Consider the following 248521-nt stretch of genomic DNA (forward strand, 5'->3'; position numbering starts at 1 on the left):
GTAATAGAAAAAGGTCCTGGGAGCCGTGGGTGAAAAATTAATAGACTTTATTCAGAGCTAGGAGCAGTCACCCTAGTGGCTTCCCGGAGCACCCGGAAAAGGCGACATGTATCAGAGCCGTGAGTCCTTTATACTTGAGTTGATGACTCGAAACACCTGGGTGCACACACGCAATCACATTAGACAATAACAAGGAACACCTGGATGCACGTGCATATTTACATCAGATGCTCGGCAAGATTCTGAACATCTGAGGGGCCCTGACCATTTTCTTATATTTTCCCAACAAGGACCCAAAAGACCCTTTTGTTCAAATGGGTTAATCTATTGAAATTTACTGAGATATTTACTTCTTTTTATCAATTCTTTTAAAAGTAACAATAACTCATTACATATTAATATGTATAACATTTAAAATATATATTTTCCAAAAAATTTGTGAGAAGAGTAACATTGCTTTACATTTCTGCAAATCTCTTTACAGTCTGGCTTAATAAAAGGTAGCCGGATTCTCACATCTGCTTCCACATTCAATTACAGATCACATAGCCTCTAGAAAACTCCACTGTACCTTCAGGAGTAAACGAGAGTTAAAATGCAAATGTCTTCACATTATTACAAATATAGTATGACCTTGTGGGCCCCTGAAAGGATCTTGAGGTACCCCAGGGGTCCCCAGATCACTCTCTGTGAACGATTGGTTTAAAGAATTGTCATGCGTTGAAAGAAGAAAGGCACTTTGATTCATTCACAAAGTATTTATTGGGTGCCTACTATGTCCTAGGCATTGCTCAAAGTAGTGAACTAGATGGATTAGATGCGTGGCCTCACGTTGCTTACAGTAGAAGGATAGAAAGATCAGGGACCGCCAGAGCTGAGACTTGAGTGACAAAGGGCCGGCCATGCAGAGATCTGAGGAAATATTCCTCAGAAACTGAGGCATTCCAGACAGAGAATGGGGGCCCGCCAAAGGCCCTGAGCCCTGTCTAGCTGGAGTGTAGTCAGAAGAAGCGGGGGCACCTTGAGGTCTGAGGCGTGGACAGGGCCAGATAGGGCGGGGCCCAGGTAAGGAATTCGAAGTTTTTAAGTCTAAATTTCTTGACCGCAGTAGAGAGATGGGGCGAGGAGTTGAACGGCTGAAGGATGTGTGTTTTGAGGCGAGAAAGGTCACTCAGAGGTCAAGCACGCTTCCTTCCCCCGAGGGCAGCTCGGCTTCTCTAAGGCTCCCCTATCCTGCTTCCAGCCTCAAATCGGCTTAATGACTCGAAAGGGCAGGGGAAAGCGCTCGCGCCATCTCGCGGAAGCTTGGGTCTCGCCGCCCGCCGTAGACGTCGTGACAGAGGCCTCCGGTTGCCTTGGAGCCGGGGAGACGCGGCTGGGCCTCCACCACTGTGGAGAGCGCCTGCCGTGGGCCTCGGTTACCATGTCTGTGCTGGACGCCCTTTGGGAGGACCGGGTTGTCCGCTTCGACGTGTCCTCGCAGTGAGTCCCCGAGATTCCCAGGAACCTGTAAAGGAAGCCGCGGCGTGAATTCGGGACCCGCGGGCGGAGCCTGAGCCCCTGAAGCTCACGGCCCGGGCGAGGGTGGGAGGGGGTTTGCGCCAGTCGCCTGCGCCTGGGGCAAGAAACTATAGATCGGCTGGGCCACTGGGACCCACATGAGGCCGGTGCCACGGTAGGGATGCGTCTAGATTACAGGGGTTTGGTCTTGTGCGATTTCCCGCCCCTTCCTGGCTCGGGGACCTATCAGAAATGTGAACCCTAAAATCACCGGGACCACCCAAGGTTTGGTCCTCCAGTACGTCCAAGTAAGCTTTGGGTGCCAGTTTCGTGTGGTAGGAAACCAGCATTCTAAAACTAGATCTGGAATACCGATACACGTTGTGGCTCTTGGACAAATGATTTCAACATTCTAAACTTGACTCTTCTCGTCTGTAAAATGAGGGGGGGTGGAAGTAGGCATTCTTCAAAACTTCTAACCACTCAGAACATTATGTCCGTGGGTGGTAAGCTTTCAACTCTTTGTTCGTGTAAAATCACTAACAGGAAGAAGGAGCCACCCTTTGGAGCCTCTCAAACGGAAGTCCTGTTTTTGGAAGATACCATGCTTTAGAGAGAGGCTGGTTGAAACTTCCTGCTCAGAAGTTCAGGAAAACAAATGCCTGTCAGGATATTGTGTTGGAAAACGTTAATGCTAAGATTCTTGGATTAACAGTGTGGAGCTTCTTAGCCACTTCATATGGTTCCTTATCATGGACAGCACTTCCTTAGATGGAAAAAATGAGATATTGATGCATTTCCCAAGCTTAGTTGCGGCTGGATACCTAGTACTAACATGGTGTTAGATCCTTTAAGAAGTTGGGAGGGAAAGGAGTTTCTAAAATTATAAACCATAGTTACATATTTTACACATTCTACAACTTTTTCTGTCATTCTTGGAGGGTTCTCAATCCAAAAAATAAGTCCATTTCATGAACATTTTCAGTTTATTATACATTCATCAAATGCTTATTATGTGCTGTTTCCTGTGCTGATAGCTGTAGATAGGAAATGATGTGGCTGTTTATGTATAGGACTCTTCTTTCCGTATATAAATTCTAAGCAGGTTATAGTTTTAGTATAAAATTAAAACCTTTATGTTTATTTTAGACAAATGAAAACAAGACCTGGAGAAGTCCTTATTGATTGTTTAGATTCAATTGAAGACACCAAAGGAAATAATGGGGATAGAGGTTAGTATATTTTCTAATGTATTTTATATTACTGGTTTAATTTACAAATTTTGAACCATATTAGCTAGAGAATATATGAAACAGCATTACACATAAATGTATTGTGAGGATGGGAGAGTTAAATCCACGTAAGACTTTTCTCAGACTTAAAGGGTAGGTATTAAACCTGAAGCCAGACACCACAGTTGAGAGTTCTCCCTCAGCTTTGGTTATTCAGTAAGTCCTGGTTCTGATATCAGCTTTATCCAATATAACTGTTAAAACTCCAAGAGCCCCATTTGCGAGGGGCATGGCATAGTTCTGGCCCTTGGATCTGTCTCCCCAAGAAAGGATATGAGGTAGTGGAACATAAATAGGTCATAGCTGTGGTTACCTGGAACCTGCTTCCTTTTATGAAATCCAGGAGTAATAAACAACTGCCTAAGATCAATACCTAGAGATGGACATGTAGAAAGCAAATTTAGTGCTACATTGTGAAGTCTATTTGTAGGTCAAGTGCTGGAAAATCCTGTGAGACTTCTCTGACTGTCACTGCGGACCAGCTACTGCTAAACTCTAGAGTCCCTCCCAAATCAAACTTCCCAAGGCTGGAGCTTTAAAATGTCCAGGCTATATATAGCAGCTGTCCGTGGAGCCACTGACCAGCAATCGACAGATCTTAGAAGCATCATTACTCTTCTTCAAGAAAATAGGAGATGAGGAGTGGCAGCTTAGTATATCCAAAAACTTTTTTTTTTTGGAGAGGAAGTTTTGGATGGAGGGACATAAACCTCTTATTGGAAAGAGGAATAATTTGGGGATAGGAAGCAGACTTCTTTCAGGTAGGAGGAATCAGTAAATCCTAGAGAAGGAATGGTAACCCTTATTGGCAGAACATGCTCACTGCAGCTTCTCAAGTGGCTGCTTGCTCTCTGAGCCTTGTGGTCTGCTCTGGGATGGTATGTGAGCAGCAGGTCCTGTTGTAAGCCTTTTTTCTCCATGAGGGGACTTTATCATCACCACCAGCTACAGGCAGATCCTATCAGTGGTGGGGGCCTATCCTCAAAGGAATGCTTAGATCACATTTCTGAAATGTTTCCTGGTGTCAGTCAGGTCCAGGTGAGAGTGAGGTATCTAGCAGCAAAGAAGAAGTCTTATTTTGTGCCTTTAAGGGCGGAATAATAATTCCACTGTCAAGATGTCTGTATCTTGACAAAATCTGATGAAACGTGAGTAAGCCAAAAGAAATCTTGGTTCTTATACAAATTGGCAAGAGCTCTTATGTGACAGTCCATCCACCAGTCTCATCAAAGACTATGGGTAACAGAACATTTTTCAGTTCATCAAATACTCATTGAATGCAGAATCATATGCTAGTACTTTGGAGTAGGGAGGGCAAAAAGCCTCGCTTGCCAGAAATCTACATCACAGTACCTGAAATCCTGCTATTAATAAAAATAACACTGTGTGTATGCACAGACCTTAGAAACCTTTGTTCAAATGAAATTTTACAGAAGTACGTAGAGCTTCTGGGTGATAAGGAGGTAGAAAAGGGAAGGAGAATCCTGCCTTTCAGCCATCCTTCCCCTTCCTTCCCAGCAGGTTGAAAATGACCAAGTTAAGGCATTGCCAAGTTCAGAAGTCCCTGTGTTAAAACTATAAGTACTCCCAGATTAGCACTTTGATCCATTTCAACTGTAAGTACCCAACGTGAAATTATCAGATTAGCTCTGCACATTGAAGTGTGAGAATGAAACAGGGGTAGTCATAATTCAGTGTCTGGGAGATTAGGAGAAACAGGGACTACTATAATTTGGTGTTTTGGAGGGCAGAGAGAAAAGTCTGTGCCTGGAACAGTGGGTTTGGTGCTGTAGCATGGGGTCCTTCAGGAGAAAAGAGGCAGCCTAAGAATCCTAGAGACTTGTAGGAGATGTACCAAGAGCAGAAAAAACGTAAACAGAATCAGTTGGTGGGTTTATAAGACAAACTCTTCCTACTCCATTTTTCTTTTGATCCTCTAATAGTAAAATATAAAAGAATCAGTAGATGTTCTGGGCTCATGCCCAGTTTGTAGAGACAAAATATTGCCTAGGTGAGATTGCATAACAAAAACATAAACCAATGTGTCTATAATTTTTAAAAAAGCAATAAAAATGAGTTTGTAAAGAATTAAAATACTTTAAAAATAATAGTTAACTTTTTAAATGTTTACTATTTGCTATTTACTGTTCTGAGTCTTTTATGTAATACATATAATTTCATTTAATAATAATAAAAAATAAAAAATATAAAGTAGATGCTATTATGTCCTTTTTTTTCAAATGAGGAAACTGAGGAACAGAAAGGTTAGTTAACTTTCCGAGGTCACATAGATACTAAGTGATCAACCAAACTATTTACGTTGCTTTCTAAACTGCTAGGTTCTTATTTTTCTCTTCTCACAAATTTTCAGACATCCCAATTTCAATCCTAATCCCCACCCCAACTCCAGTGCCTCCATTGCTAATAGATCTAACTCTGAATTTCTTGGTCTAGCTCTGAATGTCTAATTTATCTACAAACAACTTTTCTTTCCTGTACCACTGTCTTCCTTTTGTCCCTCAAGATCCAGTACCCTTCTCTACCCTTTTCCCCTTGTCCTGGAAGGATGACTTCGATAGAGCACATCGAAGGTCTCCTGTGTACTCTGGCTTCCAATTGGGAGCACCAGGGCAGAAGATCAAAGGGAGGCATGAAAGTGAGGTCTGGGTATTTATTACCGTTGTTCTTTCCTAGTGAAAAGCTGGCTATGTCTCTCTTCTCAGAGCAGTCAGCTCCATACTACTCTCCTTCCTTCCAGACTTTGTTACTTGCTCCGTCCTCTTCTCCCTTTGGGCTTGGGTTGGTAACAAGTCTGCTGACTGACCTATGGATCCTAACACCCCACCCATACTTTTGTGTTAAATCCTTTTGTAAATAAGCCTCAGTTATCTTAATTTGAGTGTGTCATCTGTTTTCTGTTGGACCCCTGACTGATAGATGCAATGCCTAGTTTTCTATGATCTTATGTGAACCTTATATTCCAGCTATGCTGGTTTTCTTATTATTTGTCAGACATATTGTATAATTTTCCACAGTCTCCCTTGAGAATGCCTTCCTCTTTTAAGAACCTCTTTTTCTATCCCATCTCACTCCAGTATTCATACAGGCCTACTTTTTTAGATTTTAACATTCTAGGGGTTCTCAAGAAGGAAAAAGTATGATCTGGCTATAGATTACTTATCAAAAGAATTCTATGGTTATAACTTGCTGGAAAAATGTTGTGTTTGACAAAGTTAAGTGAGTTTTATCATTTCAGGATATCTCAATGCTGTCCTAATATGCTAATAGTATTGCAAATCTCTAAGACACACAATTTACCATGCTTAGATTTATTTGACTTTTTTTTTCCTTAGGGTATCTATAGGGATTACTTTTCCAAAGGACACACTTTGAGAAATGAAGTTTATCCAACTTTGTATTTCAGTGTAAGAACATCAGTCTGATGCTAAGAATGATAAGTACAAAGCTGGGTTGGCCGGTTAGCCCAGTTGGTTATAACACCAGGATCAAGGGTTTGGACCCCAATACCAGCCAGACACGAAAGCAAAAAGATAAATACAAATCCTTAAATAGACTTCAGTCTGTTCATCTCACAGCAAAATTGGATATATGAGTATACAGCTCATTTAAATGACAACTGTAGAGTGAGCACTCATATGACAGGGATTAATGTGTATATGAGAGTTCTTTGAAAAGTGTGACTTCAGCAAATGGCTTTGTAAGTATACTGTCACATACTCATTCTCAGTAGTACACATCATATGACCTGCTGGGACCCCAGAACAGCTTCTACCAAGACAAAAAACTAGTACATAATTCTCTCCTTGGTCAGTTATTCAAACCTTGGTCAGAGTCAAACCAAGCTATTAGCAGTGAATACCTATAACTTTCAGACTTTGTTTCTCTGGGATTCTGAATTATAAATTGTATACCTTACATAGAATAGATATACACAATATATTTTTTCAATGAGTAAATGTGTGAAAAGTATCTATGGGTGTTACTGCTGACACTGGGCCTGAAGTTCCATGTTACCTCTTTCTGTACTGCAAAAATGGCTTGTTACTTAAGCTAATCTATTTGTTTGTTTCTTTGCTTTTAGGTAGACTCTTAGTAACAAATTTAAGAATTATTTGGCATTCTTTGGCATTACCCAGAGTCAATCTTTGTAAGTATCTGTTAGGTAACTCTAAGGAAAAAAATTATTTATCAAGGAACTTGCATGGTAGCTTTTGATAATATGTGAAAATCTGAAATAAAAACTTCAGAAATCCAAGACTAACCACACTGCATCATAATGCAAAAGAAATGATCCATTATTATTTTTCAGTCCATTTTGTGTCTTAGACATATTTGAGATTAGAGCTGTTTCACTGATGGTGTTTGTTTTTTCCTTATCTTCGACAACTTGCTATAACTTGTTTCAAGTAATCCCAAAGAAGGGAGATCTAAGTCCTAATAAAAGTACAGTCTTTCATGCTGTTAATTTTTGTCGCTAATTTTTAAAAATTATTTTCTATTATCCAGCTAGACTTTTCTTTTGACGTAGTGGTACCAAAATTTTCAGTAATGTGTAGGTTTTAGAGAAACAGAGTTCCTTTTTCCCATGTTATGAATGTTTTTGTTTGTACTGAGGCAGAATTGACTCTCTAATTATTTAACTTTTAATTATTAACTTTAATTATTTTAATTATTTAACTTAAATATGCAGTTATTTCATACAAATTTTTAAAAGTTGGATTTCTATATATGTTTAATTTTAAAACTTAAAAGTTCTATGTATGTGATTTTTTTTAAGTATTTTTTTCTCAGTTTATCATATGTTCTTTAAATTCTTTGCTTTTGAATTTTAGCTATTGGTTACAACTGCATATTGAATATTACAACAAGGACTGCTAACTCTGTAAGTCTGGAAAATCTTCCTGAAATATATGTGTAGTTAAGAAACATTAGATATTTGAGGTTCATGTTTGCTTTCACTTTAAATGGGAAATTACTCTTAAAATCTAAACTTTTAAATAAATTTGTCCTTACAGAAATTACGAGGCCAAACTGAAGCTCTTTACATACTAACAAAATGTAACAATACTCGCTTTGAATTTATATTTACAAATTTGATTCCTGGAAGTCCTAGACTTTTTACTTCTGTGATTGCAGTACACAGGTATAGTAATACTTTATGGATTATTGAATATTTTTAAGGTAATTTTATGATATAAAGGTTTATAGGATAAAGTATGATGCTGTCTTCCTCCAAGCTCTATTGAAAATATTAAAAGATATTTAGAATAACTTTTTTCATTATCATTTAATAAATGTGTTGAAGGTATTTATAAAACACATAAGACTATTGAAGATTCATAAAAATTTCTACCGAAGATTCTATTAAATTAGCTACCAAGGGCCGGCCCGTGGCTCACTCAGGAGAGTGTGGTGCTGATAACACCAAGGCCACAGGTTTGGATCCGATATAGGGATGGCCAGTTGGCTCACTGGCTGAGCGTGGTGCTGACAACACCAAGCTGAGGGTTGAGATCCCCTTACCGGTCATCTTTAAAAAAAAAAAAAATAGCTACCAAGGTAGGCAAAGTGAAATAGAGAATTCATTCAATGTCAGTAATCAAGTTGGGTAATTCAGTTAATGAATTAAAAAGATTATTTTCCTAGCAGTAAAAGGCAAGTTTGGGTATTTTCCCTAAAGAGTTTTGTTTTTGTTTTGTTCTGTGATTGAATTCTTCTTGTTATTGTTTGCTAAATTTTTCTCTTTTCACTACCTCAGTTTTTTTTTTAAACCAGCTCTTTGTGTTATGATACTTTAATTTTGTTTTTTCTTTTTATTTTTTTAAAAAGATGACCGGTAAGGGGATCTCAACCCTTGGCTTGGTGTTGTCAGCACCTTGCTCAGCCGGTGAGCTAACCAGCCATCCCATGTTCTTTTAACATTCTAAAAATGTTATGTTTCCCCCCAAATAATTAATAGCATAAATAGTTTTCATATTTCTCACTGGTTAAGTATTGATGATAACAGCACTAAGGGAAATTAAGACTTATTGGCAGAATGCTCACATACTGATCTTTCACAATTTACATATTAGAAGCTTAATTAATTAAAAACCAGAAGTTTAAGAATGAATGTTGTAATTTATATGATTGGATTCTAAAGTTATAAAGGCTAAGAAAGCTTTTCAGTTTTATTTACTGGGTAAGTTAGCCTGTTTTTATGTGGAATAAAATTAGAATTAACTAATCAAAAGTCAATCAGAATTTTTTTTCTGTATTATTTATCAACTGAGAGACATGGAAAGAAAAAGTAATAGGGATTCTATTCTCTCTTCTATCCCCTCCCCCATTCCCTTTCTCCCCTAGGGTCCCCTTTGGAATTGGTACAGATTTATTCTATTTTTCTGTATAGAAGTAGATGTGAGCATAATGTTTTCAGGTTGCAGTGAGAAAAGTAATTAGACTCCTGTTTATGTCAAAAGGATAATGGGATAATGGTACCTTTGACTAAAGGAGGGAAATGAAGAAAAGGAAGCATTTGATAGAAAAAATAGAAAATTTGCTGTCATTTGCATATCATTTGTGCTGTTTGATATATATTGCCTTAAAAATTAGATACCTGAAAAAGGTTACAGAAATTAAGTGTGTTAATACTACACTAAAATGACAAAGTCTACAAAAAACCATAATCACCAAAACTTAGGGAAAATGAAAATTTTTAATTTACCATAATAATTATTTGAGTTATGTACATAAATACTAACAACTGAATATAGTCGGCCCTCTGTATCAGTGGGTTCCACATCTACGGATTCAACCAAACTCAGATTCAAAATAGTTTGGGAAAAAAATGGATGGTTGTGTCTGTACTGAACATGTACAGATGTTTTTCTTGTCATTATTTTCTAAACAATACAGTATAGCAACTGTTTACATAGCATTTACACTGCATTAGGTATTATAATCTAGAGATGATTTAAAGTATATGGGAAGATGTGCATAAGTTATATGTAAATACTATGCCATTTTATATCAGGGACTTGAGCACCTGTGGGTTTTGATATCCTCAGGAGGTCCTGGAACCAGTCCCCCATGGATATACTAAGGGATGACTGTATTTTAGTAGATAAGTAAACATAACCAAAGAAAACCACATTTTCAGTTTAGGTTGGTCTTTTGTTTGTTCTTTTTTGTAGAGCATATGAAACTTCTAAAATGTATCGTGATTTTAAATTGAGAAGTGCACTGATTCAAAACAAGCAACTAAGATTATTACCACAAGAACATGTATATGATAAAATCAATGGCGTATGGAATTTATCCAGTGATCAGGTATTGTGCAAAGAACTAATGAACTTTTGGGGACAGTGTTTTGGTGATTAGTTTTCTATTCATCATTAGGTTTGTATATTCATTCACCTCTAACAGTTAAAATTAGCATTATAGGTCTTGATATGAAATAATATTCTGATTTTTATATTTTATGGTTTTGTGCTCTTTTTTAGCAACTTTTGCTCTATACAGAATTTACAGCTAGAATGGAACTTTTGAGATCATCTAGTTCAGTCTCCCTTCACTCATATATGAAAAACTCAGGCCCCAAAGAGCTAAGTGGCCTCACATGTCTGATTTGTCCCAGAGCCATACTTTTCCTCCTACTGTACTGCCCTCTATCTCTGGATAACTTATGCTAATGGAGGAGAACTAGGGTATGGACAGTCTTTAATCTAGTCTTTATGGAACTTTAGCATATAAGGATTTGTTGACTCAAATACATTATTGTAACTTTTCATTTACTCTTGAAATTATGACTAGCTGGAACATGTAAGCAATTAATAGTTGGGATAAGTAACACATCAATTTCTAGAGAAAAATTTATCGCTTACTAAGAATAGTTTCTAGCCTTTGTGTGTGTTACAAGCTAGATTAGGCTGGTAACCACTGTCGTAAAGCTATAACATTTGAATGAAGAGCGTCTTGCTAAGTACTGAATCATAAACATAAACCGTAAATTAACTTTGTTCATTTGAAAAGTTCTAGTTTTAAACTATGATAAAAGTTCTATAGGATATAGACAGCTCCCAATCTCAGTAACTCCTCATTCTTTAGATTAAGGATCAGCAAACTTTTCCCATAAATTATGTTTTGCAGGCTGTACAGTTGCTGTTGCAGCTACTCAGCCCTGCCATTGTAGTGTGAAACCAGCCATAGACAAAACATAAACAAGTGAGTGCGTATGGCTGTGTTTCAGATGAGATCGGGAGCGTTCAGGATGGTATGGCCATAGTCATATGGCTGTATTTCAATAAAACTTCATTTATGAACACTAAAATTTGAATCTAGTACAAAATTCATAGGTCACGAAATATTCTTATTTTGACTTTTTTCTAACCATTTAAAAATGTAAAAATTATTCTTAGCTGTGGGCCATACAAAAAGAGGCAGCAGGCCAGATCTGGCCTATGGGCTCTAGTTTACTAACCCCTGCCTTAGGTCATAGCTTAGATGTCACTTTCTGAAGGCTTCTTTCTGTGTGTTCCTTATGCAGCCTGTACTTAACAATTACACTCCAAATTATTATTACTCTAAAATATATAGTTTGTCTATACACCCCATTAAATTGTTGGCTTTATAAGGTTAGGGATGGAGTTACTTTATTCAGTTAGTTCTTTACCACCTAGCATAGCACCTAGCATTTTTTATTAATTAATAAAAGAGATGTTCCAGGATTATAAGATACATCATTTTATTAAAAATAGGGATGTTGTTGTTAACCAAATTTATATTCATTGAAAAATAATAAAATATAAAATATGCTCTTCTATTATTTAAAAAAGTCTTTAGGAGTTATGCAAGTTGTTCTCTTTTTCTAAATAAGAGGAAACATTAAGAATTAATCCTTATAAAGTTAGGTTTAGTGTTGATTAATGGAACTTGGGCAGGGAACAATGGGGTCTAAAATTTTTTGTATAACAATTTCTTGCAAGATGAGAGAGGAGGGGAAATACATAATACTTATACATATATTTATTTGTTTGTTTATAATTGGGGAATAGGTCATCTTTTCTGATGTTTCAAACCTGGTCATCTCAGAAGAGCCTTTTTAGGTTCTGGGTTTGATTGGGAATTAACGTTTTAGACCCAACCTCAAAGTACAAAATAAATAAAATTCTTCTGTATATGTGTATGTGGAGTTGAGGGGAAGTGGAGGTGGAGAATGATAGATAAATAAATGGTAAAGGCAGATAATTTTGATGCTATTACATCCTGAAGATTGTTTGAGACCATTTAGGTATCACGGGATAATTTTTTTTTGGTGGTCAGCCAGTACAGGGATCTGAACGCTTGACTTTGGTGCATACTGGGATAATTTTGTTTCTTTGTTTTGGCAGCCGGCTGGTACAGGGAACAAACCCTGGACATTGGTGTTATCAGCACCTCATTCTAACTAACTGAGCTAACCCTAGCCCTCTGGGATAATTTTGAATAGATGTTGAGGGATTATGTAACTGGAAAACAGTTTTAATCTATAGTTAGTGTTGAAGAACCATAAAGTATTTCTTGTGGATTGATGGGGGTTATCACACGTGTTTCGTCTCTCTCGGCACAACTCCTTTGCTTTGACTTATCCCAGGTTTTGAAAAATAATTATAATAAAGTCTAACTTATAGAATGCTTACTATATGCTGGACACTATGCCAAGGGCTTTGTTTAAATGGGTTATTTAATCAATCCCCATTTTTACACTAGATAAAATGCACAAAGAAGAAATTTGCCCATGGTCAGACAACTGTGCTGATGATTTAATGATTAGGCAGTTTGATTCCAGAGTCCAGGCCCTCAGTTGTCTAATTGTCCTGCCAACCAATAAATAATGGAGTCATTAATACTCCATAATTATGTATTCTGATGTTATCTGCTGATGTGACAATCAGAATTACTTGGTTTAGAAAATAAAGAATTTGGTATCAAAACAAATTATCTTTTTGTTTTTTTTGGTGGCTGGCTGGTATGGGGACGATCATTGATTTATCTGTCATACTCTCTTTTACAGGGAAATTTAGGAACCTTTTTTATTACCAATGTGAGAATTGTGTGGTATGCAAATATGAATGACAGTTTTAACGTTAGTATCCCGTATCTGCAAATTGTAAGTACATGCATTTTGGTGACCTTATTCAAATGTAGAATAAAGAATTTCTGTTCAGTAGGACTCTTGGGATTAGATGAGTTCTTTCTCTCTCTCTTTTTAAGTGGTAGGAGTTATTAGCTGAGAGCATAAGTTTTTTGTTTGTTTGTTTGTTTTTTGGCTGGCCGGTACAGGGATCGAACCCACACCTTGATGTTATCAGCACTATACTCTAACCAACTAAGCTAACTGGCTGGCCCTTAGGGTTTTAAAATGTTGATAATTTACCATTTCAACATAGAAAAGATTTCATTATACTTCTATTAAAGGGAAGTACCACCGTTATCAGCTTTTTATTAAGAGAGAAATATACTGGACTCTAAAAACTTAAATACTTATCTTATAGAATAAGGCATCTCTTTATTAGATTCCATTCAAAGGGCTTCAGCTACTAAAATTTTCTGTAACTTTTCCACAAGGCAGGTATATGGTGATCCCTTGGCATGACTGATCCACATAATGTTTGTTGGCTCTCTTGCCACTTCAGCGACAAACTCTTTTACAGCCAGAATGAATGAATGAATTCTGTGAATGAACTGCTTTCATTGTATTCAGATACAGAATATAATACAAGTTGGTTTCATACTGCAGATTTAGTGAAAGGAATCAAGATAATTTTTCATGATAGTATGTTTAGCTTAAGTTCAATTAAAGCTATTAATATACAGAATAAGAACTGACTACATCTGACACCAATTTGTTTTGGGAGTAGGTAAAGATAGTTTCTTCTTATTCTGCTAATGCTATGATAAATATGCAGTTCAATGAAATAAACAGTAAACTCCATAACATTAAAGAATTTCATGTTATATAAAGAAACTACTTGTATAACTCGATTACAGATTAGATGGAACATAAAAATAGTTAAATTCTGTGACTTTATCCTATGATAATCACTGTTATTGTATGAATATAAGTAGTGTTTACACTAAGGACTTTTATTAGTATTTATTGAGTAGGTACAATGTATGTGATATCTGGAAAATGTCATTTTTTTAAAAGAGAATTCTTGGCCTATGAGAAAGATAATTCATTGCAAAGTTTTCCCAAGCTTATCTTTTGCTAAACTATTGGATTTCTGGGTTAAAATATCTGATCATTAATTCATTTATTTGTCAAATACTGAGCACCTACTCCATGCTAGGTGCTAGAGATAAAATTGTGAAACAGTACACAGTTCCCGCCATCAAGGAGCTTTAAGTTTGGTGGAGAAAAGCAACACATTAAACAGAAAATGTGGTTAGAGCACAGTGTTGTAACACCAAAGTCAAGGATTCAGATACCCCTACCGGCCAGCCACCAATAAATAAATAAATACATAAATAGAAAATGATAGAATCTAATAGGAAGAAAATTATTTCTGGCCATCTAAAGAAATATAGGAATTTATAATCAAGGCTGGGAAGATGTGACACAATCTGCATAGGTATTTGATAAATTGGTGTTTATATTGTTCATTGCTATTTTATATTTCATTTACATGTGGTATAGCTTGCCTAACCTTTATTGTGCTGAATTAACTACTGAGTAGTAAACAACCTTGTGCTTTCTGTTCTTCAAATAGGATACTTTTTGTTATTTAAGAATAGAGTTGCCAAATATGCCCTCTGGAATGAATTCAGCCTGGCCCAAACAACTTGCAATCTGATATCATCACAGTCTGTCACTGCAGCAGTCATATTCTAACTTCAGCTCTACATCTAAGCCATTGCCCTGACACAACTCCTATAGATATATATCAGCTTCTTGCCACCTACAGTCACCTGATTAGATTACCTGTTGACGGCCAGGGTGCCAGTGTTTTATGGTTCTTAACTGGGACTGTGTGTATTCCTGGTAGGGTATAAAGTAGTTTAGATGAAAGGCCAGTTTTTCATAACAATAACCATTAAAGCCTTTCTCCTTTTCTTCTCCTTTTTCTCAGTCTCTCTCAACTTCCAATGTCCATCTGTCTGGAGGGGTGATCACCCATCACAGATTACCTGTCTCTGAGCTTTTTAGGTCTGTTGGTCATAATGTTAGGTCCTCCGTCGTTCTCCCTTATCCCACCAGCAAGTACATTTTGTTTTTGTTTGTTGTTTTGATTTTTGGTGGCTGGTATGGGGATGAACCCTTGAACTTGGTGTTATCAGCACTATTCTGAACAATTGAGTTAATCCGCAAGTACATTTTGTGGCACTTTCTAAGGGCCCTACCTGGCATTGTGCTTCTACCCCTTCTCCCTTCCCCCAGGCCACTGTAGTCGCTGCCCATCTCCTCCTACTGACCAAGCTTAATCCTCATGTCACATTTACTAGTTGATGTTAATTACATTTGATCTATCCCAGCTTTCCTTTATGCCTGGTGATGAATGCCCATAAGCTTATTTTTAAAAAATAAGTGGAAATGGAGATTCTTTAATAATTTAGCCACCTTTGATGTGAGAAAGAGAAACTAATACAGGTTTAGTAGCCTCAAAAGACACTGGCTCACCATAACTAAAAGGCTGTAGCCTTTTGTTTAAAATATTCAGAAAACTCCCCGTACCAGCCAGTCATCAAAAAATAAAATTAAAAAAATAATATTAAATATTCAGAAAAATTGTTGACTCCCTGGAAGTGAGGGATATTTGAGCCAGAGAATTTTTTACATATTTCAGATATGTCTTTATATTGCCTTACAAGTTTGCCACCTATTTTCAATATGTCTTGGTTCATTTACTTGATCTTTGTGGGTGTTTAATGAAAGAAAGAGGGAGAATTCTGTTCCTTAGACTATGAAAAGTAGTTACTGTGTAAAAGATTAAAAACATTTGTCAGATAATAAAAACCTGTATTTTTTTTTTTCATTTTATATCTAGCGTTCAATAAAGATTAGAGATTCAAAATTTGGATTAGCTCTTGTCATAGAAAGCTCTCAGCAGGTAAGATAGTTTACATTTTTATTAATCTCTGATAGATTTTGAAAACTATGTGACAATCTAGGTTTTTAGTTTTATTTATATGGTAGCCAGTTTACATCTAAGAAGAATATTAGCTATAGTATGAAGCTGTATGAAGTGTTCAATGAAGACTTATGGTAATTGTCCCTATAGGAAGAATCCTGCCTATTTTTTTGTTGGACAGACATAATCATCATTTTGATCACCACTTTTATTATTAATGACAGAATCAATAATAATAATTTTATTATTAATGACAGAATTCTGTGTTAAGGGATTTTTTTGCATTATCTCAATCCAACAATCCTATGATACAGTTACTATTTTTTCCTCATTTTACTGTCAAGGAAACTGAGGCTTAGAGAAGTTAGGAACCTTGCCCATGATCTCACAACTAATAAGTGGTGGAACTAGGTTTTGAGTCCAGGTCTGACTGATTCACAAGACTGTCTTTGAGAAACACACATATATACAGAAACACACACACACACACACACACACACACACACACACACACACTCTGAGATTTTATGTTCTCACGCATAGCTTTTACTGTATCTAATTATAAACCGCCATGCCATATTATGCTGGGTTTTTGCAGAATAAATTTAAATAAAATATTTTAAAAATATATTTTTAAAACGTGATTTATAAAATCACTTCTCTTCTAAATTCTAAATTTAAGCATGAATATCTACTCCTTTCCCATGGCCTAAGCACCCATTTATTGGGTGCTACTGTGTTCCAGGAACTGTACCAAGTGTCATATATATGTTACCTTATTTAATACAACACCTTGATAATCATTTTATGGTTAGAAAATTGAGGCTTAGAAAGGTTAAGGAAAGTTTCTCAGCATTTACACATCTAGTAAATTAGATGCAGAACTAGAATTTGAATTCAGAAGCATGTGCTCTCAACCCAGTGCATGCTACTTAATTTTTTAACATTCCTCTCTAACAACCTATCATAGTCAAGTTTCTTTCCCAATTCTTCAAGGAGATAGCCTCAGATAGGCCATTTCTTTTCTTCTTTTAATGTATAGTCTATTCCTTTTCAAGGCCTACCTTAAGAAAAACTTAGTTCCCTTGGCCTTCACAATCTACAATATATTTTTCTAAATCTTGAAAGATCAGCTTATATTTACAGATGAAATGAGGTGATACATGGATATGCTTCAGAGTAATCCTGAATGAGTGGGTGGATGAGGAAAAGGTTACAGGTGAAACAGAGTCAGTCACATGTTGCTACTTCTTGAAGCTGGATGGTAACTACATGGAGGCTCATTGTACTTTTCTATTTGTGTATATGCTTGAAATTTTTCATTAAAAAAACTCTAAAATAAGGACAATTAGAGCTATAGTTTATCATATACTATAAATACCATTTCTGAGACTTGTTTTGTTTTTTCATTATTTTTTCTTGTAGAGCGGAGGATATGTTCTTGGCTTTAAAATAGATCCTGTGGAAAAACTACGAGACTCAGTTAAGGAAATCAATTCACTTCACAAAGTCTATTCTGCCAGTCCTATATTTGGAGTGGATTATGAGATGGAAGAAAAGGTAATTTGTTAACTATGTGAAATTCAGACTTTGCTTTTACAAAGTCTATAAAATTTAGATATAAACACATTGGGTACAATTTAATTTTAAACTGTTAATAAAATGATGAATATACAGACTCTGCTCAAGTGAGCATCGCCCCTGAACCACCTCTAATTTGGCCCTAACACCTGTCTGCTAACGGGCTGCTTAATCAAATATTCCTGCCCTCCATCATAGCTGCCCTTCTAGGTGAGCAGCCTGTTGAGACAAGTCTCCATGTACAAGGCCCCTCTGATGTAGACAGTCTTGAGTCTTTCACTCTGTCAGCTTTTTAAAAATTTTTATTTTATTTTCATAGGGCTTCTTTTTTGTATAAGTTCTCTTATGCATCTTTTTTTTTTTAATTGAATCATAATTGATTATACATAATTTGGGGATTCAATGTTGACATATGTTGATCAAATCAATATTACTAGTATGTATATTGTTACATATTGTACTTGTTCTTTATGCCCCTTGTCTAAGCTCTCCCTATCCCCCTCTCCCTATCCCCTCCCACACTGATAACCCTAGGTTTCTTCTCTCCCTCTGAAAGAATAATGGTTACTCCATTGATTTGTTGCCTAGATGATCTGTCCAATGCTGAAAGGTGTGTTCAGTTCCCCCAATATTATCATAGAGCAGATGCTGCTTCTGTCACTCTGGAATGGGCTTTGTGGAGACATCCTCTTCTTTTCTTTGGTCTCTGCTGGTGACTCTCCTTGTGTCAATGCACTCCAGTAGCTGGTGGACCATCTGCATGGTAATTGTGACATCTAGACACTTTCGCGGCAGCCGTGGTTACTGTGGTGGGCCACCCACATGGAGGTGATGTTTTTGGCATGCTCCTTGGCACTGGTGGTGTGCCTCGTTGTGTGTGGGAGGTCTGGTCCCCACTCCATGCCCCAGGCCCCCAGGCCCCGAGGTGCTGGTGGTGTGCCTGGTTGTGGGTGGGGGCGTCCAGTCCCCAGCTTGATGACCCAGGCGTCCGGGTGGGCCCCCAAGGTGCTGGCTCACTCTGTCAGCTTTATTTTTATTCTACTTCAGTCCCCCATTAGCATGGGCAAACCTTACAGGCCTCACAGATAACATCTTCCCCAATGCCCCACAGTATAGCAACTCTATCAATATGACCTGTGTCTATTCCTCTTGATCAGTGCCTCTGCCATACTGATTTTGAAGTATTTTGAACATCATGCCCACATGTTTGCTCTTTGCCTTGCTCATGATTTCTGGTTGCTACACCAGTCTCTGCTTTCCAGGTATATCAGCTGTCTTTTGGCTTTATTTGCCTCTCCAGCTGGGACCCTCATTGTCTGGTCTGTCACTGGTGTCTCCACTGTCCACTCATCACCAGTACCCTTGCTAGAGGCTCTATCTCTGGTGGCCTTGCTGTCACCTCTGTTGCTTGTCCATTCTATCAGAGGTGCCATTGCCATCTGCTCTACTGCTCTTGCCCTTGCTGCCTACTCCATCATGGTCCCATCACTGCCTATCACAGGTTCCCTTTCTTTCCTTTTGCTTGGACCCTTACTATGCACTCTATTACTTGTGTGCTTGCCATTCACTCTTTCATCAGTACCCCTGCTTGTACTTGGCATCTTGAGCCATTATCTACCTACCTTGCTCCTTCTGCTCTTGGATTACAGCATGTGACCAGAGAGGATCAGTAAGCAGGCTGGGCAGCAAAGTACAAATTCACGCCCTCTGACTTCAACAAGGCCTTTGTTGCCTGGTAATGCTCCTTTTACTTTTTTTCTCTCCCTGTCAAATTCCCCTTCTAGCTAAAACTTCTCTCTGTGTTGCTGACACTGTATTATGCATTCACAGTATGTATTTCATCTTCTTAACCATTTTTTTTCTTCCCAACATGCACCTCTTTTAGCATTCTCCCTTTCACTCTACCTTTTCCGTATATTCCTCAGTAATACTCTCTCCTCTTTCAGCTTCAACTTGTTACTTTTGTTGCTGACTCCTTAATCTTTTTCAGAATTTGACCCACTCTGCTTATCATGGCTCCAAATACTCTTGAATATTCTCACATAGATAAGCATCCCAAATAATAGAAATTGAATTTCTCATTTCAGAGTTTATCTTAGTAATTTGATTAAGTAAATAACTATCCAAGTCAGTAAGATACACTAGGAGTTGGATGAGCATCACAAACTTGGCATGCCTAAAACTGGCCTCATTATTTTTTCTCAAAAGCAGCATCCTACTGATCAATCAGTCGATTAATCTATGTATCTATCTATTTTTAGTATTGTCAAAATCAGCTATGCCTAAAACCTTAGGGTTTTCTTCATTTTTCCCATTATCCTATTTTATAGTCAATTATACCAGTCTCTTACCTACCTATCCTTTTCTTTCCATTCAAACTGCAATTACTGTTATTACATTTGCTTGTGGAATAATGTTGTAGAACAAGCAAGCTCTTTGGAACCTGACTTTCAATCCCAGTTTAACCTTTGTTTGTGATCCTAGACAGATTTGAGCTTCAGTTTCTCATCATAAAATGGAGATAGTCTATCTCACAAAGCAGTTGATCATGTTCATAAAATGCACACGGGAGACACTTGATATGTTAGTTCCCCTACCCATTCTCTACTTTTCATTTCTCCTCTTCTCCCTTCTTTGACCCCCAGTACATAATAATAGCTAGCCATAATAGTTAACTCTCTCACCTCATGTAAGTCCCTATTCAAATGCCATTTCAAATCTTCAGGGAGATCTTCCCTGACTATTCTAAAACAGCAACCCACACCATTCTCTTGTCCCTTATTCTGCTTGCTTGCTTGCTTTATTTTTGGTAACACTAACCACTCTCCACTATAAGCGATCTCCATGAAGTCAGGGATTTTTGTATGTTTTTTTGACTGTATCTCCAGCAGTCAAAACTGGCACATAATAGGCTCAGTGAATATTCGTAGTTGTTGGATGACTGTAGTAATCTACTCTGCTATTCACTGCTCTAAGAACTTTATATGCATCATTTCATGTAATCCTTCCACCAATACTATGAAATGTATTATTATTATCATTATCCTTATCTCATAGTTAAGGAGAGTGAGGTTTAGATAGGTGAACTTACTTGTACACAATCACACAACTCTAAACATGGTTGAAACACTGAGATTGTCCTCGGATGAGGGACCAGGTCACTCCCTTATCAATCAATACACTTCTACCCTCAACCCCTCTCCCCCATTACCTATAAATAAAGTCCAAATTCTTTGGGCTGGCATTAAAGAATTTCAGTAGACTCCAGTCTACCTTTCCTGCCATATCTGCGTAGCCACAGTGTATGGTTGTGCATTGCCCAACTCTGTGGAGTATTGTTCACGTAGACTTTAGTGTGAACGGTGCTCCCTGGGGTTGTTCTGTACAGTAGCCCTGCTCAGCTTCTTCTGTCTCATGGGACTCTTACATTTTGACCATACTGGACTCTTCACTCTTCAGCCACATCCTGTGGTTTCCCATCTTTGTTGATGCTGATCCCTTCTGCTAGGGATATCCTCTCCCCTGACCCTACCCTGTGAAAATCAGCTTCATCCTAAAAGGCCTAGATCACATGCTAGCTTTTCTTCATGAAAGTTTCTGGGACTCATAAGCCAGAAGTTGTGCTATCTCTAAACTCTTTGATTATAATAAATATCACATTTGTTACAGTTGCTTTGTGTAGGTTGAATCTTATGATATTGTTCATATCTGACCATTTTTGGCTTACAAAAATTGCAGTTTCAACCCAATATTTAGTTACTTGTTCTTTTTGCCTTTTTTTTTTTCTTTTTAATGTTTAGTTATTTATAATTGTGTTTTATTCTTCATTCTCAGTAGATTAAAACCCTTTGTTGGTAATGGCAGGGAGTTTATACCCTTAGTAGTACTAGCATAGGACCTAATACAATAAAGGTACCCAAACATTTGAAAAATGAACAAATTAGTAAATATCAGCACTAAATTTTATTCTGCCTTACTTTTAGGATTTTTCATACAAGTCTTAGTTCTTTTACTTTTCACAAATTCTATTTAATGACTAGTTGATGAAAACTGAAAATTTGTTATCATACAAAACTCAGTTTTTTAATATGTAAAAGTCAAGTGAGAGTTTTTTCTTTAAGGATATGTCTCTAAATATTATATTATGTGTAAATTTGCCATTCTAATTCTTTTGTGATATTGACTTGAGATTTAAAAGCTTAGGTTTAAGTGACTAATTTTATTACTCAATAGTTTTAAAAGAATATAAATTATAAGGTGATTTTTATAAGACTTGAGTAGTTTACAGTTGTGTTGTCCTTTTACAAGTATTTACAGTTCTCACAGTACATTTTACTAAAATAATTTAATTAATGTTGTCTCTGATGCATTTTAACATCTACTGATTTTCAGCCACAGCCCCTTGAAGCTCTGACAGTCGAACAAATTCAAGATGATGTAGAAATAGACTCTGATGATCACACAGATGCTTTTGTGGTGAGCATCACAAAGGAGAACTATAAAGTTCTTATGATTTCTATCTCGAGACATGTTTAATTAAAGTGCTTTAAGTGTGTAAAACACCACAGAACTTGAAACTTTTAACATGAGTTTGAGGATAAGTTTTTTTTTAAGTGAGGGAATTTCTTTTGTGACAATACTTTTAAGTTACTAAACTGGGAAATAGTTTGAGAACAGTTATTCAGAGGATTTTAGATATATGAAAAGCTTTTTTATGCCTTTAGAATAATAGAATGTATTAAATATTATAGTTAATAAATTAATATAAAGTCCACACATTCCATAATTAATCTTTATGAGATGGACTTCCCTTAATTTATAGATAATATTTTCATTTTTTATTTATTTATGTTTACTTTTTTATTTTAACTTTTTTTTGTACATATTTATGGGGTACTATATGCATTTGCTGACAAATTGAAGTACTGATTGTTTTGTTTTGTCTGCATCTTCTTCTAAATCAAAGGAAGGGAAGAAATTTTATAACTTCTGAGTCATTCTTTTTATCTCTATTCAAGTTAACAATACTAATCATACATTAATTACAAAGCACATTGTTTTAGAACTTAAAGCATTAACTCTTGTAGACATTAATAATGCTTGACAGAAGTGAATTCTTTTACCAGCATTGTAGAGATAGATGAGAAAGCCATTAGACACATAGTAACAGAACATGAAATACATTTAGTTACAGAATCATTCTGCACATTAATTATCTGTTCTTAGTCCACTGATCTATTATAGTATTATATATTAAATATGTAAAATACAATTTTCTTTGTCTTGTAGGCTTATTTTGCTGATGGTAATAAGGTAAGGACATTTTACCTGTAGCATATGAAAAAAAGTTTCTATATTCCAACATTTAGCATTCACAAACTTATGTGAAACCTGTTTTTTTTCCCTCTTCCTTGCTCACCTTCTCTATTCCCATCTTATCCTCTTATCATCCCAAAAGCAACAAGATCGTGAACCTGTATTTTCAGAAGAACTGGGGCTTGCAATAGAGAAATTGAAGGATGGATTCACCCTACAGGGACTTTGGGAAGTAATGAGTTGATCTTGAGTTGAGCTGGATTTCTGTTAAAGATATCTCAAGAGTTAAAGATACTAGTCGCCTGCTATAATGCATGGAATAGTTTTTATATTTATAGCTTTTATATTTAAAGCTTTTAAGAAAGAGTTTTTTAATGATTAAGGAAAAACTCATTTAGAAAACTGCCAGTTTTCTGAAAATTATGTTAAAAATTGTAATTGAAATGTACCTAGTTTGTAAATGTTTATTTTGTACTTAATGCTTGTAAAGTATTAGTTTGCAGATATTAAATGACTGTATCATGTTGGGTTTAATAAAGAATTTATGCAGCACCATTTAATGTTTTGAAATTATTTAAAAGAATAAGACTATTCTTATGAAATAATCAAATACTGCTTTCTTAATTATAAAAATCTCGTTTAAATATATTATCATATAGCTCCAAATGTAAGCCAACTCTAATACAAATTACAATCCTTAAACCTGTCATTTTCAGGGGATCATTTTTGTAAAATGATCCACCCCTCTATAAAGTTTTGGGTGCTACTTTGTAAATAATTTCAATATAGTTTTCACAAGAATACATTTATTTTATAAGGAAATAGTATTGTTCATTTATTGACTTCCTCCTTGTTTGTATTCATTGAAACTTCTTTGAAGTTTTCAAAAATAGGATATTAGTTTCCTAATTTCTTGGTTAGGGAAGATTTGGTGACCTCTCTGGCATCATTCAGTGTTTTTGGTCACTGCTTCAGTGTAAAAAGCATTGTAAGGAACCTCTGTGAAAGAATTGAAATCAGCCGAAGGAGCCTTCTTTCTCTAAAGGGAAAGGAGTGTGTAAAAACATTTAAAATAAGATGCAATTATATGTACAACCACAGAAACACAGTACAACTGAATGCTAACCTGAGTTTATTAAAAATCAATGAACAAAAGCTATAAATGTGTTCCTTCCTTTAAATGGAAAAGGATTTCTACATTTTTAAGGGATGGAGTTATAATAAATCTATACTAAGGAGGAAAAGGTTTGAAAAATTTGTACAGGTCACAAAGAAAACTCTGCCATAAATATTGTTTAAATACTGTTTTTCAAGCAAAAGGGACTTTATAAAATTGTTGACTAGTAATGAATACTCTCAAATGTCGTATCATGGTGTTTGCATCTGACTTGTTAATCTTTTCAAATGTTAGGTGTTAGTGTAGAGTGAAATGAGTCATTTATTGTTTAAACAAGGGAGCAGCTGTTAAGTTTTTTCTAGTGTGTTAAAACCTTTAGTGGCATCTATAAATGGAAAAAGAGTCGATGAGCTCTTCTTTCAGCTGTTATTTTAGCAGCTGTTAGTACCATTGACTTCAATGTGATGTAAAATAAAAGAAAAAAGCCTTTACTCATGGATAGAGACCTTGGAGTTTAAAAATACATAATTCCCTGATCTGGGGGCACTCATTATTCAACAAATATTTATGGAGCAACCACAAGACCCTAGGGCTATAGCACTGAACAGAACAGACCAAAAAATTTTTTTAAATCCTTGTCTTCATGGAGCTTATGTTCTTTGGGGCATGTTTAAGAATACCAACCTTTGAAATTACAATATTTCTACAGCTCTGCTGAGTTCAGAAACTGACAATATGATTATGTAATAAATAACAAACTATTTCATGAAGAAGTATATGATGGTATCTATATATAAACAAAGGAACAATTTTCTTTCAAATCGTGACTTCTGCATTCCATAGTTAATATGCTATTCTATTATAATCAACAATTTACATTATGATTTCAGTTATGTATTATGTTTTTTAAAAAATACAGCCTGTTTTCAAAATTGTATGGCTGATGTAGCACTTCATCCTGATTTTTACATGTTCTGGTGATAACATTGTTCTCATGAAGTTACATCTGTTCTGTTTTTTAACTTATTTAATGAAAGATCATTTTCAACACTTAAAGTTACAGAATATCTTTAGTGATCATATTTGTATTATGTGTGGGTTCTTTCTTTCCCTAGCATTGACTTTTAACTATTTTTTTCTGGTCTCGATGATTCTTTTTAACCTTTTGCCTTTTACTTGTTATTATTGTTTGCCACATCAAATGCTTTGTACAACAAGGCAGGGAGTGAAAAAATTAAATACTTTTATAATTTAATTAAATGCTAATTATAGTTCTTCCACTTGAGAAAAGATAATTTAGAATGTCTTAGAAAATTAGCAGTTTCTCTGCATTTATTTCAATTATGATGAAGATATTATTTTAAAGGTTTTATAAAACTATAGAGTACATACATAAATGTCTTTGTTTCCTCCTTCTAAAAGAAAAACCTATATCCCACTGTTTTGAGTAGAAAATAAAAATTTGTGTGTAAAAATAATTGGAAAAGGGATATTGCTTATGAGAATTCAGATTAACTCACCTCATATTCTTGACCTTCACATCATTAATTCAGAAAGTCAAGTAGCTTGCCACTAGACCATTTTTAGAGGAGTGACTCATTTTTGTGATTCATTTTTCTGTTCATTCAGTAAACATTTTCCTGTCATAGCCTTTATTAGCATATCTTCTAATGCTTTATGTATCTTAAAGCTTTCCACTTCCCTTACATGTCTTGTTTCTTAGCTGTTTCCTTAGTGATTAAAAGTTTCAGTTGTTACTTTCAATCTACAACAGCTGCAAGAACAACTCTTTCCAAACCAGCTCTCCTAAATTCCCGTTGTTAAGAGTTGGTATCTATATTTAGCTGGTGGGATTAAATTGCAAAGGCTTCAAGCTGGGCAAAGCACACTGATCTGCCTTTTTACAGCTAGACCTGTGTGCTGCAAGGAGCTAAGGCCTTCAGTGTCCCCTTCCTTACCCAGGTTACTCCCAAAATGGATTCCCAGCGGGAACTTGCAGAGGAACTGCGGCTTTACCAATCCACCCTTCTTCAGGATGGTCTAAAAGATCTCCTGGATGAGAAAAAATTCATCGATTGCACCCTAAAAGCAGGTGATAAAAGTCTTCCTTGCCACAGATTGATTTTGTCAGCCTGTAGTCCTTACTTCCGTGAGTATTTTTTATCTGAAATTGCTGAGGAGAAAAAAAAGGAGGTAGTACTAGAAAATGTGGATCCTGCTATACTTGATTTAATCATCAAATACCTGTACTCTGCCAGTATTGATCTCAACGATGGAAATGTGCAAGATATTTTTGCACTGGCCAGCCGCTTTCAGATCCCCTCAGTGTTCACTGTCTGCGTTTCTTATCTTCAGAAAAGACTTGCTCCTGGTAACTGTCTAGCCATCTTAAGATTGGGACTTCTTCTTGACTGCCCGAGACTTGCCATTTCTGCCCGTGAATTTGTATCTGATCGCTTTGTTCAGATTTGTAAGGAAGAGGACTTTATGCAACTGTCTCCACAGGAACTGATCTCAGTCATTTCAAATGACAGCCTAAATGTAGAAAAGGAAGAAGCAGTATTTGAGGCGGTGATGAAATGGGTGCGAACGGACAAAGAAAACAGGGTCAAAAACCTTAGTGAAGTGTTTGATTGTATCCGTTTTCGCCTTATGACAGAAAAATATTTTAAAGATCATGTTGAGAAAGATGATATAATTAAAAGCAGCCCAGAACTCCAGAAAAAAATCAAAGTTCTAAAAGATGCTTTTGCAGGCAAACTCCCAGAACCTAGCAAAAATGCAGAGAAGACTGGAGCTGGAGAGGTAAATGGTGATGTTGGTGATGAAGATTTACTTCCTGGTTACCTGAATGATATTCCCAGGCATGGAATGTTTGTCAAAGATCTCATCCTCTTGATTAATGACACAGCTGCAGTAGCTTACGATCCCACAGAAAATGAATGCTACCTTACTGCACTGGCTGAGCAGATCCCCAGGAATCATTCCAGTACTGTTACCCAACAAAATCAAATATATGTAGTAGGAGGACTATATGTGGATGAAGAGAATAAGGATCAACCTCTACAATCGTACTTCTTTCAGGTAAGAAAGACTATTTTTATAGAAGTAGAGGCTGTTATTCACCATCCAGTTAGCAAATCTGAATTATTAGGACTGCCTGCATTTTATTCTAATTGATGTCCTGTTCTAGTCTCTTGCACTTTCACTACTTAAAGGGTCGACAGAGAAATATTTAACTTCACTGCTTGTTAATATTTAATAAGAGGTTTGATGAAGAATGAGGTTTAATTAATGTTTAATTCATGACTCAAGGTTTTCTTTATACTCTTTTATCCAAAATGTCACATCTACAGTTGATGGTGCCAGTAATCCTTCAAAGTCCAGTATTTTAGTAAAAACTAAATTTAATCTTGTGTGCTCTTAACTGAAAAATAGGTTAATGTCTTTTCCTAAATCAAATTATTTCCCTAAATCAAAGTATTTTACAAAGAAGTAATAATTGGTCAGATTTTCTACCTTTCACCAAGTTCTCTTGAACTGATTTGAAGTTCTTGGAGGTAGCATTTCATCTCTGACTTTACTGTTGAAATATTGTAATTTTGTTGAAAGTTATAATTTTGTTGAGAATAAAAAGAACTTGTGTATGTATTCTATACACTTTGGATTATCTTCTGGGAAAAATTGTCTAAACAACTGTCACCAATTTGAATTAATTACATTTAGAGGTTTTTATTTATGATATCATATTTATTTGGATCAGAGTTGTACTTAGACAACTTAATCTGTTTTGTGAAGCCACAGAAGTTTCCAAGAAAACAAATCCTCCTAAACTAATAGACTATTTGTAGTTTATTTGAAGAGTTTGTTTCATATTATTGGTGCCTTGTACTTTATCAGTTTATGAAAGAATCAGTGGCTTAACCTTTATCTTCAGTAATGCCAATACCAATACTTTGTAGCTTACAGCTAGATCAAAAGAGTTTGTTTAGGTCATAAATAATCATGGCCTGGGGCTTATGGGCACTTCAGTTGGAAAGGCCAAAGATAAGCAAGTGTAGAATGTCATACCACATTACAACGTGCTCTCAAAGTGTGTGACATTCTGTGCATTCACAAAATACTACCTTTAATCAGCTTTTTCTAATCTTGAAAAATGTAGTTGTAATAATATATATTAATCATGTTTCTTCATTTTCAAAGTTCCAGTGAAGAATGTTATCATAAGTATTTAAATGTGGGCCAGAAATTTCCTAAGCCATATTTTAAATTCAGAGAAATTTCAGAAAGGGCAAATTTAACAAAAAAGGCTATAAATATATCTGGGAAGTAAAAATGATATCTAAACACAGGTGGTCTACTGTTTCATCTGCTACAGAAGGTACGCTATGAGGGGAAATATGGGAAGGTAGACAGTACTGTATAATGTGGGAAGTAAGCCCTTAGGTTTGGAATTAAGCTGGCTATTGTTCCATTTTTTAAAACAAACTATGGACTTAGATAGCTTGGATTTGAATACTACCTAAAAGCTCTGAGTTTGGGCAAATTATTTAATCTTTCTGTCTTAGTTTCCTCTTCTGTAAAATAGGGATGAGAAAAGTACCTATCCTGAAGGACTAAATGAGGTTGCCTGTGTAAAGCATGTACAAAGCCTATCACAGAGTCAAAACTCCACAAATGTTCATTATTTCCACCATATATCACATCCCCTTTTTGATCAAATAATTTTTTTCAAAAATGAAAACATTAGGGATCACAATCTAGAAGTTGAAATTAGTACACGCAAAGTTAAAACCCCTCATGTCATCTAGTCTTAATTAGTGCTTTGTTTAACTGTGGTTTAGAGGCCAGATAAATAAGGGGTCTTCAAAAAGTTCATGGAAAGATTCATATTATCTTTTAATTCTATTTTTCCACAAACTTTTTGAAGTACCCTTGTAGATAGGCTTCCACAAACATCCCTCTCTAGACCACAGCTTTTAATACCCATATCTATTCTTGGTATCCAATGAATTTGGATTTTATTAATTTTTCTTCTGCTACTAGAAGTGGCATCAGAGAGAACAACAAATCTGCAGCTGCACTCCCTCAAAAAACGGTTTTCTCGTGCCTTGGTATCCTAAAATGCAAACTGGAAAATCTTAAAATTACTAAGAGCTGAAACAGATGTCAGCCAAGCAGAATACCTACCTACCTACCCCCAGAGCATGAGCACTAGGAGGGCCATCTTAGAAATGAAGTGGCAATAGCAAAAACCAGCAAAGTTACTTCTTAATATAAATTTTAAAAAAAGAGAAGAGTATTTCAAATGATGCCCAACAAAAGACTAGGAAATTCACAATAACACCTGCCCTTTTCAGAAATAATAAAGCAAAACATAGAGAACCTAAAAATGTTTAAAAGAAAGAAAAAGATACTGCCTAACGTTCCAGTTGTCTTGTGGACTGAGCGACAGGTCCAGCTGTCCTGGGTGCCGGCTTTGGAGCATGTTAAATATAGAAGCAGGGGTGATTCACATACTGTGACCCTTTCTGCTGTGACAGCCTCTCTCCAGTGTCCTAAAAGGATTAGTATTCCTTGAGACAAAGCTGAACATGGCAACAGGGGAAGAAAAAGAAAATTTGACAAGAAACTTCACAGTTCTAACTAACCTCTGGTGATTCTATTCTCTTTCCTTTCTTGAAGTCTTGAAAATTTTGGTACTTTTATCCATATTGGTAGCCAAGTACATTTTCTCATTCTTCTTGGTAATCTGAGCTAAATATGATACTTTGGAATTGTAGTTTTATTTTACTTGTGAGACCTTTGACTATCTTAATGAATTCTAAACAACACATAAAGGATAGCGTATATTTTGGAACACCTACAACTTTTTTTTAATAACAAACTGTACAATTCCTCTTATATATTTTTTTCCAGCTTGATAATGTAGCATCTGAGTGGGTTGGACTTCCACCTCTGCCTTCAGCCAGGTGTCTCTTCGGTCTGGGAGAGGTAGATGACAAAATCTATGTAGTTGCAGGCAAAGATCTTCAAACAGAAGCTTCACTGGATTCAGTATTATGCTATGATCCTGCGTAAGTTTACGTTCCTATTCCCTAAGCATTCAGGTATATGAGTACCTACAATATATTTATATTTACAGAACATGGAATTTGCTGAAAGCATATAAATTCTATCATAATCTAATTTTAGGGCTGCAAAATGGAATGAAGTAAGAAAACTTCCTATCAAAGTCTATGGCCATAATGTGATTTCACATAAGGGGATGATATATTGTCTAGGAGGAAAGACAGATGACAAGTAAGTACCCTGAAGTCTCCTTATAATTTATATCCAAATGATTTTTTATTACAAGGATTTCTTCCTCTTTTCATTTGAAGCTACATACTGAAATGGGTGTTGGTTCTCATCCATCATATTTTAGAAGTAAAATTTCAAAATAAAATTTTGAAAAGTTATTGGAGGATATTATAAATAATTTCCTAATGATAACTATAAAATTTAAAAGTTGCCTAAGTAAATATGTAGATATCAAGCTTACTGCCGGGAACAAGCATGATAGCTCAATAATAAGCATTCTTTTTTTTAAATTGAAGATCTCGATTGGCTTTATTGCGATTCTAGAATCAGGCACCATGTTATTCCATCAAATAGAATAAGTGTTCCAATTTGCCAAACAGAAGAGGTTGGTTTTATAAGACAGAAAAAGGCTAAAGAAAGCAGAAACAAGGAATAAAAAGCAGATTGGTCATTTCAAAGTTACTTTCCTTGTAAACTGGGGCAGGAAGACAGAACAATAGAAAAATAACATCAGGTTCCTTCAGGCTATCTCCATAAGCGTTCTTACAGTAGAAAAGCAGCATCTGAGAGCATAATCAAGTCTTTTATTTAGCTGATTTATAATTGTATTTTACTACATTAAAACCAATGGACTTTCTTACTCATTTAGCTATAGGGAGGTAAAAACTTAAATGTACTTTTTAATGTAGTATTTTAAATATAGCTACTAAAACAATAGTGAATAAAAAATCTTGTGGACTTGCACTTTACATTTTTAAGAGGGAATTTACATAGGTGAATTTGAAACTGAAAAGCATGGTGACTGAAAGAGACCAGTTATTTCTTCAGCAAAATTTCACTTATTTACTCTCTGACAGAGGTGATATTCAAAATATTCAGCATCTGTTCAAAAACAGGCACTGATCAACCAGAACAGGTACTTCCCGGTCTAGCCACAAGCACCCAGTATCTTGTGAGAAAACGAGGATGAAGTTTCACATATAAACATAACTTGATTTCTAGGCACATCTCAAGAAATAATTAGGAAAGGTATCTTCTTACTCAGAGAGAGGAGAAGTGAGTTCAGAGTGCTCCACGAGTCAGTCAGTTAAACCAGTAACCTGTCTGGTAAAATGAGCATTCTCAGTTTAGATGGTGAGAACTAACCTCCTGCCCCTGAAAACTCTGCCTGATTTAGTTTGTCATCATTGTCCAGACTGTCTAATTAATAGAGATGTCCAATCCTGCAAAGGGAGCCAAAAGTAAGAATTGTAAGGGAAAAGCAGGAAAGAAGAGTAAATACAGAAATGTGTTAGAAGTAAAGAACTCTATATTCTGGAGTAATAATGAGTGGTTATTTTTCAATTAAAATGATAAATATAGCACAGAAAATGTGGTTTTTAAAAAGCAATGGTTTTTGTACAATCTATCCATATTCAAAGAATATATTCTGAAATTTTGCTTTTTTTTTTTCTTGGCAACTGACCAGTACAGGGATTGAACCCTGGACCTTGGTGTTATCAGCACCATGTTCTAATCAACTGTGCTAACTGACCAGCCCTGAAAATTTGATAGCCTCCTTAATCCCAGCTATTCCCAGCAAATGAATATTTTAAGGAAGGTATATTATAAACCCACCCAGCACCTAATCTTACTTTGGGCATTTTTCCTGAGTGAATGAAATGGAAAATGTCTATTAAGCAGTGTTCTGACTTTGGAAACAGAGGAACCCTGCCAAATTATTTAAATTGTTTCCTTCAAATAGCATTAGTAACTAGGAAATTGATATGCCAGTAAGAAGCATACAGGTCTTGTCAGTAAGAATATATGAATCTTGAGAATATGATTAACTAAGACAACATTGCTTGACAAATGTCAAAGTCAAGAACTTTGAAATGAGTCACTATCTAAAAGTACGCACGGAATTGCACTAGTTACCACTAATGAATTTGAAGAACATGATTTTGTATCATGCTCTTATCATGAAGTTTTCAAGTGATACCCATAGTCAAGTATTGAAGGATATTCCAGATATGTGTCTTTTATAAGATTAGTAGAAAAAATTGTCCTCACAAAAATTTGGGGTGTTTGCTTTTTGGCATTACCAAATATATCCAATTAATCAATTATTAATTGGGATTCTGAACTCCCATCACTAAATTATGAATAACTTTAAGGAACCAAAAGGAATATGCTAAGAAGAATAATTCAGATGAGTCCAGGTTTTTCTGGTAGCACTTAGCATATAAAAACATTCCCATTACTCATCAGCTCAGATGACTAGTTGTCTAATCTGTAGTCCCAGATTTCTTAAAATTCACTGGTATATTAGTAGTAGTGTAAAATGAAATGAGCTATCACATTAGTTAAATTTAAAATAGGTATATTTGTGCCTATTTATTTATTTATTTTATTCAAAATATTTTAACATTTATTTTTACATATTTGTGGGGTACACTATGTTGTTTCAATACATGCATGTACTGCACAATGATTTACTTAGGGTAGATACCATAGTTTTGTACCCATTAGTCCACCACTTTTCCCCCTCCTCCCCTCCCCCACCTAATTATTTTTTAAGTTAATCAATTCATTCCTAGGATATTCAGATAATAAAATAAATAAACAACATTTTTTGTTACTGAGGCACAACAAAGGGTTTATGATTTTTCTTTTACTCAAATAGAGTACAATAATGTCTTCCATTAAATTTAGTAACAATTAAAATCTGCTGTGCTAGGCTTCTAAGCACTTGTCCAAAGTAAAGGTACCTACCTTCCAGTAGTATAATTAAGTTACAAAATAGTTTTGGTTCCCACATTTGGAACTGTCCTTTGCTTAATGGCATATGTTCAAATTAAGAATAGAGCTGGCCAGTTAGCTCAGTTGGTTAGAATGTGCTGTGATAACACCAAGGACAAGGGTTTGGATCCCGAAGAATATTTTGGAGTTTTTCTGATCTTCTGCTATACCACACACTTCATACTTTGTATGAGAAGGAAAGCCAAATGATTAATGAAGTTGCTTTCAAAAAAAGAAGACTCTAAAAGAATATTTTTTGTCTTTTATGTTTACAGAAAGTGTACAAATAGGGTGTTTATCTACAATCCCAAAAAAGGAGACTGGAAAGATCTAGCTCCAATGAAAACCCCTCGTTCTATGTTTGGAGTGGCAGTCCATAAAGGCAAAATTGTGATTGCGGGAGGTGTCACTGAAGATGGTCTTTCAGCTTCCGTTGAAGCCTTTGACCTCACAACCAATAAGTGAGTTGCTATATCTTATTACAGCATATGAATCACTGTACATTTTAATTGTTAACTCTGGATAAAAATTAAGCTTTCTAATTAGGACATGGGAGGGAAAGCAGGGAGGAATAAATTAAAGAGGAAATATTTTCATCTGGGTTTCTTCTGATGTTACTGGGTGTAAAACTCTTAACACATTACCTGTGTTCATAATTTGGAACACATGACCCTCAAGTTAATGTTGGCATTTTCTATTTGTCCTTACTTGTTATAACTTTGTGAATTTAGTAGTGCAAAGGTAATAGTTCTGAATAATTGTATACATGTAGATGGATACACATGTCTTGATAGAGTTACTTGATTTGACATATGTAGTTTCTTTAAGGATGAAAAGATCTTCACTTAATTTGTTTTTTTTTTTTTTAAAGATGACTGGTAAGGGGATCTTAACCCTTGACTTGGTGTTGTCAGTACCATGCTCACCCAGTGAACTAACCAGCCATCCCTATATGGGATCCGAACCCGTGGCCTTGGTGGTTATCAGCACCACACTCTCCCAAGTGAGCCGTGGGCCGGCCCTTCACTTAATTTGTTAATGACTGATAGTTGTAAAGTATGAATGCTTCAGAAGTTTAATTCCTCTTTGGTCTTTACAATTTTCTTAAAATTTTCATTTTTAAGCTTTTATTGCCTTAGTTAATGTGAAAATATATTTGACAGATATTTTTTCTATAAAATTAGTCTTTTAAATTTTTGAGCTCACACAACTGGATGAGTATATTCTTTTTACGCTTCTAGTTTAGCAATAAGAAAACTATTAGAGCACTATTTTTACTTTTTTTTTTAGGTATATCTGATTACAAAATAGCCTTTAGTATCTGAATATCACAAGAACTTTTTTGGAACAGGATTTAAATGATCATTAAAAATAATGTTTTTGAAGACTATATAATATGAGTAAACACTCATGATATAAGAGGTTAAAGCAGCAGCACACAAAACTGTAAATATTCTGTGTTCTTAGTTTTATTCATATGTATGGATGCTTATATTTATATACTTCTTTAAAAAGGACAAAATTATACCAAAATGTTGCTTATGATTATGTCTGGAAGATATGATCATGGGGATATTTGTTTTCTTGTATGCCACACTGTAGTTTCCAGATTTTCTATACTGTACTTATTTTTATAATTAGAAAAACAGATATGTTTAAAGAAAAACTATGAAGTACACTTTTGTGTATTATGAGGTACCAGAATAATAAAGAGCTACCAAAATGACCAACTCATTCTAGATTCTTGATACTTCCAACTAATTTGATTGATTTTATCTTTAGTTGTCTCATTTCAGATGGCTGTTAACATTTAAAAATTCCCTTAAATTCTTTATAAAAAGAGATGAAGTATGAATCTTTAAAAAGAAATTGCCCATCCTTAGTTTCTAAACTTTCCTTATCACATGACTTTATTGCAAAGGATTTGGAGATTTCTTGAGAAAAGCTAGAGATCAGAGTTTTTAAAAATTTGTATTAGTATTCAAATGAAATCCAAAACAGTAGCAGGTTAGAGGCCTAGGAGCCCTAGAAATGCCACGAAACCCCCACCGTTTATGACACAGTTTGGTAACCACTACTGAAGGTGCTAACTGAAGAAGTATTTTGCAATTCACACATTGAGGTCTGTATATCTAATGAGGGCTTTATATCTTTCAAATTAAGAAAATCTAAAATATTTTCTAGTAGCAAACCTAATCTACTTTTGGGTGTCTATGCTAGTTGAATTTTTAAATTAAAATTTCCTATAATTCTTCCTATAATTGTTCAGTAAATACATTTGGCATTTCTTTTTTGTATTGACTGTATTTTCAATAATACCTAGATGGGAAGTAATGCCTGAATTTCCCCAAGAAAGAAGCTCCATCAGTTTGGTCAGCCTGGCTGGATCCCTGTATGCCATTGGTGGCTTTGCTATGATTCAACTGGAGTCTAAAGAGTTCGCACCCACAGAAGTCAATGACATATGGAAGTAAGTTTTCATCACCCCAATTTTTGGAACCAAATATCAAATCAGATAACTGATAAACAATTTTGTAGTAAATAATAAGCCAGACTTTCCCAACTTGCAAACTACTTCTTGGTAGTAGACTAAACTTGAACCTAATTGAATATTTTTGCACATGCCATTTTTTTTTTTTTTTTAGTTGTTAAGCAGTTTAAATTTTATTGACCTCCGAGTTTAAAAAAAAAGTTAAATTTAAGGTCACACCTCTTAAGTTTGATGTGTTATATATAGATCGTGCAGAATTAGTATGAAGAGACAAAAATTAGTTCATGCCCAAAAAGATTTACTAGAGTGTAGAATCATCTTTATAAATACATATAAAATTCTTGTGAAGATAGAAGGGGACTGTCCAGGTTTTCTGAGACACTTTTCAAAGGGACTCAAGGCACAAAATATACACTATTGTGAATATACCCATTCTAGACTTTTGCACATGCCATTTACTTGAAAAAATACTTCTAATTAGCTATGAGCTTGGGAAAGAACTTATCTGGACATGTTTCTTAATCAGTAAAATGAGAGTTGGACTATTGATCCTTTAAGTTCCATTCCCGCTCTAAAAGTGTAATGCTCTAGAAGGCTACTGACCTTTCTGCCACAGAGCAGTTTATTTCCTAAGAAAACAGAGTTCTGAAGAAACATTTAATCTCTTGAGTTTTCCATGAGTTCATTAATTCTACTTTGAATCTAATTTAAATTGTCTCCTAATTGTTTGAGGATTCAGTTAACAAAGGCTTTATTTTTTTTAACAAAGGCTTTTTTAAAAAGAAAAAAGTGAATCCATTTTACCTCTCAGGTGCTGGACAGTTCTCCCAAATATGATACTTGCAATTATTATTTAATTGAACTGTTTTATAGTCAGGCTTAAAAAATGAATGTTTCTAAGTTGGGGGTGGCAGGGTGGGACACGTTTTACTATAGTATCCAATACAGTAAATGTCACACGGAGACGAAGGTGTACTCACGAAAGTTTGGTTACGGAGTCACATAGTAAGAGGCAACACTAACAGGATACCACGTGTGTGCCAAATGGCCCCTGCTGCATTCAGCCCAGGCACTGTTCTTGCTTGTCTAGGTTTACAGGAGATAGATCTCAGGTACCCAAGGTGAGCATAAGTGAGTTCATGCTGCACGCTCACCCACAAACTGCCACACTCATGCTTTCCCTGTTAACTTAAAAGCCAGGTCCCACTTACAAGGCTGGATGCCTTTACTTGGCCTGTCATCAGATTGTCCAGAGTCTCGCAACTCAAAGAACAGTCTGTGGAACAGCAGCACTGGCATCTCCTGGAAGTTTCTTAGAAATGCAGAATCTCAAGCCCCACCCCAGACCTACCAAATCAGACTCTGCATTTTAACAAGATTCGCAGGTGATTTGCTTGCATTTAAGTTTACAGCTTTGGAAAAGTTCTGCTTATACCTCTTCAGTGAAGGCATACCACTAAGTCTGAGAGTGAGAATAGATATTATTTGTTCTATATCTAAACCAGCAGATGCTTTATTCCCAGCTGGTGAGCTGGAAAGCCAAAAGGGTAGTAATCAAACAATTATTTTCTGCATCAGACATCAATCATTTCCTTATGTTGTATAGTAACTAGCTGTGCAGACAGCAAGAAAAAAGTGGCTATAAAAGGAAGTGAACTATTACTCCTCCTCCCCACAAAAAAAGAGGAATGAAGAGGAAAAAAACTGGAGATTTCCAGGGAGCAAGAGGCCAGAATTAGCAAAAGTTTGAGATGGGGAAAAGCTTGAAAGCAGTAGAAGAAAGGGATGAAATAATGGAGGGTTGGGAAGGTCAGGGTTTTTGGAAAACAGGGCCATGTGAAAGGGTGAATAAGCAGTGATATTCTTAACCCTGCCTATACATTACAGTCACCTGAGATGCTTTTAAAATACACCAGTGCCTGGCCCTTAACACAGGCCAACTTGTACATCAGAATTTCTGGAGATAGGGTCTGGGCATCACTATTTCTTAAAACCTTCCCAGTTGATTCTAATGTGCAGCCAGGGTTGAGAAATACTGATAAGGAATTGTGCTGTCAATCAGCTGAACCTCAGAAGAGCCACCATGATTCTTAATGGCAGTCAAAAGCCATACTGCCTCAGCAGGAAAGGAAAATACAGCATGTCCTGAAAGAAGTGGCCCTTACATTGCTGAAGGCAACATGAAAGACAGACCCTCTCTGATTGTGGTCAAACTTCCCGGCACATTGGAATCACCAAGGAGCTTTAAAAAGTACTAACATCTTGGGCCAGCCCCATGGCTCACTTGGGAGAGTGCGGCGCTGGTAGTGCCGAGGCCACAGGTTCGGATCCTGTATAGGGATGGCCAGTGTGCTCAGTGGCTGAGCGTGGTGCAGACAACACCATGCCGAGGGTTGTGATCCCCTTACCAGTCAGAAAAAAAAAAAAAAAAAAAGTACTAACATCTCTGTCCCACCCCTATTGATTAGGATTTAATTGGTCTGGAGTATGGTCTGGGAAATTTTAAAAGGTCTCTGGATGATTCTATATGTGCAGATAAATTTGGGAACAAGTGGATTGGCTATAAAACCTTAGATATGTTATTTCTCAATTTGGGGTAATATCTGGAGCAATGATTCTCAAACTTTGCTGCATATTAGAATCACTTGGGAAGCTAAAAAATCCTCATGCTAAGACCACACTCTATAACAGTTAAGTCAGTCTCTGGGGATAGGACCCAGGCATCAGTGTTTTTTACAGCTCCAGGTGGTTCCATTGTACAGTCAAGTTTGAGAACCAGACATCTACTACAGTGGTTCCCAGAGCAGTGTCAGCATCACCTGAGTACTTGTTAGAAATGCAAATTCTAAGGCCTCACCTCAGACCTGCTGAATTAGAAATTCTGGGGCCCAGAAATCTGTGTTTTAACAAGCCCTACAGGTGACTTGAATTGTGTGCTAAAGTTGAAAGCCACCGATATAAAAATTGCTGCCCACTTGCCCTCCACTTCCTATCCACACATTGAACCTCTCTATCCACACATTCAAAGAGATGAAAACTCTCAGTATCTATAGACCTACTTACTGTGATGTGTAAAAGAAATTTCCATTCTTGTATTTTTTTCTTGAAATCATTCCATTATTTAAGATTGACCAAGTGGAAAGTAAAAATCAAACGTCCAGGAAGCAAACATTAAGCCTGATTTAACTTAAACCTCCTATTGCTTAAATGTGGTCACTTTTTCTTTAGGTCATTATCTCTTGTTGCCCCACCTTTTACATAATTAAGGTTCTTGCCTGTATTAGTGGTAAAATATTTTTTGTCTACTTTCCTCTACATGAAAATCATTGTGGAGGATAATTAAATTCGGAACATTGAGGAAATTAAGTCAGTGCATATCTTACGTAGGTACCAACTACCTTTAATAATTATTACTTTAAGTCTGTCATTCATCATAGAATGATTTAGGGTATTTCCTCTGTGCCAAGTATTGAGAGCTTCTGGAGGAGAGAAGATACTTAAGGCAGATAGATATAATACTTGTCCACAAATACCTTTGGGCTTGTTATTTGCTATCATAAATACTATATAAAGGACTATGTGAGAAATGAAGAGAAAGCAGGCAATGTTTAGGAGTTTCCCACACAGAGGGAGGACAGCATTACAGGTGCCAGGCAGAGGAGACATGTTAGGCACATGTTTCAAGGGAATTCAAGTTGTTTGGATCTTTATAACCTTGAATATTCAGAGATTAAGACCAGTTCTTAACTAATGATAAGTACAAAGTCTAAGAGTAGTCCTCAAACATAACATTAAAGGCAAAGTGAAAGAAATTTTTAGGAGTGACCACTATGTATCAGGGGCCGTGTTGGGCACTAGTGTATGGGAACAACTGAAATCATAATTAAGGCTACCTGCTCTTCCCCAGTTCTTACTCTTAAAGAAGTCTGCTTACCTTGACTCATTGACAGCCATCTCCATCAGTCCAAAGGTGAATGATTAACTGCTTAGCTACCTATTACTCCTCTTCTCTGGACAGTCTTCAGTTCCCAGAGAAGGCTGAACTGCCTAGGGATCCAGATTAAATACTGTGGCAATAGTTCAGGCACATGCTCATTCAGAGAATGCATATTTTGGAAGGAATTCAAGTCTTATTTTACCAGGCAGGTATATTCTCCTCTGGGTAAGAGCCAGTAGGGTTTTTTCCAAAGACCTACATTTGTATACTGAACACAGGGACTCCTATAGAAGTCCCTACTTAAAAGCTGCTTATTGATTACTTTTTTTTCCTCCATCAGGTATGAAGATGACAAAAAAGAATGGGCTGGGATGTTGAAGGAAATACGTTATGCTTCAGGAGCTAGTTGCCTAGCAACACGTTTGAATCTCTTCAAACTGTCTAAATTATAAACGAGGTGACAAAATATAATAGATTGGGAAGTGGCTTGTTTGGAGAATAGGTCTTTAATTTTTCTGTTTTTTAAAAGCCTGTACAGAGATTCATGTAGAAATTATTCAATAAGTTATTGTCTAACAGGGTAGGTATCAAAACCTCAAAGTCATTGACTCTTCAGTGTAATGATCAGAGCTTAAAATTATTTTCTAATAAGAAATTATTCAGTTAAACAAATTATTTATCTGTCTTACTCAATGGATTGTTAAAGGAGCTTCCTAAATTCTAGTTGTTTACTAATCCTTTCATTTGCAGTTAGAGTGCCTGTACACTCATTTTCTATTACAAATGACATTGGAGAGATATGTACATCTACATTTTTAAAAAATGTCCAAAAATCAAAAACATTTCCTCATGCCTCAAGCTATGACAGGAACCCTGGGCATTTTATTAAAGATTACATGCCATAAGAAGACTTCAGAAATGCTACTTAAGGAATATAATAAATGGGTCTCATTTGAACAGGAAGAGTCTCTAAGTAAAAAGTAGTCAACTTCACATGGCCTTTCTTTTTTCTCCATTCTTTTTGCGACACTGGCATATTATTTGTAATTTTCAATCAAATTTTTAAATTAAAAAAATATGAAAACCGATAAATCATAGTCTTCAAGCCATTAACAACAGCATCTGCGGCAAGAGCGTTGGGGAGCATCCTCAGGAAATGGATTGATTCTTTAAACTGCTGGGGCAGAAGTTAGGGACAGTGGGTGATGTGGAGCAGGGTGTGTATTAACTGGTCTAAATTTCTGCTATACAAGGTTTCCATGAAAAGGCTACCTATTTGCTAAATTTCTGATAGCAAGAAAGGTGATTGTATTATTCCATGTTCTGGGATGTGAAGCCCTACATTCACTGTTTCTTCTTAGTGTATATAGTGAGTTGACTCCTCAGTCTGTCCATAACCATCACATTCAACCCTATACAGGTCATCAATTAATCATTTTCTTAGCCATACACCAACTTATAGGTCTCACATAGCTTTTATAGACATATATTTGTTTGTTTGGTTTTGGTTTTTGGTGGCTGGCCAGTACAAGGATCAAACCCTGGGCCTTGGTGTTATCATCAGCACCACGCTCTAACCAATTGTGCTAACCAGCCAGCCTCATAGATATATATTTGACTTCTATCCTTACACATTATTTTCTGAGAAACTGGACTTGGGACTAATTTGGAGCATTCCATCATTACTTGTCAAGCAGTTGTATACAGAACAGATAAGTGTTCATTCAGTTTTATTTTCCCTACCATAAATATGGAAATATAGTCAACCAAGGTCAGTTTTATTTTGGATCTAGTAGAATCCTGATTAGTTTTCTATACTGAAAAATACTGTTCTGAATTATACCATGACTACACATCAACAAATCCCAAAGGTGGGAAATCCTACAGGTTCTTCAACAGATAAACTGTTAGAAAGAGAAAGGGATGGAGGGGGGGGATGCTTACAAAGACAGACTTAAAAAGGTGGTGGAAATTATGTTATCCAGAGATGCACACCTGGGTGATAAAACTGTACAAAGAAGTGCTCACAAAATAAATTTTTTAAAGTAGTCACTATAAAATCAAGATAGAGGTTACTTTGGGAAAGAGAATGCTGATCTATGTAGACATGAGATTAACTTTTAAAAATAATGATTTTAACAGGGTTTCTTTTGAGGATGATGAAAATGTTGTGGAATTAGTGGTAATGGTTGCACAAATATACTAAAAACCACTGAACTATAATACACTTTAAAAGGGTGGATTTTAATGGTATGTGAATTATATTTCAATGAAAAAAATGTTTTTGTTTATAACAATCTCAGTTATTTAGATAGAAAAATCATCAAATAAGTTTAATATAATACATGTGTATATATATAAAGAAAAAATATATATGTGTATATATATAAAAACCATTTGAATCAGGCAGCCTGGAGAAAGGAGAGTAAGAGATCTGTACACGAGATGTTAGATTATGTGTAACAATCTGTGAAAGGGACATCAGGGCCATTTAATCAAGATTTCCACGTACTTCAAGTACACAATAACTGGATTTTCATTTATTTCCAAAGGAAACAATTTATAATCTTCATCAATCTAATTACTTTGTTCTAAAAGTTGCATAGTAAAATATTTTAACCTATTCAAGGGTTTAGTTCTTGTTCTCATTTGCAAGAAACAACACATTCAAGAAAATGGATAATTAAACACTTATATTTAGCATATCCATTAATATAAATAAATGCCATGAGGAAATTCAGAAGAAGGAAGACTGGTTACAAGGAAACCTCTTTCACTTCCTTACTATTCTGATTCTGTTTTTCACAAAAGGTTCCGTGAAGTTCACATTTTGCAAAATCATTGAGTATTGGGGCTCAGGTCATGCACAGTCATGGGATATTTTAAACATGTACTTCAACTAAGCCTAAGCCAAGTATCATTGGAGCAAATTACATGCAGAACACACATTTTAAAAATATGCTTATGACTGAAGGCACTCTGGCTACCAGCTTATTTGGGGATAGACTGAATTTAGACGTCATGGAGTCAGAAAATAGCCAAGTTTCACATGGCCAATTACCTCCACCCCCACCAGGTGGCCTGAGGGTAGTTACACTACAGCTTCCTGCTGAGCACAAATATATCATTCTTGGAGTAAGGGCTGGGGATTATATCACAGAGTAGGCAGTAATCCTTTAGCAACCATTTTTTAAAATAAATGTAAGACAGAGGGAAAATTACTACTCCCTCAGCAAACATAGAATCAGACCAGGTCAAGATTGATCCACTCAGCTACCACCCCATTTCTTTGCTTCCATTTAGAAGAAAACTCATGTCTCCTATTTTCTCTTGAACCAATCAGGATTTCCCACCCACCAACTACTTCATCAAAGCTAATCTTTTCAAGGTTACCAATGATTCTCATGTTACTAAATTTAATGGACGTTTCCCAGTCCTCATCCTACCTGACCTACCAGCAGCATCTGATATAACTGTTTACCTCCTCCTCCTCAAAATGCTTTCTCCATTAGGAAGGATTACTACCTTCTCTGACTTTTCCTCCTATCTCATTAGCTAGCCCCGCTCAGTCTCCCTGGCTGGTTCCTCTTCTTCTTGACCTCATAGTGTTCTGGTGCCCTGGAGTTCAGTTCTGAGTCTCCTCCATTCATACTCTTCTCTAATTCACATCTTAAGTGATTTTGTCTAGTCTCGTGGCATTAAATACCGCTAACAACTTCCAAATATATATCTGGAGCCTAGACTTCTCCCCTGATCTCCAAACTCATTTATTCAATTCTCTATCTGGTATCTCATTTAGATGTTTAAAAGGCATCACAAAGGCAACAACATGTCTAAAACAAACTCATGATGCTCCCTCCACCCTCCCCAGACCCCACCAATCCTGCTCTTTCCATAGGCTTCTTCATCTCAGTTCATGGTAATGACATCCTTTTAGTGCTCGGGACAAAAACTTAGAATTATTGTTCACTCCTGTTTCTCTCACACTCATATCCAATTGTGAGCAAATTCTGTTGCCTCTACCTGAAAAATACATCCAAAAATCTGATTCCTTTTCAATATCTTCATTGCTACTACTCTCTCTAAGCTACCATCCATTTCTTGCCTGGATTATTGGAATGACCTTGTAACATGTTTCCCTCTTACACATATGCCCCACAGCAGTCTTTTCTCATCTCAACAGGGTAGCCGACGTGATGCAGTTAAAATGTGAGTTCTTATCATTCCTTTGCTTGAAGCCCTCCAATGGCTTCTAATCTCAGAGTAGCGATGAGGTTGTATATATTTGACTCTGTTATCTCTTTCCTTTTCTCTTATTATACTCCCACCCCACTGTTTCTGCTCCAGCCACACTGGATCTCTTGTTATTCTCACACACTAGGCATGTTCCTACCCCAGGATATTTGTACCTGTTATTTATAATAAGTCACTTAATCAAAACAAGCTCAAATGTGACACACCATGATAACTCATTTCACATAAAAACTACAATTATGATTTGCTTTCTCCAAATATATGATCTCTCAGGTAGTTCATCCGAGCATCCTTTGTTGATAGTGCCATGGAGTTCCACTCAAAATGAGGGATCTGTAAAATATGTAACGTGATTTCAATGAAAGTTTTAAAGCAACAACAAAACACATTGGGGAAGACTTATCAGGGCTATAGAGTAAAGCTATAGAAACCCTATAAAATTAGTTTCTGTAAGCATAGCCTTTGAATCCTTTTTGGAAGCCAAGGAGGTCCTTCCTCCTGAGGACCTTTTTCTGTCTCACAGCTCCTTTCATTCTCTTGTTCCTACAATACCAACATTGCTTGTTTTTTTCCTGCATACCCTTCTACATTCATACACTACCCTTTTTCTTTTATAACTCTGTCCATTTCCATAGTATCCCTTTCCTTTGTAAGACAAATAAATAAAACATATCTTCTAAACACAATAAAAGATTATTTTTCTTATTCTACAAAAATAAAAGATGTTCTATTTCAGAAATGTTAATGTAACTTTTTTAATATAAAAAAAGGTAATTTTGGAACTTTCATATTAAAAGGAAAAAGGAAATGCATGTACAGCTGTGTTTCTTGACTTTTTCTTTTTTTTAGAAAGTAAGAACAGGTTTAATGTAACAAATATGAGATACAGATTTCCCAGAGAGTGTGGCCTAGCTCCAGAGACTGAGTAGGGCCCACCCCAAGTTTAACACAAAAGTGAGAAATAAACACCTAACGATTAGTACAGAGTGTGGGCTGGCTCAAGAGAGTGAGCAGCCAACTGCTAAAGTAAGTCTGATACAAAAAGAAAGAACTAGGGTCAGCCCGTGGCTCACTTGGGAGAGCATGGTGCTGACAACACCAAGTCAAGGGGTAAGATCCCCTTACCAGTCATCTTTAAAAAAAAAAAGAAGAAGAAGAAGAACTAGACACTCTACAGGCAGAGTGTGGGCTGGCCCCAGAGGAAGCGAGCACCAGCCTTTCTTGACTTTTTAGAGGCTCAATTACGTGAGTATTTCATACCTGAATTACACGATATCCCAAAATTTCCAAATGTCTTTTTTTCATAGCAGATTTTCCTTTTAAGTGAGGGATGTTTCTACAAAAAGCTTTTGAATCCAAAAATTCCAAAGCAATTCTACATAAGATAAAAATAAATATTTACTTCCAAAATCAAAATGAGAAAGTGAATAATTACAAGCCTTTCAGGAACAAGATTGTCTCTTTATAAACTAACAAAAAACCAAATGAATACAAATGAGTTTACCAAGTTATTTTTCTACTCAATAAGTTAGTAACTAATGACAACCTTATTTAGACCAAATATAGTAAATATCTGCCTGCTTTCATCCATTTGTTTGACCAATATATATTTATGACTCACCTACTATACCTAAGGCACTGTGAAGGATACAAAGATAAAGCAACATAGCTTACAGTCTAAGAGAGAACATATGATATGTGACTATAGTAAGTAACTGTAAAGCAGTGTAGGAAGTAGTAAGTGCTATGAGAAAAGTAGAGGTATGGGAGCACAAAAGAAGACACTCTACTTCCAGTTGAGGACAACTAGGTGAGTACTTTAATAAGAGAGACTGCTTTGAACAGGCGAAGGAAGGACATTAAGGCAGAAGGCACAGGAAAAGCAAAGGCACAGAGGTAGAATGCATGAAGTATGAGGAACAGATTCTACTACAATCCATCCTTGATAATTAAGTTCACTATAGTACGCCACATTTAACATTTAGATAAAAGCTAAAACTAAAAAACAAATTACCTTTCAGCTCCTGGTGGCAGCCTTGATCCAGCTATTTGAGTATTTGACTCGCAGTGCATTTGTGGTAGTTTTCCCAAAGTTATATTATGGCTTCCATAAGGAAAAGGTTTTTTTCTTTTATCCAAGATACACTCAAAATCTTAAGGAAGTACAGGAATCAACAGTATGAATTAGGTAAATTCTTTCAGGTAAATGTTTAAGATATATTTAATATATATATATATACACACATATGTATATGTACACATACACATGAAACAATGATGAGCCTCCCTAATTATCCAACTCATTTTATAAGATCTGGTCCAATGGCACCTCTCAATCAATCGATCAAAACCAACCAGCAAGTATTACTAGGCTATATTTAGCATGGGGCTATATTTAGCACTGAGCTAGGCCAAATTACATTGCGTTTTATTTTAATCTCCTTAAGTCTCTTGATCATAGTTGGAGGAAGCTAAACCAACTCATCTGAAAACTAGTAAAGACAAAGTTTCCAGCATTTATCCTGTCTTTCCTAGATAACATAAGGTTAACTCAATAGTTGATATGGGAAAGTTCTCTTTAGACAAATTCCAACTGATAAATGTAGAAGGTATGGTAGATGTAGAATATTGCTATTTTGCCACCCCTGATGAATAATAGATTTAGGCAATGAGTGGCCATTAATGGCTGCTCAAATAAGTAGGTGAAAAGCTGATGGGGGAAGTTTCTAATGGAGTAATTGGCTGATGACACACAAACTCACTGATAAATCTTAATATAATAAAAAGAAGACAACAAGCATTGTGTGCCTCCTGATATGATGCGATAAGTAGTATACACCAGCTATCATGTAGTCTGGCCAGAAAAAAATCCAAAAAAACAAAATCTAACCTAAAATCTAACCAAGCCTCTAGTTGTAACTACTGGTTTACAGGAAATAAAGGAGAAACAACAGCACATTAAATGATACCACAGGGTTGGAATTGGAAAAGTCCAGAATGTGAAAAAATTTTTATTTTGAAATAAACTATAAGAGAAAAGAGAAAAAAAGGTATGACTGAAAAAGACAAATGCAGTATTTGGGTTCCAATTGGAACAAATAAACTAAAATAAAACATATAAAATACAAATGAAACATAAAAGCTATGTGATATTAAGAAATTATTGTTAATGGTTGTAGGGGTGATGATGGTATTGTCGTTATGTTTTTAAAGTCATCCTTATCTTTTATATACACATCCTGAAATGATACATTGTCTGTGATTTGCTTGAAAAGAATCAGGTGGGATTCTGGTGAGTGGGTATTGATAACTGACTGTTGACTCTGGACGGGGGTTCATTACGTTACTCTACTTTTGTAAGTGAAATTTTTCCAATATAAAAACAATCATAAAAGTATTTAAACCAAAAAAAAAAAAAAAGGAACAAAATAAAAATATAAATAAATAAAAAAGTACTTAAACCAAGAAAAAAGAAATGAAAAAAGAAACAATGAATGAAAAGAACAGTAACTACTTTTTATGAATAAGGGAAACTGGGGCACTGAACCATCTTCAGGTTAATTATGAAACATGAAATACATAGTATAATCATTAAGAAAATAAATTCTGGAGTCAGAATGCCTAGGTCAAATCCTGGCTCTGTTGTTTGCCAGGTGTATAACCTTGGGCAAACAATAATGTTTCTGGGCCTCAGTTTCCTCATCTGTAAAACAGAATAATTTACATACCTCATAGGGACATAAGAAATAAGCTTATTATATGGGTGTGTGTGTATATATATATAGCACTTATAGCAGGGTCTAACACATAATAAGCAATATATAAGTGTATCCATCATTGTCATTATATGAAATTGCAGCATTGTTTGACAGATGTACATACAAGCAAAAACCTTACAGACCAATTAAATCATTTTATTCAATGAAATATGCAGTCACTAAAAATGATGTTGTATAAGTGGATCTGTTGGCATAGAAAAATACAACATATAAAGTTACAAACTGCTATTATCTCAATATGTCCCCCAAAATTCACATATTGAAACTTAATTGCCAATGTGATAGTATTAAATGGTAGAACCTTTTATTGATTGAGTCATTAGGGTGGAGCCCTCATTAACGGGATTAGTGACTTTATAAAAGAGGTTGAAGGGAGTGTCCTAAGCCCTTTTTTTGCCCTTTTGTCCCTTCCTCCATGTGAGGACACAGCATTCAAGGTGCCATCTTAGAGGCAGAGACTAGGCACTGACCAGACACCAAACCTGCTGGCACCTTGACCCTGGACTTCCCAGCCTCCAGAACTCTGAGAGATAAATTTATGCTATTTATAAATTACCCAGTCTGAGGTATTCTGTTATAGCAGCAACAACAGACTAAGACACAAACACTACAGAATAAACCTTTTTTGTTTTTTAAAAAGTCATTTTGAAATAGAAAAACAGACCCCAAAATAAACAGCAGCTATATCACGGGTAATTTTTTTCTTTTTGGTTATCTGCCACTTACGGTTTTTCTATACTAAGTATGTATCATGTAATTTTTTTTTTTTTTTAAAGAAGATCGGTAAGGGGATCTTAACCTTTGACTTGGTGTTGTCAGCACCACACTCTCCCAAGTGAGCTAACCAGCCATCCATACATAGGGATCTGAACCCATGGCCTTGGTGTTATCAGCACCACACTCTCCCAAGTGAGCCACAGGCCAGACCTCATGTAATTTTTTTAAGTCGATTTTTTTTATACCTTAAGCATTGCTTCCAACCCATAGTTCTTAATCATACTATATATTGTCTTAATCAAACCATATCCTTATATACAAACATTATCAATTAAATCTTATTTTTAATGATTTATATACATTTTCACATTAAAAAAAAGCCTTTTAACAATGGGAGTTACAAATAAGAATTGGAAATACAATGTGCTTAGGATGTAGTAGTAGTTTAAGTACTAATTACATGTGTGACACTTTGGGACAGGTTATTGTAAGTTACATTTCACTTCTTTTTACTTTTCTGTATTTTCCAAATGTTTTATAATAAATATGTATTATTCCTAGTTTGAAAAAAAGCATTAACAAAACAAACAAAAAGAATGAAATGAGATACTATGAATAGTGCCTGTCACAAAGTTAGTGCTCATAATTTTAAACTGTTTTAAAATCCTCTGTGAGATGGGATAACAGATCACTTTCATATTCATATTTTAGTGCACTCACTTCTGTGAGCATTGCTTTTATAATAAACATAATATCTATCTCTTAAAACAACCCTCTGGTAGAGACTACAAGTTTTTCCCCAACCCATTCTTCCCTTCATCTTCAATAATAACAGAGTCCCTAAATCTTAGCTGGATATGTGGCCACTCCAGAATAAAAACTACATTTCTAAACTTTTTTGCAGCCAAGTGTGGCCATGGGTATAATTAAAAATGATATGCCCAACTTTGGGGAACCGTGCTTGAAGGGCATATCCCTTCCTTTTCGTTCCCTCCTTTTTCTGCTTGGACTGTATGTAGTTAAGAGGCTGAAGTTGGAGCAGCCATCTTGGACCATGAAGTGGACGGATCCTAAATCCGCAATGTTGTGGAGCTGGCATCCCAACCCTGGACTCTCTGTGTGTATAGGAGAAGGAAATAAACTTGTAACTTAAGTTCCTGTTATTTGTGGATTTTGTCACTCATAGCCACATCTAATCCTGACTGATATAAAACCAAACAGAGGAGAGTATGTGTTTTGTAGTACAAGATGAGAGTATTAATGATGATCTGATTTAGCATTCTACTTAGTGCAGAAATTGCATACAAACACCATCATGTGATAATCCAGGCTCTGCTCAAACATTACTTCTTTGCAAAGCAGACCATAATTCTCCTTTTATTGAGTTAAAGTTTCCTTCCTTTAATTTTTATCATTTTTTTCATCCTTGATAAAACTATCTGGTTCTTCTTCCATATAACAATACTTCAAACATTTTAAAACATTTATGCTCCCCATAAGACTTCTATATTTTGGACTAAACATCTTATTTTTCCAAATAAAATTTATTGGGCACTTACTGTGCTCCAAGGGTAATGCTAAATGCTTTACATGCAATATCTCAGTTAATCCTATTATTATCCTCATTTTACAAATGAAGAAATTAATAAGGCTCAGAGGAACTTGCTCAAGGATCAAAATCCATCCAGTTGTAGTCCTATTTCTTTCTAAGACATAATTTCTAGATCCTTCACCACTGTCCTCCTTTGTTTCTGGACCCTATTTGTCTCTCATATATGGCAACAAGCAAAATGAAAAACACAATACAGACAGTCCCCAGCTTACAATGATTCAACTTAATTTTTCAACTTCACAACAGTATGAAAGCAATACACATTGAGTACATCTGGATAAACCCATCGTAAGTTGATGAGCATCTGTACTAAGGTATGTCTGGAGGACTACCGACTTTCTTGTTATTAATAATATAGTTTAAAACAGCATTTTATTTTCAGCAACCATTTACATCGTTAATATATATCAAGCTTATAATTCTTTAAAATATCCCATATGTATGCAGATGTTTTCTAAATCTAAATTTAGAAGGTTTGTTAATTTTCTTAAAACTCTTTTATTTATTCCCACCTCTTGAATTTGGCAATATCTTTTTGAATCTTATTTTGCCATCCAACATAAGCTAGACCTTAGCTTTATAAGCCATCCATAATTCAAACAGAATGCCTTCAACAACTAGACCACCTGAGAATCAAGATTTTTTTTTTGTCTTTTTGTGACCGGCAAGGGGATCGCAACCCTTGGCGTGGTGTCGCCCACACCGCGCTCAGCTAGCACCGGCCATCCCTATATAGGATCTGAACCCGTGGCAGGAGGGCTGCTGCACTCCCAAGCGCCGCACTCACGGGGCCGGCCCCTGAGAATCAAGATTAATCAGGTTACGGTAGAGCATAATACCTCTGGAAATCTTGGACCAGGTTCGTGACCCAACTTCGTTTTTGAGTTGAATTTAAAACAATGAAATTAAGGTAAGAAGTCTTTTACATGACTTTAGCACTCTGAGTGGAAAAGACAGAATTTTTTGCAGATCCAAAAATGTTCAATGACTCTAAATCTGGGCTTTACTCAGAACTGGTGAAAGACTGACCTTAAAAACATTTTTTTTTCTGAAGAACAGCAAAATGCTGATGTGATGGCCATGGGAACTTGAGGATTTACTGTATTGTTCTTTTTACTTTTTGTCTGTTTGGAAATTTTCACAATAACAACTTGAAAAAAATTCAAAATAACTTTTTAAAATTCCAGCTAATGAGATGATTCTATTCAAATTAGTTTGGTCTTCTGAAAGTAGCTAATAACCAACCAATGACTTACCTACTGTGTGGTAATATGGTGTAAGAATCAAGGCTTTTACACAATTGATTCCTCCTAGTACTTCTGCTAACATTTTACAAATCTGTTGTTGTGCTCCATTCATGCTGCCAATATCTTTACAAAAGTAAAAATAGTCCACTTAAGTTAGTTTTTGAATAAAAATCATCCCAATTCTATAAAATGAAAAGTAAAGATTAATATTTCCAATAAGAGCTTCAATGTAAGACTATATATATAATGACACTAAATTCAGTACAAGTTCTTTGCTCTCAACCAAAAGAGGTTTAGTGTCCTAAATATGAAAAATTGTTATAACACAAATTTCACCTACAAAATCTCACCTAAAAAATTAAACAGGTCACTGCACTCTTGTGAACTCTAGTGTCATGTTTAAGTTTAACAATAACAACAAAGTCCTACCTAATAATTTACTTTAGAATTAAATTTCACTATTTGACCAAAAGAAAACTCAAACCTTTATTATACTGTTGTTGACAGAAGCGGTCATGAAACCATGGAATCTGAAACTCAGGGCATTCCAAGCAGACTGCTCTATTTAACTCCATAAGACGAAACTGGACCCTTCTACTTAGAGATGAACATAAAACTGAAATTAAAAATAAAATACTAATGGATTTTGATAGCTTAAACCTGGCAAAGACAACCCATTTATTTCACATTCATTTATCCCCACTATTGGTTGATACTTTTATTCTCATATAAAATCACTTCATTTGCACATACATCCTTTATATGTGTATTTATTTTTTTTCATTGTACATGTTTATGGGGTACAGTTTGTTGTTTCCATACATGCATATATTGTCTAATGATCCAATCAGAATATTTAGCACATCACATAAACATTTATAATTTCTTTGTGGTTATAATATTCAAGATACTCTTTTCTGGCTATCTTGAAATATAGAGTACAATATTATTACCTATTCTAACACTAGAGCACCAGAACTTAATCTTCCTATCTAACTGTAACTTTGTAACTGTGTACCAGTCTACCAACATTTTCTCATCTCCCCCTCCCTCCTCCTGCCTCTGGTAACCACTATTCTATTATCTATTTCTCTTTTCTTTTTCTTTTTTTCTTAATTGACCCATATTAACTATACATATTTAAGGAGCAAAATATGATACTTGGGTACATTCATACTGTATGCAATGATCATATCAGGGTGCTTAGTACCTCCATTACCTCAAACAATTGTCACCTCTTTGTGATGGGAACATTCAACATCATATTGACTAGCTACTCAAAGATACACACTACTGTATTGACTGCAGTCTCCCTATATTGCTACAGAACACTAGATCCTATTCTTCCTGTCTACGATTTTGTATCGACTGACCACCCTCTCCTCACCTCCATTCCCCTTACTAGTCTCTAGTAACCATTATTCTACTCTCTATTTCTATGAAATCAACTCTTTTTGAGTGAGAACATGTGGTGTTTCTCATTCTATGCCTAGCTTATTTCACTTATAATTTTCTCCAAGCTCGTCCATGTTGCTGCGAATGGCAGAATTTCATTCTTTTTTATGGCTAAGTAGTATTCCATTGTGTGTGTGTGTGTGTGTGTGTGTGTGTGTGTGTATACCACATTTTCTTTATGCATATATTTTTAAATTATTATATTCAGTGGCATGATTAGGACCAAACGCTACATTGTTTTCATTAATTATGAATGTTAAAAGTACATTTAAAAAAATGCTACCAAGAATTTTTATTGACCTAATATTCCACATTTGGAAACAATCAATGATTCATGTATAATAATTCATTATCTATAATAATGAGGAATTGGAAACAACCTATAAATTTTATTATATCCATAAAATGACATATTTTGTAGCCAATCAAAAAATATTTAATGGCATGTAAAATTGTTCAAAATATAATTAGATGAAAAAAGACAGCATACGAAAGTGAATATATAAATAATCCAAATTTTGTTTTACAATACAAATAGATATCTAAATATACGTATCAGGGCAGGAGAAAGAAAAGAAATACCCCCAAACATTAAAAGTGGAAGTTTCACTTGGTGATAAGATTATGGGAAATTTTTTTTTTCTATATTATACTTTACGTGTTTTCCAAATTTTCTACGATAATATGAGATACTTCTATAAACAGAAAAAAGCGTTATTAATATTTAAATGCTTCAGTATATGTAGAGTTGAAACTTGGATATACAGTAAAAATAATAATAAATTAAAATGTAGATACATACTTTCAAGCTGAGAATCCAATCTGGCTAAGAATTTGATGTTAAAAATTGCCTTTAGCACATCTTCTGGAAAATATTCAAGTGTGGCCAAAGAGAAACCAAGAAATACTAACATGAGAGGATCCAACATATCTAAAAGAGAATTAAGATTTTAAAAAATATTATAATGAACAGCTGCCTCACATATACATAAACATATAATCAGATAAAGCCAGGTTTTTAAAAAAATGATACTAAGAAAGCCTTGACAAAACTAATATATATTGTCACAAGTCAGGATAGTGTGGGAGAGGGGGAATAGAAAAGGGGGACAGGAGGATATAGTGGTAAAATTCTGTTTCTTGATTTGGGTACTAATTCACTGGATGATTCAATTTGTATAAATTCACACTATTATAGTAAGTTTATATGAATGTTTCTGTTATTATTATACTTTAATAAAAAGTTTTAAAAACTGCCTTGAAAAGAGAAAAAGTTCAAAACAAAAACAGGGGAGTATGTAAAAAAGGAGACCAGCAAAACTGATTTGTTAAAACTTATCTTTATCTAAAACAAAGAAAATTATTACTCCATTATTTAAAATTTTACTTATGGAAGTCTCTAAGAATTTTCCAAACATTCTCTCATTGTCTTAAAAAAGAAAAAAAATCAAAGCTGTACTTCTCAATCTTTCTTCTCCTATACCCTTTAGTTAAAAAAAAAAAAGAAAGAAAAAGAAAAAATTCTAATTTCTAAGTCTCTATTTGGAGAATATAGGAAGACATGTACCTGTACTTCCCTCTCGTTGTTGACACATGACTGAACAACCAAGAGAACACAATAAGTCTCAATTTCAAGTCTCTTCTTTCTATATTCAGTTGTGTTACTAAAAAGGGGTATAATTAGATGTCACACATGCATACATCCATATAAGTTTATACATACCACAGCCACATTTTACTTGTCTATTAGCAAACGCAGTAGTATCAGACATGGTTAAACACTATCTGGCCTATAGATCCCACAAAAATGTAGCAAAGTCCATCAGCATGATAGTGATATAATTAAGGTATTTATACCGGTTTCACACCAGCTTAACCAGAGGTCTATAAGTCTATACAAATAGACCCTAATGTAGAGCCTAACATCTTATACCGGATGTGGAAGCTCTCAGTAAGCATCTGTTGCTTGGTAGATGACTGACTAGGTAAATCTTACTCTCCAGGCACGGCAAAAAGCTTCAAGGAAACTAGTATCTGCCTGTCTCTTCCACTGCACCTCCAACCAACTCAATCTCCCTTACTCCACTCCTGCCACACTGAATCTGCTGTTCCTGGAAGAAATCGAGCATGCTGTCACTTCAGGGCCTTTTACACTCGCCTTTCTTTTATCCTGTGACTCTCTTCTCCATCTATCAACTGGCTCACTCCCTCACTTCCTTTAGTCCATGGCTAAATGACATCTCCTTAGAGAGGCAGTCCTTGAATCCTGTATATAAAATAGCACTCCACCCCACCCCACTATGCTCCACTCTATACACTTACCCAGGTCTAATGTTCTTGAGAGTATTTATCACCACCTGACCTTCTAGATCTGTCTATTGTTTATGCCAATCTCCCTCTGCCAGGAAGTAAACTCATTGACTGTAGGGTATCTGTTTTTTACTCTCTCCTGTATCTCCAGCGCCAAGAAGAATACCTGACAATAAGCACATGGTGAATGTTGACTGAAAAGGCAGTAACTACTGAGCCAGATATTTCACTTCTAAAACTTCCACATCATTCTGACAAGTGGTATGGGTTTGAGAAGAAATGTCCCATAAAGCCCTGTACCTTGAAAGTCAAACTGCCCCCCCACATAATTCAAGACCCAAAATAAAGAACAAAAAAGAAAAAGGAAACATAATTTTCTGTCTCTGCTATCTTCACATACTGCTTCTGCTAAGGCAAACAGTAGAAAGGACTATTTCTATTCCACTTTTTTTCCAGTACCGAAACAAAATACAAAGACTTTTTTACGAGACACAAAATAATCCACACCAGAGCAACAAACCTTCAAACAATTCATAAACATCTATTAAGGCCTTTAAAAAAACATTTGTTTACTTTTAAAAAACAAACAACTAAAACTGACAAAAACAATCAGATATTACATGCCTCAAGATGTGATATAAATGTAAGGTACACAGCACCACATACAAGTTATTTTTGCTGAAAATGTTTAATCTGAACATAATCAGTTATCTATACCTAACTTCTAGTTTATGAGAAATACAGGGGATGGAGGAGCAAGTTAATAGAAACCAATGAGGGGCCGGCCTGTGGCTCACTCCGGAGAGTGTGGTGCTGATAACACCAAGGCCACAGGTTCGGATCCCATATAGGGATGGCCGGTTAGCTCACTGGGTGAGCGTGGTGCTGACAACACCAAGTCAAGGGTTAAGATCCCCTTACCGGTCGTCTTTAAAAAAAAAAAAAAAAAAATAGAAACCAATGAGACAAATCTAGAGACAGTCTCTTTTTAAAAAACTAATAAGTGGCCAATCTCTTCCATAAAAAATAAATATCAAGAAAAAAAAAAGATGATGGAAAATGACATAACCACTCAGTGGTGGTTGTTTTAAAAAGAGTTATAAAAGACAAATTTGTTGACAACTGGGAAAATTTGATTATGAACTAGGTAATAGATGATACTTGCTCATTTTCTCAGGTATAGTATCAGAACTGTGGTTGTATAGGAGAATGACCTTATAACCTGAAGTATTCAAAGGTTCATCATACACACAGGCACTCATGAGCACACACAGAGCAAATGTGGCAAATGATAATCATTATTCAAGCTAGACTGTGGGTATACAGTATACAGATGTTTGTTATGGTGTCCTTTCAATTTTTCCTTATATTTGAAAACCTTTATAACAAAAAGTTAGGGAAAAAAGAGAGAGAAAAAAATATTCTAGACTATAACAAACTAAAAATTAATAACCAAACACAACTAAAAAAATAACAGCCAAACACAAGTAAACCTGGGTCCAAAATAAATACTCTAAAAAGGTATTTTGGGAAATATTAGGGAGATTTAAATATGGGCAATGTATTAGATATCATGAGATTATTATTAAGTTTCTTAGATGTGCTAACAGCATGTGGTGATACAGGAGAATGTCATTATTCTTAGAAGGTATATGCTAAAGTAATTAGGGGTAAAGAGTCACAATGCTTACAATTTACCTTGAAATAGTTCAGAAAAAAATAAGAGCAAGAGAGACAAACATATAAAACAAATAAGATAAAATGTTAACATTACTGAATCTACCCAATGAGTATATAGGTGTCCCCTGTTCGATTCCTTGAATTTCTAAGTTTGACATTTTTTCATAATAAAAAGTTTCAAAAATGGATACAAAACTTTTTTTTTTAATGTACAAAATTCATGGCTATTATGGATACCCTTTAAATGTGGGACATCACTAAGCTCAGCAGGTATTCTCTGACCTCCTCATTCAATGTATTACCAAGCAACATACCTACCTAAGTAAGAGTTAAGGTGTTGCATGCAAGTTCCAAAAAATTCATCCCTTTGAGGTGGATCATAGTTCAAGATGCTAAATGGAAGGATAATAGCAGGGATTGCAAAAGGATGGATCTGTATAAACAGAACAAAAACTGTATAGTTTAAACTTCAGTAAACGAAACATAGTTTCAACCTCATTATTATTTTAGGTGATGCCTTTTTCTAACATGCCTATAGTTAAATGATAATTGTATCACTCTACTTATTAATTTTTCTGTCCTGCTATAATTTATTTAACCCCACCACTAATTATTAGTGACTTTTGAAGTGTTAATGCAGAAGAAATAAATTGGATAATCTACAAATTAATTTTGTTAGGTGTAAAATCCTGTTACAGTATCAGTGCATTTTATAGAATCATCATATAATGTAATTAAAGAAGTTTCTTAATTTATAATCATCAGCATTTTTCTTTCATTCTTTTTTCCCCCCATTATTCGCTCACTCATCCAATACTTAATAATTGACAGCACTATACTAGGCAAATAAGACAGACTTTTATTTTCATTTGTGAGAAATTACTATCTTCTAAATAAAGGCCTTATCCTGACATATATACACCAGTAATGTTGTGAGCTTCTTCTCACATAATCCATAAAGCAGCATTTTACAAGTTTCAGAAATAAACCTGTAAAAAGATGCACTGACAATTTAAAAATACTGATGTCAGTGGATACCTTATAATTTTCTCCATTTTCATGCTTATCTCCCACTTTTGAATGTAATTGTTTTTAAGCAGTAAAAGTAATACCAAAGGATAATAGAAAATAAGAAAAAGGAAAAACAAAAATCATCTATACTATCCTAATATAACGAGTATCATTTTAAGTATTTCCTTCAAGTCAAAGAATTCTAACTACTGATCTTAACAATATTGTAATGAACCAAAGGATGACTGCTGATCTCCCCAGGTCTGCAATGCTAGAAAAAGAAAGCAGCTGTAAGGGGAGGAATAACAAATTGCTGAACCAGAGAAAACCAGCATCTAATTATTAAACTTCAAATTCCAATCCAAGTTCTCAAAGTACTTATGATAAAAAATTATACTTCTATAAGTTGACAGCTATATAAAACTAATGTTTTAAATTTTAAATTTCACCTTTTCAATCTGCTGAACAACCACTGAGGCTATTCTATCAAGTAGCAAAGTACTGAGGTAGTTAGTTCTAGAAATGAAAGATGCAATTTCCGCAACATTTATGTAATTAATTTCATCCATCAAACGCTGTAAAGCATAAATTGTCTCTTCAAGAAGTGACTCCGGAATCCAGTCTCCTTTTAAATATTTAAGTTCCTTCCATAACAGACCCAAATTGTTGCTTTGCTGTAGTCTCTGATGACCATAGCAATCTAATTTTTGAAGTAGTTTCAGTTGTTTCCCAGTGATACTATCTAAACACATGTGATCATACTGAATCCATCTTAAAACAGATGTAGCAAAACTATTCAGGTGCTTTAGGTTACACTGTGGTAAAACTGCTTCAGTTCGGGATATCACCACTTCGTCCAGGTGAGGAGAAGGAAGCATGGAAATAGCATAGACCAGGATGGAAATCTCACTTGGTATGACACTAATTTTCAAATAACTATGAAGGAAGGGGAAGAAATGAAAAGAACAAAATTAATACATCAGCAACAAAAAATAAAATATATATGTATTAAAATGAGAATATTATTATTATTATTAATAGGTGAGGTAGGCTTAAAATACAAGTTAAGAAGCATTAAATAAATTCAAATATGACAGCTTCTAAGAGAAGCTTAAGATGTTCTGAAGCAGGGCCGAGCCCGTGGCGCACTTGGTAGAGTGCTGCGCTGGGAGCGCGGCGACTCTCCCGCCGCGGGTTCGGATCCCATATAGGAATGACCAGTGCGCTCACTGGCTGAGTGCTGGTCACGAAAAAGACAAAAAAAAAAAAAAAAAGATGTTCTGAAGCACACTCCAAATTGTTTTATGAAAAAATAAAATCACAGTACCTGGCAAACAAAAGGTCAATGTCCCAACAATGTTTCTAGTACTGTTGCTGGAGAATTTGGGTTCAATTTCTGATATGACCTGTCAGGAGCTAGTATGACCTAATACAGGCCCTGGCATACAGTGATCACTCAGTAATATAGGTTCCCTTCTCATTTCTGATATATAAAAAATCCAACATTAAAAAAACCCCCAAAAACAACAAAAAAAAGGACATATAATTGACCCCATTCTCTACTCCAAATTCTCACAGCAAGGTAAGTGTCCCACTACCAGGACAGCAATTGTTAAAAAAAACAAAAGACTGAGAACTTTTAAAGAATTTTAGGTTTAGAAGTAGTGGAAAGAATAATCCAATCTAAATTAAAACAAAATTGCATTACTTTTAAAATGTTAAATTTACTCAACACTAGCAAAATAATCATAATACCCAATGCTAGCAAAGGTACATTAATACAGGCATTCTCATCCACTATTAGAAAACTTTAAAAGTTGGTGTAACCAATTTTTGAAAGTAATTTAGCAGTATGGCTTAAGAACTTTGAAAGTACTTATATCATTTGACATTGTCAATTCCTATCTAGGAAACAAACCTAAGAAAATAATCTAAAATCCAGGCAGATTTGTGCTATTCATTGTATTTTTTAATATGGCTAAAATGTGGCTGGAAGGTTGGCTCAGTTGGCTAAGCATAGTGTTATAACACCAAGGTCATTGGTTCAGATCCCCATACCAGCTGGCTGCCAAAAAAAAGGCTAATTTGAAAACAATCTAAATACTTGATGGGGAACTGTTAAGCGAATTATGATAGTCATATGAGTATTATCCAGCCATTATAAAAGATTTATAGTGCTGGCCAGTTAGCTCACTTGGCAGAGCATGGTGCTGATAACACCAAAGTCAAGGGTGTGGATCTCCTTACCTGTCAGCCAACAACAACAAAAAAAGATTTACAAAAAATTCTTAATGATGTGGGGAAATGTTTACAAGATAAATTTTAAACTAAATATAGAAAGAGTAAGGAAACAATAAGCATGTATATAATCATCCTAAAAGTAAGAAGAAAGTTATTTTTTCAAGAAAAGGGTAAACTTTCTTATAACATACCTAATGTGCTAAATCTCATCTAATAAAATGTTATTTTTTTTAACTTTAACATTTATTTGTACATATTCGTGGGGCACAGTATTTTGTTTCAAAACTGCATAATGATTCACTTAGGGTAGATAGAAAATATCATTTCTTATTCCTCAGTCCAAATCCTTCTTAATCATAATGGCATATTATATTATAATAAAAGTCATCTTCAACTATATGCCACTTTTGATTATGGACTAGAGCCCCATGCTTGGTCTTTCAGAAATCACAATAAGAAATCAAACCAGTAGTGAAAAATGAAAGAGAAAAAGATTAATCTGGTTTGAACATCATTCCAGTCATTATTCTGATCTTTAAAATTAAAAATTGTAATGGAAAACCCCATGTTAGCCTAATGAAAGTCAATGGAAAACTTAATAACTTCTTAGTTGGAATATGAATGCTATATCCATAGAAAAGAAGGTAATTTTAATTTCTTTAAATTTCTATCTCAAATACTTTTTACTTACATCACTATTATAAATCTTACTCTTAAAATTACAAATTTAAAACTTTAATATGCCCTAAAACAGGCAAGTTTTACTGAAGAGCCCTCAATACAAGGACTCCCAAATGGAGTTTTGCCTTCTTCAGCAACCCAACCTTTTGATGGTGATTCTATTCCTGCAGGAGAAGAAAATGGCTTGACTATTCATTAGTTTACTGCCATCCTTCCCTTAGGGAACTTAATCACACTACTGGCCTCATTTCCACTTCAAAATATACCAAATGGGCACTGACACACTGGGCATGGAGGGAGGTAAGAATCTTACCATTTTTAATAATAAGCTACCCAATTTTGCCTCCAAAACTTCCATCAATTCTGTACAAAATTAAACAAAACAAATATTGCAGCTAGATTACAAAATGAAACACTAAGCAAACACCTGTATTTTAATCTTACCTAAGCAATAATTCTTTGAGTTTCACAAAAAGCTCTTTACTCTGAAAATGCAGAAAGGTTAATGCTTGAGTTATCTTCAGTAACTCTATTGGTTTATAGTTATCCAAATGTTTATGCAGAACAGAAGCAATTCTAAAAAGAATGATAGAACAAATATTATAACCAGTTCATTCATTTATTTATTAAACATTTACTGTGGAACTTTCATGCCAGATAATTTGTGCTGGAGAAATAGCAATGAATGAGACAAAGTTTTCTGTTCTTGAAAAACTGTCTCAAGATGATGATAGAAAGTAAACAATTAGGGCTGGTCAGTTAGCTTAGTAGCATTATGTTATAACACCAAGGTTAAGGTTAAGGGTTTGGATCTGCCTACAAGCCAGCCACAAGAAAAAGAGTTACTAACAATTAGCAAAACTTTTAACTCTTCCTTAAACCCACTATCTCTCAAATGGAGATGCTTAAAAGTAATGGGAAACACTTAGAGGCAGTAAGTTGGAAGAAACATGGCAGAAGGAATATTAAAATAAAGAAACATACAATATGAAAAATTAAGCACATGTAATTTGAACTATTATTTTTTCTTCTTAAATATTAAGTTACGACAGCAATGAAAATGTGTAAGAAAAAAAATCAAGTTACCAAAAAAGCCAATATACGGCAGTATGATTTCAAGGTAACACTATGGTGTGAGACAATTCAAGTTCATATAGATATTAACTGTCGTGCAGAAACTGCCCTTCAGAAACTGTCCTGATGAAAACCAGGGTCCTTGCTCTATGCTCTCCACTTGCCTAGATTACGATGCTCTGCTTGAGCAGCAAATGAAATAAAAGATGCTATAAACAACTTTGTCATCTCTATTGTGAAAAACAAACTAGGACATAAACAATGCCTTTAAGTGTTAATTCCCTGTTTCTTCAAAATAACAGCTAGATTATACAAAAAAAATTTTTTTTTCCTCAGAAAAAATAGTTATTTATGAATGATAACTAAACTTAACACCATGAATTTCAGGAAAGTCTACCTTTTAATCAGATGTGAATTTCTACTTTCCATCTCTTCCATTGCTATCACCACTGCCAGGGCTTGCTGGCTGCTCAGCTCATCTGACATCAGTAATATAGTTGATTTAAGCCTAGAAGCAAATAAAAATATTTTTGTGTTAAAAATTGAAAATCAGCTTGAAAAAAAATTTTAAATAACAGTTCTTGGGTAACAAATAGAAAAAAATATATAAACAAAAACTGCATTTTGGGCTGGCCAGTTAGCTCAGTTGGTTAGAGCATGGTGCTGATAACACCAAGGTCCAAGGTTTGATCTCTGTACTGGCCAGCTGTCCAAAAAAAAAAAGAAAAAAAAATTGCATTCGATAAATAATTCTAATTTTCTCCCCACACACTCAGAGATAATATACTATCAAAAAAAGAAAAATATAGTTTGCTTCAAAGCAATCAATGTCTCAGTAAAATCCAATCTTAAACTGTTTCTTAAAATAATACAGATAAAAGATCTTTTAATAATTTTCAAATAAGGTTATAATGATTATAGAATACTATGATTCAGCTAAATTATTCAGTACTAAAGAGCTAAGAAACTAACAATTGATATTCTAATACCCCAATGTCTTAAAATTGAATTAAGATCTAACCAGGAAGTCAACATACCTGCATATTAACAGAAATTTTATACACCAAGCACTTGCTAAAACACTATAAACTGAAAATTAACAAAGATGGTCCATTTTGAAACTATTCAAAGTGGTGCAATAATGAAAGTATCAAGATGTGTTTCTTTTAGAATAATTTAGAAGGCAAGCCCAAAACATGAAATCTGAGGATAGCAGGATCAACTCATTTTCTATTCACACTGGATAGCTCCACACCAGCCTTTTCACCAACCTTACCAAATATTTTGAACCCAGCTTTTCCTAACCACTTCAATCTATATTTTTCTCTCACTTCTGTCTGCCCACACCACTTACTATCTATATCACTAATTCTAGTGCTTAGTCATAAAGTGCATTGTAATATTATAGCATTTACATATTTCAATTATACATTTCTGTCCTCCCAATTAGAATATAATTTCCTTGAAGGGAGGGATTCAGTTAAATTCAACTTTGTACTGCTTTAGCATGTGAGATTTTAATAGTACTTGCCGACAAAGAAAAAAGATTCCAATAAAAAATTTTTTAAATAATGATGTTGCTTCCATTTTGATACAATCTAAGATGCAGCTTTAAATTTTTTCATGTGTATAATTCAAAGGACTCTTAAAAATAAAACATTCACCATAAAGTTCTCCCTAGCAGAGTAATGTAGCAGATTCCTTTATTATACAACTCCTGGGACCCTGCTTAACTGAATCTACTAATCATACTTATGTTAGGACTACCATAATTCTAAATATTCCATTCACTTATGATGGGAGAGAAAATCTTAAACCTGTGTGTAAATTTAGTCACATGGCCTAGAGGGGAGAATAAAAGTATTTAAATGGTATTCTCCCTTATCTTTTTCTGTGTTGGCCTAGCATCAGGAATTTATTGGTCACCTTTTAGAATAGCAGTTAGTCTTATAAGTTTGATGTAAATTAGAATAATCAGAAAAAGAATCAAGGAGCAGAGCATAAGAGATTATCTTCCCTTCTACAGTCTAATGGGGTGATTTTTGTACCTTCAAGAGCTGCAAGAAGACCTTAGCTTAAAGGGTCTATACATTTCCAACAAGAAAAGTAAGGCATTTTAAACTGAACTTACTGTTTCTTTTCTTCAGGTCCTGCCAGGGGTCCCAAAGCTACAAACAATTTTACAAAGCTAGCAGGGTGATCAATCAGAGGAATCATTTCAGTTAGTCTCTTTTTAGCCACTGTCATAAATTCAAAACTATAAAACTGTAGTAACTGGTACAGACCAAAAATTTTACTGATGGAATCCAAATCAAGGTGGCTCACATTGCTTAAAAACACTTTATTACACTTTTCTAATAGTGGGTAATAAGTATATTTAATATTTTGAAGAAATTGTACTATTCTTCTTGCGGTGTTGACCTCAGAAGAATCTATGGTGTCAAAAAGAAGTTCTGTTTTGTTCACTAATTGTTCTTGAAAATGTTGTGATATTAAAGAAGATATGTTGACCATCAAGACAGACAAGGACCTGAAAAAGGAAAAAGATGCAAAGATTTTTACATCATTTAGGAATAATGACCAACTCTAAAACTAAATGATTAGATATCGAAAGGAATTGGTAAAAATATAATACGTTTTATACCGTAAAATTTTTCTTTTAAATATGAGTGGGACTTGAATTCAGAGCTCCTAGTAATTGAACACTTTTAGACAAAAAGACTGAAAGAATATTTTTCACTGAGTGTTTTGTAGATAAAATTACTTTGGTGGAAAATATCTTAGTGAAATTACTCAGAAATCACTTTGGACCCATAGCTAATGAATGTAACATTAAAAGTCTCATTTTGTATTTTTGGAAGTAGACTTTCTTGGCAAAATATTTCTCACTAGTGAATGATTTCATATTTTTAGTATTTCCTGACAGGTTGATATTAATATACAACAATGAGACAGTACTAAACATAAGGTGGCATTTAATATTTCTTCATTTCTCTACGTCTTTGCCAACACACTTGTTACTTACTATTACTTTCTTATTTTCAAACACATAAGAACAAACAGTAAAAGAAAAAGTCAATAACTATTCATTTATAATTTCCTGATTCTTTGGAATCAGAAAACTTAGGTTCAAATCTTGGCTCCCCCATTTACTGGCTGAGAGACCTTGGGCATTTAATTTACTTAACCTCACAAAGAGTTTCTTAAGCATAAAATGAAGATATAAATACTTACCTTAGAAGGATGTTTGGCAATTAAGTGAAACAGATATTTATATTCAATTATTTGCCCTTCTTTCAGCTCTAGATCATTGCTTACTTTTTCATTTCAGATTCTCATCCCAGCATGCAAAGCTACCACTTATCTGCCCTAAATATCCTCCCAGTCTTTAAAAAGCTCTCACTCTCAACTTATACTGACTCTACTCATCCACTAGTAATAAAGATTTTATTCTTCTACTGACATTATCAGCAATGTTGTATTTTAAACAGTTTTCTTAGGTTCTCCTTCAATTTCAGCATTTCATGACATCAGAGATGACCCAACCACAGCAGATACCATAAAAATGCTATCTGTAGGATAACAAAAAGCCAGGCTCAAAATATACCTTTTACCAGCCTAACAAGATAGTTAAATTCCCACTATTAATGAAGTTATTAGCACTGTCACAGAATACGAAGTCAATATACAAAAGTCCACTGTGTCTCTATATATTAGCGAAAAACAATTGGAAAATGTATTTCTTTTTAAAAAATAAACACCATCTCCAATAGCACCTCAAAACAAAATATTTAGGAATAAATTAAACGACAGATATGTAAGATCTCTACACTGAAAACTCTCTTTCCTAAATAAATGGGGTTTACCATGTCCACACATTGGAAGACTTGATTATAAAATGACAACTGTTCCCAAACTAATCTACAGATGTAATTCAATCATCATCAAAATAAAAACAGGTGTTTTTGTGTAAACTGACGGCTGATTCCAAAATTTATAAGGTATTGCAAAGGACTGACAATAACCTAAATGATATTGAAAAAGACGAGCCAATTTAGATAACTTATACTACCCAATTTCTAGACTTACTAACAAAATAGAGAGTCCATAAAGAGATATAAATGTTACAGTTATATGGTTTTAGACTTGGGCACCAAAGCAATTCAACAGGAAAAGTAAAGTCTTTTTAATAAATGGTGTTGGAACAACTAGGTATCCACACAAAAATTATTTTGAAATAGATGACAGACTTAAACACAAAAGCTAAACTATAAAGCTTCTAGAAGAAAACATAGGAAAATATCTTTGTGATTTCTGAGCAGGCAAAAATTTCTTAGAGGACACAGAAAGCACTACCCATAAAAGAAATTTAAAAGTTCTGCTTAGCAAATGAGATACCATTAAGAAAACGAATTAGAAAGCCAGATTGGTGAAAATGTTCACAACATATGTATCAGACAAAGATTTTGTATCCAAAATATATAGAGAACTCCTTCAACTCAGTAATAAGACAACCTAATCCTTAAAAGTAGACAAAAGACTTAAACAAATGTTTCACAAAAGAAGATATATAAGTGGTCATAAGCATATGAAAAGGTGTTCAACATCATTGGTTAAGAGGAAATTACAAATTAAAACCACAATGAAATACCACTATACTCCCACTAGAATGGCTAAGACTGATAACATTAAATGTTGGCCAAGATATGGATGGAACAACTGGAACTCTCACACACCACTAGTGGGAATGCAAAACAGTATGACTACATGAAAAATTATGGGGCAGTCTCTTAAAATCATACATCTATCCTATGACCCAGAGTTCCATACCTAGCTATCTACCCAAGAGAAATAAATATATATATCTACAAAAAGACTTGTATTAGGATATTCATTGCAGTTTATTTATAATAACCAAAAATGAGATATAGCCCACGTGTCCATCTACAGATGAAGAAAAACTGTGGTATAGTTATACAATGGAATACTACTCAGTAATAAAAAGAAATGAACTACTAATACAATGCAACAACACGGATAAATCTCAAAATATTATGCTGAGTGCAAGAAGCCAGACACAATAGTGCAAAAGTATTTCCAGAATGAAAGAATAAGGCATAATTGCATGTAAAATTTGTGAATTCATATTTAATTTAAATACTTCTTGAGTTTACTTCAATATGTAATAATAATAGTAACAGCACCTATCAATTACTGAGAAACTTCTGTGTTCTAGACATTTATTGGAAGACAATTCTCCACAGGTGTTTTGAGTTTCTACATGAGTTGCAAGCATAGGCACCAACTGCCTGTGTTCAGAACTATCTTTTCAAGAATGGTTGTATAGCAAACAGCTTAGGAGGATAGGGATGGTGTCTCCCTCTGAAGCAAAAACTAGACATACTTAGTACCTGTTATAAAAGATTCAGGTTCCCTAAGCTCAAGGTTCCTCTCCTGGGACACAGCCCACAGTGGGACTTGGAGCTCAGGAAACCAGCACAAGAAAATGCTGGTACTCTGGCTATAGATATGGCTGTGAGAAACAAAGACTTTCGTCTCTGACCTAGGAGTCTCATGTCTTCTTCTAGTACCTATAAAAAGCGTCAGGCAAACTTGTTAACTTGCAAGTAAGGTAAAATCTCAGACCCTTCATAGATCTCAACAAATACTGTGGAACACCTTATATACCTTATCTCTAACCCCCACAGCAACACTGCAAAGTAGATATTACTATTTCTGTTTTATAAATGAAGATAGTAAGCTTCTAAGAAGTTGAGTAAATTAGCCACAAGTCACATAGCTGTAAGTGGCAAATCGAACTGTGTCTACAGTTAACGCCCAGGATCTTTCCAGCACAACATAAGGTCCCTAAATAAATTTACCTTAAGTCCTGTATAGTTCCCAAGTTCCTATTTACAATATCAGCTATCTTTCCCATTAATGGACTAAAATGCAAATGCTGATCCTCTAGGCAAGAGGAAAATTCTGACAGCACGTTAATGTCAAACGTATTAAAGGAAATATATAAAAGAGATAATCAGTATTTGCTTTTACTTAACACACATTACACACAGTTATAAAATAAAAAGCAATCAAAATATGAACATATTCTAACATAAAGTGAAAATTTTTCTAAAATGTTGATCATTATTATAAAAGTAACAAATGGTAATAGTTTCAAAGTCAGATACTATGGAAAGATTTAAAACAGGAAGAATCACTAAAACAAAAAAATTTCCCCCCCTCTGGCAGCTGGCTAGTACAGGGACCTGAACCCTTGACCTGGGTGTTATCAGCACCATGCTCTAACCAAGTGAGCTAACTGGACAGCCCTCACTCCAAATTATTTGAATTATTTACTTATTAATTTTTTTGAGGTGACAGAACAATTTTGACTCAAGGTTGCATATTAACAAATAAAACCACCACTACTACAACAGTCTGTGAAAAACTTCCGAATTTTTCTATAGGAAAAATAACCCAATTTCTTCAACAAGTAAATGGCAAGACAAAAAAGAAGGAAGGAGAATTGTTACAGGTTTTAAAAGACTTTGAATTCACTAAGAGACAAGCTTACAAAAGTTCATAGCAGCACAATATGTGACAGCAAAAAAGTAGACAATTCAAATGTCCATAAATAAAAGGAAAAAAAAGGAAGAAACAAAACAAAATAAAGTACAACTGATAATTGCACATATCCATACAACAGAATACAACACAGCAATACAAAAGAAGAAACCACTGAATCATACGACGTCATGGGTGAATCCTTAAAACATATTGAGCGAACTAAATTAGATATAAGATTACATACTACAGGATTCCATTTCCATAAAAACAAAACTAATTTATGGTGTTAGAAGTCAAAATCCTCGAGGTGGGGGGACTGAGACTGGAGGAGAATATGAAGGAAACTTCTAGGTAACTAGTGATGCTGTTTCTTGATCTTGGTGCTGGTACAGTAAAGTGATCAGTATGTGAACATTCATTATGCTGTACACTTACGGTTGGTGTAATTTTATACACTATTCTTCAATAAAATGTTTACTTTAAAAAGAGAAAGGAAAAACTTCAGAGATACAGTAAGTGTAAACCTTGTTTGGATGCTGATTTAAACAGAATTTTTAGGGCTGGCCAGATAGCTCATTTGGTTAGAGCATAGTACTGATAACATCAAGGTCTAGGGTTCGGTCACTATACTGGCCAGCCACCAAAAAACACATACATAAAATAAATAAAATAAAATGAACAGATCTTTTAAAAGACCTTTACAGGACAATCAAGGAAATCTAAACACAGACCAGGTATTAGGTGATATTAAGGAATTATTATTCATTTTTATAAGTAATGGTATTATGGCTATATATATTTGTAAAAGAGTCCTTATCTCTCAGAGATACAAACTGACGTATTCATAGATAAAATAATATCACTATTTAAAATATACGAAGGGCAGGAGGAAGTGAAAGGTGAAAATTGTTGAAGCTGGATGATGGGTATCTTGGAGTTCATTATACTAGTCTCTCTGCTTTTGTAAATCTTTAAAATCTTCCATAATAAAAAGATTTTTTAAAAATTTTGGATTTCAAATACATGCTAATTATCCATGCATATAGTACTAATCCATAATAATCTATCCCATTTGAATCATTATCAATTATATGGCATAAATTCATAAGACGTTTTAGCAAGATCATTGATTAAAAGCTATTATAGTAACAAAAATTTAATCTCATAGGCCACAAAGACAAAAAAATAAAAAAATTAGTGTTTATTTTATGATCCCATTAAGAATTCTGTATATGGGATATAAGGTTTTTAAATTTTTTATAACAGAATTATAAAAAAAATAAAAGTACTAGTACAAGTAAAAAAGAAAACACATAAAACAAAGTGATTATCTTCTGAGTTATTGTAAAATAAAGAAAAATTAAAAAGAAATATCTGACTCACTGGGAAGTACAATTGTACATTCGTAATTTAACTGTTTAACTAATAGTAAAACAAACAAAAAAAAGCATCTACTTTACAACTGATTTGTTCAAGCTGCAAAATACACATAACACTTAATGTTGCTTTGAAGAGAAATAAAATGTTTTGACCTATTATAAACAATGACCAATTTTAACCCCAAAGATTTGGTAAGTAAACAGTTTTATTGTTGGAGAAAGGAATAAAATTACAGCAGTCCCCTCCTTATCTAAGGTTTTGCTTTCTGCAGTTTCAGTACCCTGCAGTCAACCATGGTCCAAAATATTAAAAGGAAAGCTCCAGAAATAAACAATTCATAAGTTTTAAATCGTGCACCATTATGAGTAGTGTGATGAAATCTCACGCCATCCTACCCTGGATGGGAATACTCCCTTTGTCCAGTGGATCCACGCAGTAGAGGCTCCCTACCCATCAGTCACTTAGTAGCCATGTAGGTTATCAGATCAACTGTTGCAGTATTGTAGAGCTTGTGTTCAAGTAACCCTTCTTTTATATAATAATGGCCCCACAGCTCAAGAGTAGTAATACCTGCAATTCAGATATGCCAAAAAGAAAACATGAAGTACTTCCTTTAAGTGAAAAGGTGAAAATTCTCGACTTAAAAAAAGAAATTGTATGCTGAGGTTGCTAAAATCTACAGTAAGAATGAATCTTCTACTGAAATTGTGAAGAAGGAAAAAGAAATTCAGTTTCAGGCATCCACTGGGTGTCTTGGAACATATCCCCAGTAGATAAGGGAGGACTACTGTACTCTGCTTACCATCAATGAGGATAGCTGCACATAGAGAAAATGCAAGAATAGAGTAGATGAGAAGACAGATGAGTTGAGATATTGAGATTAACTAAAATCACAACTTAGTACATGAATTCAGAATTTCTAAATCCAGAGAACTGTTCTATCCTGTTTAACTTAATTCAGCCCATATAAAAAAGGCCTGAAGAGCTCACCGACATGTGTCTATATTGTAAGAATTTATCCTTGTTTAAGCTTTAAGAAGCAATATGCTAAAAAAACAAAAAACAAAAAATATGGGAATGCCTGCTCCTCTATCTACAAATACATAGCCTGTTGTTTCTCCTTTATCTTAGTCAATCCTTTCCTTTCTGGCCTAGTTTCCTATTTGGTTTAGAGGGAGAGTTGTTTTGTAGTTTTTAAAATCCCCATTTCTTGGGGATTAAAGTTAGCTCAGTCAGTTGGAGCACAGCCTTACAACACCAAAGTCATAGGTTCGATCCCCATACCAGCCAGCTGCAAAAAAACAAAGAATCCTCCCGTCTCTTACCCACCTTGGTTTTTTCCCTTTCCTCACTAACATTTGTCTTAACCCATTAACAATGGACCTTGGCCATCCAGAATTCTCAGGTTAAAAAATTCAAAGTTTTCAGAAATAGCTGAAGATTTCCCAAAATGATCTCTTCTATTGCCTCATCTCTTTTATAGAGCTTCCCAGATATATTTACAGAATAAACTTCTCTACTCTCACAAGAAGAGTACCCTGAACAGATTTCACATTTTTCAACATGATTATCAATTATGGCGACTTGCTAAAAATACAGCTGTGTATACTGTAGGAAACAGATCTGAATTGTTCACAGCAGTCGATCTGAAACTTACTTTCTTTAAAAAGCTTCTAAGTCACCTTTAAGCTCTGGTTATTGCCTGTCCATAAAAACGAAGTGACAGACAAGTAGCTACAGATGCTCCTGAAGAGTGTTATATGGCTTTCCTTTCTATTTTTCTTTTTTTTCCTGACCGGTAAGGGGATCGCAACCCTCGGCTCGGTGTCGTCTGCACCACGCTCAGCCAGTGAGCGCACCGGCCATCCCCATATAGGATCCAAACCCACGGCCTCGGCGCTACCAGCGCTGCACTCTCCCAAGTGAGCCACCGGGCCGGCCCTTTTCCTTTCTATCAAACTGGTGTCTCTTTTCTCCTTTTATAGCTCTTGAACTTCTAGGTGTATACTGACAGCCAATCAGAGAATCTTTTCTTTCTAAAGCAGAACTCTTCCAGAAAAGATTTTAAAAGGCTAGTCCATGAATAGTTGTGACTCGACCTTATTTACATTTGGATTAATTACATATGTGAAAAAGCACACTGTTCCCACTCTTATTTAAAGAGGGAACATGTGAAATACTTTCCTTTCTATCTTAAAGAAAGAACATGTATTACACAATCAAAAACTCTTGAACTAAATTGAGTTTAAATAAATTTTTTTTTCCAATGAAGCTTGATAGGCAGGCAGCAGCTATGTGTTCTTCTTCTATAAGATTTCACTATGCTAACCCTGAAAAGGATAACCCTGATATTAGATGATAAATCCAGAGTACTTGCCTTTCCAGTCTTCTCCATGCTTCTGTAACTAGTGCTTGAACTAGCGGGTCATGGGCCTCAACAGCAAACCTCAATGAAAACAAGAGAAAATAATTCTCCATACACGAACATTTTTAAATCACTAAAAACACATGCAGTACCAGCCAGCCACCAAAAAAAAAGAAAAGAAAAGAAAAAAACCCATGCAGTAAGAATTACAATGCAAAGTGAATCTCAAGTAATTTTGCTCTTCTATAGGCAGTCTTTATTTCTGTATTCTAATGTCTTTGTACAGCCTAACAAAAATCTATACTTTATCCCATGCCTCACTCTTTTATCTGTTCATTTCAATGCCTTCCACCAAACAACAAAAATGTTCAATAATACATTTTATGTTAAAAGTACACATAATATGTAGTACTTTGTTCTGATTACAAAAATATTTTTATAAGAGGAATTTTGTAAAATACAAAAATATGCTAACAGTCACCAATCACCTTAGTCATTAAGTATTCTCTTCATGTACCTGAGAAAAAACCTTGTAACCTGAAAAAGACCACCAATAAAGTAGGAATCATCTATTTCAGTCTAACATCAATTCCCAATATAAGTAAAACCTTAACTTCCTTCCTATGAATGCTGATTCCCTAATAAAAACAACTGCATCTCTGACTTGTGTAATGTTGACATCAACAGCTACTTAAATAACCTTGGAAGGCTGGATTATCATGTGAAAAAATACTGTTCTTCTACCAGTGAGATTAATAAACAAACTAATTGTAAATTTTTTGTTTTTTCCCCTTGTACACTTGCTGAACCTTTATTCAGTGAACCCAGTTCTCATGAAAGTTGTATTTCCTTGCAAACGCTGTAAAATTTATTTTCTTAATGCTCAACTTTATCTCTGAGTTTTCCTTTGACACCAAGGAAACCTTTTGTCCATGTAACATTTGCCAATCAATCACCCATGGAATATAATTTATAAAACACTGTTATCAAATATAAAGGAATCTAAAAATAGTTCTATTTCCTTTTTCTTTTTCTTTTTTCTAAGAGCTATTAGAAAACAACCTATTGTACCAATAGCTTCTAGAAAACATATCTGTCATTAATTATGAGAGCCAAGAGATTATAAACAGGTCAACAAATTTACAATTTACTAATTGCTGATTGTTATTAGGCTCATCTGATCTAATCATTTATATTTTATATCCTCAGTATCTTTAGCCAACCATATTTCTACAATATTCCACAATAATCAAGTTTCATGTACCCAAAGTTAACCATGTCTATTTTCATGACTGATTATAATTTAATTTTAAAAACTGTAATAACAGCATAGGTATCAAAGAATATCCTCCAAACGTCTTTAAAATACTATATCAGATTATCAGGAAAACTAGTTAGTGGGAGAAAAAACACATTGTTTTTTATTTTAAAGAGATTTTCAGAAAGTTAAAACATAAACTATCATCATTCCCATAAAATCTAAAAGTAAATTACTTACTTTTGTGTGATGTATAACACATTCACCAGGGTATCATCATTCATTAGTTTGACTTTATTTGTAGTTAAATTATGAAGAGTAGGAAATTGGGGATGGTCTCTAACACTCTTAACATTTTTTAACAAGCTGGTCTTCTGCTTTTGAAATTGCCAAAGTATACTAAATGCACATCCCACTTGCTTTTCTGAAAGTGTGGCTTTGTTTCTTTCAATAAGATCAAATATTTGCTCTTCATCTGTACATTTATTCATCTGGATAATTAATGGTTCACAGCTGAAGGGCCGAAACTGAAACACTCTCCGGGAGAACGGACAAATGGCTCTTAGATGAAGCATGTTTGTAACCAATGACTCTAGAAAAAAGATATCTTTTCATTTACATCACAAATTTTCCTGGGTAAAGAAAACCATCTGCTCCTAGTAGTTAGACCCTATTTGCCAGTATAAAAATAACTGTTTTTCCGTCATGTATTTTGTTTTCATTATGATGACTCTAAATCCATTCCAACATGGAGCATCTGTAAAGGAATTAGTTTTAAATTGTTATGCTTATACCATTCATATCAAATTAATTCCAAAATTCAAATTAAAGTAACAGGGTTTTTTCTGCATTAACTAGAGGCTTTGTTCTTATTCTGAACCAGACAGCAGGAATTGATCCAAACCAAATGTCCAGAAAAAGGAGCTTCTTTCTGTGCCCCATTTTAAAAATGTGTAAGCCTGACATTTACATAGTTTTCATATTGACAATAAAAGCAAAAGAAAAAAAAAAAAGAACCCAAGCTCAGAACTGTCTTTTTAAATAAGAGTAAAGTTGTTTGAAGTAAATAAACATATCACCTTTAAAATTTCTAAAGAGAGTAGCCATAAGATCAAGGGTCTCTATCCCTGTACCAGCCAGTCGCCAAAAAAATAAAAAGTGAAAAAGAGCAACGATTCATTGATTCATTCATTTGGTGGTGGCCAGTAGAGATCAAACCCTGGACTTTGGTGTTATCAGCACCATGCTCTAACCAACTAAGTAACCGGCCAGCCAGTTACCATTTGAAAGAAATATTAAGAAATCAAGCAATGTTTCAAGATATGTTGAAGCAATATAAGAGCTACAGATAATTTTGAAAAAGAATAATTTGCTTTAATAATACATTATAAACGTTTACACTTATAATTGAGAAACAATGAAGTTGTGGACTAACGGGTACAAAACTACGCTACCTACCGTAAGTTAATCATTGAGCAGAATATGCATGTCACTGTATCCCACAAACATGTACAAGTAAACGTTAAAATAAATAATAGCAATAATAATTGAGAAGCAATAGTTAGAAAAGCTGGGACTAAAATCCTATCATCTAACACTTCTGCAACATGTTACAACTTATAAAGAATGTTTTAAATACATTATCTCATTAAATTCTCTCAACTAACCTTCCAGGTAGATGTCATCATTTCCATTTTACACGTAATGAAAACTAGGTTCTAAAGGTTAACAAAACTGCTCTAGTACTAGGGAAGCTGGCACTACAAACCACTTCTTTCCACTTTTACAGCCTCATTACATCAACAAACCAACAAGTGGTTGTTGCATCTATGGTTCTCTATGGCTATGCCAAGCTGTCTGTTCAAGCGACAGTACTGGCTATTTTATTGCAATCAGAACAGCATCCTGACCCAAGCTGACCTTGGTCACACACCTACATGGAAAGCCCTGCACAAAGCAAAGGTTTCCTCCAGATACTATGCATCCACAACTGAAAGTGTAGGCAGGTCAATGGTTACAATACAAAGTTGTCGAGTCCTCAGCTCTTCCCCAGCTGAGTCTTGGGGAGGTCATTAACTAAAAAAAGGGGCGTTGGAACTGCGAGAGACACGTACCGGTTATGAACAGGCGCGGTGCAGGGTAGCAGTGACACGGTGTGCGCGTGAAAGGCACTCTCAGCGCCGGAAACGCAGGAGAGCTGGGCAGATGAGTGAACGCGCTTCCCCACGCCCTGCCCCAGTCCTCGTCGCTCCAGAGAATCCAGTTCCCAGAAGGAGGCTTCCCTTTCTCAGCCCAATCCTGTTTAGCCGAATGATGACGTGCTGGGTAGGAAAAGAAAACCCGCCGCCGCCACCTGGCCCTCACTTGCCAGCAAGTTCCTCCCTCAACGCGCGGCAACTTTCCTGGAGGATTCTGAAGTCAGGAGTATTCCTGGTCCGCAACGAGGGACGCGACAGGCTCGGTTGTCTCGCTCACCCCTCATACCCCAGGGTTTTTAGCCTCTTTTCGAGAGACATCGCCTTTCTCTTGGTAGTCGGCTCCCAAACCAGGAAGAAGTGCCGGCGACAGCACCGTGCCGGGCGGAAGGCAGCAGCCGGCCACACTACATATCCCAGGGGGCGACGCGGCCAGGTCGGATGGACGTCGCGACCTCTTACTGAGGACGTGGTTCCTCAACGAGAGGCTCCGGGGCACGACGGTACGTACTGAACTGTGGAAGGTGACGGTCCTTTACATGAGTGTTTCTCCGCTATTAAGGTTTTTTTCCAGTCCTTGGAGGACTGATATGTTTATAATATACAAATAAAAAATAATACGTATAAAAATGACATTAGAAAATGTAAACATGGAAAAGACACGTACGAATTTTGGTTTATTATTTTCAGCATATATGAAATAACTGTCAAGTAGTTATCCCCATACCCACCAGCCGCCAAAAACAAACAAAATAATACAAATTTTAAAATAACACAGCATAACAACTATTTACTTAGCATTTACATTGTTCTAGGTATTATAAGTAATCTTGTTATGATTTAAAGTATATCGGAGGATATGTGTAGGTTATGTGCAAATACTGTACTGTCCCATTTTGCATTGGTATCCGCGGGGGCGCGGGGGTGGTCAGGAGCCAATCCCCCTTGGATGCTGAGGGACGACTGTACATACCATACAATTCACCACTTTAAAGGGTACAGTTCAGTTACTTTTAGTATATTCACAGAATTGTGGAACTATCACTACCATCAATTTTACAACATTTCCATAACTTCAAAAAGAGGGCTGGCCAGTTAGTTCAGTTGGGTAGAGCCGATAACACCAAGCCCAAGGTTCAATCCCTGCACCAGCCACTCCCCAAAAAAGTGAAAAGGAAAAAGGCAAAAACCCTGTAACCATTAACGGTCACTCCCCATATCCTAGGCAACCATTAACCCCAGACCACACTTGGGAACTAGATCAAATGACAATAGATTTGAGGTTAAGGGTGATCTCAATGCACAGAGTAGAAGGGCTTTTCAAACAAATGTGAGAAAAAGCAGAGTTGATATTAAGTCTTGAAATTAGATAGTTCGAGTCCTCCAAAATGTTGTTCTTTTATAAAATTGCTTTGGCTGTACAAAGTCATTTGCACTTCTCTATACATTTTAGAATAAGCCTGTCAGTTTCTGCACAAAAAAAAAAAAAAAAAAAAATGTTTTAAAGCCTGCTAAGAAAAAAAAAAAAAAAAAAAAAAGCACAGATGAAATAGCATGATCTGTGCCAACACTCTCCAGTCAAAAACCACCAGGAACACACACACCTATAGTTAAAGTTGGATTTATTGACTGGTTACAATGAAGCAGAATATACCCTAAGGTGTATCTCAGTAAGGTGCTCGTAAGACCCTATTATAGTATTTTGTCTTGTGTTAAGTGATTTGGGGAGAATTTTAGAGGGGCTTCTCTTGACTGGATGCTGTGAGTAAGCAAGGGTAATTCTATTATTGGGTATTTTAATAAACTTTATCTAGAAGGCAGCAGGAATGAAGTGAGGTTAAAGCTATAATTGAAAAAGCAGCAGCAGTCACCTAGCCAGAACAATTAGGCAAGAAAAAGAAATAAAGGGCATCCAAATTGGAATAAAGGAAATTAGATTGTCCCTGTTTGCAGACAACATGGTCTTATACACAGAAAGCCTAAAAGCCCCCAAAAAACCCTTTTAAAACTGATAAACAAATTCAGTAAAGTTGCAGCATATAAAATCAACATACAAAAATCAAAAGCATTTTTGTACACCAATAATGAGCAAGATGAAAAAGAAATCAAGAAAGCAATCCCACTTACAGTAGCTACTCACTCCCCCCACCAAATACCCAGAAATTAATTTATCTAAGGAGGTGAAATATCTCTACAAGGAAAACTATAAAACACTGATGAGGACTGGAAGAATTAACGTTGTGAAAATGACCATACTATTAAAAGCAATCTACAGATTCAATGCAATCCAACAATGGGGCGGCCGGTTAGGTCAGTTGGTAAGAGTATGGTGTTGATAATACCAAGGTCCAGGGTTTGATCCCTGCACCAGCCAGCTGCCAAAACAACAACAAAAAATTCTTCACAGAAATAAAAAGAATTTTTTAAAATTCGTATGGAATCACAAAAGACCTCGAATAGACAAAGCAATCCTGAACAAAAAGAACAAAGTTAGAGGTATTACACTACCTGACTTCAAAATATACTACAAAACAAAACAGCATGACACTGGCAAAAAAACAGACATGCAGATCAATGGAACAGAACAGAGAACCCAGAAATAAAGCCATGTATTTATACCCAATAGATTTTTTGACAAAGGCACCAAGAATATTCATTGGGGAAAGGACAGCCTCTTCAACAAATGGTGCTGGGAAAACTGGATGCAGAAGGATGAAATTAGACCCCTATCTCTCACCATAAAAAAAAAAAATCAACTCAAAATAGAATTAAAGACTTAAATGTAAGACCCCAAACCATAAAACTACAAGAAGAAACATAGGGGAAAATCTTCAGGACATTGGGCTGGACAAAAGCTTTTTGAAGAGGTCCTTCAAAGCACAGGCAACAAAAGCAAAACTTGACAAATGGGATTATTGCTTCCACACAGTAAAGGAAACAATCAACAGAGTGAAGAGACAACCTGCAGAATGGGAGAAAACATCTGCAAACTATGTATTGAACAAGAGATTAATTTTCAGAATATACAAGGAACTCAAACAAGTCAATAGCAAACCAATCTGATCAAAAAATGGGCAAATGAGAGCTGAACAGACATTTCTCAAAAGAGGACATACAAATTGCCAACAAGTGTATGAAAAAATGCTCAACGTCACCAGTCATCAGGGAAATGCAAATCAAAACCACAATGAGCTATCTCACTCCAGTTAGAATAGCTATTATCGAAAACAAAATAAATAACAAATTCTGGTGAAGATGTTGAGAAATGGGAATATACTTGGTGGGAATGTAAGTTACTGCAACCATTATGAAAAACATTATAGGGGTTCCTCAAAAAACTAGAAATGGTTTCCCACAAACCAGGTAAGGGGGAAAAAAAAAAAACTAAAAATAAAACTACCATAAGATCCAGCAATCCCACTACTGAGTATATATCCCAAGGAAAGAAAATCAGTATGTTGAAAAGATATGGAATAAAGCTAAGTGACCACCAGCAGATGACTGGATAAAGAAAATGTGGTATATATACATAGTGGAATACTACTCAGCCATAAAAAAGGAAAGAAATCTTGCAGCAACATGGATGAGCCTGGAGGACATTATGTTAAGTGAAGTAACCCAGGCACAGAAAGGGAAATACTGCATGATCTCACTCATATGTGGGAGCTAAGAAAGTCAATCACATAGAAGTAGAGAACAGAATGGGGGATACCAGAGCCTGGAAAGGGTAGGGGAGAGTGGGAATATTGAGAGGTTGGTTAACAAATACAAAACTATACCTAAACAGGAGGAATGATATCTAGTGTTCTATAGCACTGTAGGGTGACTATAACAACAGTTTATTGTATAGTTTGAATTGGTTGAAGAGAACATTTTATTTTATTTTATTTTATTTTGTCGATATACAATGTGGTTGATTATTGTGGCCAATTACCGATACCTCCTTACCTCCTCCCTTTCCCCCCACCAACAATATCCTTTCTATATGCTTGTCGTATCAATTTCAAGGAATGGCAATTGTTATGTCTCCCCCCCCCCTCCAGTTTTGTGTGTGTGTGTTTATTTATTTTTAGATCCCACAAATAAGTGGGAACATGTGGTATTTCTCTTTCTGTGCCTGACTTGTTTAACTTAATATAATTCTCTCTCGGTCCATCCATGTCGTTGCAAATGGCGATATTTCATTCTTTTTTATAGCTGAGTAGTATTCCATTGTATAGATATACCACAGTTTCCGTATCCACTCATCTCATGATGGACATTTGCCGACATTTGGGCTGGTTCCAACTCTTAGCTATTGTAAAGAGTGCTGCGACGAACATTGCGGAACAGGTATACCTTTGACTTGATGATTTCCATTCCTCTGGGTATATTCCCAGCAGTGGGATAGCTGGGTCATATGATAGATCTATCTGCAATTGTTTGAGGAAACTCCATACCATTTTCCATAGAGGCTGCACCATTTTGCAGTCCCACCAACAATGTATGAGAGTTCCTTTTTCACCACAACCTCGCCAGCATTTATCGTTCAGTCTTTTGGATTTTAGCCATCCTAACTGGGGTGAGATGGTATCTCAGTGTGGTTTTGATTTGCATTTCCTGAATGCTGACTGATGTTCAGCATCTTTTCATACGTCTGTTGGCCATCTGTATATCTTCCTTAGATAAATGCCCATTTAGCTCTTTTGGCCATTTTTTAATTGCGTTGCTTTTTTTTTTTCTTGTAAAATTGTTTGACTTCCTTGTATATTCTGGATATTAATCCTTTGTCAGATGTATATTTTGCAAATATTTTCTCCCACTCTGTCGGTTGTCTTTTAACTCTGTTGTTTCTTTTGCTGTGCAGAAGCTTTTTAGTTTGATATAATACCATTTGTTTATTTTTCCTTTGGTTGCCCATGCTTTTGGGGTCATATTCATGAAGTCTGTGTCCAGTCCTACTTCCTATATGTTTCTCCTATGTTTTCTTTAAGAAGTTTTATTGTTTCAGGGTGTATATTTAATTTTTTGATCCATTTTGAGTTGACTTTAGTGTATGGTGAAAGGTATAGGTCTAGTTTCATTCTCCTGTATATTGATATCCAGTTCTCCCAGCATGATTTGCTAAAGAGGCAGTCTCTTCCCCAGTGTATAGGCTTGGTGCCTTTGTCAAAAGTCAGATGTCTGTAGGTGTGTGGGTTGATTTCTGGATTGTCTATTCTATTCCATTGATCAGTGTGTTTGTTTTTATGCCAGTACCATACTGTTTTGATTATTATAGCTTTGTAGTATAGTTTCAAGTCAGGTAGTGTTCTACCTCCAGCTTTATATTTTTTGCTCAGCATTGCTTTGGCTATGTGTGGTCTTTTGTTATTCCATATAAATGTCTGGATAGTTCTTTCCATTTCTGAGAAAAATGTCAATGGAATTTTGATGGGGATTGCATTAAATTTGTATATCACTTTGGGTACTATGGACGTTTTCACAATGATGATTCTTCCAATCCAAGTGCATGGGATATCTTTCCATCTTCTTGTATCCTCTCTAATTTCTCTCAGCAGTGGTTTGTAGTTCTCATTATAGAGATTTTTCACATCCTTGGTTAACTCAATTCCTAAGTATCTTATTTTTTTGGTGGCTATTGTAAATGGGCAAGCTTTCTTGATTTCTCATTCTGCATGTTCACTATTGGAGAATAGAAATGCTACTGATTTTTGTGTGTTGATTTTATATCCTGCTACTGTGCTGAAATCATTTATCAACTCCAAGAGTTTTTTTGTAGAGGCTTTAGGCTGTTCAATATATAGGATCATGTCATCTGCAAACAGGGACAGTTTGACTTCATCTTTTCCAATCTGGATGCCCTTTATTTCCTTCTCTTTTCTGATTGCTCTGGCTAGTACTTCCAACACTATGTTGAATAGCAGTGGTGAGAGTGGGCATCCTTGTCTAGTTCCTAAAGAAATAGCTTTCACCATTTCCCCATTCAGGATGATATGGCAGTGGGTTTTTCATATATGGCTCTAATTATGTTGAGATACTTTCCCTCTATACCTAACTTATAGAGGGTCTTTGTCATGAATGAATGTTGAATTTTATCAAATGCTTTATCAGCATCTATAGAGATGACCATATGGTCCTTGTGTTTGATTTTATTAATATGGTGTATAACATTTATTGATTTGCGTATGTTGAACCAACCTTGCATCCCTGGGATGAATCCCACTTGATCATGGTGAATAATTTTACATACGTGTTGCTGTATTCTGTTTGCTAGTATTTTAGTGAGGATTTTTGCATCTATATTCATCAAGGATATCGGCCTTTTCTTTTTTGGTTTTCTTTTTTGGTTGTATCTTTACCTGGTTGTGGTATCAGGATGATGTTTGCTTCATAGAATGAGTTTGGGACATTTGTGTCTGTTTCAATCTTTTGGAATAGTTTGTAAAGAATTGGTGTCAATTCCTCTTTGAATATTTGGTAAAATTCTGCTGTGAATCCATCTGGTTCTGGGCTTTTCTTTGTTAGGAGGCTTCTGATAACAGCTTCAAACTCCTTTATTGTTATTGGTCTGTTCAGATTTTCTACGTCTTCATGGCTCAGTTTTGGGAGCTTGTGTGTGTCCAGAAATTTATCCATTTCCTCCAGATTTTCAAATTTGTTGGCCTATAGTTGTTTATAGTAGTCTTGAATGATTCCTTGTATTTCAGATGAATCAGTTGTAATATCGCCTTTTTCATTTCTAATTTTTGTTATTTGAATCTTCTCTCTTCTTTTTTTAGTTAGCCATGCTAATGATTTGTCAATTTTATTTATCTTTTCAGAAAACCAACTTTTTGATTCGTTATCTTTTGTATTGTTTTTTGGGTTTCAATTTCATTAAGTTCTGCTCTGATCTTAATGATTTCTTTCCGTCTGCTAACTTTAGGTTTGGATTGTTCTTGTTTTTCTAGTTCTTTAAGGTGAAGTGTTAGGTTGTTCACTTGCCATCTTTCCATTTTTTTGAAGTGAGCATTTAATGTGATAAATTTCCCCCTTAGTACTGCTTTTGCAGTATCCCACAGGTTTTGGTATGATGTATCATTATTTTCATTAGTTTCAATAAATTTTTTGATTTCCTGCTTGATTTCTTCTTGGACCCATATGTCATGAAGTAGAATGCTGTTTAATTTCCATGTGTTTGTACAGTTTCCAGAATTTCATTTGTTATTGATTTCTAGTTTTAATCCATTGTGGTCTTTGAAAATACAAGGGATAATTCCAATTTTTTTGAATTTTTTGAGACTTGATTTGTGACCTAATATGTGATCTATCCTGGATAATGATCCATGTGCTGATGAGAAGAATGAATATTCTGAGGTTGTTGGAGGGAATGTTCTGTAGATATCTGCCAATTCCAATTGGTCTAGAGTACTGTTTAGATCTTGTGTTTCTCTGCTGATTGTTTGCCTAGATGTTCTGTCCAATATTGACAGTGGGGTGTTCAGGTCCCCTGCTATTATGGTATTAGTGTCTATTTCCTTCTTTAGGTCTAATAGTTTTTTTATAAATCTGGCTGATCCGACATTGGGTGCATATATATTTATGATTGTTATGTCTTCTTGATGGATGAATCCTTTTATCATTACATAGTGTCCCTCATTGTCTCTTTTTATGGTTTTTAGTTTAAAGTCTATTTCATCAGATATAAGAATAGGTACTCCAGCTCGTTTTTCATTTCTATTTGCATGGTAAATCTTTTTCCATCCTTTCACTCTTAGTCTATGTGAGTCTTTACGGGTGAGGTGGGTCTCTTGAAGGCAGCATACAGTTGGGTCCTCCTTTTTAATCCAGTCAGCCAGTCTGTGTCTTTTGATTGGGGAATTTAAGCCCTTTACATTAAGAGTTGTTATTGAAAAGTGTTGATTTAATCCTAGCATTTTATTGATTATTGTTTGGTTGTCTTAGGTGTCTTTTGTTCCTTGCTTTCTGATTTACTGTTTGTTTTCTGGTTTTGTTGGTTCCTTGGGTTGTAGATAGCCTTTTTGTTTGTTTTATTTTTCACTTCATGAATGCCATTTTTATCATACTAGTGGTTTTGATTTTTCTTGGGTTTTTATGGCAGTGGTAGTTATTTTTCAGGAACCAAACCCAGTACTCCCTTGAGAATTTCTTGTAAGGGTGGTCGTGTGGTGGTGAACTCCCACAGTTTTTGTTTGTCTGAGAAATATACTATTTGCCCTTCATTTCGGAAGGATAGCCTTGCAGGATAGAGTATTCTTGGCTCGCAATCTCTGTCTTTTATTATTTTGAATATATCATCCCATTTCTTTCTGGCTTTTATGGTTTGTGATGAAAAGTCTGATGTTAGTCTGATTGATGCTTCTCTCTTTCAGCTTTTAAGATTCTTTGTCTTTGAGTTTTGCCAATTTGACTATTACGTGTCTTGGAGAAGACCTTTTTGGGCTGAATACTTTTGGGGATTTTTGAGCTTCCTGAATCTGAAGATCTGTGACTTTTCCTATTCCTGGGAAGTTTTCTGCCACTATTTTGTTGAATATGTTTTCAATGCAATCTCCTTTTCCCTCCCCTTCTGGAATACCCATGACTCGGATATTTGAGCGCTTAAGGTTGTCTGATATCTCTCTCAGATTTTCTTCAATGCCTTTGATTCTTTTTTCTTTTCTTTTTTTTTTTTTTTTGTCTTCTTGTGTTATTTCAAACAGCCCATCTTCAAGTTCAGAGGTTCTCTCTTCAGCTTTCACAAGCCTGCTGGATAAACTCTCCATTGTGTTTTTTATTTCACTGAATGAATTCTTCAGTTCGGCAAGCTCTGCTACATTCTTTTCCAGGGCAATGATTTCCTTGAATATTTGTTCTTTCAGGTCCTGTATACTTTTCCTCATTTCATCATGTTGTCTAGGTGAGTTTTCTTGTATCTCATTCGGTTTCCTTAGAATTATCACTCGAAATTCCTTGTCAGACATTTCAAGGGCTTCTTGTTCTATAGGATCTAGAGCTTGAGAGTTATTACCCTTTGGTGGTGTGCTTTCTTAATTTTTCATATTTCTGGTATCTTTTCTTTGATGTTTAGTCATTGTGGCAGGGGGTTTCATTTTCACAGTCCACAGGTTTGACACTATTGTCTGACTAGGAAGTTGCTGAGGTTGCCAATTTGGTATGGCTACCTCAGTGTCTGCTCAGTTGGCCACTAGTGCCTTGCATGTGTGGTTGCCTCGGGTCTTGGGCCTCTCTGGGGAGCCACCTCTCTGGTCAGCATGGACTCGGCCGGGCTGCTGGGTCATGGGGTGGTACCGCAGGATATGTGGTCTCTGCCGAGCTTCCCCCTCCCCTGCTGGACATCTCTCTGTTCTGCACGCACTGGGCCCGGCTGCTGGGATGCATGGAGGCACTGCGGAGTGTGTGGTCTCTGTGGAGCTTTTACTTCCCTTGCTGGACGTCTCCGTGCTCCGTGCACGCTGGGCTGGGCTTGGGATGGGGCTGGGTGGCCGCAGTGAAGCCTACCTGCTGGATCGCGTGGCGGCTGCACAGGACGTGTGGTCTCTATGGAGCTTCCACCTCCCGTGATGGATGTCTCTCTGCTCCGTACGCACTGGGCTGGGCTGCTGGATCGCGTGGCAGTGGTGTGGTCTCTGCGGAGCTTACACCTCCCCCGCTGGACGTCTGCCTGCTCTGCACGCCTCTTCTCTCCTTCTCAAAGACGTTTTCCTTGGTCTTCCTCCAGACTCTTCTGCCACAACCAGGGTGATCAGGTCTCTTCTGTGCTCAAAACTCTCCAGTGACTACCCATCTCCTTGAGTAGAAGCCAAAGTCCTACCATGGCCTCTGCTGTGGATTGAATGTCTGCACAAAATTCAATGAAAAGGAGATTTTTGAATGCTCCTAACACAAAGAAATGATAAATGTTTGAGGTAATGGAAAAAACAGGGGTTACCAGGGTTTCTGGGGAGGAGGGGGGAGGGAGGGATGAATAGGTGGAGCATGGAGGATTTTTAGGGCAGCAAAACTATTCTGATAGTGTAATGGTTAATACATGACATTATGCATTTGGTTAAACCCACAGAACTGTTAACAGAAAGAGGGAACCCTAACGTAAATCTTGATTTAATAATAATATATCAATATTTGTTCATAACTGTAGCAAATGTACCACACTAATGTAATATGTTAGTAGGAGAAACTATGTGTTGAGGGGGAGGTGTAGGTGAGTAAGGGAACTATCTGTACTTTCTGCTCAATTTCTCTATAAACCTAAAACTGCTATAAAAATAAACTCTCTTACTTAGGAAACATAAGCAGCAGCAGTCACTCATATTAGAAAGGATAGGCCAATGTGTGGTCACTTTTATGGTTTGGACAATGTTCTTGTTTTTCTCCGAGTTCAGACATAATTATGGAATGGTCATGTTTTTGTCTTGATCCATCACAGAGAGTGGCTGTTATGAACTGAATGTGTCTCTCCCAAATTCATATGTGAAACCCTACCCCTTTCCATGTAATGGTATTAGGAGGAGAGGCCTTTGGGGTGTGCCCTCATGAGTGGGATTACTGCTCTTACAAGAGCTTGCTTCCACTCTTGCTCTCTGCATGTGAGGATACTACAAGAAGTTGGTAGTCTGCAACCCAGAAGAGGGCCCTCACCAGAACCTAACCATGCTGGCACCCTGATATCAGGTTTCCTGCCTCCAGAACTATGATAAATAAATGTCTGTTGTTTATAAGCCACCCAGTTTATGGTATTTTATTATAGCAGCCTGAACTAAGACAGTGACCTTGTCTTATGTTGGTGATCTGTGAAATTTTTACATCAGAGAAGACCAAGGCCAAATTGTGAGTGCCAGACCAAATGCTGCCTACACTAGGCCTGATAGTGCCAGCACAGTTTCTTCACTGTTTGGGGGCTGTTTCCTTTTCACCTATTTGTGGAATTGTAAGGGGAATGGCCTAAGGAACAAATGCCAGCAGCTAGCCTTCCTTTGGAATCTAGCTGGGATAAAGAAACCCTTTTTGTTTAGTTACTATTAGTGACTTTTTTCTTAACTTACCATCTACGGCCTTCATAATATACATATTGTATACAAATCATACCTTAGAATAAAACTAAAATAATAATTTAAACCCACAACCACCATTAAATTTTATGTTAGCTTACGATTTAAATCCTCAACACCATCAAGATGCATAAGAGCTAACAAGTAGTTAGAAGGCGGCTCTTAATTTTCCCTTAGCTTAGTTCAGTTGGTTAGAGTGTGGTGGGGGTAACACCAAGGTAAAGGGTTTGGATCCCGTTACTGGCCAGATGCAAAAAAAAGAAAAAAGAAAAATTCTCTTTAGTGAATGTCACTGCTCTTTAGCCAAAGACCAGGTAGTAGTCCATTCCTATTGCCTATAACAAAATACCTGGAACTGGGTGATTTATAAAGAAAATGAAATTTATTGCTTACAGTTTCTGAGGCTGGGAAGTCCAAAGTCCATCTGGTGGTGTCGACAGTGACCCAGGGGGTTCACATTGCAAGATGTGGAAGCAGAGAGAGCAGAGAGAGACAGACAGACTGTCTTCTTTTAAAGCCTTCAGAACCATGCCCCTGACGACCATTTTTAATCCATTCACTACTGCATGGTCCTACAATCCAATCACCTCTTTAAGGCTCCACCCTTCAATTACCAGAATAGGACTTCCCACCCTCTTAACAGTCAAAGTGAGGACTAAGTTTCTAATATATAAAACTTGGGGGACACAACTTAAGCCTCATCGAGTTTTGGGGGGACATAATTCAATCCACTACAGACCATCAGGAACCTGCAACAGAATAAGTTAGGTTCATTATTTGTTGATTGTTGCAGCAAGGGAGAATGTACAAGGTAGGGAACCATGGGGCAGCTCAGCAGAAGAGTGTTAGAAAGAAACTATTGAAGGATTTGTGCTTTGATTGGGTTATTTTGGGGAGGACCTAACGATGAAGAGGTTTACTCTATCTTGGGTGTTGTCAGGAAGCAGGGTAATTCTATGGTTGGGCATCTTAATAAATCTTAACTATAAGGAAGGCAGACTAAAGTGGATATAAACCTGTAATTGGTAAAGCAGTAACATATACTCATTTAGTGAGAGGGGAATATTTGGTATTTTGTGTTGCAGTGACATGGCCTGATCTTGATTTTCTGAGAGATTGCTTACGTCCAACAGGAACACAGTATGATTTAGCTGTAAGAGTCATATTAGTTTGAAATAACATTGAAGTTTAGTTATGAACATTAGATCAATTTCCCCAACATTAGAGATTGCTTTTTTATTTACCTCCCAAATTAGTTTGAACCCTTTTTCTCCTGGAATAATTTTGCCAGTAAAACAAACAAACAAACAAACAAAAGAATGTGTATTTGTCGGATGTAACACCAAGAGCACAGGCAACAAGAGGAAAAAATAGATAAACTGGACTTCAACAAAGTTAAAAATGTTTATGCATCAAAGGACACTATCAACAGAGTGAAATGGCAACCCATAGAATGGGAGAAATGTTTGCAAATCATATATCTGATAAGGGATTAACATCTAGAATATATAAAGAACTTCTACAATTCAACAACAACAACAATAAAAACAACTTAATTACAAAAATGGTCAAAGTACTTGAAAAGACATTTCTTCTAAGAAGATACACAGATGGCCATGGGCACATGAATAGATGTTCATGCAAATCAAAATCACAATGAGATACTATTTCACACACATCTATTAAAAAAAAACCCCAACAAAACATAAGTGTTGCCGAGAACACAGAGAAAGTGGAACTCCTGTGTACTGCTGATGGCAATGTAAAAAATAATGGTGGTGGGTAGTTCCTCAAAAAAATTAAACATAGAATTATCATGTGATCTAGCAATTTTACTTCTGGGTACATCTTCAAAAGGATTGAAAGCAGGGACTCAGAGATATTTGTACACCAATGTTCACAGCAGTATTCACATAGCCAAAAAGTAGATGAAATTCAAGTATCTGTGGACAGATGAATGGATAAACAAAATATGACATATACATACAATGGAATATTATTCAGCCTTATAAAGGAAGGAAATTCTGACACATGATGCAACCTGAATGAATCTTTTTTTTTTTTTTTTTTTTTGATGGCTGGCCAGTACAGGGGTGGAAACCTAGATCTTGGTGTTAGCACCATGCTCTAAACAACTGAGCTAACCAGCCAGCCCTTCAACATGAATGAATCTTGAAGACATTACCCTAAATAAGCCAGTCACAAAAAAAGACAAATAATGAATGGTTCCACTTCCAAGAAGTTCCCAGAGTAGTCAGTTGATAGAGACAGAAAGTGGAATAGTAGTTGTCAGGGGCTGGCGGAGGGAGTAATGAAGAGTTGTTTAATGAGTTGCAATTTTGCCAGATGAAAAGAGTTCTGGGGGGCTGGCCAGTTAGCTCAGCTGGTTAGAGCGTGGTGTTGATAACACCAAGGTCAAGGGTTTGGGTCTCCTTACCAGCCAACCGCAAAAAAAAAAAAAAAAAAGAAAGAAAAGAGTTCTGGAGATTGATTATATAACGATGTGAATGTGCTTAACACTGCTGAACTATACACTTAAAAATGGTTAGTGGAGTAAATTGTGTTATGTATATTTTACTACAATGTGAAAAAAGACAAAGAATTAAATAAATAATGCCCAACCTCACTGATAGTCAGGAAATTGCAATATAAGACAATACCATTCTTTCACCCATTCAATTGGCAAAAACTAAAAAGACTGAAAACAAACTCCATGGGCACAAATAACCACTCTCATACAAACTTTTAGTTCTACAACCTTTCGGGATGCTAATCTAGCACTATATGTCACAATTAAAAGTGTATGTGACTCAATAATCGTACTTCTGGCTATCTTTCCTGAAGATTTATAAGCATCAATACATAAGGATATATGTAAAAGTATTTTTATTGCAGCATTTTTGTATTAACCAAAACTCAAAATAACTAAAATATCACACAGAAGAATGGCTGGATAAATTATGGTATAACCTTACTATGAAATGGTATATAGATATCAAAAAATTACCATACTGACCAGCCATGAAAAAGTATATATAATTATATAAAAATTATATAAAATTTATATATCTCTAATATATTTTTTATGCAAACAAAAGCAAATTTCAGATTAATATGTGTGGTGTGATTTCATTTTTTGTTGCAGGAAGAAGGGAAGGAGGAAGGGAGGGATGTTAAATAAGGGTTTTTAATGCTAGTATAGGAATAGACAAGTATCACTGGATACCTCAGGGGAATGAGATTGAAAGGGATTGGGCAAATTACTAAATTTTAAACCTTTTCCACCATTTTTGTTCCCTCTGGGCCCCCAGTGTATTGGACTGTGCCCGCCCATATTGAAGGCAGATCTTTCCCACCTAGTCCACTCAGGCCCACATGCTACTGTCTTCTGGAAGCACCCTCATAGACACACCCAAAAAGCTTGCTTTACCAGGTTTCTTAGTATTTCTTAATCTAATCAAGTTGACACCTACAGTTAACCATTACAGATAAATACTGCTATCAACTATAATGAATAAAGCCAAACATCAGTGGTTTAACCCATGACATTCGACTTCTCAGTCACACCAAATTCCAATGTCCATGTCTCTGGTCAGCGGAGGACTTTTCTCCACACAGAGATTCAGGGAACTAGGATTCTTCCATAAGTCTGCATGGCCTTAAAACCCTCTGGATCCAGCTAATGAAAACAGGAAGAGGGCATGGAAAAGGAACAGTACTTGATAAACATTTTGGCTTGGATGCAGTACAAATCATTTCCACTCACTTTCCACCGATAAAAAATATTCACATATCCTTATCTAGATGCAAGGGGGGAACTAGAAAATGTAGTTCATAGCAGGAGAGACATTTCCCAGTGACATCCCTTGCTATGTAAGGGGGAGCACAAGTTTTGTGGCTGTCACTGCTATGCTAATCAAAGACTTCTCTGGCAATTGGAAACAGCCGAGGCTCAGGTTCTTAAGATGTGAAGTCACTTCTTGGAGAAACCAGTCTAGAAAATAAAGCCAATAAATAGAGATAAGTAGGGCTGGATGGTTAGCTCAGTTGGTTAGAGCACAGCCTTGTAACACCAAGGTCATGGGTTCAGCCAGCTGCAAAAAATATATATATATAAAGAGAGAGAGAGAGAGAATTAGACAAGATAGATATCCAGTGTACTCTTTCTTTTCTGTATTGTTTATCCATTGCTGTGTAACAAATTATCCCAAAATTTACTGGCTTAAAACAATATTTATTATTCCAGTTTCTGTGGGTCAGAAATTAGGAAGTACTTAGCCGAGTGGTTCTGGCTCACAATTTCTCATTTGATTGCAATCAGATGTCAACAGGATCTGTAGTCACCTGAATCCTTAATTGGGTCTGGAGGATCTGCTTCCAAGGTGGCTCACTCACATGGCTTTTGGCAAGAAGTCTCATTTCCTCTCTGGCTATTCTCAGGAAGCCTTATGACATGGGCGCTAACTTACCCCAGAGTGAGTCATCCAAGAGAAGGAAGAAAGAGGAAATCAAAGTGCCTTTTATGACCTAGTCTCCGAAATTACTCACTGTCACTTCTGCCTTATTCTACTGAGTAGAAGCAAGTCATATAAAAGAATTTGTGGACATATTTTAAAACTACCACTATCACTTTTGTTTCATGAAGCAATACATTCCCCTTTTTACCTAAGCTGGTTCAAATTGGGGCTCTGAATCCTTAAAATAATTGAATAACAATATATGTCACATTTTCCCTAGAGAGCACTGGATTTGGAATTAAAAGACTTGCTTTGTTATTTACCAACAGTGTGTTTAAGCAAGAGGCACTTATTCTTCCTGAGCCTCAATTTCTTCATCTGTAAAACAAGGATAATAACCTATATCACGGAGTTGCTGAGAGAATTTTAAAAAACAACAAATAGGGCTGGCCGATTAGCTCAGTTGGTAGAGCGCAGTGTTACACAAGGGTCAAGGGTTCGGATCTCCTTACCGGCCAGCCGCCAATAAAGTAGACAAACAACAGCAAGGAACTTTAATGCCCTTTGTAATTTCCTCCTCTTGGTTAATTACTGCATTTTAAAACTTGTATCCTAGCATTAACTGTAAGCTCACTGAAGGTAGGGCTTCCTTCCCAAAACCCTGGAATGGAAAAATAAATGTTTATTAAATTCAGCACTTTATTTTACGAATGATACGGTATTCCGACGGTTACAAACGTTCCCAGTCAACTCACATGTAAAGTATTACGTTACCTGTAAACCAGGTACTTGAAAGGAACCAAAATCCTAGAATTCCAGGGAGGGCGTGATGACGCAAGAGAAGGAACGCCTGGAGATGTCGTCAACCAATCCTTGACGCACTTCCGGCGCGCCGCTTTCCCTCCACGCCGGGTCTGGGCTGTGGGGGAGGGAGGCGGTTAGTGGGCTTTAGCGCCTTTTCTGGCGGGTAGATTTGAAGCGCTTTAGACGATTGGACCCAAGGAAGAGGAAACTCTACTAGTGCAGGTAAGTGGCGCGATGCTCGTGTTGTTTTAGTGTCGTCATTTGCAGCAGTTCCAGGGTACAAGAGCGGGAACGGTCGGGGGAGAGGGGCGGAGCTGGCGCGGCAGGCCAGGCCGGGTTAGCCGTCTTCCTCTCAAGGTATCGGGGCTGCTTGGGCCCAGAGGGGGCCCCTGAGGACTGCGGCGGTGGCATTGCAGCTGTGCAGCTGGAGAAGGCTTTCAGCCGAGCCTTCGGGGCCTGTGAAACGGCTCTTGTGCCAGCCCCCGCCCTCCTCACTCGGGCCCACACCTCCCTCCCTGACGCATTTTGCCGCACAAGCTGTAATATGGCGGCAGCGACGGCGGCCTGAACTCTAGGGAGCTGGGTTGATTTTGATGCTTCAAAATCGTAAGATTGAGCAGTACTGCGGGGTAGGTGGGAGGGTTGCTGCGGAAGGGGGAGGCGCAACCCGATGTCCTGTCAGGTTAGGGTTGCAGAGTGGCGGGCGAAGAGCCTGAAGCACAGGGAATAAAATTGAAAACAAGCATTCCTCCTACTCCGACCTTTTCCTTTCACAGGACAGCGGCTGTCGTGCATAATTAAGTGGTACAGGCCACTTTATTAAGCAGGGCCTAAAACTCAAACCTGAGTTCTCGCGAAGTTCTCCCACGTTTCCGAGGAGCTGTGAGCTACGTAGGTCTTTTAGGAGGAGATAACTACTCTGTAGGAGGAAGGTGATGGTTTCTGAGCTCCATACCCTTAAAAAGGAAGTGTGTTGATTTGACCCATCTTTAGCCTTTTAAGGAGCAAAGTCAAAGTTTTTCAGCAGGGAGAATGCCCAGTCGTTTTGGAAATGTTATAAAAGCACCATTTTGTGCATTGACTTTAATTTCTTCCCTCAATAGTACTTTCTGTTCCGTACCAAATTTTAGCAGTAGTGATCACAACAAATATGTCCGAGGAACAATTAGATGTTTCTGAAATTTGGGGGTCCAATATTAACTCAGTAGCTAAAACCAGAAAGGTGAATAATGTGTCTGTGTGTTACCATTTGGTAAAGGAGTTTGACTAGTAAATGCTAGTTAATACCAATGATGGGTAGAGGATTGGGAGGTGAAATTTTATAAGTTTTGAAATTGTGCCATAAGATCCAGGGAAAGTACAGATATCTACAATGATTGCTTCTCTCTTTCATGTTTTTTTAATATACCTGAAAATTTACCCGCTTTAGCACTCCACCTTTTTTTATTTTGACCGTTTGGGCTGGGATTATTTCTGTAACAAATTTCATACTTCTCTGTCTTAAACAGAGTTCATTGTAGATTGTTTAATGATTTCTTTGTAATTCAGGATTATTGATGCCCTGAGATTCTGTAGTCTTGTCTTGTAGGATCCTGCACTTTTGAATTGTTGTGTTTGCTTTTGTGTGTGTGTGTGTGTGTGTGTGTGTGTGTGTGTGTTTCTTAAAGCTTTTTGTTTTCTCTGCAGGCAGTTGTCAGGGTTGCCTTCCCCTGCTGTCAGGAGTGTACAAGTATGCAAACTTACTAGGTTAGAAAATTTGGATTTTCTAGCCCAGTCGTCTTTCTGAGCCTCAGTTTCTTCATCTGAAAAATATTGACATCTGACTTCCAGTTGTCACAGCTGTGGGCTTAAAAAATAAATACTTAAATTTGTTAAAATTGTGTGTAAAATAGCATTTCAGTGACAACTCATCGGTTCTATGAGTGAGGTGAAGTATGTTCATTACATTTATTTTGACTTAAAGGCGTTTATTTATTTATATATGTATTTATTTATTTGGCTGCTGGCCCATAGACGGATCAAACCTGGACCTTGGTGTTAGGAGCACCATGTTCTAACTGAGCTAATGCACCAGCCCTAAGGCCTTTATTTTTTGGTGATTGTTATTGTGGTCTTGCAGTACTGGTAACTTCTACATAAAGTTTTTGTCCTTTTGATATTTTGCATATTGTAAGTTAGATTTTCTGTCAGGCAGCATCCATTCTTTTTGTAAAAAGAAATTGGTAGCCATTCATAATAGATGGATGAACTAGTTCCATTTTGTTATCATGACACAATCTGCAATTACTTCTTTAAATAGTTGCTCCTTTTAGGAAATACATGTTGATTGTTTTCGCTTATTACTTTACAAATAGGGTATTTCAACAAAATTATAACATATTGTCTGTTTTAAATATCCTAATGTACTAAGGTGTCTTAATTGCAGTAGGAATCCATAGATAATTCAAGCGATTTGAAGAGTTTGCTATAAATCTGCTATATTGTGGTTTTTGCTTTTAATATTAGCACTAAACTGCAGTTTTCATTTTAAGTGTCAGTGGTATTTTCCTTATTTAATGCATGTGTGGTAGCCATAAGAACTCTGCATTTTTACTTCTGTAGGGCAAAACTTACATGTTGAAATTTACTATAGGCAGTATTAGAAATATTCAGAGAAAACTGCTGTAATTGGGACTTTGTACTTTTAGCTCCAGGCAGGAAAACATTTGCACTTTGTTTTAGAGTGTTGGCTTAAAATGATCACAAACTTCGTATTGAAATTGAACTATATAGTACTTACTTATAAATGTAAACATCAATATTTGATATTAAAATGATTATTTTAAAGACATGAATGATTCCTTAACTCATTGATTTTTTTAAATGAATGAAACACCTGTTTATATATTAAGCTGCTAATTATATATATATTTTAGCTAAGGTTTATTCATAATTAAACCATCGCATTATGGTCATATGGGGGAAAGTAAAATAAGCCATATGTGAACAAGCTCATTTTTATAGTGAAGTTGTAGAGACTCTAAATCAGAATTCTTGCTTTTTTTCCATTTGAGACCTTGATCCAATCATTTCAGTTCTCTAGTCCTCTTGTTCTTGATCTATAAAATCAGAAGATTGTGCCAGAGGATCTCTTGAGGTTCCTTCAGACTCCAAAAGTCTAATTTTCTTTAAAAATTAGAGGTCTACATTTCTAATATGTAGGAAATGGATTGAGTAATAACATGGGGCTAGAATAGGTAGGTATATCTCTGAAGACAGTGAGATAAATTTATCATTATAAGAACTCAGATAATTGGAGGTATAACATTAAAAGTATTAGCAGAGATTTCCCGATTAGTATTTGCTTTTGTGGTTTGGTACTAACATAGTTGTATTATATTTTTTTGTCTCTCAGATTAGATGTATGTATAATAAGTGTATAACATCCTTATTTATCACTGAATTTGATAACAATACAGATTTTCTAAGTTTTCTAGTGGATTTAAGAATTTCAGAAGTTCCTACACTGCTAATCATGTTGGTACCAGCCCTGTAGCTTGTGTCAGACTGGTTTGTGTCTCTGACATAGAAACACTAAGGGATGTTGCTGACTTAGAAACACTAAGGGAAGGGGCACTGTATGGAAGAGCATATTTGTCTTCCCTGACGCTCACCTAAGAATGTTAGCTTGTCTTTACTTAATTCATTAGCAATCTGGCATTCGTAAATGTACTCCAACAAATAAATAAATAAATATATATATATATGTGTGTGTGTGTGTGTGTATATATATATATTTTGCTACTCAATGTTCATTTTATTTTATCTTTTTTTCTATTATAGTTGGAGACTTTAATACCCCTTTTTCAGTAACTGACAGATTCAGCAAGCACAATATCAGTAAGGACATAGTTGAACTGAACAGGACCATCAACTGGATCTTATTGACATTTATACAACTCTTCATGCAGCAAAGGCAGAATATACATTCTTTTCAAACTCACATGAAACATTGACTACTTTCTGGGCCTTAAAACACATCTTAACAAATTCCAAAGAATGGAAACCATACAAAGAATGCTGTCAGGCCACAACCAAATTAGACTAAAAATCACGAATAGATAGCTGGAAAATATAATATAATAATATAATATTTGGAGATTTATGATATAAATATAATATAATTTATAATATAAAAATATAATATTTGGAGATTTAGCAAAACACTTCTAAATAACATTTACCCATATTAAGAAATAGGCACACACCTAGGTCAGAATCAGTAGTTTTGCAGAGTGTGGCATGGATAATTTGCTTACATTAGTGGCTCCTCAGTTTTCATAGCTGAGAAATGGAGATGACACTGTCTTGCTTTCAAGATTAATGAATTAGAGATATTGAAATTTAGTATAAATTAAAGTTTGAGTTCTTTTTAGGTAGCCAACCAGTGGCACTTCTTTTTAATGTAACACCTTAAACACATTATGTAACTCATGTTTTCATAGGTGTAGATCTTTATGAAAGCCTGAGAACTATTTTTTACTCAATTTTTTTCACATTTTAAAATAATATCAATAATTATTATCAATAATAATTTATCAATAATAATTCCTTAATAAAATCAAACATTAAACATGTTTAAATTTCTCCAATTCTCTCCCCCTCCCTCTTTCTTACAATTGATTCGTTTACATCAGGATCCAAATAAGTTCTGCTGTTGCTTTGGTTGCTATGTCAGCTGTCTCAAGTTTTTTTTAATTTATAGGTTCCCCCTTCTTCTAATAGTTCCCCCCCTTTCCGTAATGTTTCCCAAGGTCTGGATTTGCTGGCTTCATCCTAGTAGTGTCATTTAACATGTTCTTCCATCCCCTGCATTAGGAAATGATTGTTGTTGGATCCAGAGGCTTCATCTCATTCAGGTTAGATTTGGTTCAGAAGTATATGTTCTTACTGCAGGAGGCACATTATGTCTGACCATTTCTCTGTGATGTTAGCAGTCATTGAAGATCATTTGCTAGATCCATTATTTCAATAGGGGTTTGCAAAATACCATATTCTAATTATTTTATTCTCTCTTTATTTATTACCTGGGATACTTCAGTAGACAGAATTGTTCTCTCCTCAGCTATTTATGGTTACTAGGAGGAACAATTCATGTAGGAAAGGCAGGATAAATGTCTGACTCTTCTCATTTACTTACTAGTTTTAGAAAAATCAATTGTTTCCCTATAATCTTCCAAAGAGACTGAGAGTTTGTTTGCTTTTTGTTCCATTGTCGTTATGGTTTTTTGGTGGTAAGATTTAGTTTTTCTTTCTCATTTGCATTTTTGTCCTACCAGTGGATTTTGTTCTTTCCTACGCATTCATGGTAGAGGTCATCGTTTTTCAGATTCCAGATGCAGGACTCTGTTGAGGATTTCTTGCAGAGCTGGTCATGTGATGGTGAACTCCCATAATTTTTGTCTGTCTGGAAAATACATTATATCTCCCTCATTTCTGAGGGATATAGTATTCTTGGCTGGAAGTTTTTTTCTTTTAATATTTTGAATGTATCATCCCATTTACTTCTGGCCTATTGAGTTTCTGTTGAGAAGTCTGCTGTTAGCCTGATAGGGGCTCCCTTATAGGTGGCTTGATTCTTTTCTCTTGCTTCTTTTAAGATTCTCTCTTTGTCTTTGAGCTTGCCAGTTTTGACTACAGTGTGTCTTAGAGAGGATCTTTTGGGGTTGAATCTGTTTGGGGATCTTTGAGCCTCCTGGATCTGAAGGTGCATGTCTCTCCCTACACCAAGGAAGTTTTTTGTTATTATTTCATTGAATAGGTTTTCTGTGACTTTTCCTTTCACCTCCTCTTCTGGAACACCCACGATTCAAATGTTTGTGTGCTAAGGTGGTCTGCTAGCTTTCTTAGATTTTCTTCATTTTTTAAAATCCTTTTTTCTTTTTTTTTTGTTCACCTGGATTATTTCAAAAAGATATATTCAATTCTTTCTTCCGCTTGTTCTTGCCTGCTGCTTAAGCTCTCGGTTGTGTTTTTTATTTAATTGAGTGAATCTTTCCGTTCCATGAGTTCTGCTATGTTCTTTTTTAAGGTATTAATCTCTTGTAAATTTCTTCCTTCATATCCTGGATTTATTTTTCTCTTTTCATTATGTTGTCTAACTGAGTCTTCTCTTATCTTAGGGAGTTTCCTTAAGATTGTTGCTTGGAATTCCTTTTCGGTCATTTCAAGGGTTTCCTGCTCTAAAGACTCTGGTATTTGAGAATTACTGTATTCTTTTGGTGGTGTCATATTTTCTTGGATTTTTCATATTTCTTGTACCTCTATGTTGATGTCTGGTCATCTGGTAGAGCAGTGACCAGTGTGGGCTTTTCTTTTTCCAGTCTCTGGCTGGTACTTTCCTTGTGTCTGCACAGTTGAGTGTCTGGTGGGCCGCCTGCATGGTGGCTATGGCTACTGCTGTGGCATCAAGCTGCTTTTGGGGTAGCCATGGCTGTGGCGGTGGTTGTAGTGGGCCATCTGTGCAGAAGTGTTTTTTCGTGTGCTCCTTGCCTGCTTCCAGGCGGGGGGTGCTGCCCTCGGATCCTGTCTAGGACCCTGGATATGCTCCTTGTCTGCTTCCATTTGGAGGAGGCTGCCCTTGGCTCCTGCCTAGCACCCCGGATGTGTTCCTTGCCTGCTTTTGGGTGGAGGGGCTGTCCTTGTCTCTACTCAAATGTTTTTGAAGCAGTCCATTTTTATTTCTCATTTGATCTGTGTGAACTACATTAGGAGTGGGCTAATGAATCTGCTTTAAATGTTAAATTGCTTTCCTTGCAAGTAATCTTAAAGATATGTTATAGTTTTAATTAATTTAACTTATATAATTGCTCTTAGAGGTGGAAATCTTGTATAAAAGTTATCTTCTGGGTTGGCCTGTTAGCTCAGTTGGTTAGAGTGCAGCCTTATAACACCAAGGTCACAGGTTCAGATCCCCATACCGGCCAGCTCCAAAAAAAATATTGTCTCGTTTCATTAGTAGATGACACATTCCATCTTTGTTTCTTGGTCCTGAACTGAAGAAATGGATTCTGTGGGGAAAAGCAGTGGCAGGGGAAGACCCACTTTCTTAACAGAATGCAGCCCCACCAGGCCCATCTAGGTAATGGGTTCTGTTTCAATTGTGGAGTAGGCTGAGAGGATGGTTATTGGTAGGCTCTGGAGAATTTACTGACTGCAGGTCAGTATTAGCAATACCCCATGTGAGAAGCAATACTTATAGAGGGCAAGGCTCTGGGTTGTAATAGAAGTGTGTCTAGTTCTGCTCATGCTTCAATTAGTAGCATTGTCTGTACTTGATAATGTAGCCCTGGGCCAAGCACTGTGTTTGGTGTTGAAGTACAAAGATTTTGAGTTGGAGGAGTTTACAAACAAGTTTATGATAATAAGATTCAACAAGGAGGATCATTTTACCTTTGGAGAATTAGCCTGAAGTTCTCAGTGTATTCTGGCTAAGTTGAATCTAAAAGGACAGGTAGGAATTAGGAGGGCTGTCTGGTTAGCTCACTCGATAGAGCAGGTGCTGGTAATGCCAAGATCAAGGGTTCGGATCTCCCCACCGGCCAGCCACACACACACACACGCACACGCACACGCACACACACACACAAAGAGAAATCAGCCAGGGGAATCAGAAGGGGCAAAGACTTGCTCAGCATCTTAATAGTTGAAAAGAAGTGTCTACTTTTTCAGTACTCAGACTCAGTGCTATGCTGATGCCCTCATACTGTGTGAAACTCCAAATAACTCTTTGAATGTAATAAAGTTACAGCATTATTTTTTGCCTAATTACAAATAGCATGTCCTTTACCATGTATTTTATTTTGGAGATGGGGAGGAAGGCAGCTGGCCGGTAAGGGAATCTGAACACTTGACTTTGGTATTACCAGCAATACACTCCCCAAGTGAGCTAACTGGCCACTCCCCACCCCACCCCCCATATTTTTTAACCATATATTTTAATAATTAGTTGCCTAGATCCTTGTCCTCTTTTTCCTGGCATCTGTCAGTCATGTTATTTTAAGGGAAATACGGAAATTATTTTATGTATGAAACTATACAATTAAACTTTTTACACACAAACTGTTTACCCCTCACTGATATTTTTATGAAATGTATTTGTTTCAGAAGTTATAAATCTTAGCCTTTCATATTATAAAACTTTACTACTTTATTATTGCCATACAAAAGTGACTATGATATTGTTGATAAACATTAAGAACAACATATTTTAATAATTGCATAGAAAAAAGAGAAGAATAAATATAGTAAAAATATTAAAAGCAGTAGCTATAAGTGTTAAAATTTTGTGCATGTTTGTATGATCTAATTTTTTCAGTGAGTTTATTGACTTCATTTATCTTATTAAAAAATGTATTTTCATTATGAAAAAAGTAGGTTAAATTTAGTATCACATACTCAAATTTCTGAAGGGGTCAGGCTGGTGAAGTGCATGAGGTCAGGCAGATGATAAATGATAACAATCAATAGATAATAGTGGGAACTAGGTCAGACTACAACATATTTATCTCATCTGATAGGAGTAGACTGTACTGATTACTATAAAGAAATGGGGCACAGTGCCAAGTATGGTGATTTTTGGGGGGGAGGGTCAAGAAAAATTCAGATCTGGATTTTGTAAATATAGCTGCAACTCATTTGGACTAAACAAATTTGCAGCAAACAAATATCCACAGACTACTACTCTGAAAGCTTTGGTTATATTCTAGTATTCTCAGGCAATCCATGAATTATTTTATTGAAATTGCATGGGCTTAATTTTTTCCTAAATTGTATTTTTGGTATCTCTTAGCATTGTTTTCTCCTTACTTCTTCCTGAAAAAATTAAAACTTGATCAGATGTTTGTCTTATTGTGTCTGGTTTATTTATTAATACCAGGAAATTGTAATTATAGAGAAAATATTGTGCTCTATTTCTGATTAGTAATTAGTAGGCTTTTACTAATGATTAGTAATTAGTAGCATTTTAGTAATGTTAGAGACATAGTGTGTGAGCCATCTTTTGTGTCACCATTGTTCTTCATTAGCTATTAATATTAGAGCCTTTACATCCTCAAAGGATTTGTGTAGTAATTTTAATAATAATTTGCTATCGTTTATCTTTCTTGAATTTAAAGCATATTTAGTTTATTTCAGGAAAACTAATTTTAATCAATTTCTGTGAAAAGTATATCCTTGGGTGATAGAATCTAAATACATATTATAACCACTTACAGACATGTGCACTATGATCTAAGGGTCTATATACGTTTTCCATTTATGAATTTTTCCTTTTAACAGCAGTTATGTTTATTAAAGAAAAATGGAAAGAAGTACAGTGAGTCAAAGGCCCTCTGTAGTCTCACAACAAAATACAGTAATGATTATTTCCTTTCAATCTTATTTTTTTCTTTTTGTTAATCTTTCCCTGAGCTTGCATAGTTTACATGATTATAATGATATTGCATATACTGTTTTATATCTTGATTATTTTTAACAACTTATGAGCATTTTATAAATCATTAATGTTTGTAAGCATTGTGAATAACTATGATATTTTGTTGAACCAGAGACCACAATTTAACCATTTTTTGTAATAGTGAATAGGTTGCTTCTGATTACATGTTACTGAAAAAGAGCACCAGATAACCAACTTTATACATGAAGGCTTTCTAAATTTAGGGTAGTTCCTTATGATAGATTCCAGTAGTTGAATTTTACTGGTTCAAGGTATAAACACTTAAGAATTTCATGTACTGTTAAGTTTCCCAAGGAGTTGTATACTGTCACTGGTAATACGAATTCCTGTTTCTCTCCATTTGTACATGTATTGGGAATTTGTCTTTTAAAAGATCTTTACTATTTATAGGCAAAAAAAAATCTCATTTGGTTAGTATTTCTTTAAAAATATATTTTCCTGAGTATAAAATTAATATCTGTTTGTTGAAAAAAAACTGGAAAAGCAAATATAAATTAAAAATGACCGTTAAACCCATGGCCCAAACATAATCATTTTTACTATTTTGGTGTAAATCCTGGGTTTTTTTCTTTGTATACTAATATGCATAGAATTGGGATTTTATAGTAAATATTGTTTACTAACTTGCTTTTTTTCACCTAATATGAATATTTCCTCATCCGTAGTCTTTGATAATTTTTTTTCAGTTCTATTATTTTTATAACAACTTTAACTTAATTTAATTTCGAATCTTCTAAACTGTATTTGGAACTGACAAAATATTTACAACTGTCAAAATCTTCCTGGAGACAAGGCCCTGAGCATAGAGTATGTCTTCACCATGAAAATTTTACATAAACTGTACAGAACTAAATCAGCCACTATTAATTTTTGGCAGTAGAATAGGTAATTCCTTAGCTGTGCAGTGTCCAAACTGCATACCACATGACATTAGATTGCTCATAGATGAATTTTAAATTTATATTATCTTAAAAAGTTGGAAGTCCTAGCTAACATTTTTTAGTATTAATATGCTAATCTTATGACAACATTTAATGCCTGAAGTAGAGACTTCTATAAGAGATTTATTAAAGAAAACACGATTGAGAGTGCAATATAGAAAAATATTTTCAGTCTTGGAAGCATATCACCAAATGTCTTTGCCTGGTTCAACAAGCCAACCCTGAAATGTGGAACTCTTAACTTTTATCTCTAGAGATTTTGCACTGGAGTGAAGCTTTTATTTGGACTCCTGGATTTTGGAATACTATGAACATCGGAATGTTCATGAACCAAACCAACTTAATAATTTTTAATAGGTAATACATTTACGTGATACAAAATTGAAAACTTATATAAGGTTATACAGTAAAAATTCTTCCTCTTACCCCTCTTCCCAGCTACCCACTTCCTCTCCCATCAGATGCCTCTCTATTAGAGAAGAAAATACATACTTACATACTTTGTTCTTGCTTCTTTTAAAAATATACAAAGTGTACCATATACACTTCTGTACCTTGCCTTTTCCTTTTTTTTTTTTTTTTTTTTAACTTTTTGCAATAGTTTTTTTGTTTGTTTTGGCTGCTGACCGACATAGGGATCTGAACTCTGCTTTTTTTCCTTCTTTTTTTTAACAACAAAATGTCTTGGAGCTAGTACATAAACTGCTTCTTCATTTTTTTTTATACCTTTGTACATGTGCAGATATACTGTGATTTATGTAACATATCCCTCTTTGATGGACATTTAGGTTTACTACTAGAAATGATGGTGCATTGAATAACCTTATTTTGCAAATGTGTAAGGATATACATGATTTCCTAGAAATGGGGTTACTGAATCAAAGGGTATTTAATGCATTTGTAATGCATTCCCTTGAGTGGCCTTTGTGCTTTTAATTGTTTTTTGTACATGGACTCTATGGTAGTGGTTCTGAAAGGTGGGGGCAAAGGGACTGTGAGAGTTTTTTTGGTTGTCACAGTGACTGATATTTAATAGTCACAGCTAGAGTTGCTTAATGTTCTTCAATGAGTAGGACAGTCCTACTCAATGAATAATTTGTCTTAGTGCCCCCATTCTGAAGCACTTTTCTATAGTAAAAAAATTACCACATTGTCATAGTTGTTGAAAATATTTTTCCCAATTTTCTACTTTTTTTTTTTAAGGCATAATTTTTATTCACATCTAATAGAGTAATCAACCATAAAATTATTACTTACTTTCAACCTAATGACAATTGACATTTCTCAAGCCAGCCGTTTTCAGTCCTAATAGTCCTTTATTTTCTTAAATATGTATGCTATGATTTGCTAATTTGCAATAGGTGTCATCATGAGAACAGTTTTCTACTTATTTTCCCTCAGACAGATAGAAATAAATTTTTCATGAGTTCAAATCTGTTTATCTCCATTATTTACTTCTTTATTAGTGAATCTAAAATGTTAATTAATATCCAGAGGTTAGATAAATGCTCACCTATATTTTTCTTAGTTTCCATTTGGGGAGGAGGTACACTATTTTGTGAAAAGGAAAATCATTTTCTAATATCGTCTAGACTTAAATGTTAAACAATAGGTTTTTTGGACTATATGTATATAGAGACTTAAACTGCCGTATAGTATTGAATAGCATGAATATACCACAATTTATTTAGCTATTGTCCTGTTGTGAGACATTTTGGGTGTTTCCTTTTTGCGTGATTGTTTTTTCAATGTTGCATTCTCACGTATCCTATCCTTTCACGTTTATTCATTCATTTACTAAATATTGATTTCCTGCCATATGCTAAGCATTGTTGGAGGCGCTAGGAATTAAGAGGGGAGCAAGACTGATTTCTTTCTTTCTTCTTTTTTTTTTTTTTAAAGATGACCGGTAAGGGGATCTTAACCCTTGACTTTGTGTTGACAGCGCTATGCTCACCCAGTGAGCTAAGCGGCCATCCCTATATGGGATCCAAACCCATGGCCTTTGTGTTATCAGCACCACACTCTCCCGAGTGAGCCATGGACCGGCCCCAGCAAGACTGATTTCTGTCACATCATGGAGCTTATATTCTAGTGAAAGGAGATATGAAAACTGAAATTTATAATAAAATAGCAATTACCAATAAATGCTGGGAAGAAAAAGCAAAACAAGAGTATATAAAATGTTGGAGGATGGGGGCTGTTCTTTTGAATAGACTAGTCAGGGATGTCCTTTATGAGGAGGTGATACTTGAGCAGTGACTTAAGTGAAGAGATGAACCATGTGAAGATCTGGGGTAAGAGTATTACAGGTAGAGGGAACAGCAAATGTAAAGGACCTGATGATGTAATAAGCCTTGAGATGCTTGAAGAACAGCAGGATACCAGTGTAGCTGAAGTTGAGGAAAATGTTGAGAGATGTTAGGAGATAAAAGTTGAGGAAAATGTGTAGAGGTCAACAGGAGTTAAAATATTTAGAGCAGTGTAATTGAAATACACTAGACATGGGCCATATGTGTTTATGGAGCACTTGAAATGTGGCTAGTCTGAATTGAGATATGCTGTAAATATAAACTGTATGCTGGATTTCTAAGACATAGTACCGAAAAGAAATGTACAGTACCTCAATAACATTTTTATGTTGATTATATATTAAAGTGATAATATTTTATACATATTGAGTTATATAAATATGTTGTTAAACCTGTTTTTACTTTTCAAAATGTGGCTACTGAAAAACTTAAAACTATGTATGTGGCTCATATTTCTATTGGACAGTGCTGATTTAGAGCCTTAAATCCATGGTGTAAAATATCCCAATTAAATGGAATGGTCAGATATTAGAGTTTTAAGCAGGGGAATGATGTGAAAAAAGAATCATTTCACTGGTTAATCTGTGGAGAATCGACAGGACAGGACTAAGAATAAAAGCAGAAATGAGTTAGGAGGCTATTATGATAGTCCAGATAAGAAATGATAATGGTAAAGGTAGTGAGAACATTTGGGTTAATTTTTGAAGCTAGAGTCAAATCAACTTTCAAATGGTTTGGATAATGGGATATGAGGGAGAGTGGAACTGAAGATGACTCCCAGATTTTCAGCCTTAACAGCTGGGTAGGACAGTGATAATGTTTACGGAGTATTTGAGGGAGTGGGAATAGGGGAATAAAGACCTTTGTTTTAAATATATTAATTATTTGTAGTGAAGTAAACATTTTATTGACATCTAACGTAGCATACCGAAAAGTACACAACTTCTTAAGCGTAGCTCAACTTTTTCCCAAAGTAAACTCACTTATAAATAGCACTCAGATAAAAAAACATAACAAACTACTATCCTAATAGCCCTAACTCCATAAATTATTGGTGGTATTCATTGCAGTTTCTAGGCCCCAAAACTGTAGGATTGTTTACATTGTGTGTTACATTAAGTTTCTTAGAATTGAGAAACTTGGAAAATCGTCAAAGATTGTGTCTAAAAGTTATTGGTAATTAGGAATTATTTTTTGAGCTTTCATATATTTTTCCTGGTTTTCAAACTTGGAGTTTGTTTTCAAGAACACAATATATAAGAAATTAACTTTAATTGTAAACAGTTTGGTGTGTTTTGGGTAGGGCTATACCTATACACATATAGGAATAGAAATCTCACCTGGGACATTGTAGTTAAGTAGCTGTAGAAGTTTCTTTGGAGGAAAATACATATGCTCCTTGACTTAGAATAGGGTTACATCCTGGTGTACCCATCCTAAAGTCAAAAAATTTTTGTGGAACCATCATAAGTTGGGGACCATGTGTACGTGAATGAATCATTAAATCTTCCCTTCTCTTCCTCTGTCCCTCAAAGTAGAGAATTTAAGAAGGCCTGTAAAAATTGTCTAGAAGATAATTAGGTACTAAGTAGTAATTTCATGTTTTTCTTCAGGATAGGATAGTTTCCTCAAATTTATGGATTCAGAGTATTTTCAAATCCAAATATGCAGCAGTTGAAATTCTACACAAGTAAAAGCTTTTTGTTTTGGCGGCTGGCCAGTCAAGTACAAACTTTATGCAACAAACTTGGCAAGATATTAAAATTGCTAGGTTTTTGTTGTTTTAAGGTAGTCTATATCTGTAGTCTACTGGAGGATTGAAAGTTATCCTTGTTGCTTTGTTTTATGTGAAACAAATTTCAGTATCCAATATATGTGTTAGAAATGTTTAAATGGAGAAAATTATGGGAAAATAATATCCCTCCTTCTTTCCATGCAATAATGCAAAAGTGAATATACCAATACTGGAGCTGAGTTTGATCACAACATAATCTATTTTTTGTATAATTTAATCCCTAATTGACATAAACAGCATTAAACAATTTAAGAGTATCATATTACTGTTAGTGTTTTTCAAATTGTTGGTAGTTTGGGCAAAGGGTTTATTGCGCCTCCCCTTTCTCCCTTGCTGTTGTTGAGTATTCTGACTTGTGGTTTGTGGAGTGTGTAAAACTGATAAAGGAGGGTAGTGGATATGTGAAGCTACATGTGTGATAACATTGTATAGAACCAAATAAATAAAAGTAAAACTGGAGAAATGTAATAAGGTAGGTGGGTCATGTCAGTATTGGTTGTGCTATTATGCTACAGCTGTGCTATTATACTACAGTTTTGCAAAATGTTCCCATTGGAGGGGGAACTGGGTGAAGTACACATTGGATCTCTATATTGTATTATTTCCTATAACTGCATGCCAGTCTATAATTGTCTCAATAAATTTTTTGATTAAAAATAAGGGATGAATCTATTCAGGATGGAAGACGTAGATCTTTCAGAGCCTTACTGGACCTAACGTTATGCATAACTTCCTGAGCCACCATCTTAGTTTAGATATGATAATTTTCAGAAAAGCATATACACGTCCATCTGTTCTGAGCAGATGAAACTTTCATTTTTATCATCTGTCAGTTTGGATTGTATTATACTTACTGCCTTTGTTTCTTCTGCCCTTCACCTTAGCCTGTCTGTCATCCTCCACCAGGTATTACATTGAACATTTTAAGTCCTTAAAATAAATGCCTTATCAAAAGAATGTCTGTGAAATAATAGTTATCTGCCATCTCGATAAAGCTGTTACACAGAGTATCTCACTCATTGGTTTTTTGTGTGTCTGTACTAGCATATCAGTAAAAAGCTGTCGCTCGTGATCAGAAAGTAGCCTCATATGTAAAACTTAATGTTGTGCTTTTACTTGGAATGTAAATCTACCGCGTATTACTACTATTGTTAAAATACCCCACTTTCTTCCTAGATGATTTATTTTCAGTGTTTATGAATTTGAATGTTATTCTTTTAAGTCTCACATATTAATCAGAACTCTCATCTTCATTTTCTAGGAGTAGAGAGGGATTGGACCAGTTGTCCTCCCCTCCCCCATTTAAAAATAAACAGCCTTGTGAGTTCACTAAACTTACAGTCTTAATACAGTTTTCTGTGTGGGTTGGCAATCTGTATTTGGTTGACAAAACAGAAATTTGATAATATGATAATGGCTAAACCTTATTGTTCAAGTTTTTTCTATTTGCCTCACAAAATGCAATCTAATCTCTGAAAAGAAAGCACTAATTAATCCATATCATTTACCTCATGGAAATAAATATTAAAATAAATTTAAACTACATTTCTGGTTTATGCTGCACAGATTTCTTTTTTTCCCCCCAGAAATTTATGAAAAATCTTTGCTGTCTTAGTCTGCGTGTCTGAAACTGTGTAACTCATAGAATAAAGTATTGGAGCCATGGGAATAAAGGTTCAGCGTCCTCGATGTTTTTTTGACATCGCCATTAACAATCAACCTGGTGAGAATTATTAATGTTCCTAGTTAACATTTATAAATGAGTATTTAATATTTTTAAGTAATAAAGAAGATTAAACCAACTACCTTTTTTTTCAGCTGGAAGAGTTGTTTTTGAGTTATTTTCCGATGTGTGCCCCAAAACATGCGAGAACTTTCGTTGTCTTTGTACAGGTTTGTTCACATTTTCTTTCTTTCTTTTTTTTTGTCAGCTGGCCAATACAGGGATTGAACCCTGGACTTTGGTGTTCACATTTTCAATTGCCTTAATAGTAGTACCATTTGACTATGGCTTGCTTTAATTTTTGATTTACTATATTTTAGATTTTTTTATGCATATTACTTTCTTTTCTTAACATTAAGATTATGTAGCATTAACTAGGACATGAAAGTAATTTTTAGAAATATTAATTGTAATGGGATTTTTATCGGAGATTGATTTCTTCACTCTTCAGAAAAACATGGGTGATTTTAAAAAGATTCCTGAAAGGAGTGAAAATTCTATGGGTTAAAGAAATCTATAAAGTTCAAGAGAGGTGTATTTTACTGGATAAAAATTTTCACTATTAATTTTGCTTAAGTACTGCTTCCTTGATTGCCTTTCTACTAAATGTCCTACTAACTTTTCCTCTTTACAGGTGAAAAGGGGACAGGGAAATCAACTCAGAAGCCATTACATTATAAGAGTTGTCTCTTTCACAGAGTTGTCAAGGATTTTATGGTTCAAGGAGGTGACTTCAGTGAAGGTAGAGACTTTGATCCCCACAAAAGACAATCATATATTTATATTCTTTGTTAAATATCATAGATCTCAAAGTTAAACAAGTCCCAAGAGTAGAGGTCTTAGTCCAGTTTTTTTCTCACTCCATTTAGCCTCTGGTCAAACAATTAGAAGTACTCACAGAAATATATAAAAGAAGGAAGCATGTAGAAAATAATTTCACCTTTGGTGTATGGATTAATTTCAGAAATTTGCTTCCGAATACAAAATAAAACACTGTTTTCATCTCAGTAATCTATCAGTGTATGTGTTTGATTTTGGCACAACTGGTAATTCTTACAATGTAGTTTTTACCTTTACTTTTTGCTTGTAAAAACATCAAAACTGTTTTTAAAAATACTTAGAAAAAATGTAATTAATTCCTTTTAAAAGACCTCCATTATCATTGTTAGAATCTGAACATTCTTTTTTTCCACATATCTTAATACTTTGACACATTCCATTTATCATAGGGGAAAGAATGTAATTTGAGATCTTATCATTAGTGACATTAAATTAATATCTGTTATGATTTACTGTGATCCTTTGAGTATTGTTGATTCAAAATTCTTTGAGCGCCTGTTTTGTAGTAGTTTGTTTAGATAGCACCTTTAAGGAGCTTACTCTTGAAAGTTCTGAGATGGTATGTTTTTCGTTCTTAGGAAATGGACGAGGAGGAGAATCTATATATGGAGGGTTTTTTGAAGGTAAAAATGTTTATATTTAAATTATGTTTTTAATATTTTCTATTTTATTCATTTGATTAGTCTATTGAGTCAATAAGATTATTAAATATTATACTAATATCCAACTATCTTCAACTGATCTGAAGGTTAATTTTCTTGTGAAAAATTTCATGTAATACACTTTTTATAGAGGTGGAATTTTTTTGTTTTTAAGACATTAGTACATATTATTTGAAGGGTTTCAGTGATCTATACTCAACTTTTAGAATTGTACTGTTAGAAAAGAAGTTCTATAGCTTGATCTTATTAACCTTTATTAAAGAAGATTCAGCAGTTATTTCTTAGTAACAGCATCCAAATTTTTACAAGGTCCTTTTTCTCTATGAAAAAAAATGTTTAAATCTCTTTGATATTCTAAAATTTGACTATAATTTTTTCCAAAATTTTAAGTTTTCTCTCTGGAATCTTTTATTAATGTGAAAATCATTTGGAAAACTATAAGCACATGCGTGTGGAAGTAATTTAATATTTTCCATCTTTAACTTTTGGGATTTGTTTCAAATTCTATATGCTTTGTTCTCGTATTCTAATCCAAGACTGGAAGACAAGTTCCTCTCTTTGCAATAAGTAATAATCTAAAAAGATGGTAAGGAAAATTGATTCACATTTGATTCTCTCTTCTTTTATAACCTAACTTTGTTATCTAAGTTGTGTTTGGCACTAAAGAACACATCAGATATGAAGAGGAGTGAAAATGAATTGTTTTGGAGATTATGCCTATAATGTAATTGAAAACTTTGCTTCTGTATAGATGAAAGTTTTGCTGTTAAACACAACAAAGAATTTCTCCTGTCAATGGCCAACAGAGGGAAGGATACAAATGGTTCACAGTTCTTCATGTAAGTATTATTATCTGATGATTTAAAATACCCTGGTTTGGGTCTGTCATTTCTCTGCATGCCTGCCATTGATCACTAATAAGTAGGAGAGAGGAGAGGAATCCATAAGAGGGGGAATTGCAGAAGGAGGGGGAACAAGGCATTGTTGAAGAGGGGGAAATTGTTGGGGAGGCAAGGAGTTGAACTGTGCTGCTGAAAGTTTTCAAATGGTGGAAACTTGCCAAGAGAACACAGTAGCCAGCTTATCAGGGTCCCACTGGCCAAACGAGGACAATTTGGGCATCAAAGCAAATAACAAGTAATATTGTATTATAATCAAATAGGAATTCTGGAGTCCACACTGATATAATTAATTGACTAATGAGGGAGAAGGAAAAGCATTCTCTTAGGAGAATGTTAACTAATAAATGTAAAAGGAATGGTAGAGTTAAAAATTCACCATTTTGCAATCATCACAGTAATAATTGATTCAAGCAATAATCTTCTGTGGATGCTAAATCTAGAGGGGCAACTTTAAGGAGGGACAGGATGTTTACATAGAGTATCTCTCCGTGAATTACTTAATTGCAGAGAGTAAAATACAGTTGGTCCTCATTATTCACAGATTCTGCAAATAAAATTTATTTGTAACCCCAAAGTCAATACTGCTAAAGTTTTCCAATCCTGACTACAAAAAAATTGTGACCAGGGCTCCTGTCAGCAGTGCATATGCTTTATCCTTTCCTATCACTACAGATTTGCTCTCCTCTGTAGCCTTGAACTGTCCTGGTCTCTGAGGAACTTAATCTGTCAGTACCACATGGATTATTCTGTTGTTTCCCTATTCAGTATTTGTTACTCCCTGCTTCAACAATGAGAAACCTGGCTCCCATTATCTTCAGCATTTCTACTCATTTGCTGAATTCTAGAATAAACAAGTGCCATCTTTTACTACTATGAAAAAGAACCTACTAACTAGAGTGCACTATTTATTTGCGGTTATTTTTGTTTTTAGACTGAAGGTATGTAAAACCCCATATTTAAAAGTGACTGAGGAAAAAAAAAAAAAAAAAGTGACTCAGGGGCTGGCCAGTTAGCTCACTAACAAGAAGATCAAGGGTTCAGATCCCTGTACTGACCAGCTGCCAAAAAAGTAATAAAGGGGGAGGATATAGATTAGTACTTTTTTGGTGTGACTTTTGTGTGATTTTGTGACTCAAAACATTTTAGGTTTATTTGTTTCTGATTGTATTTCATTTTGTTCTCCCTCCTACCTTGTGGTTTTGACTTGTTTTGTTTTTGCTTTTTTGAAGTTATAAAATAGAAACATGATTCCAAAAGGAAAAACAAAAATAATGCCCTAAACTGTCTCTCCCATCCAACCCTTCCACTCCATTCTCATTCCTCCAATTTTTTCACCCAATTCCCACCATCCATGTTAGTAACCAACTTTATTAGTTTCTGGTTTATCTTTCTGTGTTTCTTTTTGCAAGCATAAGCAGATACATATGTAATTTCTTATTTTTCCTTCTTTTTTACGTAATAGATGGCATACTATGTGTACTGTTTTGCTCTGTTCACTTAACAGTATATCATTGAAATCACTCATATCAGCTTATAGAGATCATTCTCATTCTTCTTTTGCAGCTGCATAGTACTCTATTGTGTATATATACTGTAGTTTATTCAACCAGTTGCTCACATGTGGCTCCTTCTGGTGTTTTAAACAAAAACGACTTATTACTTCCTCGTTGTAGAAAAAGTAGAAAACACAGATAAGTAAAATAACAAAAACAAAACAAAAAATAATCCCATCCCCATATCATCTTTCTGTACAGTAAAAATGTTGGTAGAGTGTTGCATATGCTCTATAATCAACTTTTGGATATAATAGGAATCTTTTTGCACATTACTAAATATTGAGCATTTTAAAGGCTACATGTTAATCTATTGTTTGTACTATGCTTTATTAATCTCGTATTTGGACATCTTGTTTACTTCCTGTTTTTGCAGTGAACATTGTTGTGCCTTTTGTTTTCATTTTTAAATTTCTTTAATATAAGTTGCTAGAAGTTTACTTAATGAAATATTTACATATTTTAAAACTTTTCCACATATATTGCTACTCTGATTTTCAGTAGGTAGTTTAGTATTAGTAGTAAGTGCTAATTTCACCACATCCTCAACAAACACTAAGTATTATCACTTATTTTTCTCTTTTAAATAATATCCTTCCTGTGCTAACAAAAATCTCTGTGTTTTCATGGAATCCTTCATACATATATTCTCAGAATTTTTCCTCTTAAGTTTTGATTTCTTATCTCTTTCCATTTTCTGGAGAACCCTTCTTCTGTGTTCCATTTTTTAAAGGAAACTTCAGTTTCTAGAGAGCTGTAACCTTTTTTTCCCCCCTACTCTTTTTACTGTAACATATATAAGATTAAATTTGCTGTTTTAACCATTTGAGGGTGTACAGTTTGGTCATGTTTATTACATTCACAGTTGTTATACAGCCATTACCACTATCTATTTCCAGAACTGTTTCGTCATCCCAGAGACTCTGTAACCATTTTTTCTCCCCACTCCAAAACCTCTAATCTACTTTCTTTCTTTGTGAATTTGCCTATTCTAGATATTTCATTTAAGTGGAATCATACAATACTTGTCCTTTTGTGTCCAGCTTGTTTCATTTAGCATGTTTTCCAAGGTTTATCTGTAAAGTAGCATGTATCAGAACTTCATTCCTTTTTATGGCTGAATAATATTCTACTTATACCTCATTTTCTTTATCTGTTCATCTGTTAATGGACATTTGGGTTGTTTCCACTTTTTGGCTATTGTGAATAATGCTGCAATGAGCATTGTTGTTTGAGTCTCTGTTTTCATTTCTTCTGGGTATATAACTAGGACTGGAATTACTGGGTCATATGGTAGTCCTGTGTTTAGCTTTTAGAGGAACCGCCAAACTATTTTCCACAGCACACACAGCATTTTATATTCACACCATCAGTGTACAGGAATTCTAATTTTTCCCCATCCTTGTTTGCCACTCTGTACATATCTGGAGATGACCATGAAAGTACCCATAAGTATTAATTTTGGGGTTACAAATAAGTTTCACTGAGCAGGCCAACTTGTAAATACAGAATCTGTGAAGTGAGGATCGACTATCTAGATGCAAATTATGCCTACGCACTGTGAATGTAACATGGTATATAAATACATATTTAGTGTACACCTAGATTTTTACATTTTTAGATAATTTTATCAAGTTCAAGTTAGCATAGTGTTAACAGTGGAAACAGTAGGTCATCAATTTTCAAGTAGGTAAACTTAAAATTATATATTTTTTCAGTAGTATTGTACATGCTTTAACCAAAGATTAGCTTAAATTGTGTTCCTTCTTCCACATTTCTAATGCCTTTTTTGATAAGATTTTTTAAATCAATAAATCTTGGGCCGACCCTGTGGCGCACTCGGGAGAGTGCGGTGCTGGGAGTGCAGTGGCGCTCCCACCGCGGGTTCGGATCCTATATAGGGATGGCTGGTGCGCTCACTGGCTGAGTGTGGTGCGGGCGACACCAAGCCAAGGGTTGCGATCCCCTTACCGGTCACAAAAAAAAAAGACAAAAAATAAAAATAAAAATAAATGGATAAATCTTATACATTGCTCGTCTTTAATCTGTTGTACCAACATGTCTATGGTACATACTTAAGTAGCAGCCTTTTTAACTACATATCTTTACGGTTTATGGGAGAGGGGGACTTTGTAAAAATTACTTTATTTGCCAAAAAATGCTTATCTTAAGTTTTGTTCCAAGTTTTAATGCAGATCTGTTTCTTCACCATGAAGTTTATTTTATGTCAGGGGTAACAAACTCAAAGGCCTACCCAAGGCAAGTAGCATAAACAAATAAAGCCTGCTGGGACAAAAAACTAAACCATTAATTCCTGTATTAAAGAAGACAAATACTCAGCTGTGGTCAATTATTGTTGTGTGCCGGGTACCACATCTTCCAGAGAGGTCTGATATCTGGATTTTTGTGTGAAAGTATCTGAAATATTACATGTTGGCAGCTAATTTAGAAATTCATAAACACCATATGGGCGATTTCTGTTCAAGTCCAACAGAATTTGTCTGTGGACAATTAGAATATGACCCATGCTTTAACTGTTTAAAATCAGATTGAAAATCACTATTGTTAAACTCATAAACTAGTGGAATGGTTTGATAAATTTTGATACATTCATACATTAGAATATTATACAACCATGAATATTTGATAAGAATTCATTTACATGCAAGAAAGACAAATGGATAGAAATAACACCTAAATGTCCATTTTAATTACTTCAGATTTTTAACAATGAATAGATATTGCTTTTGTAATCAGAAAAAGTTTTTGAAAATACATTATGTGGAAAACATTTTGCTTCTGTTCTACTAAAGGTTAAGGTAATATATCTATTATGTTAAGTAAGCATATGATTTCTTTGTTTCCAACACAGTTGTTTTCTTTTCCTTTTTAGAGATGCTAACTTTATTTTTCTCTGACTTTGTTTTTATTCTATCTGATGACTTCCAAAAGAACAACGAAACCAACTCCTCATTTAGATGGGTAAAGATTATTTTATTTATTTTACAATCTACTTAAAAATGATATTAAAATAAGAAGCTTTTATTTAATCATCTTTACTTGACTGTTTAGGCATCATGTTGTTTTTGGGCAAGTGATTTCTGGTCAAGAAGTTGTGAGAGAGATAGAAAACCAGAAAACAGATGCAGCTAGCAAACCCTTTGCTGAGGTACGAATACTCAGTTGTGGAGAGCTAATTCCCAAATCTAAAGGTAAGAACAAGTAAATATTTCTGAAAATTCTTATACATACAAAATAAGTAGAGGCACTCTAAGTAGTTGGCATGAAATTCATACTAAAGCTGATATAAATAGAGATTTTTGGTTTTTTTTAAAAATGTTTTTGTGGCTTTTATTTTTTAAAATTGACAAATAAAAATTGTGTGGATTTATTGTGAACAACTTGATGTTTTGAAATATGTATATGCCTTCCACACATACTTACCAATTTTTTTGTGATGGAAACACTTAAAATCTATTTTTTAAGCAATTTTGAAGAATACTAATATTGTAGTTTATATTGTTATTAACTGTAGTAACTATATTGTACAATAGATCCCTTGAATTTATTACTCATATTTGAAATTTTATATCCTTTGACCAACATCTCCCCAACACCCCCTTCTTACCCCTCTTCCAATCCCTTGGTAACAACCATTCTACTCTCTACTTCTATGAGTTCAACTTTTTTAGATTCTACATGTGAGTGGGATTGTGTGCCTGGCTTATTTCACTTAACATAATGTCCTCCACATTCATCCATGTTGCTGCAAATGACAGGCTTTCCTTTTTTTTTTAAGGCTGAATAGTATTCTATTGTGCATATATACCAGATTGTTTTTTAGTCATTTATTTGTTGATGGACATTTACATTGATACCATGTCTTGGCTACTGTGAATAGTTCTGCGATGTACATGGGAGTGCAGATGTCTTTTTGACATGCTGATTTCATTTACTTCGGATATATACCTAGTAGTGGAATTGCTGGATTATAGGATAGTCCTATTTTTAATTTTTTTTTGGGGGGGGGGTGGTTAGCAGGTATGGGGATCCAAACCCGTGACCTTGGTGTTACAAGGCTGCACTCTAACCAACTGAGCTAACTGGGCAGCACTATTCTTAATTTTTTGAGGAACCTCAGTACAGTTTTCCATAATGGCTGCACTAGTTTACATTTCTGCTAACAGCATGCAAGGAAGGGTTCCAGTTTCTCCACATCCTTGTCAACACTTGTTATCTTCTGTCTTTTTGATAATAGCCATTCTAACAGGTGTGAGGTGATAATTTCATTTTGGTTTTAATTTGCATTTCCCTGATTATTAGTGATGTGCATTTTTTTCATATACCTGTTGGCCATTTGTATGTCTTCTGTTGAGAAATGTCTGTTCTGGTCCTTCATCTATTTTTTAATCAGGTTGTTTGTTTTCTTTCTATTGAGTTGATTGAGTTTCTTATATATTTTCGATATTAACCTCTTACCAGATGTATGGTTTACAAATATTTTCTCCCTTTTCCTAGGTTGTCTCTTCTCTCTATTGATTGTTTCCTTGGCTGTGCAGAAGCTTTTCAGTTTGATACAATCCCATTTGTCTGTTTTCACTTTTGTTGCCTGTGCTTTTGGGGTAATATCCAGGAAATCATTACTGAGATCATTGTCATGCAGCTTTTTCCCATGCAGGTTTTCTTCTAGTAGTTTTACAGTTTCAGGATTTGTGTTTAAGTCCTTAATCCATTTTGAGTTGATTTTTGTATATGTTGTGAAATAAGGGTTTAATCTCATTCTTCTGCATGTGGATACTTGGTTGTCCCAACACCATTTATTGAAGACACTGTCCTTTCCCTATGTGTTCTTGGCATTTTTTGCTTTTTTAAATCTGTTTGCTTATTTACCATGGAGCTGCTTAACTTTTTCATTGTTATTAATTTGCAATAATTTACCCGTTTGCTTCCACCTTTTTTTTTTTTTGAGACTGTAGTTGTCTAAATAGCATACTAAATAAATACTATTTTAGGGGCCGGCCTGTGGCTCACTCGGGAGAGTGCAGTGCTGATAACACCAAGGCCACAGGTTTGGATCCCTATATAGGGATGGCCGGTTAGCTCACTGGCTGAGCGTGGTGCTGACAACACCAAGTCAAGGGTTAAGATCCCCTTACCGGTCATATTTTTAAAAATAAATATATAAATACATACATACATACGTACATACTATTTTAGAGAAGGAGACAGTGGGGGTATGATGGCAATTAACAACTAAATTTTTTTGTTACATTTTATCATCTTTAAGATCTCTTTTGTTATCTGTTCTCTGCTTATAAAAGTTAAGGATGCTGTATGGTTTATATGTTCAGAAAGAGATTGAGGTGATAAAAAAGCTCACATTTTAACCCATAAACAGTAATCATAGATTCTCTAATAAATTTGGTGTGAAGATTCTTTTGGTACTAAAAGGGCAGTGTGTTTGAATATTTGCCGAAAGGATGAGGAAGTAAATGAATATAACTTTCTATATATTATTACTTACATCTTTATAATGTATTGACACCTTGAGAAATAAATGCTAGTTTTGCCTATGCCATTGTGGCCAGGAACTTGTGCTGAAAGTTGACGTAGCATCCTAATGTGTGTTCCTCAAATTCATGCTAAGATAGCATACCTTGCCCTTATCAGTTTCAAAAATTGGGGAAATTTGGCCCTTTATTAGAATTTATCTACCCAGGAGTTTCTGAAAAGGTCAAATTTGTTTTGAGCCAGACTTCCAATGCCTACTTTGTTCTAGATGACACTGTGGGAAGAGGAAGAGATTTTTTTGTTTGAGATCACACTGTTTGGCACCTGTTACCCCATAGTCCTTTAATTACCATTCAGAACATTATTGTTCAGAATGGATTTTGTCATGCATCTATATAATTTTTTTAAGGCAGAGTTGTGCCCATCTAATTTATAAGTTCGATGGCTTCCTTACAGGAGTTTTAAATTTGGAACAGTCAGAAAGCTTTGTTAATTCATTTGATTTGATCATCTTGCATTGTATACGCATGTCATAACATCATTTTATACCTTGTAAATATATACAATTATAATTCCTCATGTGATAGATTTACACCTCAGTTTAAAAAGGAATAAATACAGTTTTTTGTTTTTTGTTTTTTTTTTCTTTTTTAAACTTCCTGAAAGAAAACAAAAACTTCTGAAGAAATCTGACTCTCTGAGCCCACCTGTATATGGTCTTGGTGAGTCTGGGCAATCCTGAGCATTTCTCCCTTTGCTATTGTGAGATTGAAGGTTATACTTTTTGTGGCTAAGTGTGCCAAAGAAGGTTCAGAGTCAAGGAGAAGAAACTTCCAACAGATGCAGAGGTGGAACACTGGAGGCTAATAAAAACTACATCCCTTGTAGAGGCTCAGTAAAGGCTGTCAAGTGGCAGAGTGGAGGATAGAATACAGACCACCAGAAAATGGAAGCACTACCTTGATTAAGATACTTCCTGGGTTTTCAGGAGTTGATATGACCTCAGGATTGTTCTCTTCAGAGTTCACTACGGTTGTTAAATAGGAGTCTGTCCATCTTGGCTGTGCAACAAGATGAGGGCATTGCTATATTTCAGAGTACACAGAAACACAAAAGTTGAATTATAGCAAAATGGCAATATAGACAGTCGTCATATGAGAAGAAATGGTAGGAAACAGCCTGGCAATGAAAGAGCAGCACAATAGAGGAAGCAGCTGGTGAATCTTCACTCAGGAGACAAGTGAGGAGGAACACTAGAGGCTCAGTTGCTATGGTTACAGGGTCCCATTTCAGTGACCATTATTCTGGAAGTAATTCTGGCACTTTTACTGGAAAGTAGTGGGGTGTTAAACTTAGAAACTGTTTAGAAGAGGAGACCGGTAATACAAAATGCACTGTCTAATGGAGACCATTTTAGAAATAGTTCTGTTTATTTCAAATCTTATTTTGGTGATGATTTAGAAATTTTCTTCACTATCGAGGTTTCAAGTGATAATTCATTTGTATAAAGTCTCAAGTAAAAAACAAGGCAGCATTTTCTTACCATAGGTTTTTACAAATAATATGTTCTGGAGTTTGTTTTTTAACCTTAATATCATACTAGTAAGTTCAATACCTAATTACAGGATTATACCACACCACATCCCCTAATAAATATCAGTTAGCAGGTTTGGGAAATACTTTCACCTAATCATAAGGAAACTACATAATCTAAAATAAACTAACCAGAATTGGCCCAAGAGATGAAAGTGTTACTCTTTGTAATTCCTTTTCATCCATTATAATTCTTAACTTGCATTGTAGCTTTTGCTTTTAGTATGGTATCATTTAACCTTAAGGATACTTATATACTTGTAAAAAAATACTTTGAAATTAGTTTTATGTAAGTGGTTAGGCAGGCAGTAGAGACAATTGTTGCCATACTTGGAATTTTTAAATGTTCTTTAATTTTCAAAAAAAATTATAAGTTGAGGAATTATAATTGTATATATTTATGAGGTACAAAGTGGTGTTATGACATGCGTATACAATGTAGGATGATTAAATCAAGTGAATTAACATGTCTATTACCTCAAATACTTATTATTTTTGTGATGAGAACATTTGAAATTTACTTTCTTAGCAATTTTCAAATGTACAGTATATTATTATTAACTATAGTTACCATGCTGTGCAAACAGATCTCAAAAAACTTATTATTCCTGTCAGACTGAAACTTTATAGTCTAGTTTTTAAATTTAATTCGTTCATTTCGTTCAAAATTTTGAAAAGCCTAAAAGGATAGCCAGCGAGAATTCTCTTCCCATTTCTGTCCATGAGTTCCCATTCTCACATTTTGTACATTATTCCATGTGTGTGAATGTTGATCATGCAGGTTAAATACCTAGAAATAGAAGATCTAGATTCCAGGGGTCATGCATTTTAACTTTGGTGGAGAGTGCCACTAGAATATAGGAAAATAAGTTTCCCCACACCCTTTGCAAAATCACATGTTATCAAACCCTTCAATCTTTACCATCCTGATAGATTTTTTTAAATGCTAGTTTTAATTACTATTTCTCCAAGGAGTTTGATGTTAGCATCTCTTTAAGAGCTATTTATATTTCTTTTTATATGAACTGAACGTTAATTCCTTTATCTTTCATTTTGTACCCATTCTATTGTTCTTTTCTAAAGTTCCAAGCCTCCTCCTATTATCATTTCCTTTTTTTTTTTCCCCTTGCATCTGGACTGTAAGGGGATCCAAACCCTTGACCTCTGGGTTACCAACACCAAGCTCTAACCCAACTGAGCTAACTTTCCAGCCCCTCATTTTCTATCTGTTTGGAGAACTTCCTTCAGCCATTTTTTTAAAAGATCAGCCTGCTGGTGACAAATTATCCTCGTTTTCTGAAAATCCCTTTAATTTCACCCCCATTCATGATAGATATTTTCACTGAATGTAGAATTCTGGGTCGACATTTCTTTCAGCACATGAAAAATGATATACTGCTTTCTTCTGGCCTCTGAGAATTCAAACAAGAGGTCTGCTCCCTGTCTTTCAAATCATTGTTCTCTGTAAGTAATGTGTTGTTCCTTTCTAGCTGTTTTCAATTTCTTTCTTTCTTTTCTTTAGTTTGTAGAAGTTTGATTTTGATTTGTCTTGGTGTGGATTACTTAGAGTTTATCATGTTTGAGGTTTGCTCAACTTCTTCTATAGGCCTATACCTTTCTCTAAATGTGGGAAATTTTCTGTCATTTTTTAAGAAATATTTTTCAGTTTGAAACTTTTACTTTTTTCTGGTACTTAGATAACGCAAATGTTAAATATTTTGTTATAGTTCCACAAGTCCCTGAGGCTCTGTTCTTTTGTTGTTGTTGTTCAGTGTATTTTCTCTGTGATATTCAGATTGGGCAATTTCTGTTGATCTCTCTTTGGTTTCACTGATTCTTTCCTGTGTTGTCTTCAGTCTGCTATTGAGCATGTTTAGTGAGTTTTTTATTTCAGCTATTGTATTTTTTAGCTCTAAAATTTCCTTTCATATCTTCTCTTTTTTCCTGAGATTTTTCACTTTTCTTATTTGTTTCGAGTACTTATAATTGCTTATTGAAGCATTTTTATGATGGCTTCTTTAATATCCTTAATTCCAGTTAATTCCAACATCTTGAGTAATTTTGGTCGTCGTGTCTTTCAATTTTCTTTTCTCATTAAGTTGTTATTTTCCTGGTTATTGGTAGTATGAGTGATTTTTTTTTTTTTTAATTGTATTCTGGACAGTTTTAGTGTTATGTTATAAAACACTGGATTATGTTTATATTTTCTGTTAGCAGGCAGTCTCCCTATTTTGGTTTAGCATGCAGGTCCAGGCCTACTTTTGTGGACTGTGGTTTCAATAATTTAGTTTTCAGGGCCCTTGTAGTGCTATTTTGGTTTGCTTCACTTATGTGCTTCTCAGAGGCCAGTTGGAAAACCTGGGTGCTATTCATTGTAGGTTAGTTCTGAAATCTTCTGACATATTAATTCTAACTAGTTTCACTTGGGGGTCTGCTCAGGACTTCACATACAGGTTTTAATAATTCCTTTCTCCAGCTCCCTTCTGTTTGATATCTGTGCCACTTGCCAATGCAGGGGGAGACTTAAGGGGAGTTGAAGCTCAGGCTTCCGATTTTGTCTTCACTGACATCACTCTGGCAGGGGAAGAAGAACACTGCTTGCTATCACCAGGGTCAGGGGGACTAGAAATCCAGGTTCTCCCCACCTGGTCTCAGCTCACACTGCCAGGGAAGAGGGTGCACATTTTTTTCCTTGGTATTTTGTTGGAGTAGGGCAGATGCTGGCAAAACGTTTAATGTCCTTCTGAATCATCTTTTTCCTAGTGATTTGTCTGGACAGAGCAGGGTTTTCTTGGGGCTTATTAACATCTGTGCCTTTCGGCATTTCTGAGTTGCAGGTTTCTCCAGCATACAGTCTAGAGTATATTGGAGGCAAAATGGAAACCCCTATGTCATCCCCAAGTCCAGAGGTCCTTGGTCACTCTACCATCTTTTCATCTTTCAGGATCTTCTTATGTTTGTTGTTTGTATCACGTCTAGGGTATCTACTTGTACTTAGCAGGAAGTATAGGGAGAGATGAATCTATTCTATCTTAATAGGAATTGCTTCATTCCTTTTTTTTCAAGATTTTCACCTTGCTTAAAAATCTTCCCTTTTTAAATCCAAAATCTTAAATGAAATTACACCTATAAAGGACTCTGTACAAAGATATATTTTCTTAGTCCTCCTTGACTTTTTATCGTGGAAAATATTAACATATATAAGTGAATAAAATAGTATAACACACATGTTCATTGCCTAACTTCAACAGTTTATTCATGTCCAATCTCAATTTATCCATCCCAATCCACTTCCACCTTTTGTATTATCCCCCACCCCCTGGGTTGAATGCCTTTTTTAAATGAGCTATTTTCTTTCTTTCTTTTTTTTTTAATTTACTTTTTTTTATTGAAACATAATTGATTATACATATTTGTGGGGGTACAGAGTTGACGGTTAGTATTTGGGTACAATATGTGATGATCAAATCAGGATAGCTAGCATATTCGTCACTGCAAAACGTACTCATTCCTTGTGTCCATTAACCAATTTCTCCTCAAGCCCCCACCCCTTTCCCGCTTCTGATAACCACAGTTCTGTTCTCTGCTTCTGAAAGTTTAACGTCTTATTGTGTTTGTTGTTCATTTCATTCTTTTTTTTCTTTCTTTCTTTCTGAGCTCCCACTTATGAGTGAGGGCATATGGTATTTTCTATTTCTGTGTCTGGTTTATCTCACTTAACATAATTTTCTCCAAGTTCATCCGTGTTGCTGTAAATGGCAGAATTTCATTCTTTTTAATGGCTGAGTAGTATTCCATTGTGCATATATATACCACATTTTCTTTATCTAGTCATCTACTGGTGGACATTTAGTTTGGTTCCATATCTTGGCTATTGTAAGTAGAGCTTCCATAAACATGGGAGTGCAGGTTTCCCTTTGACATCATGATTTCTGTTCCTTTGGATATGTACCTAGTAGTAGGATTGCTGAATCTATTATTTTGAAGCAAATTCAAGGCATAACATTTTATCCATAAATATTTCATTATTTATTTCTAAAAGATGACACTTTAGAACAATAACCAATACCATAGTCATACATACACACCCCCCACACACACATATTCCTAAGTATCAAAAATCTTGACTGTTCAACTTCTAATTATTTCATCATTATTATTATTTAATTTTGTTGTTTTTTGAATGTGGGTCCAAATAAGGCTCAAACACTGTGTTTGGTCCTGTAAGTTGTGTTATGTTTGTGTGTTTGTTTTTTAGTGTTTTTTTAATTTTTATTTTTATAGCACTTGTACAGAGAGATTGAGCAGAAAGTACAGATAGTCCCCCATACTTTCCCAACACACACATACACAATTTTTCCTATTATTGACATGTTACATTACTGTGGTATATTTGTTACAATTATGAATCAATACTGATATATTATTATTAACTCACTTTTATATTAGGGTTCCATTTTTGTGTTCTACAGTTCCGTGGGTTTTGCCAAATGTATGATGTCATATATTCACCATTACAGAACTATTGTACAGAATAGTTTTGCTGTTCTTCTAGATTCCCCCATCATCTCCTTTTGTGTTTCCTTGAAATGTGTTTGTCAAAGAAAATAGGTCATTTGTCATATACCATTTCCCATAATTGCACACATTGGATTTTGCTAATTGAGTCCCTGTTGTGTTATATAATGTGTTCTCTTTGTGCTTCTCTTTTATGTAACTTGGTAGGTAGGTCTGGAAAACTGATCAGATGCTGTTTTGATTTTTTTGTTTGTTTTTAATTCCTTCTGATGGGAGCAGGAGTTGCACAGGACTGGTTATCTCTTTGTGTTCTACAACAGCCATTGGTGGTCAATGCCTCATTAGAAGTTGAAAAATGATGATATTGTAACTCTGTAATTCCTTCTTCATTTATTCTTGGAACCCTTCTGATAAAGAGCAACTTACCTTCATCTATTTGGTTTGCAGTAGTACAGTTTTTGTGGGAAAGGCAGAGTAAATGCTTTATATTTTATTTACCAATATCACTGTGAACTGATGGATTTTAATGTATTTGATGTATTCCAATTTATTGTAGTTATCATCTATATACCACTGTTGTCCCATCTTTGGCCTGAATTAGCCTCTTCAAATCCACCATGGTTTGAATTAGCATACCTTTAGATGGGTCAAGCACCACCCAGTTTGTCATACTTCCTCCAATTCCTGTTGTATGATACCTTGTTAGCTTCACTTGTTTATTGTTTATGTTAATTGCCTGGTCCTTTTAAACCCTTCTGTGTTTTTAGATCCTTTTTAAAATTATTACTTCCTTAACCCAAAATAAAATTTCAATTTGAAATAACTTTTTGTAGAAACCCCAAGACATTTATTCATCATGGACAAATGACTTTCCTCTGTTATGAGTCTGCTCTTCAAATAAAGCTACATTTTTTAATTATTAGAAGAGTGCTCAGGCATTGAAACATAAGCCCAGGTGGATGGGATCATGTTTTTTATCTCTTCATGTACATGCAAAGTATTTTTCTGTTATTTCCCTACTTCAGATTTACTGCCAATCTTGATAATAAGAGAAAAATTAGGAAAAATAAGAAAATTAGAATATGTGACTCTTGAATGTTACTCTTCTTTTTGTAAAACTTTTGTTAATCAGATGTTTTTTAAAAATAACTCAATTTAGTATTTTAGACTTACCTATTACGTTTCAAAATTTCTTTGGCTTTAAGAGGTACAACTTTGATTCATGAATCTGAAGAAGTGGATTTTAATCCTGAGGGATTTCCTGTACCCTTCGGTTCAGATAGCTGAATGAACTAAGTGTTAGAGACTAGACTTAGTGAGAACCTGCAGAAAATTTAAATTTCCAATTAGAAAGTTTGTCTAAAAATTCTTGACCAAAACCTTTTTGTTTTTATTAAAGTTAAGAAAGAAGAAAAGAAAAGGCATAAATCATCATCTTCCTCCTCATCATCTAGTGACTCAGATAGCTCAAGCGATTCTCAGTCATCATCTGACTCTTCTGATTCTGAAAGTGCTTCTGAAGAGAAATCAAAAAAAAGAAAAAAGAAACATAGGAAAAATTCCCGAAAACACAAGAAAGAAAAGAAGAAGAGAAAGAAAACCAAGAAAAGGTCTTAATTTTACTTTCATAATACTAGCTTTATAGTGTGATTCCCTTCTGTTTAAATAAATCTGTTGGGAATTTTGATCAATTATATGAGAACTATAAATAGAACTATTTTATAGCATGGAGTATCATAAGACCTTTTCAATATTCTATAGTCTGTAGATTAAATTTGAGTATATTTATTTCCATTTTTAACAAAACCTATCAGTTCATTTTGTGTACACTCAATGAAATGATGCTTTTGGTTCTAGAGGTTTGTGTAGTTTATGGGAGGATTGTGGGATTAGTGAGAATTAAAGAAATCCAACAATTTTTTTTCTTTTTCTGTAGCAGTCTCACTTGCTTTTTTATCCTTTATCTCCTTTGCTGATAGCATGAGGGTAAAAAGCAGATAATGTCAGCATATTTACTTTCTTTTTTGTTTTGTTTGAAGTAATGTTACTAAAACTTGTTTTTAAATCTGCCTATTGCCTCAAAAGCAACTAATTTCTTTACATTTTAAAGTACAGTTGGGCCTTCATATCCATGGGTTCCACCCGCATCCAGGTATTTAACCAACAGCAGATTGAAAATAATTTAGGGTGAAAAAATCTCATCTGCACTGAACATGTACAGACTTCTCTTTCTTGTCATTATTCCCTAAACAATACAGTAAAACAACTCTTTATGTAGCATTGACATTTTATGAGGTATTATAAGTAATCTAGAGATGACTTAAAATATGTGGGAAGGTGTGCATAGGTTATATGCCAAAACCACACCATTTTATATCAGGGACTTGAGCATCCTTGGATTTTGGTATCTGCAGGAGGTCCTGGAACCAGTCCTCCGTGGATACCGAGGGATGGCTGTATTTTAAATTTATTAGTGTTCATTGTCCACAGAGTTTCATATTTTGGATCCATTTTACAAGAGAATTTCTTTGAGTGTGTGATAACAAAAATTTTGTTTTGGTTTTTGGTTAGTTGGTTTGTCAGAGGAATGGAGAAGATTTTCCCTGTGTTCCCCCTGTGATCACATCTTTGGGAGGGACAGGATGGTGTGTATATTGTGATATAAGGGAAAGAAATAGCAACAAGTGCAAATGTTGGGTAGGTACATAGGAACCAAATGTAACATGTTTTGTTTTTCTGTCTATTAAGTGCATCTAGTGAAAGTGAAGCTGAAAATCTTGAAGCACAGCCCCAGTCTACTGTCCGTCCAGAAGAAATCCCTCCTATACCTGAAAATAGATTCTTAATGAGAAAAAGCCCCCCTAAAACTGATGAAAAGGAAAGGAAAAACAGAGAGAGAGAGAGAGAGTGGTATGTGAATGTATATTTTGTAGAGTGCCCTACATGTTTTTCCATAAAACTTTTCTTCGTTTTTGAAAGTTTTTACTTATTTTAGACAAGATTTGATTGGTGACCTTGTCCCAAGATTGAAATTCTCTTTTTTATAGGATATTGTTAGCAAAGCTTGTTTTTGCTAGCCACATAACTAAGAAAGATAAATTGACTTAAAATACAAGCAGATTTTGAGAAAAGTTACTTTTTAAAATGATAAGTACTACAAATGCAAAACAGATACGTTAGGTGGTATTCCAAACCAATAACAAAATAATGTTTAAGCAATAAAATGAGATAGTGTTTTATTGTGTTATTTATATACATTAAACTTCTAAGTAAGTAACAACCTTGGTTTTTCAATTTGTCTATTAGGAAAAAATGCTGTTTTTTCCCCCTTACCTGATTTACTGTATTGTGGTAATGAAAATGGATATTATGATCAAGTACTTTGAAAATTTGTCTGCATAAATCCATCTTATTAATATCCATAGTTCTGTTGGTTCCTTATGAGTCATTTTAATAATCATGTCCAGAAGTAGAAAAAAGGAGATTGAAGTCTTTCTCCTAGTTATGATCAGAAATATATTGTTGTAACATACAGGTAATAAAAATTTCAGCAATTCCCTGTGCTTTATCATACAATAAAAATATAAAAAATAAGTCTTAGGTATTTGGAACTTCAGATAATTTTGATTTTTCACTAATATTGGAAAGGATCTTTCAATGGAAATAAAGATTAAAGAAGAAATATTTGAACTACTCTAGAATGAACATTTGAAATATTACTTATATGGATGTTGTTAATGTGCTAATTAAATATTAACATATAACTTTTATTTGAAAACACAGTTTCCCTTTTTGGTATAAACCATGATATGGATGTTTGGTTAATTCAGACCAGCTGGTCTCTGTTTAATTCACATTACTTACATTTCTCTATAGTTCTAAGTGAACAATCCTTATAGGGTGATAAGGTACTTTGGAATAAGATAGTTTCAAAATTGTTCTCTCGACAGCATGTAGCCCCTTTTGAGCTCTTCTATGTTCGTTTTTCCTTAGCACTATCAAGTTAGTTTCATCTTAGTAATGAGTATGTAACAGTGTTTCTCAACAGGGCATGACTGGCATTTTGGGACAGGATAATCCATCCTAACACATTACAAGACTCATATTTCTGACTCATGGGCACTAATTACTAGTAGCGCCCTCTAGTCATTGACAGTTGAAAAAATGCTGTCATACTTTCCCAGCTACTTACTAGGAATTGATAGCATTTTTGGTTGAGAACCACTGATTATATATAGGATTTTAAATTTATTAATTTAGATCAGTAAAGCTATATTGTCCAGATTCATTTTTACAACAACAATGACTTTTAACTTTCCCTTTGCTTCCTTGTAGTAATCTACCTAACTCCCAGCCTGCTTCATACCAGAGACGACTTTTAGTTACTAGGTCTGGCAGGAAAATTAAAGGAAGAGGACCAAGGGTAAGTGATTCTTTCCCCAGAAATCTTAATAGTATTGCATTTATCATCTGTAAATAATTGTAGTGCTTCTTAAACATTATTTTACCGTACAAGTAACTAAAACTTAGGGGAGATGCAGATATTGAATTATATACTGTATTCTCTTTTTATAGTAACTTCTGTGTGTTAGTACTTCCAGATTGAAAATTCCTGAGCTATAAATGGACTTATATTTACATGGTGTAAAATGGGATCAAGGTCTTTATTGTACCCCTTGTTACTTCTTGATCACTCTATCTCTACTCTTGTTAAAAGTAAATAAATAAAAATTAACCTTATTCTTGTATTTCATTCTCTTTATCCTTACTGGATTGTCCCTATCAGAATTTAAGCATTTTCTTGTTTTCAGAACTTTTTTGAAACTTGGCTATACTTTCTATCGTATTTCTTCACTTCCTTCTCATTTTTCAAGCATTTCAGTTTTTCTTTTAACCCCTACCATTCTGCTCAAAACAGCACTTGCTATATGGTTAGCTCCATGTCACAAAATCAAGTGACTTTTTTGTCTTTGTTTTAATCTTCCTTATAATTCTCTTGCCCCATTGCTTTCATCACATTTTCTCTTATCTCTCTGCCCTACCCCATCTTTTTTAAATTTCCAATATCAGTTCATATTCCCTTGCATGACCTTTAAATGTTGTAGTACCTCAAGGTTCCAGCTCTTCTCATATTACATATGCTCCTTGGGCTATCTCATTATTCTCATGGTTGATAACTGTCATATTTTCACCTGCTCTCCTCAGCACCAGAGGCTTATTTGACTAATGAGCACCTCAAACTTAGCACTTACTAAATTGAACATAAGCACATCCTCTTTAGACCTGATCCTTTAGGTTCCTAGTCTCAGTGACTGACTGGCACTTAGATTTAGTTTCTTAAATCTAAAACCCAAGAATCATTTTGATTCTCTTTTGTTCATGTGTCGTATATCTTAACCATCACTAAATCCTGTCAGTTCTACCTGTTAAATACTCTGAAATCCATCTGTTTCTCTCAAGCTTTACTTTTGCCATGTTAATTCAGTTCACCATCATATTGTCCAAACTATAAATGTCTTCCTAACTGGTGTTTTGGTAGTTCTCAAACTTTTTGTCTTAGTACCTCTTTATACTGTTAAAATTATTAAGGACTCCAAAGAGCTTTTGTTGATGTGGGTTATATCTATCAAAATTTACTCTTTTAGAAATTAAAACAAATATTTAAAAGATAAGAACGTAAGCATACATTTCATTGGCTGTGAAAGCAGTGAAATCAAAACATGTCTTGTGACCTCCGAGTAACTCCACTGTATAATAACAAAAGAACGAAAACGGAAAAGGCAAATAATGTGATATTCTTATGAAAATTTTGACCTCACAGATCCCCTAAGTCTTGGCATCCCTACATCCTTAGATTACACTTTGAAAATCACTGATCTAATCCTCTTTGTTAACACTAGCCCGAATAGTCATTTAACAATGAAAATCTTATTATGTCACTTATTTATTATTTTAGGGTAAGTCCAAAATCACAAAACCTAGTCCTTACTTCCCTCGTCAGTATTATCTAGTACTGCTTTTCCTTGCAATTTTTAGCTTTAGGCATACTTGATCTGTCTTCTGATCACTTTTAAAACATGCTGTTTCTTCCTTTCTCAGAACCTTCAGAAATGGTATTTCATTTTAACTGTTTACACTCTTATACTAGGTATTCTCTGATCACCTGTTACTTCTCCTTTTATACTCATTCTGTGTAGCTGCGTATATTTTTAAAACCAGTGATTACATGTCCATCCATGTGTTATCCTATCCCTGTGGAATATAAGTTGCAGGAGAACAAAGGCAGATATATCTTGGTTCACTGTTTCCTCAGTATGTGGTAGACTGGCTGGCCATCCTAAGGGCTGAGTAAATATTGGTTTTAAGTGAATATCTATGCATTTACTCAGTTTTTTTCATAATATGGAAAATGTTTGCTTTGAAATATCAAGTATACATAAAACTCAAATTGGAACTTGGCAACTTGTAAGAAGGGTTGCACCTAGTGTGCTCTAGCATCACTTGGCTAGGACTCTTCCATGGAGAAGACATGAGTGGCTAGAATTTTTGTAGTTAATGTTCTTTTTTGGAATTTGCAATATGACTAAAGTTTCTCTGCCTCATTGACTTGCTGCCTGTAAATTGGGAAATTTGAATGATTTTGGAGTGTATAAAAGTATCAGACATTCAGGGGCCAGCCTGTGGCACACTTGGGAAAGTTTGGTGCTGGTAACACCAAGGCCACGGGTTCAGATCCCTATATACGGATGGCCAGTCAACTCACTTGGGAGAGCGTAGTGCTGACAACACCAAGTCAAGGGTTAAGATCCTCTTACCAGTCATCTTTTTAAAAAAAAAAAAAAAAAAAAAAAGAAGTATCAGACATTTTATTTGAACCTAGAAATATACACTATATAGCTATTGTTGTAATGTTTTTATACGTTAATTTTTTCCCTTTTTATTTTCTTAAGCGTTATCGAACTCCTTCCAGATCCAGATCAAGGGATCGTTTCAGACGTAGTGAAACTCCTCCACATTGGAGGCAAGAGATGCAGAGAGCTCAAAGAATGAGAGTATCAAGTGGTGAAAGATGGATCAAAGGGGATAAGTAAGATTTATATTATTTCAAGTGTAGTGATAAGTATTTATTTTTACTGTTGTACATAACTTTTAGTAATAGTCATTTTAATTATTTCTGAATATCTTAAGGAATATAGAATATTATTTCACCTAATTATGTTTGCCATTTTTCCCTAATAATATTTCTGAAAGTCTTTTTTTTCTTATTTCTTAGGAGTGAGTTGAATGAACTAAAAGAAAATCAAAGAAGCCCAGTTAGAGTAAAAGAGAGAAAAATAACAGATCATAGGCATGTGTCTGAGAGTCCAAACAGAAAAAATGAAAAGGAAAAGAAAGTTAAAGACCATAAATCTAACAGCAAAGAGAGAGACATCAGAAGAAATTCAGAAAAAGATGATAAACATAATAAAAACAAAGTGAAGAAAAGGGCAAAGTCTAAGAGTAGGAGTAAGAGCAAAGAGAAATCAAAGAGTAAGGAAAGAGATTCAAAACATAATAGAAATGAAGAAAAGAGGATGAAGTCAAGGAGTAAAGAAAGGGATCATGAGAATGTTAAAGAAAAAGAAAAGCAGTCTGATTCTAAAGGAAAAGATCAGGAAAGGAGTAGAAGTAAAGAGAAGTCTAAACAGTTAGAATCAAAAAGTAATGAGCATGATCATAATAAAAGTAAGGAAAAGGATAGACGTGCACAGTCTAGGAGTAGAGACCGCGATATAACTAAAGGTAAACACAGTTACAATAGTAGAACAAGGGAACGAAGCAGAAGTAGGGACAGGAGCAGAAGAATGCGATCTAGAAGCCATGACAGAGATCGCAGCAGAAGCAAGGAGTACCATAGATACAGAGAACAGGAATACAGGAGAAGAGGAAGGTCACGAAGCCGAGAGAGAAGAGCAACACCAGGAAGATCGAGAAGTAAAGATAGGAGGAGAAGGAGGAGAGATTCACGGAGTTCAGAAAGAGAAGAAAGTCAAAGCAGAAACAAAGAAAAATATAGAAACCAAGAAAGTAAGAGTTCACACAGAAAAGAAAATTCTGAGGGTGAGAAAAGAATATACTCTAAAAGTCGTGATCATAATAGCTCAAATAATAACAGGGAAAAAAAGCTTGATAGAGATCAAAGTTCATTCTCGAAAATAAAACAAAGTAGTCAGGACAATGAATTAAAGTCCTCCACATTGAAAAATAAGGAGGATGAGAAGACCAGATCCTCAGTGGAAAAAGAAAACCAAAAATCAAAGGGTCAAGAAAACGACCATGTACATGATAAAAATAAAAAATTTGATCATGAATCAAGCCCTGGAACAGATGAAGACAAAAGTGGATAAGTGAGTTGTATAAACTTCTTATTTTCATTCTTTCTCAAATTTTAAGTTTTAGAGACTTGCTGGTAAATCTCCTTTATGTTGTTTTCTTTTTCATGTTTTTAGGTTGTTTTGTGTTTGTCTTTTTTTTTTTTTTTTTTAATGTGGACTTCATTGAGTTGATCTTTTGATAATCTGCAACTTGGATAATTTGTACTGCTTAAGTTTTAATAAACTTGAAATGAGAAAAACATTTTGGTGTAATACTGTGTGCTGTGTTTTAGCTGTTTTATGTATGCATTTTTGTGTTGCAACAATCAACCAATAAATAGCATTCTAATTTGTTTAATCAGCCATTTAGAAACAAGTGTAACTGATGGTTGCAATACATTGTTACAAAAGCTTGTATTTCTCATGATTGAAGTAACTTTAGAAGCCACTGGAAGAAGTCTTGTGTAGATTTTCTGATTGCATTTATAATAGAAGCTTGCAGCAGTTTCTTTTAATTACTCAGAAAAGCAGGTCCTCATAACTTGAGATCTTAAATCATCACTTTTGATTTTTTAGTTATTTCTGTTTAAAAATAGATAAATATTTTGTTATATACATTATACTTCATACTTCATTGTTTATTGTTCCACCTATACCTTGTTTCATCTTAATGCTTTTCCTGTTTAGTTTTGTTATACTTAACTGTCTATAAAAATCGTAAGAGTATTTTTTTCAGTTAATGTACTGATTGAGCTTGAGTTGCTGTTATACAGCATTTGACAAGATTTATACCTTGAATGATCAGATTGTAATTCTGAATTCTATGTTGCTTTTAGTCTGAAGAGTTGAAATTGTTGCTTTTTGGGAAAATTGTTTTATTATTATCACTACCCTTTTCTAAAATTAAAAAAATACTTTTCTCACTAAAACATAACACTTGTGCAGGTCCTTAAGCCTAGACAGAGTCTAAAAATTGTTCATGTTGACATTAACTTCTAAGATTTCTGTTTTTCGGCCACCGACCTATATAGAGTTTAGTGTTAATTCTGCATGGGTTTTTTTGTTTTGTCTTTTTAACTTGAACTGACTTTTCTAACTTATAGCTGTGAGTTTCAAATGGCAAGAAAATGCATCTTTTCTATATATGTATCACGATCGGCTATAGCATGTTTATGATTCTGGTTTCTTTATATGCAGGTGGCTTTATACCGTTACTCTTAACATTACTTTAACTTGGCATGTTAACATTGCCATATAGAGCAGAGTAGAAAGTTGCAAAATTTGATAGTTTACAAAGTTAAACACTCAACATATCCAAAGTCCATTTAGTATTTTGTGTGTTGTATTTTGCTATTTTTGTGATGTGTGGCCTTTTATTCTACAGTATCTCTTCTGAATAAAACACCAAGCATCCAGCAAACACAAAACCTGCCTCATTTGAAAAAAAAATTCAAAATTCCAATTAATAGTAGCTTCTAGAGAGTTTTGTACTTTAATATTTGTCAGTATACTATCAGTTCTATTACCAGCATAGCTTCTTGGTAAATCCAGTAACTACTCAATGCTATTTGTACTGAATAAAGCAATGCTTAACATGATACTTCCCATTATTGATTAATACAGTAATGATACATTTGGCATTGTGGTAGCTATTGCAGAATGAATAATGTAATGGTTATAAGTTTGTTTGGAATATCTTGAAACAAATATCCACAATGGATTCTTTCTAGATTTTTTTCTTGATGATAAAAGTAGTAGATGTTTGTTATAATCCAGGGTGATTGATTCCTTAGAGACTGACCATAAACCCACATTAGGGATAATTGAGTCTGAGTGCCCACACTGTGTAATCTATTATATAAATTATTGTTTGTCTAAAATTCAGTACATTGCATTTTTAAATCTTTGTCATAAACTATTTGAGCTTCAAGAGAAGTGCTATTTAAGAAGGGATTTCTAGTAACAGTTATATTTTTTTAAAAAGTCCTCTGCTAGGTAAAAATACTTCTATTTGTCTGATCCCAGAGCTTTATCTACCAAGAATTATAGACAGGGACTTTCCAAATCTTAGAGTTTCAAAAAGTAACCACAGGGGAAAAAATGTAGTAATTTCTATAAGCAGTATTCTCCTGTTTGGGTTATCAAAAGAGCAACTCTGTGCTAAGCATTATTTATAGTCCTTTTTTAAAGATTTGTTAGCTGTTTTTGTAGAGCAGATGTGAAGGAGTCTAGATGAGAGAGGACAATCAACTAGATTTTATTTTCAGAATATAAAGAGCATTTAGGAAACAATCAGAATTAACTATAGCTCAAGGTCTGCACTTGCAGCTGAATAGCACACTGCTCAAATGGTTCTTTCCTTTATTACGTTGTTAATAGTTGTGCCATTTTTAGTTTTACTTTTTTTTTTTTTTTTTTTGTCGTTTTTTCGTGACCGGCACTCAGCCAGTGAGTGCACTGGTCATTCCTATATAGGATCCGAACCCGCGGCGGGAGCGTCGCCGCGCTCCCAGCGCAGCACTCTACCGAGTGCGCCACGGGCTCGGCCCTTTAGTTTTACTTTGAACATTCTGTTTTCTTAAAAGTCAGCCATTTCTTTCCCTTCAAATTGATTTTGTAGTTGTGTTTGAACTTAGAGTTCACGTCAAAGTATATTTGATTTATTATTATAGAGATATTTAAATTGTTTTTATTGCTTGATTTGGTGAAAGCTGAGAAAATGTTTTCAATATGTAGAATTTTCATGATTATTTTGTGTGAATTATATTCTAGGTAAGCTATATGCCACAGAAATTGACACTACAAAGAGATTAATGTTAATGAAATGAGCAGTAGAAAAGCTACTGAGTAACTTTAAATAAAACATTAATTAAATTATTCCGTAGTTGGTGAGTTCATAGAGCAGTGTAGTTTCTTTTACGTTGCTTAATTGAAGCCCTCAGAAGTTGCAAAGAATTAATCTGATAAATCTGTCTTTGAACAAATGTGATATTGATGCATGTTGGCTTTGCTGAATGGCCTTTGACTCTTGTGCCCACTGGAAGATATGAAACTAAACAAGTAAAATATGTTATGGACAGGCACACAATGAGTTTATAGTTTTTTTGGGTAGTTACATTTACTGACAATTTATTTTCTAGTTAGTATATGGAGCTCTAATTAGCATGTTTTTTGGTAGTTTATTGTATTTCACTCCTGTTAGTAATAGTTTTTTAATAACATTGACCTTTTTATAGTAAATTTCTATAGAAACTTGTTGGGTTTGCCTTCAACAGAAAGTACTTTAAATATACACCATATAGCTTGACTGTTAAAAATAAACAAAATGGGTATTTTTCTGTCTCCTTTTGGTTATATTTACTGTAATTTCATTTAGGATTCATTTACAGTTAAACTCTTCAAGGATTGTGGATTGATAACCTGTTTATTGTGAAAAGAAATGTTTTGTTACAAATACTTGTTTTAAAAATTAATAAAACAAGCCCCAAGAAGTGTAGCATTGGCTGGCACACCTGTCCATTTTGGATTTCCCAGCTGCCTCTAAGTGATTCAGACAAATGCAAACTCTGACAGAAGTAAATATTTGAGGGAAAATTAAATAATATGAATAAGAAAATTCCATTAGCAAAGTTGGAGAAAGCAGTCATTGAGGGTTGTTTGTTTTTTGGTGTGAGAAGGAGTGTGGGGGTTGATTTGTGATTCTGTCTTTTTTTAAAAAAAAGAAAGCAAATGCCATATGTTACCAAAAGCACATGCTGTATATTTTCTTCGCCCTTTGTGTGTTTATAGTATTTTGAAAGATTGATAAATGAATTGGGTGTTTGTATGTGGGGATATTCAAAATTGTGGCTGTTCTCTTTGTGGAAGGGAAAAACAAAGTTAATGCACTTCTTTTCCTAGCTCAAAAGTCACTGTGATGTATATTTTTTTAATGAAATTTAGAAATAAAGCTGTTGTCTTCTCAATTGTAAAATTAGTTTCAAAATGCTGCTTCTCTTATCATTAGTCTAGTAACTGTTGATGTTTTCTGCAAACTGCATTTTACAAAATTTAAACTTCGAAACTGTATTAACTTTTATAGTTAAACATTGTATTAAATAAACTATCCTATAATAAACAGTTTGGTTTTGTATTTTTTAAATTATTGTTGTATTAGTCATTCAACCTTTATCTAAAGCTAAATAATGAAAATAAACCAACTAAAACATACTTTATTTACCCACAGAGATATAAAATTGTTTATATGATGAGAAAGCCGAACAAAGAATTTAACAGTACCATGCTTCTTTAAGAATTTAGCCAGCAGTGACGATTTCCAGGTTTGGCAATACATTTTAGTGTAAATGTTTAATAATAATGCTTCGGATTGCAGTGTATAAACTTTTAATGTTAAACTTGGAATTTGCATTACTATGTATTGGAATACTACTATTTGTTTTTTAATTCCTCCAAATTGCTCAGTATTAGGAGCACTGTAATATATATCCTGTGCCTATTAGCCTTAATATAATACTTATAGTTGTAAAGCCATACAAATATTGACTTGTAAAACAAATTGTCTGGGTTTTGTTTTGTTTTGGTCTGGTTTTATTTTTACTTAAATTACACATATTTAGAGAAAATGCACCTAGTTAACTTGAAAGTCATTGAAAATATATGCCTAGGTAAAAACATTCTGAACATTCAGTGGTTTGTATTATGTTAACAGGTGAATATTAAACTCAAGATCTGGAGTCTTTTTAAGTGCTTTATCCAGGAGAATGTAAACTGTGAGTGCTACAAATGAACTGTGCAAATTGTGTATTAAAATACTTGCAGTCTGGCTGGTTAGCTCACTCAGTAGGGCATGGTACTGATAACACCAAGGTCAAGGGTTCAGATCCCTGTACCTGCCAGCTGCCTAAATAAATAAATGAATAAAATACTTTCAGCATCAGTTTGCTTTTTCTATTTCCTTTCTAGGTTTCTTTCCTAAATATATTTCCTTACCTAATACTGTATTATTACCTTTTTCTTTTTTAGCCCTGATTCATAATTTTTATTACTCATTTTCCCCCATCAGTCCTCTCAGTACTCAAAATGCCTTGGTTCCAGCTTATACCTTTGTCATAGATTTTTTGTACAGTTTCTCTTATCAAATCAGTAGAGAGCAGTTGTGTTTCTGCTGCTTTGTGCTATGCCCACTCAGTTCTTTTCACTGAATTGTTTTAATTTAAAAACGTTTGCATGGCCTTTCCATTGTTTATAATATACTCAGCTCTAGTAGAAAACCCAGCCCAATTGAAAGTAAATAAATTTGTATATGTAAGGAAGAAAAACTAATGATGTCTGGTGTTTTATGTTATCCTTTACTCAACTAAGTTGGTTGTATAACAAATTTATGTAACTATTTTGTACAAAATTTCATATCCTGTTTTATAATTTGAAGATAGCTCTAAAATTAGTACTCACCACTAGATGTCATATTTTTAAAAGCAATTTAAAAGAAGATATATGGCAGCAGTTCCCAGACTTTCTTGGTTCACTTTGCCCTTGCATCTCAGTAATTTTAATTTATTGTTATCTGTAGGCCAAAAAAAGAAATACCTAATAGTTCTGTTTATTAAAGTTAATTTGACATAGCCGAAGTATTTATATCCTAACAATTTAGTAGCCGTTTGAAAAATGTATCTTTTTATTCTTAATCACAATTAGTTACTAGTGGGACATGTGCAACTGTTGGTCATTGCACAATTTCTCAAACCTTGGAATCACATTGGATGCCACCACTCTTTTTTTCCTGTAGTACATTGTACTTGAGCTTTATCCCATCAAATGCTGAAAATCCGTCTTTACAAAGATAGGATGTCATCTAAAGGAATGGTGCATTTAATATGTTGAGCTACATCAAGGTAGTAATAACCTGTGATATACTGTAGGTGTCAGATGTGTTTTGAAATTTTACAGTGTCCCACCAGCTGTGCCTTTGTGAGTTTGCTGTGGTCCCTTAGTGAACCTGGGCACACAATTTGTAAATCTATATATATATATAGTTTTTTAAATAATCAGCTGCTTTATTCCTTTAAAGCAGAGTTTTTTTTAAAGCCTGAGTCCATAAACCCCAAAACAAGTGATTCAGAATAATGGCTTCCCACAGAATCATCTGCCATTTTTTAAAAGTATAGGTAGTTATCCTCATCCCAGATACACTTAACCACTGTATTGGGTATGGGTGAGAGTCACTGCTGTGCAGTCTATGAGAGGGCATTGTGGAAGTCCTGAAATTATATGCAGAATTTAGTGTATGTAACTTACTGCTGGAGGAGCTATGCATTTTATCAGATTCCCAGAGGATCATTACATCAAAATGTTTTGCTCTAAGATTTGGTCTCTGAGAGAATGATGTACAATTTATACCTTTATCCAGCATACCTATTTGTAGGAATCTCTTAAAGGTGCACTGACACAAATATGAAACAAAATACTACTTTATCTTTTATCTTTACATAGCTGTTAATTGTAGAAATTTGTAATGGCAGAGGACTGGAAACCACCCAAATAACTATCTGTATGCCACTAGTTGAATAAACTGGTATACCCTTGCAACAGAATACTGTGACAGTTGGAAAAGGAATGAGGATCTTCATATACAGCTATGCTGAGGTTTCTAGAACATATTAAATGAAAAAAAACCAAGATTCTTTTGTGTAATAGTGAACAATATATTTTCTCTTAAAGAGAAATAATGGACAAAGAACCCAACAGTAAAAAAGCAACCTGAGGAATGAGAAACGTGCAAATCATATCCGATAAGGAGTCAATATCCAGAATAAAGAACTACAACTCAACAAAACAGCTTTTAAAAAAATGGGCAAAGTAGTTGAGTAGACATTTCTCCAAACATGAAATGTGAATGGTTAATAAGCATTTTTTAAATGTTTGACATCACTAATCATGGATGCAAGTCAAAACCACAATGAGATAGCACCTCGTAGCCACCTGTGGATGGCTATTATAAAAAATATAATAATGTTAGCAGGGATGTGCACCCTTGTGCACTGTTGGTAGGAATGTAAGATGGTGCAGCTGCTATGAGAAACAGTATGGCAATTCTTTAAAATGTAAAGTAGAATTGTATGATTCAACAAGCCCACTTCTGGGTTTGTGTCCAAAAGAACTGAAAGGATCTCAAAGAGTTTATTTGCACACCCATGTTTATAGCAGCATTACTCACAGATAACTAAGAGGTGGAAGTAACCCAAGTGTCCATTCATGAAGGAATGAATAATGTGCAATATACATACAATGGAACATTACTCAGTCTTAAAAAGGAAGGAAACTGACACACTATAACAGATGAAACCATGACATTAAGCTAAATAGTCACAAAAGGACATACACTTGTATGATTCCACTTACATGAGGTATCTAGAGTGGTAAGATTCATAAACACAGGCTGGCTGGTTAGCTCAGCTGGTTCAGATCCTCATACCAGCCAGTTGCCCAAAAAAAAAAAAAAAATAGAAAGTAGGATGGCAGTGCCCAGAAAGGGAAATGGTGAGTAGTTGTTTTATGGGTATAGAGTTTTAATTACACAAAATCACAAAAGTTCTGGAGACTGCACAGCAATATGAATATATTTTACTCAACTGTACACTTAGAAATGGTTAGGATGCTAAATTTTATGTTCTGTTTCTTGCCACAAAACATTTTAAGAAGTAAAGGAGCAGGAAAATGCAATTAATAAAAACCACTGAACGTGTATCAACTTGGTGGCAAAACTACATTTAGAAGAATTATTTTAAGTGATTTTAAAACATGGTAATTTGTATATGTCTAGTGAGATACACTCTGCAAAATGAACTACAAATGGTACTAATACTTAAGTACTGAAGGATAAAGCAAATAAGCATATGAATTTCTGCTAAAGAGACAAATATATCCAGTGGATAATTATTCAGCCATAAACAGAATGAAGTACTGACATGGTACAACATGGATGAAACTTGAAAATATGCTGAAATAAGGCAGACACAAAAAACCACAGTATGACTCCATTTATGTGAAATATCCAGAGTAGACAAATCCATATAGACAAAGGACTGGAAACCACCCAGATAACTTAGGGGTTGCCTGAGGTGGTGGGGAGTGGGAATAGGGAGTGTGTTTAATGGATACAGGGTTTCCATTTGGAGTAACAAAGTTGTGAAACTAGATGATCATAATTACCAATTTTGTGAGTGCACTTGCTGCCACTGAATACATTTAAAAATAAATTTTACATTGTGTATTTTACCACAATAAAAAAAGGAATCCAAATCAATTAACCTTGGGATTTTAATATATACCCAATGGAAAGATTGTGTAGAATCAATTAAATTAGACATAATTGTACTTAGATGAAGAGCAGCTTTATTAACAAAAATTATAAATATATAATCCATTTACATTTGTAGCTAATGATATTTGCTCCAACTTAGTCTTCTCAATCTTAAATTCAAAAATAAATATTTTTCTACCGTGTAAAACCTAGCCTTCCCTTAGACTTTTGAAAATTATTATATTTTGATCTTTGAGAGTTATAAAAAGGGAGCTGGACTCCAGTAATATCATTTGCCTGATAGCTGGGCCTTAATCCACCTCTGCCCACAGAAACTGGTCCATGTCCACCTCCAGATCCTTCCTGTACAGCTTTTACAAGAGGATAAATATATTTATTTGTTGATTTGGATTCAAGTTCAATGACTTCTCTGGCATAATCCTGAAATTCTTTCTCCTTCTCAGCCACAAGTTCTTCAGTAAGTCTCCAATAATCTAATTCTGCTTGTTTTGCTTGTTTTGCATTCAACTTATTTTTGGCCTATTTGGGAAAGAAAAGAAATACAATTTAATATTGGTTAAGAATATCAACTTTCTAAATATATGTAGCATTTGAAGATGTAGGTAACATTTTCTAAACTCCTTGATATTTTACAAGTTCTGATTTCACAACTATATATATATAATAATTTATTTCAGAAACTCTTCCATGCTTCTTAGAATAGTATCATGCTCAAAGCAGTGGCTCAATGAAACTTACATTAAAAGCCTTATGTGATATATCTTCAAAGAAACAATACAGCAAAATAGAAGTATGAAATTTAGACAAAAATCAGGTAATTGAGTTTAGAATCCTGTTTCAACCATTTATAAGATGTGAACTTTGGCAGTTTAGAAGACATACGAATCACTGTCCCCACTCATCCACTATTCTGAAGGAACTCACTCAACTCTGTCCTGAGTCACCCCAGTACATAACAGGTACCCCAGCCACATAAGATTAAATCATCAGCGAATATCTGAACTAAATTAAACCAATTACACCCTCTGTTTCCCAAGGATTTGAAGTTGAAACAACAAGTGACATTATCAATGTAGGTTGATCAGGAAGGAGTCAAGTGGAATAAGTACTCCAGGCAATCTGCCAAAAGCCAATTTACCAGTATTTTATAAAACTTTTGTCTTTTAGGGGTTGGCTGGTTGGGAGAGTGTGGTGCTGGTAACACCAAGGTCACGGGTTTGGATCCCTGTAACGGCCAGCCACCAAAAAAACAAAACAAAAAAAAATTTTTTTGTCTTTTAACTGTTTATATTAATTTATATTGGATGGGATGATTTTTATAGCTTTCTTGTGAAGTTTTGGTTGACAACTTTTATTTTGTCTTCCCAGTGTCAAAAATAGCCTACTTATGAATATATTTAATATTCCTGAAAATATTTTTTAAAATACAAAACTTAAGCATAAAACAATAGCCCAAACCTGACATCTACCATAAATTGAAATTTTTGAGGGAATACAGCAAACATATGAATATGAAATATCAACTATTTTATTACTGAGTTTTACAATCCAAAATTAAGGCTTATGTGCTATTTGTTAAATTGGTGACGGAATATCAGAAGTTTGAAAAATAGAAAATGACATTCAATAAGATTGGAAAAGAAACAAAAGAAGCTGAGATGATAAACTCCACAGACATCCCTAAATGCTAAACTACACATTCACACAGGAGACCCCAGGGAACCTAACAAAAATTAAAAGCCTGGAGAAATGGTGAATTTGCTGGGGTTTTGTTTTGTTGTTTTTTTTTTTTTGAGTATCTTTCTCATGTACACACAGCTTGTGCAACAGAGGTAAAAGCATTACGGACTTAAGGAAGGTGTCTGAACATAAACTCTGCCCACATTATTGGTTTGCTGGAAAATTATGCCAGTACAGTGAAGAACCCCAGGGAGTCAAGCTTTAAAAAAATACAACTGTTTCATCAGAGACATCAGAGACTTAGTATTGTGATAAAGAAAGGTTTCATAGTTTGAGTCTAGGGAGAGCAATTACATGCTAAAACAAAAAATAATTCTCAGAACAAAACAGAATGTGGAATTGCTACAATATCCTCTATACAATGTCAGGTTTTCAATCAGGAATTACTAGACCACAAAGAAACAGGAAACAGTTACCTTATTCTCAATAGAAACTAACTCAGAGTGGAATCAGATATTGAATTTAACAAAGATATTTCAAAGCAGCTATTATGAATGTATCCAATGAATTAAAGAAAAATATGCTCAGAATGAATGAACAAATACAGAATCTAAACAGAAATAAAGGACTAAATGAAATTATAGAGTTGAAAAGTTCAATAATAGAAATAAAAAATTTACTAGATGACTTCATATCAGAACCAGTGAATTTGAAGGTAGATCAATACAGATTTTGTCCCATCTGAAGAACAGAGAGAAAAATATTGATAAAAAATAAAGCCTCAGAGATCTGTGACACAATATCAAATGTCTATGTATGTGTAAATTGGGTCCCTGAAGAAAAGATAAAAAGAGAGGCAAGAAAAGTATTTAAAGAAATGATGTACAAAACTTTCCATATTTGGTGATATTAACTTGCAAATGCAAGAAGCAACAAAAACCCCAAGTAGGATAAACACAAGGAAAACACATAGTTGACCTGCTGAAAGCCAAAAAAATCTTGACGACAATAAGAGAAAAGTGACACATCACATACTGGAGACCAATAACATGATTAACAGCTGATTTCTCACCATAAACAATGAAAACCAGATACTGGAATATCTGGCTGGATCAAAGAACTAAATAAAGAAGATACCGGAATAACATATTCAAAGATCTGAAAAAAAAAAAAACCCAATAATTTTATATCTAATAAAATGAAGACTTCCTAGAAAAACTTAAACTGGAAAAATTTATTGCTAGCACACTTGTGTTACAAGACATGTTAAAAGAAGTCTTCAGGATGAACAGAAATGGCACAAGATGGTAACTGGAATGGACAGGAAGGAGTGAAGAACACTGGAAATAGTAAATATATGGGTAAACAGAAAGTATATATATTTTCTCCTTTCTGCTCATAATTTCTTCAAATGACATAAAACTATTTAAAGCAAAAAACATACCTTTGCAAAGTTGGATCTATTGTGTATATATTAGGATACTTCAAAAGGTTCGTGGAAAAACAGAATTGAAAGAAAATGCAAATCTTTCCATGGACTTTTGAAAGTACCTTCGTATATGTAATATATATTAAAACGATAGCTTAAGGGGAAGGGATGGAGCTAAATTGTGCAAAGTTTCTATATGGCACTGCAAACAGTATTTATTGAAGTAGAACATGATTAGTAAATAATACATTCTGTAATCTCTAGAGCACTGGTTCTCAAATGGGGCAAATTTTCCCCCAAAGAGATATTTGGTAATGACTAGAGATATTTTTGGTTGTTACAACCTAGGGAGTGCACTACTGGCATCTAGTGGGGAGATACAAGAGATGCTGCTAAACATCTGAAAATGCACAGGATGTTCCCCACAGTAAGGAACTACCCGGTCTGCAAAGTCAACAATGCCAAAGTTGAGAGACCGTGACCAAACAATGACGCACACACGCATGCATGAACTGAAATGGAACTAAAAATAAAACAGGTTTATTTAAGTGATATGCCAAAAAGGAAACAAAAAAAACCTCAGTAACAAAAAAGAGGTGAAACCAAAAGAGCTGAGATAATTGAAAACAAATCACAGAATGACACAACTAAATTCAAACACATCAATAATTACATTAAATGGGTTTAGACTGAGTACTCCAACAAAAGACAGAGATTGTCAGATAACAAAAATGAAATCTAACTATATATTGTTTACAAGAGAGGTGCTTTAAGTTTAAAAACACAAATATATTGCAAGTAAAAGGAAGAAAAAAGATATACCATGCAAACAAAGCATGCAAGAGCCGTAGTGGCTGTATTAATATCAGGCAAAATCATCTTTAAAACAAATAATAATGATTGCATGACTACACAAATGTATTTAACACCATAAAACTATACAGTTAAAAATTATTAAAATGCTAAATTTTATAATTTTTTGTTATGTATATTCTAGCACTATAAAAAATAAATCTCATCTACGTTTTCAATAAAATTCCAATTATTGGCCACATTTCCTCCCACCCCTCACCAACAAAACAACAGAAATATTGCTAGAGAATAAAGAGGGACATTCCAAAATGATACAAAGAATCAATATAGCAGGAAGATAAATAATTATGAATGTATATGCAACTAACAACAGAGATACAAACTACATGAAGCAGAAATTGCTAGAAGTAAAAGAATAGATAATGCAACAAATGTAGTTGCAGATTTCACTACTTCTATCTCAGTAAATGATAGAACAAATAGGAAGTAAGAAAACAATATGAAAACATGCAAAAGAATGAAGCTGTACTCTTACATAACACCATATCCAAAAATTAACTCAAAATGGATCAAAGAACCAAATTTAAGATCTAAAACTATAAAACTCTTAGAACAAAACAGAGAGAAAAAGCTTCATAACATTAAATTTGGAAATAATGTCTTAGATATCACACCAAAAGTGCAGGCAACAAAAGAAAAAGTAGACAAATTGGACTTCATGAAAATTAAAAACTTTTGTGCCTCAAGGGCACTATCAACAGAATGGGATGGGAGAAAATATTTGCAAATCATATACCTGATAATAGATTAATATCCAGAATATAAAAGAACTCCTAAAACCAACAACAAAAAACAATCATATCCAAAAACAGGCAAGGACTAAAGTAGACATTTCTCCAAAGAAGATATATACAAAAGGCCCATTAGCACACGAAAACATGTTCCACATCACTAATCATTAGAGAAATGCAAATGAAAACCACAATGAGAAACCACTTCAAACGCACTGTAATGGCTATTACTAAAGAAAAAAAAGGAAAAGCAAATGTTGTTTGGAGAAATTGGAACCCTTATACATTGCTGCTGGAAATGTAAAATGGTACAACTACTGTGGAAAACAGTATGGCAGCTCCTCAAAATATCACCACGTGATTGAGCAATTCTACTCTGGCTATACAATATAAGCAAAAGGAATAAAAGCAGGGACTCAAACAGATATTTGTATACCATTGTTCACAGAAGCATTATTCACAATACCCAAAAGGTGGAAATAACCCAAATGTCCATTGATGGATATATGGATGAACAAAATGTGTTATATACATACAATGGAATATTATTCAGCCTTAAAAAGAAATAAAAGTGATACGTACTTCATACCACAACACAGATAAACCTTGAAGACATTAGGCTAAATGAAATAAGCCAAACACACAAAAACAAACATTGTATGATTCCACTTTTATGAGGTACCTAGATCAATCAAATTCATAGAGACAGAAAGTAGAACAGTGGTTACCAGGGATAGAATGAAGAGGGAGTGAGGGGTTTCTGTTTATTGTTCACAGTTTTAGTATAGGATGATAAAAAAGTCCTAGAGATGTATAGAGGTTGTGGTCAACGTGAACGTACTTAATGCTACTGACTCATACACTTAAAAATAGTTAAAATGTTAAATTTTATGTTACATATATTTTACCACAAAAAAAATTAGTTTAAAAAACTCAACAATAAAAAAACCCCCTAATTTAATTACTGGCAACTTCACAAAAGAAGGCATACAAATGACTAGCAAGGACATGAAAGGATATTCATATCTTTGGTCATTAGGGAAATGCAAAATAAAGACATGAGATGTCACTACACTGAAATAGTTAAAATTAAAGGATGACAATACCAAGTGTAGGCGAGGATGTGGAGTAACTTGTGCTAGCTTGCATACACTGCTGGTAGAAATGCAAAATGGTACAGCCATTTTAGAAAACAGGTTTGTTTATCTGGCAGATCCTCTACACATCTTTAAAAATCTCTCATATCAACATTCACCTCAAATGTGAAACTATTAACGTAGTCTCTGGTATACAGTGAGGAAAACAAGTAAAACAAAGATAAGCATTATGGTCTGCCACATGCATTTGTATTTTATTTTTTTAATTGTACATATTTGTGGGGTACAGTGTGTTGTTTCAATACAGGCCTATATCGTACAATGATTTACTTAGGGTTGACCTAAACATTAATCTTTTCTTTGTGGTGATCATGGTCAAGATCCTCTTTTCTAGCTATTTTAGAAATATACAGTATAATATTATTCGCTCTAGTCAGCCTAGAACACCAGAACTTGTTCTTCCTACATGTAACTTTGTATCCATTAATCCACCTCTTCCCCTCCCCTCTGCCCTCCTTCCCTTCCCAGCCTCTGGCATCTATTATTCTACTCTCCTACAAGAACCACTTTTTTTTCCCCCCTAGATTCCACACAGGAGACAGACATGCAATCTTTGTCTTTCTGTGCCTGGCTTACTTCACTTAACATGATGGTCTCCTATCCTTTTATAGCTGAATAGTATTCCATTGTGTATATATACCCCAGTTTTTAAAATCCATTCATCTGTTGATAGACATTTAGGTTGATTCCATCTCTTGGCTATTGTGAATACTGTTGCAATGAACATGGGAATGCAGGTGTCTTTTTTTTTTTTCTGTCCGCTGGCCAGTACAGGGATCTGAACTTGTAACCTTGGTATTTATAAGGCTGCACTCTAACCAACTGAGCTAACTAGCCAGCCCCTATTTTGATATCTTGATTTCATTTCCTTTGGGTATATACCCTGTAGTAGAATAGCTGGATCATAAGGTAGATCTATTTTTAGTTCTCCAAGAAACCTGCATACTGTTTTCTACAATGCTGTATCAATTTACATTCCCCCTAATATTGTTGGAGAGTTCCCTTTTCTCTGCATCCTTGTCAGCATTTGTTATTTTCTGTCTTGTTGATAACAGCCATTCTAACTGATAACTCTTTATGGGTTTAATTTTCATTTCCCTGATTTGTGATTTTGAGCATTTTTTTCACCTATCTGTTGCCCATTTGTATGTCTTCTTTTGAGAAATGTCTGTTCAGGTCCTTTGCCTATTTTTTAACTGAGGTGTTTCGTGTTTTTTTGGTGGTGGTTGTTGTTTTTGCTGTTGTTTGAGGTCCCTATGTGTCTGGATATTAGCCCCTTGTCTGATCTGTAGTTTGCAAACTTTCTCCCATCCTGTAGGTTTCTTTTCACTTTGTTGATAGTGTCCCCTGCTATGCAGAAGCTTTTCAGTTTGATATAGTCCCATTTACGCATTTTTGCTTTAGTTGCCTCTGCCTTTGTAGTCTCACTTAAAAAAGAGCTGCCCAACTCCCATTTCATGTAGTGTTTCCCCTAAGTTTTCTTCTAGTAGTTTCATAATTTTGGGTCTTAAATTTAGGTCTTTAATCCATTTTGTGGTGATTTTTTGTCTGACTGTTTTGGCAGCTGACTGATGGGGGGATTGAACCCTGGACCCTGGTGTTATCAGCACCAGACTCTAACCAGCGAAGCTAACTGGCTAGCCCAGAGTTGATTTTTATGTATGGTGAAACATGGGGTCTAGTTTCATTTTTTTAATATTTTCTTTCAAATGTTTATGTAATGAAGGGTTCTAGTTTCAGTCTCTTGCATGTGAATATCCAGTTTTACCAGCACCATTTATTGAAGAGGCTGTTCTTTCCCTAATGTATATTCTTGGCACTTTTATCAGAAATCAGTTGGCTGTAAATGCATGGATTTATTTCTGGGATCTCTATTCATTCCATTGATCTATTTGTCTATTTGTATGCCAGTACCATGCTGTTTTGGTTACTATAACTTTAAAGTATATTTTGAAGTCAGGTAGTGTGATGCCTCCAGCTTTGTTCTTTTTATTTAGGATAACTTTGGCTATGCAGAGTATTTTGTGCTCCATGCAAAACTTAAGATTTTTTCTGTTTCTCTGAAGAATGTCATTAGTATTTTGATAGGGATTACATTGAATCTATAGATTGCTTTGCGTATATGGACATTTTGATGATGTTAATTCTTCCAATCCATGAACATGGGATATCTTTCCATTTATTGGTGTCTTCTTCAATTTCTTTCACCAATGTTTTATGGATTTCATTATAGATATCTTTCACCTCCTTGGTTAAATTTACTCATAGATATTTCAATTTTTTGGTAGCTGTTTAAATGGGATTATTTTCTTGATTTCTTTTTCAAATGTTTCCTTATTGGCTTATAGGAAGGCTTTTGATTTTTGTATGTTGATTTTGTATCCTCCCATTTTACTAAATTTATTTATTAGTTCTAGCAATTTTTTGGTGGAGTTTTTAGGGTTTTCCATGTATATGATCATGTCATCTGCAAATAGGGATAGTCTGACTTCCTCCTTTCCAATCTGGATGCCACTTATTGCTTTCTCTTGCCTAATTACTCTGGCTAGAACTTCCAGTACTATGTTGAATAAGAGTAGGGAAAGCAGGCATACTTATCTTATTCTAGATCTTAGAGGAAATATTTTCTTTAACATTTACTAAAGCATAATAGACACTAGGAAAGTATAAACATTGTGTAAAGATAAACCTAGTATGGGGACTTCAATGCAGATAAAAACAGAAACCAACCTAACTTTTCTTTTTTCTTTTTTTTGGCAGCTAGCCGGTACAGGGATCTGAACCCATGACCTTGGTATTACCAGCACCATGCTCTCCCAAGTGAATTAACTGGCCAGCCCCTAACCTCACATTTTTTATACAATTTATTGTGTCATAACCATAATGACCATTTGTTCTTACCTGATCAAAAAAACTGCTTGGGAGACAGAATATTAGCATGAATTCTATATTACATATTTAGTGCTAAAATAAGTATAAACATTTCGGAATAATTACCATTTGCTGAATATGGGCATCTTGAACCTCTTGGTGTTCTTTATCAGCTTTGTGTTTTTTCTCTTTTTCATGCTCTTGGAAAACCTGATCTGCTTTCCTGATAGCCAGGAATTGTTCTTTATCCTCTATTTTTCTTTGTCTTTCTTCTTCCTCTTTATTTTTCATCTAGATGTTTAAAGGTAAAGGAAAAAAGTTAAAACCACTTTTAGCAAGCAGTCCAGTTTAAAAAGTCACGGAGTTAGAAAGCTCCAAGCAGAAAGTCAGGCAGGACTAATGCGGGAGCAGAAAACTGTATGCACCTGGGTTGATTCCCATGTGGACAATTTACTTTGGTTTTGTTTTATTCCCTGAATACCAGAAAACACCCAGTGAAACTAAGTAGAGTGATACAGAACAATCTCTATTGATTTAAAAAAGAAAATACAGCAACAGAAAAAAGCTGTACCTTCTCAAGGAAGGGAAATATTTGTAGGTGAAAAATTAATTGCTAAAATGTTTATAAATTATCCAGTTTAAATGTTCTAACAGTCAGTCATGTAGGAGATCAATTTTGAAAGATTAAGAAATACAGAAATATAATAGGGCAATTTTTACTTGGTTTGTCTTAAAAACATTCAAATGGAAAGTACATTAAGTGAATAACAATCTTTGCATTTCAGTTGGTTCTGTAACAGAAGAGATTATTACTTTGCATCTATAAATATCTTATTTGTAATTGATTGTTATGTCATCTGTTAGAAAGTAAACATTGTCTGATTTTAAGAATACAGGAAGATAATTCACACATTGTTTTTCATATCTCTGCAGAGAAGCAGAGGGGGTGGAAACTCCAGTGGAAAGGTCTTAAATTTGTCTATTTTTATTAGTCATAATTGAATGGTTTACCACATTGGCTCTATATTCTGCAATCGCTTTTAATTCAGCTTTGTTTTTTTCATATTTTTCTTTTTCTCTTTTTTCCCATTGAGCCTCAGCTTCTGCAATATCTCTAGCAATAATCAAATCTTCATTGTCAAATTTCTCTTTCATTAGTTCACTCAGGAAATTATTTATTCTTTCTCTCCGTTCCTCCATTAGCCTATAACAAAATAACCACATTTATCAAATGTTCATGAACATATTTGCAGTGGAGCCAATATAATTTAATTAGACAGTTTGAGATATTGTACAGTTTTTTACAAAACTAAAAGGAGCCCATTGATCCTTATACTCATTGATTGTTTTAAGTGGAAATTTTTTTTAATATAAAGTAACAAAAATTATAGAAATCCAAAGAGAGTAATATGTATAATGTGATTGTGTGTGTGTGTGTGCATGTGTGAATAGGAAATAAGGTGTTAAAATTCTCCACATTGAAAAATATGTTAAAATATCAGACTACCCTGCTTACTCTAACACTGGAGGCTTAGTCTATAAAAGGCCTTTCTTTAAATAAAATTTATAAAATATATAATAAAAATTATCAAAATTCTGAATAAATCTATTTTCTCACTATATCCTGTCTGGAATTTATTCACAGCACTTTGTTGACTTTATCTGTTTATATGTCTCTCTCCTTCTACACTATGAAATTCGTAAGGTCAGGGACTGGATAGTCCTCTCTCTAGTCGAGGGCCAAACATGTGCCTGGTACATCATAAATAATCAATACATTTTGTTAAAGGAATGGGGGCACTTTTATTCAGGAAATTGAGCAAAAAATACTTTAACCTAGTTGTGACAAATTCACTAACTTATTGAGTGAATTCGCAAAGCAACATATGAGGAATGATGAGAAAAGAAATACAATCTAAAGTGGAGAAAAGACATTTATGCAAATAATTATACAAGGCAAAGGGTGATAAATGTCATGAGAAAGCTAGAAAGTGATACAGACAAAGGAGAAAAAGAGGAAGCCTTAGTGGAAAAGGTGACATTTAAGCTAGGATTCCAAAAAGCAATATTTTAAACACTTTTATTGATTGCTTACTATGTGCCAAACACTGTTTCAGGTTCTGGGGACATAACAGTGAACAAAAACATTAAAAATTTCTGCTTCATGGAGCTTTCATTATTTCTGGGGGAGAGGAACAGTAAACAAAATAAATAATTAAAATATACAGTTTTATATTTCAAGCAATGAGGAAAAAGAAAGCAGTTGAAGGGACAAGCAATTGGGAGGGGCTGTAATTCAATGAGAAGGTAATATCTGAATACCGATCCAGAAGAGTTAAGGGAGCAAGTCATGTGTTCTCTGGAGGTAAGCATTCCCTAAGTGAGCTCACCTGTATCTACAGCTCCAACTACCACTTATATACCAACGCTCATAGAGATACCTCCAGCTCAATTCCCTCTCATAGAGCAGACCAGTATTTCCATCCATCTACCAGACAGATGTCCTGGATATTCTAAGGCACCCTCAAACCACCCACCCCAAACTGAAATCATCATATCACTAAATGCCGTAGTCATATATAAAATAATAAGACCTGTATTCCTAAAGATTACTCTTGTATCACAACTTCTGATTTGTAGTAAAATCATTTCAGGTGGTAATTTTTTAATTAGATAAATCATTTTAAAAGCCTACCTGCGTGTTTCAGATTCTTTTTCTTTCCTTATTTGTGTAAGACGCTTTTTTGCTTTGATAAATTTTCTAATCTTTTCATCTTCCTCCTCTTGCTGCTGCTGTTCTACGGCTTTGATGACATTTTTATCATGCATATGTTCCTTGGGGAAAAATTGTACATCATCACATCACAAAGAAAAATATCTTTTAGCATATCAATATCTAATAAGAATTGTCAAATGGTCACAGCTTTTGACCCAGCTATTTCTCTCTTAAAAACTTATCCTAAAGAGATGATCAGAGATTATCTTCATCCATTTTCTGTTACTATAACTGAATACCTGAGCCTAGATAATTTATAGAAAAAAAAAATTTTTATTTTTTATAGTTCTAGAGGCTGGGAAATCCAAGGGGGCCTCATTTGGTGAGGGCCTTTTTACTGCATCTTAACATGGCTGAGGCATCACAGGGCAAGAGGGCAGGAGCATGCCCAACTGGCAGAAGAAAACCACTCTCATAATAACTAACCCACTCCTGTGATAACCCTAAATAGATTCCTGTTAAACACAAAGTTAATTCTCTTTTTTAAAAAGTAAAAGCTTCAGCTTAAGGTCACATAGCTAGTAAATGGCAGAGTTAGCATTCAAAACTAGGTCTGTCTCACTTGAAAGTGACTCTGAGAGATAAAAATTATTGTACCCATGAACAAATAAAAAGATTTTATTAAAAAAGAAAAATAAAATTACAAGTAAAATTCTTAGAAATTGAAACTTTGATAGCTAAAAGAAAAAATTCAGAAGAAGGCTTAGAATATAAAGTTGAGGATAACTCTCAAAATAGAACAAAAAATGGCAGAAACAATTAGTTGCCTACCCAAGATTCCTTATTCTCTTCTTTATTAGTAGCAGGCCCCAGATTTTACTCAGGGTAAAAATATGGTCAACTAAAAGACTACATTTCCAAGCTTTCTCTTCAGCTAGGTGTGACTAAATTCCGACCAATGAGATTTACTAGAAATTGATAAGTGGGACTTCTGGAAAAGTTCCTTAAAAGGAGAACAGATAGTCAGGTAACTCCTTTTGACTTTCATCCTTTCTTCCTCTTGCTGCCTGGAATGTGAACATGAGGGCTGGAGCTCTAGCAGACATTCAGGGCCATGAGGCAATCTTGAGGACAGATACCATCTATGTTTCAAGAATAGAAGAGTTAAAAAAAAAAGGGTGCCTCAGTCCCTGTGGACTCTGGAGTTGCCATTACCAGCCTTGGAATGAGCATCCCTGTACTTTAAACCTTGCAATTGTTTAAGCTATTATTATTTTGGATTTTCTATTATATGCTTTTGAGCTTTCTCCTAACTAATGAGACAAAATTTTTAAAAATTAGAGCATCAATTCAGAAAGTTCAGTAACTATCAGAGGGGTCCTAGAACAATAAAAGAAACAAAATGGAAAGGTACAAAATTATCCAAGAAATAAAACAAGAAAAGTTCTGGGCCAGCCCATGGCTCACTCGGGAGAGTGTGGTGCTGATAATACCAAGGCCACAGGTTCAGATCCCATATAGGGATGGCCGGTTGGCTCACTGGGTGAGTGTGGTGCTGACAACACCAAGTCAAGGGTTAAAATCCCCTTACTAGTCATCTTTTAACAAAAAAAAAAACAAAAAAAGAAAAAAAAAAGAAAAGTTCCCAGGATGAAAGGAATATGAGTTTCCAGATTGGACGCAACTGAGTGCCCAGCAAAACAAATGAAAAAGACCTATACCAAGGCACATCACTGTGAAATTTTAGAGCACCAGAGATAAAACCATTCATAGAGACAGAAGAGAAAGACAAAAAGAAAAGCAATCACATACATCAGATGAAGACTATAATTGGCATCATACTTCTCAGTAGCAATACTGAATGCTAGAGGAATATGAAACCATGAATACTAAATTCTTTATTCTGAATTCTGAACCCAGAATTCTACGACCAGTCAAACTATAAATCAAGCATGACTTTAGAAGGTAACATTTTCAAATAATTCAAAATTTTACCTCCCATACAGCCTTTCTTAGGAAGCTACTCAAAGGTATATTTCAGCAAGGTAAGGAAGTAAACTAAGAAAGAAGAAGACATAAGATTCAGGAAATAGGAGGTACGGCCACAGAAAGTGGCACAGGGAAGTCCCAGGATGACAGCTGTGCAGCAGGTCCAGCAAGCAAGCAGTCCAGAAGGAAGGGAAGGATGCAAGACTCTGGAAGGGCAAACTTCAAGAAAAACAGTACAGATAATTTAATATTACTTAGCTGAATATCTGAAAACTAATATCGACATACATTTGCCAGAAATAATTGAACATATGGGAAAATTGAGGTATGGTATCATCAAAGCAAAGAAAAACAAACATAATTATTTTAATCATAGAATAATAAACATTTATGCAAGCTAAGAAATATAATCATAGTATATTACTCGGCTCTGCAGAGAAAACATTTATATAAAGATAATAATGATTTAAGTAAAATTTTGACAATTATTTGAAGGAGAGGAGAGGATGAAAAGGGGAAGTAATAGAAAAGAGCTAAATCCTTAACTCCCAGGACAAAAAGGCAGAAAATGTCTAAATGTGATAAATCAAGATACATATCTTTTAGAACCTAATATATATTTTAAAATCTAAATGTAGATTATTTAGAATATCATTTTCTACCAGAAGAAACAGCTAGAAGAACTTGGAAGTTGTTGCCTCCAGGAAGCAGAAGGGGTAAAGCAAAACACTGCTATTCTTTTAAGCCTTTTGGTGCTGTTTGATGTTTTAATTCTGTGTATGTATTACTTAAGAATTAAAAACTAATTTTAAAGAAAAAGTGTAAAAAATTATGAAATAAAATACATTTTAATAAAATATTATCATTTATTGAACATAGCAGATACCAAAGATAAATCACCCCATTCATTTCTCAGAGCTCTCTTATTTTAAGGATAAGAGAATTCATTAGAAAAAAAATCTCATTTTCTTCTCTCTTTCTCGTTCATGCATGAGAGAACATACACATAAAACCACAGCAAGTATAGCTCCCTCAAAAGTATATATTCCCTTAGGAGCCCAAATTAATAGCAATTTGTTTTCTGCTCTATTTTTAAAAAATATATTAAAAGTTAGGGATTTGACTTTGTACATTCTTTGAACTTTTGCATTTTCAACTTACAAAAAATAGTCTCCTGTTCTCATGTATCTCTTCTCTTTTCTTTTCTAGTTTTTTTCTCATTTCTATTTCATATAATAAATTCTGTCGCTTTATTTCCTCAGCATCTTTTTCTTCATGTTTTTTTCTTCTTTCTTCTTCCTCTTCATGTTCCTTTATTCTAAAGCAAAAACATAATTGCAACTGAGAGCAAAGCAGAAAAATAGATTATTTTTTAAGAAATGAATTAGATTCTAACCTGGGATGATTTGAAGCTGCGAGGAAGAACTTGTGAATTTCTTTGGGGAAAAGAACAGATATTAAGTAGCAGTGACTAAAACTAATCCAATTCTGGTTAACCCAGAATTGCCAATACTTTCCTTTCTTCAAAATGTGTTTCATTCTTCACCAAAAATAAGTTCTATACAACATTCAAGGGTTCCTTTCTTTCATCTGCACCCAATGAAGAAAATGTTTTTCCTGGAGTCCCTTCATTCACCTACAGGAAAGTGAAAATTCCCTTCCCCTATGCCAAAGAGGACTGTACAGTTAAGGGAGCCAATAAGTTCACTTTGTTATTCTTAAGCCAATTCAGGACAGGAGATTCCTAATTGATTCATCTGTACAGAGTAAGCAGTTTTAAAGTCAGAGCCGATCTCTTTAGGAGGAGCTAAGGAAAAGGTCTCTGTTGGCCACAGGTAAACCAGGTTTACTATTGCTCTAAAAACAACCTACGTTTTCAAACTCTATTTATTTATTTTGTTAAAATTATTTAATATTTTATATCTATCAATCTCTTAGAAGCATATTCACAAGTCGACATCAAGATTTAAAGACCATTATAAAAAAAAGAGATATAACCAACTTGGAGAAAAGAAGGTTTCGGAATTTTAAAATTGCTACTTTAAGGGAAAACAACAAGTTATAAAAAATGTGAAATTTTAACATTTCTTAGCAAATCTGGAAATCATTAACATTATATCTATGTATCCATTGGATAATTCATTGTTTTAGCAAAAAAATTTCCTGTTCTGAGAATAATAAGAACAAAAACAGCAACTGGATATGTGAAGCTGAGGCTCAAGGATCTATACTACAGTCGTCTTTAAGATGGCATTTAAAACTATAAAATGGTTGAGATCACTTAAGATCTCTCTCTTTCTATTCTTTTCCTAGATGATCTTATCCAGGGGAAGTTGCTGTAAGCTATCTTACGATAATTTTTCCTTCTTTTGGGAAGCTGATGGGATTAACAGACAGTAATTAGTGACTTTTTCTTAAAGCAAGGTCTACGAGCCCCTTCCTCTCTGTGCTTACCTATCTATGGACGAAAGCAGGAGAGCTATGCAGTGTGTATAGACACTCTGTTAAATTTCTTTTCAATAATTATGTTTAAGGTTCTTGGTCAAAATCCCCTCTATCTTGGGATTTTGGTGTCACTTGGTACCTTATTTATCTCATCTCTATCATGCCCAGTGGATCATGAGTTACAGGTAGACTCAGAGCCCCACAGTGGAATAGACTGCTCAGGTCTGGAGCCTAGAGATTGTTTAGAAAAACAATTGTGAGATTGTGCAAAAAAAATCTCACTTCCAGGAACAGGGCCAGCAGCTGTGCAGCATGTTTCAGTTATCTATTGCTGAGCAACTAATTACACCAAAACTTAGTGGCTTAAACAATGAACAATTCCCCAAGGAGGCTGCATTATCTCAGACTTCAGAATGAATACATGGAGTACATCAGAACCCTCCCCACAGCAATGAGCAAACCCAGCCAGTCTTGCAGCTTGAAAAGCTGCCCAACCAAGGGCAGCTTGGATGAGCCAACCCCAGCCAACCCACAGAGCATAAGAAGCAATCGTTTATTGCTGTATGCCACTAGATTGTGTGGTTGGTTGTTATGCAGCATTATTATGGCAATAATAACCAATTTATAATCTCTGGATAAGGGAGTGATAGTGATTTTTAACCTCATTCTTTGTACTTTTTCCACCAAGTATTTTATTTTATTCAGGTATTTCCCTATAGGTGATGACTAAATATTTTAGCACATATTACATTTAAAAAAAAATTTTTTTTCCTTCAGAGAGCTTAAGTAAGTTGCACTGTATTACTTTTATAATCAGGAAAAAAAAGCTATACCCATTATGGGAAACACAGGAAGGTACAAAAAAGGTAATGTAAATATACATACTGTTTTAGATGATCTTTGGCAAGGGCCACTCTTTCTCTGTGTCGTTTTTCTACTTTTACTTGTTCTTCTTTAAAAGCTTTCTCAATATTGAGTTTCAATTGTTCCTCCCATTTTTTATCTGATTTTATCTTACTCTTTTGGAACTCAATCTGGGCATCCCGTTCTTTCATAACTCTACTAAGAAGAAGTCCTGACTGCAAAAAAAAAATGCAGTATTTTAACTAAATAATGTCTAATTATGTATAGATATTGTAAATATATATATGTATGTATATATATAAATATAAAACCCAAATAGTACGTGAAAATTCTTCACTCTTTCTGTCTGGTAAAATTGATATTGCTTTGCATGTTCAATGGCCTTTTTTCTTTCTCCTTGTTTGTATATTGCTTCTTCCACATCAAGAATTTGTCTTTCTGCTTCTATTTCTTCTTCACGTTTCTTTTTGGCTTCAAGTTTCTGTTCTTTCATGCCCTGTAAAAAGACAAAAGTTATTTTTTGTTTTCATTTTTCAATTTCATTTTATCAAAATGTATCATTATAATGTCATCATTTGAGCTATCATTATAAATTTTATTGTATCTGCATATTTCACTAATACATAAAATATAAGGTGACACTTATATGAGCTAAATTTTTAAACTGACTTTTTAAGTAGGTAACACATTTACGTGGTTCAAAACCCCAAAATATTATAGAGGTATATGGTGAATGTCTATCTCCAACACTAACTTCCACCTGCAATCTCTTCTCACTCTAAGACAACCACTCTTAGTTTCTTGTGTTTACTTCCAAAGTCTCCCTTTATACTTACATAGTAAATATATATCATATTACTTATGTTCCTTTAAAAAACTAATAGTAGCATATTTTATATGCTCTTCTACACCTCTAAGGAATCTACTGTGTCCCATGTCAGATGAGGTCTTTCTTCTCCTTCACTGGTAATACTTTCTATGTCTTAAGAAAACCTTACTTACCCCGATATCCTGAAGATATTCTATGATTTATGTTAAAAGTTTCACAGTTTTGTTTTTTAAATTTAGGTCTTAACCCAGCTGAAATTCATTTTTCTGTATTCTGTACCATTGGGAGGTAATTTAATCTCTTTCATATGCCAATTATCCCAATATAAATTATTAAATTCCTATCCTTTCCCTTCTGATTTGCTATGACATTTCTGTCATTTGTCAAGTTCCCATATATAACATAGGTTTGTTTCTAGGCTCTCTCTTATAACCTCTTATATTGCCAATCTCTGTGTCAATATCACAATTTTAACTACTATGGGTTTATAGTAACTCTTGCTGCTGGTAAGATGGATCTTCATTTATTCTTCTTAACACCCATGGAGGTGTAAAATATGTATAGTGTGCTACTTCTGTGTTAAAAAAAAAAAACAGAGGGTATATCCCACTCCCCCCATCCCTTTATGTACCAGGGGCACTTTTAAAATCAAGTTTTTTAGATTATAATTTACATATGCCCTTTTACTGTACAGTTTTAAAAATGTGTACAGTCATTTATAGAACAGTTCCATCCTCCCCCCAATAATCCCTCATGCCTCATTATAGTCAATTACTGCCCCTACCAGCAGCCCCTAGCAACCACTGATCTGTTTTCTTTCCCTATAGTTTTGCCTTTTTCAGAATGTCATATGTTACATATATGATATCAGGCATGATATAATTTTTCCCTCTTCTTGAAAAAAAGAGAATTAAGAAATTACAAACATTGTTCCTACAGCAAGGTACCACAAGCTTTCTATGCCCCTTCCCAAAGATAAATTATGTAAATTGCAACAAAGTAAGGAAACAATGCAATATTTTAAAAAAGAAAACAGTGAGAACTCTATATGCAAAACTCATGCTTACCTAGAGTTTTAACAATTCTGTTAGAAAATAGGAAATAAGCCTGTTTCTCAGTGCTTCAAATGATGTAGGAAAGTTGGGGGAGTGTGTCACCTTTTCCCAGCATTTCTCCCCAGGATTATAAAAGATAATAAAAGGAGTCAGGGGACACCTTCTCACTTTAAAGCTGTTTCCCATTCATGCCTATGGAACTAGACTGGTCTACTATATATCTTAGGTAGAGGGAATCTAGCAGAGGCAGAGAGAAGCACAGCAAAGACACTATGTAGTTCCAGAGATGGAGAGGACAAACAGACAATTCAGAGGCAGATGAAGAGAAGCTGTCTTGGTTTCTGATAGTTTCAAGTCCTCTGTCTTTCTGTGCAATCCTACATCATAACAATAAACAGCATTACTCTGATATCAAAACCAGACAAAAACACTTCAAGAAAACTATAGACCACTATTCCTCATGAACATAGACGTAAAAATTAACAACATTTAGAAAACTGAAGTCATCAAAAGGATAATACATCATGGCCAATAGAGGGGTTCCTTAGGAGTGCAAGCTTAGTTAAATATTTGAAAATCAATCAATATAATTTACAATATTAACAAACTGGAAAATAAAAACTTGCTCATCTCAATAGACACCAAGAAAAGGCACTTAAAATATCCAACATCTGTTCCTGATTTTAAAATAACCAAAAAACTCAATAATTTAGGGATAGAAGGCAATTTCTTCAATTTGATTAGAGACATCTACAAAAAATTTACACTTAGCATCACTTAAAGGTGAAAGAACGAATATGTTCCCCCTAAGATCAGTAAAAAGGCAAGAATATCCACTCTCACTGTATTTATTCGACATTGTATTGGAGGTTCTTGCTAGTATAAGTCAAGAAAAATAAATAAAAGACATCTAGATTGGAAAGAAGGGAGTAAAACATCTTTATTCTCTGATGCCATGTATCTATGTAGAAAATCTGATGGAAAGTACAAAAAAGCTGCTAGAATGAACAAATGAGGTTAGCAACGGTCCAGGATACAAGATCAAAATAGAAAAAAATGAATTGTATTCTTACAGCTAACAATAGCAAATTGAAACTTTTTAAAAAGTACCATTTACTATAGCATTAAAATATGAAATAGGGATAAATATGAGTGTACATATATATGTATATATAAGATCTATGTACTGAAAACTATAAAATATTGCTGACAGAAATTAAGACCTAAGTAAATGGAGAGAGAGAGTGTGTTCATGGGTCAGAAGACTCAATACTGTCAAGATGTAAATTCTCTCCAAATTGATCTAGAGAGTCAACACGATCCCAATCAAAATCCCAGCTGGCTTTTTTTTTGTGTAGGAATCGATAAGCTGATTTTAAAATTCAAAACGAAGTGCAAAGGACCTAGAATAACCAAAACAACTTTGAAAAAGAACAAAGTTGAAAGATTCATACTACTTTATTTCAAGACATTATTAAATCTACCATAGTCAAGACAGTACATTATTGTTATAAAGACAGATGAACAGATCTATGGAACAGAATGGATAGTCCAGAAATTTCTCCACATACTGAATTTTCAACTAAAGTTCAAAGGCAATTCAGTGAAGAAAGAATAGTCTTTTCAACAAATTATGCTGGAACAATTGGATACTCATATGCAAAAACAACAACAACAACAAAATTCAATCAATACCTCACAACATATAAAATTAATTAAAACTGGCCCATAGACTGGCCAGCCACAAAAAAAAGGAATGGCCCATAGACCTATATATGAAACCTAAAATTTTAAAACTTTTAGAAGAAAAAACAAGAGAAAATTTTTGTGATCTTGGGTTAGGTAAAGATTTCTTAGATAAGCCACTAAAAGAGTCACACACTAAAAACTGATAAACTCAACTTCACTAAAATTAAAAACTTCTGCTCTTTGAAAGACATGGTAAGGAAATGAAAAGTCAAGACACAGACTGAGAGGAAATATTTCAAATCAAATACCTAATAAAGGACTTGTATTGAGAATATATTTTTTAAATTCTCTAAACTCAATATTAAGAAAACAAACATAATTTTAAAATGGGCAAAAAGATTTGAACAGACACTTCACCACAGAAGATATACAGGTGGAAAATAAGTTCCCCAAAAGATGTTTAACATCATTTGTAATTAGAAAATTCAAATTAAAACTATAATGAGATACTTCATACCTATTAGAATGTGTATAATTAAAAAGACTGACCATACCAAGTATTGGTGAGAATACAGAGGAATTAGGACTCTCATACACTACTGGTGGGAATGTAAAATTACAACAACTTTGAAAAACACTTTTGGAAGTTTCTTACTAAGTTAAATATACACTTATCATATAATTCAGCCATTTTACATCAAGATATTTACTCTAGAGAAATGGAAGCATATGTCCATACATAGACATATACATGAATGTCCACAGCAGTTCTATTTGTAATAGCCCCCAAAATGGAAACAACTCAAATGTCAGCATTTGGTTGATGTCAAACCATCAACAAGTGACCAGATGAACAAATTATGGTATATCTATGCAATAGAACACGACTTGGCAATAAAAATGAATGCAAAATAGAGGCACACAACAACATGAATAAATTTCAATGGAATTGTGCTGAGTGAAATCAATAATAGAAGAAAGCGGATCAGTGGTTGCCTAGGGATGGAGAGGAGCAGAGGGGAAGAGTGACAGGGAGTAAAACAGGGCATGAGGAAACTTTTGGGTGATGAATAAGTTCATTATCTTAATAGTAATGATGGTTTCAGGGTTATATACATATGTCAAAACTTATCAAACTTTAAATATGTCCAGTTTATTGTATGTCACTTATACCTAAATAAAGCTGTTGAGATGTTCTGATGCATTTTTATGATGTTTTACACATAAAAATATTTATTAAAAAAGTACAAGAGAATGTTAAGAAAAAAGAGTAAGTTTTCAGTGAACTTGTACTCTTAAATGGTTACTACTTACTGCATATGTATTAGTCCAATGCTTCACCACTTCTTGGGATCGTAAATGCATTTCTTTCTTTGCCTTTCTTTCTGCACGAAGGCATGCTGCTTTTCTTGTCAAACTGTCCAGGCTATCTTGAATTCTTTTCCATTCATTGTGTGGAATTATGGTGACCTGCTGTAGATCTACTTTGCTAGGTAGAAGAGGTGGATAGGGAGTTTGATCTTCTTCAAAGTTCTTCTTAGTTATTCCTAATAAATTTAAAAAATGATTATTAAAGACATTCAGGAAGAGTTTAAATGATATTTTTTCTTAGAAACTTCTATATTGGCAGGACACCTGGAAATTGTTTCAAATATTTAATTTATTCTTATTATCTTAAGAACAGCTGGGATTAAGTGGAAAAAATACAAGGTACTGAAATCAGAAGACATAGATTTGAGTCCCTGCTTGGACATTTTCTTACTGTGTAAACTTAAGCAAGTCATTTAACTTCTCGGAAACTCAGTATCCTCATCTTTAAAGTTGAAATCAATAATACGTATCTCAACAGGTTGTTATAAAAGCATTTTTCAAAGTTAACCAAGTGGCTAACTTAATAAATGGATAAATTTGGGGATGATCATCTTTCAGTGTTGTAGACATTGTGATTGACTCTATTCAACATCTTTCCCACTAAGAAGCAGCAATGGAGACTGGAGAACTGATTATAGTCCTGGGTGGGCCTAATTAGTTTAAGAATACTTGCATCTCCCTTGCCAATAATTATTTCTCTAATAAGCCAAGAAAGAGGATAAGAGCTTTATTTGTGATTTGTAGAAACATTCTGCCTTGTTCTTCTGGGAAAGACATCCAAGAAGCTTTTAAGCTAGATTTGAACAAGTAAGCAAGAAGAACAGATAGGTAGCCATTCCATGACCACAAGAGGAACCAGCCTTGGATGAAGCTGTCACTGTGAACTGCAAAAAAGAAACAAAGGAAAAACCTGGGGTAATGATGATCTCACTATGCCGCTATTCAACCCAACCTGAAGCCTGAAGTTTTTCTTATATGAGTGAATAAATTTCCTTATTTTTTGAACATGATTGAGCTGGATATTCTGTTATACAAATTCAAAAGCACCTAAACAACACAATGGAGCTATTAACGGCTCTCCTCAGAGAAATACTCTTACTCTTTTAATCAATCGAGGTTCTTAATTATTAACAACCAAACTCACTTTAACTAGTTTAAGCAAAAAAGGAATTCATTAAGGGATATTAGGTAGCCTACTGAATCTCCTAGAAAGCCAGAGTCAATTTTGGAAGCTGCACATGCAAAACATCACACAAACCACATGATAAGGCTCCAGTGAAGGCCCACAGCAACTGGCATTGGGCAGATACCTTAACTGGCCCCATTTACAACTTGCCCCACTGGATACCATATACCTGAACCTTCACCAACTTTGTTTCTGAAATTGGCACGCTTATGTTGCCATTCTCTCCAGAAAATAGAAAAAAGTGTAAGTTAGAACCACAGGCACTATCTTGCCTACCACATACCAAGGCTCTGCTTGCAGAATAAAACCAAGCAAAGCTAAGAAGCACAACAGGATCCTAGATCAAGTTTTATCTGAAATCCCGGGTATGTGAGCCAAAATATTCTCCTTTTGTTTTAACTTCTATGAATTAGATTAGTCACTTGCAACCAAAGAGTCCTCACCAGTACATTCGTATAGCCTTGTAACAAATTTCCTTTCTCTTGCCTAAACCAGCTCAACTTAATTTGTGTTACTTGCAATCAGAGACTAACCAAACAATGGCCTCTAAGTTAAACCATCTGCCTTTTAATTAACATATCATTAGGCATGTAAATATCTTTCTCTGACCCAAGATTCATTCCAGTTCTCTAAGATGTGCAATAAAGTGAAGAAAGTTTAAATTCACCAGAATTCTAAAGAGGTTTGGTAGAGCAAACAGCTCACACTGGCAGGAACTGCTCCCCACAAAGTAAACAGTGGGTGAGCAGGCTTTGGCAATGATGGCAGGAAAGCAAGATGTCAGAGAGCTGTGTAGTGCACAATGTGAATCCTCCTCTTTGACATCTCAGATCTTCAGTAGAGTAACTGCAGACACAATTAGTTAAGAAAAAGTTTCTAATTTGATGAAGGCCAAAAATCTATTTTTCTTGATTTAATTATGCTTTGGGTGTCAAATCTAAGAAACTGTTGCTGAATCCAAGATCACAAAGATTTACATCTAAGTTTTCTTCTTAGAGTTTATAGTTTTTGCTTTTATATTTAGGGATATAGTACATTTTAAATTAATATTTGTATATGGTGTGATGTATGGAGTCCAAATTTACTTTTTTTGCATGTGAATAACCAGTTATCTCAGCACCATTTGTTAAAAATACTATTCTTTCCCAATTGCATTGTCTTGGCACCCTTGTCAAAATCAATTTACTACAGACACAGGGGTTTATTTCATTATTTCTATTCCATTTATGTATATGTCTAGCCTATGTCAGTACCACACTGTCTTGATGACCATAGCACTGTAGTTAAGTTTTGATATCATGAAATGTGAATCCTCCTACATAGTTCTTCTGATTTAAGATTGGTTTAGCTATTCTGGGTCCCTTGTATTTCCATTTGAATTTTAGAATCAGCTTGTCACTTTCAACAAAAAAGCCAGGTAGGATTTTGATAGGGATTGTGGTGAATCTGTAGATCAATTTAGGAAGTACTGCCATCTTAACAATATTAAGTTTTCTAATCCATCAACATCGGCTGTCTTTCCATTTATTTAGATCCTTAATTTCTTTCAATCATGTTTTTAGTTTTTCAGAGTATAAATTTTGCTTATTCCTAAGTATTTTTCTTAGAAAGAAAAATTTATTATTATGTATTTTTGACACTATATTAAATGGAATGCTTTCTTAATTTCATTATCAGATTGTTCATTGCAAGTATATAGAAATATAATTGAATTTTGTAAATTGGTCATTTATCCTTCAGCTTTACTGAACTATATTAGTTCTAATAATTTTTTAGTGAATTCTTTAGAATTCTTTATATAGAATATCATGTCATCTGTGAATACAGACAGTTTTACTTCTTCCTTTCCAATCTGGATACTTTTTGTTTTGCTTGCCTAACTGCTCTGGCTAGAACTTCCAGTACAATATTAAATAAAAGTGACAAAAGTGTGCACATCCTTGTCTTGTTCCTCATCCTCAGGGAAAAACTTTCAGTCTTTCACCATCAAGTATGATATTAGCTGTGGGTTCTTCATTGATGCCCTTTATTAGGTTAAGGGAATTCCCTTCTATCCCTTGTTTGTTGTTTTTATTATGAATCAATGTTGGATTTGTCAAATGTTTTTTCAGTGTCTACTGAGATAATTATGTAGTCTTGTCCTTTATTTTATTGATATGGTGAATTAAATTAATTGTTTATCAGACATTAAACTAACCTTGCATTCCTAAGATAAATCCCAATTGGTCATGGTGTATAATCCTTTTTCCATGTTGCTGGATTTAGTTTACCAGTGTTTGTTGAGGATTTTTGCATCTATATCCATAAGGGATATTGGTTTGTAGTTTTCTTGTCTTGTGATGTGTCTGTCTGATGTCTCTATCTCTGGTATCAGGGTAATATTGACCTCACAGAATGAGTTGGGAAGTGTTCCTTCCTCTTCTATTATTATTATTATTATTAGCATATTCATTACAAATCATAATCGTTCCCATGCCCACCACATGACCTATCACTCCCCTACCTTGCTCCCTCCCTTCCCCCCATCTCAAGTATCCTTAGCTTTGTGCGGTCTTCTTTCTTTCTCTTTCTTTCTTTCTTTCTTTCTTTCTTTCTTTCTTTCTTTCTTTCTTTCTTTCTTTCTTTCTTTCCTTCCTTCCTTCCTTCCTTCTTTCTTTCTTTTCTTTTCTTAGCACCCAGTTATGAGTGAGAACATGCAGTATTTCTTTCTGTGTCTGCCTTATTTCACTTAAGATCATTTTCTCCAGGCTCATCCATTTTGCTGCCAATGGCAGAAGTTCATTCTTTTTTATGGCTGAGTAGTATTCCATTGCATATATATACCACATTTTCATTATCCAATCATCTGTCAATGGACATTTAGGTTGTTTCCATATCTTGGCTACTGTAAATAGAGCTGCAATGAACATGGGAGTCCAGGTATCCCTTCAACATGATGATTTCCATTCCCTTGGATATATACCTAGTAGTGGGATTGCTGGATCATATGGTAGTTCTATTAGTAGTTGTTTGAGAAACTTCCACACTGAAACTTCCATACTGCTAGTTTACAGTCACACCAGTGGTGTAGAAGAGTTTCCCTTTCCCCACATCCTCACCACCATTTGTTATTCTTGCTCTTTTTAATAATGGCCAGTCTAACTCTGTGAGACGATACCTCAATGTGCTTTTGATTTGTATTTCCCTGATGATTAGTGATGCTGAGCATTTTTTCAGGAACCTGTTGGCCATTTGTATGTCTTCCTTTGAAAAGTGTCTATGGGCCAAGCCCATGGCGCACTTGGGAGAGTGCAGTGCTGGGAGCGCAGCGACGCTCCCGCCGCGGGTTCGGATCCTATATAGGAATGGCCGGTGCACTCACTGGCTGAGTACCGGTCACGAAAAACACACACACACACAAAAAAAGAAAAGTGTCTATTCAGTTCCTTTGCCCATTTTTAATTGGATTACTGTTTTTTTAACTGTATAGTTGATTGACATCCTTATATATTCTGGATATTAATCCCTTGTTGAATATAGAGTTTGCAAATATTATCTCCCATTCCATAGGTTGTCTTTCTGCTCTGCTGATTGTTTCCTTTGCTGTGCAGAAGCTTTTCAGTTTGATATAATCCCATTTGTTTATTTTTTATTTTGTTGCTTTGTTTTTGGAGTCTTATTCATAAAATGTCTGCCCAGTCCTACATCCTGGAGTGTTTCCCCTGTTTTCTTTTTGTAATTTTATGTTTTGGGATCTATATTTAAGTCTTTAATTCATTTTGAGTTGATGCTGGTATACAGTGAGAGATACAGGTACACTTTCATTCTTCTGCATATGGATGTCCAATTTTCCCAGCACCATTTATTGAAGAGGTAGTCTTTTCCCCAATGTATGTTCTTGTTCCCTTTGTCGAAGATCAGTTGGCTGTAAGCATGTGTGTTGATTCCTGGGTTTTCTATTCTGTTCCATTGATCCAAGTGTCTGTTTTTATGCCAGTAGTAAACAAAAATAAATAAATAAATAAAATTACAAGTCAAAATCCTTGATGAACATAAATGGAAAAATCCTCAACAAAATATTAGCAATCAGAATACAGCAACACATCAAAAAAATTATACATCATGATCAAGAGGGATTCATCCTAGGGATGCAAGATGGTTCAACATATGCAGGTCAATAAATGTGATACACCACATCAACAAAATCAAGGAAGAAAACCACGCGATTATCTCAACAGATGCAGAAAAAGATTCAACAAAATTCAACATCCCTTCATGATATTTTCATCAAATTCGGTATAGAAGGAAATCATCTTAACACAATAAAAGCCATATACAACAAACCAATCGCCAATATCACCTGAATGGGAACAAGACAAGAATGGGAACCAGACAAGGATGCCCACTCTCACCACTTCTACTTAACATAGTACTGGAAATACTAGCCAGAGCAATCAGGCAAGAGAAAGAAATAAAGGGCATCCAGATTGGAAAGGATGAAGTCAAACTGTCCCTGTTTGTAGACAACATGATCTTTTCTTTTTACATTCTAAGACATTGTTGCAGAGCAGTGGAGGGGAGGCAGGGGAGGGAGATGGAGGTGGGGATTGGGGGTGGGCATGGCTCATGATTAGCTCCTTCACTGGCCTGGCTGCAGAGGTTGGGGGGCTGGGGCTGAGGTCCAGCTGACAACCAGCAGCTCGGTTGTCACTGGGCTGGATGCAAATATTAGGGGGAGTGGCTGAAGCCCTCAAACCTCCTCACCCCAGCTTGGGGGTCCAGGGGGCTTCTGGAAATGGGCCAGTTGTTGCCAGGCTGGATGTGGATGTTGGGGGGGTGCATGGCTGAGGCCCTTAGCCACTGTCTCCACCCCCCCTCAGCTTGGGAGCCCAGGAGACTTCCAGCAGCAGACCAGTCATTGCTGGGCTGGATGCAAACATCAGGAAGATGTGGCTGAGGCCCTTGGGCACCCTCTAACCCCATCTCAGGAGCCCAAGGGGCTTACGATTCTTCTAGGTTTTACAGGTATTCTTTGGTGGTGTTAGACCTTTACTGGTTAATATCAGAACTTTGTCTCTGGTCTGTGGGTTTTTTGTGTTTTCTTTCAGTTCTGTGTTGGATCATTAGTTACCCCCACCACTTAAACTCTGCACTGGAACTAACTTGTTGTTCTTTGCTTACTTCTAAAATAGGGGAACTTCCTGTGGGGACCAGCACTTGAGACTTATGGTTGAGCTAAATTGCTGCTTTGCTGCTGATTCTCTGGGGAAGGCTTTTTGTGCAGCTCAGGTTTTAATTGTTGACCTTTTAAGTACTTCTGGGTCTTGTGAGATCTGGTACATCTGAGTTGTGTGGACACTCTGGTCTGGGCCTGAGTGTTTTCAGCAAACTGCATCCCCTGAAGTTCTATGTTCCTAACCAGTCTCCACTGAATGGGCGTGTGCTGATTGGAGGGACAATCAGCTGATTGCTGTCCTTGCTATGCCCTAATGTTCCCCCCATGGGCCAGTGTCTGCCATCCCCCACATTCCAAACACTTCCCATGGGTTAGGCCATGTGCCAGTCCCTTGCAATGACTCACCAACCTTTGAGTGGCTCCTTTTTCCAGTTGTCTGTGGCTCCTCACTCCTATATGGGTCCACAGGAATCCTGTCAGTGGTTTCACTAGCCTGGGGCCACTGGCCCTCTTATTCCCTGCAGTCTCCAAGCAACTTCACACAAAGGGCACAGCTGCGGTTTTTGCCAGATCTTGCTCCATGTGCTCACCAGGGCCAGCCTTAAAATGGCTGTGGCTCAAAATGGTTGGAGGAGTCCCTTCTTTCTCTCATCACAACTTTTCCTGTCTTCATGAACTCTGGGTCTCTCCTCCTCTTCCCCTGAGTTCCGGCGGCCCCAGCCTGGCAGTTTTTGCTTTTTAATAGTTGTAAATTGGTTGATTGTGGGAGAGAGAGAGGCTGCAGACTGCCTATTCCACCATCTTGATTCTCCACTGACATGCTCTTATATATAGAAAGACTACCAAAAAAACTCTTAGAGCTGATTAACATTTTCAGTAATGTTGCAGGTACAAAATCAATAACCAAAAATCAGTAGTGTTTTTATATTCCAATAACAAACTAGCAGAAAAAGAAATCAAGAAAGGAAGCCCATTTATAATAGTCACCAAAAAATAAAATAGCTAGGAATCAATTTAAGCAAGGATGTGAAAATAAGAACTACAAAACATTATTGAAAGAAATTAAAGAGGACAAAAAGGTGGAAAGACATACCATGTTCTTACATTAGACAAATTAACATCGTGAAAATGTCCATTCTACCCAAAGCAATCTACAGATTCAATGTAATCCCCATCAAAGTATCAATGACATTCTTCACAGAAATAGAAAAAGCAACCCTAACATTCATGAGGAAAAACAAAAGACCGCTAATAGCCAAAGCAATCTGAGCAAAAAAAATAAAGCAGGAGGCATGAAACTTCCCAACTTCAAATTATATTACAAAGCTTTTCAATTTTTTTAGAGTTTGAGAAGGATTGGTATTAATACTTCATTAAACATTTAGTAGAATTCACCAGTAAAGCCATCTGGTCCTGAGCTTTGCTTTGTGGGAAGTTCTTCAATTACTAATTCAACCTCTTGTTCTAGGCCTATTCAATTTTTTAATTTCTTCTTAAGTTGGTTTTAGTAGTTAGTGTCATTTTAGGAATTTGCCTATCTCATCTAGGTCACCTAATTTTTTGTCATACACTGTTGATAGTGTTCCCTCATAATCTTTTCTGTTTCTGTAAGGTCAGTACTAATGTCCCCTCTTTTATTCCTGATTTTAGTAATTTAAGTCTTCTCTCTTTTTCTCTTGGTCAGTCTAGACAATGGTTTGTCAATTTTGTTGATTTTTCCAAATAACCAGTTTGGGTTTTATTGATTTTCTCTATTGCTTTTCTATTCTTCATTTAATTTATTTCCCTCTAATCTCTATTATTTTCTTTCTTTTATTGCTTTGGGTTTTCTTTGCTCTTCTTTTTCTAGTTCCTTGAGGTGTAATGTTATGTTACTTATTTGAGATCTTGTGTCTTTTAAAAACATATTGTAATGGTTAAGTTTATGTATCAACTTGATTAGATAATGGCAATTAGTTGTTTGGTCAGACATTAGTTTACATACTGCTGTAAAGGTATTTTTTAGATGATTAACATTTACAATCAGTTCATGTTAGGTAAAATCAATTGACTCCATAATGTGAGTAGGTCTCATCCAATTAGCTGAAGGCCTTAAAAGCAAAGACTGGGGTTTCCAAAAGAATGAATTCTGTCTCCAGTCTGCAACATAGAAATTCTGTGTGTTTTCAACCTTCACACTCAAGACTGCAACATCAACTCTTACCTGAATCTCCAGCCTGTCAGCTTGCTATATGGATTTTAGACTTGCCAGCTTCCATAATCACATAAACCAATTTTTTGAAAATAAATCTCTGCCTGGCCAGTTAGCTCAGTTGGTTAGAGTGCAGCCTTGTAACACCAAGGTCATGCATTCGGAACTCCTTGCTGGACAGCCACCAAGGAAAAAAAAGAAAAGAAAAAAAAAATCTCAATCTCTCCTTCTCTCTTTCTCTGTGTGTGTGTATTCCACAAATTGTGGTATGTTGTATTTTCATTTGCATTCATCTCAAAGTATTTTCTAATTTCCCTTGTGATTTCTTTTTTCACCAATTTTATATTTAGGAGTGTGTTGTTTAATTTCCAAATATTTGTGAATCCCCCCCTTTTGTTTTCTGTTATTGACCTCTAATTTCATCCTATTGTGATTGGAGGATATATTTTGTATGCTTTGTATGCTTTTAAATTTATAAAGACTTGATTTATGATCTATCATATGGTTTATCCTGAAGAATGTTTCATGTGCATTTGAGAGAAATGTATATTGTGCTTTTGTTGGGTGTAGTGTTGTACAGATGTCTGCTAGGTCTTTTTGGTGAACAGCATTTTTCAAGTCTTCTATTTCCTTGTTGCTCTTCTATATATTATTAAAAGTGTGGTTTTAAAGTCTCCAATTATTATTATTGCATTGTCTAATTCTTCCTTCAATTCTGTCAGGTTTTGCTTCATGTGTTTTAGGGCTCTGTTGTCAGGTGCATATATGTTTATAATTATTATATTTTCTTGATAGATTTACCATTTTATCAGTATAAAATGTTCTTTGTCTCTGTCAACAACTTTTGTCTAAAGACTATTTTGTCTGATATTAGTATAGCCTCTTCAGCTCTCTTTTGGTTACTGTTCACATGATATATCTTTATCCATCCTTTTAACTTCAACCTATTTGTGTCTTTGAACCTAAAGTGAATCTCTTATAAACAAGATATAGTTTCATGATTTTTTAAATCCATTCCACCCATTTTAGTCTTTTAACTGGAATATATAATTGATTAATATTTAATGTAATTACTGATAAGGTAAGATTTATGTTTGCCATTTTGCATTTTGTTATTTGCTTTTTTTGTTTTCTATATGTCTTATGGCTTTTTTATTCCTCTATTCCTCCATTACTGCCTTCTTCTATGTTAAATATTTTCCATTGTATCATTTTAATTCCCTTGTCCTTTCTTTTACTAAAATGTTTTTAGGTTTTGTTTTGTTTTGTTTTTTTAATATGGTTGTCCTGGAGATTAAATAAACATCCTAGTTTATAACAATTTAGTGATAATAATGCCAACTTAGTCTGAAGAGTTTACAAAAACTTCTATATAGTTCCACTCCCTCACCTCTTTTTTGTGCTGTCATACAAATTACATCTTTATATACTGTATGCCCATTGACACAGATTTATAATTATATTTCTCAGTTGTCTTTTAAATCAGAAGAAGAAAGGAGTTACAATATACATTTACACTGTCTTTTATATTTACCTATGCTTACTTCATCAGTGCTCTTTATTTTTTCATGTATATTTGAGTTATTATCTAGTTTCTTTTCATTATTGTCTGAAGAGCTTCTTTCAGTATTTCTTGTAGGATAGGCCTGCTAGCAATGAATTTACTCAGTTTCTATATACCCAGAAATCTCTAAATTTCTCCATCATTTTTGGATAATAGTTTTGCTGGACATAGAATTTTTGAAGTCTTTTTCTTTCAGTATTTTGAATATGTTAACATGCTACCTCCGGAGTCCATAATTTCTTATGAGAAATGTGCTGTTAATCTTATTGAGGATCACTTTTACGTGATAACTCATTTCTCTCTTGCTGCTTTCAAGATTTTCTCTGTCTCTGGCTTTTGACAGATTGATCACGATCTGTCTGGCTATGGATCTCTTTGAGTTTACCTTATTTAGAGTATAGCTGAGCTTCTTAAAAGTGTAGATGAATGCTTTTTATCAAATTTGGAATGTCTTTGGTCATTATTTCTTCAAATATTTTTTTCTGTCCCTTTCTCTGCTCTTTTCCTTCCAGGACTCACATTATATTTATGTTGGTATACTTGCTTGTGTCCTATATTTCTATGAGGATCTGCTCATTTTTCTTCATTTTTTTCTTTTTTTTCCTTTCTAATTATCTTTAGGCTGAATTATCTCAATTGATTTATCTTCAAGTTCTCTAATTATTTCTTCTGCAAGCTCAAATCTGCTATTGAACTCCTCTAGTGAATTTATCATTTCAGTTATTATGCTTTTCAACTCCAAATTTTCGATTTGGTTCCTTTTTACAATTTCTTTCTCTTTATAGATATTCTTTATTTGATGAGACAGCATTCTTAATACTTTCCTGTGTTTCTTTAGACATATTTTTTAGTTCTTTGAACATACTTACAGTAGCTGAAAATTTATAAAAGTTTTTGTCTAGTTGGTCCAACTTCTGGGCTTCCTCAGGGACAGTTTCTTTTCTTTTTTTTTCTTTTTTTTCCTTCTTGGCAGCTGGACAGTACAGGGATTGAACCCTTGACCTTAACCTTGAGCACCCCTGACCATGCTCTAACCAACTCAGCTAACTGGCCAGACTTATTCCATTTATATAACATTCTTATCCCTTCCCCCCCTCCCAGAGACAGTTTCTATTGAAACTGTTTCTCTTGTGTTTGGGCCATACTTTCTTATTTCTTTTTAAGCCACATAATTTTTGTTTAAAAGTGTACATTTTAAATATGTGACAATTCTGGAAATCAGATTCCCACACACACCCAAAGTTTGTTGTTGCTGTTGCTGTCTGTTTAGTAACTTTCCTGAACTAATTCTGTAAAGTCTGTATTCTTTGTCATATGTGGCCACTGAAGTCTCTGCTTGGTTAGCTTAGTCATCAGCTAATGACTGGACAGAGATTTCCTTAAATGACTGAACTAACAGATCTTCCAGAATTTGCCAAGGGGATCTTTATGAGTTTTGAGACATCCTTCAATGCTCAGGCAGGCAGTTTACAACTCTGTCTTAGCCTTTATTTTATTCTTGTACAGAGCTTCAGTCAGTCAGAGATGAGAGCTTCAGATACTTTCACGTGTTTCTTGGGCACATGTATAGCTCTATGTATGCATTTGGCCTCCTAGATTCCCAAAATATATCAGGAACTTTCCAAAGCCCCCTATAGACATCTCATTTCCCAACTATTTCTCTTACGTTTTTTGGTTAGTTGGTTGTTTGCCCCCAACTGTTATCACTGCCTATCTTAATCTGTCTTGTGTTGCTATAACAGTATACCTGAGACTAGGTAATTTATAATGAACAAAAATTTATTAGCTAACTCACAGTTCTGTAGGCTGGGAAATAAAAAATCAAGATGCCAGCATCTGGCAAGGGCCTTCTAGCTGCATCATAACATAGTAAAAGGCATCATATGGCAAAAGGGCAAAGAGAGGGCAGGATAGAGAAAAAAAGGGAGCCAACTCCCCCCTTTTATAACTAATCCATTCCCACAATAACAAACCTAATCTTGCCATAATGGTATTAATCCATTCACTCCACCCTCATGGCCTAATCACTCTGTTGCATTGGGGATTCAGTTTCCAAAGCTTGCTTTTGGGGGACATATTCAAACTATTGCATTGACTCAAGCAGCTGTGATGTTAACAATTGCCACTGATCATTTTGACAAACATACCTAATGAGATCTGAATCAGGCCAAATAACACAAGCTTCATGAGAGGTTTTCTGAGAAACTGCCAGACAGGTCAAATAAAAACAATTATCTGGAAAATGGGCTTTAGAAGGGGTCAAATCCTGCTCTGCCACCTCCACAGGTTTCTAAGTCACTGCTTTTCACTGTGATTACTATGGTTTTCTAGGCTATCACAGTAATGTGTATTAGTCCATTTCTGATGCTTATAACAGAATATCCAAAACTGGGTAATTTACACCATTTTTCTTTCTTTCTTTTTTTGGTGGCTGGCTGGTACAGGGTTCAAACCCTGGACCTTGGCATTATTAACACCATGCTGTAACCAACTGAGCTAACCCTGGGTAATTTATAAAGAATGAAATGTATTTCTTACAATTTGGAGGCTGGGAAGTCTAAGATCCAGGAAACACACCTGATGAGGGCCTTCTTGGTGTAAACTCTCTATAGCAAAGCAGGGTGTCACATAGTGAGAAAGGGCTGAGCAAGAGTGAACTAACTTTCTTACACACTCTCCTTACAGAGCCATCAGAACCACACCCATTACTCCATAAACGGATCAATCCACTCAAAAGGGCAAAGTCCTCATAATCTAATCACCTTTGAAACACCATAGTTGGATTTCCCACTCTCTTAACACTCTTAAAATGGGGGTCAAATTTCCAATACATGAACTTTCAGGGAACACATCTAATCCCTAGCATACTGGGAGAAAGTATGGGACTAGAGCAAGTTAAAATGCCAAAAATCTTGTTACCAAGATTCAGCTGTTTTTCTTGAATAAACAATCCCTGGATTGCTGCAAGCCTTTGGTTAATTTCCAGAGTTCTAAAAAATTTGATTTTGACAATTATTTCCAGTTAATTTTATGGAGGAGAGGATTTTCAGGGATCCTTTTTCTGCCATTCTGGCTGATGTCACCCCACTAAATCTTTACATAACTATTTGTTTTACAGATAATTGTCCACAAATCTGAACCCCTCTCCTACTTCACCCTTCTCCAAATGGAGATTATAATTTAGCAGTGAACTCAGATGGAAACTTTTTGGCCAGTTTCCACAAAACACTATTAAACACCTATTAGGCAAATCTAAATCGTTTAGTGCAGTACTACATATACAAGAAAGTGAATATGTGAGCATAATTGTGCTTTTTCAATACTTGTCACGTGGGTATTGCCTCTCTCCTTTTACATGACAGGACTCACTGCTGCTACTTCATAAGGCTCCCACAGCACAAATACCCTCTAGTGTCCACTGGTGGGAGAATGGCTGACTCTCACCCTATCCGGCACAGGGGGTACTATTGCTACAAAAGCTCAGGCAATAACTTGAAGATAGTTCAAGTTTCCAAGATTCCAGTTGTCACCAATGACAACATTAATTGGGAATTGCAGACAAGAAACTGTAGAAGTTGGAACTGATGTAGAGTTCTTTAGAAGTCCAACTAGTCTATTTCTATTCCATAATCAAACTTTTATAACAGGTCATCTGAATTACAATACCTTATGTAGTATTATTTCTTACCCTCTATCTATGCATTTCACTTAGGGAGAGACCTTACCTTCACTTTAGAGAGGAGGAAATTGAGAGATCTCTTTCAGAGACTTTAGTCCACTCAGCAGGTTTGCAGCAAAGCCAAGACTCTAAAGAGGTCATTGACATGGCCAAAAAATATTCCCCTTCACTCAGTGAATAACAAAGCGTGCGGGAATTCAGCTAACATGAGACTTTTGGAGCTGCAACTGCGCCACTTGAGGATCTGAAGAGCAGGTCAGCTGGGGGTTTCTAATTTCCTATCTTTTCTCCACCCCTATTTCTGTAAATTTTCTCCCATCCACCCCTACTTCCCCTTTCCCTCTTCCACCCATTCACCTGCCAACGAAACGGTCTAACTTCCACAGAACCCAACGATGCCCACTGGAGATGCTTTCGACTAGGTGGAGCCCATTTCAAAATGCAACTGAAGCCTTCACTTGGCACCCTCGACTATGACCCCATGCTAGGGGACCAGAAAATACTCCTGTGTCGGAGTGAGCCAGTTTAGCTCACCCGTGCTTTCCGTCGCCCGTCCACAGCGCCGTCTAAATCGCACCAGCATCCCTGACGAGGTCCCCATGGCACTATTTGACGCGGAAAGACGACCCTGGCGCCGAGTGAGGCTGACTCTAGCCGGCCTAGTGTTTCCCAAACCGTGCGGTTGCTTAGCAACGACACCGGAAGTGACGCCAGCCGTCGCCGGGGAACCAGAAACGCGCCGTTTTTGGCAGTGGGGCTGGAGAGGAGGGTGCGCCTGCGCGGGAAGCTGAGGCTGGGCGGGTGAGTGGGGCGGCCCTCGCGGGCAGACTCTGGGGCGTGGCCGGAGGACCGAACCCCTGGGAGCGGCGCGGACGCCTGGACGGCGGCCGATGCTGGGCCCGGGACAGTGAGGAGCCCTCAGATCCCTGCCCGGCCTGCTGCTCATTTCCCCATCGGGCGCGCGCCTCACGGGCTACGACCCCCACCTGGGTCCGGACGCCAACCTTCGGGGTGGACCCGGCAGGTGCGTGAGAGCCTGAGGCCTCGGCTTGGGGTGTGCGGCACACAGATCTCCTCGCGGGTGGAATGTGAAGGGCAGAATCCCTTAACTATGAAAACCCAGGGATTGATTGACGTAAAAGCTGTTTTTAAATATTTTGGCTTCTGAGGTATGGTCAAAGATAGATGGGGCAAAGTTCTTTTAAAAAATAGAAATGTTAATCCTTGGATATTATCCCCAGGACATCCATGTTAGGACCTTTAAGATATTTTAAATTGCTTAGTAACTACATTATAGTAAATTGAATGTGTTTTGGGGACCATTCAGACCTTTGTGGACACAAAAATCTGTTGAGTGGTTGCGTGCTTGGTTTCAAAAGGTCCTTTTCTAACACATTGATGTACAAGTGATTTCATCACTAGCAAGTTGGCTTTGACACGTACACATTAGGCACCAAATTAGAGTCACTCAGAATGAAAGTACGTAAGATTTTCAATACAAAAGTTCTAATACATAGTTGTGCTATTTTTCTTAAGGTTTTCCATCAGATGTTCCACCGCAATAATGCTGGTAAGTATAGAAGGACAGATAAAAATGATTGCAGACAAATTAGTTTGTGCATATATGACACTGTTGGCTTTTTAGAAGCATAGCTTTAAAAGCGTCAAGAACTGGGAAGGGTCAGAGATTTTACCGTTTGCAGGCTAACAACAGCCTGTCAGTTTCGTAGATGACACAGACTCCTAGGTCAGAGATGAATTACTCACAGTAGTAGCCAGAATATCAGCAATTTTGCCTCAGCAACCCCCAGCCCTGGTTCCCACAAGATAATGCAAAATAAGCCAGAAGCCACCTGGGTGTGGAGTGTCTTGCATTACAGGACAGGAACTTTGAGCTTAGGAAACCCAAGTCTTTATTATAATGAACAATACGCAATGACTTTCAAGGCTGTTCACTATACAAATGTCCTGAGACAGTAGTCTGGAGCAAAAGGCAGTGAGTGTCTTCCTTGTAAGACATGCAGAACCAATACAGGGCCATGGAGAATTGTCTCCTAACAAAAATTCTCTGGAATTTCAACAGTTGGTTACAAAAAGTATCAAATCTCATAAGATTTGACTTCAGTACTTTGCTAGTTTGACAGAGAGTCAATGTCATTAGACTTCAAACTCCAGGTTCCAACTCTGTCCTATGGATCTTCACAACCAAGCTGATCCAGAGTTAATTATTTGTTCTTCTGTGCCCCCACTCCTTTTTTTCTTTGTTGTGAATTTGAGGAGGTAGCATATGCACTCTGATCTGAAACAGTTTAAATTATTCTGGGGAAATTTTTTTTTTATTACAAAATCAGTGCAGAAAAAGTATGAACTACAATTGAACCACACATGACCGTACCACTGTACACATAAATATTTATTTTTTAAAGCAAAAATAGGATTATACCATACATACTATTTTGTGACTTGCTTATTTAATTTGAACTGAACACCTTAGCTTTTACTGGCTGAATAAATATTTCATTATGTGATATCACATACATACCTTGTTTAACCAATCCCCAGTTCTTGGATGTCTCTGTGGTTTCTATTTTTCATTACTGTGAAAAGCACATAGGCTATTGTTACTTTATAGAAACATGGCACACATACCAAATAGACATTGCATGTGCTTTTGCAGAGAATAGTTAATAACTATTTTTGGAACTTTAATAAATTGTTTTCAAAATAGATTCACATTCTTTAAATCTTTGTGCAATCCTTAATTTTTTGGAGACATTTTTATTTCAAGTACAGCACTAAACCTCTGGTGTTAATTAATGACAGAATGTGGTATTCCTCTCTTATTTAACAAGTAAAAAGAAAAAATGGAATTCTGAACTCACAATCTATATTATATACAACCTGTTATTTAATATGAGTATTATTGTAACTATTTTAAACTAATAAAATAAGTATGGCTTTGATAATTTAAAGATAATAAGAATGATTAACCTGCATATTTCTCTATCTTATAACTCTTGTAAGAATCACGGGACAGGGACACCTTAATATTACGAAGTTTTTTTTAGATACTTTGCTTTTCTTTCACTTAAAATACTCAAATATGAACTTTGCTTCTTAGGAAAAAGTGCTTAAGTGGTGGTCTTAAAATGTTTAATCACTTGTTTACATTCCTTGTTTTAGCAGATTAACACTAGTTATGTTTATTAAATAAGTATAATAGCTAGATATATAAACAGTATATTTAAGGAATAATATTTCTTCTTTTTCAGGGTAACCCAGGTCTATTTCTGGAACCATGAAAATTTTGCTGGTTTTTGACTTTGACAATACAATCATAGATGACAATAGCGACACCAGAATTGTACAATGTGCTCCAGACAAAAAGCTTCCTATTGAATTACAGGATTCTTATCAAAAAGGATTTTGGACAGAATTTATGGGCAGAGTCTTTAAATTTTTGGGAGACAAAGGTATAAGAGAAGATGAAATGAAAAGAGCAGTGACATCAATGCCTTTCACTCCAGGGATGATGGAACTTTTCAACTTTATAAGAAAGAATAAGGATAAATTTGACTGCATCATTATTTCAGATTCAAATTCGGTCTTCATAGATTGGGTTTTAGAAGCTGCCAATTTTCATGACATGTTTGATAAAGTGTTTACAAATCCAGCAGTTTTTGATAGCAATGGTCGCCTGACTGTGGAAAATTATCACGCTCATTCTTGCAATAGGTGCCCAAAGAATCTTTGCAAAAATGTAGTTTTGGTAGAATTTGTAGATAAACAGTTACAACAGGGAGTGAATTATACACGAATTGTTTATATAGGTGATGGTGGAAATGATGTCTGTCCAGTAACCTTTTTAAAGAAGAATGATGTTGCCATGCCACGGAAAGGATATACTTTACAGAAAACTCTCTCCAGAATGTTTCAAAATCTTGAACCTATGGAATCTTCTGTTGTAGTTTGGTCTTCAGGTGTTGAAATAATTTCTCATTTACAATTTCTAATAAAGGAGTAATATGCCAGTGACTGAAATGTGTATCGGTTAAGATTAGGTTCAGCAGCATAAAAGTAAAACCCCAAACACCAGTGGCTTAAAAAAAAAAAAAAGTTTTTTTTCCTTTCACTTAAAAGAATTCCAGAGGTAAGTATGTCAACACTGCTGTGTTCCCCTACCAACCTCTCTGCTCTTGGCTTGCAACTCAATACAAGATTTCTATTCAAGCTCTAGATCTCACAGCAAGAAGGAGGGCAGTGAGAAGGTTACATCCCCTTGTTTAAGGAAATTTCCCAGAAGTGGTACCTAACACTTCTGTTTAAGTCATTGGCCAAAACTTAGTCAGTTTAACTTAGGCATTAGCCCCACCTAACTGCAAGGAATGATGAAATATTTAGCTTTCATTCTAGGTGGTCATATGCCAAGGAAAAGTTGGAAAAAAAAAATAGTACAGAATTGGAGGTAGGTGTAAATAGTGGTTTCTACTAAAGGTGGTCGATAGGCAGATTATATTTTTTAATTTATTCCTGTAGAGAGTAGTCATATTTTATTCTCTTAGATATTTATTTCAAAAGTATATCCAGTCATTACAGATCTTAAAAATAATCCTGATGCTTTATTCACATAAGGATAAAATGTCCTCCCAAATCAGTGTATTTTACTTATTTATTTTTAAAGAGTTATTTTTATTTTATTTTATTTTTTTATTATACATACATGTGGGGTACAATGTTGATTTTCAATAATTGTGTAGAATGTGTGGTGGTTGGATCAGTATAATTAGCTTATTCATCATTACAGTACATGATCATTCTTTATGTCCATTGACCAGTTCCTCATTAGCTTCCCTCCTTCTCCCTCTCCCCTCCCCTTTTCCACCTCTAGTTTTCTAAAAGTTCAGCGTATTACTGTGATTGTTGTTTCTTTCTCTCTGTCTCTATTGTTCATTTGTTTGTTTATGGATTCATCTCCCAGTTATGAGTGAAAACATGTGGTACTTCTCTTTTTGTACCTGGGTTGTTTCACTTAGAATAATTTTCTCCAGGCTCATCCACGTTGCTGCAAATGGTAGGATTTCATTCTTTTTTATGGCTGAGTAGTATTCCATTGTGTATATTTACCACCATTTCCTTATCCAGTCATCCATCAATGGACATTTAGGTTGGTTCCATGTCTTGGCTATTGTAAATAGAGCTGCAATAAACATGGGAGTGCAGGTATCCCTTCGACCTGATGTTTTCCAATCCTTTGGATATATCCCCAGTAGTGGGATTGCTGGATCATATGGAAGTTCTATCTGTAGTTGTTTAAGGAATCTCTATACTGTTCTCCATAATGGCTATACTAATTTACGGTCCCACCAACAGTGCAGGAGGGTTCCTCTCTCTCCACATCCTCACCAGCATTTGTTATTCTTTGTCTTTTTTATAATAGCCAGTCTGATTGGGGTAAGGAGATATCTTAAAGTGGTTTTGATTTGCATTTCCCTGATGCCAAATCAGTGTATTTTAAAGATAGGGATGCAGTTATCTATTGCTCAAGTTTTCAACAATTTCAGGCTTTCCTTTTTGCATGAAATACATTTCTTCAAATATTTTAAATTTATATCATAGCATAGACAATAACTACAGTATACTGGTTTAAACAGTTATTTCTATTTGGCAATGCAGTCTTGAGTGATACAATATATAATTTGTAGAAATACACAGCACTTAAGAGACTTTTCTTTAGGGATAGTAGCAAAATATCAACTGATCTAGAAAATTTTATAAATCCACACTAATTTCTAGGTTCATGTTTTAGATTCAGAATGTAATAACAGTAGAATTTTCTTTTCTAAGTTATGGAAAGCTCCAGAAATAGAAATATTCAGTATAATTTAATGGAGGGAAATTGCTTTAATAGGTTAGATTATGTTGAAACACATCTAATCTTGCAGATTATCATTTGTCTACATGTTGAGGCCAGTAACAAATTATAAATTATGTAAGTAAAAAAAAAAGACTTTCACTTACAGTAATGGTAGATCAAGTAATTTGGGCTAGATCTGCTGCAAACATCTACAAAAGCTTACAGCTGAACAAAATTTTTTAAACTTCTGCTTAAACACATCAGAGAGCTGACAACAATGAAGAATTCCTAAGAAAGCACAGATACTTTGGTAGGTGAGCTGTTTTCTCCTGTCATTGTTGGTCAGTTCTGTAAGTGGTGGCTGAGATGCTGAGAGTCTGTGTTGATAACCTCATGGGACCAGGGGGAAGATGCATGGAGTATGGGGCCTGCACTGGTCAACCTTTCCCTTTCTTTGAGTAAGAATCCCACACAGCTGCCCACTAGAAGTAAGAATGATCCAGAAGTACACAGGCTTTCAAAGGGATGGCAGCTCAGCTTTATATACTGTCAGTCTCTGAAGGTGGATTGAGGTTATCTAAGATTTTTAGAGCTCCCAGGTGCCTGGCAAAAACAAATCTAAATTTGCTTCTCAGGAGTAAGTTCACAATCTAGGTTTGGCAGATAGGCTCTAAAGTGGCCACTGTGATCCCTGACTCCTGGTATTCCTTGTATCGGGGAACTATGACCTTGCTTCTAATTAATAGAATACCATGAAGTTGATGGGATGTACATGATTATGTGTACATGATTACATCAAATATAATACTTGTTAAGAGACTCTGTTTTTAAGAGGGAAGCTGCCATGTTGTAAGCTGGTGTTTGGAGAGAGCCACATAGTAAGCAACTAAGGGTGGCTTCTCGCCAGTAGTTTGCAAGAAACAGGCTCTTGTTCCAGTATCCTGCAAGGAACTGAATGCTGCCAACAACCATGTAATTTTGGAAGTGGATCCTGCCCAGTGGACCCTTAGCTTAGATCACAGCTCTGGCTAACACCTTGATTGTAGCCTTGTAAGACCATGAAGCAGAGAGCTACGCTGTGCTTGGACTTCTGGCCCACAGAACCTGTGAGATAATAAATGTGTCATTGGACATTAAATTTGTGGTAATAATGTTATTCAGTAGTAGAAAACTAATATACTAGGCCTCAAAATAAATCTATAAATAAGTTTTGCCACTGCATTGTAGGGCACACAATAAAAAGAAATTTGACACACAAAGAGAAATGAGTAAATGCCAGCCGAAGATTCCACATAAACAGACCTGCAGAATCTCCAGATAGTGGAGTTTTGAGGACAAATTAAACTTCTGCGATTTTTGGCAAAAAACTGACAAAAATATTAAAAATAAAATTGAAATACTAGAACTGAAAGTTGCCCTGAGTGAAATTAGGATCTTGATGGGTGGACGTGACAGCAGAACAGGTATAGCTGAAGAAAGAATTAGTGAATGTATAGAAGTTAGAAGAAAATATCCAGAATGATGCAGAGGGAGGCAAAACAATGAAAATACAGAAGTAAAATTAAGGCATACATGATACAATAAAAAGATCTAACACATGAAATTAGTGTCCAGGGAGAGGAGAAAGAAAATGAAACATAGTTAAAGAGATGAATGAGAACTTTACAATATTGATGAAAGACATCAAACTACAGATTTGAGAACACCTGTCAATCCCAAGTAGGATAAATAAAGTGAAAACCACATGAAATCACATCACTGTAAAACGGCTGATAACCAAAGATGGAAGAAGTAAAAAGCAGCCATTAAAAAAAAAGAATACATTGAAAGGAGCAACAATTAAAGTAATAGCTGGTATTATTTGTTTCTTAAATGTTCCATAGACTTGAACAGGTAAACTGTTGAATAAGCTTTGGTAGCTTGTGTTAGTTATCTATTCCTGCTTAATAAATTATCTCAAAAGTTAGCTTAGAACAATAACATTAATTATCTCACAGTTTCTGTGGTTAGGAATTCAGAAGTGGATGGTTCTGGCTTAGGATCAAAAGTGGGTCAAGATGTTGGCTGAAGCTGCAGTCATAAAAAGGCTTGACTGGGGCTGGAGGATCTGCTTTCAAGGTGGCTTGCTCATGGCTTTTGGCAGCAGGCCTCAGTTCCCCACTGGCTTTTGGCAGGAGGCCTCCATTCCTCACTGAATGTTATCAGGAAAGCTCAATTTATTGCTGATTGTTGGCAGGAGGCTTTGATTTCTAACCACATGGGCCCCTCCATGGAGCTGCTTGAGTGTCCTAAAAAAGTTGGTAACTTTTCTTGCCAAGTGAGTAATCCAAGAGAAAGGGCAAAGAGGAAACTACGGTGATTTTTGTGACCTGTCTCAGAAGTCACTCACCATCTCTTCTGTCATGTTCTTGTTTGTTACGATAGAACGCTAAGTCTAGCCCACACTTCAAGGGAGGACTCCACCTTTGAGGGAATGGAAGTCAAGAACATGTGAATGTACTTTTAAACCACCACACTGTCTCTTGAGGACTTTGTTTAAATTGTGAAATTTATGGACATAAAGTTTTTCATATTCCCTTATTAACCCTTTGATTTTACAGTGATCACCTATATACCCCCATCTAGATTCTACCATTAACATTTTACTTGTTTTGTCACATCCATCCATCCTTTTTTTCTTTTGCCTTTTAAACATAATCATTGTCCTTCCCCTTTTCTTCTTTGTTTTCCAGTGTATTAAACCAGTGCTTCTCTGGAGCTAATTGGAACTCAGATATCTTCCAGCTCTGTGTGAGCTCTAGGAGAGTCATTGCCCAGTCTTAGCGGAGTTTCACCCTACCATGTATGGCCTAGTATTCAACCACAGACTCAAGGGGACATTGTCCCTTGACGATTTCTGTAAATCTTTCCCGGTATAGCTCCTTCCTTTCTGTACTCTATCCTGCCAATTCCAGCCACTTCTGCCTCCCAAAACTAATTTCCATCTCTTCAACTGAGTGAGACTACCATGGTCAGTTTGGGGATCCCCCTCCTTGCACCATGGGCTGAAAAGTGTCTCCAAGCAGAAATACAAGCAATTATGGGGCTTACCTCACTTGTTTCCCTTCTCTCAGGGGCTACAGTTCTGCCCTACCAGTTGTCCGCTGCCTGAAAACTGTTTTTCCATATATTTTGTTCAGTTTTCTTGTTTACAGTGGGAGTGTTAGTGCAGTTCCAGTTCCTCCAGAAACAGAAATTCCAGTATTCTTTTTTGTTTTCTAAAGCAATGTAGTGGTTAAGAGCTCTACTCTAGATTAGAAAGAAATGAATTTGAATTCTAGCCCTGGATTGAGTAAATTACTGGCCTCTTAATACCCCAGTTCCCTTTTCTGTTAAGGGGAGATAATAAAAGTTCCTACTTCTAAGACTGTTGTGAAGATTTACTGAATTAAGCGTTATATTAGTTTACTGTGGGTGCTATAACAAATTACCACAAACTGGATGGCTTAACAAAGACATTTATTCTCTCACAGTTCTGTAGACCACAAATCCGTAACAGTTCCACTGGGCTGAAATCAAGGTGTCAGCAGGGCCACCCTCCTCTGCAGTCTCTAGAGGAGAATACATTCCTTACCTCTTCCAGCTTCTGGTGGCTGACAGCCTTTTGTTCATCACGCCACTGTCTGCCTTCATAGTCACATTGCTTTCTCTTATCTGTATTAAATCTCCCTCTGCCCCTTTCTTATAAGGACACTTGAGATTGCATTTAGGGCCCACCCTGATAATCCAGGATAATGTCCCCATTTTAAGATCCTTAATTACATCTGCAAAGACTCATTTTCCTTACATGGTAACATTTACAAGTTTCAGGGATTAGGACCTGATATCTTTGGATGGCCATTATTCAGCCTACTAGAAAGTAATAAAGCATTGGGCTGGCCATTTAGCTCAGGTGGTTACAGTGCAACCTTATAATACCAAGGTCACAGGTTCAGATTCCTGTACTGGCCAGCCACCAAAAAATAAATAAATAAAGCATTTGGCACACATCCAGTCATAATCAAAATATTTAACAACCACCACCGGCAGCAACCAATCAGATAAGAAGTACCAACCAGTAAGAATGGATGCTGGCCACAAACATCCAAAACTCTGCCTTTGGCTGAATAGCAGCCCCACACTTGCCATATGCCAGTACCTGCACACATACTGTACACTGAATACGTGTTAGTTCATTGAGGTCCAACTTTATTAAGTGAATTGTTTCTATTTGTTACTTTAAATGTCTGGACATGTCTTTGCTCATTTATCAATAGAGTCTTGTGTTCTGCTTACCTATTTGAGTAATTCATGTACGGAAGATACTAATATTACTGTATTTGTGACAAATATTGTTTGCATTATATTGTATGAATCTTTTCTAAATTTTATGCTTAATTATTTCTAGATAATCTGGTCTTAATCTTCATTTTGAAATATAGACATGCCTAAATTGAATATGTGGCTTATTATCTCATTAGATTGTATTAAATTTAATGAAACAAATTTATTGGTATACATTAACTAGGCTTTTTAAAATGCAAGATTTTTTTTCTTTAAATCTTTTCCTTTGCAAACAAAACAATCCTGATGGTTCCCCCAAAGTTAAATAAATTTGTCATGACCAGTTTTTATTATGCTTAAATGTGCACTTATGAAATAAAGATGTTAGAGCTAAATGTGAATTGAAAAGACTATTAAAGTCATGATAGGGTTGGGTAGAGAAGTAGAGGAACCTCCCGCTCATCACAGGAGTCTCTCTAGCATAGTTGTGGGTAGGGCAGAATACTAAAATGGTGCCAGGATTTCCCACCCTCTGGTGTACACACCCTGCATAACGCCTGGTACTATGAGTTTGATGTGTTTACTACCGTGATTAGGTTGTTTTATGGCACAGTTGACCTAAAAATAGGGAGATTATTCAAGTGGGCCTGATGTAATCATACAAGCCCCTTAAAAGAGAGTCTTCCTGGAAGGCTGCAGAAGAGGAAGTCAGAGATTTGAAGCACAACATGCTATTAACTGGTGAAAATGGAGGGAGGTACTAAATAGTAAGGAATGTGGGCAAACTTCTAGGAGCTGAGAGCAGCCCCTGGCTGATAGCCAGCAAAGAAACAGGAACCTCAGTCCTTCAACTAGATGCACAGAAATGAATTTTGCCAGTTCCACCTCTTCCATGTGACCTTTTGTCTGAGCCCCAGATAAAACACACAGCCTAGGCTGACACCTTGATTTCAGCCTGGTGAGATCCTGAACAGAGAACCCAGTCACTCCATGCCCAGACTTATAACCTACAGAAACTGTGAGACAATAATTTTGTATTGTTTTAAGCTGCCAAGTTTGTAGTTATTTGTTATACAGCAATAGAAAACTAATACAAGGCTGGCTGGTTAGCTCAGTTGGTAGAGTGAGGTGTTGATAACACCAAGGAGTCAAGGGTTTGGATCCCCATACTGACCAAAAAAAAGAAAAAACTAACACAATAGCTATTCCCATCTCAAGGAATAGATAACCTGATTTTCACATAAACACCTTTTTTTTTTTGTACTTACATGTTTCACAATTCATACTATAAAGTACTGAATTATTTTTTATTCTTCTGACTAAATAGCAAATATCAATATGATGTGTGAAAACATGCTAGTTAAATGTCTCTGCCCTTGAATTTTAAGGGTGATCTAATTTTTCTGCTCATCTATTTTCTAATAACAAAATGCTTTTTTAAAAAGAAAAACAAAGTCAAAGAAGTAAAACACACTCCACCACCATCTACCAGTGAATGGGCCGGAGCTGAACTGTGGATTGACTACATAATCTACGAGGCCCAGAGCACAATGAAAATGCAGCACCCAACAAGGTCAAGGGCTCAGATCCCTGTACCAGCCAGCCACTGAAAAGAACAGAAAAGAAAATGTAGCACCCTTTGTTAAAAAAGTTATTAACAATTTTAAGACAGGGACAGCAATGTATTAAACCAAGACTAGAGTCCTTCTCACCATATACCCAATGCAATCTTGAACAAAAAAGGCAAAGCTGGAAGCATCACGCTACCTGACTTCAAAATATACTATAAAGTGGGCTGGCTGGTTAGCTCAGTTAGTTAGAGCATGGTGTTGATAACATCAAGGTTCAGGGTTCTATCCCTAGACCAGCCAGCTGCCAAAAAACCCCCAAAATCCCATATATACATATATATATATGTACTATAAAGCTGTAGTAACCAAAACATCATGCTACTAAGAGCCCAGAAATAAATCCATGCATTTACAGCCAACTGATTTTTGACAAAGGTGCCAAGAATATACATTGGGGAAAGGACTGTCTCTCTAATAAATGGTGCTGGGAAAACTGGATATCCACATACAGAAGATTGAAACTAAACCCCTCTCACCATACACAAAAATCAACTCAAAATGAATTAAAGACTTTAAGACCTGACTCTATGAAACTACTAGAAGAAAACACAGGGGAAATGCATAAATTGGACTTGGCAATGCTTTTTTGAACAAGACTACAAAGGCACAGGCAACAAAAGCAAAAATCAACAAACTTGAAAGTTGCACAGAAAAGGAAATAACAAGATGAGAAGACAATCTACAGAATGGGAGAAAGTATTTGCAAACTGTACATCTTACAAGGGGCAAATATACAGAATATTTCAGGAACTCAACAGCAAAAAACCAAATAACCCAATTAAAAAATGGGCAAAGGACCTTAATAGACATTTCTCAAAAGAAGACATACAAATGGCCAACTGTTATGTGAAAAAGTGCTCAATGTCTCTAGTCGTCAGGGAAATGCAAATTAAAACCACAACGAGATATCATCTCACTCTAGTTAGAATGGCTATTACCAAAAAGACAGAAAATAACAAATGCTGGCAAGGATGCAGAGGAAAGGGGACTCATACATTGTTGGTGGGATTGTAAATTAATACAGCCATTATGTAAAACAGTATGGAGGTCCCTCAAAAAGCTAAAAACAGAACTACTTTGTGACCCAGCAATGTCACTACTGGGTATATATCCAAAAGAGATGAAATCAGTATATCACAGAGACACCTGCACTCCCATGTTCACTGCAGCACTATTCACAATAGCCCAGAGATGGAATTGCCCTAAATGTCCATCAACAAATGAATGGATAAAAAAATCTTCAGTATATATGCACACAATGGGATACTATTCAGCCATAAAAAAAAATATCCTGTCATTTGCAGCAACATGGATAGAACTAGAGACCATTATATTAAGTGAAGTAAGCCAGGCACAGAAAGACAAATAAATACCACATGGTCTCACTCCTATGTGGAATCTAAAAAGCAAACAAACAAACAAACAAATAAAAGTTCTCATAGAAGTAGAGAGTAGAATAATGGTTACCAGAGGAGATTGGGAAGGGGCGTGGGAGGGAAAGAGGTGGATTAACAGCTACAAAATTACAGATAGATAGGACAAATAAGTTCTGGTGTTCTAGGCTGACCAGAGCTAATAATATTAATATTGAATATTTCTAAAACAAAAGTGTTTAGGTGATGGATAGGCTATTTACCCTAAGTGAATCATTGTACAATATATACATGTATTGAAACAACACACACTGTACCCCACAAATACGTATAATTAAAAAGTAAATTTTGAAAAAAGAATGTGGTTCTTCTGAACATGGGGCTCTGTGTGACTGTGCAGGTCACAAACCCATAAAGCTGGCTATGTTCCCACACCTCCAGCAACAACCTGATAAAAGCTTAGCCAAGGGCTATATATTTGTCCAAAGGCCCCACTGCTTCTTCACTGTTGGGTGACATTTACAAGCTAATTGCCCATAATGCCACCATCCAGGGCAATCCAATTTTTTCAGAATATTTTCCAAGCGTATATGTATATATGTATGTGTGTCTGCACTCTTTGTCTGATGCAGGTGGATTATTCTTATAGTTGTTATACTACTTTTGTCACTTAAAATTATAGCAGGAGTATTTCCCTGTATTAATAAATATTCGTTAAGAATAAAATTTTAAATATTCACATATTTTTTGCTCTTTAAATGGAATGAAGAGTTAAAATTATGAAAGATTGTAAGGAGAGAGAGAGAGGAGGGAGGGAGGGAGGGAGGGAGGAAGGAAGGAAGGACCCCCGCCCTTCAAAGAACTCACGGTGTACAATAAAAGGATGGCACTGAGGTGGGACATAATCACTATATTAAGAAGGTATAAGCATTTCTACATAAACCGAGTGTATAAATTCATTTTATCTTTTAAAAAATCTTACAAAATAGAAATGTTCCAATTTTTAACATAAGAAAAAAAAACTCAGTGGGGTCATAGAACAAAGTAATGAAAGGATACTTTGAAACTAGCTGATGCTGAGTCAGGAGACCTGAATTCCAGTCCCAGCTCTAACTGATAAATAGCTGTGTGACTTTGGTAAATGGTTTCACTTCTCTGAAATCATTTTATTTTCTGTAAAATGACTAGATTGGTTGATTTTTATCCCTAAATACCTTCCACTTCTAAAGTTCTGTAATTCTTTTTTTTTTCGTCTTTTTTGTTACCGGTAAGGGGATCGCAACCCTTGGCTTGGTGTCATCCGCACCACGCTCAGCCAGTGAGCACACCGGCCATCCCTATATAGGATCCGAACCCGCGGTGGGAGCGCCGCTGTGCTCCCAAGAGCCACACCCTCCCGAGTGCTCCACAGGCCGGCCCAGAAATCTATTTTTATTTTCATAACTCCTCTGACCTACTCACAAGTCCTCTCTGGCTTGCAAGATTGTTCATGAACTGGACACAGAAATATATTCAAGGATGCAGTCTGATTATCCATTTCATTTTGCTTATACCATGCTTATAGCATGTCTTTCGTCTGTCTTTCTTTTCCCCCTCAATGTATTAGAACAGTATTTCTCTGGAGATCATGTTAAAATGCCAATTTTAACTTTTAAGCCAGTGGTAGAACTTGAGATTCTGCCTTTCTAACACATTCACAGGTAATATTGATGCTGCTGGTCCTTGGACCACACTTTCTGTAGCATGGTACATTCCAATGAAATGTGCTTTGTTACAAAAATTTTGTAATAACCTCTCTCGCGCAGCCCTAAGTAGCAGCAATTCACAGAATTGTTGTGGTGAGGTGCTATACTCATTTTCCAGAAATACTCACAGGGCATTCATGCCTAAGTTTGTTACTGAACCAAATTTGGGTTAGCTCACTGGAGTGCAGCTAAGCCAACACACTGACACTGGGTTGCAGTGAGGGAAATTAGACATTCAGTACAGGATCAAGTAATTGGCAGGGGCAGAAAAACCTCAAACTCATTGAAAGTTTACAAGCAAGAATTTTTAAAGGAAAAACTTGTAGGTTGCTGTTGGGGCTGGGTGAGTAGCCTGTGGGTATTTCTGATTGGTTGAATCTCAGAAGACAAAGAAAGAGCTCTGGGAACCTGTCCATCAGTCTCTGGCTCCAATCGGTCTGGTGTCCTTGTAGTCCACATCTGGTCAGCATTTTCATCTGGTGGGAAAACTTGGGTTTCATTCCCTGTCAAGATAGTGTCTTTGATCCTTAGAGTCTAGTGGCTCCTTCCTTAGTGCTTAGGCTATATCCCATGTGCTCAACTGTTTCTTTGTATTCCCTTCCTTACTAGTCATAAAACTCAGCTCCCTAGTTGTTAGTTGGAAAGCCCAATTCGCAGGTTTTAAATCAGTTTAAATTGGGAGACCAAGGCCACAGATTGATTTCATCTAAATTGTGGAGGAGTTTTATCAAGGAGGGGGTACCTACTTGGTTTCAAGTTCAGCATTGGAAGTACAAATACTTCAAATACTCAGACACCTGATTGCCTATCTTGCGGAAACTAGCACCATTTCTAGTAAAGGTAATATGAGTCAGAAAACATCTTGACTGGCCTATAGGTAAAGCCAAGTGCCACAGAAATAATCTAAAAGTCAATTCAACCCCTAAAAGTGAGTCCACCTGGCTCCTCTAAATAAGCAGCCAAATGTGATGATGTTCAAGCTTACCTGCAAAATACCCGACCCCAGCTCCTGTGCATTTGATTACCAAAGAGGAATTACTAGACACAGAAATAAACTGCTAGAGTGGGACTTGGTATAAAAAGTGACAATGCAGGCTTTCTCACCTTTGACACTGTATATATATGTATACATACATATATATAAGTATGTGTGTATATATATACACACACATACACTTTTTTTTCAGAAGATGGGAAGAAGAGTCCTTTAATGATCGAATAACCCCACAGCACATCTTCAGATGAGACCTGTTGTACGGGACATATGGGTAAACAATAATGAACTGAACAAACCCTTTTACCAATACCCTATCATTTTGTGCACCCTATTGGATTTCTTTTTTAGGTGGACAATGTGGTAGTTCTGATGTAGACAGATTTTTAGATGTGCTCTATATGGGATTATAGAATAATATATTCTGGGCCAAAAGCTAAATCTATCCTACTTGTTTGTGTTACACAAACTGATATCTGTGTGATGGTTCATACAGAAACAAAGTACTAACATGGATGTTTCCTAACACAGAAATTCTTGGAAATTCCTATTGTTTATGGAAGATATCAGCAAAAAATTCATTTCAGGGCTGGCTGGGTCACTCAGTTGTTTAGAGTGTGGTGCTGATAACACCAAGGTCCAGGGTTCGATCTCTGTATCAGCCAGCTGCCAAAAAAAAAAAAAAGTTAGTTTCTGTTTTGTATTTAAATAATAAATTTTTAGTCATGTATCTAAACAACCATCAAAAAATTTACAATTAAACCAAATAGTGGTTGCCAAATAGAATTTTATCAGTGCAAAATGGAAATCTTGCTCAGTCACATTTTTTCCGCCACACTACAGTCGTACTGTGGATTTTGTTACATACTGGTATGGTTTGAATGTGTCCTCTCCAAAGCTCAGGTGTTGAAACTTAATGGCCAATGTGATCGTATTAAGAGTTGGAGCCTTGGAGAGGTGATTAGGTCATGAGGGCTACTCCACTGTTGAATGGGATTAAGGCCCTTATATAATAGAAGCTTCATGCAACCCTCGTCTAGCTTGCCCTTCTGCCATGTGAGGACATAGCATTCATCCTCTCCAGAGTATGCAGCAACAAGATGTCATCTTAGAAACAGAGAGCAGCCCTCAACAGACAATTGGCACCCTGATCTTGGACTTGCTGTGATGAAATAAATTTCTATTCTTTATTAATTACCCAGTGTCAGTTATTTTGTTATAGCAACACAAAACAGGCCAAGACATTCAGTCATGTTGGACTGCATGTACAGCAGTGGTCCTGTAAGATTATAATTGCTATACCATACAGCCTACATGTGTAGCAGGCTACATGATCTAGGTTTGTGTAAGCACACTCCCCAGTGAAAACAAAGGGATAGATAAACCAGATGCTTTGAACTTGAGAATGAAAATCAGCACAAAATGTTTAGGCCGTATGCTGCAGGAGAGCAGTGTCTGTGGATTAAGTCATTTATGTAATTTTATTTTAAAACTATGTGCCCTTAAGCAAGTTTTTAAGGAAAATTCTGAGTCCTACCCTTAATCGGTTCATGTTTTCATTTGTACAACTAATATTTATTGAGCACCTGATATGTGGCTGACATTACTCTAGAAATACAGCAATAAACTGGGGCTTAATGCTTTCCGAGATCTTGCATTCTACTGGGAGAAATCACTTAATAAACCAATAAATAATCAAAATACATAATATTGTAGATAGTAGTAAGTACCACGGATTCAAATAAAGCAGGGAAGAGAAATAGGAAATAACAAGTGGTGATAGGGAAATAGTTTAAAATAGATTGGTAAGAGAAGGCCTCACTGTGAGGTTGGCATTTGAGCAAAAACCTAATGGAGGTGAGCAAGCCAGTCATGTGGCAGCCCCTGGGCAAAGATCAGTCCAGGCAAAAGGAATAGCTCGTTGTAAGTCCCTAAGGCAGTGGTGTTTCTAATGAGGGCAAAAGCAGGTCTGCCTGTGAGGATCTGGAGGCCATTGTTAGTACTTTGGCTTTGACTGAATTAGGAAGTCTTTGAGGAGTTTAATCTCTGACTTATTTAAGAGTATCAGTCTGTCTTGGTTTATTTGAGCCAATGATCTTACTTTTATTCTTTTTCTACTTGGAAGAATTTGATTTCTGTTGCTTGTAATTGAAAATGCCCTAGCTTATTATCCTTCCATCCTATATTAATTTTATCTGGAATTTAGCTTTAACTGTAGTACACAAAAATGTATTGCAGTGGATTGAATGGTCCCCCAAAGTCATTGAAGCTTAAACCCCATTGTAAATGTTGAGGGTGAGAAATTCTCCTATACTATTGAAAGGTGGGGCCTTAAAGAGGTATTCAGATTCTGATGACCAGGTCCTAATGAAAGGGTTAATAATGGTGGTCATGGGTGTGGTTCTGAGGATTTTAAAAGGAGAACACGTGAGAGTCTCTCTCTCTCTGCTCCACCATCTTCTGCCATGTGAGATCCCTGCCTTGCTGTAAAGCCACCACCAAAGAAAACCCTCACCAGATGTGTTCCCTAGACTTTGGACTTCCCAGACTCTGAAACTGTAAGCAATAAATTTTGTTTCTTTACAGATTACCCAGTTTCAGGTATTTACATTATAAGCTTCAGAAATGGACCAATACACATAATATTCTCAAATGAACTGCTATCTTTTATGTCATGCTCCATCCAAATAGTAATAGACTAGTTCCTGTTTTGGGACTAGATCAGTGGACTTTCAAATGTAATAATTTTGAAAAACTATGTCCTTACTTTAAAATTCTCAGATTGATATTGAAATTTTCATCATAAGTTTAAATATTTACCAAGGTGATAAATTTTAATATATTACAAATAATGACTTTTTAATAGTCTTTCAAAAAATATTTAGCTAACATTTCTTTAATGCATCAGCAAACATTTAAATATTTTCAAAAGTACCAAGATCAAGGATTTGGATTCCTGTACCTGTCAGCCACTATAGAAAATTTTTTTTTTCAAAAGTAAACACACTGAGAGATTTGATTATCAACAGGAGCTTCTTTTTTTTTTTTTCTTCCTTTTTTTTATTGTGGTAAAACATAAGGACTGTCATTTTAAGCATTTTTAAACAAACAATTGCATGGAATTAATTACATTTAAAAAATAAACTATTAAATAACTTTTAAATCTATTAGTAAAATCTAAGTATATGCCATTTTAAGCATTTTTAAACAAACAATTGCATGGAATTAATTACATTTAAAAAATAAACTATTAAATAACTCTTTTAAATCTATTAGTAAAATCTAAGTATAGTAATTTGAAACCCACTATCGTTCATTTAAAAATCCATAAACAAGTTGTTCACTAAAAGTTGGAGATTTTTGTCTCATTCTTTTTTCTTTTTTAGCTCACATTTTCATTCCACTTCTCTCAGAGAAGGTTGTCCTACTGAAAATACAGGCAATCATCACTTTGCACAGTAGCACAAGACCGTAAAAATAACAAAGCAAGTTGAAAATGTGCAACGTGATCTTAATAAGCAGTGGGAAAAATTATGATCATCCTGTTTTTTTGTCAGGTTTAAGACTAATTTCCTGTTTGTTATAAATATATACGAAAATGAAAAACAGAGTAAGACTAATTTTTAGTTAGCACACTGCAATTAAAACATTAGGAACATTGAGAATTAAAGTGTGTCATTTCCTTGTAAAAAACTTATCAAGAGTAGTTAGAAAAGTTCTTGCCATCTTGTCATATAACTTACGCTATGAAGTGACCATCTTTCTATACCTTGGTGAATTATCATAATTCTTTCTAAGTGTGGATCAGCTTCCAACATGTTATCCTTTGCAATTTCAATATCATGAAATACCTCCAAGAGTTCTTTGATGTGAAGCACCACTTCCTCTGGGACACCTTCATCTACTTTCCTTACTTATGTCACGAAGTTCACCTGCACTAAGTTCCCCTGGTTGCATATCTGGAATCTCTCCAACGGTGGAGGTGTCAACATTACAGTTAGCTATTCCTCTATAATTTCATATGTTCAATTCACATTTTATTTGCAGCATTGTCACTTTTCATTTCTTTGCTACACTTTCATTTTGTTGGCCAATACCCTCTTTCAATGATTTATTTTTGTAAAACATCACGTGGATTTATTACTGGCAGACAAGGAGTCAATGCAACTACAAGGTTTGCTGTCTGTATATGAATTGAGTAACAGATGCACAGAGACCAATCACCAATAGACTTTGAATGAAGACACATGACTGGTCACTGATCATGATGTGCAGCTGTTATTTATGTAGTAATTCGTGGACCGAAGAGCTAGCAGCAAAGTTTGTGTTTTATGCAGTTAGTTACTCACAGTTAGTATAGCATAGTAATAGAAATTTGAATCCTGTTCTTAGGAGACTGGTGTCTTTTAACTAAGCCATGGTAACTAAAATTCATGCATATTTTAACTATTTCAAAGAAAGAATTTTCTGCATATTTTTATACTTGAAAAAATTTTATTAATTATCTCTTAACCTTCTCTGTAACAAAAATGTATATAAATTAAAATTTCAACTACTTTATGTCCTTGATTAAGTATTTTTAAAAATTCTGACCTGGTTAACATTACAATTATTGTTATAATTTATCAAACAATATAAAAATGTTTAAATTAAAAGTAAAAAATCATCAAAAATTATTTCAATCTGATGAAGGCATCTATTTTCTTTTCATTTACAGCATATATCCTTGTTTGAGTATTACTTACTGCTGGAATGAGACATCCATTAGGATCAGTAGCATTCCTTTTCATCATTTCGGTAGATAGAGTTAGTTCCTGAGAGAACATGTTCATATGCCCAAATAGATACGAATGGGAGAAATTTTATTATAGCAACCCCACTCATTCATGAGTTCTTTCCAAGTTATTTGTCAAAACCTTCTTTCATTTTTGTTGAAAACAAGGAATTGGAAACCTCTGATTTGCAAAATTACTTGTTTCCCAGTCATTAGTATGTTCACTTTCTTATTTTACAGGAAGCATACCAAAAAAGGCTTTACCAAGACATGTCAGCTCCGGGGCAGCCACATATACCTGTGCTGGTTGTGTACTGAACACCTCCTGAGGGCAGTGCTCACATTGTACTCTATTTGAGTGGCATGAGCTGGAATTGTGCCGTGTACAACTTACACAGCAGTATGTGATGGCCTTACAAATTATACCTGCTTTTTTTTTTTTTTAACTTAGCAGCAACCTATCTAATCCAGTATGAAATGAAGTATACAAAATTTTCTGTCTATGCCTACCATTTACACACGTTGATAATGATATCACAATTAATGTATCAAACATTTAATGGCATGGCTGTGCATAGGGAACAGATGTACTAATAAGGTAAAACTAATAAATAAAATCATTATTTTTAGAAACCAGGAGTCCTTCGAAAGGTGAAGTGTGATGTCAGCAAGGCATCTAACTCCATGCCAAGCTCAATATCTGCCAAGAGTCATTTCATTTCCATGGTGGTTCTCTATTTCTTTAAGACTTGGAATCACAGATGGCACATCTATTTTCTTGAGCAGTGTCATTAATTTACTTAACTTATGAATGCTAATTACATGTTTCTGAATGTATCGAATCTATCAGCAATTGCAATGGTCTTTTGAATTAAGCATGTGGTAAAGAGGAACTAGTCCTGGCAATACCCTTCAGAGCCTGCTCTTCTCTTGGCAAGATGAAGAAGCCTAAAATACACTGATACATACTTTTAAGCAATAATTTATAACCGGAGAACATCAGACAATGGGAGCAAAAGTTTTGATTGATCCATGCTCCGATCTGAAATAATTCTGCACAAATGTCAATACAGTGAATTAAAGAATCATTTATTGCATGTAATTATGATTCTAGAAACCCCTACTCTATGTTAGGTGGAGCCTATATTTTCTATGCGTTGAATGTGACAAACAGCAACTATAGCCACAAAGAGCCATTTCTACAATTCAGTGACAAAAATGGAAAGTATGGCCCATCTTCAATCAGTCACAATTTTGTCTCTGAACGGCAACACCGATAGTAGCATCTCTATCAGTTATAAAGGACAAACTATCTATAATGACAATTAACTACAAGTTCATAATTTTTTGAATAAATGTTAATAAGATACTAATTTCCAGTTTGGGGTTGTGATGAGAATAAAGTGTACATAGCCTTTCATTAAAATAGCTAACATTTATATATCATGTCATAAGTGCTTTCACATTTGTAGTTTTATTTTATCTTTCCAATAATTTTATTTTTATGTTAGGTTGAGAAAGAATTGCTATCTGTGTTTTACAGATCAGAGAACTAAGGATCGGAGGAGTTTAGTAACTTGCTAAGGCTGTATGTTAGATAAACTTAGGCCTGAAACTAAATCTCATATGATTTCCTTCTCTACTAAACTATTTTTACCAGATGTAGGGATGGTAAACCTGTCATTTTTCTTCCATTTTGGGTCCAACACACAGAATCCTGCCTGCTGCCCTTGATTAGAATGCAGATTCCTAGGTCTACACCCCAGAGAAGTCTGGGTGGTGGTGGTGGTGATTGTGTAGTGCTGCATAACCAGCATCCCACATAATTCAATTAAGATGGTCTGATATGTGGAATTAAACTAAAACCACGCAAAGGAGAACAAACAGATGCTATTTGTTCAGAGATTGCTACGGCAAGAGTCAGTCACCAACACTTGCCTTTGCAGAGGCTCAGCTGTGGGCAGGGGAGAGGGAAAGCTTTAGACGTGAGAAAAAGAAAAGCCCGAAGTATGTTCTGAGAGGAGGTTGGCATGGGAAAGCTGGAAGAGGGGTACTAGAAGCCGGGGTGTTCTATGTGATTGGTTTGGGTTTCTCTGGTTGGTCCTGAGGTGGCAGTAGGGGTAAAAATAAGGATGTTGGCAGTTGTTGACCACATCCTCACTGTTCTGGTCCCATTGCTGCAGAGCTTGTGGTCCAGCTTCCTGGACTGCTTACGGTGGTTCCGAGTTCTGTTGTCATACACCATCAGGCGCACCCTGAGAAACACACTGGGCTCTGTTGGTGGTTTTCTCCTGACTTCCTTCCTCTCTTGAGCTTAAAGTGGCTCAACTGTAAGCTCCATGAATGGTTTAGAACATCTTTCAACACTCTGTTACTAGCACCTAGCCATATCAGGCACTCATCAGGCACTTAATAAAATCTTGCGAATGGATGAATGAATGATACATGAAAATATTTGATACCGGCTGTTGGAACAAGAAAATGAACTTTCTGGTGTAGCAGTTGGACATCTTTATGTGATCAGACTGGCTGTCACGAGAAAAGCTGGTGGCTGCTCCTTCCAGCCACTGTGCTGTAAATGCGGCAAAGAGAATCCTAGCACGATGGGGACTTCATTTTGGCCCCAGCTGCCCCCAGGTTTTCTCAAAGTTTCCAGGTTACCCTGTGATGTGCCAGTCAGCCACAGAGGCTGTGCTCTGCTGGGGATGGGATGGCGTTTGCGGGAAAACCGGGGCTACTTCTGGCGTTTCGAAGGCAACCTCGATCCCGGACCTTTAGTTTTGCTGTATCCTCTCCACACTTTTCCCTCTATTTCTCCCCACCTTTAGTGCCTGGGCTGGTGAGAGCTGCTGAGGGAGGGAAAAAGTGCACACACGCGCGCGCATACACACCCGCACACCCCTGTGTGGTCTTAAGGCCCCCAGAGTGTGTGTGCGTGCGCGCGCTTGGGGGAGAGACAGCCGAGGACAGAGGAGCCAGCGGCCGGCGCGTCTCCTCGGGGAAGCCGTCCCACCTGCTGCGGGGGGACGCTCCGGGGAGGGGCCGCAGCCGCGCGCCCGCCCGCCCCGCCCGCCGCGCGGCCCGGCGACGGGGGAGTTCCCGCGAGTGGCCCCGCGCCCAGGCCGCGCGGGGGGCTGTTCGAGCGGAGGCGGGGGGAACCGCCGGGGCACCAAAATAGGAGCCGCTTGTGGGCTGGCCCTGCACTAGCAGGCGGCCTCCGCCGCGCCGCTTCCAAAGATGGTCAGAGGGTCGGGAGGCGCCCCCGCCCCCGCTCGCCGCTAGCCTGCGGGCCAGCACCGAGTCCCGGGGCCGCCGCCGGAGGTAGGTGCGGGGCCGCCCCGCCGCCCGATGCCAGCCGGCGGGAGCGAGCGGGGCCGGGTGCGGGGGAGCGAGGCAGCGAGGCCGCGCCGCCTCCCGAGCCTGCCCGCGGCAGAGGATCGCAGACAATGGCCGCGCGGGCGCCGGGCCGGGCCGAGGGACGCGAGCACCGGGGCCGGAGGGCGGCGCGCGGCGGCCTGGAGTCGCGCGCCCGCGCCAGGGCCCGGGGCGGGGCGCTCTCGGGGCGGGAACGCGGGCCCCTGGCGCGCGGAAAGCCCTGCGGCGGGCTCGGGGGAGGGGGCGCCGGCTGGAGGGCTGCGGCCGGGGTCGGGCCGCTTTTCTTTCTCCCCTTCCTTAAGCAAAAGGCATTAGGTTTCCCTTTTCTGAGATTTCTTCTTGCCCACTTACACGAGTATGTGATCATCCCTTTCTTGGCATCAAGATGTAATTTGAAAGGGAGAAGGAGATGGAGAAAAAGGTTGACTTGGGGCCGAGACGGCCAAGGGCCGGCCTCGAGTGGGGTGACCCCTGGGACACTTGGCTTGCCAAGGGTGGAATCTCCTCTCGGATGCCAGCCCAGGACAGATTGCAGAGACTAGGTGAATGGAGTAGCAGATCAGTATTTCCTCTTCAAAGAGCAGCTGAAAAATCCAGGGGCCTCATTTCAGGCTCAGAGCTACCCTGGATTTAAATTGACCATCATATAAATTATGAAACAATACATCCACATTTTGCGTTTGTTACTTAGAATGCTGAACTTAGTCTAGTTTTGGAGTATATCCGATGCTAATCAATCATATTGATTGGAATATTTAACATTGATTATTTGGGGTAATGTGCAAAATTGGAAACTTTATTTCGTATTTCTTGCAGCCATGGCTCTAAAAGGACAAGAAGATTATATTTATCTTTTCAAGGATTCAACACATCCAGTGGATTTTCTGGATGCATTCAGAACATTTTACTTGGATGGATTATTTACTGATATTACCCTTCAGTGTCCTTCAGGCATAATCTTCCATTGTCACCGAGCTGTTTTAGCTGCTTGCAGCAATTATTTTAAGGCAATGTTCACAGCTGACATGAAAGAAAAATTTAAAAATAAAATAAAACTTTCTGGCATCCACCATGATATTCTGGAAGGCCTTGTAAATTATGCGTACACTTCCCAAATTGAAATAACTAAAAGAAATGTTCAAAGTCTACTTGAGGCAGCAGATCTGCTACAGTTCCTTTCAGTAAAGAAGGCTTGTGAGCAGTTTTTGGTAAGGCATCTGGATATTGATAATTGTATTGGAATGCACTCCTTTGCAGAATTCCATGTATGTCCGGAACTAGAGAAGGAATCTCGAAGAATTCTATGTTCCAGGTTCAAGGAAGTATGGCAGCAAGAAGAATTTCTAGAAATCAGCCTTGAAAAGTTTCTCTTTATCTTGTCCAGAAAGAATCTCAGTATATGGAAAGAAGAAGCTATCATAGAGCCAGTTATTAAGTGGACTGCTCATGATGTAGAAAATCGAATTGAATGCCTATGTAATCTACTAAGTTATATCAACATAGATGTAGATCCAGTGTATTTAAAAACAGCTTTAGGCCTTCAAAGAAGCTGCTTACTAACCGAAAACAAGATACGCTCTCTAATATACAATGCTTTGAATCCCATGCATAAAGAAATATCCCAGAGGTCCACAGCCACGATGTATATCATTGGAGGCTATTATTGGCATCCTTTATCAGAAGTTCATGTATGGGACCCTTTGACAAATGTTTGGATTCAGGGAGCAGAAATACCAGATTATGCCAGGGAGAGCTACGGTGTTACATGTTTAGGACCCAATATATATGTAACGGGGGGCTACAGGACAGATAACATAGAAGCTCTTGATACAGTGTGGATCTATAACAGTGAAAGTGATGAATGGACAGAAGGTTTGCCAATGCTCAATGCCAGGTATTACCACTGTGCGGTCACCTTGGGTGGCTGTGTCTATGCTTTAGGTGGTTACAGAAAAGGGGCTCCGGCAGAAGAGGCCGAGTTCTATGATCCATTGAAAGAGAAATGGATTCCTATTGCAAACATGATTAAAGGTGAGTGCAGATTATGTTTATTCTGTATTTTTTAGATGTCTGAGTTTAGGCCAGTGGTTTCACTTCTCTTGCAAGTAACTTTAAAAAGAATTTATCACTTTGGGATGCTATCTAGGAACTACAGTGGATTACATAAATAATGTTGTACAGAATGTTCTGGGTAGAAACATAGCATAGCAGGGTTCCCAGCCTGTCTGAGAATTACGTGATTAGGGTATGCTACTCAGGCTACAAGAGAAATATCGTTTATATAAGAAAACAGTATAATTCTTTCTACTTTACATCCTTACCCTAGATCTTACTCTAGCTCTTGCTTCAAGTCTTAAGAATTTATATGTAAGTCAGAGAATAAATGAAGAGATAAATCTGGATAGTTTTATTAGTTCGTGTTTGATTTTTTTTTTTGCTTGCTATTGGAATTGAACCCTTTTCAGTTTTGCTTTTAAATATTCAACTTTTTCCCTCTCAAAATATGCTAACCATCTCTCAGGAGGTCCTTCATTGAAACCTTGGAAAGTTTGGTCACTATAGGACATAACAAAGTCTCTCAAGAACTAGAAACAACTTCTGCTTTTTGTAATTTGCTTTGTCTCACAGAGTAAAGGAGAAGAGCAGACACCATACCCTCTCTTACGTGGCCCAACCAGGCACAGTACAGGGTCTCAATATCTGTCTGATAGGCACAGTATTTTTTGACGTTTGGTGATATATTAGCCTTGCTCTCCTTCCCTCCTCCCACTGGAGAAAAAAGTTAAACCGGAATCTTATTTCATTACATTTATTCATCAGAGCGGGGGAGTTGTACAAAAACAACTGGTAGGTTGTTACCAAGTTTGTGTCATTTTGTTCCACATGTTTCTTCCCAAGCCCTTCTGTTTCTTTTTTAACGCTAGTGAGAGTGTGGGAATTTGACCTGGTCTGGAAATATGACCTGATGTGATCCTTGGCTGACTCGCAGGAAGCCTGAGAGGCAGAATGGTCTTGTGATCAGGCACACTGCCTCTGAAGCTAAACTGCCTGGGTCCAAATCCCGACTTCCCACTTACTTGCTGGTGAGCTTAGGCAAATTGTTTAATCTCCCTGTGCCCCATTTTGCCAGCTGTACAATGGGGATGACGTTATCTAGCTTAGGATCGTTGAGAGGTCTAAATTGAATTTATGCTTGTGAAGCACTTAGAACAGTATCTGACACAGAGTAAGTGCTCAGTAAATGTTAGACATGATTGTCACGAACATCATTCTAGAAGAACATGTCAGCCCTGATAGGGCAGGAATATCTTCCTTTTTAAATCATGACCACTCTCACGCACACCCACAGGTTCAACAATGTAGTGGGTAGGAAGGAAGGAGGTAACTTAAAGCTTGTTGCTGTCGCTGCTCTGGCTTTTGGCTTTGCCTGAACTTGACCACCACTAACGAATTCCAGGATAGTTCTGAATGTCCTGATTCTTCTCCTACAAAAGAAACGAGGGAAGTTCAAATATTTTAGTAGCTATTGTAAACCTGTATACATTTCTGCTAATGTTAACGATGAGATAACAGTTTCAGTGGCTTTATAGTTTAGAGTATATTTCTTTGAGGATGGAAGTTTATTACTTTACTGAAATTTTTTAGAACTACATTTGAAACTGCTTGCTGAAAAGAAAATACTGCAGTGGTGTATCCATTGTGAAAGAAAGCTATATTTCCAAAAGTTTGTGGAAAAATAGAATTAAAAAATGATGCAGATCTTTCTGTGAGCTTTTTGGAGACCGCTCATATGTGTTCTTGCCTTGCTTGTCCTTGTATGCAATGTGAGATCCTCAGACCCCAAAGTTCTCCACCTACAGGCTGGGTCTGAAATTCCAGTTTTATACTTTTAACTTAGAGCTTTGTTTCTTATATATATCTAGTCATTCCGGCGAAGGTAACACTTTGCCAGTTATGTGTAGTTTTGACTAGCACTGGTTCTGATGGGCGGACTCACACTAAACTTTCACTTTCCCATTTTTCTGTAGAAAGGATAACATTTTTCTCAGTTTCTTTTATTTTTTAGAGAGGGAGTGAACTAGCAACTTTCCTTGGTCATGAGGGCTTAATTAGGGTAGTGTCAAATTTCAAATTTATTTCCTTTTTTGTTTTAGGAATGTGTCATACGGAGAAGAAATAAACACTTGGCCATTTAGGAACTCTTGCCTTTTTTTTTTTTAATCATAACTTCCCTGCTTATAAACTCACTTTCATTTTGGAGTAGAAATGAATGAGGAGATTCTACTGCACCCAGCACATGACAGTACTCAGTAAAAGTTGGTGGAGACTAAACACACATTTTCAACTAAAATGAGCCCCCATCATCTTTCTTCCTTTCTTCATCTTCGCACTGAACCCATTTTCTCCTCCTTCTCACTTTTCTGTAGCATCAGTGTTTCCCAGTTTTCTCAGCTCAGGACCTCAGAATCATTCTCGTTTGTCTGTGACTCAGGCATTTCTCAAGGCCTAGTCCATTTCTGTTGCTTATAGCAGTTTATAAGAAAACAAAATTTATTGCTTACAGTTTCAGAGGCTGGGAGGTCCAAAGTCCAGGGAACACATCTGGTCAGGGTTTCTTTGGTGGTGGCTTTACAGCAATGGAGGGGTCTCTAGGCGGAAGATGGTGGAGCAGAGAGAGAGACTCTCATGTGTTCTCCTTTTAAAGCCCTAGAACCATGCCCATAACCACGCCCATTAGGGCGTGGTCATCAGAATCTAATCACCTCTTCAAGGCCCCACCTTTCAATTACCATAATAGGATTTCCCACTCTCTTAACACTGTCACAGTGGGGGTCAAGTTTTTGGGGGGGACACTTAATCCAAGGCACCTTCCGTCCACATTTCTCTCTTGGGCCAGAACGTAGCTCTTTCTCACTCCTGGCCTTCTTCCTTTTTAGTCTTTTCCCTCCTCTGTTTAGAAACCTTAAAAATCCTGTGGAATTAAATCCAGATTCTTAGTTGGGCATCAGGATCCTTTGTCCTGTGGCTTCAACTTACCGTGCTGGCTTTAATTCCCATGCAACAACCCCTAATGTGCCACCTGGTCACCTGGTCAAACTGGGCTAGTTGACATTGTCTAATAAGCCTCTGCACTGACCTCTCCCTCTGCTTAGAATGGCCTCCTCTCACCTTTACCTGCCAAAGTCTTACTTATCAAGGCCCACATCAAATTCTGCTACTTCCTGCTGCAATTTTGTTGGTCAAAAGCAATCTCTTCTGCTCTGACCATTCATGGTAGTTCATTTGTCCCTTTTTTATGGTACTTCTTTCATTCTATACCTTCTGTTGTAATTATTTGTGTGCATGTCTCACCCTCTCTTAAAAGAGCACAAGGAGCTTTTTTTTTTTTTTTCCTTTTGTCCCTCATGGCACCTAACACAATGTCTTACATCTGTTTTCAATAATAACAAAAACAGTAATAAACTTAGCACAGTATTCATTGCAAAAAGAATGAAAGATCAGTCTAAAGATGTGATTTTAATTAATACACAGGTGTGGGAAATGCTACTGCCTGTGTCTTACATGAAGTTATCTACGTCATTGGTGGCCACTGTGGCTACAGAGGAAGCTGCACTTATGACAAGGTCCAAAGCTACAATTCAGATATCAATGAATGGAGCCTCATCACCTCCAGTCCACATCCAGGTAACAAAATACTGTCTCAAATAGTACATGTCATGATGCAGTTTATCAGCATAAGGGATGGCTAAAAATGGGCTGGAAATAGAAAGTACTTATTTTATAGTAGACTATATACATAGGTATCAAGAAAAGGCTCAAAATAGTCATCTCCATCTGACGATAATCGTGATTAGACTTCAGTTAGTCCATGTCTGCAAATATTTTCCCTTACGTCTTTACCTTTTAAGCCTGTTATTAAAAGTGGTAGTTTCTTTTTAAATTTTTTTCACTTAGGTTCTTTCTTGTGTTTCCTTTTCCTTTGTAGTGTGCTTTCTTTCATTTACCACTTGCATTATGTGACACAGTTTTTATGGACTGTTAAAAAGCATTAGTCTGTCTGTCAAATAGTCAGGGAGCATGCCTGGTGATTGAAGTTCAGCAGGAGATTGTTTCCTTTTTCAGAAGCATGTTCTTTCTGGGTTTCAGTTGCTAGTAAGCACTCCTGTGATGTGCAGAATCCTATGTTGACCTTCCCTTAACAGTCATAAAGGGGATGTGTTGTCATAAAGAATGGCCTGCCTTCTATGATGTCTTTTGTTCTTTGACTTGTCTTTGTGTGAAGTACTCAGGCAGAAGTGTAAGTTTTAGCCTGTTACACTTATGCCATATGTTTAAGTTTTTTAATTAGGAAAGATTTGTATCATATCACCATATTACTTTGAATCATTTTCCATAGAGCATCAAGTTTGCATGTGGGTCACTGGAGAGGGTAATTGAAATTCATAAGCTTGAGACATCTTAGTAACAGTAATAGCCAGCTTTCATGAGCACTTACCATAGGTCAGGCATTGGCTAAGCACTTTCCATGTAATATTACCTTAAATTCTGACTACAGCTCTGTGAGTCATTGTTTATCACTGTTTTACATACTTGGTAATGGAGACTTAGAAAGGACAGGTAACTTTCCCAAGGTCACACAATTTGTAAGTGGTGCACCAGGGTTCAAATTCTGGCAGTCTGATTTCATAACCTGTGCTGTAACCACTAAGCAATCTGCCTGTCCTTAAGGGAGCAGACTCTCCTTTTGACCAGTGCAGCTTCTTCTACCCGACACATCATCTGTCTCATCTCACGGTTCAGGAGGAGCATACCTGAATCTGGTGCTGCATCTCTGTATGCCACAGGCTGCCCTGGCTCTGAAGACATCATGAAGTGGATAGACTTCTGTCTCCTAGTTGTCTAAATGTGTCATCCCAGATTCTTACCACTTTCAGTTGTAACCAATGAAGTTATACTGGAAAGTAATAATAACAGTTCATATTGAGTAATCACTAGTGTTTATTCAGTATATATGTGCCAGGCACTAACTGTACCAATAATTTTACACGTGTTAATCTTTGGCTGGCTGGTTAGCTCACTTGGTTAGGGCGTGGTATTATAATACAAAGGACAAGGTTTCTGATCCCTGTACCGGCCACCCACCAAACAAAATAAATAAATAAACCTCACGATAATCCTGTGATCTAGGTAGAATTATCTTATTTTACAGACCACTGAGGTTCAGCAAAATTAAATAAATTGGCCAGGGTCAGCCAGCTAGTGCTTGTTAGAGGTGAGGTGCAAACCCAGGCAGTCTGGCTTATAGCCCATGCTATTAACAATTTTGCAAGTATGTCATTTGAACCTCATGTTAACCTTATGAATTAAATATTTCTCTGCCTATTTTGTGGACAGACTTATCTTCACAAAGAAAATCCAGTACATGAAAGGTCAGATTAACAAATTAGAAGGCAGTTACTTACATTTATATGTTTAATATATATTTCATAAAGTGGTCCCCTTAAAAATAAGTGTCCTATAACACACTTAAGGTGCATGTAGCTTAACTACTTGAAAAAGTGTCTAAAAGGCAGTGTGACTTAAGCCAAAGCTTTAAAAGCCATGGCAAATTGAAAACTCATCCAAAATAAATATTAAATTACAGTATAAATGAATATGAATATATAATTCCACTTGTAAAGTTTTGATTTACATTGAACTTTTTCCTGACAAAATGTAAAAAACAGATATCAAATTAGCACCTTGCATGATATGTTCTGTTTGGTGTTCACAGTGCTTAAATTATTTCTGAACTGGCTTCTTACCAATATTTAAGATTCAGAAGATTTCAGATAAAAATCATGATTTCTGGCCTTCAGAAAAATTTGAGGATCTGGCAGCCTTGGACCGTATTCTGTCCTGGCAGCAGTCACTGGAGCTGAGTAGTAGCTGTTCCCATTAGATGAGGCTTTCTCATCACATCAGACATAGGTGGCCTGTGCTGTTGTTTTTCTTTTTTTGAATTTTTTTAAATTTAAAAAAAATTTTTATTGTGTGGTTGTATTTCTTACTCCTGGCCTCTTTCACTCAGCTAGTCTATTATCTTCTTAAGCTCTTGAAGGCCTTTGCATCTGCATCCACTGAATTACAGCAAGGTGTGATTCTCATGCACTTTAGCAGCACCTCCAAAGCAATGTAAAATGTCAGCCTTGACTCTACTTTACATAGATATAGCTTAGAACTAGAAAAATGACTACTGTTATTTTTAAAAGGTGATATGCTATCTTTTATCTTAATCTCTTTAATGGGATAGCTTTGTTTAATTGAAAAACATGGGACTATAATTTCATTAAATTCAGTGTTTATTGAGACCCTACAATGGGAAAGGTAGTATTCTAGTCATTAGGTAAGACACAGAAATGGTTAAGTGCGAGTCTCAGGACTGCCACAGGAGCTCAGAATCTAATAGCAAATACACATAAGGGGAACCCAGGACAATCTTTGGTAAATTCTATACAAACAAGTGCTGTTGAAACTGTGTTTACTTGCCTAACCTTGGGCAAGTGGCTTATGTACTTGGGCCTTACTGTCCAGTAAAATAAGGAAGTTAAACTACGTAAACTTTACAGGTCCTTTCAATGAGGAAAATCTTAGGAAAAAAGATTAAATCAATCAAATGGATATTGTGGTTGTCTCTGAATCCCTCAATTGCTTTGTTCATATCACTCTTGTAACAATGAGTACAGACTGCCATGTATTTATGTTTAATATTTGTGTGTAAACTCTTTGAGCCGTGACAGATGGTGTTATTCCCATGCTGATCTGGAATTTTCTTCATTTCTTCGTTTGTCTGATAGGTATCTACTGTGTGCTTCCTATGTGCTGTGTACGCAGTGCTAGGAGCACAATTAAGGAAGACACAGTCCCGCAGCCTCAGTAGCTTAGAGGAGTTAACTGACAAGAAAAAAAGCAGTTATAGCTCTGAAGGGAAAAGTTGTCATCAACAATAAGAGAACATTGTGTTTATTTAGGTAACGGAGGAAGAAATATGAGGAATCACTTTATTGTAAACATTTTTATTGCCATATGAAGAGTGAAATGCCTGTTTTAACATAAGAATCACAAATTGAGAGACTGGCTGGTTCACTCAGTTGGTTAGAGCATAGTGTTATCACCCTAAGGTCAAGGATTCATTTCCCCGTACCAGCCAGCTGCAAAAAAAAAGGAATCACAAATTGAAGATTTCTTGTAAACTTTGAATAACTTAAGAAAAGCCTAGTAAGCTCATTGTTGCATCCACTTATACCAACTGGTAAAATTTTTGAACCATCATTAATTTTCACAATAACCATTGATGGGACTGATTCATAGAACATATATAAACAATTTTTACAAGTACTTGAAACAACTAAATCCTATGAAAATTCTACATTATTATAAATAGAAAGTAACAAATGAGTTTTTAAGAGCTAAGAGAATTCTTATTTTCTTGAATGTCAGAAACTTGAGAACAGTATGTGGAGTCAAAGCAAAAAATGTCCATCTTCTGCGACTTTCCTTAGCTTTCAAAACCTAGGTAGCAAGAACTGTATTTGTAAGAAGTTATCCTCCATTCTTAAAGAAGAAATCACATTTCTGAGCATATTCTTTCTGAAGAGGGGCTTACTTATAAGCTTTTTTTCTACACGATAGTGTAGGCACACATTGGCGCACAAGAGAGTACAAAGTACAGTTTATTCATTGATCCAACAAACATTTATTGAGTCCTTACAAGGTGCCAGACACATGCCATCCTCCAAATAGCAATGGAGTAGTGGGAAGGACACAGTTCCTGGCTGCTGGGAGGGGGAGAAAAACAATCAACAAGAAACATACCAGATAATTAGAAATGCTACAGAGAGAGTTAAAATAGGGTGATGTGGCAGAGATGCCTGACTGGATAGCCAGGGAAGGCCCTTTGAGGAAGGGACAGTAAGATAAACCTGAGTGACAAGAAGGATGCAGGTGTACAAAGAACTAGGGAAAGAAGAGACTTCCAGGCAGAAGGGACAGTTCAGTGATGGCAAGCTAAATCTTTATTTATTTTCTTTAATGTAAGTGCCACTGACAAATCCTCCTCCTCCTTCAGGGCTGCAGCTAAAAGTAAGTAAGTGTAATTTTATGGCTGATATTCCCAGAGAATTAACTAACAGGCTAGGAGTGATGTTAAAAGTGGGGGCGTGGAAGAAACAGGCTGGGACCAGGATGAGGCAAGAGAGATGCTTGAGGCACAGAATTTAAGGAGCCACTCAGAGTGACTCAGAGAGCTATGCCTCCCTACATTTTGCACCCTGGGTGTCGCACCAACATCCCCCTTGTCGCAGCCTTGGGAAGAAAGAGAGGAAGTGGAGTTGTGAAAGATCCTGGTGCTGTACAGAGCCAGCAAGTTTGGGTGTGGAGGGGGAGATAAATAAAATGGGAAACACTGGAACAGTGTAGGAGGGGGACCCCCTAGAGGCAGACTCTCAGCCCAGGACCCAGATCCCACACAGCAGCCCTCTGCCTGGGGACACCTTTCACACCGCTGAGGGTGAAAGACTGTAGTGCCCCACTAACCTGGGTGTGTGTTTCTCTAGCTTCTTGTGTTCCTAACTAGACCAGCAGTTTGAGAGAAGCAAGCAAGGCCCTTCTGGATGGCACCTGTGAGAGCAGACACTATCGATTGCCTGCTACTTGTTACAGGGATAGCTGCCAAGACCTGGAGGAACGTACACCACTTACATAGTGTGTCTTCTTGTAAGGACTGTGCTGCTGCCATCTTTTACAGATAGGTATCACATAAAAGGGTGGTGGTCCGAGGGAAGAATTCCTCCCTGGCATCCTGCAGAGCCAGCTTAAGGATGAACTGAGGGATAATGGCAGTGTGGAAGGAACAGGTAATCTGAATCAGGTGATAGGAGGTAGATTTTAAGCCTCAGTGTTGCACTAGTGAGCCAGAATTAAAATGTCACATCTATATTTTTGTGTGCTAAATTGTAAAGGTTTATTACATCACCACACTATGGTAACTCTTTGGTTATCCTAATAAAAATTTGTTCTTTTCTTTTTCCTTTTTAAAAGAATATGGATTGTGCTCAGTTCCATTTGAAAATAAGCTCTATCTAGTCGGTGGACAAACTACAATCACAGAATGCTATGACCCTGAACAAAATGAATGGCGAGAAATAGCTCCCATGATGGAGAGGAGGATGGAGTGCGGTGCTGTCATCATGAATGGATGTATTTATGTCACTGGAGGGTACTCCTACTCAAAGGGAACGTATCTTCAGAGCATTGAGAAATATGACCCAGATCTTAATAAGTGGGAAATAGTAGGTAATCTTCCAAGTGCGATGCGGTCGCATGGATGTGTTTGTGTGTATAATGTCTGATTGAATCTGAGAAATGACCAAGTAATCACTATTTTGGGGTGTAGTTAAAAAAAAAAAAGCACAGGGTGTGGAGTCTCTTACTTGTTATTGTCTGGCACATCACAGGAGATGGGTAAATTTTAATTCCTAACCCTATTCTACTCCTGAGTCCAGTGATTTATGGTCAAGAAAAATCTTATGTATACATACAGTTGAATCAGTGGGATTAACTGTTCTAAACCCTGCTTTTCAAAAGTAATATGGAATATTTGACAGTTGGTAAAAGGTCAAATGCCTTTGTAGTAAATCTTTTCCTCCTGGTAGCATCAACACTGGGTATAGGTCAAAATCATTCTATGGAATGAAATGTCTTTTACGAGTCTGTAATGTAATAGTGTATACTAAGGTTCCATTTAGCTAGTAGGAATTTGAAATTTAAAGAGGGTATCATCTCTACCTCTACAACATCAACACAACATTTTTTTCACCTTTAGAATTATTTAGAATGTGGACTTAAGTATAGTTTTTTTTCTTTGTAGTGTGTATAATTTATTGTTATTCTTTATTTACTGACTACCAGAGGTATGCAAAATAGTATGCAAAGATTATTACTGTTCAAAGAGTTTACAAACTAAATTTAAAAGGATGGCAAGTCTGAAAAATTGTATAGAAAATAGTCAAACATTTGTTGATGCTATTTTTAGTTTTCATCTTTGATGTAAATTGCTTGTTTAGATGTCTTTAAGCATGTTAGAAAATCCTCTGTATTAAGTATAGATAAATGTCTGCCTATAAAATTGAATTTTAGAACCAAAAAGCATGTACAACAGTTGTGATATAGTAGAAAATTACATTGACAAGAAATTTGCCTTCATTTCCCAGTTCTGCCACTAACTAGATTTTGTGACTTGAGTCACGCCACTTCTCCATGATTAGACATCCCTGACCCATGCACACTGGCACTGCAGGTCATAGATATGCCTAGATACAGATCCCCAATCCGCCAAAGGTAGCCTGGGTGGCTGGAGCCTCTAGGCCAGAAACAACTTTGCCCATTTTCCCCAGTATGCCTACATACTACTTTCCATGTTCATCATGACTTGAGAAAAGTTGGGAAGCATTGCTTAAGTTGACTCATCTAAACTTTTAGTTATCTGTGAAACCATCTATTCTGCACTTTTTAAAAAAGGAGCCAATAATTATTTTTAACTTTAAATACTGCAGTTTAAAACTACTAACACTTCTGATCTTTAAAAAAAAATTTTAGGAAGAGATTGTTTAATGCATTCATTTCAGATGGCATTTTAAGTAAATACAACCTTTTGGGAATGCTGTATGTAGGTGTACTACATAGCAAGAGCTCTAAAAATGGCCCTATCCTTTGCCCCATAAATTCTACTCCTACATTTTTAACCTAAAGAATGATACAAAAAAAAAGGTAAATGCATGAAGATGTTTGTATCTACATTATTTATAATAGCAAAAAATTGGAAAAAGTCTATATGTCAGTGAAGAAAGTGGGCTAATGAAAATAGTGAGGTATTATACTGCCGTTAAAATAATTATTTGGAAGAATATGTACAAACATGGATGTGTCTGTGATATGGTAAGTAAATAAGCACAATAGTATGCCCACTACGATTGTGACTTCGTAAAATCTTTGTGCATGTGGAAGGTAATATACAAAACAAAATCATTGATCAGTGTGGGGGGATACAGAATGGTTTTTAATTTATTTAAAATTTTTCTTTAATATTTGTGTTTTCAATAAAAATAAATAAATATACATGGTAAGACTACTTGAAGGATAGTCTGAATTAGTGAAACAACTGAATTATAGACTATTTCAATCTAGAATTGAATTATAGACTTTTATTGTTCTCAAGAACATTTAGCAATTAATGCTGGACTAATAATATGTTGCCCAGTAATGCTTTAGAGATCTGTTTTATGGAACAGATGAGAACAATTTCAATCACCTTTCCCTCCTTTACCAATTTATCTAGGTCCTGTAAAATCCTGACTCAATTTCAACCTTCTCTAGGAATTCTTTCCAGACTGTTTCAACTACAGTTAAACTCCCATTGATACATTTAAAGAATTTATCACTTACATATGCATAATGTGTCTCTTGGCTAGTTTTGAGATCATGGACTGCATCTTAGTATTCTCAAGGTCTAGCAATTTCATATGTATATCCAGCATACTTTTTTTGGAGGACAATGGTATTGATTATTTTTTTCAGAAAAGCATTCCGGAGATGCTTGAAGGATCTTGAAAATAGTTTGTGATCTGAAGCTCCTATTTTCTATTAAATAACTTTTTGCAGTTCCTATTTCCTGCAAAATTATTTTTTGCTATTGATTTGTGTACAGAAGAAAGGATTAAGGAAGGTACACAAATTTCTGTCAGTTATCCCAAGTTCCAAATCACTGGGGTATGAATGAAAAATACTTTATTGCAGTAAAGTATATATATCCCAAACCATTGCTTTGGGAGGGCAAATGCTATTTTACAACATGAGGAAAGTTGTGGAGATGATTTTAAGCATGACTTAATTAAGATGACTTTAAAGTATCCAAATTTTAAAAGTTGCTATTTCTTACAGATTTTATTTTTAGTTTTTTTAGCTGAAACTAAAAGAAGATCAGCATCTAGGTACTTGCTTAAAGGCATATTAGCCTTTATTTTCACATTCATGTAAATATTTAGTAATTAAGATTAAATGAGGTTCTCAGGAGGGGACCCTGATCAGATAGGATAAGTGTTCTTATTTGAAGAGATATCAAAGAGCAAGGAAGCTCTTTCTACCGTGTGAAGACATAGCAAGAAGATGACCATCTGCAGACCAGAAGAGAGTTCTCACCAGAATCCAACCATGTTAACACCCTATGTCAGACTTCCAGCCTCCAGAACTATGAGAAAATAAATGTCTATTGTTACAGCCACCCAGTCTATGGTATTTTGTTATGGCAGGTGGAGTTGACTAATACAGCCTGCAAAGGCGATAGATCTTTCCATGGTGCAGTTTAGGTGCTGAATCAGCCAGTAGTAGATAATCTGTCTTCCCCACTCCCCCAACCCCCTTCCTCATCACATATGCAAAGCAACCATAACACCTGTTTTATGAGTCGGAAAATGCCTGAAATTCTATAAATACAGCTTCATTCAGTAGACACAGCTTGGGGTTTCTGTCTGCCCCTGAGCAGTTCTCCCAAAGACTTTGTACTTATGCCCTAACTCCCTCCCTGTGGGACGTTTACACTTGGACTATTATAGCATCTCCTCCTCAGCCACAGTGATGAGTCCAAAGCTATGGTTCCTGCTATGGGACTAAGCTGGTTTAAGTGAGCCATAGTAACTAGGGATGGGGGATGATGTCGATGTCTTGGTTCTAGGCTTCCGTGATGCAGTTCCATCCTTGTCTTTTGCACAGGTTAGTTATGTGAACCAATAGGCCCTTTTTTGTCTTTGGTTGGGTTTCTGTCTCTTGTAACCAAAGCAGCACTGACTAACATCAAGCAAAGGCTTTGTCGCTTGTTAAAATGTATTTTTGGAAAGTGTATTTGTTTTCTATAGCTGCTATAACAAATTACTACAAACCTAGTAGCTTAAAATAATAGAAATTTATTATTTTATAATTCTGTAGGATAGAAGTCTGGTACAGGTCTCACTGTTTCAAGGTTAGCAGCCTTAATTCTACTTGTGACCTTAATTCCCCTTTGCCATGTATTGTAATATATTCATAGGTTCCAGGGATTAGGACTTGGACATCTTTAGGGGGCCGTTACTCTGCCTACCACAGACAGTAATATATTAAGTCTTATCCTGACTTTTGCAATCCCATTTGGTTGAATTTATCTTATGCTTTTTTTGAGAGGAGACTCTGATGGGAGGGAAAAAGAAAACCTGATGGGTCCCAGGAACTCCTAAGGATTGGAAGGTAGAAAGTTGGTGAATGAAAAAGTGACAGGGTCATTGACTATTAGACCATTCTGCCAAGGGCTGGCCTTTCCAGCCTGAAAACAGAATATAATGGAAGAAAAGGCACTCTAATTGTGTGAAAGATATGGATTACCGGCCCTGTAACTCTTCTTTGGTGGCAGGAAAGAGTCCCAGGTCTTTGTATATTAGGGAGCCATGCTCCTTGAATCTTAGACTAAACCGATCATGGCTATTCCATTCTCCTTGCCAGTGTTTGGTTTAGGAATGTGTGTGAAGCAGTTCTAATCTCTAAGACATGAGAAGAGGGGTTTTGGTGGGGTCTTCTAGGAAAAAAAACCTTTATTTTATTTTATTTTATTGCTGTTTATGTCATAGGAGATGGATAGACTCAACATGGTAAAGATATCATCTTGAAGTTAGCACATAAAGTTTGTCTTATATTTTCCTTGCCAATTACTATTAAATCTCCGTATATATAGGACAATCTGAAGAACTTCATAACATTAAGTATTTCATAAGGTGCTTTTGCTATAGCAGTGACAGGTTAACAGCTAAGAAATAGAGCAGTATAAGACAAGGATATAATTTTCATAAAATTACAAAATATCAATATTGACATTAAAACTTTATTATCACAATAGTAAACATAACTTACCAGTGCTTTACATTTGAAGGGCTCAGTGTGAAATTATTCCATTGTCAAGAAATTATGTGAAAGGAATTCTAATTTTTATTGACAGCAATGAAACAGCATCACCTAATGAAAGTAGTCTTTAGTAAAATCAGGGATACATGAATTATACAAATGTAAAAAAAGAGAAAGTAGTTTATGACACAAATTTCATGGACTGTGTATCAATGGACATAAAATAATTACCAGTAATTTTCTCTTCATAACCCAGGGGCCTTATCTTATGGTCTTTAATTCTGAATCTGAGTTTTAATGATATTTTGAAATTGTGAATCGTCGACTGTTAACTCTTACTTTAGCCCTCTGAGCTGAAATTATTCTCTTTCGGGCTTCACTGGGATGGTGTTGAGCATCTTGCTCAGATCCCCAGTGAATATTGTAGAGTATCTTCGGCCACATCTGAAGGTTGTTCCAGGCTGGTATAGGAAGAGTCAGTGTAAATTTTATTCGGTTGTATACAAGCAAGATGGCCAGTATTCTAGTTGCCAGTATTTCAATTTGACTTTCACCTTTGGAAGTCACACCAGACCACAAAATCGTATACTTACAAGTGCCTACAGAGGTTCTTGTTGGGAAATCTGAAATACCCACACTTTACACATCAGCCTTAAAAGGGTATAGGCAATTTTTACCCCATCCCCCACCTTCGTCCACTATTTATAAGGCCAGCTGGATACATATGATCTCTGAACACTCTTAGCAAAGCCTGTCAGGCACTGAAACTTGCACAATACGTATTTCATTTGGAAGTCCACAAATAAACTCTGTTTAGTTCTTTCCTGGACAGAGAGATACACAAGAAGAGTGTTTGTGGTTTCCCAAATGGGTATTTCTGTAGCCCCCTTCTATCCCTTTAGCTTGTTCCTCCTCACACCTCTCTAATCTGGGAAAAGTCTTCCCCTCGTCCCAGTCAAGAGATATTTGGACCTAGTGCACAGGCAGACATTTAAGAGCTTCACTAGTTTTGGTATGATTTTTTAAAAACTTTTTTTACTGTTAAATATAATACAAATATAGAAATCCATGTGGAACAAATGTACAGCTTAATGAGTTATTAAAGGGCAAACCCCCTTGTAATGAGCATTCATGTCAGGAGGGAAGACCTTGCCAATGTCCCAGACACCTTCCACATGCTCCTCCCAAACCCCTGTCAATAATCTCTATCTTCACTGTGGAGATTATTTTCTCTTGGATGTTATCACCTGTATTACTAGTTTCCTGTGGCTGCTATAAAACATTACTACAAACTGGATGGCTTAAGACAACAGAAACTTAGATTCTAAGTTCTGGAGGCCAGTGGTCTGAAATCAAGATGTCAGCAGAGCTGCTCTCCTGGAAGCTCTAGGGCAGAATCCATTCTTTCCCAGCTTCTGGTGGCTGTCATCATTCCTTGACTTGTGGCCACATCACTCCAATCTCTGCCTCCCTGGTCACATTGTCTTCCCTTTCATCTGTGTCCAATCTCCCTCTGCCTAACTCTTATAAGGACACTTGTCATTGGATTTAGGACCCGCTTGCATAATCCACGATGATTTTCTCATCTCAAGATCCTTAATCACATCTGCAAAGACCCTTTTTCCAATTAAAGGATATTCATATAGGTTCCAGAGAGTAAGATGTAGGGAAGCATATTTGGAGGGGCATCATTCAACTTACTACAGCACCCAAGTGTAAATCCCTAAACATTGTATTTAGCTTTGCTTTTATTTCACCTTTTAGCTCTCTTATTGTATAGATACCCCAACTATCTCTTCTTTTTTTTAACCTCAACAATGTGTTTATTGAAGGAACTGGATCATAAGTCTGACTTTCCCAAAGTTGAGATTTTACTGATTGTGTTCCTGTTGGGTAGTTTAGCATGTTTCTCTGTCATTTGTATTTCATATAAGCTGGTAGGTAGATCTAGAGGCTTAATCTTATTCAGGTTGGATTTTTTTTGTCAAGACTATTTCATGCTGGTGCTGTGTTTGTTAAAAAACACCTATTGTCTGGTTGTCACTTTGCGATGTTAGTAGCCATAGATGCTCAATACCTAGATCCTTAATTCATTAGGGATTGCAGAATGGCAATTTCCAATGTTGTCATCCCTTCTTGGTGTATTTGTTGAAATATTACTATAGAGAAACATTCCCCCATTTACGAGTTGTTTACCCAAAGGTAAAGTTTGTATAGGAAAGGCAGGATAAATGCTTGATTCTTACCTTTATTTACCAGTTTGCAAAATAAACAGTTGTTAGCATCCTCCAAAGGCGATTTATTCTACTGTTTTTTGATCATTATGAATTTGTGGGTTTTAATATACTTCGCATTTTAGTCTATTGCAGTTATTCTTATTGATGCTCAATTTATACCATCTTGAGCCAGTGGAAGCCTCTGCAGATTGTTTCCCAATTCCTTTCATTACAACCTTAGTTTTCTTTTTTTTTTATTACTTTTTTAGAATTTTTTAATGTTTAGATAGAAAATTATTTTCTCAACATAGAAACGAAGGAAAACATCACAAAATTGAAGTCAGTTATAAGAAACAAATTTAACACTCAAATATTTACATCCTCAATGCAAAAATAACTCTTAAAAATGAGTTAGAAAAATCTAAGCAGAAGTTTGGTGAAGCACATGAGCAGATAAGTCACACACCCTGAAGAGATACATGTAGCTAATAAGTACATTGTAAGATGTTGTTGCGGGAGTGGGGGGCAGGGTTGAGGGCCACAGCTCCTGTCTAAGGACCCTGGGCAGCTGGCTCCTTTGCTTGCCTGGTTGTGCTGGGCAGGGGTGGGGCTTGAGGCCCATGGCCCTCACCTCAGGACCCCGGACGGCTGGTTCTGTTGCTTGCGTGGTTGTGGTAGGTGGGACCAGGGCCTGAGGCCCAGGGTCCTGCATCAGGACCCCAGGTGGCTGGCTACATTGCTTGCCTGGTTGTCTCTGTAGTTTTTGATAGCTTCTTTGCTATCTGGTATGACAAAATGCTCCTGTTTAATTTTGTGCATTCCATGCCTTATGCTTGGAATGAACCATTTGTCTAAGCAGCTCTGGTTTCTTTTATTGAGAAGAAGTATTTTAGGACCATAATCTGGATGTTAGTGATGTTTATTGCTACTGGATTGTTCATTGTTTCTAGGCCTCAAATTAAAATACATAATAATAATAACGCAAAAGCAGGAGAGGATGTATTAGTCTTGTTTCTGTTGCTTATAACAAAATATCTGGAACTGGGTAATATATAAGAAAATGAAATTTGTTGCTTATAGTTTCAGACTCTGGGGTGTCCAAAGTCCAAGAGACACATCTGGTAAGGGTATTCCTTGTGGTAGCTTTACAGCAATGCAGGGATCTCACATGACAGAAAATGGCAGAGCAGAGAAAGGCTCTTTGTGTGCTCTCCTTTTAAAGCCCTCCAAACCATGCCTCTGACCACCATTATTAATTCATTCACTACGACATGATCCTACCATCTAGTCACCTCTTCAAGGCCTCACCTTTCAATTACCGTAATGGGATTTCCCATCCTCAACAGTTACAGTGGGGATTTAAGCTTCAATGAGGTTGTGGGAGGGGGCATCAAATCTATAGCATTCTGTTCCTGACCCCCCAAAACTCATGTCCTTTTCACATACAAATACATTCATTTTGTCCCCAGAGTTTCAACTCAAAGTTTCAAAGTCCAAAGTACCATCTGTGAAATTAAAACAAATCATCTGTTTCCAAGATACATAGATGAGATAAACAGGGTACATATTCCCATTTATAACGTGAGAAATAAGACCAAAGAAAGGGGTAACAGGTCCTAAACAAGTCTGAAACCCTGCAGGGCAGGCATTAAATCTCAAAACTGGTGAATCATTTACCTTGACTGCATATTTGACCTCCTCTGCACACTAGTGGGGGGGTTGGACCCCCAAGTCCTCAGGCAGCTCCACTTCTATGGCTTTCCTGGTCTCAGGTGATACTTCAGCTCTCGCCGGCTGGCATTGCACACGGGTAGCTCTGCAATTCTGGGGTCTCCGTGTCGGTCCTGCTCCCATGGCTCCACTAGGCATTACACTATTGGGATTTTTCTGCTGCAACTCCAGCTCCCCAGTTCTACCCAGCACTGCTCTAGTGTAAGCTGTCTGTGGTGACTCTGCCCCTGTGACAGATCTCTTCCTGGGCCTCCAGGCTTTTCCATACATCCTTTGAAATCAGGGTGGAGGCTCCCAAGTCTCCACTCTACTGGCATTCTGTGAGCCTGCAAACTTAACACCACGTGGATGCCTCTAAGGATTCCAGTTGTCTTCCAAACATGCGGGTCCAGCCTTACCTGGGGCCAGTTTAGCCATGGCCGGAGAAGCCAAAGAAGCTGGTGTGCTGGTGTGGGGAGCAGAATACTGAGGTGGCCTTAAGCAGTGAGCCCATGGAGGGCACCTCAGGCCTTTTCCCCAAGATCATTTTGTGTCTCTAGGCCAACCCTAATGGAGGGGTTGGCCCCAGAGGCTTCTACAATGCCTTCAGGACCTTTTTCCACTTCTCTTGATAAACCCTTTTTTTTGTACTAATCTTAGCACCATTGCATTTTTCTCCTAAAAACATACTCTCTTTCTCTACCACATGATCAAGCTGCAAATTTTCCAAATCTTTTCACTTTGCTTCCCTTTTAATTATACATTCTAGCTTTATGTCATGCCTTTTCTGCCATAACTTAGCATAGGCTATTGCAAGTAGCCATGAAGCTTCCTGAATGTTCTGCTGCTTAGATTTCTTCCGCCAGATACCCTGGGTCAGCACCATTAAGTTCCACATTACATAATACTTTTGGGCATGAAGAGAATGCAGCCAAGTTCCTTGCCAGTTCATAGCAAGGGTGGTCTTTGCCCCAATTTCCAAGAAACTCTTTCTTATTTCTATCTGAGACTGCCTTAGAATGGTCTTTACAGTCCATATTTCTATAAGCATTCTGGTCACCACCTCTTAACCAGTCTCTAAAACATTCCAAATTTTGCCTGGTTTTCTTGTCTAAACTTTCACCAGCATCTAGGCTTTTTCTAGCCTGTTCCTCCAAATTCCTCCAGCCTCTCCTTAACACCCAGTTTCAAAACTGCTTCCACATTTTCAAGTATTTGTTAAAAGCAACACCCCACTTCTCTGGTACTACTATCCTCTTGGCTGGATACAACTTCAGTCTTCGAGTATATTTTGTGGCTTTGTATTCCCTACTTGAATTTTCCATCTTGCATACCTGTAGTATTTTGAAAAGTAGTTCTCACTGGGCATCTTTCCATAGTGACATCCGCCTTCTGTGAACCTCTGTGCTTTTATTCAATGAGTTATAAATAAAGATGTTCTTGACCATTGCAGTGGATGACTTGAAACTTTGAAATATTTTTCAATGAGGAAGCTAAAAGTTTGATGAGAAAACAACTGCAAAAATGTAACAAAATATCTGTGGAAGTATTACAACATCCTGTCTCATAAATTCAGTATCAGGCTCGTGGTTCCAGTGGGGAGAGAAGGAGGAAGCAGGGAGTGGGGCGGTTGGGGGGGGGGACCCGCAGCGGCTGCTGCCACTGCCGCCACCACCGCCTCTGCTCGTGGCGTGGGAAAGGAGGTGTGAGTCCCGGGCGCGAGCCGGCGGCGGCGCCGCTGCTGGAAGGTCGGCGGTGGGAAGGCGATGGCGGATATAGATAAACTCAACATCGACAGCATCATCCAACGGTTGCTGGAAGTGAGAGGGTCGAAACCCGGTAAGAATGTCCAGCTACAGGAGAATGAAATCAGAGGACTGTGCTTAAAGTCTCGTGAGATCTTTCTCAGTCAGCCTATCCTACTAGAACTTGAAGCACCACTGAAAATATGTGGTGATATCCATGGGCAATACTATGATTTGCTTCGACTTTTTGAGTACGGTGGTTTCCCACCAGAAAGCAACTACTTGTTTCTTGGGGACTACGTGGACAGGGGGAAGCAGTCATTAGAGACTATCTGCCTCTTACTGGCCTACAAAATCAAATATCCTGAGAATTTTTTTCTTCTCAGAGGGAACCATGAATGTGCCAGCATCAATAGGATTTACGGATTTTATGATGAATGTAAAAGAAGATACAACATTAAACTATGGAAAACTTTCACAGACTGTTTTAACTGCTTGCCGATAGCAGCCATCGTGGATGAAAAAATATTCTGCTGTCATGGAGGTTTATCACCAGATCTTCAATCTATGGAGCAGATTCGGCGAATTATGCGACCAACTGATGTACCAGATCAAGGTCTTCTTTGTGATCTTTTGTGGTCTGACCCCGATAAAGATGTCTTAGGCTGGGGTGAAAATGACAGAGGAGTGTCCTTCACATTTGGTGCAGAAGTGGTTGCAAAATTTCTCCATAAGCATGATTTGGATCTTATATGTAGAGCCCATCAGGTGGTTGAAGATGGATATGAATTTTTTGCAAAGAGGCAGTTAGTCACTCTGTTTTCTGCACCCAATTATTGTGGAGAGTTTGACAATGCAGGTGCCATGATGAGTGTGGACGAAACACTGATGTGTTCTTTTCAGATTTTAAAGCCTGCAGAGAAGAAGAAGCCGAATGCCACAAGACCGGTAACACCTCCAAGGGGTATGATCACAAAGCAAGCAAAGAAATAGATGTCATTTTGACATTGCCTAGTTGGGACTTGTAACATATAGTCTATAACCTTCATTTTTAAAACTGTAATGTGTACTGGTCAGCTTGCTCAGATAGGTCTGTGTTTGTGGGGGCCCCTCCCTCCATTTTTGATTTGAATGGCATTTGCTGGTTATAACAGCAAATCAAAGACTCTCCACACTCCCAAGATAAAGTATTTTGTTTTTTAATTCTCTGTTCCTTTTGCAAACAATTTTAATGATGGTGTTAAAGCTGTACACCCCAGGACAGTTTATCTTGTCTAAGGAGTAAGTGTACAATTGATCTTTTTTTTAATTCCGTACAACCCATGAATAATGTAAATGTTCGTTTTCTTTAGGATATAAAGAGAGCCCTAGGGTGCTCTAAATCTGTACATGTTATTGTCATAAAATGCATACTGTTGATACAAACCACTGTGAACATTTTTTTATTTTAAAATTTTGTTTCAAAGGGATTGCATTTTTCTCTCATTGTCCTGTCATGTACAAACTAGTTTTTATAGCTATCAACATTAGGAGTAACTTTCAACTTTGCCAGCATCACTGGTATGATGTATATTTAATTAAAGCACACTTTTCCCCTACCGTATACTTAAAATGACGATTAAAGCCATTCTTTTAAATGTTTGTGACTCTTTCCTAAAGCCAAAGTTTCTGTTGAAATACATATTGACACACCCTGAAGTACAAGGTAGCATGGTTGTATACACATGCCACCTTCTTAGGCATTCAAAAACAGGTTTTTGATTTCGAATAGCAATTAGAAATATAGTGCTATTTAAGCCATTAATGATTAAAGTTAATAACATTTTGTACAATTTCCATATAGTCTTATTCATTAAGCAATCTTTTTACAGTTACATCAGGCCTGAACCCGTCCATTCAGAAAGCTTCAAATTATAGAAACAATACTGTTCTATACGAGTGACCGATTATGCTTTCTTTGGCCTACATTGTTTATTCTGCGGTGAAGTTGAGGCGTATAAGTCAAAACAAAGGAACTAACTTACTATCCACCAGTTTATACAGAACTCACAGTATCTATGACTTTTTAAAACTAAGATCTGTTAAAAAGAAATCTGTTTCAACAGATGACCATGTACAATACCATGTGGTGAAAATGAATTCAGACTTATTAAATGACGAACTTGTTAAAAAAAAATAAATAAATAAATTCAGTATCAGAAGCCATCAGGCTCCTTTCCTTTTCTTTCCCCTTCTTTGTCTGTAAAAAGCAAACATTTAGAAGAATTTAAAATGAGAGAAAGAGAACCACCTGCCCAGTTCTCCAGTGCTTTAGTCTTCTCAACATGCAGGGCATCTTTGGAGAAGTGCCTTGCACTTTACCAGTCTTTATTTATGAGCAGGTAAATCGCTGCTGACAACAGTTCCTTGCCAGTTCATAGCAAGGGTGATCTTTGAAGTCTACAAGACGCTGTGATCATGTCACTCCTCTGCTCAAAACTCTGCAATGACTCCCCATTTTAGTCAGAGTTAAAGTTGAAGTTTTTATAATTGTATGTATGAGTGCTACAGTAGACTGACTCAAAGATGGTGTGCAAGTCTGTTTCTGTTGCTTATAACAAAATATCTGGAACTGGGTAATTTATAAAAAAATGAAATTTATTGCTTACAGTTTGTGAGGCTGGGAAGTACAAAGACCAGGGAACACATCTGGTGAGGGCCTTCTTTGGTGGTGGCTTTACAGCAATGCAGAAGTCTCATCATGGCAGAAAATGGTAGAACAGAGAGAGAGACTCTCACATGCTGTCCTTTTAAAGCCCTCAGAACCATGCCCCTGGCCACTGTTATTAATCCATTCACTACAGCATGGTCCTACAATCTAATCACCTCTCCAAGACCTCACCTTTCAATTACCAAAATAGGATTTCCCACATCTTTGCACTGTCACAGTGGGGGCCAAATTTCTAATACATAAAACTTGGGGGACACAATTCAAGCTTCAATGAGTTTGGGGGGACATTCAATCCACAGCAGATGGATAGCCATATGTCCAGGGAAAAGCTCAGAGAATCTTATAGCAAACAGGAAGATGGGATTAATGGATACCGGGACAGTTGATACTCTCTGCCAGATATTAAAATGCTATAAAGCTACTATAATTACAATTCTGGTGTGTTATATTTCAAAATAAAGAAGTAAGATTAATAAATACCTCTGTGGTACTGAGGTATGAATAAGAAAACAGATCATTGGAAAACCTTTATCTTATACTACATTTTCTTGTGTGTCTATGTCTGTATTTACACTTGCCCGTGTAAATTGGTGCATTTTTGGTGGACAACTTAAAAGAAATTACTAAAATGACAAATGAAAAATCTTTTTGAACCAGAAAGTACTTCTCCCTCCTGATGTGTACTTCCAGGCCCAAGCAGTGCTACTAATTTAACACCCCTGGCCTCTCTCCACTGCCTCACTTGCTTCTCCCAAGGGAAGGATGGATGACTTCTCTGATTGTTAAATTTGTAAAGAATAAGCTGGGAAGCCTTCACTCATCCTCTCTTCCTAAAACCTGCACAGAGAGGCCTATGTTTGACCGACATTACTTATGATTAAATGGAAATTGATTCAGAATTAGAAGCTCTCTTGTATGCAAATGTAAGCCTCATTCTTCAGCATCAACTTTCACCAGTAATAAAGGTGATATTTTGATCGCCTTAATGCCTGTTCCTTTACCTTGTTTTCTAATTGGCTCAGCATTTGGGTAAGGACAAGGAGTATTACTTAACTGCTCTAGAATCCAGACACATATCTAGGGATTTATTGAGCAAGTATACTTACATATGTGTGAAGTGACATGTGTACGAGGTTATTCACTACAGCATTGTTTGTAACAGCAAAAGACTTGAGATCGACCTAAATGTCTACATAGAGGATTATTTAAATAAATTGACACTGTTGCACAATGGAATTCTATGCAGCCATAAAAATTGAGTAAGCTCCAAGATATAGTAAGTAAAAAACCAAAATCACAAAACAAACCAAAACAAGGTACGGGCTATGAGTATAGTATGCTATTAATTGCATAAGAAAAGGAAAAATGTATAAATATTTGCTAGTGCATGCATGGAATATTTCAAAAAGGATATACAAAAAACTGGTGACTTTATTCATTCTGTTTTGCCTTGGGGGAAGAGAACCTGGAAGCTAGGTGAATTTAATATTTGTTGCTCCTTCAAGTCACAGAAATAATGAGTGATTACAAATTCAAAGCAGCAATCATATATCTCAAGGTAATATGAAGTACCTAAATCTTTCAAATCTTATTAGTAGGTGGGTTATAAATTAATCACTCAATCTTTCAGTCAATCAAAATGCATTTGTACTTATTTAGTTGTGTAAAGTGAAGTGATTGTTACAATTTTACTTTTTTAAAAACTTACATTTGATTAAATCAGCATGTAGTTGATTACCTAAATTAAGTTTTCAAATAAATAGAATAAAAACATATGTATAAGGAGGGTTGCACTATACGGCATATTTCATCATGAAAGGTTATTTATCTGCCTAAGTTTCATTTACTCAAAAAGTCTCTACTGAGGTCCTCCTGTCTGCCAGGTCCTGCTTTAAACTGTGTGAAAATAGAGAAGCAAGACACCATCCCTGTTCCTAGTAAAGCTTACTCTGGCAGGGCACACCAAGATAATCAACAAGTAAACAAGCAGACAAACTAATTTTAAAAAGTGATAGTGCTAAAAGAAAATAAAACAGAGCTAAGAGGAGAATAACAGTGGCTAAAGTGGGAGAGGAAGAGGGGTTATTTTTTCTAATTAAACAGACATGTATAGTATGCCCCTCTGTGCTTAGTACTGTTTTGGGCAATGGGCATAAAGCAATGAACATAGAAGACAAAGTCTGTGGTCTCAAGAAGCTGAAGACATTCTGTTGATGAAAACTGACAATAAACAATCAAATCGATATGTAATATGTGAAGTCAGATTTACTGTAATGCCCCAGGGAGGGCTGGGAATTGCTGAGAGTTGTAGAATATTCTAGGTGGCAAGGGGAAGCTAGGTTGCAATGATCATACATTCTTAGACAAGCATTTTTGCCTAAAGAAATCTTAGAAGGAATCTCCAAACTTCCAGAAATTTATTATGATTTCTTTTCACATTCTAAATAAATATTCACTTTCATACTTAATTTTTAATTGTAATCTTCACATTTTGTTTCTTAAAGAAGCCCTCTCAAATTGTATATATTTCAGGGCCTGCAAAACCTGGATTTGCCCATAATAAGATATCAGGTGATAACAAGTTTTATAAAGAAAAATCAGGATGAAGAAGATGGAGTGAGATTATGGTGGGTAAGGTACTATTTATATAGGGTGGTCAGAAAAGACCTGTTGGGAAAATAGAATAATTTAATCAGGCCCCCCTCGCTTTAGGTCTGGTTGGGGTTGGTGCGGCGCATTCGTTGTAAATAAGTTGTGTGTGGGTGGAGTTAGTGCACATGCATATGGCACTGTAACCTGGCTGGCATTGACTGCCTCGGATGTCCACCCTGCGCAGCCATGCTCTCAAACCTATGGCTCCAAGGACCTTTTTTGCTGGTTATCTGCATGTGAAGGGTTTGTGACCCAGTCTGGATAACAGGCTTGAGGGGTCTGTGAGCTTCAGACCCAGCCCTAGCTCTGACAATTGGCCCAGTTGGCAGGATTACAGGCAGGTAAAAGAGCACGATGATTGGCATAGTCTGCAACAGGATTCTGAACATGTACAGAAGCCAAAAAGCCCTTGGAAGAAGGAGGAAATGTGGCTAATTTTGAATATACTTTGTCCTATGGCCACTTTCCTGTTGACCAGAATCTTGGTGCTGCACACTGTATTGCAAGGCAGCATAGACCAGGCACTACAATGGAAAGCCCCTTGGGAGGGGGAGGAAATATGGCTATCCTTGAGCATGTGGTGCCCAGTGGCCACTTTTCTGCTGACTGGAGCCTGGCTACTGCTAACTATGCTGCAAAGTGATTGAGATTTGTGGCAGAAAGCAGAGTTGTTGGAAGCAAGGATGATTATCCTGGAGGACAATGTGCAGCGACTGGCTGCTCCGGCCTCTCATACCAGGGAAGACGACCAACCCAGTGGTAAGTTTGGGGAAACCATGCATCTTCAGGAATGACCAGTTGTGCATGAGAAATTGAAACAAGAGCAGCTTATGGGACCGGATGGACAACAGGTGGGTGATCCACAGTTGACCCAATTCTCCATCTATGTCCTGTATACCCAGGTTGAACTGGTTGACGTGGGGAGACTGTTCAGGCAAAAACATGGGGAGACCCTGGCTGTTTAGCTGTTGCAGTTATGGGACCTACAGGTGGATAGTGCAATGTGCTCTGGTGAGGAGGTGGAGAAATCGGCCTCCATCACCATGCACCCATCCCTGGGCAGCAGCTGAAGAATAGCCGCAGGTATGCACAAAGGTGAGGTAATCACTCCTTGATGGACTGGGTGAATGCAGCTGCCTGAACCGTGTGGGCAAATGCTGGAGAACTGCCCAAGATTGTTAGTAAATGGCAAGCGTATGATGAGCTGGTCCAAATCATTCGAGAGCTGGGTATGCTGCAGTCCATGTTAAATGTGAACACTCGTGGCCCGGATGACGAAAACTTTACAGGCAGCATGAGAGACATAGTGCTGCGAAATGCCCTGTCAATGTCCTTTGGGTTACTGATGGCCATACTGGACCCATACATCGGTCATCCTATACATGAGGTAACAACCATGATAGTCGGCTTGGGTGAAGTAGAGGATAGCAGACAAGCAAAAGGGGTCCGAAAGGTGGCTAAGACCAAACTACCAAGAAATGCTTGGGATTTTATCCCAAAGGGACCAAGCAAAATTAGCCATAAGCAGATGTGGCTTGATTTGCTTGCAGCAGGGGTTGATAAAAAGAAAATTGACTGACAGCCAAATGCAGTCCTGTTTGCCTTGTGGCAGCAATTGTGCCCTGAACAGTGTTTCACTAAACGTCTGGAAACAGGTAGCAAGGTACACTCAGTGGATTTAAAAAAATTTTTGGTTGCTCCCAAGGAGGAGGATGAACTGTTCCATTTCGATTAGGGAGCCGGGCAAGGTGCCCATCTTTTGGGGGCAGGCAAGGACCAGAGGCCTCATGTTGAATTGGCAATATATTGATCGAGGACAAATGTGCAGTGTGTTTTGACATTGGTGGATACAGGCAAAGAATGTAGCCTGATATATGGCAATCCAGATAAATTTCCAGGGGCCACAGTTCCAGATGCCATAGCCATCTATGGAGGACATATGATTGAGGTTAAAGCTGTGTCATTGCCATTGGGCATAGGAAGATTACCCCCTCATGTATATACTGTATATATATCTCCCGTAGCTGAATACATCTTGGGTATGGATGTACTTTATAGTTTGCACCTGCAAACAACAGTTGGAGAGTTTGGGCTGTGAATACAGACAGTAAAGCCTGTGTTACGAGGATATGCTAAACATGACCCCAGGTATTACCCAAGCCAAGACGTGTAGTTAATGTAAAGCAGCATTGCCTACTGTGAGGACATGCAGAAATAAGTGCTACTACATTGAAATTAGAGAAAGTTAGTGTTATTGGTTTGGCTCATAGCCCATTTAATGCTCTGGTATGGCCACTGAAAAAGTCTGATGGTACCTGGAGAATGACTGTAGATTATTGAGAACTGAACAAAGTAGTGCCTCCTTTGCATGCAGCTGTGCATTCAGTTCATGACTTGATAGATCAGCTGATGACTCAGCTGGGAACTTATCATTATGTATTGGACCTTGCAAATGCTTTTTTCTCTATTCCAATCTCAGCTGATAGCCAAGATCAGTTTGCCTTCACCTGGGAAGGAAGACAGTGGACCTTTCAAGTATTGCCCCAAGGTTATCTGCATAGCCCAACCATCTGCCATGGTTTAGTGGCTGGGGACCTAGCCTAGTGGGCTAGGCCCAGCATGGTTAAAATGTTTCACTACATTGATAATGTGTTACTAACCTTTGATTCTCTTGCAGATTTAACCCAGGCAGCTCCAACGCTGTTAAATCATTTGGAACAATGTGGATGGGCTGTGAACAGAGCCAAAGTGCAAGGACCTGGGCTGTCAGTCAGATTCCTAGGAGTGGTCTGGTTGGGTAAGATGAGAGTCATCCCAGGAGCTATTATAGATAAGATACAGGCATACCCTCAACCCACAGTGGCAGCTCAGCTACAGACATATTTGGGACTTTTGGGGTATTGGAAAGCTTTTGTACCCCATATTGTCCAAATGGCATGCCCACTATATGCATTGACAAAGAAAGGAGCCCTCTGGGATTGGACTGAGGAAGTAGAACAAGCTTATTGGGCTTATTTGAGTTAGACATACATATAACCCAGGAGGGGTTAGGATGGGGTTTGTAGCAGAGACAAGACCGATTCCGCACGCCTGTAGGATTCTGGTCTCAGCTCTGGAGGGGTGCTGAAGTGCATTACACCCTAATAGAAAAGCAGTTAGCAGCTGTGTATTCTGCCTTGATAGCCACTGAAGCTATCACAGGAACTGCCAAAGTCCGAGTAAGGATGACATAACCCATAATACGTTTGCTGCGCATGTGGGCCAACAACCGTAAAATGGGTGTAGCTCAGAATCCCGCTTTGTCTAAATGGAGAGCATATATAGAACAAAGGAGCACTGTGTCAATGAGTCCTCTGTCCAAAGAGTTGCAAACTGTGCTAGGCCCAGCAGAGGTCGTGGAGGAAACTTTGACACAACCGTTACCCATGGAGGAGGAGGCTACACCTTTCCATGAGGGACAAGGACCTATCACAGAGCAAGCTTGGTATACAGATGGCTCTAGCATGGGACCTTCAGCATCACAGACAGCTGTTGCTGTCCAACCCTTAACAGATACCATGTGGTATGAAAATGGCACAGGGCAAAGCAGTCAATGGGCTGAATTGAGCAGTATGGATGGTGATTTAAAAAATGAGCCTGGGCCATTAACCATCTGTACTGACAGCTGGGCTGTGTACAAAGGTTTAACCCTTTGAATCTCTACTTGGAAATATCAATGGTGGATGGTAGGCCACCGACCCCTGTGGGGACAAGCCATGTGGCAGGAGTTATGGGAATTGGGATGTGAGAAAGAAGTAACTCTTTTCCATGTCACAGGACACTTCCCCTTAGCCAGTCCAGGAAATGATGAAGCCGATGCCTTGGCTAAGGTAAGATGGCTAGAGAGAGCCCCAGCTACTGATATAGCCCAGTGGTTACATCGACGAATGCAGCACGCTGGCAGCAAAACTACATGGATGGCAGCTTAAAGATGGGCTTTGCCTATAAAATGGGAAGATGTGGTGAATGCCTGTTGTGCTTGTCCAGTGTGTGCCCAAGAGAGTCCACACCCCCGGCAGATGCTCCATACAGATGGGCAAATAACTTGAGGAAGGGTGCCCCTGACTTGATGGCAAGTGGACTTTGTCAGACCACTGCCAAGGTCAGAGAATTTCAGATACATCTTCACAGCTGTTGATACAACTACTGGTCTTCTGTTTTTATGGCCTTGTAAGGCCCCAGACCAGGTAAACACTGGGAAGGCATTGAATAGCTTTACTGCTATGTATGACCAGCCTGTAGTTATAGAAAGTGATAATGGAACCCACTTTACTGGACATGGGGTTCAGAGGTGGTCCTCCCACTTGTCTATTCAGTGGAAGTTACATGTGCCATATCATCCCCAGGCAGCAGGAATGATTGAACGGTACAATGGCCTTTTAAAAAATGGACTAAGGCTATCTGCCCAACTCCCATCCCTGAAGGGGTGGACATGGCAGTTATGGCTGACAGGATTCTAAATGAGAGACCCCACAAGGGCGGACCCTCTCCAGTGGAAGCTCTGTTGCATTGGGCTGCAGCACCTAAACAGCTGCAAATCACTACTAAAGATAAGCTTTTGAAGCCAGGATATGGCAAGAATGGAAATATTCTCTTACCCGCCCCAACCTGTTTGCAGCAGGGACAGACAGTACAATGGGAATGGCCTTGGAATCCTCCATATACGCTAGGTAGGTTTAATAGGGCCTTGGGGAAAAGGATAAGAGGAAGACTTGCAAGTTCCACCTTAGATGACAAGTACCTGGCCTCCTCAAGTAAAGGTAACATGGCCTGAAACAGATAAGCGCTCTGTTCCGAAGCGCACGTTTGTATTATCATTATGGCCAGTTATGAGTTCCCCTATACTGTTACATGTAGAACCTACAGATCCAACAGTGTTAGCAGATAAAGTATGGTATCATAAGCCAGATAACATACCTATTCCTGCAACCATCCTTTCTCAGGATGGCAAACTGGCATGTATCTTACCAGAGGGGCGAGAACTTCCCCTATTGGTACCAATAACTCCTCTGCCTTTTTGCCTATAGTGTTCTGGCTGCAAGCACTGCACCAGAGTCAACTGGGTACGTACATACATTGGCATGATCATCTACTGAATATGCATTGAACTGCCCATCAGTATGACTGCAGGATTTGCATGGAGAATCAAACCAATGGTGACTACTAACCGGACATATGCAGCTAGTAGTTAAAAGGACAGAACTACAAGCCTTAAGGCATATTGAATGGACAATAGGTTATATAAATGTAAGGGTCATTTTTCCTGCTAAGGGAACATCATGGAAGATTCTGAACGTGCAGATTATACAGTGAGGGACCTTAAAGGTGTGGATTGTTGGGAAAATAGAAAAATTTAATCAGGGCCCCTCACCTTAGGTCTGGTTGGGGGTGGTGTGGGGCATTCTTTGTAAATAAGTTGTGTGTGGGTGGAGTAGTGCGCATGTGCAGCGGAGCCATGACCTGGCTGGTGTTGGCTGTCTGAGGTGTCCGCCCGCACAGCCATGCTCTCAAACCTACAGCTCCAAGGACCTTTTTTGCTGGTTACGTAGCTTGTAGACTTGCATGTGAAGGGTTTGTGACCCAGTCTGGACAATGGGCTTGAGGGGTCTGTGAGCTCCAGACCCAGCCCTAGCTCTGACAATTGGCCCAGTCTGCAGGATTATGGGCAGGTAAGAAAGTGCGACAATGACCTCTCCGATTAGATGACATTTTTGCTGAGTCCTGAAGAAAGTGAGACTAGAACCTTGTAAACAGTAAGTACAAAGGCCCCGAGGCATATGTACTGTGAAGTCACTTGTATATTAGTGACCTAAAAAAATTTTTCCTAGACTAAATTCATTCTTTTAGAATATTTTCTATCTATAAAATCGGGGAAAAATTAATAAATGCATGCATTCATTAAGCAGTCAATTCATAAGAAATTCAAAGGGTGAATTTTCATGAAAAGTTCATTTTCTTCAGATGAATGTGGAATTTAGGACTGCACAAAATCCACAGGCTGACTTACACTTCCACACTTGGTCTTCCACAATGATACTCCTGAAATTCTAAAATGGTTAGTTTCTCTCTATTTCTGTCAATGACCATTTCTAGCATCCTGACTCTGAGAACCAGAACAAACCTCTTTGCGTCTTCTGGGAATCATGCAAAGTTTGCATTGTCCAGAGACCAAGGAGGCATTGGCAGGAAGAATCTTAGCTCTTAGCTCTCTTTTTAGAGTAAACACATCCATTTAATGAAAACAGACAATGTGTGTACACTGAGTGTTATTTTAAGGGAAATAGCACAGAAGGGAGGGATGGGGAGAAACCCAAAAAAGATCAAAAGGTTATTAAACAACCTTGAATAAATAATAATAGTGTGCTTCTAAAAAAGTTTCAAACCAGGGTATTCTGTTTCTATCCTGTCCACCTTCTACCAAGAAATAGACATTAGAGAGAGCATGATAAATTTAACTCATCTACGAACTTTCCTGAGGCAGAAGGCAGAGCCTAAGTTTTAGTTACTTGTGGATCTTCAGGGCCAACCACATGGTAGGCACACCATACATATTTGTGGAATTACTAATTCATGTTACACTGAGGAGTAGCACCCATAATTCTTCTACACTGCCTGGTGATATTTGGGTTCAATTTTATATATGGGTTTCTCATTGTTTTTTCCAAGACCTGCCCACAAAAAAACCCAAAAGGATGAGATGGGGAATTCCCAGGTCCTGCCATGCAGTCACAGAAAATGGAAGCCTGCCTGGCTGTGGGCATCACAAGAATTTCAAGGCCCAGAACCTGGATGGCATGGCTCACTGAGTCTCAGAATGGTCACCTTATATGGCAGGATAAGATGTTTCCGAGCTGATGTAGCTAGGAATATAAAAGGCAGGAGCCTGCCATTCTATGCTCCTTTGACTTGGTGGATATCTTGCTCTGCAGAATTGGCAGAATGAAAACTTTGTGTGTACTCTGGGAGGGAAGCAATGGGAAGCCATATTCACTTTCCTGTATCTGTACCTTGTTTATATCCTTTGCTTCTTAGTCCCTCTGGAACTAAACCAAAGTAAATTCAACTTGAATGATAAATACAAGTCTTTATTCTCTCCATTCCCCAAACGCAGACCAGATTCTATGGTCTAGTGTTCAGCTTACATTATATATGGGTTTTTCATTGATTTTTCCAAGGCCTGCCCACAAAAAAAATCCAAGAGGATGAGATGGAGAATTCCCATACATTTTATTAAGTATGTTTTTACAGTAAAACATACATTTAATAAAATACGATAATGTGTGCACAGTATTATTTTAAGAGAAGCTATAGGAATATGCTCCCATCCTCAAAGAGCTGACTGCCTAATGAAGGAGACAAAAAGTATAAAAACCATTGCCATCTAAAGCAATGTCAAAGTTACAGGGTCTAAGACCTGTAGTGAACCAGAGGACATTCATTTCATTTGATGTGAAAGTGTGGAAAACAGCCCTCAAATTACTTATAATTTTTTACAGAATTGTAAAAGACAGCAAAAGATTTTCAAGTCTGGAATTATTTATTCTGTCTAAATGAGACCTTCTTTATTAGTACACCATGATACCACACACATATTTCTTTGAGGCTGGGGTAGAAGGCCACAGGACCTTAACTTCTCAGTGGTGTCTGTGTGTAGATGTGGATTTTCTCTGTTTCCTGGGCAGCTACCTAATCTGTCACTGTGGCCTGGATGTGGGATAAGGGGTCTCATCGAGGTGAGTCTCTGAGCCTCTGGCCAGCATTTCAGGGCTAAGAGAGAGCAGAGACAGCATGTGCCCCTGCACTAGGAGCGTCATCAGACTATGAAAGCTTGTGGGTTATACTGTGTGAACCCTAATGTGTTAGTCCTAGATATGATGTAATGTCCTTTGATGGATGTAGGAAGCACTTGTGGGTTGGTTCTAATAAGGTATGGAAGAGTCTTAATTCACACATAAAAACAGGAATAACTGTTTGGGGAAGAGTGGGGTACTACGGGAGCATAGAAAAGGGGCAACTTCCTCCAAGAAATGATGTCTGAACTAAGACCTGAAAATGACTTTGGCTTGACTTGTTTTCCCACCCATGCAGTAATTCCATCATGTCTAACCTCTCTCTTTTCCACAGTCACTGGAAGCCCAAGTCTCCCCAGTCATCTCTTCTTGCTCTCCTTCTATTCAGCAAAGCTCTCAATCTGACAAAATCCCCCAACTTTCCAGGCCCTCCTAAACCTTTTCTACATGACTTTTAGAACCCTGGAGTTCCATATGTGTGATAAACATGCTCCCCTATATCCTTAACCTCTTTCATCAATGTCCCCTCTGACTTCTTGACCTCACTGTGTGTGATCCGTCTATCTCTTGAGGGCACTGGCTCCCCTGCAGCCATTTCAAGTGAAGTAACTATTCCTCTCACATTCTGTATACTTCCAAGCCACAATGAGGGATGCTGGGTTTTCCTCCTTGCTACCCATTGTCACTTTCAAACTATTCCTTCTTTTTTCTTTAAAAGTCCCAGCTCCTTGATTCTAAAATTTAATGATCTCCCAGTTTCTGCCTTCATTCACTGATGACTTTACACCTGGCTCATTGTCATCATTTTCATCCTGATTCTGTCATCATTTTTATCTGTAGTTACCCATTCAACACCCTGGGGTCACCAATCCACTGACCTCACTAATTTGTCTGACTGTCCATTATGTCCATCCTGTCTTCATTCTCTACCTTATCCACCTTTGATTTCCTGGTCCATCATTATGAAAAGCAACTCTACTTCTTTTATACTCATCTGCCCTGCTGAGTGTATCTCCAGACCTTCTCTGGGCCTGCAGCAGAGCAGCAGACCACTGGAACAGTGCCTTAAATTTATGGCCACAAAGCTGAAACGAACACTCAGTATCTGCTCCATAGTCCTAAAGTTTCCCTTAGTAAGATCAATATTTCACTCTCTGAGTCAACTATTTTATATCTTCCCTTTTTTCCCCTAAAAATTTCAACCAACCCTCTTTTAGCCCCCCTCTCACATACTTTCTTGAAAAAACGTAAGTAACTAAACAGGGGATCTATTCTTCTAACTACCAAATCTTCCTACATCTGTTCCAATATTTCCTGTCTTCCCACTTGTTACAATACAAATGCCACTGATCTGTCAAAGACCAGCCCTTTCATGCTCTGGATCCCATTTTCTTTTATTTTCTTACGGACATTGCTCTTGCAATTATCCCTTCCCTTGTGGATCACCAGTATCTCCTGTAGTGGATTGAATGGTCCCCCAAAGTCACTGAAGCTTAATCTCCACTCTGACTGTTGAGGGTGGGAAATCTTATTATGTAATTGAAAGATGGGGCTTTGAAGAGGTGGTTTGATTGTGAGGACCATGCCTTAGTGAATGGATTAATGGTGCTCATGAGAGTGGTTCTGAAAGGGCTTTAAAAGTAGAGCACACGAGAGTCTCTCTCTCTCTCTCTGCTCTGCCATTTCTGCCATGTGAGACTTCTGGGTCACTGTCACCAACACCAAAGCCTTCACCAGATGTGTTCCCTGGACTTTGGACTTCCCAGCCTCAGAAACTGTAAGCAATAAATTTCATTTTCTTATAAAGTACCTGGTTCCAAGTATTTTGTTATAAGCAACAGAAACAGACTAGTACATCTCCCTTTATTATACAGAATTTACTATTCTTAAAGTTAAACTATCATCTTAAAAAAAAAATACTATCGTTAAAAAAATCCTCAGTTGACTTTAGATCACCTTCCAGGAGCAGCGCATTTCTTTGTTCTCCTTCACAGAAAAACTTCTCAAAAGAGTTATCAATCCTTCCCTGTTTCGAATTCCTCACCTTCCATTCACTGTCCCACCTACTCCAGGACTTCCATCCCTATCACATCACTGAAACTACTATTATCAAGTCACCTATGACTTACATGTTGCCAAATTCAATGGACTCTTCTCTTTCCCTGTTTTACTTGTGGTCTGTGCAAACTGTTCTAAGCCAATTTGTCCTTTCTCTATTATTAACTTCTTTTTGTAGATATCAGTAGCCTCCAATAGATGCAGGTAAGTGAAGGCTATAGGTCTCTCCTAACTCTGAACTGGGTACATTATGAAGGGCATTCTAGCAAACTACTATTTAGCCTTCCCTATAACCATAAAATCTTGAACTTTTCATCCTCCCAATTTAAAAAGTTTGCCCCAGAAACATTGATTCCAATTATTTATTCTGAGGTTCTGGCTACTGTCACCCAAAATGGCCCCCTGACTATTTCCAGTGTCACCTTCTCACTGCAAGTGTAGATGTATTACTAAAATTTTAGATTTCTACTTTGTTTGCTCCTCTAAAATTTTTTAGTTTCCCAGAAGAGTCATCACTTGGGATCTATCATCTATAAATGATTTGTTTTGATGACTTTTGAAGAATAAATTAATTGTTAAGATAGCATATGAGAGATTGTCTGCTGCTGTACTCCACTGGCTTGATAGACCCACCAGTACCTAATAGAACTAGTCAGGTCAGTAGGTTCAGGGGCCAGTTGCCTTCTCAGATGGTGCTATTTAATACCAGCTTCAGCATTGTTATACTTGCAGCCAAACTAACTGGTTACTCTCGAAAAATATTAAGAAACCAGCTCATTGTTCTGAAAATTGATGAAGGGAAAAAATCAAGACTGTATCTTCCCTTTCCCATATATACATCAAGGAAACTACACTGTGAGTGTGATAAACTTTTTTTAATAGAAGAATTCCAGCTAACGAATGCAGAAGGGATGATAGACTATCAGCATTTTACCACCTTAATAAAATAATGGATCTAGGCAGTGATGATCAATAACTGCTAAAACCATTAGGTGAGAGACTGATGTGGAATTTTATGATGATGGATCAGACTGACAGAACTTGAATCCACTGATTAATTTTAATATTCTAAAAAGAGAGACAAACAGACATTATGTGCTTGTGGATGTGATGCAATAAAAACCAAGCACCACCTATGAAATACTCCTCCCAAATGTCTTGCTTAAATCTTATCAAGCCTCTAGACCTAATTTTCAGCTTATATGAAATACAGAGGACAGCAGAACATGTTAAATAACACCTCAGGATACAGTCAGCCAAATCTAGAATGTAACAAATTCTATAGGAAAAATAGCTTGATTTCATCAACAAATAGATGGCAAGAAAAACAAAAGAACCTATAGATTAAAAGAAATTTAAGAGCCATATCAACAATGCAACATGTGAATAGTGTTTCGATGCTGATTTGGATAAAACAATTGAAAAATATTTATAAGACAATACAAAATTTAAATACTGACTAGATGTTTGATAACATTAAATAATTTTTTTCTTTTCTTTTTTTTTAAAAATTTTATTTTGTCGATATACATTGTGGTTGATTATTGTTGCCCCTTACCAAAACCTCCCTCCCTCCTCCCTCTCCTCCCTCTCCTCCCTCCCCCCCAACAATGTCCTTTCTGTTTGCTGGTTGTATCAACTTCAAGTAATTGTAGTTGTTATAACTTCTCCCCCCCCCCGCCGTTTTTTTCCTTTGTGTGTGTGTGTGAATTTATATATTAATTTTTAGCTCCCACCAATAAGTGAGAACATGTGGTATTTCTCTTTCTGTGCCTGACTCATTTCACTTAATATAATTCTCTCAAGGTCCATCCATGTTGTTGCAAATGGCAGTATTTCATTTGTTTTTATAGCTGAGTAGTATTCCATTGTGTAGATGTACCACATTTTCCGTATCCACTCATCTGATGATGGGCATTTGGGCTGGTTCCAACTCTTGGCTATTGTAAAGAGTGCTGCGATGAACATTGGGGAACAGGTATACCTTCGACTTGATGATTTCCATTCCTCTGGGTATATTCCCAACAGTGGGATAGCTGGGTCATATGGTAGATCTATCTGCAATTGTTTGAGGAACCTCCATACCATTTTCCATAGAGGCTGCACCATTTTGCAGTCCCACCAACAATTTATGAGAGTTCCTTTTTCTCCACAACCTCGCCAGCATTTATCGTTCAGAGTCTTTTGGATTTTAGCCATCCTAACTGGGGTTAGATGGAATCTCGGTGTGGTTTTGATTTGCATTTCCCAGATGCTGAGTGATGTTGAGCATTTTTTCATATGTCTGTTGGCCATTTGTATATCTTCCTTAGAGAAATGCCTACTTAGCTCTTTTGCCCATTTTTTAATTGGGTTGCTTGTTTTTTTCATGTAAAGTTGTTTGAGTTCCTTATATATTCTGAATATTAATCCTTTGTCAGATGTATATTTTGCAAATATTTTCTCCCACTCTGTTGGTTGTCTTTTAACTCTGTTAATTGTTTCTTTTGCTGTGCAGAAACTTTTTAGTTTGATATAATCCCATTTGTTTATTTTTCCTTTGGTTGCCCATGCTTTTGGAGTCGTATTCATGAAGTCTGTGTCCAGTCCTATTTCCTGAAGTGTTTCTCCTATGTTTTCTTTAAGAAGTTTTATTGTTTCAGGGTGTATATTTAAATCCTTAATCCATTTTGAGTTGATTTTAGTATATGGTGAGAGCTATGGGTCTAGTTTCATTCTCCTGCTTATGGATATCCAGTTATCCCAGCACCATTTGCTGAAGAGGCAGTCCCTTCCCCAGTGAGTAGGCTTGGTGTCTTTGTCAAAGATCAGATGGCAGTAAGTGTGTGGGTTGATTTCTGGATTCTCTATTCTATTCCATTGATCAGTGTGTCTGGTTTTATGCCAGTACCATACTGTTTTGCTTATTATAGCTTTGTAGTATAGCTTAAAGTCAGGTAGTGTTATGCCTCCAGCTTTATTTTTTTGGCTCGGCATTGCTTTGGCTATGTGTGGTCTTTTATTGTTCCATATAAATGTCTGGATAGTTCTTTCCATTTCTGAGAAAAATGTCATTGGAATTTTGATGGGGATTGCATTGAATTTGTATATCACTTTGGGTAGTATGGGCATTTTCACTATGTTGATTCTTCCAATCCAAGAGCATGGGATATCTTTCCATCTTCTTGTATCCTCTCTAATTTCTCTCAGCAGTGGTTTGTAGTTCTCATTATAGAGATTTTTCACATCCTTGGTTAACTCAATTCCTAAGTATTTTATTTTTTTGGTGGCTATTGTAAATGGGCAGGCTTTCTTGATTTCTCCTTCTGCATGTTCACTATTGGAGAATAGAAATGCTACTGATTTTTGTGTGTTGATTTTGTATCCTGCTACTGTACTGAAATCATTTATCAATTCCAAGAGGTTTTTTTGTAGAGGTTTTAGGCTGTTCGATATATAGGATCATGTCATCTGCAAACAGGGACAGTTTGACTTCATCTTTTCCAATCTGGATGCCCTTTATTTCCTTCTCTTCTCTGATTGCTCTGGCTAGTACTTCCAACACTATGTTGAATAGGAGTGGTGAGAGTGGGCATCCTTCTCTAGTTCCTGTTCTTAAAGGGAAAGCTTTCAGCTTTTCCCCATTCAGGATGATATTGGCAGTGGGTTTGGCATATATGGCTTTAATTATGTTGAGATACTTTCCCTCTATACCTAACTTATAGAGGGTCTTTGTCACGAATGAGTGCTGAATTTTATCAAATGCTTTTTCAGCATCTATACAGATGATCATATGGTCCTTGTGTTTGACTTTATTAATATGGTGTATCACATTTATTGATTTGCGTATGTTGAACCACCTTGCATCCCTGGGATGAATCCCACTTGATCGTGGTGAATAATTTTACGTACGTGTTGCTGTATTCTGTTTGCTAGTATTTTAGTGAGGATTTTTGCATCTATATTCATCAAGGATATCTGCCTGTAGTTTTCTTTTTTGGTTATATCTTTACCTGGTTTTGGTATCAGGATGATGTTTGCTTCATAGAATGAGTTTGGAGATTTGCGTCTGTTTCAATCTTTTGGAATTTTTTGTAAAGAATCGATGTCAATTCCTCTTTGAATGTTTGGTAAAATTCTGCTGTGAATCCATCTGGTCCTGGGCTTTTCTTTGTTGGGAGCCTTCTGATAACAGCGTCAATCTCCTTTATTGTTATTGGTCTGTTCAAATTTTCTATGTCTTCATGGTTCAGTTTTGGGAGCTTGTGTGTGTCCAGAAATTTATCCATTTCCTCCAGATTTTCAAATTTGTTGGTGTATAGTTGTTTATAGTAGTCTCGAATGATTCCTTGTATTTCAGATGAATCAGTTGTAATATCGCCTTTTTCATTTCTAATTTTTGTTATTTGAGTCTTCTCTCTTCTTTTTTTAGTTAGCCATGCTAATGGTTTGTCAATTTTATTTATCTTTTCAAAAAACCAACTTTTTGATTCATTGATCTTTTGTATTGTTTTTTGGGTTTCAATTTCATTCAGTTCTGCTCTGATCTTAATGATTTCTTTCCGTCTGCTAACTTTAGGTTTTTATTGTTCTTGTTTTTCTAGTCCTTTAAGGTGAAGTGTTAGGTTGTTCACTTGCCATCTTTCCATTCTTCTGAGGTGAGCATTTAATGCAATAAATTTCCCCCTCAATACTGCTTTTGCAGTATCCCACAGGTTTTGATATGATGTATCATTGTTTTCATTAGTTTCAATAAATTTTTTGATTTCCTGCTTGATTTCTTCTTGGACCCATATGTCATTAAGTAGAATGCTGTTTAATTTCCATGTGTTTGTAAGTTTCCAGAGTTTCGTTTGTTATTAATTCCTAGTTTTAATCCATTGTGGTCTGAGAAAATACATGGGATAATTCCAATTTTTTTGAATCTATTGAGACTTGATTTGTGACCTAATATGTGATCTATCCTGTAGAATGATCCATGTGCTGATGAGAAGAATGAATATTCTGAGGTTGTTGGATGGAATGTTCTGTAGATATCTGCCAATTCCAATTGGTCTAGAGTATTGTTTAGATCTTGTGTTTCTCTACTGATTCTTTGCCTAGATGATCTGTTTAATATTGACAGTGGGGTGTTCAGGTCCGCTGCTATTATGGTATTAGTGTCTATTTCCTTCTTTAGGTCTAAAAGAGTTTGTTTTATAAATCTGGCTGCTCCAACATTGGGTGCGTACATATTTATGATTGTTATGTCTTCTTGATGGATCAGTCCTTTTATCATTAAGTAGTGTCCCTCATTGTCTCTTTTTATGGTTTTTAGTTTAAAGTCTATTTTGTCAGATATAAGAATAGCTACTCCAGCTCGTTTTTCTTTTCTGTTTGCATGGTAAATCTTTTTCCATCCTTTCACTCTTAGTCTGTGTGAATCTTTATGGGTGAGGTGGGTCTCTTGTAGGCATCATATAGTTGGGTCCTCCTTTTTGATTCAGTCAGCCAGTCTGTGTCTTTTGATTGGGGATTTTAAGCCTTTTGCATTAAGAGTTGTTATTGAAAGGTGTTGATTTATTCCTAGCATTTTATTGGTTGTTTGGTTGTCTTAGGTGTCTTTTGTTCCTTGCTTTCTGATTTACTGTTTGGTTTCTGTGTTTGTTGGTTCCTTAGGTTGTAGATAGCGTTTTTGTTTGTTTTTTTTCCTCTTCATGAATGCCATTTTTATTATACTAGTGGGTTTAGATTTTTCTTGGGTTTTTATGGCAGTGGTAGTTATTTTTCAGGAACCAAACCCAGTACTCCCTTGAGGATTTCTTGTAAGGGTGGTCGTGTAGTAGTGAACTCCCGCAGTTTTTGTTTGTCTGAGAAATATACTATTTGCCCTTCATTTCGGAAGGATAGCCTTGCAGGGTAGAGTATTCTTGGCTGGCAATCTTTGTCTTTTAGTATTTTGAATATATCATCCCATTCCTTTCTAGCTTTTAGGGTTTGTGATGAAAAGTCTGATATTAGCCTGATTGGGGCTCCCTTATAGGTGATTTGACGCTTCTCTCTTGCAGCTTTTAAGATTCTTTGTCTCTGAGTGTTGCCAACATGTCTTGGAGAAGGCCTTTTTGGGTTGAATATGTTTGGAGATCGTTGAGCTTCCTGGATCTGAAGATCTGTTATTTTTCCAATACCTGGGAAGTTTTCTGCCACTATTTTGTTGAATATGTTTTCAATGCAATCTCCATTTTCCTAACATTAAATAATTTTAAAAAAATTTTATTAAGTATGATAATAGTAAACATGGTTATATATTTTTTAAAAGGGGTAATTATTCTTAAAGATACATGCAAAGAACTATGGATTAAATCAAGATGTCTGCCATTTGCTCTAAACTAGTCTTTTGAGGGCTTTGGGGAAGTGGGTGGCTTGTAGATAGAACAAGATTGGTTATATGCTGACAAATGTGGAAGCTCGGTGATGGATATTGAGAGGGTTATTACACTATTTATATTATACTTTCTACATTTGAAGTATGCTTGAAATTTTCCATAATAAAAAAGCAAAAAAAAAAAAAAAGAAGAAGCAAGTGAGAAAAGAAAATCCAGAAAAAAAACTTGCAGCCCTCTGAGCTCTCCCCTTGGAAATTCTTTTGTAAGTCTATGAATGGTTTATTAGTAATACCTTTACAATACTTCATCTGATTTCTTTCCTTTCAGGGCCCTGATTCTCTCAAAATTCCCCATGGCTCCTTCAAGTTAGTGTATTGCTTTATTTCTGTGTTTGAATGACTAGAGTAAAATTATTTCCCCTAGGATTTTTCTGCTAATTGCAGTTTTGCTCCCCGATGTGGATTAAAGAAGTCCTCCCAGTAGGAGGCGCTGCCCTCAAAGTATGGATTCAGCCTGTCCCTTAGAGTCTCCAGGGCCTACCTTCCTATGCTCCTCATATCCACGCTGTTTTCCTGGGAGACCTGCGTCATAGCAAATTTCCTAAAATAGATTGCTTCTGGAATGATTTTCCACTACTTTGCTGCCAAAGTTGTGTGGGCCAGTTTCCTCCAGAAAGCAATTTACCCATCTCAGCAGGTTTTGATTTTTTCCCCTTCTTCCTTAATGAGGTTCCTAGGCTCTTTTGAATATATATATGCCAGTCTTCCACCCTAGGGAAAGTGCATGTTCTAATTTCACTGCTGCTGTTGTTATTGTTGAAGTTTGCCTTGTGTATGTTTCTTCAGTGTGTATTCCGAGCAAGATCATATCAGAATTTGTGGAGCATGATGCTAAATGCAATTTTGGGGCCCTCTTTAAGAAAAAGAATAGCAAATTATGAATACAAAATTAGGTAGGAAAATTAATAACTATTTCAAATAAATAGATAAATCACAACAAAGACAAATACCACAAACATCACAAAGTCCAGGGTAAAAAACCAATTTTTAATTTGTTAGTTGCCAGAAACAAACCTATAATACTTTTTTCCATACATAATCTAGCTGAATAGACTTTGGTCACTCTTTATGTATAACTATAATTTTGTAATATTTTGTACTTCACAGGGCTTGGTTTTCCAAAGCCTTGCATTTTCAAATATTGATCTTGCAAAGAGCCTGGACATAGGTATAACTCCACTTCTTCTGGTGCTCTCCTGGTAGAAAACCCCCCCATATATCTGTGATCAAAAATTTTATCCTCAGAGGTTAAAACAAAAACGTACATTGCCCAAAGAAGTTTTTGACTTCTCTGTTTCCTCCGTGGGTGGAGCTAGAATGATCTTTACTTCAAAGTCATGTAGTATTTTCTATGGGGAGGGTATAAAGGTAATTCAGTCTTTCCTCTAGAATGGTTAGAATTTCTCTAGAAAGTTTTTTTTATTATTGGTTGCTTAGAAAAGTGTCAGCTTAACAACTTGTTATTGGTGACTTCTTGTAAATATTTAAGAGTATTACAAATTTGGAGGAACTTCCATCAACCTTTTTCACATATAGGCTGTAAGATTTCAAGACATATAAGTTTATTAGAGTGCATTCATTAAACAGTTTGCCATCAATGTCATTATAATGGTGTGTGTTAATTTTAGGTTGTATTTGTCATCATTATTTTCAAGTCATCAAAAAATGTAATTTTTTTGACGTGTTCTTATGACTTGCTCCTCTTCATTAACTGGATTATAAACAATCCAAGAAGCTTATTCATTTCTTTTTTGAAATTTATTTATTATTCTTAATGAATCACTGCTATTGGTATGATTTGAAGATCTTTTTGTTATAATTTGCCTCTTGAAGTCAGAATAATTTCCATTGATTTTGTCACTCATCTTTATCACTTTAGCTTCATATTTCATTAATTTAATCTGAATTTTTTCAGTTCTTTAATCAATAAATCAGGAACCTGTAATTTCCTCACCTGTCTTACTGAAATGTCCTAAAATGTCTGCTTAAGTTACAATTATAAGGGCTTATTCTCGATTCAACTTCTTTTTAAACAGATACCAAAACTGCTTGTGTCACTTCAACACCATTGGACATTAGGGGAAATGAAATGGAAGGAGATTCGAAATAGAAATAACAGTTTTAATGATTTCGGTTAAAATATCCTACTTTTGCAAATTTAACAAGAACATATGACCTTGTGAACATGTTATCAAGATCCCTCCTAGGGCCTTGGAAGAGGCCCCATGCAACTGAGGTGCCCTGAAGCTTAAACTTTATTAGCTTCACTGTAAATTTACCTCTGATCTTGAGTAACCAATACAGATCGCCTTTTCCTCCTCTTGCACAGATTGTGTTCCTGTGTTTTGTGTGCTGGGTCTTCTATTTGCCCCTATAGATCCACTTTCCGCCAGCTCCTTCTTCACTCAGGAGGCTGATCTGTAGGGACTACATCATTAACTTCTGGTTGGGCTCAGCTGAAAAGGAGCACTGACGAGAGACTGGGAGTAGGGCAGTGCTCCAGCCTTCATTCCCCTGGATCCACTCCTGCAGGCTTGGCATGGCTTGGATGCATCCTTGGGGCACTCTCCATACAGTCCTCTTTTCTCACCAGTGACCGCTCTCTTCTTTCACTCTGTCAGCTCCATTACCCTTGGGATGTGGATAAATATTACTAGCCCTGGGATACTGCACTATCCCTCAGTTTACCTATGCCCTCCCCACACCTTTGTAAAAAGTGGCTTATTAAATTTTCCTGCTGAGACACTGATACAGGTTGTAACATCAGCCTCGTGAAGACAGCAACTTCATTACTTTACATTTAACGTCCTCTCTAAAATCACTCTTTATTTTCAGGGGATCAGCATAGTTTTACCCCTAAGGTGGGTGATCAAAGGAGAATTATCTTCTATCTGCTTACTACCTGGGTTTTTCAAGTGGCTAATTTCATTACTTATCTTTTATTTTATTTATTTATTTATTTATCTTTTTAAAATAGATGACCAGTAAGGGGATCTTAACCCTTGACTTGGTGTTGTCAGCACCACGCTCTCCCAAGTGAGCTAACCAGCCATCCCTATATAGGGATCCAAACCCGTGGCCTTGGTGTTAACAGCACCACACTCTCCCAAGTGAGTCATGGGCTGGCCCTCATTACTTATCTTTTAAAAATCACTTTCTAAATTTGGATAACCATTCTAGAATTAGCCATAGTAACAATCTTTTCAATAAATGGAGTTGGAATGATTGTTTATCCATATAGAAAAAGCAGAAACTTGGGGCCGGCCCATGCCATGTAAGGATACAAAAAGAAGACAACCATCTGCAAACCAGGAAGCAGGCCCTCATGAAACACCAGATCTGACAGCACCATGATCTTGGACTTCCCAACCTCTGAAACTGTGGGAAATAAGTTTTTGTTGTTTAAACCACCCATTTCATGGTATTTTTGTTATAGCAGCCTGGACAAAGACACCAGATATGTACATACTACTTGAACGAAGACACCAGATATATACATACTACTTGATTCCAGTTATATGACCTAGAGCAAGCAAAGCTAACCTGTGATAGTTATATTTAAAAGGGTTATTGATTGGGAGAGGAGCACTAGGGAACCTTCTGAAAATGTTTTATATCTCAATCTGGGTAGTGATTACAAAGCAGTATTCATTTGTAAAACTTCATTGAGCCTTTAAAATTCATGCACTTTACTGTTTATGTGTTATAATTCAATTTTTAAAAAACAGTTTGCCTTCCCCTAAAAGGCCTTTTTTCATTTCCCTTTATGTGTCACACAAATATTTTATTTTAGATAAACTCTTGGTAAAGAACCTATGTTTTTTCTCACTTTCCACGTGTTGTCTCCCATAAAAGATCTGTTTATAATTTGTGTACATACCAATCTGTTCACTTGTCAAATGTAGCAAACTGACCCTAGCAAATTTGGCTGTTCACAATTATTAGGTAATTTGGGGCATCCTGGAGACTTCCAATTGTCAGACACAGGGGTGGGTTTTATGTCCCTCCCCCAACCACACTCTCAGGTGATCTGTTACCATGAAGGCAGGTTTCAGACAAGATTCACATTCGAACATCTATTAGCTAGAAAACACAAAAACAGTCCTACAACCCATTCCCAAAACTCAAGGAAGCCCTAGATTCTGGTTTTTAGGCACTCTGATATTCACCTTACACACATACACATGCGCGTGTGCACAAACACACATACACAAAAGAAAGAAAGAAAAGAAGAGTTGAAAAGAAAAGAAAAGAAAAGAAAAATCTAGTGAGCCCAGCAGCCTTCAGAGTGGTACTCCACCTGGAGCTTTGATTTAGTTGAGTATTCTGCCCCTTAGCGACTGATTCTGTTGCCTGACCCTGACCAAAAGGCTAGATCACATCTGCCTTGAATAAGCTTTTCATGCATTTTTTTCCTCTCATTAAAGTCCAGGTAGGAATGGTAAATCCATTTTGTGAAGCCATCAGGGCTGGTATGGCACTCTAGACGGTCCAAGGATTCGGTTTCCTTCATCTTACTCCTTTGTGATATCTATGGTGTTGCCTTCATTTGCTTGGTCCAAGTTTGCTTACTACCACATTCACATCCAGCTGGTGGGAAGAGACAAAGGGAAGTAAGAGAATCTCATTCACTTAAGAATGACCTGGAAGTTGCACATATTGCTTCCACTCACATTTCATAGGCCAGACATGGTCTGTCTGAGCTGAAAAGAAGGCTGGAAAAATTTAGTCTTCATTTTTGATTGGCTATGCACATGGTTAAAAATCAAGGGTGATTTTATTGTTACAGAGTAAGGGGGAGCCAATATTGTGGGATAAGTAACAGTCTCTGCCACAATCACAAAATTGACTCAGGGCAGTTTGCAACCTTTCTCAGCAGAATTTACTCAATTTATCACTGCTTCCTTGAAACATTCCCTCTTTTAGCTTCCCCGGCACCGCATTTTCCTAGCAGCTCTCAGGCTCTGCTTATTCTAGTTCCCACACAGGATTCTCTTCCTTCATCCAATATCCAAAAAGTTGGAATGCTAGAAGGTTTAGTCTGGGGCCCTTTTATCTTTGCTGTCTATACTCTCTCTGGGAGAGGTCATCAAATGTCATGACTTTAAATGTGCTAAGAGGTGGCCAGTTAGCTCAGTTGGTAAGAACACCAAGGTCAAGGGTCAGATTCTTGTACGGGCCATCTGCCTAAATAAAGAAATAAATGTCTTCTATACTCTAATAACTTCAAAATTTGTATATCCAAACCTGATACTTCTCCCCTAAGTTCCAAATTTATATACCAAGTGTCTACTTGACATCTTTCCGTGTATGTCTAATAAGTATTTTAAAGTAAATGTCCAAAATAGAACAATGTCATTACCCTAGACTAATTGTTCTTAATATGGGGTGGGGAGCACTAACCACTTCTTAGTGTCTGGAAATATAGATGGGATTTTTCATTGCCACAGTGACTTTGGGTGCTACTTATATTTCTTATGAAACCTCTTTTTGTTTTTTTAACTCAGCATTATGTTTGTGCATTTCATCTATGTCAATGCATGTAGATCTGGTTTATTTGTTTTTATTACTTTATTTTATTGTTTAAATATACCACAATTTAGTGACCCATCCTTTTGTGGTAGATAGTTAGTTGATTTCTAATTC

At 36.3% G+C, this 248521-nt stretch overlaps 8 protein-coding genes across 15 annotated transcripts; 6 read left to right on the plus strand and 2 right to left on the minus strand.

Annotated features, from left to right (window-relative positions):
• Positions 1-1025: 1025 nt before the first annotated feature.
• On the plus strand, positions 1026-23178 carry BBS5 (Bardet-Biedl syndrome 5). Of its 4 annotated transcripts, none has more exons than XM_063110051.1 (12): positions 1026-1065; positions 2650-2732; positions 6895-6960; positions 7646-7695; positions 7829-7956; positions 9989-10124; positions 12847-12942; positions 15821-15883; positions 17330-17464; positions 21878-21961; positions 22775-22798; positions 22944-23178. In XM_063110051.1, exons 2-12 carry the CDS (start codon positions 2654-2656, stop codon positions 23043-23045), a joined length of 963 nt encoding a protein of 320 aa, XP_062966121.1. In that variant the 5' UTR covers positions 1026-1065; positions 2650-2653; the 3' UTR covers positions 23046-23178. The 4 variants fall into 4 exon arrangements, with proteins under 4 accessions (XP_062966121.1, XP_062966113.1, XP_062966125.1 ...); XM_063110043.1 differs by lacking the exon at positions 1026-1065 and adding an exon at positions 1380-1482; XM_063110055.1 differs by lacking the exons at positions 1026-1065; positions 21878-21961 and adding an exon at positions 1380-1482.
• Positions 23179-25810: 2632 nt separating this feature from the next.
• Positions 25811-40423, plus strand: KLHL41 (kelch like family member 41). Its single transcript, XM_063099547.1, has 6 exons — positions 25811-27002; positions 29838-29995; positions 30114-30221; positions 33278-33463; positions 35326-35472; positions 39771-40423. The coding sequence occupies exons 1-6, from the start codon at positions 25893-25895 to the stop codon at positions 39880-39882; spliced, it is 1821 nt and encodes a 606-aa protein (XP_062955617.1). The 5' UTR covers positions 25811-25892; the 3' UTR covers positions 39883-40423.
• Positions 40424-41688: 1265 nt separating this feature from the next.
• FASTKD1 (FAST kinase domains 1) lies at positions 41689-96802 on the minus strand. Its single transcript, XM_063085747.1, has 20 exons — positions 96730-96802; positions 93294-93352; positions 91832-92195; positions 91521-91665; positions 75549-75774; positions 75179-75362; positions 73305-73671; positions 71819-71887; positions 67374-67499; positions 63623-64021; positions 61889-61999; positions 60862-60993; positions 57945-58431; positions 56803-56917; positions 53297-53425; positions 51524-51655; positions 51049-51162; positions 45699-45837; positions 44945-45059; positions 41689-44017 (listed from the first exon to the last, which is right to left on the minus strand). Exons 1-20 carry the CDS (start codon positions 96800-96802, stop codon positions 43922-43924), a joined length of 3582 nt encoding a protein of 1193 aa, XP_062941817.1. The 3' UTR covers positions 41689-43921.
• PPIG (peptidylprolyl isomerase G) lies at positions 91666-132299 on the plus strand. 5 transcript variants are annotated; one of them, XM_063100841.1, is made up of 14 exons: positions 91666-91772; positions 107681-107817; positions 107913-107987; positions 108452-108559; positions 109236-109280; positions 110071-110158; positions 114727-114756; positions 114847-114986; positions 124796-125006; positions 126145-126306; positions 127732-127819; positions 130347-130483; positions 130670-131783; positions 131886-132299. In XM_063100841.1, the coding sequence occupies exons 2-13, from the start codon at positions 107757-107759 to the stop codon at positions 131781-131783; spliced, it is 2259 nt and encodes a 752-aa protein (XP_062956911.1). In that variant the 5' UTR covers positions 91666-91772; positions 107681-107756; the 3' UTR covers positions 131886-132299. The 5 variants fall into 5 exon arrangements, with proteins under 5 accessions (XP_062956911.1, XP_062956918.1, XP_062956937.1 ...); XM_063100867.1 differs by lacking the exon at positions 91666-91772 and adding an exon at positions 91875-91907; XM_063100859.1 differs by lacking the exon at positions 91666-91772 and adding an exon at positions 92087-92156.
• Positions 132300-140244: 7945 nt separating this feature from the next.
• On the minus strand, positions 140245-176490 carry CFAP210 (cilia and flagella associated protein 210). Its single transcript, XM_063085762.1, has 9 exons — positions 176079-176490; positions 161713-161945; positions 157148-157321; positions 156847-157040; positions 154678-154834; positions 151507-151646; positions 149823-150015; positions 148938-149102; positions 140245-140589 (listed from the first exon to the last, which is right to left on the minus strand). Exons 1-9 carry the CDS (start codon positions 176488-176490, stop codon positions 140245-140247), a joined length of 2013 nt encoding a protein of 670 aa, XP_062941832.1.
• Positions 176358-179575, plus strand: PHOSPHO2 (phosphatase, orphan 2). The gene is made up of 3 exons (XM_063115391.1): positions 176358-176568; positions 177081-177114; positions 178817-179575. Exon 3 carries the CDS (start codon positions 178843-178845, stop codon positions 179566-179568), a length of 726 nt encoding a protein of 241 aa, XP_062971461.1. The 5' UTR covers positions 176358-176568; positions 177081-177114; positions 178817-178842; the 3' UTR covers positions 179569-179575.
• Positions 179576-199294: 19719 nt separating this feature from the next.
• KLHL23 (kelch like family member 23) lies at positions 199295-212760 on the plus strand. Its single transcript, XM_063098146.1, has 4 exons — positions 199295-199538; positions 200409-201623; positions 205125-205277; positions 210672-212760. The coding sequence occupies exons 2-4, from the start codon at positions 200411-200413 to the stop codon at positions 210980-210982; spliced, it is 1677 nt and encodes a 558-aa protein (XP_062954216.1). The 5' UTR covers positions 199295-199538; positions 200409-200410; the 3' UTR covers positions 210983-212760.
• An 8335-nt stretch (positions 212761-221095) lies between these two features.
• On the plus strand, positions 221096-223393 carry LOC134376429 (serine/threonine-protein phosphatase PP1-gamma catalytic subunit-like). The gene is made up of 2 exons (XM_063094988.1): positions 221096-222187; positions 223095-223393. The coding sequence occupies exons 1-2, from the start codon at positions 221245-221247 to the stop codon at positions 223163-223165; spliced, it is 1014 nt and encodes a 337-aa protein (XP_062951058.1). The 5' UTR covers positions 221096-221244; the 3' UTR covers positions 223166-223393.
• Positions 223394-248521: the final 25128 nt, after the last annotated feature.

This window comes from Cynocephalus volans, chromosome 1 (assembly GCF_027409185.1).
Source record: "Cynocephalus volans isolate mCynVol1 chromosome 1, mCynVol1.pri, whole genome shotgun sequence".
Classification (NCBI taxonomy): Eukaryota; Metazoa; Chordata; class Mammalia; order Dermoptera; family Cynocephalidae; genus Cynocephalus; species Cynocephalus volans.

Bases quoted from the DNA above. Each gene is read 5' to 3' on its own strand.
- BBS5 (XM_063110043.1), top strand. From the start codon at position 1,424: ATGTCTGTGCTGGACGCCCTTTGGGAGGACCGGGTTGTCCGCTTCGAC. The intron at 15,884-17,329 runs GTAAGATAGTTT...TTTTTCTTGTAG, and splicing joins TCATAGAAAGCTCTCAGCAG to AGCGGAGGATATGTTCTTGG. The intron at 21,962-22,774 runs GTGAGCATCACA...TTTGTCTTGTAG, and splicing joins ATCACACAGATGCTTTTGTG to GCTTATTTTGCTGATGGTAA.
- KLHL41 (XM_063099547.1), top strand. From the start codon at position 25,893: ATGGATTCCCAGCGGGAACTTGCAGAGGAACTGCGGCTTTACCAATCC. The intron at 27,003-29,837 runs GTAAGAAAGACT...ATTTTTTTCCAG, and splicing joins TACAATCGTACTTCTTTCAG to CTTGATAATGTAGCATCTGA. The intron at 29,996-30,113 runs GTAAGTTTACGT...ATCTAATTTTAG, and splicing joins GTATTATGCTATGATCCTGC to GGCTGCAAAATGGAATGAAG.
- FASTKD1 (XM_063085747.1), bottom strand. From the start codon at position 96,802: ATGGAACAAAAAGCAAACAAACTCTCAGTCTCTTTGGAAGATTATAGG. The intron at 93,353-96,729 runs GTAAGTAAATGA...AATATTTTTCAG, and splicing joins AATTGATTTTTCTAAAACTA to ATGAAGAAACTGAGGCTCAG. The intron at 75,775-91,520 runs GTAACGTAATAC...CACCTTCCACAG, and splicing joins TTCAAGTACCTGGTTTACAG to TTCAGTACGTACCGTCGTGC.
- PPIG (XM_063100841.1), top strand. From the start codon at position 107,757: ATGGGAATAAAGGTTCAGCGTCCTCGATGTTTTTTTGACATCGCCATT. The intron at 110,159-114,726 runs GTAAGTATTATT...GACTTCCAAAAG, and splicing joins AATGGTTCACAGTTCTTCAT to AACAACGAAACCAACTCCTC. The intron at 126,307-127,731 runs GTATGTGAATGT...GCTTCCTTGTAG, and splicing joins AGAGAGAGAGAGAGAGAGTG to TAATCTACCTAACTCCCAGC.
- CFAP210 (XM_063085762.1), bottom strand. From the start codon at position 176,490: ATGAGCAGCAGGCCGGGCAGGGATCTGAGGGCTCCTCACTGTCCCGGG. The intron at 151,647-154,677 runs GTAAGTTGAAAA...TTTTTCCCCAAG, and splicing joins AGAACAGGAGACTATTTTTT to GAACATATGCATGATAAAAA. The intron at 140,590-148,937 runs GTAATTATTCCG...TTTCCCAAATAG, and splicing joins ATGCCCATATTCAGCAAATG to GCCAAAAATAAGTTGAATGC.
- PHOSPHO2 (XM_063115391.1), top strand. From the start codon at position 178,843: ATGAAAATTTTGCTGGTTTTTGACTTTGACAATACAATCATAGATGAC.
- KLHL23 (XM_063098146.1), top strand. From the start codon at position 200,411: ATGGCTCTAAAAGGACAAGAAGATTATATTTATCTTTTCAAGGATTCA. The intron at 201,624-205,124 runs GTGAGTGCAGAT...ATTAATACACAG, and splicing joins TATTGCAAACATGATTAAAG to GTGTGGGAAATGCTACTGCC. The intron at 205,278-210,671 runs GTAACAAAATAC...CCTTTTTAAAAG, and splicing joins CACCTCCAGTCCACATCCAG to AATATGGATTGTGCTCAGTT.
- LOC134376429 (XM_063094988.1), top strand. From the start codon at position 221,245: ATGGCGGATATAGATAAACTCAACATCGACAGCATCATCCAACGGTTG. The intron at 222,188-223,094 runs GTATGATCACAA...ATCTTTTTACAG, and splicing joins ACCGGTAACACCTCCAAGGG to TTACATCAGGCCTGAACCCG.